The 225,742-nt window shown below is 45.1% G+C and overlaps 1 protein-coding gene across 4 annotated transcripts; it reads left to right on the forward strand.

Moving 5' to 3' along the window:
• Window positions 1–43,920: 43,920 nt before the first annotated feature.
• LOC147748342 (uncharacterized) lies at window positions 43,921–201,988 on the forward strand. 4 transcript variants are annotated; one of them, XM_086960446.1, is made up of 10 exons: window positions 43,921–44,039; window positions 49,286–49,334; window positions 73,871–73,997; window positions 88,599–88,709; window positions 95,907–96,020; window positions 138,025–138,138; window positions 144,031–144,141; window positions 146,872–146,961; window positions 154,379–154,477; window positions 199,134–201,988. In XM_086960446.1, exons 2-10 carry the CDS (start codon window positions 49,293–49,295, stop codon window positions 199,805–199,807), a joined length of 1,482 nt encoding a protein of 493 aa, XP_086816572.1. In that variant the 5' UTR covers window positions 43,921–44,039; window positions 49,286–49,292; the 3' UTR covers window positions 199,808–201,988. The 4 variants fall into 4 exon arrangements, with proteins under 4 accessions (XP_086816572.1, XP_086816594.1, XP_086816583.1 ...); XM_086960457.1 differs by having other exon boundaries at window positions 43,959–44,039; window positions 49,283–49,334; XM_086960468.1 differs by lacking the exon at window positions 138,025–138,138.
• Window positions 201,989–225,742: the final 23,754 nt, after the last annotated feature.

A 225,742-nucleotide genomic window follows, 5' to 3' on the forward strand; every position in this document is an offset into this window, starting at 1 on the left:
TCAATGAACTGTTAAGCACTCTTAAAGGTGCCACATTTTCACTGCCCTTGACATCTCCTCAGCGTATCATCAAATTGAGGTATGCAAAGAGTCCAGGCATTTAACATTTTTTGTCACCGTTACATCCGTATGCCTTTCGGACTTGCTTCTGCGTCGGCAGTGTTTCACAGACTGTTGAACAATTTATTCAAGGACATTCCTGGTGTCATTTTTTTCCAGGATGACATTTTAATTTATGGCAGGTCCGATTTGGAGCATGATGACAGAGTTAAACATGTTCTAAGTATCATCCAAGCAAGTGGTTTGACTCTAAGAGCTGACAAATGCAAGTTTTTTCAAGATGGCGTTGATTCTTAGGTAATCATATTTGCCATAATGGTATAGAGCCTAAACTTAAAATCATAGAGGCCATTCAAAATGCACCCACACCTATGAACAAAGATCAACTCCGTTCCTATTTAGGTTTGGTTGAATATTATGCAAAGTTTATTAGCAATTTCTCCACTAAAACCGCCTCTATGCGCATTCTTCTCAAGAAAAATGCCAAATTTGTGTGGGATGATTACTGTTGTAACAATTTTGATTCCATCAAACAAGAAATTGTACAAGCCTGACCTCCTAAACTTTTTAACATCAACAACTTATGTATCATTTCTGCTGATGCCAGTAATGTTGGTTTGGGGCTGTTCTTCTCCAGAAGAGGAGTGATGGTCAAGAAGAAACCATAGCCTTCGCTTCGAGAACCTTGAGGGGTGCTGAAAGTACTTACTCAACTATTGAGAAGGAAGCCCTGGGTTTGTGGTGGGGTGTACAACATTTTAAGAATTTTTTGTGGGGCAATGAATTCATTTTGAGGACTGACCACAAACCTTTGGTTGACTTATTCACAACCAAGGGTGGTTGGAGGGCCACGCCACGTATTTCAAAATGGCAATTCAGGTTGCAAGAATTCAGCTATCGACTTGAGTATGTGGCTAGGGCTAAAAACCATGTTGCCGACTGCCTGTCCAGGTTACCCCTTTCAACTGAGAATGTTGTTTCAGAATGCGACGATTTGGAAATTGTCTGTGATGTATGCTCGTTGGAAGACACTGTGGGTTGTGCCCTTTCTGAACGTGAATGGTTAGATAGTACGTCTGGGATGTTGTAGTCATGAAGGTCATTGACCTCTTAACTAGTGTGTGGCCCAGCGACAAGGATTGTCCTTCTGATTTGGTGCTCTACAAAGAGGTCAAAGATGAGTTGTCTGTGGTGGATGGTGTGTTACGTAGAGGTGGGTTGTTAGTAGTTCCCTCCACTATTCATAATAGAATTTTTAATTTGGCTCACAAAGGTCATCCTGGCATTCGTGCCATGAAACGCAGAGTGAGACAAGATTTTTGGTGGCCGGCTCTGGATATGGATGTTGAACATTTTGTACGGGACTGTTGTGTGTGTGTCACAAGTGATAAGTCTCAAGTGACCCAACCTTCTCCTGTTGAACCAGTTGTTGTGAAGAATACACCATGGACCAAACTGGCCTTTGATATTGCTGGTCCATATGGACTCATTGGTAGTTCCCCTAAATATGCTCTGGTTCTAATCGACTACATGTTGAAATGGCCTGAAGTTAGATTTGTAGATAATGTCAATTCCTCTTCTGTTATCAATTTTTTTCAAGACATTTTTCTCAGGGAGGGTTTTCCGGAGGAGTTAGTATCAGACAATGGTACCCAGTTAATTTCATTTGAAATTCAGAAATTTCTTAAGGAGGCCGGCATCAAACAAATTCTTACGTCCCTTTACCATCCCCGTAGCAATGGCTTAGTCGAGCGTTTCAACTGTGTTGTCAAGGAACACTTGCAACTTGCTTTGGTGAATGGGTTGCATTGGCGCACGGCTGTTTGTGATATGTTGTGGGCTGTGAGAACCACTCCTCATGACAGTACTGTTGTCGCTCCTTTCACCTTACTTCGAGGAAGGTTAGCTGGCTCCAAACTGAATAAGGAATGGATGTCCAGAAAAATGGTTGATACCAAAATGCTGTCTGCTGTAACTGATATCAGGGCTGCTGTTCAGCCCAGATATGATACCAGACCTGCCGTGCGTCTTCCTCTGGATGTGAAGGTGGGTGATTGGGTGAGAATCAAGAAACCGGGATTTCTTCGCAAGGGTGAGTCTCGGTTCTCGTCTCCTAAAAGAGTGTCTGCTGTAAAAGATCATGTGGTGGTATTATTGGACGGAAGTGTTTGGAACAAATCTACCATCTCCATTGTTTCCCAAACATATGGTTGATGAGGTAAACAAAAGTTTGGGTGTACATTTTCCTCCTATTGTTGTGTCCTTTAGTGTTCACAGAAGGGAAGGTGTTGTTCATTCTGATCATGCTCCCCTGAGGAGTGCATCTTCCAGGTTGAAATTTGTTCCTGTGAAATTTCGTGATTATAAGATGATGTAATTTCTCTCTTTGTTTGCTGTCTTGCTTCTATTTCATTTCACCTCGTTCTTACTTTTCTTTGTTTCTTTATGCCTCTCTGTTTATATTTTCTATTGTGAAGAGAGGGAGGTGTGTTGGGATCTAGTTCTATAGAATTCTCTTGCAATTCTTGTGCTAACGTTCCCTGCTTGGAACAGAGAATGTTCCATCAACAGCAGTTGCTGTGACTGGACTTAATAAATGCACCCCCAACCTGACGGGATTTGCTCTTCTTTTCACCCATGTACCAACCCTATTTTGCGAGTCGCTAATCAATTAGCGACTTGCAAAATAGGGTTAGCGACTCGCTATTAGGCAGGAGCGTTCCAAGGGCGCCCCTCCCTAATAGCGACTCCAAAACCTATGTACGAATGTTTTGCAACCGCAATTGCAGTCTCAAAATACTCGCAGTTTACCACCCTTCTCAGAAAGGTGGTAAGGCACTCACAAACGGGAAGGGGTACCCAGGGAACCCTTTCCCCTTTGGGAATGCATGCACAAATATTTTTTAAGGGCAGGCAGTGGTCCCAGGGACCACTGCCTGCCCTTGAAAAAAGAAAATGAAAAGTTTAATTTTTATTTATTAAATGCATCCAGTTGTCTTTCAGGAAAACTGGCTGCATTTAAAAAAATTGCTTTATTTAATAGTAGTCCCAGACATGGTAGTCTGCTGACCCCAGCGGGCCACCATCCCTGGGAGTGCTAACCATTTCCAATGCCTCATTAATATTCATGAGGCATGCAATTTGCGACCTCATTGGGAATCCCAAACAGTGTCTCAAACACTGTTGTACATAGCATTTTGCGCCTCGCAAATTGCGACTCACAATTTGTCGCAATTTGCGAGTCGCAAAATGCTATGGTCTGTCCCTTTAAGCAGTATTTGGCTGGAAGTCACGTATATAAAAGAAATTTCCCTTTTCACCATAAGCTAAATATTATGCACTATTTGTTCAGCAGCCATTTAAATAGCAAATAAACTTCATTATTCACTGGGCTGATGGCTAAATAGTAGATAGGACGCATGATTTGGCCAGTATCCATGTAAATAGCAGAGAAACTTCCCTATTGACCTGGCTGCTGTCTAAACAGCCCGGCCTTATGCATTAATATGCCTAGCACACATTTTAACAGCCACTTGCCACCAGGAAAAATGCAAACAAAGAATGAACATAATTGGAACCCATCTCACTATGCAAATTAACACTAAAAATGGCAAATACAATTTGCATCTGAGCAGCAGCTAGCTACTCTTAGGACTAAAGGACCCAGTAGCCGTCAAAGAGAATGCATGAATGTTTTCACGTTAATTTGTATTAAAATGGCTAGATTCTTTGCAAGACTTGGTGAAGCTATTTATTGTTCCATAGATATATACTTACTTTTACTCCCAAAATATTAGGATGTACCAGGGTCATAGGGTCAGCAGAAGACTCCACTTTTTCTGTCCTGCTATTTCATAGAACCAATAAGTGCATTCTGAAATGAGTATTTCTGGTTCAGCTGTAAAAGCAAAGGCCACAACTGGAAAAGCTTCATCCCAATCACAAGTTGCCATTTAATATTTAGGGTGATATTTTTTAAATAGAAACAATTGCATAGGACTTATTGTGCAAGTCACCAATGTAGTTTAGTTGAGAGGCTTCATTCTAATCTCATGCCAGAAGGAACAAACCCCCACATGCATCATTGTTTCATTTTGCACTTCCTAATTTGCGATTTTTAGGGAATCGCAAATTAGGAAATGCAAAATGGGATGCATGTACATTTTTGCAAAATATTTGAGAATCAGTAAAAATCGCAATTTTGACCGATTCTCAAATATTATGCGAATTCCAAAGTGCGAATTCGCACTTCCCATTGTTTCCTATGGGCCAAAAGGCCCATAGCGATCAATGGGAAGGCTTTAACAAATTGCGATTTTCATTTTGAAAATCGCAATTTGTAAATGCATTTCATGGGTGCAGGGGGGGTCCAAACGACCCCCCCTGCACCCCTGAAATGTATTTTTCGTATCATGTTACACACACACATGTCCTAAGGACATGTGTGTCCGTAACCTGACTGCTTAAAAAAAGCATTTTAAAGCATTTTTACACCTTTTTCCAAATTTACCGAGTGGTTCAACCACTCGGTAAATTTAACCCCCTAATTGCGAATTCGCAATTTGAAAAATATTCATGCATTGCTTTTAAGAAATCGCATATTTGCGATTTCTTAAAAGCAAATGCAATTTTAGAAATCGCAAAAATGATGCAAATTCTAAAATTGAATGATGCATTCCAAAAAGCTATTTTGGAATCGCAAACGGCCGATTTTAAGGAATCGCACCGTTTGCGATTCCAAAATACTTTGATGCATGTGGGGGAAAAACTTTATACTTTTAAAAAATACAGATATATGTACCTAGCCAAATGAAACTCAGTGCCTGGCTAACAAATTGTACTTTGTAGTGTGTTTTGTAGTACTACGTACTACAAATTGCACTTCACAAACTAAGTGCAGAGTTGTACATCTCTGCACATTGGCGTTGAAATAGTTTTCAGAATAGGGGGGGGGCTGCAATTAATGTTATATCAATTAAGTTATAGGGATTGTGAAAAATCGAAGCGCTACACAAAGAACAAATGTGGCAAATGTGTCATGCCAATTCAGCCGGAGTATCGTAAGGGTGTGGTTTGTAGCCAGTGGCGCACTTTGGATCACTAGTGAGGTAGCACACTGTCATTCACAGAAACCACATTTTCTGTTGAAAAGGGCGCTTTATTTGCCTAGCTAATCAGTTTTACTGGTAAAACTAAATAGCACACACATGGTGATGTGTGGAAATCCGGTTTCAGCAATTATTTATAATTTGTGCTAATTAAAGTGTCAAGCTTTGTTCCTATTAGAATCTCTGTTTCCATCACACATCAGAATTACAAACAAATGTGCTTCATTTGTGCTTTCCTAATTGCTAAAATATTTTGAAATATGTGTATAGTTCATTTACAGGTATTTAAATGTTGTTTTGCATTATATAGGAAAAACTGACATCCTACAGCCCTTCCTTTCAATTCCTGTACCCCAGCAAGATAGTCCGCTAGGTCGCATTTACAAATTCCTCTCACTTTACAGTCAGAGGAATAAAAGTAAACACCAGTTTTCAAATAAGCAAAGATTTGTCAAAAGACATGGCCCTACTTCCAACGCCTACGTCTCTGCATTACCTATACTTATGTGTATGGAGCTCTGTGCCCAAAATATGGAGTCTCTTTGCACGCTTAAGTGCACCTTTTAGTTCTAAATGTGGCTGGGACTGGAGGAAGGGGGTGGGAAAAGGGGCAGACTTACTCCAAATGGAGAATGGATTAGGCCGGAGTAAGGGGGGGGGGGGTTAGGGAGGGTCAGAGGGGGTTAGGGAGGTCTGAGACCGTGGATGATGAATCTGTCCGAGGTAATTCGATCTCTAAAATGTAATTCTTCAAAGGCAGCTTCCATGAATTAAATTTATAGACCTGTTGATGCAGCTGATGTTCCAGACTCGATGGCATTGATTATTTTCTTGTTAAATATTTTGCACATTTTAACAAATAGTGTAGCACCGATTTCAAAGCAGCCAGTACTCAGACCGATCATAAAACGATTCTTCCACCTCTACACCGGTGTTATTGTACTTGTGGTATTAACAAAGAATGTATTGGGGAATAATGGAAACATATGGAATGTTTTCAGATAAAGCATCATCATGAAAGGGTGAGGTTAACAGAGTAGAGGAGTGTGATTAGGTCATTTATTATTTCATTACACTCATAAAATCAGAAGCGTTTAACTAAATTAATGGGAGGAAAGTCCTATACATGGCTTGGAAATTGTATACCATCCTACCCTTGTTCCAAAAAATAAGGGGGGAGTAGGAGGATACACTGGGTTTGGTCTCCTCTAAACACAAGTAGTTCCAACACAAAGAACCCCAGTACAGTTATGTGCAAAATAACTCTCCACTGAAGAAAAACGAAAGTTTTTCTTGTAAAACCCTCACCCACCAGGGTTACCCCTTTGTGGCATGCTTCATCATTGGGTCTATCCCATTCCGCTACGGAACAGGGGGGGCTGCAACTTAGGAACTACGTGGGAGCACCTACTGTTGTTATATACAATGATAAAGATGTTGTGAATGAATAAATGAAGGAACATTTCTGAAGCACGTGGTTACCCGGGGGGATCCCAGTGCTGTAGCGCCATTTATGCTTTGAGCAGATCAGGGAAAGAGAAAGGTTTTCAGTAATTTTCTGAACTTTGGATAGTTAGGTTCGGAACGTACGTGGTGGGGAAGGTTGTTCCAGTACTTGGCTGCATTATATGTGAACAATCGACCTCCACTACGTGTGATTGTTTAATCTTGGGAACTGAGATTAAGCACTTATAATCAGAGCTAAGGGCTCTGTTGGGTCGATAGGGTTGAATCCAGGGACGAATCAAGAGCGAGCCTTTTCCAGAGAGTGGTTTATGTGTAATGCACAAAGCCTTGAATTGAACTCTTTCCTGGACAGCGGATTTCGCTGAGAAGCGTCTGGGAATATTCAGTAGCATACGGGCTGTCCAATTCTGTACCGTTTGAAGTCTTTTGGTGGTGGCCTGAGGGGCTCCCGGGTAGACAGCGTTAGCATAGTACAGTTGTGATAGAATGAGGGCCTGGACTATCAGCCGTCTGGCAGCAAAGGGTAGCAGGGGAAGTATCCTTTTGATCATTCTTAGGAGGCCATAGCAGCTGGCTGCTACTTTGCTTGCTTGTTCCTTGAAGTCAAGGTTGCAGTCAAGCCATACCCCTAGGCTTTTAACTTGTTTTTTTTGGGAAAGAGGTGGAACCTAGGCAGCCAGACCAGAGGAGGTCTATATTTAAGGGGTTGGACTTCCCCAGGAGCATGAGTTCAGTCTTTGATCCATTAAGTTTTAAGAATTAATTGTTCATTCAATTGAAAATCTTCGAGGCAGGAGGCTAAATCAGGACCATGTTGGTTGTGTTGATTCAGGGAGGCAACTAACTGGGTATCATCAGCATATGTGACGATCTGTACACCAAATGGGCATACACTTTCTGCCAGTGAGCTCATGTATATATTGAACATGGTGGGGTTTAGGGAGGATCCCTGTGGGACCCCATATGTCAGGGGTATTTGTTTCGAGGAGGATTCTTCTTCAAAGATTGTAAAGACTCTGTAGCCATTTTAATGCTAATCCAGTCACTCCAGCCTCCCTGAGTCTTTGGATCATCAGATGGTGATTGACCATGTCGGAGGCTGCGTTGAGGTCCAGTAAAATCAGGGCCGCGCAGCCTCCGTTGTCAAGAATCTTCCTAGTTTCCTCTACTACGGCAAGAAGAGCAGTCTCCGTGCCCTGTTGTGATCTGAATCCTGTCTGAGTGAGACGAAGACGATTATTATTTTCTAGAAAGGACGATAAAATCGAATTAGTGTGCTTCTCCGCTAATTTGCTTAATCCAGGCAGTAGGGAGATGGGTCGATAGTTTGCCCACTCTTCTGGATCAAGGTTAGGTTTCTTGAGGAGTGCTTTGACCCTGGCGTGTTTCCATAGGGATGGCACGATCCCTGTCTTGAGTGATTTGTTTATCACATCAAGTATAACTGGCGACACAACTTCCGTGATCTGATGAAGAATGGTAGGGGGAGTGGGGTCTAAGGGGCAACCTGATTTTAACTCTCTCAGGAACCCTTGCAGGGTGGTAAGATCAAGAGGCAGGAATTCCTCCAGCAAGGCCTGGGCTTCTGAGGTGGCAGTGTCAGTTGATAAAAGGGTTTGATGATCTATGATTTGAGGAAATGACTTGTAAATGGCTTGTATTTTTTCTGAAAAAAATCTGCTTTTTGATTGCACCGCAGTTGGGCATTGTCTGAGGTGATGGGGGTGGGTGGTGTAAGGAGAGATTTAGCAATCTTACATTTTCACGTGGGGAATTTTTTCTTGGTAATAGAGAGCTTGAGCATTTTTTATTTCGGTTTCATAGGTTTTAATAGCTTCTCTATATTTAGCTTTCCTGGATGTGGAGAAATCCTTCCTCCAGCTTCTTTCATATTTTTTACATAACTGTTTCAGTTTGCGTCGTTTCTGGGAATACCAAAGTTATTTTTTCCTCCAACCTTTTCTGGAATCTCTTTTCTTGGGAGGACTCGATTAAGTGATGACTCAAGCCAATTGTTAAAATGATCATTTGCGACATTAGGGTTTGAGTGGGATAGTGGAATAGTGTCTTTTAGATTACCAATCCAGGAGGGGAATTTTGACCTCTTGCGAGCCAGTTTAATGGTTCTAGCAGCTGGTGAAATGGAGTCTGGTAATGGCCAAGTGAAAGGAAGTAGAAAATGGTCTGACCAGGGTTATGAATGAAAAGGGAGTGGGGGTAGATGGTGTGTGGTTTAAAAGTACCTGGCTAGTAGGTGTTCCTTAATTTATTTCAGCCTCTAGTCGGTAAGATTACAATTTAGGGCGAGTTTTAGTATAAGAAATAATAATGGATCAATTCTCCTAAATGGTCAACATGTTTCAAGCTGTGCCCCTGATTGGTTATGCTTCGGGACCTGGGGAAGCTAGTTCCCTGGTGCCACCCTTTCCTCCGGCACTACCATGATGCAACATTACAGCATCATATACATTATCAAACTGTGAATGCCTAATAAGTGGAAATTCTATACTTTTCCAATTTTTTCTTGACTGCATGAGTATGCTTCCAGTGTGATTTGACAGGAGTGATACCCGGGAACTAGCTTCCCCAGGTCCTGAAGAAGAGCCCATCGGGGGCACGGCTTGAAATATGTTGACTATTTAGAATTGATCCATTATAATCTCTTATCCTAAAACTCCCCCGATTTTTAATCATACTGACTAGAGGTTAAATAAATCATGGGAATTTCATCCAATTTTACAGTCAACTCTGTCATCTGTGTAGGTATGACACAGGATACCAAATGACTCAATGAGGCAGACGGGCAGAGATGCTACATAGAGACTGAGAAGGGTATGGCTTAAGTAGAGCCTTGGGGGACCGCTGTGGCAATAGACTTATTGGAGAACCTGTAGTTGGATAGGTCAACGGTTTACGTCTAGCCATGCAGTGTAGTGTAGTCCCTTTACCAATTATAGGCTCTGCACATTGGAATACAATACATTATAGTTTTGACATTGGACTGAGGTCAGTTGTTCTAGATCAAGTACATTAAACTTAATTACTTGTGTGTGCCAGCTAGCTCAGAGGTCACTAGAAACTTCTTGAATGAACAATAAGGGATTAGTCTCTGACAACCGCATTAACATGACAACTTTCTTTCCCTTAGAATCAGAGCAGTTCTTCTCAGAATCGTGGAAACAGTAGATAACAGTTTCACTCAGTCAATCGTGCATGCTTCGTTTTTACAGAGTTACACAGAAATCGGTAGACGGGTGTTTCAATAAAAAGGGTTTATTGAACAGTCTTATTTCTCATTCAAGAGAAATTAGTTGCTACAATCGTAAGACAGAATGCGAAGTATAATACGTACAGCAGTAGCAGTAAGATAAAATAATACTGTAATAGCATGGTTTGTAGCTATGACGTATGTTCGTAAAAATACATACATAAATAACACAGACTAAAATGTGAATACTCATCTGGTGCTTCTAAATAGTTCTACCCCAGTGTACCTAACCTAAGTGTAGTACGAGGTAAGAAGTAGGTGCTGTTTTCTAAAGTATAGCTAGCTATAGTTTAGTTTTGCCAAGAGTTGCCAAGAGTCCCTCTAGATTCTAGTCTGCTCCATACCTTAGAATGAAAGAGGTTGAAATCTCTTTCCAGGTCTCGATCTCTAACACCCCGCAAGGGAAGTCAGAAACACTGGAGCTGGATTCTCTGCGAAGAGGATGACAGCGTCCGGTCAGTGCATCAGGCGGGTACTCTAATCCCTTCCGAACTTGCTGTGGCGAGCCGAGTAGCTGAGCCATGCAAGTATGCAGCCGAACCGTGGTTTGCCATGGCAAGTGAAGGTATATTTATACCTTGAAGGTGTTTAGGAATGCCAGTATTGACGTAAAAGTGGGGGAGAGGAACATCATGAATGAACCCCTAAGAAATAGATGTTCATGCATAATAAATTAGTTCTTGGAGAAATCAATAGTCCAAGCAAAGGGAAGTCCTAAAGGTTTAAGAGTTTGGTTTTCCAAGAACTCGTTGTGACGTGGGTGGACGGATGTAGGTGACCATGCCTGTATTTGGTTAGCATGGATAATGCCTAAATAAGGGTTGGATTTCTATGCCTAAATAAGAGCAATATGTTGACATTTGAATGCTAACTGAATGACCATAAACATATATACACATGATGAAATGGCTCGTAAATACAGAAGAAAAAGGTCAGTAACCATTTCATGTCAGATTACATAAATCAATTGTTGTTGACAAGGTGACATATTGTCTCTGTAAGTTTTTCAAAGAATTCTGTTCTCTATGAATAGTTCTACTATAAGCAGATTACTGTGCCAAAAAATGAAAAATTCTAATTTGGAAAAAAAAAATTATCATAGGAAAAAAGTTCCAAAGTTAGTCCTTGTTTTGAAAAATGAAAGTCAAATTCAGAGTTTCTCAGTACACTGTGTGCTAGATCAAAAGTCAGTGTTTGTTCTTGGAGAATAAGTAGCTTAAAGAAGAAGGTAGATCTGCCCCGTGTTTGATCAGGTATAGGCTCAGTAAGAGTCCAGAATCTTCAAAAGTCACCCATTTTAGCGCTCACCAATTACTCAAGACCGCATACAATTTAAGCAGAAGCACTTTTATAGAAAATATATCATTTTTATTCTTGATTGATTCATATATTTTTATACATAACATAATTGTACAAACTCATTTTTTTGAAAAATTATAAGATAAAAACATCTATAAATATACACAACCCGTCATCCTTCCAACATTCAAACTTCAACAAATTCATACATCGCAACCAATCATACTCATACAAGGCTCATTCAAACATTCTGCTCAGATGGACTTTGAGGTAAATTGCTCTGAGAACATCCTGAATATTCCTCTCAGCCATAGGCCGGGGATAGATCGTACAATGTTCAGGGGAGATGGTTTGTTCTTGGAGAAAACATGAAATCTTCTATTTCTGTAGACTAAAAGTAATCTACCATTGTAGGTGAGACTTGGAATACCTTGTTTAGAAGATTAACCGCACATAGATGTGAACTATCGCCTTCAGCATTGGAAGCATCAGCAATGTTCGTATAGGATGTTACCTGCATGCCTGTTGTTTCGTCTCATACATCAGCAGTAGCAATTTGCGTCTGTGAGATCTCAATGAATGCCGTCATCAGGATTGGTAGCCGCTGGGGACAACACAGATCATGGGCCGTTACAGGGTCCAGCAGAGTAACGACATCCGTAGGCATGACTGATGGGAGTTGTTGGAAATGGGATCTCTGGTTGGCTAAGGCTTGCGCCAAAGCCAGGCAGAGACCACCACTCTAGTCAGGGCAAGGGAGTTACACGCCAAAGATAACCCCTGCTCACCCCCTTGGTAGCTTGGCACGAGCAGTCAGGCTTATCCCGGTGGCCATGTGTAAAGCATTTGCGCACGCACACAGTAACAACATCCCAGGCACACCACAAAAGGAACTCCACACAAGGTTATATAAAAAATAGCCTTTGTATTCCCATAACACATTAGAAAGGTAAACACATAATATTCATGGTGCCACCTAGCACTAGGTCATATCAACAAGGGATTGTATACACCTGACAGGGCCCACTGGACCACTGTCAGAACCATCACAAAGCGAACTTAGTAAAAGTAAGACAGATCATAAACATGCAACCAGTGACCACTGGTGATCACTGTACTTAGCCTCAGCCTGTAACATAAACTACATAATGCACAGTATCAAATCAGGCGCAAATTACATTCTGCCCCAACCTCACCAGCATTAACACATTATGCAATCATCCCACAAGTCTAAACGCATTAGACCCTAGCCTCCTAAGCATAACTCACATTAGGGGCATAAATCACACATTGAAACATAATCTCACTAGCATAAACCATGATATGCAAAACAACCTCATAATCAGAACAACCACATTTAGAGGTATAACACAGGGTGCATATAACACACTACATGCATTACATTTCCTAGCACCACAATACTTTTACCACATAAATCACATTAGGGCCTGACGCCCTATTTACCTCCCAGTCTTCCTGGCCAACTAGCCATCTCAGAAAAGGGGCTCAAATGCACTGTGTCCCAAAAGTCAGGGTGCGCTGCCTAGCAGCGGAATCCAATTGCGCCACTGCGCAAAGCTAAACAGTGCAGCTGGCACTGAGTGCTGTGCAGCTGTGAGTGTCAGGGGCAAAGGAGTGCATCTCACTCCTGACTCAGACATGCCCCAAAGAACTGTGCACGTAAACGGTGCAGATGCCCACTACTTGCTGGGCAGCTGTAAATATCAGATGAGGCCTGGCACCATGGTGCTGCTTCCGTCCCTCTCAGTGACTCCTAAATCAAACTGCGCCATCATTGCAGCTGCCCGAGCACGCGCAGGTCAGCTGGGATCAAGGGAAAACAGGCCCTGGCACCACTATGCCTTGAAGACAATTGTGCCCAAACAAGAAAAGTGTGGGCCGCCCTAAAACAATTATGGCCATCGTTGGAGCCACCTAGGCTCTAAAAATAACTATGCCAACCGTTGGAGCCACGCAGGCACTGCCAACAACTATGCCCCACGTTGGAGTCATGGCTCTGGCACACACGTGCCCTCTGAGCTCCGCTCCGGGACTCTTAGCAAATAAAAAGTGCCCCTGTTATGCAGCTGCCCTCTAGCAAGTGGGGCAGCTGTACCAAACTAGCCACGTGGGGAGGCAAAGGCACCCCGGGGGCCTCTAGGCCCCTGTGACTCGTGTTGGAGCGGCCCGCTACAAGACGGGCCGCTCAGGATAAGGGGATTGCCCTAAGCCTTTAACGGGCACTGACACTGGAGAGGCCCCACTCACCAGATCGCTGTGGGGGCTCCTCCGGTCTCCTGCAATGCTCCCCGGTGCTCTGCCCTTTGCCCGGTCCCTCTCCTGGGACCGGCACTTCAACAGGGATCCAGCGCTGCTCTGGCGGTCCAGGCTGCACATCTTTTGAGGCGCTTTGCGGGACGGGCATCACAAGGTGCTGCGTCAGTACCTCTTCTCTTTGGCCGCCACCGCGGGGCTCTCCCTCATGCATGGGAACCCCTATACCACACTTCACGCCGGCCTCTTCTTTCTGCCCTTCACCCGGTCCCTCTCCTGGGACCGGGACTTCTCCACACACCGCGGGGCTACCTCAGTTCATAGGAGCCCCACCAACCAGCCGAGAGACCCTTGCTCCTTCTCTCTTAACCCGGGCCCCCTCCTGGGACCTGGTGCTTTACTGCCATGCTGGGGGAGGCGGGGGAGGCTCCCGTCCTCCCTTCTGCCTGCACTGCTTCCGCTCCTGCCTCCGGCCCCGCCCAGAAGCAGGCGAACTTCGCCTGGCTTCCGGGTCGGCGGCCATCATTTGCTCGGGCTGCGGAAATTCATTTGGTGGCATAAGCGGGGTGGGCACCCGCATTCTAAGCATCTAAATAAGCGGGGTAGGCTCCCACTAGGCAGCATAAAAATAAGAATAAAGCGGGGTAGGCTCCCGTGATTGCAGGGAAAATGCGGGGGAATCCCTACGCTGGGGATTCATCTTGCACAGGGTTTGGAGGAACCAGATACAACTGGTTCAGGGGAGCATTGGAGCACTTTGTTGTGCATAGCTCCTCTCTCCATTGTCAGGTGGGAGCTAGGTGCTCAGACGCACCACAGGGGGCGGAGCCAGCATTGTGGAGGAAAGGCACATCCCTATTCAGGTCCCAGGTGCAACTCCTCCCTCCCATCTACATGCAGTTCTCCCTATTCACCACTGGGCAAACCCATTGTTGCTCCTGGAGCCACCCACATCATCCAGCACCTGTCAATCACAAGCCAGACATGCAATTCACATCAGCCAGGCAGACACACAGTACACAGAAATGCCAACTTCTAAAAGTGGCATTTCTCCACCAGTCACCATAAATCTGTGCACACCATTGCGCAGCATTTATTCTCACGAGTTCATACATACTAAACTCACCCGTGCACTCCTCTCATACCAGGAACTACCAGGGACATACATATCCCCCATGCATTCCTATGGGAGGGCAGGCCAATCTCACCACACATACACAGAGAGCGAACGCACTTCACACTGGACTCCAGCGCTAAAGTGCTCATCGGCCTAAAATCACCAACAGCAGGTTACAGAAAAAGGCTAGGAGAACGCAAAAAGTTTCGGGGTGAACCTGCCAAAAGTGCCAAGTCCAACTGGAGTGTTAGATAGATGTCTAACATGCATTCTTCACCGCAAAACAGGCAGTGTAGAACAGGTAAGATGCAATCTTGCCAAATTGGTCTGAATGACAGAAACCATGTGGTATTTAATTCTCATTGGAGTAAACCCAAAATTTGGACGATGCGCTCACGACACTTCATCTCCAGTAGAGCTCTCTCTATGGTGCTTGGAGGGACGCTGGTGATTTGGCTTGCCATATCACAGCAGTAGGAATAAAAAGAGGATTGCTTCAACGAATGCTAAAAGTAGCGGCAGTCCACCAAACACAAAGTGCACAAACTTTGGAATGATTCAGAGGACTGCTTGAAAAGGTGCTAACAGTCCTGAACACGCGTTCTTAAATACATGTACAATAATGCTTGTATCAGACATGTTTAAGCTACGTCCCAGCATTTCTGAGAAATGTATAGGGCAGTTCATATTCAAAAGGGCATGGATCTCGGCTGAAGTCCTTGGGACTTGTAGATCATAGGTTTCTTTGGCCGAGGTCAGTGGCACTGTTTGTTGCAAAAGAATAGCTTTCATTCTGCTTCAATTAGTATAGAAGAGATGTTCAGTGAAGGCCGTAAAGGCGACTCCCTGACTGTCTCTACTTGTGGAAACAAGACTGCCATACAGCAAGTGACCCTGGATGTAACCGTTACTAGATATGGGATACCCGGCAACATACCACAGCAGGTGTGATCATTCAACATGAGGTAGCTTCTATTCGAAAGTTGGCCAAAAATTGGATAAATCACTGCAGCTGGTGAGCCTTGCAGGGGTCAGGATAAGTTTGTAGTAGAACCATCACAGGCCTGTGTAAGTTAATACCCTGACATAGGAGAGAACCGCTTGGTGCTTTTTAACAGTAAGTACTGCTAAGAAACACTTCACGCCCCCCCACTCCAACATCTGTGTGTGTGTAAGGTAAATCCCCGGATGTCTTGTTGTATTATTTACCCAACCTTTCATATTTGCCTGCTGCTATATGTTTTAGGAAATACTGAAAATGGAAAGTTGTAACAGGCAGAGTAATTTTACAATGTATGATCCACTCAGTAGCTGGTTTCTCTGCTACAGTGAATGGTAATTTCTCCATTTTTCAATGCTCAGCACCATATAGTCTGCTCCCCTTTGTGCCAGTTTGATCTGTTTATCAGTGAGATTGAATTCTGAAAACAGTCATGTAGTGTTGATTAAATGCAAAGGCACATAGCCTGAATGCAAGTTTAGTAGCGTCCAGCCTAATATCATGATAGAACGTAATTGAGACTGACCAAGTCTTGTTCCATGATGTCTATGGCAGAAGACATAATGCTGTCCAATGAATATATCCTGGACGACAGAGTTGTTAACCCATTGTCTACTACAGCGATAGATTTCTCTAAATTAACACAATCAATTTCTCGTATTCTATCTGCAGTCTCTGCGTGGGTAACCTTCCATATTTCATTATAAGCAGCGTAGATACCGGCATATATGAAACGTTTTGGACGCGGTTTTCTTGGACCTAGCAATAATTCCCTAAGGTCTGCGCCTTCTTTAAGTAAAGATAAGTGTTGTTTTACATCCTCTAGTGTAGCTTTCTGTAGCCAATCAAGGCATAGTTTCCCTACACTGTATGTTGTTACTACCCCTGGATGCTGTCTTAGAACATATCTTGGGTCTAGCCTACTGATAGTGAAACCCTGTGTTTTGTTCAGGAATCTATCTTGACAGTTGCTTGTGTCTGTGGGCTAGAGCAACCATTTTTTCCATTCAGGATCTGATCTGTTGTGATGCAAAATAGTATGTACGTCGAACTCCCCCTGTTTAGTGCTATTACTTGCAGGTGCAGGTATGGACGGAGTGTTCATGTCTTTGATCTTGGCTATCCCAACGCAAGACGTTTGTTGAACAGTGTCATTCAAAAACATTATTGCTCAGGGATGATACAGGCTCTAAACAAAGCTTCTACCCCCTGCACTTGGCAATCTTTTGTACTCCAGACAGATTTTGTCTCAATGTTGTCTTTCCAAAAGTCGAAACCCTGTCTAGACAGTTGGACAATAAAGGCTGCAGAATAAATCTGTTTTGTATCGGTTAACATATTTTTCGTTCCTGTCTTGTTCACATTTCTAAAGTAAAACGTTTCTGGATTTGACAAGTTCAACCCTGAAAAATATGGAAACTTCATTGCAAAAGTTTTTGAGCTACCCTTTGGACGTGTAGGACAATGTTCCCATTGGTTATACATAATTACGTTTCTAGGTGATGCAGTTTTATGCAAGAAATGATTACCATAATGGTTATAAAAATATAGATGTTCATAGTCTGATGAACCCTATAAGTATTCATGATTAGTGAATGTTGCAGACATTTCTAGATTAGACATCATGTTATTAACAGTCTTGAAGTCCCAATCATCTGAAAAGGTACTAGAGGTAATAATGTCACTTATTGAAATTTTAAATAAGTGTGGAATCTTCAAAAGTTCTGACAGGCCAAAAATGTCATATTCGGTTTTGTCCCAAACTATACCATCTGGTATAGGAACAGCTGTGATGTTCACTGCTGACAAGTCTCTTGCTTCACGATGGGATGATTTGTGTGGCTAGAGAAGTAAGTTCACTCTTTTACTTGCTGTGTCCATTTGAATATATTTTTCATTTATCAGCATACCAGAGTTATTACCAGTGCTAACCAAAGTAGAAAGAAAAATATTGCCAAAACAATCCATAGTTCAATCCATGGTGAAACCAGATAAGTGATTTTCAGGTGATGAAAAAAGTCAGTTGCTTGTTCTTTGAAAGTTGTTTATGCTGGTGTCATTTCAAGTTCGCTGGGATCCTCAGAAAACGTATCTAAGTTAATGAAATAGCCAGAGGCAGTTCTGTCAATGGTTGGAATTGCATCAGGATTTGTTTAAATCGCTGGAACCAGTTGATCACTTGTTACTTTGTTGTAGACAGGTGTATCAGGACGAACTGTTATTTGGGTCTCAAGAGGAATAAGTTCCATAGCAGTGTTGCTTAGTCCTTCATTTCTCACTGTAGAATCTTCAAAAGTGATGAGTCTTTCAGTTTGAACCTCTTGGATAGTAGCTAGAGTGTGTCTGCTGCATTGTCGGAGTCCACTTGGCCTCCTGCTTAGTATCGGCCACATAGTGTGGTTTGATCAGGTTGATGGACACAAATCTTTTCTCATTTTTACCAGCAAGGGGCGGCAAAAGTACTGTTCTTGATCCGTGGATTGCTAGGACAGGTACTGGTTGTCTGTAAGAAGGCCCAAATTCCTTCTTGTCCACGATCTTTTCTCTGACTAGATCCACAAGCTTTGGGATCCAGACAGGCCTTGCTGGGACAACCGGATTTTCCCCAGTGGTGGTTGGCTTAAGGAACATGTTGCTTTGCTTTGATCTTAGTTCATTTAAGTCATGTAAAGCAGCCAAACGATCTTTGATATCAAATGTCTTATTTGCCTTGCATATCAAGGTCCGGTACTAATAGTCTAGTCCCAAATAGGACCTCATATGGAGTGACACCCCCTAGAGAACTTCATGGCAAATTATTTAATGAGCGTTGGACCCCATAAAGATGTTTGACCCACCCATCACCTGAACCCAATACCCTAGCTGTTATAGACTGCTTTATGTCCCGGTTTATTCTTTCCAAGACAGAATTTCCCTCAGGATGGAAAGGGGAAGAATACTGCAATGCTACACCCAAACTGGCTATGGCTTCTTTGTAAGCTCGAGAGCTAAATGCAGGGCCCTGGTCAGAGTGTATTGTGCCTAGTGCGTATGTGCTGATAAAGACTCGCAAATATTTTAAAACAGTTCGAGCGTCAGCCGAGCGCTGAGGCCACATCCACTGGAACCTTGAGCACAAATCCACTGCGACCATGACTATTTATAGTTACCATCCCTGTGTAAGGGACCACAGTGGTCCAGGTAAACACACGCTAATGGTTTATCTGAAATTAACAGGGGTGTCTGAGCAGGGCGTTTCAAAGTAGAGACTTTCATCTTTTTGCATATTTCACAATCCAAAACATAGTTACTTGTCTGTTTCCTAGCGCCTGGCCACCAGTATCTCTGTTTTAATAACTATACTGTGGCAGAAACACCTGCATGAGCAGAGGCGATCCCTTCACGTGCTGCTAGGAATAGTCCTAATCTATGTTCCATGTTTGGAATCACCCTATCCCCCACTCCAGGGATTCGAGCAAACAGAACATTGTTCGCATCAATTATTTATGAGTATTTGAGTGGAAACTTTTTAGGTAACGCTGCACCGCTGCCTTTGCTTGAAGCATTGACAGCCAGTATTATTTCACTGTCTATTTTCGTTTTTAAATGAGTAATTGCAGCTATGGAAGCTGTTTGCACAGCCCCCTTCTCGGCTTCATCTGCCAATGAATTCCCTTCAATGTGAACGCCATCACATTGATGACTCAGTGTGTGTATCACGTGAGTGTTTTGTGGTCCGTCTCGCAACAGAACTACTTGTTCCCAAAGCGTTTTGTGCTTGACTGTGCCACCTTTTGCATCTTTGAAACCGTTTTGTACAATTCTGTAAATATTCAATATAAGATTGAACACAGTAAAAAGAATCGCACACTAGGAGTGTGGGGATTACGCAATCCGTATTTTCAAGTGCCATTTTGAATGCTTGTAGTTCAGCTCGCTGAGCTGTGCAATCTCCTAGAGATTGTGTTTTTGTGACCATAGGTCTGAATTTGCCATCGCGCATACAACCTTTAACGATCGCGCATGCTGCACTATAAGCTTGCTTACCCCCATAGCAGGTTATGCAGATCCGGCAGTATAAATTATAAATTCATACTGATCAAGAGGTATAATTTCAGTAGGCAGAGGACATTTGTGTTTGTATTGCAGGAATGCTTGTGTTTTCAAATAAGGATCAAAAACATATTCAACATCAGTTGCAGCAAAAGAATTAACCCATTGTATCCATCTTCTATGTAAAGCTTTTACATTCGGAATGCTCGCTTTTGTAACTGCCTCTAAGGCTGGTACAGGTGTCACAACCACAATTCGTTTTCCCTGTGCTAGGGCTCTTTCTTTTGCTACAGTGGTTTGAACTGCTGTCAGAATTTTTTCTGTTGAAGTGAATTTCATTTCTGCTTGTGTGTACAAATGTGATTTGTACGCAATTGGTACTTTTTCTCCTTCGTTAAAAGTTAAGTAGGGGAATCCGCATTGACCTGGAATGATTCGGATCACTAAGTTGCGTACGTTTACGCGTGTTTGTAAGTGATTTGTTGCTAACATATCAGCTTGAAGTGAACGCAAAATTTCTGTGTGTTCTTGTGTTCAATGTATGATTTTAAAATCAGGTTTGAATAATTCATAGAGAGGTTTAATCCTTTCTGCATAATTCAGAATGTAAGTTCTTCCAAAATTTAGGAAACCTAGAATTGACTGTAAGTTTCTCCGCGTTTTTGGAAGTTGGAGCAGCGAACACTTTTCTAAAAAGTTGGCTGCCAGGCTTTTGCCTTCACTTGAAAGTTTATATCCTAAGAAAAGGACATTGAGATGGGCAATTCATCATTTCTTGAAATTGAATTTGTAGCCCTCAGAGGCGAAGCCTAGTATAATGGTGTTCACCGTGTTCAAGTGCCTATCCAGTTCATCGTCAGTCAGATAGATATCATCGACATATGACAATGCCTCGTCATCAAAAATTTGTAGTAACTCTGTTACCCTTGCTGAGAATAACCCCGGGCGGTACTTAAACCCTTGTGGGAGTCGACAGAAGTGATGCTGGGTCCCCATTATTGAGAAAGCTGTCAAATACCTACTTTCAGGTGCAATGTTTTGGCAAAAGAAACTGTTAGAAATATCTAATGTGGTTTTATATTTTTTATGCACAATGTTATTCATTAATGCTGTACTGTGTGCATTTTTCACTGCAAATGTTTTACAACAAGAGTTTAGGTGTCTGTAATCCAAAACTAGACGATATGTATTGTCTGGTTTGGAAACAGGAAACAAAGGATTGTTCATTGATGAGGTGCAGGTTTCAATCATCCCTTGGTATTCAAGTTGACCTAAAATCTCCCTGACCTGTTTTTTAGCTTCTTGCTTAATTGGGTACTGCCTTTGTGCAGTTGGTTGATTTTTTTAAATGGATCTTGTGGTGAGGTGAGTCCTCATCCCATCCCACATGATTTTTGTATAATGCTGGGGCTTGGGGAACTGCCCATTTCCTGGCATAAGTATATTTTAAATTTACTGGAACATGGTTGGAGAAGGCTGGCATAATGATGTCTTCGCCATGTGGGCACTCCCTGACAAATTCTGGTGGCCAGTCCTGTTCTGCTAGAAGTATATCATAACGCTTTGAAAGTTGCTCCCAAAAGAGTGTTTTCACTTTTCTTGGTATGTCTCCCTCCATCCGGAGTGTTATTTCATATAACCTATGTGGAGAGCTAACCCTGGTGTCTGCAGTCGCAACTTGAATATCTTCATTCAAGTCCACTGTCTCCAGAAGTCCCTTCAGGTTCTGGTGAGCTATTGTTACTTCTGTTGCACTGTCCAGCATGGTCTGAGCCCATTCTCCATTCTTGAGTTGTGTTCTCAGAATCCTCAGCATGTCTGATCTTCAGACCTGCTACCTTCTTCTTTGTAAATTGAGGTTTTGGTTGGTTTTTCTGAACGTGTTGATTGTCTTTCGACTTCACGCGTTCTTCCTTGTGGTCTGACCGTCCTCTTCTTTCAGATGTCTGTGACGATATCTGAAAGGTACGAGAGGAACTTGTATCAGTATCTTGATACCTGTCAGGTTTTCTCAAATTATCCCTATTCCTGAGGTAGCACCTCCTTTCAAAGGGCTCCTTTTGAGGAGACCTTCCTCGGGATTGAGAAAGTTTCTCTTTCAAATGTTGTTTACTATTATCCCTCTTCTTTTTAGAAGGTGTAGGATTGTGTTTAGTAGAGTCTTTTTCAGACCTCTCAGACAGTTGAGGTTTAACTAGTTCCCACCCAAACTGTCTCTGCCTAATTCTTCATGGATTTTTCAAGTATTCTGGCTAGTGCTTGTTGTTGTTCTGTTACATCAAATTCCCTTAATTTCTGGCGGATCGCCACTGATGCTGCTTCTCTTTTAATGTTAGATAATATTATTGTTGAGACCTGGTTGAATTTTTTCAGTAACTTCATACCTAAATTCAGAGCAGGCTATGCCCCATGTTCATTTTGAATTTGTTTCAGGACATCAGGTATTACCGCCATAGATGGAACACCATGTGCTTTAGTATAGATAGCAGCAAAGACTGTACCCCAAGAGGTACAATCTTCCAGATGTGGTGTGATCCCCATTGGTAAGCAGATCATTAAGATTCTGTGTTTCTCATAAGGGATAGTATCAGGAAATACTGCTTCGATTTGCGTAATTTTTTTAGCTATCCAGAATGGAATTTGTTCACATTTTGTCGGCATTTTGCGTGTAAAATCTGTGGAGTAATTTGTTGTGTATTCCCCTGGTGAGAAGTTTGTTTTGGAATAGCAATTGGTGGTTGGACTGTGAAAGTCCACATGACATATTGGACCAATTGTCTGTAGATTTTGACTAACTCTTTGAGTTGAGCAAGTAGTTCTATATCTGTCATGTCGTCAATTTCAGGATGAGGGGTGTAACCTGCTAAAACCGACCATGTTGCTCCTGGACTATCTAGTGGACCGAGCCTGGTAATGTGATTTAAATGTTTTATGGCGCCTTTAAACCAGAGGTCATGCTCCTGGTATGTGAGTGGAATTTCAATATCCTCGAAAGGAATATATTCCTCAGGTGGATCATCTTCTTTGTAGAAGTGAAACATTTTAGTTACTGGATGTGATTCAGGGAATACTATCCATGAGTATAATACCTCTATCTGGTGAGATTCATGTGCCTCTATTACAAGATCTGCTGTACCACCTCTTGGTGTTAGGCCAAGTCTTTTAAGTTTTAGAGTGATGGCTCTCCTTATATCATTTTCATTGGTTTCATTAAAACCTGTGAAATTGAAAGCTGCTGTGACATCGTTGATTTCAGCTCCACCAGTTTCGGTGTTATTCTCATTATTAGACATTGTTTAATGAAAAATGCAGAGCAAGTTTCAAGGGAACAAAGATAAGGTACACAATATTTTGGAACACTGTATCCTTCAACATTGAACAAACCAAACAGCTAATACATAGGATTTTCGTACTACTCCGCTATGGATCTTGTGGAGTATTGATGAGTAGAGGGTCTCTGAGAATAACATGACTAAGTTACTTCAGTATCTAGCGTTAAATTAGTGCCTTACCAAGCCGTTGGGTGCCATGTAGTGTAGTTCCTATTCCCCTTATAGGCTCTGCGCATTGGAATAATATACACTATAGTTTTGACATAGGACTGAGGTCAGCATGTCTCTATCAATTACATTAAACTTAATTACTTGTGTGTGCCAGCTAGCTCAGAGGTCACTAGAAACTTCTTGAATGAACAAGAAGGGATTAGTTTCTGACGACCGCATAAACATGACAACTTTGTTTCCCTTAAAATCGGAACAGTTCTTCTCAGAATCGTGGAAACAATAGATAACAGTTTCACTCAGTCAATCGTGCATGCTTCGTTTTTACAGAGTTACACAGAAATAGGTAGATGGGCGTTTCAATAAAAAGGGTTTATTGAACAGTCTTATTTCTCGTGCAAGAGACATGATTTGCTACAATCGTAAGACAGAATGCAAAGTATAATACGTACAGCGTTAGCAGTAAGATAAAATAATACTGCAATAGCATGGTTTGTAGCTATGACATATATTCATACAAATACATAAATAAATAACACCGGCTAAAATGTAAATACTCATCTTGTGCTTCTAAATAGTTCTACCCCAGTGTACCTAACCTAAGTGTAGTACGAGGTAAGAAGTAAGTTCTGTTTTCTAAAGTATAGCTAGCTATAGTTTAATTTTGCCAAGAGTCCCTCTAAGTTTTAGTCTGCTCCATACCTTAGAATGAGAGCAGTTGGAATCTCTTTCCGGGTCTCGAAACACTGGAATTGGATTTTCTGCAAGGAGGATGACAGCGTCTGGTCAGTGCGTCAGGCGGGGACTCAAATTCCTTCCGAACTTGCAGCGGCGAGCCGCGTAGCTGAGCCATGCAAGTATGCAGCCGAACCGTGGTTTGCCATGGCAAGTGAAGGTATATTTATACCTTGAAGGTGTTTAGGAATGCCAGTATTGATGTAAAAGTTGGGCAGAGGAACGTCATGAATGAACCCCTAAGGAATAGATGTTCATGCATAATAAATGAGTTATTGGAATAATCAATAGTCCAAACAAGGGGAAGTTATAAAGGCTTAAGAGTTTGGTTTTCCAAGAACTCGTTGTGACGTGGATGGATGGGTGCAGGTGACCATGCCTGTATTTGGTTAGCATGGATAATGCCTAAATAAGGGTGGGATTTCTATGCCTATATAAGGGCAATGTGAATTGTGCCTACATAAGGGCATAAATCGTGAAACCTATGTACGGTATCTAAATCGACTCACAACAGCAGGAAGGAGACGACCCCTCATGGACTTTGCGTGATAACCCGGCTTCCGAAAGACTCCAGAGTAGAATGGTGTCAAAGGCAGCTGATAGATCTAAAAAAATCAGGGCCACCACTTCACCTACATCCATGACACCCCTGATATCATCCATGGCTTTAGTCAAAACAGTCTCAATAGAGAGACCCTCACAAAAGTCTGATATTGCCATGTGCAGAAGCAGAAAGGACTCTAAGTATTAGGTTAGTTGTGTATTAACCACCAGCTTGGCAAACGTTGAGAAGAGAGAGGGTTTTTTTTTTTTTTAGTAATTGTGAGACTATGACAGTCTTCCGTTTCTTAGATACTGTTCTGATGTAAGAGATGAATTGCACAGAGCGGTTAGACAAGGTAGGATAATCGAGCTAACTTTCTTTAGTTGTTGCATAGAACAAATATCCAGGGGTGATGAAGACGTAGCAATAAATATATTAAGAATCTGAGATCTGTAACTAGTGAGAAGGAAGAACAAGCATGTTCAATAGGTAAGATTTTGGAGGGGGAAAATGTGGGAATATGTCAGGGTGAATTTGTTGACCAATCTTGCTGTGAAAAATGCCAATTAATCACATTCATGTTATCTTCAGCTGAAAAAAATGTGAGAAGGTTATTTTTGAGCTGAGAATCCATTTCTGCTTATTTTCCACTTTTGTAAACTTAATGTGTTTATGATAGTTGTTCAACTGAGCTCTGTATAGTAATTTATCAGCTTTGTCGACTTTGATGATTCGAGACCTCGAGCTGCGAGGAGATAATTAGCATGGTAGACCTGCATGGTGGGAGCTCATCTTTACGAGGTGCATCCTTCCAGACTGGACACTGATGAGAGCTTATACCAGACATTTCAGCCCCTAGTCTGGATCTCCAGTTGGTGTTCTTCTTCAGTAGGTAAGGCATTCCAGGATGGATCAAGGCGCCTACAACAGTGGTGAAAATGGCTTGTTTTGAGAGGAAACCACACATTAGGCAGCAGTGCACCAATCTCATAGCAAATGGCATGGATACTGGACAAAACAATGTTTGAGGCCAAGAAAGGTACATTGTTTACTGAGGCCTGCATTAGTCTTGTAGCGGGCCGGCGCTTCATGGCGATCAGCCCAAACTGACTTTGCCCTGGTCCAGTACGACCTAAAGTAATGTTTTTACACTGCTTTCTTCTAAGCACTTTGCTAAATGTATTCCTTTAAAGTTCAATATTTTAAATCTACATTTTAGATTTTTGTTGTTTTCATATTGTTTCACTCAGACAAATATTCTCTATTTTTCTAAACCTGTGTAGAGTCTTTTTGTGGTGTACTCATTAACCCTGGATGAAAAACTACGCTCGCGTAGTTTGTGCTGCTTGGCACTAAGCGAATTGCACATAGCACAGTGCAAACATGCGTAGCATATCGTAGCGGTCATTTTTTGCTTGCTCGCGGTCCTCAACGTCAAGTTGGCGACCGCGAGCAGGCAAAAAATACATCCCGACGAGACTTTTTTCTCATTCGTGATCAGCAACATCAAGTTGACGATCACGAGTGTGGAAAATAAACCTACCGGTGAGATTATCAACGCGGGGAGGTCAGGTTTCTCATTGCGAGTGGTCGCGTATGCCTACGACCGCTCGCGATAAGAAACTACCAGTCCGCTTTGAGAAAGCTGCTGCTCGAGTAGAAATCGACTTGAGTGGCAGAAAACGACCGCTTGCTGCGGACAAGCATCCGGCACTGCGCAATCAGTGCGAACAGCATTTTGCGCAGTGTACTACGCAGTTCCGAGTAGCTATGCGTAGCTCGCGTAGTGCAAAGTGCACCTCGTGTAGTGCGTAGTGAACTTTGCGTAGTTACACGTAGTGCTACTTCGCGAATCAGGCACAGGGTTAGTATTAATTCTGTTACTGTGTGTGTGTTGCACAAATACTCTACACATTGCCTCTTTAGATAAGCCGGACTGCTCTGTGCCAAGCTAGCAGAGGGTGAGCACAGGTTATCTTTTAGTGTGTATCAAGCTTCCCCTGAGTAGAATTGTAGTAGGGTGCAAACCTCTGGTAACTAGAGCCCCATTTCTAACAACATGGCACATGATGGACAACTTCCGCAGAAAAAGGTAGTTTATTGACTGAATTAATGTGGCTGGAGTGTGAAGATCCAGACACTGAAGTGAGGGAGGATCTCCATAAAAAGTAAATGAGGTCCTCATAAACAATGGGCTGCAAATTAGTTCTTCATGAGCAATGACATTTGATATATGATAGGAGTGAGGGATAGATCAGCGGTTTCTGTTGTTAAAGGTGAGGACGTTTCTAAGCAGGGCCTGCCATTTTGTCTGTGACCGAGGTCTGATTTAGGACCAAATAATAAGTGTGCCCAAAGGAATACACCCTATTGTATTTGACGCTTAGTCTGTCCTCTGTATGTGCTCAAAAGAGAGTTTGGGATATTTTAGAAAATGTTAGACAAACCCTCACATACCAACCTAGGTGTCATGCATCAACATAGTATTGCCTCATACATCAGAAATGATTCTAGTGATTAATGGGCTCCCTTTGTATAAGGAGTAGTTCATCTGCTGATAGTGATAGTATGGGACCAAAAATAAAGACTACAAATCTACAGCTAGTTCCCAAAAATTGTACTATAATAAAGGAGTACCGGTGAGATGGTTAAAAATGAAGTCAGGGTGTGAGGAGTGTTAATGGTCCAGAGCATTTAGGTCAACATATTTCAGCCATAAGAAGGCCCAGAAAGGGTCGCTGGCATTCATCAGTACCAGGATCTCTGAAATGTGTGCCCCCACACATTTATAAAGCATACATTCCGTCATTTGTCATTTTCATGCCATAAGAGCCTTGGTATGCACTAGTTTTGCATATCTCAAAACCTGATCCGTCTAGTCATTATTCACTGTTATTCCTGCCCCTGGTCCTCTGGATCCTGACTCTCCTCTGGTTCACAGTATTCTGGTCCTGGCTCTTTTAATTCTTATCATCCTAATTTCGGTACTTCAGTTCTCATGGGTGCCACCATTAGCGCGTAGGAGCATTGACTCACTTAGATTTTGGACAGCGTGACGCGAGTACTAAAACTGCCCAACACCGGAGAAGCCAGTGCGGGCCTCGAGGTGTTGGGCTTATTAACTATTGTATTGAGGTTGACTGTGATACCTTCAGAGTCAGAAGGGCCAAGTGCGCATGTGGGGTTGGACGGCTGCCTCTCTCTGGCCATCCCAACGGATCACTGAAATAATATCGAGGGACAAAATATCGACTTGCAAAAATATCGAGGGACAAAATATCGACAGACAAAATATCGAGTTTGTATCTACAAACAGGTAAGTACAAAAATATCGAGTAGTAAATATTGTTTACAATAATATAGTTTTAAAAAATATCGACTTTATTAAAAACAGTGTTAAATTAAATTAATATTAAAATTTAATTACTAAAATATACTTAAAAATACTTAAATTAACTTATAATAATTAAATAATAAATGAAATTAATAAAAAAAAATGTTTACAATCATATTTGTTAAAACATATATATATAGTAACATACTATAATTAAATAAGATACTATTATATTACCGTACAATAGCAGAAGTGTAAAAAATACTATTCCCACTCCAAAGAGTGCAAGCGTAGGGAAAGCATTGGATAGCGTAGGGGTTAAAATTACTATTCCCACTCCAGTGGGTGCAACAGTAGGGAAAGCGTTGGATAGCGTAGGGGTTAAAATTACTATTCCCACTCCAGTGAGTGCAACAGTAGGGAAAGGGTTGGATAGCGTAGGGGTTTAAATTACTATTCCCACTCCAGTGGGTGCAACAGTAGGGAAAGCGTTGGATAGCGTAGGGGTTAAAATTACTATTCCCACTCCAAAGAGTGCAACAGTAGGGAAAGCGTTGGATAGCGTAGGGGTAAAAATGACTATTCCCACTCCAGTGGGTGCAACAGTAGGGAAAGCGTTGGATAGCGTAGGGGTTAAAATTACTATTCCCACTCCAAAGAGTGCAACAGTAGGGAAAGCGTTGGATAGCGTAGAGGTGAAAATTACTATTCCCACTCCAGTGGGTGCAACAGTAGGGAAAACGTTGGATAGCGTAGGGGTAAAAATTACTATTCCCACTCCAGTGGGTGCAACAGTAGGGAAAGCGTTGGATAGCGTAGGGGTTAAAATTACTATTCCCACTCCAGTGGGTGCAACAGTAGGGAAAGCGTTGGATAGCGTAGGGGTTAAAATTACTATTCCCACTCCAGTGGGTGCAATAGTAGGGAAAGTGTTGGATAGCGTAGGGGTTAAAATTACTATTCCCACTCCAGTGGGTGCAACAGTAGGGAAAAAGTTGGATAGCATAGGGGTTAAAATTACTATTCCCACTCCAGAGAATACAACATTAGGGAAAGTAAATACTTCATAAATAAATATAAAATGTATTATTGAATATCTATTAATAATTAATTAAAAATAAATAATATTTGTATACAATTTAATAACTAATATATTAAATTTACTAATTAACAATAATTATTTCTATTGATCACCTATTAATACTAATTAATAAAAATATTTACTATTAATTATTTAATAATGAAAAAGTATTTAACAATTATTTGAAATTAAATAAATATAAATAAATGTAATTAATTATTTATAATTTAATCACTTCCCACCCAATTCCCCTATAAACTCACAACCCGCTACAAAAATAATTTTGTAAAATTTACATAATTACCAATTAATCAATTAATTATAATTAATTACCAATTAAAATTTAATTAATTAACTATTATAAATTAATTAACTATTAATTTAAATTTACTATCAATAAATAAATTTATATATTTAATTAATTATAATTAAAATACTTCCCACCCTATTCCCCTATAAACCCACAACCCGCTACAGAATTAAATTACGCAATAATTATAAAAACAAAAATCATTAATAAAAATTAATTATAACATAAATACACACTTTTCACACATATTATACCATAAAAATACACTATAAAAAATTAGATATTATTAAAAAATCGATATTTTTTACTATCTATATTTTTAACAGTCGATATTATATCACTTACCTTAAAAACGATATTTTGGTCATCTATATTCTGTCCTGTCGATATTTTGTCCAGTCTATATTTAAAAGTCGATATTATGTCCAGTCGATATTTTGGTGTCGATATTATGTCTGTGCACCCATCCCAACATGCGCACTACAGGCTATTCAGAGTCTCTTTCCTCTGCGCATACTGAAGCCAGCGGTGACTCTTAGCTGCAGTCCCAGGGTTCAGTAATGAGCGTTGAGAGTGTCTGCCCCAGCAATCCTGACCCTGCTGTAAGAGCAGGAGTAGAGTCTGGATTGGCTGAGAGACGTAGTTAAATGTTGCCTATCTGGCGCAATATGTGGGAGGCAGCATGGGTGAGAGGAGGCTTTGTTTCCTTTTCGTGTGGCACTGCGTGCAGGGAAGTTGAAAATAATTCACCTCACTGCTTTCGATTTCCACTGCCATCTTTGCATCCCCCACCGCCATGTGATGGTAAGATCCATGCTAATATTATTAGACTCTTGACGGTTAGTTGTCCCTGATAACTTCTTCTATGAACGGAGTGTGCGTTGTGTCCGGGTCCAGCCTGGAGCAAGAGCGCAAAGAAAGCAAAGGCAATAACTCTGCTCCACATGCAACAATATTGGTCCTACATGCATTGCATATACCTGACTGGCCTCCCAAGCTTTCAAATTACTGTTTTGGCAGGGCAAGAAACAAGTGTTCAAGAATTTGAAGTTTGTAATAGGAAAGAGGGTATGTTGGTGCCATGTGAAAGACATCAAGGAGCGAAGTTTTAAGCTACTGCCCTCTGCAGCATGGACCTCTCTTACCTTGCTCTGGGTTCCTCCCTGGTTGTGGCTGCACGCCCAGTCACAGCTGAGCTCTTCCACAAGCCCACTGACTGACTGTCTCACTCCAGCCCCAGACTAGGAGGCGGCTCCCGCAGCAGTGCCCCCTTAAACTACTGAACTCTGAACACATGCTCCCTGGTTACCCTCATCGACTCCCAGCCACCAGGACGGGGACAGAACGACACATGTGGGCTACAAACATGTCCCGCTCAACGCAGGGCCCATTGACCGCAGCACAGGTGACAAGGTTGAAAACACCCGGTGACCATGGGCGGACAGCTGCAACCCCCTCCAATGCCACTCTGAGGAACCAGAATTCGATTTAGGCCTAGTTAAACATGTAGTTACTTTTAGTAATTAGCGTGATGTACCTAGTAGGCTAATGTAGGGATGCAAACACTAATACGCACACAATATGTAATAACTTAGGGATTAGTATACACTATGTTACACGTTTTTGCACCTAATCATAGGCAGTACCCCTTGACTCGACCAGCGCCATTTTGTGGCGTGGTCCACTCACAACATTAATGAAAACCTATCATTGCATTTAGCTCAAGCCGTTCTCCTGAGAAATAGTACCACTGTAGCTAACTGCTGCTTCTGCACGTTAGGCCTGTCAAGGTTATAGGTGGGGGTAGGCTGGATAAGCACATCCCAAGGGGTGATGTGCGGACTCTCTCGGAGTTAGCAGAAGGGAGTTACCCTCACGACCTTGCTATAATGAGCTGGGCTAAACTAAGAGCGCTTTGTCTCCCATATATGGTCTTTCCCCTGCACCAACCTGTACCAACTTGTATTTTTCCTTCTTAGGTAACTGTTTCGAAATGTAACAATATATATGTGATCTGTTGATAATGTGTCAGCAGTCTTCTTGGCGGACCTCGTGGGGTTAGGTCGCAAGGAGCTCCTCTGGCAGAGTTTGTTTGTTATATTAAACGATTGGACCTTCTACACTGCCAACTGACTGATTATTGGTAATTGGTATTGGGGCTATTTGTAAGTATGGCTCTATTTGGGTTGTAATATATTTTTCGGTACTTCAGTTGGCGACTCCGCCGGGACTCCGCGTCGGGTTCGTCCCTCTGTAATCAGAAAGAAACGGGACATTGGAAAGGGTGATCTTGATCGGGGGGGAAGGAGCGACCGAAGAATTTGGGGTTTGCTCCACTCTCACGATCGAGAGAGCCCCAGCTGCTAGTGACCCCACGCCGGAGTCCTTCGGGTGTAACCCAAGAACGGGCCACATTGGTCTAACGAGAATTGGCAGTGAAGAACGCACAATCGGACCTGAGTGCACCAGGTGAGTGTCTTGTCTTGTTTTGTGTCGGATATCCTTTGGATTTGAATTTGGTGACTTTTGGTCACGGAGAACTCGAAAAGGGGGTCTGATGGGGCAGTATTGAGACTGCAAGGGCGGACGCCCCTGTTTTGGATTTTGGAAATAACTAGAGATTAAGACCAGACGCCTTGGTGTAAATTGTGGAAGAAGTTTACACCCGGCCGGACTGCTCTCGGGAACGCCGGCGGCTGAGATGGGGTAGCACTCGGACAAATCTGGAGCGGCGCTTGAAAAAGCGGGCTTAGTCAGAATAGTTCGGGAGGTGAACCATGAATGCCGTCGGATTGTCCGTAGGTCGGTCTGTGGTTTAGAGAAACCTGCGTGGCTATCTCTAGGCAGTCTAAGGACAAGACTGTTTTGTTTGACTTTGCTTTTCGGTCCTTTTCTTTTGGATTTGGAAAGAGTTCTCCATAGGTAGGAATCGACAGGCACCGCCTCTTGTTTGAAATAAGTTTGTTTTGTTTTCTATGTACTGTAGTCACTTTATTTGTGTGAGATTGAATTTGAATGCAAACATGGCCATGTGTATGAGAGCGTTGTAAATAATAATTTTGTTCCTTTTCAGCTCAATTTTAGTAAGGGGCAATGCCATGCTTCAGTAGACTATGTTTTGGCTGTATTGACCGAGGAGGTACAAGGCTGGATGAAAGCCAACCAGCCCCTCCAGAGGGAACTCCCAACCATGATATGTATTGTAAGCATGGTATTGGGCCCCTCCTCTTTAATACATTGTGGAATAAATACACTAAGGATAATGTAGAACTTAAGTGGCCAAAGACAGGATCTTTTGACGAGAAAAAGCTCCAGTATCTGCAAGATCGTCTGTTCACTAAACGCAGCAGACAATCTATGTTTGGTACTCTTAATAAGTGGCAGAAAGAGGCAAAGCGGAAACGCATACGGTCCGAAAAACTAATGAAGATACAGCAAGGGCAGACTGTAACCCAGAAAGCCATTGCTCATGATAAAAATCAGACCAAGCAAAATATCGAGTATGCAGATAGGCAGTTTAGGTTACAAGTAGATAAAAGTTATGTGACTCGAAATTAAGCGGAAGATGAGATAGAGGATTTATTGAATAAACGGCCTCCTCCACTGTATGCGCCTCAACGTATATATCCTGCTGTGCCTCTTCAGCCGGCTACCGCTCCCCTAGCCTCCGCACCGGAGGCAGACGTGCCTCTCATTTCCCTGGGTACTACGCATACCGCACCTACCTCAACAAGAGACACGGCTACCCTTATCCCTGACACACGGCAACCCCCGGGAACTTCCCATATGGTGTTGGCAGCTCCGAGCCCCATATGGACCTCCCAATCAGCCAGTACGACCCCTGGAGATAAGGAGCGAACACTGTTAGGGGAACCTGCTGGTATGAATGCTAGACGATTATTCACAAGAGCCTCCTTGGGATATGGTGAGAAAGAGGCTGTAGCAGATCAAGCAGCTAAATGGATGCAGAACAATATATATACAGTAGCTGATGTGTGGAATACCATAAAAGATCTGGAACCGGTCATGCAGCAACATGCTCTATATCAAATGTCTTGCTATCTCATCGAGGCCTGGGAACTATGCCTCCAGGATGGGATGGCATCCCAAATACTGTATAACATCCGAGACTGGACCCATAAGTTTAACATGGACCCGGTGGAGGTATACAAAAACGTAGACACATTAGTAACATATCTAGGCAGAATGTTTGTAAAAAGTCCCAATTGGACTTCCCAGCATCCCATGAGGGAAGTACACCCTATTTTTCATCCCGAAGTCCCTGAAGCACGTGATGGTGCTGACCAAGTTATAAGAGCTCAAGTAGAGGCCCGGTTTCAGGAGCAGTGGGTATACACTCCATGGAAACAAAGTGAGGTCCTTGCTTTAAAATCACAATTGCCTGATCCCCAAAAGAACCCCACTGCTTACTACAAAGAGCTAACTGAAGCCGCAGCCTCGGCTGTAATGACGTTAGCAGATATTGAATTATTTTTCGGGTTGTTGGTACCGGTCGACATATGGCGACAGGTTCATGACACTGATCATGCTGCAGAGCTAGGGGGGTCCTGGAATGAGCTGAAAGACTGGGACCGGGACCGCAAACCCGGAGATAAGCCTAGAAACGAAATAATCACTTTGCCAGCTAAGATAATAGCTTACTTGCACACACTGATTCTCCCCGTAAAGTTGACAGGGATAAATTGACAGCTTGTAGACAGAAGAAAGACGAGAGTGTTTCCGACTTCTCCACTCGGTTCGAGGGAGTTTTTATTGATTTTAGCGGACAGGACCTAGCCATGGAAGGTGGGATACGGTTGTTTGTGAATCGATTTGCAACCAATTTGGCACCCAAAATTTCTGCGTGGTTACAGGCTGCCGAGAGTACCTGGACTACCTCTACCCCCTCAGTGATATTAAGCATGGCCCAATATTATGAGCATAGGGAGAATGAGAGCAAGGATAAAGTGGAGAAAAAGGCCAAGGATCTTAAAACCTGAGTGTTGTTACAGCAAGTCGTTCGAGGACAAGGAGGGGGAGAGGAGTCCGAGGGCCCGTGTCTAGAGGGGCGGGACCAGGCAGAGGCGCAGGCAGGGCCCAGTCGTTAGGGCTAAATCAGTGTGCCTATTGTAAGCAGGAAGGACATTGGAAAGCACAGTGTCCGTTATTGCTTGCCCAGAACGGAGCAGTTCGGGGATGAGGACGGGTCGAGGTGACCCAGATCGGAGTGATATGCATAGAGAAGAGGCGACTCAAGGCAAGTCTGAACGGAATCATTTTGATAACCCCCAAGGCAGACAATATTATAATGAGGATTACGCATTCGAAGATTAGGATGGGTATGTTCACCCATAGGACAGCCAGGGACAGAGTAGGGGCCAAGGGTCGATCCCAGTCAAATCAACAAGGACCTTATGTGAGAGGGGAATTGATGGGAACTTCTGAGAATTTTCTGATTGACACAGGAGCAATGAATAGTTCAGTTGCTCGATCATTGGTTCCAGGGGCGTCTCTGTCCGGGCAAAATAATGTATCTGTGGGATTTTCAGGAGTTCCAGTGGTAAGCCCCGTCTCTAAACCCCTCTCCTTCACGATCGGTCCCGCTACTGTTGAATCACCTTTTCTGTTGACTTCGCATTGTGGTGAGAATTTATTGGGTCTGGATATGTTAAAAAAGTTGAATGCAAAAATATACTGCTCCCCAGACGGGGTGTATTTAACGATACAACCCCACACCAACAACATGAAACAATGTTTTGCTAAAAATGAGCCTCTTCCCCCCGAGTTCGATAGCATCCCTACTGCGTTATGGGCAACAGGGGATGCGGATGTTGGAAAATTAGACATCCCACCCGTCCATATCACGCTGAAACCTGGTGTAAAGTTATCGCGCATACCACAGTACAAAATTTCGCCGGCTGGCGAGCGGGCTTTGCTCTCAATTATTCAGGACTTAATTGATAAAGTGGTAATTGAGGAGACAGCTGCCAATATTTGTAACAACCCGATTCTTCCGATTTTAAAGAAATCTCCTGATTCTGGACCACAAGGGAATATTGATGCCTATCGTTTTGTGATCGACCTGCGGGAAGTTAATAAGATTGTAGTATCGCAGTACCCTGTGGTGACCGACATCACCACTATACTCACGATGATCCCGCCTACTGCCCAATATTTTTCGGTTATTGATCTGAAGAATGCCTTCTTCAGTATCCCTATCCATCCTGATAGCAGGGAGATCTTCGGCTTCTCGTTATCTGGCTGAAGCTTCAGATTCTGTCGTGCACCTCAAGGCTATACTGAGAGTCCGAGCATCTATAGTCAGGCTCTTAAGGCTCTGTTGGATGATCTAGTCTTGCCCGAAGGCAACGTGCTCTTGCAGTATGTGGACGACTTGTTGATAGCGTTCGACACTGAGGAAGGCTGTAAGGATGCTACTGTTAAATTACTGCACCATCTGGCGGCGAAGGGTAATAAGGTGTCCCTGTCTAAGTTTCAATACTGTCGACAGGAGGTGACCTACTTAGGTCATCTACTGTCGAAGGAGGGTAGGCGTTTGACTCCTGAGCGTATTACTACCATCTCTAACATGTCTGTCCCTCGCACCCAGCGTGAAGTTCGTGCTTTTCTTGGCATCACCTCTTACTGTCGCCAATGGATACCTAATTTTTCTCTTCTTGCTAAACCTTTGCTGCATTTAACCTCTAAAGATGTGCACAAACCCCTCCCTTGGACGGATGAATGTCAGCATTCTTTTGACTCTTTAAAATCTGCTCTTTGTTCTGCACCCGTCTTGGGTACTCCTGATTACCGTAAACCCTTTGTACTATACGTGCATGAGGTCGACGGTTGCTCGCTTTCAGTGTTAACGCAAGGATTTGGTGGTAAGCAAAGACCTTGCGCTTATTTGTCGGCCACATTGGATAATGTAGCCAGAGCACTGCCTAGCTGTCTGAGGGTCACAGCAGCTGTTGCGGTCGCCATCCGGCAGTCGGAAGGACTAAATTCTAGTCTAACAGTGATGGTACCGCATGCTGGGGACGCATTGCTAAATAAAACTAAGACACAGCATCTTACGAGCGCACGCCTCACTGGATATGAATTGACACTATTTGCTCCACACATTACGATTACGCGATGTGCCACGTTAAACCCGGCCACATTGCTACCACTCCCTTTGATTGAAACTGCAACTGATGTACACAATTGCATATTTCAAACTGAAGAAGAAACAAAGGGCAGGATTGACCTCACAGACATTCCTCTATCTGACCCTCAGGGGGAGTTATATGTGGATGGGTCCTGTTTCAAGTTAGCAGATGGAACAACAACAGCTGCATATGCAATCACCACCTTGAAAACAGTAGCTAAAACATCTCGAGTTCCCCATCGATCAGCCCAGGCTGCTGAATTGGTGGCGTTATTACGAGCCTGTAAATTAAGTGAGGGACTCGAGGTTAACATCTACACAGACAGCCAATACTCCTTCGGCGTAGCCCATAGCTTTGGGCGGCTGTGGAGGGAGCGGGGTTTCCTCACCTCTCATGGTCAGAAAATACAGAATGGTCCCCTGGTGTTACGATTACTGGATGCCCTAACTTTGCCCAAAAAGCTAGCCATAATAAAATGTAGTGCCCATAAGGCAGTGGTGGACGAAGTGGACGAGGGGAATGCTTTTGCAGATCAGGTTGCCAAGCAAACGGCTCAGTCTACAATATCGACTATGTTTGTAATGTCCTCTTCAAGATGGGTGGAGGAATCTGACTTGTTTGATAATACCATAGAAAGCGTGAAAGAACTGCAGAAGGAAGCCACTCCAGCCGAATTAGAGCGATGGGAGAAGGAAGTGGGGAGATTGGATGAGAATAACTGTTGGGTAGACTTGACAGAAAAGCAAAGATGGTTGTTGCCCAATGCGTTGGTACAAGCCGTTGTAACTATGGCCCACGGTCCAGCCCACGTTGGAGCTAAAGGAATTTGTGCCTTGTTAGACCCAGTATGGAATAACCCTAACATACAAAGGACGGCTGTCTGTTTGGTCCAATACTGTATGGTCTGTTTGCAACACAATCCGGGGAAGGCAGAAAGTGTTTTGAGTGGAAGTTTTACACCCCCAACCTTACCGTTTGAAGTACTCCAGATGGATTATATCCACATGGAGCGTGTCAACAATTTAAAATACGTTTTAGTGGTGGTTTGTGCCTTCAGTAAATGGGTTGAGGCCTACCAAACTAAAGAGAACACTGCTTTGGCTACCGCGAAGGCTCTTATCAAGGAATTTATACCACGGTTTGGTTTGCCCCGTTTGATTTGGTCGGACAATAGGGGGCATTTCCATGGGGCCCTTTTTAGACATATCTGTAATGGATTGCAAATATGACAGAAATTCCATGCAGCCCGACACCCCAAGTCAGCAGGGCTCGTGGAAAAGTATAATGGGATCCTGAAGCTGAAGATGGCTAAAATTCAAGAGAGTACTGGTTTAAAATGGCCTGTCACCCTACCCTTGGCCCTCATGTCATTAAGAGTCACCCCTCATTCGCGCTCTGGCCTCTCTCCCTATGACATTACCTTTGGGAGGCCAGCTAACATATGGGGGTACCTAGGCCAAGGTCTTTTTCTGATGTTGAATATCCTATGTTGATCGATTACCTGTATACGTTGACTAAAGACCTCCGTTCTATTCATCAGCAGGTAGCATCTGTACTTCAGTCTCCGCCAGAGGGCCCCGGACATCGATTGGAACCCAGCCAGTGGGTACTGGTCAAGAAGTTCGAGCGGGACACCGCTTGGCCCTGAGGTGGTCCGAACTGCACCAAGTCCTGCTTGCAACGCGGGCGGCTGTAAAGGTGGATGGGAGGAATCACTGGATCAATGCCTCCCATCTGAAACGGCTGCCACTCCCGCTTCCTTATGATCAGCAGCAATCTGGTGGAATTCTGACCCAGGAAACTGAGAGAGCCACTGCGTTTGTGCCTTTTTCCGACGCCTGCAAAATTGGGCAAAGGCAAGAAGAAGGAGTGACGGGATCGGGCGGACCGGTCTCAACTGAATCTGCAATTGCCCTTAATCCTGTCATTGATATCCCAGTGAGCAGCAGCTCTGATGAAGGAAAGATACCTTCTTTGCTATTTTCTGATCAGGAAGATCCGGGTCATGTGCGATACAACCTACGGTCAAGAAAACATCACGGTGCCTCAGACACCACTGTCAGGAGATAAGGAAAGACTTGAATAGAAAGGGTTTGCTAGATTTCGAGTCTGAGGTACTGAGCGAGACACTGGACTGAACTCGTTGAGAGCTGGAACTTTTGTTGTTGTGCTCTGTTTAGAAAGAAAGACTGACACATGTGAACGGCCAGGTTGTACATCGGATTCCTTTGACAACGACGTTTTGTTCTCTTGAGATGAACGATAGGAGTCTGCCTGTGAGACTCTGACAGACACAGGGAGAAGAACCCTCTGGCAGGACGGACTGCTAATCCCGAGTTTAGTTTTGGACTTTTAGTTAGGAATGTACCCTTTTGGTCGTATTGTACCAGAAGAAGAGCGTCCCGTTGTACCACGATATTTGCCGTTTTATGAGCCAATGTTTTCTACTTGGACCATGCGTGTAAAAGTAGCCTTTGTATTAGTAATAGCAGTTATATTAGCTGTTTTTATGAGTATATTCATATATTTAGAGTATAAATATCCTATGCAAGCTATGATGCCCTCTACCATTGCCCCGCCCGAACACTTCATGTTCACCTTAGCACCCCATAAAGAAAGACACCGCCAGACTTATGCAAAGAATGTATTTGTAGAAAGGCTCCCCCAAACCCATAGTACTACCAACATGACCGATTGTTGGGTTTGTGGGCTCTTGCCATCAGTCATGCATAAACACGACTTGTTTCTCTCACTGCCCTTGTCCTACTTAGGTAGCTGTGAAGCATGGTTTCAAATGTTCTCTGCTATGTATAACCATTACGTAGAAAACCCTAAACAATATACAGAAAAGGACGACGGGATGATTTTAGCACACATTGAAACTCACCAGGGATTCCACCCAGCGGGAAATGGGGGGGAGGGATCATTGGACCCAGAGGCCTGTATGAATTTGTACACAGTTAATGAAAATAGTACTTGGTTAAAATATGAACTTTATGATTTTGCTAATTTTAATCATTCACAGTATTTTCAACATTTTGTCGCCAGAAATGTCACTTGTGAGCGCATTGTGCCCGTTCCCATTCTGAATACCTCCTCCGATTTCTATGTACAAGGAATGGGGCATGTGCAAGTTGGAAACAGTGTCTGCAATCATACTTATAGAATGAAGATATTCAGTAGCCCTCCACTGTTGACACCACCAAACGTGTATTTTGTGTGTGGGGAAAATGCTTACACCTGGTTACCGCGAGGATGGGCAGGGCAGTGTTATCTGTCCTTCTTGTACCCCCCTGTATACATAGCACCGTCAGACTATCATAGAACACACCAACTCCATCACGCAAAAGTAGTTTCCAATAGGCAGCGAAGACAGCTCGAGATGACGGAGGTTGATCAGACTGACACCTCCTTGCAACAGTTCACGGACTTTAGTAAAGGATTGGTCCCTTTTTGGGGGCCAATATTCAATAGTAGGGAAATAAGACGATTGTCCAGAATAGTAGAGAACGTCATTAATATCACCACTGATATCATGACCAATATTACGGTAGAGCTTCAGGCCACGAGACCCGTTTCGCTCCAGAACCGGATGGTTCTTGACGTCATCCTGGCTGATCGAGGAGGATCATGCCGGGTGATCGGCAGCTCCTGCTATGTGTATATTCCAGACTCCGCCCCCACAGTTCAATTAGCTATCCAAAAGTTGCATCGCATCGCGGCTGAAATGCACACCGAAAATGGGTCCTAGTCACTCTCTAGCTGGTTCTGGGGGCTTTTGTTGACCTGGGGTTGGAAATTATTGATGACAGCAGCTGGAGCAGCAGGTATCATCTTCACCTGTTGCCTCTGTATGCAATGTGGTCCGGCTTGTTGTTCTTTTTGTGCCACCAAAATGACAGCCATGTTTGTCCCTTCTCTGTCCCTACTAAGATTCATATGCTCCAGCAGGAGATTCGTGAGTTAATCGCCATTGATGAGGAAGTCTTCCAGGATTAGTAATTCCATTTTAGTTAGCTACATCACGCTAAAAGGAGGGTTTGAGGAACCAGAATTCGATTTAGGCCTAGTAAAACATGTAGTTACTTTTAGTAATTAACGTGATGTACCTAGTAGGCTAATGTAGGGACGCAAACACTAATACGCACACAATATGTAATAACTTAGGGATTAGTATACACTATGTTACACGTTTTTGCCTCGACCGGCGCCATTTTGTGGCCTGGTCCACTCACAGCATTAATGAAAACCTATCATTGCATTTAGCTCAAGCCGTTCTCCTGAGAAATAGTACCACTGTAGCTAACTGCTGCTTCTGCACGTTAGGCCTGTCAAGGTTGTAGGAGGGGGTAGGCTGGATAAGCACATTCCAAGGGGTGCTGTGCGGACTCTCTCGGAGTTAGCAGAAGCGAGTTACCCTCACAACCTTGCTATAACGAGCTGGGCTAAACTAAGAGCGCTTTGTCTCCCATATATGGTCTTTCCCCTGCACCAACCTGTACCAACTTGTATTTTTCCTTCTTAGATAACGGTTTTGAAATGTAACAATATATATGTGATCTGTTGATAATGTGCCAGCAGTCTTCTTGGCGGACCTCGTGGGGTTAGGTCGCAAGGAGCTCCTCTGGCAGAGTTTGTTTGTTATAATAAACGATTGAACCTTCTACACTGCCAACTGACTGATTATTGGTAATTGGTATTGGGGCTATTTGTAAGTATGGCTCTATTTGGGTTGTAATACATTTTTCGGTACTTCAACTCAGAGCCAGGCTGCCCCTGGGAAAGCAAGAGTCAAGACCCTCACCAAAGAAAGGTAAGGTAGTGACTGCAGAAATGCTCCAGGTCAACAGCATTGTGCTTCTAGGGCAGGGGTTTCTTCTTAGTGACACTTTCATTGAAGTAAGCAAAGACTACAACTCCCACAATGTAGTTTATAACCAGGACTGGCGTATGCCGTCAGCTGCATGGAGCCATAAGGTCATCGTGAAGGTTTATTCTCACCAAGCTCTTAACAAATGCTATAATTCAATTACGACTCTTTCATTAAGTTATGCATGTGTGCATCTCTTCAATACATTTCTGAGTCATCAATCATACGATTTAATTCCAGAGTCAATTGTGCACGCTCGGATTCGTATATAAACTCTCAGGTATTAATTAAGCAATACAGCCATTGCCCCCATTCGCTACTTGTTCGGAAAAATTCCTCATTTATGCTTCCAGTCATTCATTCACAAATGCAAGCACCCATCTACTGAGTGATTAATACATTCATTGTTGCACGCAACCACCATCTGTCTATCATCCACCCTCCCATGCATCCATTCATCCGAGTGGCGGGAGAGAGTGATTCCTCTCACCATAAAACCAGCCGTCTGAAAGGTGCCCATCCCACAAAATTGACCTTGGCACAGACCTGAGCAAAGGTTAAAAGACACATTTCCGGGGCACCAAGCCATAAACCTGAAGTGAGCAGCCAGCTCGCCACTTGCTACTCTACTCCACTCAAATCTACCCTTCTCCAATCTAGTACCCTCCATTCCAATTTACCCCACTCTATTCCAAACTCCACAGCAACCTTTATAACTCCTAACCACTCTAATCTACCCCATTCCATTCCACTACAATCTACCCCCACTCCAATGTACCACAATTTACCCCACTCCAATCCACCCCATTCCACTCTACCCACTCCACACTACACTACACTCCAATCTACCCCACTCTACTTACTCTAAACTATACCACTCCAATCTACCACACTCCACTCCAAGCTGACCCACTCCACCTCACTCCAAGCTACCCCACCCCACTCTACCCATCTCCAATATACTATTCCCCAATCTACCCCACCCTAAACTACCCCACTGCAATCTACCCTGATCTACTTCACTCTAATCTACCCCACTCCACCCCATCCCACTGCAATCTACCCCACCTCACGCCAATCCACCCCACTCCACTCTTCCCCAACCTATCGCACTCCACTCCAATCTTAACTCTACTCCAATCTATCCAACTCAACTCCAGCACAGTCTACCCCACTCCAATCCACACAATCTACCCCACTCGACTTTACCCAATATACCCCACTCCATTCCATTCTACCTCATGCCTCTGAAATCTACCCCACTCCAGTCCAATGTAACCCAGTCCTCCCAGCCCCAATCTACCCTACCACACTTCACCTCAAACTACTGTATTTCAATCTATCACATCCAGTCCACTCCGTTTCAATCTACTTCACTCCGTTTCCATCTATCCCACCCTAACCCAATCTGCCCCACTTCAATCTACCCCACTCAAATCTACCTCACCTGAACCCAATCTTTCCCACACCACTCTATCCAACTCCACTCCAATCTACCCAGGTCCAAACTACCAAACTCCTATTTCTCTCCAATCTTCCCTACTTTGCTGGAATCTCCTGTACCATAATCCACTCACTCTATCGAACTCCAAACTACCACACTCCACTCTAATCTACTCCCCTCCACTCCCAACTACCCCACTCTAATCTACCCCAAACCACTGCACTCCACGCTTCCCTAATCTACCCCTCTTCACACCAATGTACCCCAATATGTCCCACTCCACTCCAATCTACCCACTCTATCCCAATTCAATCTAACCTATTCCCAATCTACCTCAATCTAATCCACTCCAACCTACTCCACCCCTCCCCATTTACCCATCAACACTCCAATCCACCCCACTCCCCCACACCACTCCAATCCACCCCTCTATTCCATTCCACCCTACAATAATCTAACCAGTCTACCCCACTGCAATCTACCTGAATCCACTAGTCTACTCCACTCCAATCTATCCCATTCCACTCCAATCTATCCCAATATATAACACTCCACCCCAATCTACCCTACTCCTATCAGCTTCACACTGTCCCAATCTACCCTATCCCCACTCCACCCCAATCTACCACAGTACAATCTATCACACTGATTTACCCAACTCCTCCACCCCACTCTACCCCAACACATTATACCCTAAACTACTCCACTCCACTAACTTTTAGTCATGCTGAATAGCAGCCGAACTGGAGCACACCATAGCTATAACACATTGCCACAGCCATTAAGCATATAGCTTTCGCATAGACGCGACCTGTTGGCTTGGCCAATGCTTGTTAAGCTTTTTTGTTGTTTACAATACCTTTTGCAGTAAGCGAAACCTGAAATTGAACACGTGGAGCGTAAATGTAAAGAAAAAGAAGTAGTACGACAGGGGAAGTGGCTTATAAATGTAGACGCATCAGGGAAATTAACTACGAAATTCGGTCAATAAGAAAACCTTTTAGCCAGCAAATTCATAATCATCAGGAAAAGCAGAACAAAGCGCGTAGATAGGATGCGGGCGTGTATACAGCACAGATTCACCCGGATGACACTGACACCCGCATACGACTAGATCCTACTGACACTTTTCCTATTATCCCACATAAGAGATTAGTGATCACAAAGAAAATAAATACGCATGCCCAAGTGGGGTGTCGGGGTGCGCGTGCGTTGAAAAGTAGTATTGTGGTGAACTTCATGTAATTTAAAATAAAAAGAAGTGCATCCCCATCCTTTGTATGCTAAAACCAGCGTGCGCACATGTAAGTGTTTCTAAACGGAGCATGCGCAGATGCTAGCGTAGCAACTGAGCATTGCACATAGATCAGTGTCCCTTATCCAAGGTTGAGCAATCACTCAGCTGCCTAATCGGAGTCTGAACTGGGGAAAAACGGAGCTACCAGGTACTTTAAAGATAATTCAGTGAGGACAATGTGTGTGCCGAGTCTCTGTACCCTCTGCGCGCGTCATACGGGGAGATTTGTTGTGTAGGTGCAGGACTCAGGGATGTTCACTGAGAGGCAGCTTTCTGTTTTTGGGAATGAAGATGTATCAAACAATAATCATGACAGCTTTATACGGCGGAATATTAGCGCTCTAAAGAGCGGCTGTTAATATTACCTAATTTACTAGTAGGTTGTTTTGCCTAGTCACTGAGATTGAGATGCGTGTGGGGACAGGAGCTGTTTTTAATGATAGAAGTAGTGCTTCATATAGCCTTTTTTGTTTGTATTGTATTGTAATTGCATTTACATACGTCTTACTACCACTGACGAGGCATTGAAGCGCTTTTTCGGCGAGTAGCCTGCTACTCCGGGACCCATAGAGGATTTGTGTTGAATTAGTATAGTGAAACATGCAAGTACATTGTAAGTGGTGGATAGATTAGTCAGTTATTTGGATTTGGAATGATAGCAGAAAGATAGAGGAGGAAAAAGGTTTGTATTTATGTAGCGCTTGTGGGGTGTTGACGCATGCTTTTCAGGAGGCCCATAAAGGATTAGTGGTGAATTAATATGGTGAAATATGAAGTAATTTCAGTTGTGAATATTAGTCAGTTATTTGGAGTGAGAAGGATAGCGGAGGGATAAAAGGGGAAGAAAGGTTTGCATTCATATAGCACTTGTTACCCCTAATGGGTGTTGAAGCTTTTTTCCGGCGAGTAGCACACCACTCCGGAACCCATAAAGGATTAGTGTTGAAAATTAGTATAGTAAAATATGAAGTAATTTGAGTAGTGGATATGTTAGTCAGTTATTTGGGTAGAGTAAGTAAGTAAATCGTTTATTGTGATGATTATTTAAAATCTTACAATATTACACATCTCAGACAACGACTAAAAACTGTGTTCTCGAATAAAAACACTAAAAATGTCATTTTGTAAGTAATTAAATATCTACAATAGGCATTACATCTAATTTGCTTTTGACTATCATTTAAAACTTCACAAAGATAGCGTTTAAAATAATGTCGTTCGAATTCATGCAATTGATCAAGGCCTGTCTACATGTCCTTATGCCACGTACTTTGAAGGGAAACTTTAGTAACGATTTCCGCTCCTGTAAAAACGTAGGGCAGATACAGAGAAGATGAAGCATATCTTCCTCACCGTTGTTACACAGTCTGCATTTATTTTGGGTTGTCGGTCTCTCCCACGGGGGAAGGTGACATAGGCCTGGCATGGTTCCAAATCTGGCTTTGAGGAGGACCTGTTTTTTTTTTTCTGTCCATGGTGTTATTTGGGTAGAGAAGGGTAGGTGGCGGGATAGAAGAGGGAAAGAGGTTTGTATTTATATAGCGCTTACTACCCCTGATGGGGATTTGAAGCGCAAGTAGCACGCTACTCTGGAACCCATCAGGATTAGTGTAGAATTAGTATGGTGAAACATGAAAGTAATTTTAGTGGTGGATATGTTAGTCAGTTATTTGGATTGAGAAGGGTTGGGGAGGGATAGAAAAGATGGAAGAGTTTAGAAAGGTTTGTTTTAGGGGATCAGTATAGTAAAAGCGGTGTCAGATGATGCAAGGAGGGGTAGAGTAGGAGAGAGTTTAGAAAGGGTTATTTTGGGGATCATAGAAGTGGTATGGGGTTTGGGATAAATGAGAGAGTGGATGTGGAGGATATATTGATATATGTATAGAGTGAGAGATAGGGTAGTGCATTGGAAAGAGTAGTATAAAGAAGATTGAGATGAGTCAGAAGTTTGGGCTAGAAGATATATTGAGCGAAGTATAGGCTGAGAAATAGGGTAGTGCATTGGAAGTACTAAATTAGAAGAAAGTGATAAATATATAGATCCATAAGTACATTGAAAGTATATAGATGCATAAAGGAGGTAAGTATAATGGGCAGCATTTCTGGCCCTGGTCAGTCTCTAACAGGCTCAAACAGGCTACTTCCCTTGTCTTTTCTGCCCTTAACAGGCTCAAACAGGCAACTGCCTTTGTCCTCTCTGCCCTTAACCAGCTCAAACAGGCAACTGCCCTTGTCCTCTCTGCCCTTAACAGGCTCAAACAGGCAACTGACCTTGTCCTCTCTGCCCTTAACAGGCTCAAACAGGCAACTGCCCTTGTCCTCTCTGCCCTTAGCCTCAACGCCGGGCTGGGACGCCCTAACACCTGGCCTTTTATAGCCCTAGTAATCAGGTGACACCTTAAGCTAATGGGAACCCTAGCACTATCCAACCACAACACTAGCCCTAAAATCTAGAACCAATAGGAGACCAGGACCTTACAGCCAATCTTAGCCCTAGTCCAAGCACCCAATCAGTTCAATAATCCTGATCTCTACTTCCAATAGAGGCCCTAGCACTACCAGTAGTCCCAACCGAAGTCCAAGCAACCAATGGCACAGGAAGCCCTAGTTACTACTTCCAATAGAAAGCCTAACACCACTCTTAGTCCCACAACTAGTCCAGCAACCAATCACACCAGAAGCCCTAATTGCTACTTCCAATTAAAGGTCTAACCCTAGCCTTAGTCCCATCCTACTCCCAACAACCAATAACATAGGAAGCCCTAGTCCCTACTTCCAAAAGAAATCCTAACCTTAGCCCTACTCCCAACCCTACATTGATTGAATCACATACCCAGAAAGCAATTGGAACCCTCAAATACCCAACCAATGAGGACACCAACCCTAATCTAATCGAAATACCAGATACAACCACTAATCGGTGTTCACATGTACCGACCACTAGCAGACCATATAAGGTCCCAGCAACCTCAGACAAGGTTTGCTGGCCAGGGAGTTGAAAGCTGCTTCTCCTGTCAGAATGTCCTAGGAGCAGACAGGCTTAATCCACACTTTGGACTTCTGCAGGTAAAGGCCACACTAACTTGAAATCTAATAATACTGTTTGAATAAAACGTTACTCCCTCTCCCCGCCAAAAAACGAAGTGCACAGTCCCTAGTAAACACAGTTTATACAGCTCACAGAAGCACCCTATGATGTAGAATATCCCTGTTGCTGGGGGGAGGGGGCAGGGGGGCTGGTTTCACTGGTTTGTGAACACAAAATGGTGGCTGGGGGTGCACTGATTTAACAAACAGGTCTTAGCACAGAGCAAAGGAGACATTTGGAGGGAAAACTGAATTGTCACCAGGAATGAGAGGGATAAACTACAGAGTTTGGATTGCAAATCCCACAATTCAACACGTTAAATGGAAGCAATCATAGGTAGGAAAAAACACAAGTTTAAAACACAAAACCGGTGATAAAATATGCAATAACAGGCAGGTTAAAACTACAATTTTAAACTGTAACAACCACAGGCAAAGACAGTAATCCCAGAATGGGAAAACAGTTTTTTAAACAACTTTTGTTTTGGGGAAGAGACAGCACTAGTCTGCCTCATTACCACTTCCTGGACTTTGCTCACTGCAATCTGGGGCACAGGTAGGCTGAAACTCACACGGAGGAGAATGATTTGGGGTGCACCCAGCAAAGCCTTAAGGGGCCTGGGCAGGTGTGAGGGGAGGGTTCAGAGTTGCCTGGCTGAATAGCCAATCCCCAGTCCTGGGTCTGCTAGCCTGTGGGTGGGGGCTGGGGAGCTGCTTCTCCTGTTCAGAATCTTCTAGGAGAAAGACGGGCTAAATCCACACTTTGGACTTCTGCAGGTAAAGGCCTCACTAACTTGAAATATAACAATACTGTTTGAATAAAACTTTACTCCCTCTCCTGGCCAAAAAAGTGAAGTGCACAGTCCCTAGTAAACCGTTTAAATAGCTCACAGACGCACCCTCGGATGTAAAATATCCCTGTTGCTGGGGGGGGCGGGGGGGAGGCAGGGGGGCTGGTTTCACTGGCTTGTAAACACAAAATGGTGGCTGGGTGTGCTCTGTTTTAGCATACAGGTCAAAGCACAGAGCAGAGGAGACATTTGGAGTGAAAACTGAATTGTCACCAGGAATGAGAGGGATAAACTACAGAGTTTGGACTGCAAATCCCACAAGTCAACATGTTAAATGGAAGCAATCATGGGCAGGAAAAAAGACAAGTTTAAAACACAAAACAGGTGATAAAATATGCAATCAAAGGCAGGGTAAAACTACAATTTAAAATTGATAGTAATCACAAAAAGGGAAAATCGTTTTTTTAACAATTTTTGTTTTGGGGAAGAGACAGCACTAGTCTACCTCCTTACCACTTCCTGGACTCAGCTCACTGCAATCTGGGGCACAGATAGGCTACAGCTCACAAGATGGAGGAGAATGATTTGGGGTGCACCCAGCAAAGCCTTAAGAGGCCTAGGCAGGTGTGAGGGGAGGGCTCAGAGTTGCCTGGTAGCTGAATAGCCAATCCCCAGTCCCTGGGTCTGCTGGTCTGGGGGTGGGGGTGGGGGCAGGGGAGCTGCTTCTCCTGTTCAGAATCTCCTAGGAGACAGACAGGCTCAATTCACACTTTGGACTTTTGCAGGTAAAGGCCTCACTAACTTGAAATCTAACAATACTGTTTGAATAAAACTTTACTCCTTCTCCTGACCAGAAAATGAAGTACACAGTCCCTGGTAAACACAGTTTAAACAGCTCACAGAAGCACCCTCTGATGTAGAATATCCCTGTTGCTGGGGAGTGGGGGAAGCAGGGGGGCTGGTTTCACTGGCTTGTGAACACAAAAAGGTGGCTGGGGTGCACTGTTTTAACATACAGGGCTTAGCACAGAGCAAAGGAGACATTTTGAGGGAAAACTGAATTGTCACCAGGAATGAAAGGGATAAACTACAGAGTTTGGACTGCAAATCACACAATTCAACACGTTAAATGGAAGCAATCATGGGAAGGAAAAACCACAAGTTTAAAACACAAACAGGTGATAAAATATGCAATCACAGGAAAGTTAAAACTACAATTTTAAACAGTAAAAACTCCAGGCACTTTGCCCGCTCTAAGCACTGTAAATAACAGCTCTTGTTATGACCCATTGAATGATACGTCATTTTGTTTTGGCTATTTAATGGACTGCGTGTTAGGACAGGTGTTATTTTAAAAAATCAGCTAGCACTTCATATTAAGTGCCCCCTTTTGAATGTAGTAAATAACAGCTGCTGTTACAACCCACTTTAATAAAACATCACATTGGCATTTTCCCAAAGGAGGACTGTCACCCAGTCGTTACTTGCATCACTAACACTAACTTTTGCCCAGCAGGCTAAAAATGAAAAACAGAAAAGAGATGCCCCAGCGGAGTTCAGATCAGGTGGGTGTCATTTCCTTTCACTCACATTAGTATTTTCTATTGCATGCGTGATGTACTGATATTGCTAAACATGTTGAAAATCGTTTGTTCTTTCATCAGTGTAGGTTGTAGTATGTCACCCATTATTAAATTATATGTGTGATTTATTTTTAAGTCGGGTATGGTTGATGGACTGTGCAGTATTACCAAAAATCATGCAACCTCACAAATAGATACGTACATTCTGTTGTGTACCTGCAGTTGGAAACACACAGTCACAAACCACCATGTCCACTTGCTGCTCTGCTAGTGTGTTTTCTTTCGCCTCCCCAGCCTTTGTCCCTCCTTGACTCTGACCCTGACTCTGTCCTAGGAGTAAGCCACCAGCATCAAAGGACTCAGGCTCGCTGCCCTCAAGCTGTCCCGCTACTGGAAGTGTTTTTTCTAGAGTTTTTGTTGGACTTGGGCCATTTTGGCAGGCTCACCCCTAAACGTTTTGCCTTTAGCCTCTGGTAGTGATTTTAGGCCTCTGCGCACTTTAGCACTGTGGCCCAGTGTAAGGTGTGTGCGCACTCTGAGTGGGTGTGCTGAGAGTGGCCTGCCCGCCCATAGGAATGCATGGGGGATATGTGTGCCCGTGGTAATTCCTGATGTGTGGGGAGTGCAGGGTTGAGTTTGGTATGTGCCAACTTGTGAGATTAAATGCTGCGCGATGATGTGCACAGATTTATTGTATCTAGTGTGGAAGTGCCACTTCTAGAAGTTGGCATGTCTGGGCAGTGAATGTGAATTGACTGTCTGGCTTGTGATTGGCTGGAGCTGGCTGGTGTGCCTGGCTCCAGGAGTTAGGATGGGTCTGCCCCGGTTGTGAATGGAGAGATCTGCATGTTGATAGGAGGGAGGAGTGCACCTGGGACCTGAATAGGGCTGGGCCTTCCCTCCACAATGCTGGCTCCACTCCCTGTGGTGTGTCCGATGTCCCTGACCCACCCTGTGAATAGGCAGAGGGGCTGAGCAAAACAAAGTGCTCAAGAACCAGTTGCATCTGGTGCGCTCCTTGCCTGCACCTTTGGAAACAAAGGGACTCTGTTTATAAAAAGGGGCTGTGACCCCATGAAAAATGTTCTTGTTCCTATTTGAATCTACCAGGGGCGTGCTGCTGCTGGGGCTCAGGGGAAGGCTTGCCTCCCTGGGCTCTGCCCTGCCCCTGGATGCATTGAAGACTTGTTTTCCTTGGGATCCTCCTGCTTTGCCCCAGGATCCCTTCTTTACCTGTTAGGACCTTTTGCCTCCACAGCGCTGTGCTGCAATGCTTCCCAGAGGAATTCCCCCTGCCTGGGGATTCACCCCTGTTTTGCTCCTGGCGGGTGCCCACCCCGCTTATTTTTAGGTCTCGGGACCGTTAAGCTGCGAAGCAGCTTCCGGTCAGGAAAATTAATGTCCTCTAGTGGGGCTTCAGAATCCGCCTCCCTGCTCTGTCTCTCCACCATTGGCTGGCTTCCTGAAAGGAGGCCAGCCATTGGAGGAGAGAGCCGTCCCTCCAAATAAGCTCCGTTCGGGGGCGTGATTTTTTGTATTCTTTAGCCCTGTGACGTCGTCTGTCACTCAGGGCGCAAAAAACACGCCCCCGAATCTGAAAATGGCGGCGCTTTTCTTTAGGCCATTTCTCAACAACAGCCGCCCCAAGAAGTCGCAGCCTCCTCCACCTGGCAGTCTCTGTGTGCCCATTTTCCATTTGCGAGAAAGAATCGAATCGGCAGCCCCTGCACGTGCGCCGTTCCCCCCCTCCCCCCCCCTCCTGTCAGCCGTGCTTCATGCTTAAGTATGCACGCGAGTCGAGGTCAGAGAGCGGGCTTCGCGTTTCCCTGAGTTAAATGGTACCCCAGCTTTGCTGTTTTCTGCCTCAGAGAAACCCGAATTATACGGCGTCACGTCCTATACCCTCATTCATTGCCTTATCAGCTGCCGAGATTCACGCTAAGCAACTAACGTTTCAAGTGCCATGCCGCGAAGCTTCTGTGTTCATTCCGAATGAATGTCCTCTCCTCATATTAACTGCAGTGCGAGGCCACTCTTGATCCGCTAAGAAAGGGGGGAGGGAGCGGCGCCTCAAGGAAACCGTTGCATCTTATTCCATTTCTAAACACTGCTTTCTACGCATGACCGTATTTTCTCAGGTGGCCTCCACTTACCGGAGCTTTGTTCGACACAACCACGGGGCCGCCCTGCTACCCTAGCATTCACCACTGTGTGGCTAGAAATTCAGAGCTACTACCTGGCCGGTATTTGCAAAGTAACGATAATACTTTCGATTTGACGCACTTTTTCACTCAGCCATTCCAGAATAGCAAATGCTACCTACAAACCGTGCAGACATAATTGTTTTAGCGATTTCAAAATGAGGTACCGACAGTTTTCACTGGCAGGCTTCTTGCAAATAGCATTGAAATACATGTGACTTGAAGGGGTATGTATACATTTTCTGTTGAATTATCCCTGTGATTTGATTCAAATATCAACATAGGAGAATTAAGTATAAATTAGTTATGGTTTCTAGTTTATAGTCCCATCATATGAGGCTACAGTGAGTTACAACTTTCATTATTCGAATGGGTGTGCGATTGAACAATGGAGGAGGTTGCCCTTGAACCGCTAGAAAACTGCTAGCACCAGACCAAACATTGTCCTGTAGAATCAGAATGTATGTTACAAAGTAATGACAGTAGTGCACATCTTAGAATCTGGGTGCAATCTGATGCTGTGATTCTCAATTAACAGATCCAGAAGAGTGAAAACGTAAGCATCTCTAAGCAGTATATTAACCAATTCACGTAATTTGGAAGAGGATACTTACACACTGTAACCTTCACATTACAATCAGCCTGGTCACTTCTTTGTGGCTATCACTTGTTTTTATGTTTAAATGGGAATCGAGTTGCTTTAGTGCAAAAAGCCACGAGTGTGTGCCATCACCAGGGCACTTGTCAGGTGACTGACTGCCCGTGTGACCTGCGGCACAACACGGTATTTGATTAACTGGATACAAATCCATGTAAAATTCGTAAACTTAGCGATAAAAATGTTGCTTTACATTTTTCTCTTTCGATGGGTCACTCGCCAGCCTCGAACAGCTCAGCTCTAGTGTATTGAAATGTGCACAGTTGTTGTCGTGTTTTGTTACACACACCTTTGCACTTCTGACGCTGCTCGGCAGCGATCACGGCTTCCAGGGCCCGTCCCTGCACACGACGGGCTCACGGCTGAACCCGCCACCCGGGCCTCCCGCCCGAGGCCTACAAAACCCGCCTGTCCAGTCACGCGGACCCTGCAGATTTCCATAACAGAGCAGTGTCGGAGCTCATGCATCTCATCTGCAGAAGCATACGCGCCGCCCCAGGCGGACTCCCCTTTATAAGACTGGATAGGGCCACACAGCGCGGGAACTATAGTTCAGTCTTCAGTGGGAAAAGGTTCGCACTAGAAAAGCGTGTCTTTAACGACCCGAACATCCTTTTCTGCCAATATCGTGTTTATTATGATGCTACACTATTACAGCTAGTGAGGTAGCTCAGTGAGTTAATGCGCATTTCTAATGCAGCAGGTGCATCAGCCCACTGGCTTGTGCTGCTACCACTGGGCTTGAGAGATTTGCATTGTGACTCCGTGTATTGAACGCTCATTGCTGAACTATGCGGTAATCTGCAGGGCACTACCTCAGAAGCGAATCAAATAGAATCAGCCTTTCATCCTTCAGAGGTCAGTCAACTCCATTATCATAAAACAGGCAACAATTTCCCCTGTTGATTACAGCCTTCCAAATGGCAAGTGTGTCTTATGAAACTCAAATAAATACACATAGATACATACATATCTTCCAGTCATAGATGCAAAGCACCTGGACAGCACGGTGGGTGAATGCAGCTGCTCAGTAACTGTGAAGGTCCAAATCCCAGCACTTAAGTGCATGTGTCTGGAGGAGAGGTACCTGTTCTACGAGTTGATGGTGCAACAACCCTCCTCTTTTGCCTTTTCTTCGTGGGCGGGGGGTTGCCTGAGAGCACACCAGATGTAGGCCAACAAGCAGGGAGTCAGTCAGCACAGAGGCTCATTAGTGCAACAGGTTAATTATACAGTCCCCAGCTGAACCAACGGACTTCGGGAACCACACCTCCCACACAGTTCCGGTACTGGTGCACTACCTCCTAAGTGTCAGTTGTTGCTCGACACCACTGCTGAGCAGAGATGCATAAACATAAGCCACTGGGTGGTGCACCCACAAAAAATCTAATATTCCTTTTGTATGTTAGTTATTTACTTTATTGCAAGTATTAGATTTATTTACTTTATTGCAAGTATTAGATTTTCTTCAATCACAGCACAGGTTGCAGCCAACGCGTTTCGCTCAGTTAAACTGAACTTTCTCCTTTTCTCGCAGTTTTGTAAACTATAGGGAAAACTGGTGATTTTAAATAAATAAAGTTGCTTCGCCGTGCGGTCTTGGGAGGTGGGAGGGGTCTGACAGTGCAGTTGATGTTAAATTAATAAAGGTGCTTCGACGTACTGTGTTGGGAGACGGGAAAGATCTGAAAGTGCTGGTTATGGTACATCAATAAAGGCGCTTCACCATGCTTTCGGGAGCCAGGAAGGGTCTGAAAGCGCTGTGTCATTAAATAAATAAAGGCGCATTGCCGTATTGTGTTGGGAGGCGGGAGGGGTCTAAAAACGCTGGTGATATTCATTAACTAAAGGGGCTTTAATGTGCTGTGTTGGGAATGGTCTGAAATCACCAGTGATGTTAAATAAATAAAGGTGTTTTGACATGCTGAGTTTGGAGGTGGGAGGGGTATGAAAGCGCTGGTGATATTAATTAAATAAAGGCGCTTCGCCATGCTGAGTTGGGAGGGGTCCGAAAGCTCTATAATAGTATCTTCAAGAGATGCGTCAGGTGAGAAGGGCATGAAGGGTACAATGAGAATGGAAAAGGAGTAAGAAGAGGGTGAGAGACATTGGGCACCGAATCACTCACCACGTAGGCGGCTCCGCCCTCCCCGTTATGGGTCTTGGACTCTTGGACTCTGGGATGGAGAAGTGCATGTCCCCTGTTCTGCTGCTTTCCAGGCACGGCACGCACACCCTGTAATTGCACAGCATATGGCACGGGGAGAGTGTTGTGCATGCGGGTATTGTGGCTTAATAGCTACGCACCCTTAAATCCAGGATGGAGACAGCACTCACAGCATAACCAGGGGCACGACCTTCTGTTTAAAAGCAAAACGAGCATGGGTGCTAGTGTTAAAAGTGCGCGCCCGTTATGAAAACTGAAAGCCTGCATTTGAAAAGCAGGAGGCAGAAGTCAATTTACAAATTCCCCGTCCTTTGTTCCCCAAAAAACAGGTTTTAGAAGACATCTGTCGAGTTTTCTTATAATTTTGCCTGATTGAAATGGCAAGTTTCTTCACGTGCTAGTGCTTTCTTGAGGTTTCTCACAGGGTGATTTCCACAGGACTGTGGGGTCTTTACTCACGCTGACCTCAGTAGGGACTCTCTCCACACACTGTCAGCCAGGGGGCTCCCCACTAAAACACAGTGTGAGCGGCCAAAGTGAGGTCAGGACATGGCTTAATACCATGCACTAATGGTGGGTGTGCTTCAAAAGTGCACTCACTCACCCCTCACGTACACTCTGTTAGCAACACACAGTCAGCAAGGGGGCTTCAGAAGTGCACTCACTCGTTGCTTGTGTGCGTGAGCTCCTCAACCCCTCCCCCCTCGTTGCTTGTGTGTGCGTGAGCCCCTCCCCCCTTTTGTGCATGAGCTCCTCACCCCCCTCCTCGTTGCTTGTGTGCATGAGCTCCTCACCCCCTCCCCCCTCGTTGCTTGTGTGCGTAAGCTCCTCACCGCCCTCCCCCCTCGTGGCTTCTGCGTGCGTGATCTCCTCACCCCCCTCGTGGCTTCTGCGTGCGTGAGCTCCTACACCCCCCCTCGTTGCTTGTGTGTGCGTGAGCTCCTCACTCCCCCCTCGTTGCCTTTTCCTTTTGATAAGGTGGTGTAATGATAGTTAGTGCTTGTGCTGCGTTACCACCCCTGGCTGTGCTTGCTCCCCTGCCCCCTGGCTGTGCTTGCTCCCCTGCCCCCTGGCTGTGCTTGCTCCCCTGCCCCCTGGCTGTGCTTGCTCCCCTGCCCCCTGGCTGTGCTTGCTCCCCTGCCCCCTGGCTGTGCTTGCTCCCTTGCCCCCTGGCTGTGCATGCTCCCCTGCCCCCTGGCTGTGCTTGCTTCCCTGCCCCCTCGCTGTGCTTCCTCTCCTGTGTGTGTATGTGGCTCTGGGTGTGTGTGCGGGGCTCTGGGTGTGTGTGTGGGGCTCTGGGTGTGTGTGTGGGGTTCTGGGTGTGTGTGTGGGGCTCTGGGTGTGGGGCTCTGTGTGTGGGGCTCTGTGTGTGTGTGGCTGTGTGTGTGCGTCTGTGGCTCTGTGTGTGTGGCTCTGTGTGTGTGTGTGTGGCTCTGTGTGGATAGCTTTTTTGTAGGTGGCTCTATGTGTGGGTGACTCTGTCTGTGTGAGGGTAGCTCTGTGTAGGGGGCTCTATGTGAGTGGCTCTGTGTGGGTGGCTCTGTATGTGTGTGTGGGTCGCTTTGTGTGTGTGGCTCTGTGTGTGTGTGGCTCTGTGTGGATAGCTTTTTTTGTAGGTGGCTCTATGTGTGGGTGGCTCTGTCTGTGTGAGGGTAGCTCTGTGTAGGGGGCTCTATGTGAATGACTCTGTGTGAGTGGCTCTGTGTGGGTGGCTCTGTATGTGTGTGTGGGTCGCTTTGTGTTTGTGGCTCTGTGTGGGTGTAAATGCAATAGGTCATGCATTTGCGAGCGAGTAAGCTATTGGCATTGTAAATGACAATGCCATTTATTTAACGATTAAGCTATTGGCAATGTGAATGACAATGCCATTTATTTATGATAAAAAAAAAAATGTCATGAGCAATGCCAATAGCTCTACCTTTAATGATGCCGAGACCATTGCATTGTAAATGCTTGTTGTGTTTACTTGCAGGTGCCCACCCTGCCTTATGCCTGCTTATTTTTCGCCCCGTGCGCAGGTGCCCATCCTGCGCCTTCATTTTTATTTAATAATTAATAGCAGGAGCCTACTCCGCTTTATGGGGCTTTTATTTAAATTGTACGGGTGCCCGCCCCGCATTTTGTTACATATATCGCGGGTGCCTACCCCGCTTTATATTTTGAATTAGAGGGAACCTACCCCTCGCTTGTCCGCGATTAAGCATCACCGCCGCGGCCCCGTTCGGCTGACCCGGAAGACAGGCACTCCTGCCCGTGACAGGGACGGGGCCTGCCGTCGGGCCGGAAGAGCCGTGAGGGTTGCGTGGCTCCCATGAGCTGTGGGGAGCCTTGGAAGCAGAGTGCAGCCGCAATGTCCGATAGCCCCGGGTAAAGTGAGGAGAAGTCCGGGGCCTCGCGACACCTACCTCAAAGCCCCGGTCCCAGGAAAGGGACCGGGTGACATACTATGCCCGACGAGGCGGGGCTTCCGTGTGAGAGAGAGCCCCGGGTCATTCCGCCACACTCGAAGGAGGCTGATAGGCGAGTGGAGTCCAACGAGGCCCCGGTGAGTACAGGCGGATGCCTACATTGCTTGGGGGGGTTGGTGTCTGGGCACATGATTGGTGCCCGCCCCCTGGACCCATGACAGTGCTTTGGTCCCCTGAGCGGCCCGCTTGCTAGAGGGCCGCTCCAACGTTTTGCTAATCATGTTACGAGCCGGATGGCTCCAACGTGCCCACCATTTATTTAAAGTCCCTGTGTGGAAGGGCTTAGGGGTACCATTTGATTACTGCTGCAACTCTTGGGGCAAGTATTTTCCTCTATATTGGCCTCATTATTTTCAGAGCCTATGGCTCCACCTTGGGCCCATTTCTTGAAAGCACCAGCGTGCTCCCCAGTGTTTTGGGGGCCAGTTATTTCCCTAGTTGGCGCACAATCAGTTCAGGAGCCAGAGTGCTCCAAGACAGATGTTTTCCTTTAGAGCCAGATGGCTCCAACGCTTTCCACATTTGTCATAGGGGCCAGTGAGAGCCCATGCCGCAGTTTTGCTTTCACAGCTGCCCAGCAAGTAGTGGGCAGATTCACCGTTTAGGTTCTTCGATTCTTTTAGGGGACACGTTCATTAACCCAGGAGTGAGACACACTCCTTCGCCCCTACCTTGGCCTGCACAGCTGTGCAGCACTTAGTGCCAGCTGCAACGTTTAGGCCCTTCTTTTCAGACTCCCAGCTGCTCAGCAAGTGGTGGGCAGCTGCCACGTTTAGGTTTTGCCCAGTGGCGCACCCTTAACCTTCGCTGCTTAGGCAGCAGCCCTAACTATGTGGACAGAGGGCATTTGAGCCCCTTAGAGATGGCCAGTTGGCCCAGGGAACTATTAGGTTTGTAGGGCGCAAGGCCTTAATGTCATTTTTATATAGGTGCTAGGAAATGAAATGTTTGTAGAATGTTCTATTCACCTTGATTTATGCTCATAGATGTGCTTTTATGATTGCTAGGTTTGACCTACTGTCTTGTGTTTTATTTCTCTACTGTGGTCTAGGTTTGATGTATTCCCTACTACAGGTTATGTTCTTAAGTTTATTTCCTAATGCAAGCTATGTTTAGGAGATTATGGTTTATCCTATTTTAGCTTATGAGGTTGGCGCAGAATAGAGTTCTCGCCTTATGTGATACTGTGCCTGTTATGATTTATATTACAGGTTGACGCTGAGTATAGTATCTGCCAGTGATTACTGGCTGTGTTCTAAGTTCATATATATTCTTACTTTTTACTATTTCTTTACCAAGTGCTAATTCTGACAGTGGCCACGTGGCACTGTCCTGTGTAAATAATCCCTTGTAAATATTGCCTGTGCCAGTTGGCACAGTGTATATTGTGTGATTACTATCTGATGTGTTTTTATTATAATACAAAGGCTATTTTTATATAACCTTGTGTGGAGTTCCTTTTGTGGTGTGCCTAGTGTGTTTTTACTGTGTGTGTTGTGCAAATGCTTTACACATCACCACCGAGATAAGCCTAACTGCTCGTGCCAAGCTACCAAGGGGGTGAGCAGGGATTATCTTTGGCGTGTAACTCCCTTTCCCTGACTAGAGTGGTGGTCTCTGCCTGGCTTTGGCGCAAACCTTAGCCAACCAGTGATCCCCAATTTCTAACAGTTTTATATAGTGCAAACTAGACCAGAAGATATTGGGTATCAGAGCGCTTTACATGAGCACCAGTTTCGTTACAGACTGACACATTATTATTATTTTTTTTTATAAGGCACAGGGAGATTAAGTGATTTGTCCAGAATCACAAGATGTTGAGTGTGAGAAGTTGGCCTGGTATAGGCTTTCCACTAGTTCTAGTGGGCACCTTGCACTAGTCCAAACAACCTTTATTGATGATAGGTTTAAAGACAACCTTTATTGAAAGCTATCCTAGTGGTAGCTATGGAGAGCAGCCTTCAGGCTAAGTCTTGAAGGAGTGTAAAGCAACTTAGTTTACCAGATTATAACCCCTTGAATGACCAACTGAAAGGAGAACCACACAAGGTGTACATAAAATATATGTGTTTATTACGAAACACTCTCTACTAACCTCTATATGAGATTAGAGAACAAGATACACAATATCAACACTTTAGAACTTCAGTAAAACGCACAATATACAATGGGCCCCGGGGGGAGACCAAACCATATATTAAGAAACTGGTATAAGAACCACAACTTGACTAGAAACAGTGCCTAGAGTACGTAGAATCGCTAGGACCCCAAGGAACCACCCAAGGTAGTGACACATGGGACCCACAGGGGACACGTGCAGCGGGAGAACACAGCTGCAAGCTCCGTTAGCTTCTATGGGAAAAGTCGTGGTTGGAATTTTAAAGTTTAAGGAAACTTAGGAGAGGACTTTGAGCAAACCGCTCTAGACTTAGGGGTTTCCAGGGCCAACACCCACAGGAGCACCAGAGTACTTAAGTTACCTCACCCAGGGAAGCAGGGTGCATAGGTGTCAAATGGTGTCGCGTCGTCGTTTTCAATGGCGACCAGCTGCAAAGTGCTGCTGCCTGGAAGAAGGAAAGTGTCCGGACAGATCCAAGCCTTGATCTAGAATGTGAGGAACCTGAAAACAGAGGGGACAGAGTCTGGGTCACTTGCCAGTGACCAGGGGCACTATAGATGAATACCCACTGATGTCGGGTGCTTCAGGTGCGAAGATGTGAAGCTTGACTCTGCAGCCACAAGGACCAGGTGGCGTCAACGATGACCAGGAGCTGAATTTGAGCCGTCCCACGAAAGATGTCGAGTGCTGCGGTGTCAGTGCTCGGATTGAACACAACAAGCCTTGGCAACAGCAACCCACGCAGGAAGAGAAAAGATGCTTTGGTGCAGACCAGCAAGGTCAGGGCGACTCCCCAAGTGGTGGAGAGTCAGGGCACATCTGGAGCAACCAGGGAAGCCAGTTGAAAGTTAGAGTTGCCTTCACAGGGACCCACCAGTCGAAGGACCAGGGATCGCGAAGGGACCTCAAGAGAAATCACACAATACCAGCCCACGGGACACTCAGTGGGTGTAGGCCAGTAATCTTCTGTGGAAACGCTGCTCGGGGCTTGGACTACAAGTAGCCCACTGCACAGCCTCAAGGATCGCCAAGAAGCGTATGCACTTGCAAATGTGCAGGGTGACCAGGGGTTTTGGTTCCCATGAGGGCTAGGGGTCTCAGCCTTGCTGGGAGCTTGGGTCGGCTCTGGGAAGTCTGGGGACCTATCTCCTGTGTTTCAAATTCTTAGGAGTCCGGCAGGAGCTTCGGAGATACAAACCGGTCAGATATGTCTTAGGTGCCTGCCAAGTAAGGGAGTAACTCCTTTACTCCAAGGGAGATTCTTCAGTTATCTAGCCCTTTGTAGATCGTCGAAGTTCCAGGATTATGTGTCAGAGTTTCGCCCAGGTAAATCCAAAGTCCTGTAGTCAGGGGTTCCTACTTTATACCCAAGGAAGGGGTGGGACAAACTCTGGGGACCCACCTATGGGAGGGTCAGGATAGAGGGGTGATTTCACTCAGTTCTTTGAGCGCACTCTCTCATGCAAGGTGTATGTGGCTTAAAAGCCCTTGGCCCATTTTTCTGCAATTCAAGCAACAAGTCAACAAGTCAAGGTTCCAAAACATCTTTGGCTGCTTTAAGAAGATGGGTTTGGATTACTATTATAGAAACGTATTCCAATGCTTGGAATGATTTGACAATTCAGCGTCCGGTACCAGCACCTACCGAGGGACCCTCATCCCTGAGAGACGGCAGCAGTTATTGCACCCACCGAGAGACAGGCGGGCATCCTCACCTGTCAAGAGACGGACAGAACTCCTCCGGGGGACTTGCAGCTCCTGGTACCCTCATCCTCCGAGAGACAGGAAGGAAACCTCACTCCTTAGAGACAGGCATCCCTCAACTGAGGGAGACCTGCAGCAGGCACTAACCCCACTGAGAGACGACCAGTTCTCATCCGATTCCGAGACCCCCAGTAGCAGGGACCCGCACACACACGGAGGCAGATTGGGGGTGACCCGTGCACGAAGGATAGCGATGGAAGATCGGATCCGGAGGGAGGAGGCTGCTCGGAGTGAGGGTTCGTGAGGAAAACCACCCCTGGAACCCGGCACTCGAGGAAGACCAAGGCTCCAGGCAGCACGAACCCCTCACACCAAGGCGCGCTCCACACCGGCAACCACCCAGAGAGCAGAGACCAAGTCACAGGTGTACTGACGCCGGCAGACGAAACACTCAGACATGCAAGTTGTACTCAACTTCTCTAATGTGCTTAGATAAGCAGGTAAGAAAATCACAATGCAAAGAAAAATGCATGCCTATTAATCTGAGCAGTAACCATTGCCAGCAGCGGGTGCTTTAAGGCGCTTGAGTATAACATTAGCACATGTGTTGAAGAAGATGCCGTAGGTCTGGTTTGTTGCAAGGTTCGTGTGTTTTTTGGGGGCACATGTGTTGGGGTTTGCATAAAAGGTGTTGACTCGCACTCAATGTTTCCTGAATCTGTGGAAGGGTGTGTTCATCAACTCTGACCTCTGCATCTGACCCCGTGATAGTGCAGAGAGGTGTCACGACCCCTGTTTTGTCTCGGTTATTGGTCACCATTGATCCCGGACATTGCTGCACAGCCAGGGCCTGTCACAGCCTCCTCCGTTTGGTGAGGTTCCTTGAAGGGGGCTGAGGCGCAGAGGTGTCCGCCGCGCTAGGCATAGAGCGCACAGCCATAAAACGGTGTGTTTGTGTGGCTCTGTGTGTGTGTGTGGCTCTGTGTGTGTGTGGCTCTGTGTGTGTGTGGCTCTGTGTGTATTTGGCTCTGTGTGTGTTTGGCTCTGTGTGTGTGTGGCTCTGTGTCTGTGTGACTGTGTGTGTGTTTGTTCAAATGCAATAGGTCTCACATTTGCGAGAGATTAAGCTATTGGCATTGTAAATGACAATGCCATTTATGTATCTGTTTTCAAAACCAACACATACATAAAACATTTGTCATTTACAATGAAAATAGTTCTAACTTTTGCAAAGGTGAGACCGTTGCATTGTAAATGCTTGTTATGTCATGTGAAAAAATTATGTTCTCATTATATCAGACTTCTGATAATAGTCTCTTTGATTTTGCTATGGCACATATTATGTCGGGGTTGAATCATAGCAAGGTCTTAATTTGGCCACCTTTCCACAAATTTACATATCGGGACTCGAAGTGGGATATAAGTGGTAATTTCAGAGTTGGAATGGCCAGTGAGTCTGTCCACACGCACAAACTAAAAAGTATTGGGTTTTCATCATCTCCTCTCCATTCTCTTCCCGCACTGAACAATGTTGGAAATTTACTCCTGACAAAGGGAAGAATAAAAAAAAATCCACTGTGGGGAAAAAAATTACGTAAGAAAACCAAATTTGCAATCACTGAGCAGATTTTTCCATGAGCAAATCTATGTGTTTATATTAACTCATGTGAAAATGGAATTCACAATAGTACGCAAAGATTATTGTTTCCATGTCTACTTTTGTAAACTCCTGTTATTCCTGAAAGATGAAAATCTTAACTAATGCAAGGACATATTCATTTTGGTGCACTCTTTTGATGGTATTCAAGAATTGGGCCCCTAATTCTTTTTCATGTTGCCCACAATGAATCCCAAAATGGTTTTACATTGATTATATCGGTCAGTGAGAAATCTTTATTTTGGTAAAAATACCGTAAAAGATACACCAATCAGAACGGACATACTTTCCGATTTGGAACAACATACAAACAAACGTTAAAAGAGATGCAATTATAAAACATTACAAAAATTGACAAGACAAGACAACAACAGCATATACGGGATAACTAAACAATAGTTAGCACGTTATTTGTGGCTTTTGGTGCCGCAGGCAAGCCAGAGGATACAATATGACCTGGGACCCATAAAGTGCAAGTGCGCTCATAAAATTTTGTACAGTAGTCTTATCCTGATAGAAAATTCCAAGGCATGACGTAGAAAAAAAAAATCACAAGTTTACCTAAAAGCTTCAATGTTTACATGAGATCAAGAGTACAAGATTAAAATTTGTTGGTGTTAGGAGATAAAACATTTATTTACATCTAAAAAAGAGTAGCCATTGTGGCAATTAGTCTTAGAAGAGGGAGTCGTCACATCAATGGCTCTCAGGGATAGTTGAGGGTATTGACAGTGATCTCCTTCTGATTGCCCAGAAGTTGCCCAGAAATTTCGCAACTGCGCAAACAAATAAGGGTCTTGCATCTGATTTCAATATGCGCAGGGCCACTCTATGATCCTGGGTCCCAAATTGCTACAAACTGAGACAAATCCCTTGCCCCTGGGGTTCGCATAGGCTGTGCACATGACCTATCGATTCGTTTTGGCAAGGGCAGCCCTGGGCTTTATCAATCTGCCAAGCGTTTGCGAAAGCATTGATTGACAGACTACCATGCCTGAATTGGATATAGAGCTTCCTGTCGGCTGGCACCATAATGATATCCAAATAACTTTCAAGGGAGCGTCAGGTCTTTAGATCTCTAAATTCCTCTGTTAGTCTGCCTGTCTGCTCAAACCATGCCCAATATAATGATTTGATCTGGTGTCATCTGTAAATAATAGGGTGGCTATTTTTTGGTTTGCAGCGAGGGGGCATCTGCTGGTGTAGCAGATAAAAGCTCAGCCACTTGATTAATGTAGAGTGAAAAGAGGATGAGGACCAGGACACAACCCAGTCGAACCCCGCTGTATTTTAATGGGATCAGTGACATGTCCCTGGCCACCTCATCTCAATTGGGTGAAGTTCTCTTCATATAGCCTTATGATCAGTGCCAGAATTCCCAGGGGCATACCAATGTCCCTAAGCACCCACCATAGTTTGTCCCTGGGGACAAAATCGAATGCTGATTTTAAGTCAATAAAGGCTATATATTGGCTTCCCTTCCAATACAGCATGAAAAGGCAAAAAACGTTTGGCTCCCTGGCTGCTAAATATGTTCCGTGCGACAAGGGAAGAAGGGGTGTTTCAACCAGACCTCTGTCTGGCCACAGGGGTGGTTATACCAAAACCAGGCAAACCACCAGAGAGTTGCGGCTCCTACCTTCCCATCTTTCTACTAAATATTGAAACTAAGATTTTGACCTGTATTATGGCGAAGCAGCTCTTAACAATAGTCACCTCACTGATTCATAGAGACCAGTCAGGCTTCATGCCTAAACGGGTCACACGTTTTAATCTCTGCAGACTTGCGAACTGGCTTGACACAGTGAAAGACAGTCCTATCCCCCTGATGCTGTTGTTGTTAGATGCCGAAAGGGCCTTTGATACAGTTCATTGGCCATTTATGAGGCAGGTACTCTATTATACGCATATCCCAGGGCATGAGTCAAAGTCAATGGCGTAAAGTCAGCAGAATTTTTAATCCAGAGAGGTGCAAGGCAGGGTTGCCCACTGTCTCCCCTGCTCTTTGCACTGGTTTTAGAACTACTGGCATGCATATTTAGGGCTCACCCAGACATAAATGGTTTTCAGGATGCCAAGGGGCGGATGACAGATGAATGGATCACCCTTTATGCGGATGATTTCCTACTGTATATCTCTAGCCCCAATATAACGTTACCTTTCATATTCCACCTAGTTAAAAAGTTCGGTATATACACAGGATATAACATTAATTCGGGAAAGTCCAGCATCTACCACATTGGAACCACCGCGGCTATGTACTCCATACCGGAACATTTACATATTGCTAAAGAGGGCTTCAAATACTTGGGTTTATATATCTCCACAAATGAAGCTGACTGCTTCACGTATAACATCAAGTGGGCCCTACAGGAATTCTGAGAAGACGTTGCCAGATGGAGACGTCTCCCTCTGGTATGGAAGGCTGCCATGTACAAAATTATCACGCGCCCCAAACTGCTTTATAGCCTTCAAAACGAGTACTACAAAATCCCAGACACGCTCTTTAAGGCAATCACGGACAAGGTGCGAACACTGCTATGGGACGGTGGCCACCCGCGAGTAGCACTTCAAACCCATCAGTGCAGTCAGTTCAATGAGGGTATTGCCCTCCCAGACATATAGGCCTACTATAGGGCAGCGCACCTAATAGTTATTAATGAATGGGGGCATGCACCTGGTGACCACCCTACATACACAATTTCAGAAACACTCCCATTTACACTACATATATGGAGGATCTGGAACGCAAAGTTTATTACCAGTAACTCAGAGGGTGATTGAAGCCTTTAAAGGTGCAGAGATACAGATGACATGGGAAAAGAGATTAACTAAATCCACACCGCAATGGGAGGGTAAGCGCTCTGCCTGAGTTAGCAAGATTTCAGGGCTTCAAAAAGTGGAACACGATTGGGATCACAACGAAAGGGGACATAATACAGAAAGGAGAAATCATAACCTTTCCAGAGATCCAAAAGGAGTACAGTTGGTCCAATAAGCAACAATACAGATACATGTAACTCCAACATGGCTGGAGAGCGCAAAAACCCAAGATAACCGACATCCCCGAATAGAAGGCCGACTGTTACAGGAAGAAATACCAGAAAAGGCCGTGTCCTGGACATACAACACGATAATTAACAACATTCTTGATACACTATCCCCACTTAGAAGCAAATGGGAGGGAACTACTGGTGCACTGGAAGACATCGACTGGGAAATGGCATTAATGCATCCCAGAGAAGTAGCGATTAAGCTTAGGCTACGCCTAGTACAGTTCAAAGTCCTACATAAGATGTATTACGACAGAGCGAGAATCTACGTCATGGGCAGAGCAGAGACCCCAGAGTGTCTATGCTGTAGTACGGACACGGGTTCCTTCATCCATACTCTGTGGGAGTGCTAATTAATCCGCAGATATTGGAAACGGATAGTGAAAGAGCTTAACAATGTACTCGAAACAAAGATCTCAATGGTTCTCAAATACATCCCTCTAGGGATATACACAAATGTTTATCTTCCCTGACACAAACTATTACTGAGTAACCTAGGCCTCATAGTTGCCAAGAGAGATATTGCCAATACTGGGGCAGTGCAGTCTTACCCACCGTGACTGAATGGCCTGCAAATATGGATCTATATATGGGACCGTAAAAAACGGTATATACAACAAGAGGATGCCCCAGGAAGTTTAGGAAGATATGGCAGCTGTGGCTGGATTATTATGGCTTAGAGTTGATGGACGGGGGCCCAAATGAGACACAGTTTAGTACACAGGGGTCTAAATAAGTGGTGTAACATACTCTGGCTTCACCAAGGGGACACAATAAATAGTACATGTCTATTGTAGAGGATGGGATTGTGGGGGGTCGGCATTTCTACAAAGAATGGTTACTGATTATAATCCTAATTTTGTAACTCATGAGATGCACCTGCTGATGTTTAGGATAATTCTTCAAAAAACAAATAAAAACAGTAAAAAAAAAAAAAAAGAAAAGGCAAAATACTTGATCGATTGTGCCAGTCTTCTGTCTGAATCCTGCTTGGAGCAGAGAGAGGATGTGATTCTCATCGATCCACTCCTGGATCTTGGTTAGGAGGGAACGGCAGAAGACTTTTTAGGCACAATGGATGAAGCCGATTGGCCGGTAGTTTGAAGGTTTGGCCCTGTCACCCTTCTTGAAAATGGGAATCACTTTGGCCCCTTTGCGGGATTTTGGAATTGTCCCCCCGCCAGCGATGTCATTGGAGGGTGCCAATAGGTAAGATGCCCGATTCTCCTTATCTAAGCTGAAAAGGTCTCCTGGGATGCCGTCTGGCCCTGGGGCTTTAGCAGATATGATTGCCTCCAGGGAGGCCAACCTTTCCTCTCTAGTAAACGAGAGGCCATATATTAATTGGCATTGGTCAGGCGAAGTCAGTACCCTTTCTTCAGTGCAAATAATGGAATAGAATGCACCAAAATGGTCTTGCCATGTATATGCTGGGATGTTAATGCCCAAAGGGGGTGACCTTTCGAATATGTCCTTTGACAAAAGCGATCAAAACAGCCTGATACCTGGATGCAGAATAGACTCCCCAAGTTCTTCCCATTTCCTTTCGTCCCTTTCTCTCTTTGCCTTTGTTTGTGCCAATTTATATGCCTCCTTAGTTCGCGTGTCAAGGTGATGTCCCTATTTCTTATAGCTGTGAACAATCGCCTTCATACCTCTCTGCACTCCCTTGTGAACCACAAATTTGTTTTCGGTATTCTTTTCTAGGTTAGCCTATTCCCATGTGAATGGACAATAACGTTTCTGGCCAAATGTTAAAAAAATATTGCTTATATAGTAATATTTTTTGAAATATTGACGCGCATCAAAATCAGTCTACAAAATGATGCCTTGGAGATATGGCATTTAAAGTTGCACATTAGTTTAGCATCAAGGTTTTTTCAACCTTCAATTTTTTTCATGTACAATTTTTTTGAAATCTTGTTTTCACCTGCAGCGTGAATTTGCATATAATCTGAGAGCCTCATACATAGCCTCAAATTGTTACAGCTTGTAAATGTGTACACTATCTTATACTGGAACCACTGTCAGTAATACAAGCTGAGATCACAGCATTTCCTTAGAGCAACAAAATATTTGCTTTCATGAACCACCTAAACTAGTTTCAACAACTCATACATGTGGATATAAACCTTGCCCTAGTGTCAAGCAATGCTCTTTCACAGATTCATATGGTGGTACTGTAAACTCACAGACAAAGCGTCTGTACTGCATTGTTTTGGGCTTACCTGTCCAGTGAATTATATAAACAGGCAAACGTATTGCCTTTGACCCCAAATAATACATCCTGGGTGTCGGGCAATAGGAATTTCACATCCTTGAAGTAGTGATGCTTCTTCTTTCTTAATTCTGGGATTGTGTTGCTCATGAACTGTGTTTGGTTCTGTGTGAGATAAATCTTTAATGTGTATTGCTATATGTTTTTTCACATGTAAATAGATTGGTTATTTCCTCACTGTAATAAAGATTGAGGTAATGACATCAACAAGTAAAAAGTTTGGCAACTTCTGTAATATCTATTGCTCCAAGTGATAGTACTATTCACCATAGTTTTTGCTGTTATTTGTTTCAGCAAAAAACTGTCAGGTGCATTTTGGGAGGGAGCACATACATTCCTTGCTTCAATAAATAAAATGATAAGGATTAGCAAGATTTTTAAGTAAAGAAGGCTGCATCTAAGAAATTAAATTATTCAAATACATGTTGAAACTGTTCGCTTGTAGCATCCTAACAGGAGTATATTGTCGCTAGAGACACCTCACTGTTTAGAGTGAAACAACAAATGCAGATTTTCAAGTTTTAATGGGAAGAAAATCATGATTTTATAAAAGGCACGGAAGGCTAATATTATGCATTATCCTTTATTGCTCTCAAACACAGCACAACATCAAAACTAGAACACAATAGAACTCTAGAACATTGAACAGGCATATAACACAAGAACAGTCAGCCATCTTCCTTTCTTAACAGCTGTGAATAAAACAAAGTCCAATCCGAAGAACCAGAAAATCCAGTCCATTTGCGGCCTCTTCAGGCTCGTCTCCGATATCCACCTTTTCAGCTTTAACCTAAACAAAAACGAACAAGAATTTTAAATGGGTTGGGTAAGCGGAGGGATAATATTAGCCTCCGCACTTTAATAGAATCAGGATTTTCTTCCCATTAAAACTGTGGAAAATCTGCATTTTATGACAAGGCCTGGAGGCCAATATTATGTATGTTCAAAGTTCCTCTAAAATTCTCTTTAACACATTTTCCACAGGTTTAAAATAGATTTTTTTAAAAGTCGAAACATTTGACCAATCATCCGCCTTTAAAATCCCACTCTGACTGGAACTTCTCATAAACGCTTTACTAGCCATAGCACCCCTAACAGAATGTGCCCCAAAAACACTCATATCCATACTGGACTTACTCATCACCTCCTTCACCCATCTAGCCAAGGTCGGAGACGAAAGTGCCCTAAAAGGCTTCCTGAAAGAAATCAACAAGAGAACAACCACACTCCCTTAAACCAACTGTTCTTAATTCGTACTCCCTCAAACAACAAACCACATACAAATTACTATGCCCCTCCGTAAGAGGATACAAAATAGTCCTAGACATAGTCTTCGTCCTTTTACGCAACTTAAAAAACACACCCTCAGGTTGGTAACTCCTAGAATTCACTTCCAAAGCTCTAATATCCGAAACCCTCACAAAAGAGACTAAACACACAAGCACCGCCAATTTCCAAGACAATAACTTAAGACTCCAGGCCGCATTTGGACCCCAACTGTCCAATTCCTTTAGAACTAATGGAACATCCCAAAGAACAGCATACTTGGCCCTAGGCAGTTACTCCAACCAAACTCTTTTAACCAACCTTTTAACTAAAGCATGTTGACCCACTGGCACACCATCAACCAAAACCTGCCCAGCTGAAATTGCAGACCTGCTCAAATTCACTGAATTGTAAGCCAAGCCTCCTTTATACAGAACCGATAAATAAATTCACAATCTCCACTAAAGTTGCTGATACAGGATCCAAACCCCTCTCAACACACCAACTACACAATTTCCTTCAAGCTGACCTATAGACCCTTGTTGTTCCTGAAGCTCACAAACTTGCGATGAGATCCGAAGCCTCCTTTGATAATCTACATACTTGCCAAGCTATAAGCCTCAAATGGCCCGTCATCACTAGCTTGTGTATGTCCCCCTGCACATCCAACAGAACCTCTGGGAAAATTGGCTACAAAACAGGATCCTCTGTCAACAAACTCATCACATCTGCAAACCACACCTGTGCCTTCAAAACAGTGTTATCAAAATAAACTCTGCCCTCTCTTTCCTCACTTTCGCCAACAATCTCTGAATCATTGGGAATGCTGCAAATGCATAAAGCCTCTCCACTCCTGAAGGAAAGCATCTATCCCCTTTGCTTCCGGATCAGGCCTCCAACTGTAAAAATCCAGCAACTCTGCATTCAGTCGGTCTGCAAATAAATCCACCTGCAGAGGACCCCACCTCTGCAGTAACCTCAGGAAAACTCCCCTGTCCAATCTCCAATTGCTCATATTTTTGAGATACCTTGAATTCCAATCCGCTTTCGTGTTGCTCAACCCTGGAATATACTGAGCCTGCACTATAATCTCGTTTTCCAAACAAAACTTAAAAAAACTCCTTCGCCAATTCCCCTAAGCCCCTTGACCGAGGACCCCCAAACTAGTTCACATATCACACTGCCGAAATATTGTCCATCTCCAGTAGAACACAACATTTTACCTGATCCTTCATGAAACTCTTGACCGCAAACGACCCTGCCAGGAGCTCCAGACAATTTATGTGAAGCTCCCTCTCCTCCATGGACAACTGTCCCCCCGTTGACAGTGTTCCACACTTTGCTCCCCAACCCAACAGACTTGCATCTGACTCTATCTCCACCGCTGGAATCTCTCCAAATATTGCTCTTCCATTCCACGCTTCCAGACTTATCAACCACCAACCCAACTGCCTCAAATGAAATGCCTTCAACCTCTGCAATGCTCTGTAATGAAAAGGAGCTGGAAAAATCGCTTGAATAGACGCTGAAAGTAGACCCAGCAATCTTTCCAATTGATCCATTCCGCACACTTCACTCTATTTACTTCCTTCCGAATCTTGTTCACCTTCTCCATTAGTAATTTCAACACACATTCCAATGTCTGAATCTGAAAACCTAAAAACTGCATCACCTGCTCTGGCTCTACACATGACTTTTCTATGTTTACAACAAAACCTAGGTCCTCCAGAAATCTCATTGAAAACTCTGTTTGCTCTCTTGCCAAACTTTTCTCCTCTGCCATTATAAGAATGACATCCAGGTAAGCATTCAGTCGAATTTCCCTGGACCTCAACCATGCTACAACCGGCCTCATTACTTTTGAAAAGCACCAAGGAGCTGTCGTCAACCCAAACGGGAGACTTTTGGACCTCCAACGAACTCCTTTCCACCTGAATTGAAGACACTGGAACAGTCAGATAAGCATCTTTCAAATCCAAATGGGTCATCCAATCCCCTTTCCTTAACAAGTCCCTCAACATATGGATTCTCTCAATTTTTAAATGATTGTAACACACCCAATCATTCAACTCTCTGGGATTTTTAACTGGTCTCATGCCCTTGTCCTTTTTCTCCACCAAAAATATATTGCTCACAAAACAACCTGGCAATTCCTTCGCATCTCTATTGCCCCTTTTACTGCCAGTGCCTCTACCTCCTTTGTAACCAGTTCCTCCATATCTCTTGTGAATCTTAATACAGCAGGACATCTTTCTTGAACTGGAATTACCCAAAAATCTATACAGTAACCTGTCACTGTTTCCAAGACCCACGGATCCTGACTTATTTCCTTCCACCTTGAAACAAACTGGGCTGTTTGGCCGCCCAATTTTACATGGATAAAAATAGGGTCAATGAAACATCTTACCTGATGAACCTCTTTTTCTTCTTTCCGCTCACATTCCACGAGACCTCAACCTTTGCCTCTGTGGGTAGAAACTACCCTGCTCCGATCTTGTGAAACCATAACCGAATCCTGATCCATAAGGTCTCAATCATCTACCAAATGAACCTCTGGTAGTTCCTTGACCACGGCCGGGAAATCGAACCCCACATTCTCCCGGCTGTACCAAAAACCTTTCAAATATCTTTTTGAGCATTTTTCAAGGAATTCAAGGTCCCAACCTAGCTAGACATATCCTTCACAAACTCCTCTCCGAAGAGCATTCCTTTGCTTTGCTCTCCGAACTCCTTGTTGGCCAAATCCGCCAACTTTGGATCAATCTTTAATAGGATGCTCTTACTCCTCTCTACGCATAAGGCTGCATTTGAATTACCCAGAGGGCAAATTGCCCTTTGTACCCATTGGTGTAGTTCCTGTACAACCACTCCGGTATTATTTGAATGTGCCTCCTCACATAGATCAAAAACTTTGTTGAGGGCCCTAGTATGTCAAGCAACCTATCTTGACTTCCTTTCAGACACTTATCTAGACCCCTTCTAGGATATCTTCCTGACTCATTCAAAAAAGTCCTCATCTTAGGGTCCAATTCTGGTGTATATGCCACCTTGCTCTCCAAACTAGATCTCAGACACTCAAACCTCAACCTTGTCCTCTCTTCCATCGGTATCTCCCTCCTAATTCAGTATATTACATACCTCACTGCATGCTCTGTAGGAGTCCATTGAGGAGACGGAGGATGCTGAATAAGAAGTGGGTCAAATGTTTCCTCACCCTGAGGATCCACAAAATCTGAAATCTCCAGCTTAAATTTTCTATCTGCAATTTTTCTCCTTTTACTGGGAACCTCTTCATCAGTCATCAAAGCTTGTAGAGCAAGTTAACTCTACATCCCCACTGGCAGAAGATGTGTTGCATGCCACAACACTATGGCTTCTCTTTTGTGCCTTTGTAGCGTCACTCTTTGCCTTTATAGCAACATCAATTTCCTGAACCTTACGTTCAGCTACCTTGTTCATCTTCGTTCTTTGTACATTCCTTTTTTTTGTGACCCTTTGACACCTACTCGACCTGATCCACCGACTAAACCTCCACTTCCACTGTTGTCCAAAAACGTTCATCCTCACCAGACCTCTTTCTAGAGTCTTTAGCTTCCAAACATTTTTCTACTCTACTCTTTATCTTCCTATCAATTGAAGCCGACATTTCTCCAAACATTTTATCCATATACACCTTCATCCTTTCCTCAAACCTGATCCCCCACTTTTTTCCATCTTATAACAATTTACTCCTACCAAAAACTACCAAACTAACCAACTCTCTATAAAATTAAGATATAAACCCTGTAAATATGCCTTAAACAACTTTCTCTAAACAATTTCCAAATGTATTTACCCTGCGCTTAACTCTACCTGCGCTGTCAGCCCCTGACTTAAACTGTTGAGCATTCACTCAGTTTCCGATTGTTTTCTTTTCCCAAAATATGGCTGCCTCAATGCCTATTCTCCTCTTTTATTCTTATCCCAAAACTTCAAAATGGCCGCCGTACGTTGCGTGAGTTTGGCGGCCTCAAAGTGCCAATTTTAGTCTTTCCCTACTCATCCCTCGCGCTCCACAATACGGGAGATGCAAGCTGATGCAGCCACGCTCAAGCGCTTGCCGGTCGTCAGCAACAGAATGCTGACGACCGCTCGAGCTCTTCTATTGCACTGCGCTAAACTCCCCATGTGCACGACAAAAACTTCAAATGCCCATGTCCGCGCATGATTTAATAAAATCAACAGCAACTGTAAGAGCGATCTTAACCTCCTGAAATCCTAATGACGCGCTACCGCTCCAAACTAACTCCACCAAAAAACATCATGTTTTAAACCAACATAGTTAAAGTTGTTCAACCTCGTTTTTCAATTAAAAAAGTCAATTGATTCCTGGAACACTTCAAACCATTAATAATACTTTTCACACATATCCCAAAATCAATTATCACCAAAATAAATGTCAATACTCAATCCAAACCATACCTCATACAAACACCAAGTCCATTAGATATGAATGTAATTATCTGTGCTTTATCAGCAACAAAAGAGGAAGATGGCTGACTGTTCATGTGTTATATGCATGTTCAGTGTTCTAGAGTTCTATTGTGTTCTATTTCTAGTTTTAATGTTGCTGCTGTGTTTAAGAGCAATTAAGGATTATGCATAATATTGGCCTCCGGGCCTTGCCATACAATCCAATAATGATGTACTTATATGATGGTGTTTGTTGCTGGCATTTGTTTTCTAAATACATTACCACAAAATCCTTTAAATGAAACTGGATAAAAAATATTACAATTATTGGTGTATAAAAACATCCCCCTTTGTCATGTTTGCAACCACATGACAATAGCAAGAATACCTCTAGGAGCAAACACAAACAACGCTCTCAATTGCATGAGCATTTTGTCCACGTGAATTTCTGGTCATTAAGTTGATAAATCTATAGTGCAACACTTTCTATTACAGGCACCACTCACATTTTGTGACATTGTTTCCTGTTTTTCCGAAGAGGAGTGGAGACTTTTACACCACTGGCAGCAAGACCTTTACAAGAATGTGATGAAAGAAATTCAACAAGCCTTCAACTCTCTTGGTGAAGTTGCTTTTTATCTGCTTTTAAGAGGAAGAAATATATGAAACTGTAGAACTGCTTTAGAGCCAGAACCTTTAGATAGTACTGTGTTTTGTAATCTTTGATCTCCATGATAGAATGTGTACGTGAAAATTGTAACCGACCCTGCCATGCCTTCAGTTCTTGTAAGATATAGGATTTTAAATAAAAATGTATGTATGCATGCATGCTGTGGGAGGCATTACAGAACAAGTACAACTCCCATTTTACATGTTCTGGCCTTCATATAAATGGTCATTGCATCTGCCTTGTGAAGAATGGTGAATAAGGCTTTTGATTCTGACAGCCCATCGAAGCAACTTATAGAAAGAGTGTCATGGTGTCCGCCTTACCTCAGTCTTTATTTATTTGATCACAAGTAACTGTATTGTTCAGTAGACTAAGAGAATTGTGGTCTTTAACCCCTTCCATGCTGATGACGGCCCACAGCCGTCATGCACTACGGTGCTCGTGTGCTGATGACGGCTGGGGGCCGTCATAAACCCGCCACTCGCGATTCTGCCGCACAGGCGCAGAATCTCGGCCGCATGGAAGGGGTTAACTTGGTGCACCGGGAGATGTGCAGTTTGTATGATCGAGCAAGGGCCACTGTCCATTGACCTCCAGCATGTAGAAAGAGCAATTGTATAGAAAGAAACCGGAATGTTCCTCTTTACATTATTTTGAAAAAATATTCCACTACACACAGCAGAAACACGATTGCATTTCCATCACCTAACTAGTTACACATTTGAGGCATAAGCGTTGATTTTGCCCTGAGTAACATGCTGGTTCATCCTCATTAAAATAAAATGTGCATTACAGGTTATTACAGTGTGTCCTATGTCACATACTAGTACAGATTTATTAAATTGTCCCATGCAAGAATATTGAAAGACCACTGAATGGATTTCGTGGCAGTTTTGTGAGATAGGATGCTTGAGTTCTAAGTTGTGTAACACAACTACTATCCTGAAAAGGATGACCTGGTCCTAAGAACACAAGAATATAGTAATTATCAAAAAAGAGAAAGGAAACAAAACACCAAAGTAAATAGATGGGTTTTAACTTAGTTTTCCTAAAGGGGAGATGAAAGATTGTCATGCAGAGGTGAGATGAGAGTTGGTTCCAGACCTTGGCTGACAGATAACTAAAAGCATGACAGCCAAGTATCATTCTGCTTGGATAGGGGATACATTGAAGTTTATTGGTAGCAGGACGTATGGTGCTTGGTGGCTGCCCGCTTAATCAAATGTAATTATAATAATAATAATAATAATGTACCTCTTGAACAGATTCCGAGTGTGTCAAGGTCCGATTCATGCAATACCTTATGGCAAAAACAGAGAGCTTTGAATCCCATCTTTTTGTGAATGGTAAGCCACTGAAGACCGTGAAGGTGGGAAATCCCACAACAGAACTGTATAATCTCCAGAAGTAGAGATGCCACCACATTTTGTATGAGTTGAATGCAGTGGACTTGTGTTCTGGTAAGATCAAGGAAAACTGGATGACAATAGTCCAACCTGACCACAATAGTAGCTTGAATGATCATTTTGCTATATTCCATTCGGATGAGGAGCAGCACTTCTTCTGAAATCAGTTTTTGAACTGTGCTCTGTGAAAAAGAGGTTTCAATCAAAGATGATTCCTAGATTCTTAGCTGAGGAAACTGAGGAGGGCGCAGATGCAAGTCCTCCGGCCAACCGCTGGAGTTCCAGATGATGCTTTCACAGAGAACTAAGACAGGAAAGATGACATGGAGACTGCCTGATATCGACCTGCCGGGAAATATATAATCCATTCAGGAGTTTGGCCTACACTCCCACTTCTTTTATCTAAGAAGCAAGAGTAGAGTAGAAAACTGTGTCAAAGGCTGAAGAGAGATCAAGCAACATTAAGATGGCAGTATCTAGGTTCTTTTTGTAATTCGTCAAAGGCACCTATAAGGATGGATGTAGTGCTCAAACCAGGACGAAAGCCTGATTGATGAGCCATGGAGTCAAATAACCTATAGATTTTTTATTGAGTGGCTGGGGATAAATCCAGCTCAGTCAATCGTAATAAACTACAGGTAAATTAGTATTACAACCTGTATTTGTCATCATTTAATCACATACAAAACTCAAATAAGACCCACATTTCCCATTATGTTTTTAGAATTCCCAGTTTGTCACATCTTTGTGCTGCCTCCAGCTATACCCATTAAAAGGTGCAACTTGTTTCACCTGTTTTATATGATGGGTTGTTTCAAACACAGAAGGTGAAGGGAGGAATGCTTGCAATAACAATAACCAATGGCAAACCCTTGGAGTAGCAATCCAACCCATTAATATTTTTCCCACTATGCCACCTCTGCTTGGGCCTGACCATATGCAAGTCAGCTGTGACCCTGATCCAGTAGGAACAGTGCAGCTCGAACTTATAGGCCACATCCTCCCTAAACTGGAACACAAACAACACAAGTCCAGTTTCACTCTCATAAAGGCTATTCAGTTGGGTGTTGTTTGGTTCCAGTGGCACAGTGAGCACACAACCCACGTCTGGGCATACCCTTGACCACTTAGGGCATTACATCAAACACACAAAAGGTGATGGGAGGAATTCTTGCAATAAGTCTTATTACTTGAAGTCACTCTTGTAGCCTTCCGACTCATTGTTCTTTTGCCTACCGTCACAGCAGCTTGGACCCAGCTATATGCAAATCTGCCTTGACCCTTCTCCAATAGGAGCACTCAGAATGAACTGCCATACCAAGTCCTCCCTGAACCAGAAAAGAAGCCTCTCAAGACTAGTTTTGCCCTGATTGGGTTTTTATGTTCGGTGTAGCTTGGTTCAAGTGCACAGAGAGCAAGGGGCCCATGTCTGGGCATACCCCTGTCATGCAAAGTAACTTTAATCATGTCGGTGCCACTGCAATATATGGATGACCACAGTATGATATTGCATGTTCTAGCACCCCAATAGCAAGTGAGGGCACATGTTAATATGTTGATAAAGATAAATGCAATAAACATAGTGGCTGTCTGGATCTCACTTCCAGAAAATACTTCCCATAAGTAGTCCGGACCACTCCCCTACAAAGGTAGGCATGTGTTCTAATTTCAGTAACAAAAACAAGAGCACTTTAAAAAAAAACACTATATCAATATATCAATTTGGCATACTTTCTGTTTATATGCAGAATATAGTGCAGATAGCCCAGTACATAGTGAAAAGTGATAAAGCATTAAATGTGAGGATGAAGTTTGAACAATAAAATCTCAAAAGCCTATGTTGGGGAAATTAGTCCTCTATCGGACAAAATTCCCTTGTATCATCAGGACCCAAAGCTGATGTTGCCTATATAAGGAAACAGAAGGGACCTTCAGTTCCAGACCACATTATAAGTGAAAGATGAGCGAGCAAAAGAATGATAGTACTCACAATAAATAGTTAGAATGAAGCCTTCTCTGTAAATAATGTTTAAGCATGGCCTAGGGAGAGCTTTAACGGTCTTGCCAGCTTTGGTGTTCCCAAAGTTCAAATTAAAATGCACAGTTTGATCAGAATCATACACATATAGAATGTCATGAAGAACCACAATTGTTCAATAGTCCATGTCACTAACGAAGGGCCATGTTCCTGATATCTGAAGGCTCTTTTAGCACATTTTATGCAGTATTGAATCTGTTCATCCACCTTGAGTCAACTTTGTGTTGTACTGAATCTGTTTGTTCACTTACATTTGTGTGTGGATAATACATTATTACAATTACCTCCTCTTAAATTTTAACAACCTCAACCACTTCTATCTGATGCCTTCTGCAGTGTGCTGGTGAGTGGCAAAGTGTTCCATGATGGGGACTATAGGATCTCCACATAGTATGCAGCTTTGATGTTGACAAATGTGTTGTTTAACCTTTTACATGGTTTCACCTAGACAGAAGGGTATGCATATTTAGTATTGTAGTTAGATAAATCTGAGAGACGACTTCTGTTACTAAGTCTCCCACATGGCCAACAATGTTTAATGGACATCGCTAGCATCGCATAACACAAACGTGTTACGGCTGGCTCTTTGTTCCCAGTTATCTGGCTGGTGAGATTTTCCTCCAGATGTACATACCGCTTTAGTTCCTTATAATTTGGGTAATTGCTTTTTCAGCACAGTATTTAGACTTAAGGGCCTATTATGATGTCGGTCGGAAAGGCTCTGAATGGCATTCGGTTAGTCCAAATCCGATTTGGAACCTGTCTTTATGACCGATTTGGAAATCCTTCCGACCAACCGATTACGATAGTCGGGAACCATTCCGACTTTGTTATGTTATGTTATGTTATATGCTGTTTTGTAGTGCGCACAACTACTACCGGAGTATCCTGGCGCGGTATACCGCTGGGGAAACCGTCCTGGCTTTCCCTGTGGGATGGTCCCTACTGGGAGTCCCCAAGGTGGAGCCAGGCATCCCCGGTGTTGATGGGGCCGTTGTGGAGATTAGGCAAGCTAATGCCCAGAGTTGCCGAGTGGGACCCCTGGTTAGAGTAGGCACCGAGGTGAGAATTAACGAGTACGTTGACCCTGGTCCACGACCCTGCCGCGTCGGGAATTGAACCCTGGTCCCGGGCCGACACCTGCTTCCGGGTCTGCCGCCTCTAACCAGTGAGCCACACCACTCCACTGTGACTCGGTTCCGACCGTCATTCGGAGTAATCAAGCTGCTCGGAGCCGACCTGTACACGACTTGTACACTCCCCTCTGATGAGCCTAAGGGCCTTATTTTGACTTTGGTAGAGACTGCAAACTGAGGAGCCAGCACTGAGCACTTTCGCTCGAGTCCCTGTCTTGCCCTGAAGCACCTTGCACTCTTGGACGGTCCCTGGAGGGGCTTGATTCGACGCCGGCGGTCTTACCACGCGGGAGACCGCAAACTGAGGAGCCAGCACTGAGCACTTTTGCTCGAGTCCCTGCCTTGCCCTGAAGCACCTTGCACTTTTGGACGGTTCCTGGAGGGGCTTGGAATCGATGCCGGCAGTCCCACCATGCGGGACGTGCGCGGGCGTGCCTGGGCCAAGACCCGGCCAAGACGGGCCCTTCTTAGCCCATCCTGGCCCGGCCGGGCCACAACTCTTTCGTCCACCACATGCAAGGTACTGTGTTTTTGGTTTGATTAGAGTATCCTTGCATCGGGACTATACAGGGATAAAATTGTAGAACTGATATTGATTCTGTATCTCATTGAACACATGCTATTAACGTGCTACCCTGCCTAGTGCAGGAAGGTTGGAAGGTATTAAGCTTGAAGCAAAAGCACTGCTTATTGAGTGATCGTAACTTTAAGACTATTGGACTAAACAAAATTATACTGGGGGTGCACTGAAGTCAACATTTTTGCTCTTCCTTTACCTATTTAATTCTCTTGCTGTGTAACCTACTCACCTGAATATGGGGAAGAGAAAACTAGTGACTAACGAGAACAGAAAGTCAACTAAGCCAGGAGAGCACTCTCGGCAGTCCTTATTAAATTATTTAACGGGTGCTGTGGTGGATATCGAACGACAGATCATAACTTTGAAGAGGCTTTAAATCCAGTTATGGAGGGAGGTGCAACAGGGGATGTGTGTTCTCTTAACCCAATCGACTCTCTTGGGAGAGATCCCATATTGAATGGTTGCGTGGTAAATATTTCTGATCATATATCCGGTTGCGAACATAATAGCGAACATGATCATGAAATCTAACCGCCGACTAAGCGCGCCAGAAACCCCGACACGTGCCCTCCTACTCGATATAGCATTCTCAAAGCCAAGCAAACCTCCATCCAAATTATGTAAAAAGGCCCCTATAAAAGCTAAGTCTCAGAAACCCGAAAACTGGGAAAAATCATTACTTAGCTCTAATGTGCGCACACAGAGCGAGGTTGGTAAGATAAAAGTTAACCTGGAGGCCCTAGAAATTTACCTGAGAGATAGTTTAAGTAACCTGATGTCAAGGTTTGGTCAAATGGAAGTAAGCCTAAGTAAATGCCTGGATAAACTGGACTCTCTGGGGCAGGGGAGTGCTTCTACACAAGTGAGCTCACTGGGTAACAAAGCAAATAGATTAAGACCTAACGCTAATATCTCTGTTCCAGGCACCCATAGTGACTTAGGATCTGGCCCACCAAATATACTGCCTCAGTCCCTCAACGTAAACACATGGATCCCCCCTCTAGCTATACCACCCGTCACTATTCCACCTATTCGCACCACTAGTGTTAAAAACTCCAAAAACCTATACGAGAGGAAGAAGGAACAGCACATGACGTCCTGGACCTACCCCCAACCGCCACACCTTACATTGTGGTATTGGCGAATGTTCCTAAATTAGACCATGGGATAGATGAATCGCTGGAAATTCTGAAAAACAGGTCGCTGCATTGGCTTGGCATTAGAACGGGCCTTGCGGGGGAGCTATTTGATTAATATAAAATAGCAGGGAGAATAGGATGGGTTGGCAGAGGACGGAAAGCACTCCCAGGGGACTGCGTAGTCTTGACATTCAGGACCCCCGCCTAGTAAATTTGATCATGAGTAGAACAGGAAATCATACCATATATGTACAAGGCACTAACGTACTACCTCTAGGCTATTTCTATCAACCCCTAGACAGTAGAAGCGTAAGGCCAAACTGGGAACCCCACACGCCAACTCATAGCAACCATTTTAACATCCACACATATAACCGCTTTGTTGCATTTAATAATCTCGAAGCAGTTGATTGACTGAGACATGAGTAGCCCGCCCAGGCAATAATACCTAGAACCTCGGTCAGTGGTGCCACTTCCGATCTGTTAACACCTGTTCTAAATCCGAAGCTGGTGAAACACAAGATAAAGACAATATGGGATTCACACAGGCAAGCTTGGGCACAGTCGCAGAAAACGTGGCCATGCCAACTCGATCTTCCCCTCTACAATCTAGTTCTACTAACCTGCTGGGGGAGAATGGGGGGGGGAGGAGTATGGCTATAGACCGGCAAAATAAGTGCCAGTTCCTATTTTGGAACGTGGCTGGCCGAAAAAACAAGACTTCCATTGATATTTGGATGGATTCTGTGAGTAAATTTGAGATTATAAGCCTACAAGAAACCTGGGCAGTGGAACCAATTCATATAAATGGGATTTAAAACGCTCCACACCCCGGCAAAAAGATCTCACCGTGGTAGAGCAAAAGGGGGGATAGGCACCTACATCTCTAACCAGCTAAACCTGGGAAAATTTGAATTAACTGTATCCAATAGGTACTATCAACTTATAAATATACAAGCTGATTTGGGTCTGCGCGTGTCTCTAATAAATTTCTACAATAATATTCCAACAGATTTGATTGGGGGAACTCTGCGCAAACTAAAAGGAAAGCTGAGTAAGCTATTTCTCCTCTCACATAACTAATTCATTGTTATATGGGGTGGCGATTTCAACTCCCCGATCTGTCAAAGGGATGCCAAAGGGGCATGCGGAATAACACTTGAAAAAGATATCAACTTGGCTCACTTCCCACATACACCTTTCGGAGAGCTCCTAAATGAGATCATGTTCTCACACAACATGGGCTTTGCAAACAACTTAAGCTCACAAGTGGTCCCTTTTTCCCCCACGTTAAACAGACGAGGTTCTTTCTCTATCATTGATTTTATAATGATAACATGTAGGCGTTCCACCCATGTCAGAGCATTTATTACTTATGACATTGCTTTAAGTGACCATTACCCGCAAAGCATTGATATTTTATTGCGTAAACAAAATCTCTATATGAAAGGCCACCCTAATCAGCTGCTGAGAAACATCACATTAAATCAGCAAAATGGGTATGCATTAAAATGGTAGAATTTGGACCCAGAGGCCTTTGTTACAACTATTGTCTCAAAATGCAAAAACATTCTCTATTCTTGCCTAGATGAGAAATCCTCACATCAGGAAATTATTAAGAGTTTTTTTAATATTGCTGTTCATATTAAAGATACATTATATCTAAAAATAAGAGGGAAGAACCCACGCAAAGAAGGATGGTTGGATTCCCATTGTACAAAAGCTTACACTAACCTTAAAAATGCTTTGAATGTGCGGGTTAGGAACCGGGACCTCATCAGGGAAACTAGTAGGACCTATAGGAAGGCGTTAAACGCTAGGAAAAAGACTTTGAAAGATGAAGCCTGGAAAGCTCTGCATGAGGCTCAACCAACCAAGACCCCACAGCCTTTTTGAAAGCAGTGAATGCCCCTTTCTTGGTTGAGAGTAAAAAAGTAAGCATAGAAATTGCCATTACAGAACTGGAGTGGATCTCACATTATTGTAATCTGTACAATAACGTAACCAGAGAAGTACAGGAGATCCAGGCATGCGGGGCTGACCGAGAGTTCTCCCCTCCATTCTTGAAGTTACCTTTGGTCTTTACTTTGAGTGAGGTCAATAATGCCATAAGTGCAAGTACTGGTGGTAAGGCGCCGGGGCTGAATGGTATCCCGTGGACTTTTTTAAGTCTAACTTGGCTTTGTGAGGACCGATTTTAACGCAAGTTTTTAACGTATGCTGCTCACAGGTACTTTTAATGACTTGGTATGACTCTATAATCGTACCCATTTTTAAAAACGGGGATAGGTCGAACCCAGCTTTCTATTGCCCAATCTCATTACTGGACTCCACAGTGAAGATACTGGGACGGGTGATGTTAGAGAGATTGCAGGCTTGGGCAGACGAACACAGAATCATAAGCAATCTGCAATATGGTTTTCGTAAAGGCTTGGGGACTATCGACCAGGGACTAAACCTATACATTTTATTGGAAAAATATATAAAAGCCAAAGGAGAAAGGATGCTTTTAACTTTCGTTGACTTAACGGCCGCATTTGATTGCGTTGCCCATGAACAGGTATGGTCAATTTTAGGGGAGCAGGAGGGTAGACCCTGTTTTAATTTCCTTTTTAAGGCAGCTTTATATGGGTGCTAGGGCCAGGGTGCGTTTTAGGCAGGACGGGGAATGCACTAAAAGTTTTAGAGTCAAGAAAGGCGTTAGGCAAGGCTGCGTCCTTGCTCCCTTTCTATTCACTATGGTTATAAATAAACTAGAGGCCACCCTGGTAAAGGAGTGCAGGGATTTACCATCAGCTGCTACCTGCCCTATGCCTGCGCTCCTTTACGCAGACAATGCGGTTCTCATGTCACGCACGCCTCTTGGACTACAAAGGGTAGTTACCTCTTTCACAAATTTTATGTATAAATTGGGTCTCACCATTAATTGCTCTAAAACATTTGTTATGAATTGTGGCAATAGATCTAATAAAAAGAGTAACACCATCTTTATTAATAACAAGGTTATTGAGTGCACTAAAACATTTTGTTACCTGGGGCTCTTATTCGACCAAACAGGAACTTGGACTAGTGCAGTCAAATCCAGAAGGCTTTTGTTTAGTAAGTCACTGATGGCTTGAGCCAATTTTAGCAGGAAATTAGGAAAACGCCCCCCAGGGGAATTACTGCATATATACAAGGCAAAATGCATTGCGGTAGCTACCTATGGGGCAGGGATTTGGGGTTTTTCCAACGTTAACTTACTACAAACTGCAGAAAACAAGTTCCTTAAATGTCTTTTATCTGTACCTGAAAGCACGTCCAATTTTATCTGTCATGCCGAACTCGGTTTACCCTATCTGGAGGACGTGATTAAGACCCAGCCTGTCCTCCTTTGGCATAGGGTTTGGACTACAGACAAATCAGTTTTTAATCGTCACATATTAAAAGATGCTATGGGGCTTGATGGAGCAAAAAGTATGAGATGGCTAGAATATGTAAAATTATTCCTAGGCCAATTAGGCCATCAAGAATACTTTAATGATCCCCATACCTTATGTAACGTCTCCAGAAAGGACCTAAAGGCTGGTTGTATGAGATATTTGAGTGAAAGGAGTATCATGATTGATTAAAAAAAACAATTTTTTATTAGGTTTTTACCCCATTTTATGCAAGGAAAGCAGATAGAAAGCATAGCATATTAAATACGTCCAGCTGAGCAGCAAGAGAAAAAAATAGATAAAACATAAGACCACATTATAATATTGAACAGAAAACCAATTTCCCTTATATCCATTCCATAACTGGAGCCCAGATCTTAACACCGATGGTCCTCTTTTTTTCTACCTTTGGTCTTATATATCGCTAATTCCAAGTTGTACATTGCTAACAGTCGAGCACGCCAGCTAAAGAAAGAAGGAGGATTGGGACTAATCCACTCATTCGTGATACATGCACGAACTACCGCCTTACAGATGAATACAAAATATTTCCTAAACTAAGACAATGAATAAAGACGTGTGTCTGAGGTAACACCTATCAAGACCAATTCCCCAGTTATGGTTATTGGTACACCCATTATTAGTCCTAAAAATTGTTCAACACATGAGAATAATTCAGCTAATTTGGGACAAGAAAAAAACATATGTACAGCGTCAGCAGCAAACTGACCACATCTACTACATGTAATCCCAGCGGTAGGTCCCCATTTGGATATCCTTCCTGGTGTGTAATACAAATCATTTAAGGACATATAATGCTGCGTGCATATCCTCCCTGTCATCAGAACCTGATTTGCTAAACTTAGTGATTCCACAACATTGACTCCCTCAATACCTACCTTTGTTGCCCACTTATCTTGACAGTGCTCAAGATCATCAGGAAGTGATGAAATAACATAAGAATAAAATTGGCCTATCAATGTTTTTCTAGTCATACTCTCAATAAGGGAGATTTTCCTCAATTGTAATTCCATCTGAGGGCCTAAAGTTTAAAGATAGTTCCGAATTTGTAGAAACTTAACAAAATCATGTTTTGGCAATCCAAATTTATTTTGCAGCTCGATCAACGATACTAAGTGTCCGTCATGCAGTAAGTCGCCTAAACACTGAATTCCGTTGGAGCACCACCTGTTGGTAATTTGATCCCGAAAGATAAGAGGCAAAATATCTGGTGCTGCAAACAGAGTATAAGCAATGATCTTTGGAAGGCCAAGCTGACGCTTAACAAGTGTCCATTCTGTGTATGCTGCTTTCAGAATTTTAAATTGAGTTTTTTTGAAGTAGCTGGGTTCTATAGTTTTAACCAAACAACCTCTGCATGCCTCCCCCAACCCAAATTCGTAAATTGAAGGAGAATGACACGGCAAGATTCGGGCCCCATCACCTACTACCATGGGGCTAATAAATTGCAATATGGCCACCAAATAATAAAACATTAAGTACGGTATACCCCAACCACCACAATCTTTCGTCAAAATCATATTTTTATATACCCTTCTTTGCCCCTTGTAACTCCACAAAAATCTAGAAAAAATCCTCTCTAACTGCTTAAAACAACTAGCGGGGAATTCAAGCAGAATAGTTCGGAACATGTATAGGAGTTTGGGTAATACCGTCATTTTTAAAACATTTGATCTCCCATACAGAGATAAATGAAGATGATCTAATCTCTCAAGCATAGAATTTACTTTAGCCAAGATCGCATTTATATTTAACTCCGGGATGTTAGAAACTGAAAATGAGATTTTGATTCCTAAATAGGTAACCTCTGAAACCGTTCTGATGGTTAAGGGAGGGTCCTCACCAACAAAAAAAAATGGGTCTTAGAGATATTCAACTTGTAACCCGCAATAGATCTAAACTGGGCTGCTAGATCCTCTGTAGCTGGTACAGCGCTGCAGATGTCCGTAGTAACCACTACGATATCGTCCGCGTAAGCGAAAGCTCTATAATCCATTTGACAGACCTGAACGAGTTTAATGTTCTCAGCCTGATTCAACTTAATTAAAAAAAGATCTATGTATAAGGCAAATAAAAGCGGGGAACACGGACACCCTTGCCGTGTCCCAGGATACATTGAAAAAGAGGCAGATTCATGACTGAAATGGATAAACCCACGGTTCAATCCCATTATCTCACCTTGGCCTTTGAGCACACCCAGCCATACATCCTGATGGGCACTAGTGACTATGATAGATTTTTGTTAACATGTTTTAGGCTAAATATCATTTTCAGGTCATTAAGCTTCTTGGACCTGAATGATTGATCGAGAACGTTATGTAACTGCCCGTGCGATGGTCTTTTCGCACAATCTTCCATACATATTTTGTTTTTTTGTAAATTCTATCCTAGCCCTAGAAAAAGATGGATTGTACCAGTGTTAAAAAAATTAGGATTGAGGCAATGCCACCCTGCACACTTGGCACTACAGCTCATGGATAGTGAATTTATCATTGCCTCTATCACTGCCTTTTTAAAAGTTGTTTTTAAATTGTGTAAATCAATTGTGTTATGAATTGATTGTGTTATAAACTGTTCTGTATCATTCTTAAATTGTAGTAATTATGAACTGTGCTTTTATGGTATGCTTTATTAAGTATTATTATTATTATTATTATTATTAAAATTTTTTATAGAGCGCGTAGTCACCCGTAGGTATCCCAGCGCTGAAACAAAACCCTAACCAGTGAGAGGGGGGGGGGGGGGGGGGGGGAGGGGAGTACAGCAATTTTAGACAGAGGCAGTTTTAAATAGAGCAAAAAGAAGTGGTTAAAAGCAGTTTTAAGGAAACAGGTGGGTTTTAAGTTGTTTCCTGAATCGTAAATAGTTTGATTCTTTCCTCAGGTCTCGGGGAAGAGCGTTCCATAGGCGCGCTGTGTGAATCGAGAAACGTCTTCCGCCTGTGCGGGTTTTTTTGAACCTGGGCACGATGATGAGGGACTCCCTGTCCGATCGGAGAGATCTAGGGGCTTTATAGGGTTGTATGAATTTCCTCAGAATGGGGGGGCCCTGATTCTGCACTAGCCTGTGAGCCAAGCTTAAGGCTTTGAATGTTATTCGTTCTCTCACTGGGAGCCAGTGAAGGAGCTTCAGAGCAGGTTTAGCTGACGCTCTGGCAGGGGTATGTGTGAGGATCCGGGCGGCAGCATTTTGAATTTTCTGCAGTTTATTCAAGGTTGCCTCGGGTGCGCCCAGGTATATAGCATTGCTATAGTCAAGCCTGGACAGAATGAGGCCCTGGATGAGAAGTCTCTGCGATGTGGGTGGAAGGAGGGGCAGAATCTTTCTCATTGCTTTAAGTAGGCCGAAGCAGGTGCCTGCTGCTCTCTTGGCCTGCGTAGTGAAAGAGAGATCGGTTTCAATCCATACTCCGAGGCTTTTTACTTCCTGTTTGGGAGCAGGGGGGGGGCCCAGACAGGGTGGCCAGGTGTTCAGAGGGAAGGTGCATCCTTTCTGACCCAAAAGGAGGATGTCAGTTTTCGATCCATTCAGTTTTAAGGCTGAATTATTCATCCACCCTTGGATCTGTGTTAAGCAGTTGAATAGATCCGCTGGTTGTTGACTGGGGTGGGAGAGGGAGTAAAGTAACCGTATAAAGTAATTTTATTGATTGATTGATTGACTTTGGTGTCCCGGAGCAGGGTGTCAAAGAATGCCAAACCTATTAAAGACCGTCCGCCAGAGTGCAACTTATTTTTACTCTGGCCGGCAGTCCTTTGTCGGTCCCACTGTGGTCCGCAATGGAAGCGTCAAAAGCAGTTCCTGCAGGGCATGGGCTGCTAAGTCTATTGCCTGCAGGAATTGAGGGTGCATGCACACAGGGATGCACCCCATGGTGCAGAGCCAACAGGGGGTCCTGTAGGGCCAACTTTGTTTCCTCACCACAGGTTTCATGGCGACGCACCACCATGAAAATTGTGGTGGTGAGGAAACTCCCAATATGCCTGGTGGTGCTGCAGTGGCAACACCAGCATATTAGGGGCCTCAGACCGCAGTGGTCCAGTGGCTGTCCAACCGCCGCAATCCTAGTGCGATGGGCAGAGCGCCAAACCCGTAATAAGGGCCTCAGGCTGCTCAACCACAGTACCCCCTACCCCCACACTACCCCACATTAGGATTGCTAGAGCAAGCCCCTGTCCACTCATAAATGAATCCCTGGACTCTGTGCAAGATATATCATATTTTGATATATCTTATAAAGAGCCAGCTTCCCACACAAATACATATATATGCATTATGAAAATAATCATAATTTCTGGTCGTATTTTTGTTTTCAAAATGAAAACATACATACCTTTGGACACAGTAATGGATGTCACTACTTTTATCTGAAATTAGTTTCTGGAAGTGAGACCCAGGGAGCCACTCTGTTCTTCATATTTAATACTTCCCTGGCTCCTCCTTGGGTCTATGGGTTTGGGAATATGTTAAACTTTCCATATTAAGGTGAGGCAGCTAAACATTTATGAGTGGTATGTGATAACTAGTTTGGTCAAGTATCTTTCCCTGACGTATAACTGCTCAGATTAAGCAAGTTTCATGATTATTCCGAAGACAACATATTCATTTTTAGAACGCTTTAATTGTACATACAAGCCTCACACTGCCCATCCTTTGTCATTCTCCCTGTCTCATTTCTGACCTGTACAAAATGAGCTGTAGGAAACCGCAGAGCTCACCCCCAGAAATTATCTCCGTAATAACTCGACTGTGCATTTGGTCATTTTACAGGGCGCTATAAGTATGTTATCAATGTTTTTTTTTGCCTAAAACAGGTCCATTGATTGCCAACTCAGTGTTTTCATTAAGAGCTAATGAGAAAGAGGGTCTGTGCTCTGTGGACAATGAGGATTCGGAGACAAAAGGCAGGACAAACCCTTCCATAGGTGAGTTAGAAAGTCACGTGAACCTTCAGGCTCCTTGGCAAAACAAATAGTGTTCTTTTATGTACAGATACGTGTTCAGACAAAACACACACAGCCGTTGTCATCCATAAACAAACCATTGCATAAACACACTGGGAGGGGCCTATTCACAAACTGCATTTTGTAATATATTTTGTAGTACTGCAATATGCTATTCACAAACTGCTATCTCTTTCTATGCTGAGATCTCCACCGCAACACCAGAGTCTTTGCACATGTAAGTATACTTTTTAATAAAAAATGTGGGAAGGACCGAGGGAAGTGTCTGGAAATTGGCTCTACTGGGGAGAGGATTAGGGAGGAGTGTGAAGGGGTTTAGGGAGGGATATGCACCCTCCCAAAAATATTAAGCACATTGGTATTCACAAACTGCATTTCTAAAGTACTACAGTCAACAAGCATTAGAAATGCAATAGGTCTCGCAGCATTAGAGTTAGTGCTTTTAGAATTGTTTATAGGTTTTTTGTTGTAAATCTTTTGCATTTTATTTTTTTGTAGGCAATGCAAAAGAATTACAAATCAAAAAAGCAATAAGCAAATGTAAAAGCTTTAACTAAAATCCTGCGAGACCTATTGCACTGTGTGAGGGTGAGGTGTTGAGGGTGAGTGAGGGTGGGGGTGAGTGAGGAGTTGAGGGTGAGGGTGAGAGAGTGTTATTGTGAGTTAGGGTGAGGGGTTGAGGGTGGATGAGGGTGGATGAGGGTGAGGGTGAGGTGTTGAGGATGAGTGAGGATGAGTGAGGGTGAGTGAGGGGTTGAGGGTGAGTGAGGGTGAGTGAGGGTGACTGAGTGTGAGTGATTGTGAGTGAGGGTGAGTGAGGGTGAGTCAGAGTGAGTGAGGGTGAGGTGTTGAGGGTGAGGCGTTGAGGGTGAGGTGTTGAGGGTGAGGCGTTGAGGGTGAGGCGTTGAGGGTGAGGTGTTGAGGGTGAGGTGTTGAGGGTGAGGTGTTGAGGGTGAGGTGTTGAGGGTAGGGTGTTGAGGGTGATTGAGTGTGAGTGAGTGAGGGTGAGGTGTTGAGGGTGAGTGAGTGAGGGTGAGGTGTGGAGAGTGAGTGAGGTTCAGGTGTTGAGGGTGAGGATTTGAGGGTGAGGGTGTGAGGTGTTGAGGGTGAGTGTTTGAGGGTGAGGGCGAGTGAAGTTGAGGGGGTGAGGTGTTGAGGGTGTGAGGGTGAGGTGTTGAGGGTGTGTTGTTGAGCGTGAGGCTGAGGTGTAGAGTGTGAGTGAGAGTAAGAGTGAGGGTGATTGAGTGTTTTAGTGTTAGTGAGGGTGAGGTATTGAGTGTGAGTGAGGGGAAGTGTGATTGTGGTATTGAGAGTTAGTGAGGGTGAGGTGTTGAGTGTTAGTGATGGTGAGGTGTTGAGTGTGAGTGAGGGTGAGTGTGAGTGAGGGGGAGGGGGAGGCGTTGAGGATGAGTGATGTGTTTAGGGTGAAGTGTTGAGGGTGTGGGTGAGGAATTGAGGGTGAGGGAGGGTGAGTGTGGGTGAATGTTTGAGGGTGAGTGATTGAGGGTGAGGTGTTGTGGCTGATTTTTTGTGGGTGAGTGAGGGTGAGATGTCGATGGTGATTGAAGGTGAGGTGTTGGGTGAGGCGTTGAGAGAGTGAAGTTGAGTGTTGTTGAGTGAGGATGAGTGAGGGTGAGTGAGTAGTTGCGTGTGAGGTGTTGAGGGTGAGTGAGGGTGAGGGTGATGTGTTGAGGGTGAGTTAGGGTGAGTGAGGGTGAGGGTGAGTGATGGTGAGTAAGTGTGAGGATGAGTGAGGGTGAGGGTGAGAGTTTGAGGGTGAGTGAGGGTGAGGAGTTGAGGGTGAGTGAGGGCGAGGGTGAGTGAGTGTGAGGGGTTGAGGGTGAGTGAGGGTGAGTGAGGGTGAGGCTATGGGGGCTTATCCACTCTTTAAACATTAAAATAAAAAGTCAGCACAGAAAGTACATTTTGTTAAATACTGGCACATGCATGAATGTACACAAATAATACGAGTACTCTAGGAAAGCTGCAACTGTCACAGCTTCCAAAGCGTACTCCTGGATTTGTTTGAGAATTCCAAATAAACTTTAAATATACTACTAAATTGGTTGCAAGGCTATATGAGTAAATTTGCTATTGTTGTGCAAATTGAGCCCATTGCCTTCAACAGTGAAGATGGACTTGTTGTCATCTTTAGAACAAAGAATAGAGACCGGAAGTCCACCTCATATCAAGGGTGACTCCGTACCCTAGGTTTGAAGGAGCGGCCATCTTTGAGTGGCCCGCTAACTAGTATTTTGCCTGCATGCTGTACTACAGGCAACAGAGTACCACCCACGCCAAACTATCCCATGTCTCCTGGATACAGCTGATAATCTTTCACAGCAGCACTCATATCGAGAGCATTGGCGGCAGTGCGTATGAGTGACCTTTGTGTTCGCGGTTTAGAGTTCGGCTTCTGAGGAGCACCAGGGACTTAGCCAGGACCTCCAATTGTGACAAATGCAACATAAGTGATGCCTTTGTCAGGCAAGACGCCCATCTTTGAGGCATCACCCAGCCCACCTGCCACTAGCAAGGCGTGGCTTGTGTCCGAAGATTGGTGGAAATGTAGAATGTAACCTGACCAAATACATGATGCCCCCACCTTGGTGTTGTCATCGTTGTTACAAATATCACTGAACCTAAGCATGAGTAAGTGATGGCTTGGTAAAATGGAGCCTTCTGGTCATTTTAGGCTTAATTGTTCTACCAAATGCTTGAAATGGAAATCTAAAAGTGTAGGTGCTCACTGTCCCAGAGTACCTGTTTGCTACTGAGAAGCACTGGTACTCTCATACTAAAAGTATTGCATCCCTGCTGAGAAGTGCAGGTACTCTCCCTTTCAGTACATGCGAGCAGCTGCTCAACTAAAGTACTGGTTCTACCAGACTCCTCGGATCGCTGTGCGCGTTAGAGGTCCAGGGAAAACTGCACAGCCCGAAGAAGCCTTTGTCCTGCAATACACATCTGGCACAGATAACCACTGATTGGATGGTCTGTCCGGCATAGGTTTATCCATGTGGGGACATAGTCTTTACAACAAACACACACTCACACTTTCTCTTACAATAACACTGCATTTCTGTGTTTCATGTGTGCCCATGTTAGCTCACGTGAAGTGCTGAGCTGCATAAAGGAAGTGGGGGGGGGGGAGGGGGGCTAGAGCAAGCAGTATGCGAATCATAAGGGGCTCATCAGCAATTCTGCCAGTGCCTAAAATATATTGCAGAAACATGCCCTTTTTCTATAGTGAACCACGACATCATAATAACACATACCTTTTCTACAGTAATTCAGTCTTAAATAGTGGATAGGAAGCTGTGACAAGTCCCCTACTGCTGTGTGGTACAGAGTGAAGCTATGAGTAAGCCGACATTGACACAGGGACCAATTTGTTGTGCTTTTTTATGTGTACACAAAACTAGAAAGCCATTCTTTTGTTGAACCAGCTGAGGTTCCATGTAATGCAGACTTACCTGCATTAGTGAGGCTGCCAGGGTAAATAAACGGTGATGGTGCACGGGCATGCAGCGTGGGGGATGAATGAGGGCACGGCTAAAGATGTTGAATAAGAGCTTTACAAACCTAGTCATAATTTATTTTCTGCTGAGGATCGAATTTTCTTTATAGTAAATTTCTCTCCGCGTTTTGAGGAATAAAGCAGAAATCTGCATTTGAAAAAAGAACATGCTTTGGCTGTGAATCTTTTTCACTTGGACAAACACAGCCTGTATAACCTAATGATGCTCCATTTTGTATCTTGAGCTCTTGCAGAGGTTCTTTGCAAAGGACGTGACCTCTGAAAACACTGAGGAGATTCCCTGTCCAAATCTTAAAATATTTCACATCTGTTTTTATTTTATAAGAATGTAACTGTAGTTTAACAGGGAGAAATAGATACGTGCTTCAAAGAGGAACCCATACTCTTAACAAATATATTTGTTGAAGCCTCCCCCAATCTTTCTGTGCTGAATGTTTTTATTTTTTGTCAAGAGTTTTATACATGCTTTGTTTTTTTTTTAGGTTCAGAAATTAGGAGCGGAAAAATCATGGGAAAGGGTAAAGCTAATAAAACAAATTCTAAACTGATCATTGGAGGGTGGAACAGTAGTCAGTAGATGGATGTGTTGGCAGCAGAACTGGGTGATTTTGATGAAAACTGTTGTTAGCTAGGAGAGTAGACTTTTGAGGACTTGGGTTGGTAACTTATTGGCCGTGCTGTATTTCCGGCTCAACATTGTGGTTTCCTACTTATCTTTCTATGTCGCTGATTCAGAATGGTGTGCCAGTGTTTTATGTTCTGTAGTTAGTTCTACATGGCTCCTACTGATTGCAGACAGTACCTAAACCAATCTGATTTACAGTGCATAATAAATCAAAGAGCAGGGTGTGCTATACCAAGAAGGGCTTTGTGATTTAATGTTGCATTTTTGGCAGGAGAAGTGGCAGAGCTGGTGAAAAATGGAGAGGGAGCAGGTGAGGGGGTGTTGCAGAAGTATCTGTCACGAAACACTCGGTCAGTTAGATCACTTCTGATTTATCAAGCCTACGTAAAATTCATATGGTATTGTACATTTTTTATGTATTGAATTATAATCTTCTTAGCAAGTGAACCATGATGTTGATTGTGTGTAGGTGCTCAGAGAGACACGTGTAGATTTTCATTGAGATGAGGAGTAACATGGAGAGTGGGGGACATTTTGTATATTGGTTACTATTGGAGGATGGCAGGGCACGTTCCTGTTCTGAGGTATCACTGTTCCCACCTTCTGCTAAAGGCTTACTTCTGGAGGACTAACACAACTAATTCTCAGAACCGGACTGAAAATGGCATGTTACTGGAGAAGGGCACAGCTTTGCAACCTTCACAGCAGTTGTTGTCAGATTAGTGCGGCTTGATGCAAAGGGTTGGGTATGCCTGTCTGCGCACATATCAGGAGAGGGTGAGAATGTGTAATGTTTCAAATGTTTACTAGCCCTCTCGGTGTTCCTCCAGTTTTACAGTGTTAATGTGCGCTCGTTGTGCTCGTGTGCCCCTTGTTGGGGAGTCGGACTACAATATTAAAATACGAATTCTAAAATGTGTGGGACCAGGTGCACACTGCCCTCAGGAGGGACTCCATTACTGCCGTTAATGGGAAGAGAGAATTACTGAGTTTACGGATGCCGTGCCAGGGGGCGCCTAGGAAATCATTGCGGATCCGAGAAGCTATTTCTGCATATTTGATCTCTCGTTAAACGGTTGGTGAGAGCCCGTGCATGCCTAGGTTAGTTTTCCTTTATTCATTCTACAGTTTAGCGCTCTCTTCTCTAGCTCTGAACATTGTGTGCCGTTTGCTGTGCAGTGTGGAGCTGAATTCAGTAGTGCAGAGGGGCCCCTCCGTTTGATTCCAGTATAATCCCCTGACAGACCAGACGGCATTAATCTATGCCTTTGTCATATCTGCTTAGAGGCGAAGCTGAATGTGCAGCAGTGACGTGAGAAGGCTTTTTATGAATCAGTCAAAAAGCCATACCTATTAGTGACGTACCTCAGTATCGTTAAAAACAAGCGCTGGCAAAGTTCCTTGCCGAAAACGTGCAGGCGAGGTGCGACACGGCAGGAAGACGGAAGGAAGAGAGGGGAGGGGGAGGAGAAATGCGACACGGCGGGAGGGGGCGGGCAGGGGAGGGGGCGGAGAGGGGAGAGGTGACACGGCAGGAAGACGGAAGGTAGAGAGGGGAGGGGGAGGAGAAATGCGACACGGCGGGAGGGGGCGGAGGGGGTAAAACACGACGGACGTGCACGCGCATGTGACTTTTAAGGTCAATGCGCATGCGCATAAGCTTAATGCGCATGCGCATTGACCTTAAATTTATCGTGCACTGCAAGGAATCGCCACGATTCCTTGCAGTGTGGATAAAGAGTGGATAACTCGCTATAGTCTCGCTTGCTCGATGCGCATGCGCATCGACAGGCGAGACCTAAAAAGGGACAGCAGTAAATTCCTGACCAAACCACTCATGTTCAACCACTGGTAATACAAAACCCATCTAATGTAAATAATCAAAGTATAGACGTAAATTACAGCTTTATTGTAAATAATGTTTCATGAAATATTTCAAATATAACTTAATGTTCAAAAAATTCGAAACATAATAAATATTTTTCAAATAATAACACTAAATAATTTAAAAGTTAGAAATAGAGCTAATTTAATGTTAATCAAATTAAAAAATACATCATATATGTTTTAGTGATACGTTATTTTAATAACCTTTTTGTTTTTAAAAGTGATTTAAAATTACATTTTAGTGAAATCTAATTAAATTACTTTTAGTTTATTCTATACATCTCTTTTAATAATTACTAAGGCATAATAAATAATATATTTGATTATGTTACTTCTTTTAATATACTTAAATTAATATAAAAATATTTTTACTAAATGTTTTAGTTAAATAAACTTTTTCACTTCCCTTATACTTTACCCCCGGAAAGGGTTTACATTTTGATGAATGTTCCTTCATGTGTAAGCAGAGTGAGGGAAAACCTTTATTGGAGGGATCAATTTGTCCTGTAGTAGGAGAATGGCTGCAAAACTCTTACACATAACTCCTCTTTCGTTGAATAATTATTCACTTATTGGTAGAGAGTGCATTGGGTACTGCAAGGGATAGCTAGCTCTCTTCTTTTGTAGATGTTTCCAAGCAATAAATATGCTGCGCCTGTCTATATTTTGTCGATTTTCTAATTATCATCACTCTTCATGAATACTTTGCTGTCTACCTTTATGGGTACAGTCTGAACACACATTTTTTTGTAACTTGAGTTCTTGTCATAATGCACTCCCATGTACAATACAGTCCAAAGTTCACTATCTCAGGTGGATTAAAGTCCCGTACACTACCCCTTTCCACTCATCTTTTTTATTAGGAACTCACATTTGAACAAATTGTTATTAACCTATTGTTTTTGTGTTGAGCTCCAGATGGCTCATTAGATGGAGTGATCAGCTCCCTCTAATCCCCAAGTGTTCACTACTGGTTTGGAGGGTAGAGAATTTCACATGCACAACTTAACTTTACACTTATGAGGTGCTAAATATAAACATCATGTTTGCGTATGCATCTTTTCACATGAAAGTATTAATGATCGTTTTTGTTCTTTTTTGATAGGAGATGTGGAAGAAGATTCTGATGTGCTACTCAAGAAAACCAGAATTGACATGGAGTATTTGAAAAATTCACAAGACACCCATCATAAGGGAAGGCGTGATGGTCCATGCACAGGTGAGGACGAAGTGGTTGGAAAATCGTATTATTCAGTTTGAAAAGGTTAAAACCTTTGTTAAAAAGTGCAGTCTATTTCTAGTAGACTAACCAAAGGACGCACCTTCTGTAATTTGATGTGGAAGTCTTGGAGCAGTTCCATTAAAAGTTATCATTATTCAGTGTACCCTCCCACTGCTGGTATCCCCACTATGATGACTACATACACTTCTAGATATTGCTTTTGTTTTTTGCTAACAACATCAAGATATTCTTTTTGTTGCTGTCATTTTAAATGAATCTCTTTTGAGTTTGTTTTCTCGCTCGAATCTGCTACTGTAACTCAGTTTCAGATGAAATCGTCTCTGCATGCTGTACACCACCTTACTTCGTTATTAATTTTTTTCTTACAAACGGAGAATATACAAATGTCACTTTATGCAGGACCAATAAAAGTAAGCAGCAGAGGACCACATTTTCTGTTTGAGTTGACTAAATTATGAAACAAGACAAAGCAAATGATGTGCCATATTTTGGTGCAGGGTTAGGCTGTTATTTTATTCACATGCTAAAGATGATTCCTCCTTGCACAGAAGTCCTAGAACTCTATTATATTAACACTTCCCTTCTAATTCCAAGACTAAATAGTTTGTATAAATATGCGATATTGCCCTTAACAGGAAACAAATTAAATTTGATAAATACCTTTAGCAATAGCCTCAGTGTTTGAAACTCTTCAGATTCACACATTGAGCATTATTCTGATATCTACTGTTTGAGTCTGTAATTTGTTGTCAGAATACCTTTTTATCTATGGTTTGTCCGCCTTTAGTGGCGCTAAAATGATTCATTATGACTTTGACTGTAGACACCCAATGTCACATTACATGACCACCATTTTGGGGTTCTTTTTCCCTAATCTTAATGTTGTGATTAGGGTATCAGGTTGTACAGAAATATGTTCCTTTTTCTTTACTACATTTTTCACTACCTCCCCTTCTTCGATGAAAAGGGAGAGTCATGTGACTCCAGAAGTGTTTCAAGCAGTGGCGTAAAAACCGTGAGGGGGGCCCCCTGCAAAGAACATGGATGCTCCGGACTCAGTCTAGAGCTCTCAGGCCAGGGGTCCGCTGCCCGTACATCAGGGGCGTCTGGTGGATCCTAAGCAAAGTGCAGCGAAAAGCTGAGATCTAAGTTGAAGGAGTTCATGAATACAGCAAGCTCACCAAAATGAACGAGGAGCATTCGGGTGTGGGCCTTCCAGAGTGGGCCATTGTTCTGACCGAGTTTTCTGCCCCTTTTTGAGTGAAGGTGACTTTAGCCTGCTATCATTCTAATAGGAGGACTGGAACCCCAGACCTGGCTTCTTTATAAGGTGTTTGATGTAATTCCCTATCCTTTTCTTTATTCTAGGACCTATAAACTTATGTTAAGGGATAGATTCCTTAGTACTAGTACTAATCTGTCCTTTTGTAAGGTTGCTAGTATACTTCTAATGGAGTTATGCTTATTTCGGGCCTTGCAGGCCTCGAACGGGAGAGACTCCATCTTTCTTTCTGCCTCGGCAGCTTGGGATGCTTTTAGGTCAAATGTAATGTTTTAGTTATGAGGTGTTGTTCGCTTGGAGAGAACCAGCTCAAGCTGGCCCTTATCGAAAGACTGTATTTTTCTTCGTGTCGTAGACATAACGTAAGGCCGGCCGGCTGAGAACGTGTCCTTGGCACTGGGTGGTACAAGAATTTGGTGGGCGGCAGGTTACTGGCCGTAACTTTCCATGCATGAACAAGGTTCCATATTAGCGAAAGCACGAAGCAGTCAGTCAGTCAGTCAGTTAGTAGGCGGCAGCTAGCCGTTAGCATTATTGCAGTTAATCAACTTAAGGCAGACAGTCGCCATTTTGAAGTCCGAGAAAGTCCGAAGGCTAATACTCTCTTAGAAAGATTGAAGTTATTTTAGCTGGAGCAGCTGGCGAGCTTTGATATTAAGATCGGAGCATGCAGAGTGAAGCAGTTAGTGGAGAGAATGAATACCAGAGCGGCAGAAACTGATTTATAAGAGCGAAGCTGGAAGGTGAAGATAGTCCGTGATTGAGAGGAGAGAGGAGTAGTGCAGAACAGCGAGAGTGTAGCAGACGAGACAGAGAATAAGAGGAAGGTTCCAGTGACTTGGAGGGAAACGGAGGAGACAGCATAGCGGTGCAGATGTGTATCCGTGACTGTAGGGGTGATCCTAAGACGAGCCAAGGCACAGACGAAAAGGGAACCCAGATGACTACTGAGTCCAGACTTCATACTCATAAGGTGACGTCGACCCTTTCTTATTAGTGTGCACACACATTCTAACCTTTCCTTTTGCTTTTCAGGCTATGTGTTATATTGCAGTATTATATTGTTGTTGTTATTAATGAATAAAGATGCCCCAGTTCTTAGTGAACTAGTGTGTGATTGTTACTACCTTATGATAAAGTTAACCTTTCTTCTAGTCAGATGCTGTTATGTGAACGGATGCGTCTCCCGTCCAGGTAAATGGTAACTGAGCAAGGGAGTAGAGGAGCACTCGAAATAGGGAATAACCTTTACACAGTGTAATTTGGCCATTCTTGTGTGAGAGAGGATTGACCTGTCTATCTGTCACATAATCTATAATATTGTATTATCTGTAATCCTAGTAGATAGAGATATTTCCCAATATGGAGAGCTGAAGGTATTCATAGGAAAGTGATCGTCGTTGTGTAGCGGCGTTAATGAGAGCATTGACTGTGGTCGATGTGTATACCCACAAGATTGTGGCTTGCGAGAGCACCGGGGGGATACGGTGTTTAATGAGATTGCCTCTAGGGAAAGTGACGTTAACGAGAGCATTGACTGTGGTCAATGTGTATACCCACAGGATTGTGGCTTGTGTATGTATGAAATAGTGAGAGCACTGGGAGGATACAGTGCGTATACCAACAAGGTTGTGGCTTGCGCGAGCACTGATGGTGATCAGTGTGTAATGGTAAGTAATCGAACTGCCTCAGGGTAGTCTAGTCTGGGCCTATGTTGCCGCAAGATTATAAGGTATGAGTGTGGTGTTGTAAAAGATCCAAGCTTGTATATTGCTAATTCCCCATCCTTAGGTAGGTACACAGGTGCCTTTTGTAAGTAGGTCCTGAGGAGGAAGATGGTTACGTTTCGGCTGGGTTAGTGGTGTCTTGGTGAGCTGATTCTATCTGGTCCGAAAATCCGGTCGTTACAGCCATCCCCCAGCCAGACATAAACCATAGCAACAACAAAAAATAAAGTTTCAAATGGTGCATTGCATTTACAACATACATTTCAATAAATGCTGTTGTACAATTTTGAAAAACAGGAGTTTGAATGGTACATATTACAGCACAGGGTTCAAGAAATGTCATTAGAAACAAGTCGAAAGATACCCCTGGTATAATACTTAATAGCCTGGTTCGTAAAATCCTGACCCTTCATAGCTCAGTACAGAGTTCATTAATCACCAGCTGACCTGCTCAACACTACTGAGCAAACAGAGCCTCTTACTCATAGAACACCCTTCTAAATACAAATCTCCTCCGGTACTTATTAGAGGACTCCCTATTGTGTGCAGCGCTCTGGTTAGGCAAAAAGCTCAGATCCCCAGATATTCAGTTTAGGTCTACTCTGCTAAGATGAATTAATGAAGGGGATTTATAAAGCACAAAACAGCTGCTCCAGCATGAGCGTATCTACATTAAATATAGTGCCAAGTGCAAATGTATCTGTTCAGTACATGCTGTATGTTAAGTTCAGAGCTCTCATTTCAGCAATTAACTGGGCTCATTGCTCAGCATAGAGCCCAATGAACAGTATAGGCCCCCCTCTTCTATAAAGAACTCCCTGCCCACTAAAGGGTTCATTGGTGAATACAATGCTCCCCATCAGCTCAAAATGTTCTTCACAGCTGAACTCCAATGTCCATGCACAATCCTATTTCTACATGTGCTAGTTGTTTCATCTCTTGAATGTTCTACCTATTCATTAGGAAGGCTTCCAATATTTAGGAGAAATAGAGAAAAAACAATGAGATACTTCACACAAGTGACTTCTAACCTGACAAGAGACATGCAGGCACAATGACATACTAAACAGAGAATAGAATATCTATCTATGTAGAGAAGCAGCTTCCAAAAGGAGGTAGGAGACTTCAGAGGCCGCATTTGGAGGGATTCTGGTTCTGGCACAAGGAATATCTGTCTAGAATTGAGGGGACATGTTCAGAAACATCCTAAAGTTTTAGGTGACTGAAGTGCAAGGGCACAATGGCTCAAGTACAGGAGCATACAGAGAGTACCCGTCAAGATGCACTCTTGCAAAGAGAGGAAGGGAGAGTGAAAGTTCAAAGGGAATGATCACGTCAAATCAGAATGAGGGTGTTCTAGTGGAGAAGAGATCCTGTGACATGGGTGAAATATCCAGGAAGGAGCATGTCAACATAAAAATGCAGGACAGTCAGGCATAGAGAGAATATCCTGTGATAAAAGCTGGATCCATAGAGACCATGCATTCTGGTGCAGAGGGAAAATGTTCTGATGGAGCTCTCAGAAAAATGTCCTTAGGGATGGAATGGTTACAAGGCAAGTGAGCATATCTCTTGAATCAGAGCATGTCCAGTTAGTTCAACATTGGGAAGACACATGGATCAGATACAGTGAGGTGCAATTTCAAATATTACAAAACATGTCCAAGGAGAGGGAACGTGGCCAAATACATAAAAAGCGTGTGTCTAGACACCTGTGGCATCTCTGAAGGCAACAGCGATGGGGTTTGTGTTTAAGCGTGGTAGTCATTTGCCTAGAAAATACATGGATTTCAAAAATGAATTGGGAAGGTAGAGGACCAAACTGGATGAGGACACAGAGGGTGGCAAGATGTCATGCCCTAGACTCTAGTTTCAACAGATAGCTGTAATCACATGCTGCTTCACACAATAGACAAAGCTCTGCAAATGAACACACTTTATGCAAGTCTGTAAAAATACCTCAACTTCACACATAGCTCTGTAAATGCACTGCTGTCATGCTCTGCATCAGTACCACTGTTGCTCAAGCACTGAAACACTGGTATAGCTCATGTAAAGTTCCTCAAAAAGCCCATGTTGCACCATGTGGTACTAAGGCCCAGGCAAAACTCAAGCAATTCATCTAAGTTTTGGCCCGTAGCACCCACTGATTTCAGAAAAACTCTTCGCCTCACATATAGACCTCCCAACATCTGGGAGCTCCCTTGTTATGAAGCACCAATTTGATTACACTTTTGGGAGTGAAGGTCGCAGTTGTGCAGTGTGGGCCTTCACAGAAGTGACCGTAAGTTGCACATGTAGTGGAAGGAGAAGGATTGAGAGAGAAGCCGCTGGGGAGGTAAAGGAGTCACTGAAAATGGAAAGAGAAGTTAAGACGTTGAGGTAAATGAGTTCTTTCTTTTACATATTTAGACAGCTACCCACAGACAGCTACACATCGATGGACATACCTTAGCCGTAACCACCTCATGTGTCACTAATCTTCTATTATTGGTCACTCCTGATTTACATTGATGTTGGGACTCCTCTACGTATCTCAGTCAGCATAGCAGGTGTCACAAAGGAAATCTGTTGAGCCTGTTGTAATCCCAGAGTGGGAAAAGGGTCTAGTTATATGTCAGAACTGTAATCAGGGATGAGGGCAGTTTTGTGGGGAGACCTATCATATAGAAAGCTGTCATCCAGCAGAAAATTGTAAAAAACGAATATTAATAATAAATTCTTTATTCTGCACTTCCTTCCAAGCTTGAAGCATATTGCATTCTGGGACTCTTTGGCTCATGGTGATGAAAAAAATGAATTGCCAACCCCTGATATACAGAATGCTAAAGGCTGAGCAGCATGATATAGATATGGTATTGCAGGTGTCATGAGATCAGTTTACATTTCTGTGCTGTAACATTGGATATAGAGATGGGTAGCTGTCTCTTGCAAATCTCATTTCAAACCTTAATACGCACTCATAAAGTAAAAAGTGTGGGCTTTCGTCAACAACAAGTAACATTAGATCTCCTATTCTGTTTTTAACTGTGGACAATGAGGGTGGCCTCACATAGTGATAAAATAATTTCTCACCTGACTTCACACAGACATGCACCTGGAGTTCATGCTGGCACAGTGCCAGTTATGCACTGCTGGCAAGTTCCTAGTGAGTAAGTCACCCAGGCCTGGGGTCAGAGGGCAGGCTTCAGCAACTCCTAAAAGTGAGATACAGTTCTTATGGGGCTCTCCTACAGCTCGATCATCAGGAGTGAGGGAATGAAGGAGGTGCAACACTGTAAATCTTTGCTGCTGAACATGGAACTTGGATTAGACCAGCAAAGTAATGCACTTCATAGGAAATTCGCCCAGGATAAATAAAAGACAACAAAATGCCGGCAGGACAGGAGGAGAGTGCACACGCAAACGGCTCAGCTCTGATCAAGGGGCCCTACTGCACATGCGCATAGAAGTGGCTGCATGACTCCTCCTTCAGCCTGCCCTCTCAACAACTAAACCATAAGGTGGGTGGAGACTGCACCATCATTGTGTCTGTGGTTGCCACCCTCTAAATTGACCTCATTTGCCCTGCCTGTGTCCAGTGCTCTGCTGTATTTATCCTGGACCCGCACTGAGTCAAATCAGCCAATGCCCCAGTACGAGTCTTAGAACTTAGGGCTGAAGGTGAGTCGCCGCTGCATGTACAAAGTGCTGCAGGCCATGCTGTTAATGGTCACTGCGCGCCAATGAAAGCCTTCATAGATGATATCACACATTGGGTAATTCCTATGCGTCTGAAATGTCGAACAAACTGTAACATTAATATAGCATAAATCTGTAATGCAGTGAAGGCACCTTGAATGTGACATTCGAAAACGAGTGAAAGATTCCGGATTTAAAGCGTAACTTGAAAATGGGGCACTTGGCTCGAAGCGGTAAACTGTTAACCATTTATGGAATGTTTGGGCCTATTACATTGGTCATTTGTGCAATAAAACACACACAATACATGAACCAGTTTCTTACCTTGATTTGTGGGGAATTCAACCTAGAAGCAGAGCCCGATGAGGTATCTCCTTTCTACTTCATGGAGCAGAATGGGGGCATTAAAAGCCACGCTTAAAATGGCCACGCCTACCATCGTGAAGTCACTAAGCGAGCCTGTGCCTCAAGGGGTCACTAGATACGCCGGCCCAACACATGCATAGTTGAAACCCCCCCCCCCCCCCCCCCTCCCCACCCCTACACACACACACACACACTCACAAAAATACATTGATAATACAGCTCTGTGATGAGCACATAGCTGCCAAGGTTTCATATTGCTTTTGTGTGACATGCTAATAATTTCAGTGTAATTATGAGTGACATTCAACGACTTTGAGTGACACTTTCTCGTGAGCCAAAAATCAAGCAATAAAGAAGAGGGAAACATATACATATCAGAAATTACACCCATTTGAGCAACTAGGAACTCTGAGATCTTAAAACTGTTGCACAGCACCAGAATTTGCTGCCCAAAAAGTTCAGCCCATACAGTAAACCTGTCACACCTGCACTTCAGGGTCTGTACTGGGAGACAGTGTGCATATGGGAGTTCACTGCAGGATAGGTTTGTGGTAATAATAGCAGAGAAATCAAAAATACAACCCAGAGCAGCAAACTCAACGCACCCACAAACAACCCAAAAAAATCAGCCCAAAACTGTCACTTAAGGGGTTGCATTAGAGGCGGGCATAAAAAGAAAGCTACTGTGTCAATGTCTCTGCAAGGTATGGATGGGAGAGTGTGTGTATTTAATCTTGCTGCAAGCCAGTTTTTGTTTTACAAACTCAGGATATCAACAGTAAAAGCCAGCACAAGAGATTTAACAGGCCAAAAAATTTCACTGGCCTGTTCAAGACCCTGGCTTCCCCAAATTAATTGTTTTCCTTTTTGCAGTTTTATGTTGCGCCAGCTCAGCCGAAAGGAATGGAATGGCTTTAACCCCTTCGATGCTGATGACGAGCTCAGCTCGTCATCAGCCACGGGTGACATGTGCAGATGACGAGCTGAGCTCGTCATGTATCGCGGTAAATCGAAAACAGCCGCACAGCGCAAAAATCACCGCAGCAGCGATGCGGTTAAATAAGCACCAGTTACATGTTATGAACACGGGGAGTTATTTGCCCAAAATTACAGGATGTTGAGCCTATGGCGGGAGTCAAGCCTGTTTCTGTTCCTCAGTTCCAACGTCAGTAGCTGACTGATGGCACATCCTCTTTATAATGCTATTCCATTGCTTTTTCTCGGGTGCAAACCACGTACTTAAATCGTATATGGTGAACTCCGTTGTCTCCTGGAAACAGCTGAACTGCTGCATAAAACAGAAAGCAATAGAAGGCGCCAGGTCCATATAAGCTGGGACAGAGCTTGCTGTTGTTATTATGGTGAATGAATTCGGAGGGGCGTCACTCAAAAATAAACACGTGGGGTGACTGTACAATAATGGCCAGTGCACATGGCTGTCCTTGAATTGAATGCACAATTATGTGCATGATGTGTGCAATTTAAATGTGAAGTTCATCAGTGTCGTGGCATTGGTAGAAGTCAAGTGTCCGTGTGCGTTTTTAGGCCAGCACAGAAATGTGACCTGTGATAATTCTAACAGCCTGAGATAGCTGTCTGCATGTTGTTCATGTGTCACTGACTAAGTGCAAGTTTGTGGCTGCGAATTGCAGGTGTGTAACGTGTTTGAAAAAAGCAAGCACATTCTGAAAGATACTTCATATCTTCACTGTATTTTATTTTCGCTCCTCCTGCTCAATCTCACTCAGAGCAACACCCCTAATGACTCTTACGAATAGTCATCCAGGCTGTGTACAATGCAGGTGGGGGCCCCCTGGAGCTTGGGGGTCTCCCCGCACTGGGGGGGCTGCAGGGGCCTATGTTACGCCCCTGGTTTCAAGCTTCAAGGTAAGTAACTTGTTTATTTTATTTAAGTGTGAACAGATGCACATGATGTGCATCATATATATAATGGTATTTCCTCCCTATGGAGGTAAGTACAGATAAATGAGTAGTGTCAAAGAAATTATTAAAATCTTCTGACCTACCTGAGTAAATGTATAGCTACACAATAGATGAAAGCAATAGGTAGATCTCCCACTTTAGCTGGCTAGCAGGGTCAAGCCTGTGCTGGATCAAAGTGTGCATAAGCAACAACAACTCCTATGCATCTAACAGGCATTGTTTTTATGTGCCTACAGTCTTGCCATTAATGGTGTTGGGCCATATAATAGAGTGAGTGTAGTAAATTACTTCTCTACTGTTCTCCACTGAATAGAATGTCCATGACATAACATGACATCATAGAATGCCTGGGTGACTCTCTGGCTCACAGTGTCAGTTAGTCAACTCAGGCTGAGCTGCTTGGAGCTTATTCCTGGTGGGCTATATCTGTACTTCCTATCGTCTCCTACTAATCTATCCTAGAAGGAATCTACAATAAGGAATTATCTACTTACTGAGTTGGACTGTGCATCTTCCATTACCACAACTTGGCGACGATTGTGTACCCACGCGTTGTATAAGGAGAAAGGCCATCTAAGCAACCAAGGAACTAAAGGACAAGGAAATTAAGACATTAAAGACTTTCAAAACGTCAATTTGAATTCCAAAGGTAACGCCCCAGCCAGCCCCACCAGTGTCCTATACCATCTGGACAGCCTGCAACCTGGGCGTTTGTTACTGATGAGTCTGCTGTCACCCTGCCGCTGTCTGGAAAAAGTCTTTCCAGCAACGCTCTTCCCTGAGACCTGTGGTGTTTATCTATTTCATCTGGCCTTCATTCTGAGTGGGAAGCGTCGTGGTATTACAGTAGGTTTCATCAACTTCATAAGTGTACTATCTTGATCTAAAAACAGTATCCAACAGAGTCTGCCTGCGTATTCTTGGCGGTGTCTTCATCAAACCCTGAAGTGTTTCAACTAATATTTTGGCAGAGACGTGTACTTTATACTGTGGCAAGTTACATCTAAGGAGGATGGCAGTGCGCAACTTGGGACTTTCTCTGCAGCGAGCATTCTTGAAGTACATATCTCAGGTAGTTTATTGGCAGTATCAGTAACAATTGTTGCGAAGTTTAAGAACTTCCTTGGAGGAATTACTCTGCTGTTCTATCACGCTAACGGTGGCATCTAGCGGGGGCACTTGCGCATATTTGTGGGAGCTGTAACTGTATGTTTTCCCTCGAGTACCTGCACTGTGTTTTTGCCTTGGTTGTGCCCCAGAGTGCCTGTCTTGACAAGCAGCAACATAACTCTTGGATTTAAACTCTACACACGGGCGTCATTTCTGGTGAGCCGACGCGCGTGTTTGAGGAGGCTGGGCTGTGACGGTGTTTTGCCGGTGAGTGGTGGGCACTATTTTTGCTATTTTTGTGCATTCAAGATGCTGTCTATGCTCAATGGCAGTTGAACCGCTGCATTTCAAACGTGTCATGAGCTGGGCACACACACTCTACGCACACAGTCTTACCGGTCTCGTGCTGCGTGCATCTCTTTCTCTGTGACGTCCCGGCATATTTGGATCCAGCTGCCCACCTACGCTCTGCTGCACAAACGTGCCATGAGCCACCCGGCGCAGCATAAAAAGGCGTGCCTCCATTTTGTGTTATTTGTACAACATCTCAGATTTCCGATCATGCTCGTTGTACCTGTTTCAGTGTGGCGAACACGGCAAAGAAGTTTCACCAAAAGCGGTGCTCTTTGCCTCCCGAGCCGTAAGAAGTTTGGCCTGCATGGTCAGTGTCACATTTTTTTCAAGATGTGGTGAGTTTGGGCAACACCTGAAACACGAGATGTATTGGTTGGACAGGGAGCGGAGCACCAGAACTCTCAACTTTACTCCTGATATTGCATCTCATAGTCTGCCTGACACTTCACTTTTTGTGGCAAGATTCAGCACTGACTGCAGGGAGCTGTGTACGGAGAACCCGGGTGAGAGATCGCTCAGGGTTCAGGTTATTACTATCTTTGTGGAGTTTTCTTCAGTGTTTGCTCTATTGTGTGTATTTGGTGTTCTTATGGAAATGACATTGGGAGCTATTGTAGCTGTAATTTCCAAGGGCCACATTGTTTAACCTATGGTGTACCCTTCTTTGGGGAGGTTGTTGGGCTAGTCAATGCCCAATTCTGTTTTCTGGGGTGATGTGCCTTATGGTGTACCCTATCTAGGGGATGTTGTTGTCTTGGGTTTTTCAGGGTGAGTATCCTGTGTTGTAACCATTTTTGGAGTGGTGGTGTTTTTGTGGGTAGTCAATGCCCCATACCTGTTTCCAGGGTCAATATCCTGTGGTGTACTATACTTTGGGGAAGTGGTAGTGCTTGTGGGTAGTCAATGCCCCATATCAGTTCCCAGGCTGAGTATCCTGTGGTGTACCCTACTTTGGGGTGGTGGTTGTGTTTGTGGGTAGTCTATGCCCCATATCAATTCACATGGTGAGTATCCTGTGGTGTGTAGTCAATGACTCATACTTGTTCCCAGGGTTAGTATCCTGTGGTGTACCCTACTTTGGTGAGGTTCAGTAGTTTTTTTTCCCATGGCGAGTATCCCATGGTGTACCCTACTTAGGGGAGGTTGCGTTATTCGCAGGGTTAATACCCTGTGCTGTTCTCTTGTTTAGTTGAAGTTGTTTTGTCAGTTCTAGGAGTACCTTTTCATTTTGACACTTTGCTCCAGTCAAAGCCTAGTCAATGGCTCCTACTTGTTCCCAGGATTAGTATCCTGTGGTGTACCCTACTTTGAGGAGGTTCAGTAGTTTTTTTTTCCCATGGCGAGTATCCCGTGGCGTACCCTACTTAGGGGAGGTTGCGTAATTCGCAGGGTTAATACCCTATGCTGTTCTCTTGTTTAGTGGAAGGTGTTTTGTCAGTTCTAAGAGTACCTTTTCATTTTGACACTTTGCTCCAGTCAAAGTCTACCTGCTTGGAGTGAGAAGCTAATCAGGGGAACTTGTGATTTCTGTTGTGGGGGTTACATTCTTCTGTTTATCTAGAGTCAATCGTACCCCCGTTGTACCTTTCCTTGGGGATTTTGTATTTCTCCAAAGGGTCTTTGTCTACACCCATCTTTGTTTACCAGGGTGTCTACTCTGTGGTGTACCCATGTATGGGGAGGTTGTGTGTGTTTTATTTATCTAAGCTATGCTTTGTTTCCCTAAGGGAGGGGGATGGGTGTAGTAATGTAGTAATGTTAGCATCTTTCTGTATTTCTGCTCTTGTTAATGATATTTCTGATATCTCATTATTAGATTTGTGTATCTCATTTTTGGACTTTCATGTAAACGTTATATTTGAGGTATCTTACTTATCTTTCTCTACTGTTCTCTGCTGTCATTCCTTAAGGAAGGAGGATGTGCAGTAAATTACTTCTCTACTGTTCTCCAGTTCTCACAGTGAGCTTGCTTAATATTTTAAGGAGGGCCTGTCTTTGGCATGACCAAGCTCAACCTCCCACCTAGCTGGTTTTCTTTACCAGTGTGATACAATAATGCCGTTTCATTATTTTTAAAAACCACCTTTCTGTTTTTAGAGACTGTCTCTGATGTGGTTAGTTCTTTATTCCGTTTCTACTTGTGTTACAATATGAGGAGGCAGAGCAGGAGAGTATCAGTGGCTTGTGGTAGAACCTCTTGTTTTCTCCCCTTTTCCTTTCCACTTGCACGCAAGGGCCTACTACCAGTCAATCGGTTCATATGTATAGAGCGTGGCTACTCACCCATGAGGGTATACAGGTGCTGTAGTCTCACTTGGCTCAGTTCCTGGATCCTGATGTGGTGAAGCTTCTTGATGAGGGTGTAGTGGGATATGGTATTGAACACTGCAGAGAGTTCGGTGGGATCAGAGCCACTGTTTGCCGCCGCTTGTGGAGTGTTCTGATGCCTTAGGTGGCGGTGAGCAAGGTGATCTCTGTGCTGTGGTTGGCGCGGAAGCCAGGTGTTCGGTGAGCTGGTGGTTGATGGCCTTCACAAGGACCCTGGCAGGGAAAGGAAGCAGAGAGATGGGGCAGTAGTTCTTGAGTTTCCTGGAGTCGGCAGAGGGTTTCTTGAGGCACGACCTGACTTCTGTATGTTTCCATCCATCCATCAGGAAGGCAGCCATTGTGATGGATGCGTTGAGGCTAGAGGTGAGTGCTACGCTGGTTTCTTTGCTCCAAGGTTGAAGAGGCTGTGTGGGCAGGGTCATGTCTGCTCCCAAGTGCAGGTGGGTGGTGTCTGATGGTATAGGGCGGTTGTAGAGGTTTGTGGGTTGGTGTTCAAAGTGACTGTAGATGGTGGATATCTAGTTGTGGAAGTATTCACCAGTGTCTCACAGAGGTCCATGGAAGGGGGAGGTCACGTTCTAGGTGGTAGAATGGCAGGAGAATTCTCTACCAAAGCTGAAGAATTCCTTGTTGTGGTTGGTGCTCGCTTCGATGTGCTCTTTTATGGTGTAGGAAGCCTGCTCTTAATGTGATGTATCAGAAATCTTTTATGCCATGTATAGAGTCCAGGTGTTTCCCGTATTAGTGAACAGGGGCTTGCAATGGCAATCCCAAGGTGCTTTGTTAGAGAGTGGTATGGTGGCACAGCATTAGGTTTAACACAGAGGATTGCAAGACATTTGCAAATGCGCACCATTAACACACACGACTCAAGAAGGAGATTCCCACCAATTTTTAAATATAGCAAGTACCTTCAGATATGTTTTGGTATCGGAGAAATTTTTTTCAGGTAAGTACGTTTTTACATATAAATGCTTTTCGGTTAAAAAAGTGGACACAGTACAATTTTTGCGTCTGCAATTTTATCCTTAGGAAGGAAGAACAAGTTCTGCAAACAGGTATAGTACAGCGACTTACAACACCAATCTCCAGAAGTTAAGGTGAGTGGTTAGCAAGGTTCAAGGCAGCACCTACAGTACACCACCAGCGGCACTAGGGCAGCTGGGTTCGGGGTCCAATGGTTTTCTTTGGAGATCAGTCATTGCAAAAAGAGGCTGCAGCCTCTGGTTGGAAGGCGCTCTAGTTGAACTAACAGCGAGGGATTTAAGTCTTGCGATGCTTGGGGATGTAGGGGCACCTGGGGTCCTCTTCCCCAAGGCCCAGGGACAACGGATGCAGAGGTGAATTTGGGCATTGGGTATTCTTACCAGGAGCATTCGCGGTCGAGGGGGCCTGCGTACAAGGCTGCAGGCGGCATTGGGGAGTCCATGAGGGGTGAAACCATGATGGATTCGAGCTCTGGAGGTCTGGCGGTCCTGCTTGACACCGTTGGCCCACTTAAGCTCAGGCCGAAGGCGCCCTGGTTAGTGGGGGCTTCTGGTCGGTTTTTGGCGCTTCCGGAGGCCTCAGAGTCTTTGCTTCGGAGTTTCTGTAGGATGCAGAAGAACAGGTCCTCTATTCACGGGAGATCTTGAGTCTTTATTGAAGGCATACAGTCCTCCCAAGTTTTTGGAGTCAACTGCTGCAGACCAGTTACTGGTGCAGTTTTTTGACAAGGGATGCAGACAGGCCAGCCGAGTCGGTACCAGATCAGCGGCTTCTTTCCTGCTTTTGCAGCTTTTCGGTGTTCTCTCTCTTGTTAGGTCATCAGGATCTGCTTCTCTGTTAATAGAGGCTCCCATAAATTCTGAATTTGGGGGTGTTAGGGGAGTGTAGGGTAGTAGCCAATGGGCTGCTGACCCTTGGGACACTACATCCCCTATATGAACACTTCCTGTGGGAAGTGGGCATAACCTTGTCCTAGAATTCCTAAGTATGCCATCACAAAGAGGGCTCCTTCTGATAAATCATTGACCTCACTGTTCCCCACCTTAGGGGTGGTAGTAGCCTGGAGGTGGCACCCCAACCTGACTAGCTAATTTCCTCGCCTGTCCAGGTGCTAAAATGGTCCTGGACAGAGGGGGGTGGCTTCCTCCCCTGTGAGGGGGGGCACATTTTGCATTCCAAAGGTAGCAGATCTTTGAAGCTTGCAGACCTAGGGAGGCTAATCAGCAGGTCATCCTGTGAGAGGGGGTGTTACACCCTCTCCCAGACAGGCGTTTGTTATGGCTCTCCTGAGATCAAAAGGCTCTCACCCTACAAGGTCAGAACAGTGTCTTAGGAGGCAGGCTGGCTGAAACCAGTCCGCAAGTACACCAGAGGCTGGTAAGTTTTCATGGGGCACCTCAAAGGTGCCCTCTGGCTGCAGGTATTGGTAAATCTATCACTGTAAACATTGTGGGTTTACCAATATGAGATGTTTGATACCAAAGATCCAAATGTTCAGTGAAGTCATCATGTAGCTGGGGAACTCGTTTTCACCTGTGTTTAGCACATGTTTTAAAATGGCTTCCCCGGTCACTTGGACTGACCAGCACAGGGGCATATTTGCTCATGCAGGTATGCCCTCGCATGTAATATTCAGCACCCTGCCTTAGGACTGTCAGGCGTGCTGTAGGGCTGACTTACAAATATTACATGCAGTGTTAGGGATATGGCACACAGGGATGTGTGACATGTTGTATTTTCACTTTTGTCTTCACCAAGGCACGCAACCTACAATGGCAACTTGCATGTCCTTGGTGAAGGACCTATAGAGTGGCACAATGTGTGCTGCTGCCCTTAGGGACCCTCTTTAGTCCCTCAGGACCTGGGTGATTTACAGAGGGTGCTAAAGGTTTTGACAATTGGGGAACAATTGGTAAGTTTTGGGAAAGAGCTCTGGCACTGTGGACCTGGTTAGCACGAACCCAGTGCTCTTTCAGTCAAAATCACATCATTTACCAGGCAAAAATGTGTACTTTCCTTCTTATGGCGTGTGTTTTCATGTCCTTGATGCATTGGTGGTATTTGTTGAAGGCTGACTTTAAGGTGGTTCGGTATTTTGGGTCTCTGCTGGTGCGCCACCTTCTTTCTAGATGTTTGCAGTTGCGTTTAAGGGCCCAGAGTTCTGGTGTGTACCAGCTGGCTTGCTTGGTGGTTCTGCTGATCTTGGCTGGCTTAGTGGGAGCAACTGTGTGGACGGAGCTGGTGATCCAGGCAGAGAAGTTCTGGATGGCTAGTTTCAGGGTGGCTGGGGCATCGGGCCAGGTGGCGTTGAGTACCTTTGGGTCTCAGTCACTTTGTTCCAGCGGTGGTGGGTAGAGCGAGGGGGCTTGGTGATGGTGCCAGGGGATCCTTCAATGGTGAAGTGGACGATGGAATGGTCGATCCAGGGGAATTTGGTGACATGACTATACTTGACTCTGTCTCTGGTGGTGAAGATCGGGTCCAGCGTGTGTCCTGCTTGGTGTGTGGGGTTGGTGACTAGCTGGGTGAGGTAAATAAATCTGTATTTGTAAAGCGCGAACTACTCACCCTTACGGGTTTCAAGGCACTGGGTGCTGTCGTGGAAATTAAGTAAGATATTGCCCAGAGTCACATGGTGCTGAGCTACCGCCGGAGCCGGGGATCGAACCGTGAACCCTGTGCTCCGAAGTCAGCTGCCCTGGCCGCTGCACCACACCTCTCCCAGTCGATGTTGCTCATGCTTTCCAGTATTTATTTCCAGTAGTATGACTTTATTGTTTTTGTTTATTTAAAACCTTCACATCAAAAAGAGATAGCATGCACTCCAACATTCGATATTCTTTAGGTTACACTCAAAGCAAGTTTATAGCATGCAACCCTGGAGTGCGCTCCTTCCGTGCGTGTTTATATATCAATGGTACTGCTGGAACCTCGTCAGGTTCACCAACCCAGGAATCACATTAAAAAGTATGTGGGAACCATCCAAAAACGTTCAGACAGTGTTTATTTATTTTTCATCCATTTTTGTTCGAAATGTGATCCAAAGTTCTCCAAAACATTTTTTCACAACAGCTTTGCTCCAAGACAAGGTAGAGATGATAATCCTAATGCATTTTGGGGACTGAACTGCCCTGCCTCGGGTGAACTACAATAAACCTGCATCAACAAATAAGTACCACGGTTTGTCCGCATCAACCAAAATCAAAACAATGTATGTTATGTAGTGACCCTTTTTGCACCCCAAAATGCAAACAATGTGCTCCGTGCTCTAAAGCGTGCTCTCTCTCTCCGACAACCTCGCAAATTCAAGTGTTATGACCGAGTTTATGAGCCCAATTCAAATAATGTGCTGCTCTTTCCTATATAAAAGTGACATTAACCCTTGAAAGACAAGCAAAGACATCCCCGAATCCTCTAAACAGTGTAACCAGGAAAAAAAAAACCTTCAATGTGAACAAGTTCTAAATTCGACGTTCCTTCACCAGAGTAATGAAACAAGCATTTCTGCTCATGCATGCGTGCTCCATTCAAGCATCCACAAGTGTGTAGGATATTAATAAGATTAGTCACATGATTGCTATCACGTTACCTTGTACCCCATGAAAACAAGAAAAATAAACATTACTCCAGAATGTCGTGCACCCGAGAATAATAATTAATGAAACATCATCCAACTTAGAAATAACTGCTGAATAAATATTCCTGAATGTGTTAAAACAGTTATAAAAGTTTATTTTTGAACAAAATACTTTAGTGTTTTGTAGAGTAATACATGCCTTCTGAACATGTTGACTGCATTACAAACCTGGTGAACAAGATATTCAAAACGGTGTTATCTGGATTTAAAGAGGCCATGATGGCCTGCAGACAGGCACGAAAACCCAGTTTGTTCCATTCTCTTCGCAGGCTGGCCCTGTGTTTTTTTCTGCAGAGATGGACAAAGGCATACTACGTGTTCAAATGATTCCTTGCTGGTTCCACAGCCCCTGCAGGTTGCATTCTCACTTGGACGATGCTAACTGGCTAGTTGTTTAAGAAAAGGCCCCTAGCCTAAGGGTCATAAATCCTATCTTTCACTAAACAGCGTATGTGCAGGGAAATATGATGCTGTGGTGGCTGGCTGATACCCGGTGACGATTGACCAAGCGTGTCGGCGTTTGGCGAGTTGTGCCCTGTCCGAGTGAAATGACCTAGGCCTAATGCACTTTCTTATGCTCAATTTGAAGTGTTGTTGGGTTGGATTACTCATGCTTTCCAGTAGGTTGGTGGAATTAGCGTCTTTGGTGTCACCGAGGTGGAAGTTAAGGTCTCTGAAGTTAATTTCTAGGGGGGCTATAAATTCAGGGAATGGTGTCACAGAAGCTGGGGCGTGGTCCTTGGGGTCTGTAGATGGGGTGCCTCTGAAGGTCATTCTGCTGTCAGTTTGGGGCTGGAATTTGAGGTGCTCCGTGATAGGGGTGATATCATCTTTGGTGATGGTGCTGTAGAGTGTCTCCTTGAGGACAATGTTTGTTGGTGCGGTCCCGGTGTATCATCTTGTAGCCATTGGGCGATATCGGAGGTGAAGGAGGGGTTGAGCCAAGTGTCTGTGTTGAAGATTTCATCAGGGGTGAGGGTGGTGATGGTGTGCCAGATTTCAGTGGTCTGTTTGCAAAGAGATCGGACGTTGAGCAGAATGCTGTTTAGAAGTTCTATAGTATGGTGGTCGGCGAGGTGGTTGTGCCGAAGGTTTCTTTGAGATATTAGCTATTTTCATTTTTTTGTACTAGGAATAGTCTGTGGTTGGTCTGAATGGATGCTCCCCTATGAAGGGTGCTTCAAATAAATTAGCCTGAAATCCATGCTTAAGACTTGAAGTTTGAAGCCAAGCAGTATTTTGCCCATAACATAGTCCCCGTACCCCAGTGTCTGCTTGTTATGTCTACTGAATTGTCAAGAGACAATATCAATCATGAGTTAAAGCTCCTCAATTACTCCTCTGACAGAAGATTAACTCTCCTCTAACTGCCAATGACCTTATCTACCCAGTAGTGTGTTATAAATTGCAATGTGTCCTTGTGTAGCAGTGGTGTGCTCCATCTTTTTACATCCTGCATTTATCTTCTTACTGATTTTGTCTTCTGGTGACCCTGTAGAAGTGGATTATGCAAATGGCTTTGTAACCACGATAACTACAAGTGAGTATTTCCACATATTATTTGTATTATATATTGGGTCCTATGGCGTTGGTTTGTACTTCGACTCTGTCTTGGGTATTATTGCTCTGGTTGCTGGGTTTTTCAAACCTCATCGTGTTATTGTACCATCCTGGGCAGCTTTGGCAGAAATGTACTTTTCCTCTGCACAGGATTGAGTGTTTCTGTGGGAGCATGATTCTTCTTACTCCTCCGGTCGTTGGAACTTATGTGTCTGCAGAGCTTTTAAAAACTGCTTGATAATCATCACGCGGGGAAGACCTGTAAGGATATCTGTACGCCCTCCAGTGGCGAATCTTTTTCCCATTTATGTCCTTTATTTCCACAAATTTATTGTAAAATATACTCTTGTTTTTGAGGTGAACTCAAGTAAACTCTTCCTCAGTATGGATCCTCATTGTGCTCTTCCTAGTGGGGGTGTGACTGGCCTGCTCTTTTCCTTTTGTGATGGAATTTCTACCTCCTGTATATGTCTCTTGTCCTATTTTGTGAGCCTTCTTTTGAGAGCGTAGTGCTTCATCTAAATTCTTTTTCTTTGGAAGTGTAGTGTAGTTCCTAGTTTCCCACTAGGCCCTGCGCATTGGAATAACATAAACAGTAGTATCGACGTGGAACTGCTTATATTCCAGGCCTCCACTGACTATGCTAAACTTAATTGGGTTGTGTTACCAACTAGCTCAGAGGTCACTGGAAACTTTCTTCTCTGCATAGGAAGTGATCAGCTTCCTTGGCACAGACAAGAAGGGATTCAGCTTTCCAACAACCGTGCAACATGACAACTTTGCTCCTCAGATCAAGAGTCGATCTCTAGGGTCGTGTGAAACAATAGACATAGATTTCACTCAGTCAGTCTAGTGCAGTTTACTTTCACAGTATGTAGAGAATAGAGAGACGGGCGTTTATCAATAAAGGGTTAACATTTATTGAACAGTCTTTCTTCTCGTACAAGAGAAATGTATTGCCACAATTGCAATAACTGTTATTATAAAAAGTACGTACAGTAAGATAAGGATTGCGAAATAGAACTGTAACAGCATTGATATGGTTTCTTAGCCATACAATGGTTTAAAAGTAATAAAACATATATACAGTCATATATACATTAGGCTAACATACTCAACTGGTGCTTCTAACTAAGCCTACCCCAGTGTGCCTGACCTAAGCCTAACACGTGAAAAGGGGAGTAAGTAAGTAGCTTAAGTTAAGTTGGTTTTGCCAAGGTTTGTTTCAAGAATTCTCGTCTAAGGGTTTAGTCAACACCATACCTCTGAATAGAATGATGGAGGATTGGTATCTCCTTCAGGGGTCTCTCTCGATATCCCAGTCACCCGCGAGGGTAAACCGGAAGCGCCGGGACTGGATTTCTCTGCACGAGAAATGCAGCGGCTTCTCTCAGCGCGTCGAGGAAGGAGGGGGGACAGCGTCCGCGGGCAGCTGGGCTGGATGTCTTCGCAGAGGACGGCTGCTCGGCTCCTCAAGCGTACTGAACCACAGTTCGCGCTGTAGCGGCGATAATGGTAATCAGTAGCTTCACCACCACAGGATAGCAGGCTGCAGCGACAGAGTGCTAGTTGTTACCAACACGGGGTCATGCAGGCAGCTGGCATCAGCAACAGGTTCGCTCACAGCTAACAGCTCACAGCTTTGCATTGCTTAAGGCAACGTTGGTAATATTTATACCTGACAGGTGCCGGGTTTGACGCAAGTTTGCTGGACATAAGACGTCAATTAAAGATGTCACTAGGAAGTGACAGTTATCAGTTGCTCATTAGAGTTCCATTACTAATCAAAACATAGCAAGCGGGGATTTCCAGGTTTGCTAAGTTTTTATCTTGTTGAAGAACTCGGAGTGTTATCTAGGAATATCAGATAGTGGCTGCTGCTCTGTCATTGCACTAATTGGTCGCAAAGGAAGTAGCAGAGAGTCATGCTGGAATGTGGCTCTGTTCGTGTGAGGCCAGAGATGACTTTTCAGAAAATCGCACTTGAACGGTTATGCCAATATAGGGAATAAATGGATTTATAGCCGAATAGGGGCATAAGGTCACAGTATCGATCAGGAACCTAGATAAGCACGCAACACCCACTCCACGTATACATGTCCATCAAAATTACTAAAACTAAGCAATTAGATGTATGTGTAACATTGCCCACCCCAAAATACATAAATGCATTCGAAATAGGCGTACTTGCAATACATGGAATGTAGGTACTGTACGTTTTTTTTAAAGCATAGTAATCATTCAAAAAATTATTGCATATGAAGTCAATGAACGATTATGCAAAAGGAATTACACATGAAGTATCTCTGACAGAAGAAATGCGAGATAAATCATCACATAAAAATGCATTGTAATAACATGTGTGCTAGAGGCTGGTGTTATGTTGTTATGTCTCTAGATGTGCTTAGAAATAGAAGTGTGAAGCTTCTGTTCTCTAAGAATAGTTTTTACGTTAAGCAAAGAATTGTTCGTGCCAAAAAAGGTCAATATTAGAAAAAATTGTCCAATTCAAAGAAAATAGATTTCCAAAGCTCCTGGCAGTTTTTGTTGATCAAAACTGAAGGCCGAATTCAGAGTTCATGGGAACGCTGTGTGTCGGAAAGCTTCTCAAAAGTTATTGTTTCTCTATGGGTGAGAACATCGTATCAGACAGGCTCGCAAAGAATTGGTCTACAAAATCAGGTGATAGTTCAACCAAATTAGATAGCGCTGTAACTTGGCAGGTGTGAGAATGATTGCTGTCATCGAAGTCAGGACCAGCAATGCTCACAGAACGTTGTACCTGGATGATGTTGCTTTTGTCACTCGCTCCACTGTTACCACTTGGCTGTAGTACAGGAGTCTCCATGAATGCCGTCATCAGGATTGGTAGCCGCTGGGGACAACACAATGCATGAGCCGTTATTGGACTTAGCAAAGTATCGACGTCCATTGGTACTGCTGATGGAAGTGAAAGACAGATGTCCAACACGCATTCATCGCCGCAAAGCATACACCGTAGCACAGGTAAAATGCAATTTTGCCATATCGGTCTGAATGAAAGGAACCAGGTCATGTTTAGATCTCTCAGCCTGGCCAATCCGAGGACGTTAGTTATCCTGTCCCTGTAGCGCATTGCTAGGATTGTCTCTTCCATTCCCATGGGAGCTATGTCTGAGCCGAGGCTTGCCATAACGTAGCAGGATGGTCAAAAATAGAATCCCTGCGATGAGTCCCAAAAATAGTGGAATACCACCAAAGATGGAGTGCACAAAATTAGGAAAGATTCCCAAAATTGCCTGGAAGGGTGTTAGCAGTCCCGTAAAGACTGTCTTAAATATGCCTGGGATGCTTGTAGCACTAGACATGTTAAGGAGTTGGCTGAACATTTCTACGAAATGCACGGGGCAATTTGTTGATAAAAGGTCATGGACCTCAGTAGCCGTCCTTGCGACTAGAAGATCATACGTCTCTTTAGATGACGTTATAGGCACTGTTGTCTGTAAAAGCACAGATTTCATTTTGCTTAATGTATCAATTCGTATAGAATAGAGATTCAGACGAGGCCAGAGGGGAGTCACTATGTCTGGAGGCCCGCTCGGGAACAATGCTTGCATGCAACATTTGACCATGGACGTTACTTGTACTAGATAACTTTTCCCTGGCGCGAGGCCACAGCACCTGTGATCCGTTCTAAGAATGTAACTCCCGTTTGCGAGTTGCATAAAGAAGGGCTCTATCTGAGTTGCAGGTGTGACTAGCTGGTGGCATGAGAGGTTGTTTGAATTTCCATCACATGCTCCGTGTAAATTAATACCCTGACACAAAAGTATACCGCTTAGTGAGTGTTTACAGTTGTCACCACTAAGAAATACATTTTTGTCACTGTCACTATAGCAAGAATGAGTGTATGGTAATTTCCATTCGGATTTAACATATCCCTTACCCAATTGTTCATACTGGCCAGCAGGTATGTACTCAAGGCATTTATGAAATCGGAAAGTTGTTATCGGAATTGTGATAATTCCGTGTATTATCCATTCAATGACAGGACTCTCTGACATTGTCAATGGTAATCTCTCGAGTTTCTCGATGCTCAAGATTGTATAGTCTGCTCCTTTCTGTGCCAAACTGATCTGTGTATCAGTAAGGTTAAAAATGGAAAATAATGACGTCGTGTTGATTAAACGCCAAGGCACATAGCCTGAACGAAGATTTTGCAGCGTCCAGCCTAGTTCTATAATAGAGCGTAATTGAGACTGGCCATGTTGTAACATTAGCAAATCTCTGTCTATCACATCAAAGGCAGAGGATACAATATTGTCCAAAGAATATATTCTGGAAGACAGAGTCATTAACCCATTGTCTACCACAGAAAGTGATTTCTCCAAATTAATACGATCAATTTCTCGTATTTTTTCAGCAGTTTCAATTTGCTTTACTTTCCAAGCCTCGTTGTAAGCAGCATAGATACTGGTCGCTATGAAACGCTTTTGACGCTGTTTGCGTGGTCCAAGAATGAAATCGCGCAAATCAGCACCATCTTTTAATAAAGACAAGTGTTGCTTAATTTCAGCCAGTGTGGATGTAGTTAGCCATTCTAGGCAGAGTTTCCCTACACTGTATGTTGTTATAATCCCTGGATGTTGTCTCTGGGAGTATCTCGAGTCTAATCTGGTCATTTTTAACCCCTGTGTTTTATTCAGGAACCTATCTTGACAGTTATTTGTGTCTGTAGGCCAGATTAACCACTTTTTCCAATCAGGATGTGTTCTGTTGAAATGTAAAATGTGTGACACGTCTAACTCAATATCAGCTGTTGCATTTTCAGGTATTGGCTTCGGTATAGACGGTGTTTTCATTTCTTTGTTCTTGGCTAGGCCAAGACAAGATGTTTGGTGTACAGTGTCATTTAAAAATAACATTTGTTCAGGTATCATGCAGGTTCTAAAAAGTGCTTCAATGCCTTGCACCTGCCAATCTTTTGTACCCCAAATCGTTTTCGTTTCAATATTATTTTTCCAATAATCAAAACCAAATGTCATCATTTTGTCATAAAATGCTTCTGAATATATCAATTTAGAATTTGTCAGCATTGTTTTCATTCCTGTTTTATCTAACAGTTTGTAATAAAACGTTTCTGCATCACTGGTGTTAAACCCTGAGAAGTATTTGAATTTCTCAAAAAATGCTTTAGAACTGCTTTTAGGTGGTGTAGCACAATGTTCCCATTGATTATACATAAAAACATTTCTAGGCTGTGCAGATTTATGCAAGTAATGATCCCCATAGTGGGTGTAACAGAATAACTGCTCATAACTAGATGAACCTTGTAAATAATCATGATCTGTGAATCTAGCTGACATTACTAAATCAGACATCATGTCATTAATACTGTTAAAGTCCCAATCATCAGAGAATGTACTCGGTGTCACAAAGTCACTTAAGGAAACCTTTAGTTGATGAGGATACTTCAGGATTTCGACCGGACCATAGATCTCATAGTCTGTTTTCTCCCATACTACCCCACCAGGTATTGGTATTGCTGTGACATTTACTGTTGACAGTTCTCTTTTCTTCACGTGGGATGATCTGTGTGGTTTCAGGACTAGGTTGATGTTCTGACTTGCTGTGTCCATTGTAATATATTTTCCCTCAATGAATTTTCCCAAACACAGTACCATGATGAGCCAAAGCAGGAGGAAAAATACACCTAGACCAAACCAGAACTCTAGCCAAGGGGAAATTAGGTAGATTTCCTTCAGTTGATGAAAGAGTTCCGTTGCTTTTTCTTTAAAAGACTTTTTTGTTTCTGGCATCACTTCGGGATCATTTAAATCTTCAGAGAAGTTGTCGAAGTTGATGAAATAACCAGAGGCAGTTCTGTCAATTGATGGGATTGTTCTTTCAATCTGTCTCTCGGTAGCACTTTCTGATGCCACATTAGTGTAGACTGGTGTTGTTTCTTGACCAACTGTTTCAACCTGTGTTTCAAGAGGCACGAGTTCCATGGCATTATTGCATAGTCCTTCATTGTGCACTGCAGGCTGATCGAATGTGATTAGTCTTTCAGTTTGAACCTCTTGGATTGTTGCAAGTTTGGGTATTCTGTTGTTTCTTGGGAGTCCACTGGGCCTACTGTTGATTATAGGCCACATGCTTGTGGTTTTACCAGATCGATAGACACGACTCTGTTCTCCTTTTTACCAGCAAGGGGCGGTAGCACGACTGATCTTGTTCCGGTGACTGCTAAGACAGGTACTGCTTTTCTGTAAGAAGGCCCAAATTCCTTCTTAACCGCGATCTTTTCTCTGACTAGATCCCCAATCTTTGGAATCCAGACAGGCCTTGCTGGGGCTGTTGCGGGTGGTGCCTCGTCAGTGGTACTTGGCTGTTGCTTTAACTTTATGTTGCTTAATGATTTTCTTGTTTCATTCAGTTCCTGTAAAACAGCCAAACGGTCTTTTACTTTTAACTGTTTTGTTTCTTCTTGTACCACTGACATCTGACTATTGAGGTCCTGAACGTTCATTCTAATTCCGAACAATAGTTCGTATGGGCTGAAACCTTTTAGAGAATTTCTTGGCATGTTGTTAAGACTAGTCTGGACACTTATTAAATGTTTGACCCACCCAGCGCCTGAACCTAATACCTTCGCTGTTATAGATTGCTTTATGTCCCGGTTTTTTCTTTCTACCACACTTGTGCGACGGACAAGAATACCGCAACCCAATTCCCATGCTAGCCATGGCCTCCTCATAAGCTCGAGAGCTGAAAGCAGGACCCTGGTCAGAATGGAACGTGGTAATTGCGCATATGCCGATATGGACTTGCTAATCTTTTATAACCGTTCTAGCGTCAGCCGAGCGCTGGAGGCCTCATTATTTAAGTGCTTTTCGTCTTAAACGTTGTACACTGGGACGCGCTTCTCTTCTTTGATTGCGCAGATAGACCGCCTTATGCTGTCTAGAAGGGATCCTGAAACTACACTGGCCTGTTCATTACTGCGATCTCTATTGCAGTCTTCACAATTTTGAGCAAAACATTGAATATCTATATTCATTCCTGGCCACCAGTACTCTGATTGTAATTCTTTCAGAGAGGCTTTGATTGTTTGGTGTTTCAGACCCAACCCCATGTGTGCTTCCAGTAAGAGGAAGCCCCTCCTGCCCCTGTTTGGAATTACTCTGTCCCCCACTCCAGGGATTCGAGCAAAAGGAACGGAGTTTGCATCGATTATGTATGCATAATTGAGTGGATAGTTTACGGGTAGTGCTGCACAGTCGCCTTCTACGGTCGTTTTTACTGCCAGCATGGTTTCCCCGTCTATGTACTTATCTGTACGCTTTTTGTGGCTACGGAAGCCGGGTTAGTTGCTTCCGCGGTGGCTGTATTAGCCAATGAATTCCCTGCAACGTGAACGCCATCACGCTGAAGACTCTGTGCGTGAATCACGTGAGTCTTTTGTAGTTCTTTGTGTAAAAGAGCTACCTCGTTCCAGAGCTTTTTATGCTTTATTGTGGCACCTGTGTCATCTTTGTAGTCGTTTTCGATCCAACTCTGCAGTTTGTTATTGTAAGAATTGACGCAAAAATGAGAATCGCACACTATAAGTGTGGGGAATTCGCATTCTGCATTTTCGAGCGCCATCTTTAAAGATCTGATTTCAGTTCTTTGAACCGAACAGTACTTTACTGATTCAGTTTTTGTTACTTTCGGTCTGAATTTACCGCACAGCCAACAACCTTTAATGATCGCACATGCTGCATTGTAGGATTTACTCTCTACATTAAAATGCTGTACAAAGCTATCTGTATAGATTATACAGGCGTATTGTGGGAGAGGCAGAATTTCGATTGGCAGAGGATATTCTTCTTCATATTCTAAATCATTCAGTTCTTCAAATTGCGGGGCGAAATAGTATTTCACATCTTCCGCTCCTAGAGAATCTATGCACTGTATCCATTTCGGATCCAGTGACACTGTAGGCAGGTTTACTGGGCTGAATAGCGCCTCGAAGGCGGATTCCGCTGTAAGGATATTAATCCGTTTACCGTGTGCTAGTTCTCTTTCATTTGCTAATGCGATTTGCACTGCGTTCACAGTTCTTTCTGTGTGACTGAATGTTTTTTCTGCTTGTGAGTACAAGTGAGATTTAATTGAAATTGGTACCTTTTCTCCCTCATTAGAGGTTAGGTACGTGAATCCGCATCTTCCTGAGATGACTCGGATTACAAGATCACGTGTGTTGTCACGTGTATCTAATTTTGTTTTTGCTAACATGTCTGTTTGCAGTGATCTCAAAATTTCTGTGTGTTTTTGAGTCCAATTGATTTGTTTTAAATCAGGTTTTATTAGTTCGTAGAGAGGTTTAACCCTCTCTGCGTAATTTAGTATGTAAGTTCTTCCGAAATTCAGAAAACCTAGTATTGATTGTAAATTCTTCAGCGTTTTTGGAGCTTGGAGTACAGCGCACTTCTCTAAGAAGTTGTCCGCTAGGCTTTTCCCTTCACTTGATAATTCGTACCCTAAGAACAGTACTGTCAGATGGGCAATTCGGGACTTTTTAAAGTTGAATTTGTAACCCTCTGCTGCGAACCCAAGTATAATGGTGTTCACTCTTTTCAAGTGAGTATCCAAGTCGTCGTCTGTGAGATAAATATCATCTACGTAAGATAATGCTTCATCATCATAGATTTGTAGTAACTCTGTTACCCTAGCTGAGAATAGTCCTGGGCTGTTCTTGAACCCCTGTGGGAGTCGACAGAATTTTTTCTGCGACCCAAATGCAGAGAAAGCGGTCAAGTATCTGCTTTCTGGTGCAATGTTTTGACAAAAGAAACCATTAGAAATGTCTAATGTCGTTTTGTATTTTTTCCTAACTATGTTATTCATTAGGGCTGCACTATGCGAGTTTTGTACTGCAAAAGTTTTGCAACATGTATTAAGATGTCTGTAGTCCAAAACTAGACGATATGAATTGTCTGGCTTGGAGACAGGAAACAAAGGATTGTTCATTTGAGAGGTGCATGTTTCAATCACCCCCTGGTACTCAAGTTGATCTAAGATCTCCCTGACTTGTTTTTTAGCTTATTGCTTTATGGGATACTGCCGTTGGGCAGTTGGTTCACTTTTTAGTTGGATTTTGTGAGGCGGAGAATCCTCATCCCATCCTACATGATTTTTATACAATGCAGGTGCCTGGGCTACTGCCCATTTCCTTGCATATGTGTATTTTTTGTGAATCGGAATGTGATTCGAGAAGGCAGGCATAATCACTTCTTCGCCACGAGGGCACTCCCTGACAAACTCTGGGGGCCAATCTTTTTCAGCTAACAGAATATCATAGCCTTTTGAGAGCTTATCCCAAAATAGACCTCTTATTTTCCTAGTCTTATCACCCTCTATACGCAATGTTATTTCGTATATTTTATGGGGCTCGCTAAGTCTGGCGTCGGCAGTTTCAACCTGAATGAATTCATTCGTGTCCACTGTCTCCAGATGACTCATCAAGATCTTGCGCGCTATACTGATTTCTGCTGCACTGTCCAACATTGTCAATGCCCACTCCCCGTTTTTCAACTGTGTCCTCAGTATTCTCGGCATGGTTGATTACTCTAATACTGGCTACCTTCTTTTTCTGAAATTGAGATTTCTTATTTTGAGCAGGTTCCTTGTCTTTGGACTTGGTGTGCTCTCCTGGGTCTGACCGTCCTCTTCTTTCCGAATTCTGTGGAAAAGATCGAGAGGGACGTGTATCAATACTTTGATATCTGTCAGGTTTTTTTATATTATCCCTATTTCTAAGGTTATATCTTTTCTCAGAGGGCTCCCGTTGGGGAGACTGGCGTTCTCGAGTCGGAGTTCTTTCCCTCCGTCGAGGAGACCTTCCTCTGGACTGGAAAACTTTTTCTTTGGGAGTGGATTGTTTATTTCCATCCCAGCTCTTTTTAGGAGTGTTTAAATTATTTTTAATAAATAATTTTTCAGGATTTTCGAGCAGTTGGGGCTTTACTGGTTTCCCACCCAAGCTGTCTCTACCTAATTCTTCATAGCATTTTTCTATGATTTTTGCAAGCTCAACAGGATCTTTTTTATATCTGTTTCCCTCAACTTCTGGCGGATCGCCACAGATGCTGCTTCTCCCTTTACGTTGGCTAATAATATAGCCGTGACCTGCTTGAAGTCTTTCAGTAATTTCATACCTAGATTTAAAGCGGGCTCTGGACCGAATTCATTTTGAATCTGTTTTAGCACGTCTGGTATTACCGCCATAGACGGAACACTGTGTATTTTTGTGTAAATGGAAGCAAAGACTGTACCCCAAGTGTCACAGTCCTCCACGTGTGGTGCGATTCCCATAGGAAGGCAGATGGTCAAGATTCTGTGTTTCTTAATAGGGGTAGTATCAGGAAATACTGCCTCTATTTGAGTGATTTTCTGGGCTAACCAGAAAGGAATTTGTTCCCGTTTTACGGGTGTTTTACCAAGACATGACTGTATGTTCTGTGGTGTAATTTTATTTGTGTTCCCCTGATGAGGGGTCAGCTGTGGTGAATTAACAGCTGGCTGGACTGTTGCAGTCCGCATTACATATTGGACTAATTGCCTATGTATTTTTATTAATGTGTTTAGCTGTTCTAACAGCTCTTCCTTAGACATTTTTGCAATGTCAGGATGTGGTGTGTAGCTGGCTAGAACCGGCCACGTGGCTCCTGGTCTACCTAGTGGACCGAGCCTAGTTATGTGATCATTGTGTTTTAGGGCGCCATTAAACCAGAGCAGGTGCTCTTGAAATTTAAGTGGGATTTCAACCTCCTCGAAAGGAGCGTACTCTCCCGGAGGTTCCTCTATTTTGTAATAGTGAAACTCTTGTGTTATAGCGTTTACCGCTGGAAAGTTTATCCATGAATAGAATACCTCTGTCTGCCGATACTCGTGAGCCTCTATCACGAAAATTACTGTACCACCTTGAGGTGGCAGTCCGTTTTCTATAAGTTTTAAAGTTATAGATCTTCTTAACTGGACCGGGATGATAATAGCATCCGGGTCTGTGTATTCGGGACCTTGCTGAGTCGCATCTACTGCGGCCCCAGGGGCTCCGTTTTCTGGCATTGTAAAAATGCGAGTTATGCAGAGTAGGTCTCCAAGGAGACAAAGATTAGATGCACAATATTTTGGAACACTGTGTCCTTCAACGTTGAATAAACCAGAGCTTTACATAGGAATCTCTTCCTACTAAGGTCGGGCGGATTTTAACCTTTCACCCACTCCAGACGTCTATTGGAGTATTTACGGGAGAAAGGGGTGTGAAATATGCACGACTGAGTTACTCTACAAGTCTTGCGTTAGTTTATCGCCTTACCAAACGTTAGGGCGCCATGTAGTGTAGTTCCTAGTTTCCCACTAGGCCCTGCGCATTGGAATAACATAAACAGTAGTATCGACGTGGAACTGCTTATATTCCAGGCCTCCACTGACTATGCTAAACTTAATTGGGTTGTGTTACCAACTAGCTCAGAGGTCACTGGAAACTTTCTTCTCTGCATAGGAAGTGATCAGCTTCCTTGGCACAGACAAGAAGGGATTCAGCTTTCCAACAACCGTGCAACATGACAACTTTGCTCCTCAGATCAAGAGTCGATCTCTAGGGTCGTGTGAAACAATAGACATAGATTTCACTCAGTCAGTCTAGTGCAGTTTACTTTCACAGTATGTAGAGAATAGAGAGACGGGCGTTTATCAATAAAGGGTTAATATTTATTGAACAGTCTTTCTTCTCGTACAAGAGAAATGTATTGCCACAATTGCAATAACTGTTATTATAAAAAGTACGTACAGTAAGATAAGGATTGCGAAATAGAACTGTAACAGCATTGATATGGTTTCTTAGCCATACAATGGTTTAAAAGTAATAAAACATATATACAGTCATATATACATTAGGCTAACATACTCAACTGGTGCTTCTAACTAAGCCTACCCCAGTGTGCCTGACCTAAGCCTAACACGTGAAAAGGGGAGTAAGTAAGTAGCTTAAGTTAAGTTGGTTTTGCCAAGGTTTGTTTCAAGAATTCTCGTCTAAGGGTTTAGTCAACACCATACCTCTGAATAGAATGATGGAGGATTGGTATCTCCTTCAGGGGTCTCTCTCGATATCCCAGTCACCCGCGAGGGTAAACCGGAAGCGCCGGGACTGGATTTCTCTGCACGAGAAATGCAGCGGCTTCTCTCAGCGGGTCGAGGAAGGAGGGGGGACAGCGTCCGCGGGCAGCTGGGCTGGATGTCTTCGCAGAGGACGGCTGCTCGGCTCCTCAAGCGTACTGAACCACAGTTCGCGCTGTAGCGGCGATAATGGTAATCAGTAGCTTCACCACCACAGGATAGCAGGCTGCAGCGACAGAGTGCTAGTTGTTACCAACACGGGGTCATGCAGGCAGCTGGCATCAGCAACAGGTTCGCTCACAGCTAACAGCTCACAGCTTCGCATTGCTTAAGGCAACGTTGGTAATATTTATACCTGACAGGTGCCGGGTTTGACGCAAGTTTGCTGGACATAAGACGTCAATTAAAGATGTCACTAGGAAGTGACAGTTATCAGTTGCTCATTAGAGTTCCATTACTAATCAAAACATAGCAAGCGGGGATTTCCAGGTTTGCTAAGTTTTTATCTTGTTGAAGAACTCGGAGTGTTATCTAGGAATATCAGATAGTGGCTGCTGCTCTGTCATTGCACTAATTGGTCGCAAAGGAAGTAGCAGAGAGTCATGCTGGAATGTGGCTCTGTTCGTGTGAGGCCAGAGATGACTTTTCAGAAAATCGCACTTGAACGGTTATGCCAATATAGGGAATAAATGGATTTATAGCCGAATAGGGGCATAAGGTCACAGTATCGATCAGGAACCTAGATAAGCACGCAACAGAAGCAGAGATGCTATTTTGGCGTTGAGGGCTCGTTATGTATTTCAGTGTTGAAGCATTTAGAACACTTTTAGAACCATGCTGTAGTCATGTCTCGTTTTGGAATTTAGGGTAGTATAGCTCACATGCAAATTTTTTATCTCAATCATGATAGATGTAATTAAAAGTTTTGCCTCTCCTTAATAACTTGTTTGTGATATTGGTGTTCTTTTTGATAAGGAGTCCGTTTTTTAGGTCTCGCGAAGAGAGAGACCTAATGCCGTCCATCCTTAAAGCTGACTTTTACGATCCGGATTTTCGAAAGTGCACGCCTCGTGCACGAGCTTCTGCCTATTCTGCCTATCAGCCTTTCACTGACTGGCTCTTCAAAGGCTCTGCTCCCCGCCCCCCGCCTGCACTTCACGGCCGCTTGCCTTCTGTCCCTTAATCTCCCCGTGACTCCCCCGTGGAAAACATCATCCTTATTTCCGCGTCATCCCCCAGCGTGCGCTGTGCCAACAAGCCTTTGAAGTGAAGCTTAGCTTCACTTCAAAGGTATCCGCTACCCCCGCCCCTGCTTCACACGTTTCTCGCATTTCGCCTCCCTCGCCTGCACAGCTTATACCAGAAGGTTAATATTCGAATGCATTTATTCTCGTTGTTCTATTCTCGCTTCCAGGATGGTGGTGTTAAACCAGTTCTGAATCTGCATGATTAAACCAGTTTCTCGTAGTGGAGTCCTTTCAAATTGGGATTTTAGCAGCAATTTTTGAGGTGATGCAGTCAGACGATTGGATGAGTAATGTGGAAAACATCATCCTTATTTCCGCATACTAAGAACATCTGACTTACCCGAGATGTGCATTAAGATCTAAAAATGTTAGTAAATGTGCCTTCCGTTCAGCATCTACTCTCTTCTGAATGTGTGCAAAAGTGCTCTGCACAGTGGCTGCACAGTTTTGACCTCAAAGGATTCGTATCCATCCTTCACTGGATGGATGACTAATTCACATTCTATCTTTTGTTCGATATTATTAGCCTACAGGTGATGTGTTGCATGCAGTACATTCTGATATTTGTATTGAATCTAAACATTATTGCTTGATCCCTTGTTTTTACTTACTCTTGTCCCATATACACATATTCCTTTGGATAAGCTATGTAGTGCCCGCCTCCAACAGCCCCACACGTTCTCGGGGGGGAAGCTGACATTATCTCCGCTCTTTGTTTACACTGGTAATTCTTGTTCCCATGGTTATCAGGACTCACCACAGGCCTGTTAATCGGCATGCCGAACGTTCTTTGTAACACGCAGGCCGACCAGCTGTTGTACCTGGTTTCTCCTCCTTTCTAGTTGCTCAAGCCAGTGTGAGTGTGGTGTCTGCGTGGAATGTTGGAGTGCGTGATGTCAGTGAGTTTAGAATGTGAGAGTGCCTGTGTGTCTGTGGAATGACAGTTGAGCTGTGTGGGCTGAGCTACTAACATCTTGCTCCTGGTGGAACTGATTAATTTACTATCTACTTACTATCTATGGATATTATATTACCATCCTCTGTAACTACATGGAACTTGTACTGATCTACAAATAAACCTACATCTTGGGTAAACTACTTGGCCTCCTCCGGATTCATATCTTCTTTTACCTACAACATTTGGCGACGTTTTTGGAAAAGGAAAAGAATTTACAGCGTGCAATGATCTTGAATAAATATACAAATGAAAATGAAGAGAACCCATGTCTTCTGCTGAAACGGAAATACTGCTACTGAAACGGAAATAAAGTAAGAGCCACCCTGGTAAGTTCCACCAGTGTCTTTTTACAACGGACAGCCTGCAAACCCAGGGTGTGCTTTTAATTAATATTGGCAAATGATATAAGAACTGCGTGCCAAAGTAACTGTGTGTGTTTCTAAAGTTACGTTCGACTGAAGACCTTCCTTCCAACAAGGATTTCGACTGATTGTTTAACTGCATGCGCTTTACAGTGATTTAATGAGCCTTTGATCCGTTTTTACAATTTAGAGCTGCGTTTTACAGTAGTTCAAACCTGAGTCTGTCAACCTGAAAAACTAGCTTTTGATTTCTTTTACATTGTAAGCTGCGCGAGGATCAACTGCCATCTGGTGGAACAGCCAAAGTACTGTGCATTATAGCGTTATTGTGAAAGAGGCAACTTGAACTGTTTTTACTCTTTGGTGAACTGTTATTCTAGACGGCCTGTGAGCGTGAGCGTGGGAAGCGTCATTTAAAAGCCTCTAAATGAATTTAACTACATTCAGCAAGTACTTTAAAATGATGCCATGGAAAAAGGAAATTTGGCAAGTGCTTTGGAAACGATGCCATGGAAAATGAAAGTCAGCGAATACTTTACAAATGATGCCATTTGTTGCTCGATTCTAACCTGAGAATGCCGTTGAACTAGGCGTCTGTGTATCTGCATCCACGCTGATCCTCTCCTCTCCTTGCCACTTTCAAATGTGATGACGTGGTGGAATCTTTGTGTGGCTCAGTGGAGAAGCGTAGCCCTGTGTTCGTCATCCTGCGTCACCGCCATGCAACGTGGAAGTCCTTTCTTCGTCATTCCGCTTTGTTACGTAATGTAATGTGGCGTATTTGTATGTAATGCGGCGTATTTGTATAGCGCGAACAGTGACCCGTAGGCATCCCGGCGCTTGTACTCCTACCACAAGGGAACCCCTCCTGGCTTTTCCTTGTGGGGTGTCCACTCCTGGGCATCCCATGTGAAACCAGGCATCCCTTGTGTATCAGGGGGCCTTTGTGGAGACTAAGCAAGCTATTGCCCAGAGTTGCAGCGTGGGACCCATGCTTAGAATCGGCACTGAGGCGAGAATATCCGGTCAGAGGAATTTAAGCCCGAAACCCCCCGAGGCGGGAATCGAACCCTGGTCCCTGGCCAGCGTTCTGCATCAAGGTCTGCCGCTCTATGCATTGAGCCACACTTCTCCACGTAGCGTGCAATGTTTTTTTTTATTTCCTGCCTGGTTTCCATGGCTGCGTTTGTCTTTTGCTGCCTGATCCGAGTGCCTATCGGACCATTCTCTTCACGATTGCAGTGGGATCTTTGACTTCGTGGATACTATTTTTTCTGAGTGATGCTGCCATGGTCTGGCTAGTTTTCTTGTACTGTTTACAGCCAGCTTCAAAAAATGTTTTGTTATGAATTACACATACGTTTATTGATTTTATTACGTGAATGTTGATTTTTACTCGTAATATGCTTGAAATTATTTATTCAAGTTATGCTGAAACTGTATACATTGGCAATTAGCAGTTTTAGAGTTACACCACAGTCTTATTTGCAAGTCTTATGTTTTTGCAGTTATGTATACTGTGTTTTGCGCTGTTATTTATATTTTCTCCATCTCGTAATTGGGTGTTTAGTACAGGGTATGTTTTGATTTGGCCAATCTGAACATTTTAAGGGGTACTAAGTTTTATCATTAGGGTAGTTCAGTTGCGAGTATTGGAGCTGGTCTCCTCATATTTGTTTCTATTCAGTATAGGTGTGCACGCCTACTTACTGTTTCTACCTTTTATGTTTATTTTAACCCTGCTTCACCCTTTACGCATGTTCATTTGATGGTATTAATTAAGCGCAGGTATTAAGAGTTTGTGGTATTAGATTAATGATTACATAACAAGTATTATAGTGCAAACTTTAATATTTAGTTAATACAGGTGTTAAAACGCGTTATGCTTCAACTTCTTTAAGTGTTATACGGCACGAGTATATGGTGCAATACAGGTGTTAAAACGCGTTGTGCTTCAATTTCTTTAAGTGTTATACGGCACGAGTATATGGTGCAATACAGGTGTTAAAACGCGTTATGCTTCAATTTCTCTAAGTGTTATACGGCACAAGTTTATGGTGCAATACAGCTGTTAAAACGCGTTATGCTTCAATTTCTCTAAGTGTTATATGGCGCAAGTATATGGTGCATTACACGTATTAAAGCGCGTTATTCTTTAACTTGTTAAGTACAGGTTTAAAGTACAGGTTTCAAAACGCGTTAGCGTTGTTATTAAGTAAGTGCTGGTATGAATACGCCCTAGCGTTACTATTGATAAGCTTATGTATTGAGGTTTCTTTGTTAAATTGTGCATTCCCATTATATTTATATATATATTTTGCACTTTAAGCTTCTTCAAGCTCGCATTGTTTATTCTGTTTATTTCTTGTGAAGAAAAGGGGATATATGTGCCATGTCCTATGGTTTATTCTTTTACTTTGTTTCTTTGCTTCCTTTGTTTCTTTATCTATTTCTCCCTTTCTTTCCTTTTGATCTGTCTGCTTCTTTGCAAGTTTATCTTTCATTGTATATTTGCTTAGTTGTAAGTTATTCGTTTATTTCCTGTGAAGAAAAGGGGATATGTTGTACCTGGTTTCTCCTCCTTTCTAGTTGCTCAAGCCAGTGTGAGTGTGGTGTCTGCGTGGAATGTTGGAGTGCGTGATGTCAGTGAGTTTAGAATGTGAGAGTGCCTGTGTGTCTGTGGAATGACAGTTGAGCTGTGTGGGCTGAGCTACTAACATCTTGCTCCTGGTGGAACTGACTAATTTACTATCTACTTACTATCTATGGATATTATATTACCATCCTCTGTAACTACATGGAACTTGTTCTGATCTACAAATAAACCTACATCTTGGGTAAACTACTTGGCCTCCTCCGGATTCATATCTTCTTTTACCCACAACACCAGCCAATTTGAATCGTGTATGACGGGGCACGTCGACGGGAATCTCTCCTCGTTTTCACCATTGACATTTTACCCCATCACACGTTGCTTTCCATTACTCTTCCAATATAAAGGATCTCCCTACTGAGCCAATGGATGGCACACCTCTCCAGAGGCGACACAAGGAAGGAGCTTGATTTCTCCAACTGCTTCAGGTAAGTGAACGCTCGATTACACGCCACTACTTTAATATGCTGCCTGACTGCTGGGATTCCGTCCCTACAGGTGCCATCGCCCTCACTCTTTGGGATCTGCTAACACTTTGGGGCCCAGTGCCCACCAGCCCCCTCGCACCCCTTGTGAATGGATATGTTGGGCGACGCTGCTGGTTCCCTCCAGCATTGACATGCATTACTTTGCACTCACGCCAAAGCGCGCGTTTGTTTGTTATTTACCGGCCCTCACTCACTCTTAGGGATCTGCTAACACTGCAGGACTCGGCGCACACCAGCCCCCTCGCACCCCTTGTTAAGTCGAGCACCCAGCACGGCCATCTGCCTTTCCTTTGTCATGGGTAATTAAGCTCATCTCTCCGGGCACCCTTTCATGTCCGCCGAGCAGGCCAATGCCCCCATGCTGTTGCAATAACAGGCTCACGTTTCACCCGGCCCGTGTACCACTACAGAGACACAGCTGAACTTTTCCAGAGTCACCTTTTAAAATAAGACTTATTAAATATGCTGTTTGTGTGTGTGCATTTGTTTCATGGATTTTTTCTGCTTGTGTAACATTAATTTAGCATATGATATTCACTCCTGGCCAAAGCACAAGCTGTGCCAGTTTATATAATAATAAAATATATAATTAATAGGCAATGAGGCAAAAAGTTTTTTCTTAATGCACCATTTTAAATATTCTATTATGTATCCCGTAGTTGACCTTTGCCTGATGACATTTTACCAGCCTTTTATTTTTAATTTAAAGTGAGAACAGTCAGTATCTACAGTTTTTGCGCAGATCATGATACCTCGTTGCTTTTCTGCCTGCGCTATAAACGGCTAACGCTACCCCCCCTCTCTGTGGGCTCCTGAACTTTTCATCCCACTGAAAGCACTAGGGCTGCCAAAGAGACTCTTTTCCTCATACCCTGCGCTTTGACAGCACCGGTGGTTGTGCTATAAAATCTATGCATGCATAGGTTTCAAAGCTAGCATTTTGTGTTTTTTCATGTCAGATGATGCATTTGAAATGATTAGTTGGTGGCGTAGACTGGAGCTACTGTGTTTTCTCTTTCCAATAACACTTTATTTTAAAAGTTCGGAACAGGCTCTTGTGACTTGGGGCCCAGCATAGTTAATTAAGGAAGTGCAATGAATAAGTCATCTTAGATAAAGGCCCTCCTTAACTCTCTCTACACCCCTCTCTCCCTACACCTACCTCTCTCTCTCTCTCTACCTCTCTCTCTCTACCTCTCTCTCTCTACCTCTCTCTCTCTCTCTCTACCTCTCTCTCTCTCTACCTCTCTCTCTACCTCTCTCTCTCTACCTCTCTATCTCTACCTCTCTCTCTCTACCTCTCTCTCTCTCTACCTCTCTTTCTCTCTACCTCTCTTTCTCTCTACCTCTCTTTCTCTCTACCTCTCTCTCTACCTCTCTCTCTCTCTACCTCTCTCTCTCTCTCTACCTCTCTCTCTCTACCTCTCTCTCTACCTCTCTCCCTACCTCTCCCTCTCTACCTCTCTCTCTACCTCTCTCTCTACCTCTCTCTCTCTCTCTCTCTCTCTACCTCTCTCTCTCTACATCCCCCCTCTCTCTATCTCTCTACATCCCCCTCTCTACAACCCCCTCTCGCCCCCTCTCTACACCTCCCCCTCTCTCTACACCTCCCCCCTCTCTACACCTCCCCCCTATCTACAACCCCCCTCTCTACAACCCCCCTCTCTATCTCTCTACATTACCCTCTCTACAACCCCCCATCTCTCTGTCTACATCCCCCTCTCTACAACCCCCCATCTCTCTATCTGTCTACATCCCCCTCTCTACAACCCCCCATCTCTCTATCTGTCTATCGCCCTCACTCTATCTTTCGCATCACCACAGCATCAATGAACGCCACAGCATCACTCGTCGCCACTGCATCACTCGTCGCCACCACAGCATCAATCTGTGCAACCATTCAACAACTGGTTCAAATATGTTCTCTCAGTGTTTCAAGCTTTATTACAAATGTCACAAAAAGATTTTAATATTTCACTTCTGTTCTTCGATTTTCGTCACAATAAAATACACTGAACATAATCTTAACAAAAGTTATTTACAAAAGATTAAGCTATTACCATTATGAATTACAATAACTTTTATTTAAGTATTTTCTCCATGGTTTGCCATCCTGGGGAATTCCAGGTTTCTTTTGTTTTTGATTTTGAATTAAATTTTCTTTTGGTACTGAAAAAGGGACATCAAGTTTGAATGACTTATGATGATATGGTAACTGTAAGTTATACACCAAGCGTTCGTCAAAAGCAGCGTATTTTCACTTTGGTTGACGTCATACTGAGTCATTCTGCCAACACCTATGGCTGATACCCAATAATAAATCTTCATTTATTTCGAGGGAGCATTACAGACCTAACCACTAGGTATCAGAACGATGCATAGCACATGAATCTACAATGGGTTAATGTGCAAACATTAAAGGTGTGCTTTTCTTATTTCTTATGTTGTATCCCTGTTATGTTTTAGAACTGGTCTTCAGTTTTCATTTAAATCTATGTCTACAATGTGGACCTTTAGAAGCACTGCTTTCTTTAGGAAATAGCTCTAGAGAACTGTATTTTACATGACATCAATGGTGTAAGTGACGAGTAGGCACTTTGGAATCAAGATATCACACCTTACTAAAGAGAAGTAAAATGCAAGGAGATTTCCCTGTACTCTAAATGCCCACTTGAATAAGAAATGCTGCTTTGAGAGCAGTGTCCGTGTTGAATTTGCACAAATAATGAAGCAAAACATTTTCATGACAAAAAACAATCATTTTCCATCTACGTGAATTACATTTAAACATGTCAAAACAATTGTCATGCTTCAGACAAAAGGGTTTGCCCTTTCCATCAAATGTGGGCTATGCAGATGAAAGTTCCAAGTACTAAGCAACTGGAAAGTGATAACTTTATCTTTTGCAAAATATCTGTCAGTGCTCTGTACCATGTTAGGCTTTTTTTTTGTTTGGTAAATTTTGATCTATTTGAGATAGAAATCTTCAGGTTATACACTACAATAGGGTATTGTGGAAAGTGCAGTTACGTCCATGATTGCATGCTTATCTTCACTTTTTTAGGTCGTACCTACAAGCCAGCACAAATGGAATTACCAGTTGGGCATGTCATTCCCAGGTCTGCATTTTATTTCCCATTCCAGGATCAATAACTAGTAATACCTTCAATCTGGGGCATGTATACCGGCCGGAATGTGATAGTCTGGCCCAAAGGTATCACAAACCAAATATTGGGCTGCTTGTAAATAGGCTCTAAGTGTGACTAGGCAAGTATCAGGCCTGTCTACCGTGGTGGGAGCTGGGGTTTAAATGTAAGTATTAAAAGGCATGTTCTCACAGTTTGTTGTTTAATAGGAAGAGCGTTCAGTGGAACTTGGAAAGTTCAGGGTAGTGACATTCCAACATTGACACTTAACTCGTTCAGTGCGGGAGCACTCCCTCCCTGGTGCTGCGAACGACCTTTGGCCGTCGCAGCCCCCCCCACCCCTTAGAACGCCGGCACCGTGGCGGAATTGCCGCTGCGGTTAAGGCGTTAATGGCCCTGTGAGTAGTCTTTTCCCTCAGATGTATCCCATGCTTGGTTACTTCCCATCAAATGTTTTTCAGTTTTTATTGGAATCATATCAAGTTTATCAAGGTATTTAGAGGTGATTAACTCACCTCTATCTCTTTTGTATGTGTAGTTTTAGACCAGATTGGTTTATTTTCTAGTATCCATGACCAATCTTATTTTTTAGGGCAGTTGTCATCACTTGTTGTAGGCTATAATGGATACAGTTTTGCCTTCAGATATAAATGTTCTGGTTGAGTTTATCGTGTCCTGGGTCATAAAGGCCTAAATTGTTGATGAAAATATTCAAACTTGTCTCTTGACCTATCTCGCACAGTGTACTTCTGATGCTATTTTCCCAAACTTTTGCTGCCACCTGAAAATGTGCAAGATCAATCTGAAAACTGCTGTAATAGGGCACTACCTTATGGAACCACTCTTATTCGTCTGACTCTCAAAAGTTTGCCAACGTTCTCAGAAATTGTTGTTTTTGGTTAGTTCTATATTAGGAAAATTGAAAGCATCTTTGCTTAGTCACTACCTGCCTTAGACTTTAACGGATTCCCACTAATTCCCTTGGGGCCCAGTGTCTACATTCTGAACCTCAAAAAAATCATACAACTACAGAAACTAGTATACATCAATCAAATATACAAATTATGAAACATTTTCCTTATTTCACAAACAAAAAATATGCTTTGGAAGGTTGGAGCTTTTCCAATTTGTTTTTATTTCTAAAAGACAAGGTGGTATGCCAGACTCTAGCATATTACTTTGCCTTTATTTATTTTAATTCACATTTTCTATTCGTCAGTGCATACAAGTTCTTCCATTGAGGCCACCAATCGTCCATACTACTGTTTGCACATACTATTGTGTTGTTGCCATGAATCAAGTTAAGGATACCAACCACATTTTTAGCCTCGAGTTTTAAATACATTCATGGTTATAGAGCATTTTAAAATATTCAGTTTTACGTTTTGCATCTTTATTTGTATTTAATGTATTAATTGGTTAATATTATTTACATTTCTAAACAGTTGTGGACCACTTGATTAGGTTTGGCAAACCAGCAGATGTCCACGGACCACAGGTTAAGATTCACTGGTCTAGACTGGTCGTTTCTATAAAATTAGTGTTTAAATTCAGTTCGCCATTGACGAACCGACTACATTGTTTTTAAGATGCATCTATGTGCAGCCCCACCATTGTGGACAAAGTAGCTTGAATGTAAACCAATTTATCTTGTGGTCAATTCAGTTGTAGGTGTGACACACACAGTATGGTGTGATCAGATTCATATTTCCAGGTCTGCTTCTTGTTTGACTCCCGGTGATAGTTTACATTTTCATATGGATTCACTTCTTGATTCACGCAGACAGGTTTGTTTGATTGATTTGAGTGCTCTTTCCTAAGTCAAGAGGCATGTAGCCTGTTTGAATATTTACACTTCAAAAGTCAATTATTTTATTTATTCTTGCTTGCAGTTGTTGTTTTAGAACCTCAGACCCCAGTTAAAACACAGATTTTCAGGAAAAGCATTGGTCTTCTGAATCATGAATAGCATTTATGTGAATCTGGATATTTTTTCTGTTAAAAAGGTTATCAATTTGCCAATACTGACAGCGCCGTAAGAATGGAGGAAGAGCTGGGCTCAAGCATGGCAGATCATTACTGTGCAGTAAAACAAGAAAGCAACAGTCGCCCTAACTTAGGTAAAGTTAAAGTGCTTCCCTTCTGCAATGTTGCTGCACTGCAAAGAACACTTCCCTTTGCGGTTGTGATTAACTTAACATCTTAAAATAAGGACTAAATGATACAGGGAGATAATCAAATCTAGATGTTTGTATACCAACAGGGAGGGGGGGGGGGGGGGGGTGAGCGGTATTTTACAGAACATGATTAAACATAAAATGCAGCCACGGCCTGTGCAGGTAAGAGTGGTGGAGCTGGGTTGGTGGGTGGGGGGGGGGGGGGGGGGGGGATTCAACAGATGACCACGAGGGAAAATAAAAGAAATACATTTTGCCTTGTCGTTGTCTGGCAAATCCCCAACCTGGCACTACGACTCTTACCTGCATGATCCGCAGCTGATATAATGTAATTTTCAGCAAGGTATGCGTGCTGTTATCCTGGGTAAGGATTTTGAGATATGTGCAGTGTTTGTGATAAGGGTCTTTTTCTTTTGCCCTGTTGATGCGTGTGCTTTGTTCTTTACATATCACTTGTTCTCAGCTACTGACCTGTTCTGACATGTTCCTGTTTTGTCGTGCTATAAAAAAAACAAGTAATATGATCACACACCACGGTCATAGTCAGCAAATCAGAATTAAATTAATGAAAGATTAGTTTTATCCACAGGGATTTGGATCTATCAATCTCAGTTTACACTAGTGCATGCAGCTCTGGATTGACATATTAATATTAATTAAAAGTTGGCAGAGTAGAAGAATTCATACCAACTGTCCATTTCTTACCACTTTTGCATGCTTGATGCTGCACCCATAGAGGAACAGTCTTGGACTGAGCAGAGGTATCTCCTATATTAAATTTTTCTAAAAGCAGTGTCAACAGATCACTTTAGCTTTGGTTATTGTCAGTCAGTCAAAAGCTTTTATTATCGGTAAAATACCATAAAAAGACATATATACATAATTACAGATACGAATACACAATTGCAGCTAATAAATAAGGAAGTTTAAAAGATCGTACATTACAGTCCGAGCACACAGAAAAATTCCTAAGATAGTTAAAAAAGAGTTTTAAAATGTGTTTGGAAAAATTAAAATAAAGAGAAATGGCGCTCCCAATAAACAATACCTAACCATAATGCATTTAAGGAACCACATTCATTACCGTATTTATTCTACTGCACAAATGGTGATTTGTGGGCTTTCGGTTTTTAGTTTTGCACACCTCGAATACCAAATGGACAAGAGGAATCTAGCAGTTGCAAATACTATCAGGGGGGTGGTATCATATTTGAGGATTCTAAATAACTCCCTGTAGTCACTAAGGCCCCTGGACTTACAGAGTTAAATGATCCATTTCGCTCTTGCCTTGGCGTAAAGGGGGCAGAAGAGCAGAGCGTGCAGATCTGTCTCTCTGCTACTCACACCCAGGGCAGGATCTCGCGGTATGGGGGGCACTTGACCACTTATGTGTTACACCCTTAAGAGGCAATGAGCCATGTCTAAACTGAATGAATAGTTTTTTAGCCGGGGGAGGCTGGATATCATCCAAAAATTTCTCATAGTGAGGATGGGCCTTGATGTCCAAAAAGATGTTAGTCAGCTTACTCATGGAAGGGTTTGTTGTTATAAGTTTCATGCGGTAGCGCTTTAGAGCCACGTTCAATGATTTCTTGGAATACTGATGACAGATCTCAGGGGACGACCCCATATCCCCCCCTACCTAGGGCGTGGCAGAGATGCTTGACGTGGTTTAACCAGGGAATTTTCCCCGTGCTCCCCCTGGACAAAAGATCCCCCAGGTCCTCCCTGTAGCTCGAGAGCTATGGGGTCGACCATAGACGTCTCCAATACAGGAGGGGACGGTTGGAGACAATCTCCTGGATGGGGACCAATCCTAGGTCCAGCCGGAGGGGGGTCAAGGGGTACTCCTAGGTCGTCTCAAAAGACGCCTAATAAAACTGTTCTCAGTGAGGGAGAGGGGGGCAGCACTAACATGACCCCATAAATCTCGCCATAAAGCGCTCCCCCTCTCGCCTGGACTTTATAAATATCCATAGGCGGACTCAACAGTTTAGAAGAGGTGTCATTAAAGACCTTTAAGATACCGCCAGACGATTGCGCCAACTTCAGGTTAGCCTTAGTCATATGAGACCCCCAATCCATTCTGTCATTTAGTGTAACCCCCAAATAATTGAAGGTAGACACTCGATCCAGTACCGTTCCATCCATGTGGGGGCGAGGGCAATTGGCTAGTTTGCTATTATACACCATTAACTTTGTTTTAGAGAGATTAATCTCCAGGTTCCTCAGTCTGCAAAAGGGGCAGAATGCCTCTAATGAACGCTGTATGCCCGTGGATGATTTTGACAATAAGAGGGTATCATCAGCGAAAATTAGGGCAGGTATCTTGCTCCCTGCTAACCTTGGAGAGTCCAGGTCTCTTTCTCCCAGTAGGTGGTCTATCAACCCATTGAGGAAGAGAGAGAAGAGCTTGGGGGCCAAGACGCACCCCTGTCTCACTCCCTTTTCCACCGAGAACAGAGCCGACAGCTCCCCACTCCTCCCATATCTCACCCTAGTGTATGTGCCTTGGTGCATACGTTTAAATAGATGGCACAGGTAGGCCTGAGCTCCCATCTCCAGCAATATTGCCCAGAGCTTATCCCTTAGGACCAGGTCAAATGCGGACCGAAGGTCCACAAAAATCAAATACAGGCTATCTGCCCCAATTCAAACTGTCTTCCAGTAGACCAACTGTAATCTAAACAGTTGGTCAATGGTGGAAACCTTTGTACGAAAGCCTGCTTGGAGGGAGGCTAGGATGTGATGTTCGTCCATCCAACTCTGCAACCTTGTTAAGAGGAAGCGGACAAATAATTTCTGGAGGACCTCGATCAAACTTATGGGACGGTAGTTGGCCGGGTCAAGAGGGGAAGCTTTTTTGTGAATGGGAATGATTTCAGCTCCCAGCCAAGTTGGGGGGGATCTCCAATCCCTGTAGGATGGCATTAAAATAAACCCAGATGTAGGGGGCCCAAACCTTTTGTTCACTACGGTATAAGTCGCCAGCGATCCTATCAAGGCCTGGGGCTTTCTCCGGGGTCAAACTACTGAGGGTCGCCTGTACTTCGAGAAGGGTGCAGGGTGGGCAAACAAAGCCTAGGGCCTCCGGATTTACTGGATCCAGAGTACTTGTTTGGGTCGCTAGCTCTACTCGAGATTCGGGATTACTAAGTGAGAAGAGGGGCTCGAAGTGATCTAGCCAAACCTCTTCACTAAGATTTTGAATGATGGCAGACGTTCCTTCAGCCGACCCAACTCAAACAAGGTTCCAAAAAGACCTATAGTCTCGAGCTTCCAGGGCTGCTTTAATGCTTTCCCACCTTGAGGCCTCCCACTCGGACCTGGCCTCCTTAATCACGCTTTTATAAGTTTCCCTTGCGTTTCTAATGCTAGACTGAGACCCCGATTTTGCCTCCTTTATCAGGGAGTTTTTAGCTAGCCTACAATTTTTATTGAACCAATGATCACGCTTTTTTACCCTTGGCCTCGTAATATCGGTGATATAAAAGTAACCGGCCAGGGAACAGAGGAGCTTGTTATGGATACATTGCAAACCCTGGAGGTGGAGATGGGGAGGGTCGCAATTGGAGTTTAAGAGGTGAAGAACCTCTGTTAGAGAACGTGCGACATGGCGATATAGCTCCGCTAGCTTATCAGGCGCTACCGCGAGCTTCGCCCACCTGATACGTCTACCACCTGCCGCTGTAACCAGGTTTGAATTATTAGTGGTCTTAGCTCCCCCCAGTTTGTTACAGTGACCCAAGGTGTTTAATAATTCTAGTGACAATAAATTATGGTCACTATCGACCCTTGGGATGACGGAAAAAGCTCTCAAACGTCCCCAGAATTCTACATTTACCAGGATGTAATCTAAAGTTGTGCTTTTCCTTGGTTTATTAAAGGTGCTTGAACCCGGAACATCTGGAGGGAGTCTGCCATTACAGGCCCTGAGAGAATGTGAAACAACCAACTTGTTGATCACAAGGGCCAGGGGCAGTAAGCGCTTTTCCGGGTACATACTACAGTCCGGGATCAGACAATTTTCGTCCTCATCCGAGGTTACCTAGGGGATCCCCAGGAGTGGTTCATAATGACAATTAAATCAGTGCCAATGATTTTATGATACGATCAGGGGAAGGAGTGAAGGAGAACCTCTAGGGCTTCCAGAGTTGATAAACCCAACTGATGCGGTTGGGGACGTAAATAGATATTAATCACTGCCAGCGACAAACCATCCGGAAAGTTGAGTACAATACATAGGATGTCCGGGCAGTGAGAATCTATTATCTTAGCTGAGCAACCTAGGTGCGAAGCAACCCAAATACATAACCTCCCCGAGGGTCTTCCCCTCGGTCCCTGCACAGCCGGTGAATGAAAAGACTCATAACCTACCCTAGCTGGAGGAGACAGCAACCAAGTCTCTTGAAACAGACATATATCGTAACTATCCATCAGCTCTCCCCACTCCGGATTGTGCAGCTTAGACCCCATCTCCGCTATGTTCCCAGACCCAATTAGTGGTCTACGTGGCACCGCTTGGGCTGGGGAGTCCTCGGTGGGTTGGAACACAATTGAGGGTGGAGATGCTATTTGTAAGCGAGTGTCCAACTCCTTTACACCCCTTGTTGAGACAAAGTTTTGAGAAGTTGGGGATGTGGTTGTACTACCCACCTTGATTCTGGAAGCCTGCTCCGGGAACCCCGCCTCTATGCTGGAACCCTACACAACATGGCTCCCCAACTGATTCGGGACCATTCCGTCGGCAGACGGTGATTGCACTGTATCTGTACCCACTGGTATGTTGTAATCAAATTCATGGCCGTCATGATGGAAATAAGATGGTTCTGGCCTACCCGATACAAAAGTTTGTGAATAAAAATACCCCAGGTGGCAAGTGTTAATAGTGCCAGCATTAAAAGGCCCTCCATTCGCCATATGTGTCCAGCTGCTCTAGGATCCCTAAAGTTGATAATTACGCAATCACCACAGATGTCTTTCGGTCTCGTCCCCAACCAACTGACTCTGTGCGTGAACAAAATCTCCCCCTGGCCAGCTCCGATTAAAGGTGTTTGTCGGCTTAGCCAGAAAATGACTTTGTTCTTTAGCTCAGGGAAAGATTCCCCTCGATCGCTGGCCAGTGGAGGTACTCCCGTGAGCAGTACCACATACGGCGAGGCTTCTGGAGGTAACTGGGGGCGAGGAGGAGATTTTAAGGGTCCATTCTCGCCAGATTTCAGGGGCGGATTATGTTGGAACCTACCAGACTCTGAGCACAGAATTCCAGAAGTCTTTGGAATGGGGGGTGGGCCATGGGGTTTTGGACCAGGTGCAACTGAAGGCAGATTAGGACAAATGGTGAGACCAGGGCCAGTCGGGGCTAGGATGGAATTCAGCATGTTTAGAGGGGCCGAATCATGGGTAGGGGTGTCAGGGCAGATACTAGCGCCTTGGATTGAACCCTTAGTAGCAGGCTTAGTTACTCCTGAAGCCCCTATAGTAGCGGGATTCCCCATTGAGGAGCATGGCTGTGCATTCCCCAGACCTTTGTTGTTTACTAATGAAACTAGTCTATCAGTCCTAGTAGACAGTGATTTTAAGAGGGTATTGATAAGCTGTTCCATATGGGTCTGGAGATCGATTAATAGATGGGTAGCCCAGACGGGAGGTCCAGTAGTGGAAAATAAAGGGCCAGGGTCAGACTGTACAGGATCAGGTGTAGATGCTATTCTCTTAGCCAAATTTTTGGCAGATTTCGACTTCTTAGTTCTAAGGGTTCAAAGTATATGTAAACATGTTTTGGTAGTATCACTCATTCACTTCTAATTCTTTTGCATCTTGTTTTTTTAACAGTGAGCATGGCTGCTGGTCCAGCTGTTGCTTCCATCAGCATTAAAAGTGAGAGAGAGACCTTCATTACAGAGCAGCTCTATTCTGATAGAAGAGAAAGCATCATAGGTACAAGTAAGTCTTCTCTGCATACCTGATTACAATTTTAGAAATAGCAGAGACAGCATGAGCAACTCAATTCGCCATTGGTGCGTTTGGTAGATGGACTAGAAATACTTGGTATCCCTGCACCCCTTTTAGACTGCCTAATTTTGGACTTATTTACTTAGGAAAATATTCATAGTCAATTTTTAAAAATGTGGTGCTTGAAGGTTTGAATTCTGGGGCTTATTTCTATCAGTCAATTAATTTAATTCATTGTGTTGCAGGATAAGTTCTTTGCATACTTGCAGGTTAACTTTCCTGCTGGTGTCTCTATTTGTATGTAAGCATGACAACATGTGAACCTTACTCAAAACCTGAATACAGCACTAACTTTGACTGTTTACCGAATGAGCAAGTGGAATGATATGATAGAACAAAAAGTGCAGTCATAAATAGTGAATTTAAAACTGGCTCATGGATACCTGATGTGCCTTTATTCGTAGGTTCCAAGGTCAGGATTAAAAATTAATAAAGGATGATGGTGTTAAGGAAGGAAAATTAAGAACCTGTAACACCCCTCCTAAACTGCTGGAGTCAACATGTTTCGACCTAAGCGTGCCCCCAATCAGTAGGTCACATTGGTCTTCCTCAGTCCATCTAACAGTCCCAGTCCCAATTAAGAACTACCTTACCTTAATCAGTGATTAAGGAGACGATAATAGATCTATTTGATCTTGACAATGTGGAGAAATTACCGCCCACACGGTAAACACATAGGGGGTTCTTAATTGGGACTGGGACTGTTAGACGTCCTGAAGAAGACCAATGTGACCTACTGATTGGGGGCACGCTTAGGTCGAAACATGTTGACTCCAGCAGTTTAGGAGGGGTGTTACAGGTTCCTAATTTTCCTTCCTTAACACCATCATCCTTTATTCATTTTTAATCCTGACCTTGGAACCTACGAATAAAGGCACATCAGGTATCCATGAGCCAGTTTTAAATTCACTATTTTTGACTGCACTTTTTGTTCTATCACTGTACCCAGTCTTGGACTGACACATTCTGTTGTGAACACTGTTTGTCACCTTCATTTTGTGTTCTGTCTATGTGTTTTATGTTCCCCCTTCCTATGCTCCGTCCTGTGCGTGGCAACGCCAGGGCGTTGTAGCAGACCCGATGATGAAGCATATCACACACATTTGTGTGTGAGTGAGGGCAGTTTTTTCAAACTAGTAACTGTGTCACCGCTCTTCCTCGGTTGTTTAATGTGGTTTTGCCTCTCCACCCCTATATGTGTGTATAATGTACTGATTGCACATGATTTGCCCTTTCATTGGTGCTAATACTCAGATTTCACCCGGTTTGCCTTCAAGATATGCTCAGGGTTCTACTTTGTGAAAATCAAGCTCTGACAAATCCTCTGGGGTTGTGTAATTAGCATCCAAGTTGCAATCCTGATTCTGACTAATGGGAGCTTGTGCTGTAATTGGTGTTTGGGTGAGGGTCAAAATAAGGCCTGTTAGGGCCTGATTTAGAGTTTAGCAGACAAGTACTCCATCACAAACGTGACTAATACCCTGTCTGCCGTATTATAAGTACAGTATGTCCTAAGATACTTGTAATAAGGCAGACAGTATATCCATAAAGTTTGTGATGGGGTACCCATTTGCCAAACTCTAAATCAGGCCCTTAGTGTTTTCTTTACAGACATTTATAAGAGCAATTCAATAAGCATCTGTGCTTTGATTATATTTTAGCACTTGTCAAGATTTGTGCCTTGAGCATGTCTACTGTGTACCGAGGTAATGATTAAAATGACAGGTTTCACTCTCTTTTCACAACCATAACGTTTTCGGAATGCCTCTGAGACATTGATGGAGGAGTTTCATACATCACCAGGACTTAGACACAGAAAGCTTTTCCCCCATTATTGTTAGCTTGGTTTTGTCAATTTTCTGGAGCAGACAATCAACCAACAGAAGCTGACATCTAAATGCCCCACACTTTAGCACACTTTAAGCAATGGGTGAATCATATTCTTTCCACTTCACATGGAAATGATGCTTTCTGTAATGCCAAGCTTGTGGTTGTCTATTCTCTGTAGCGTATCTCTCCAGTCCAAAGAGACATTTGTTAGATATTATTTTCTAATCAGTATTGCCTCTCCAAGCCAGTGGTACCTCACCTGGCAGCCAAACACCTGAGGTCAGCCATCTGTCGGATCGGATCTGATATTCTGACTGTAGAACTAGGCACATTCAAACCTATTCACCAACAAGCCATGTTTGCCTATAAGGAAAACTGGAGAAATCCCTCTTCTGACAGGCATAGGAATACCCTCTAGCTGTGCAAGTTTGCCTCTGATCACCTTATGGATTCATTTTATTAATTGTAGAGTCATTTGCTTTTTCAATCAATCAATCAATCAGTAGATTTGTAGAGCTCTACTTGTAACTTTGAGGGAATCCAGGTGCTTCCTATCTTCTATATTCCCCTACCCATCACCTCCAATTGTTCTAGCCCTTTAAAGTGGCCTCTAACGGAGTGTCGTCTTGAGTGACTTAGAGATGGCAACACTCGTTTGATGAGGAGCTGAAGTTGGGCCCCCACACCAGTGGCCCAAGGAAGTGCGGATCCTGGGGCGAATGTAAGAGTTTTGTAAATGAACTTTTAAATATCCCATTCTATTTGGCTCTAAAAGTGATATCGAACAATATGGTCCATTGATGTACAGTTGGTTTCACTTTTTCACAACAGGATTTCCATTTCTTACCACTGAGGTGCATGCAAGTTTGAGCAATATTCAAGACACAGAGAGAGAAGAGAGTTCCTTCTGTATTAGCTCTGGTAAGTTGTACTCATTTCTACTATACTAAATTTTTCATTTTTAAATTGCTACTAAACATTAAGGGCATGATTATGACTTTTGGTGTTGCGGGAGTGGGCCGCATGCCACGGCCACACTCCCCCTCTGCCTAGAATCGCCACCACCCACCAGATTCCAAGTAATTTTGTGGTCTGGAGGGTCAGGCAGCATGCCAGTCCCTCAGCGGTGCTGTTTAAAGGCTCATTGTGGGCCAGAAACAGCAGAGCCGCGGGACGGCAAGTGCACATTCCTGTTCAGGAAGAAATGCACCATGTTGTGCATTTCTTCCTGTGCAGTAACCAGTGGTGCAGGAATACAGGGGGGCACAACATGTGCCCCCCTGCATGCACCACGTGCACAAGGGCAAGAGGGGACCCTGTAGGGCCCCTCTTCTTTCCTCACTACCAGCCTTTTCATGTAGGAAGAACCTCCATGAGTGCGCTACCGGTGAGGAAATTCATAACATGATGGCGGTGCCTATCGGCACCACCAAGCATATTTTGGTCCTGAAGACTGCTGCACCACCATCAGGGAACAGCGGTTCCCTGGCAGCTGTGGCAGTGAAATGCCAGTCCGACAGCTCACCTCATAATAGGGCTTTTGAACTGCTGGTGTGGCGGTGGCTGAACCGCCACTGCTGCGCCCCCACGAGCCTGGCTGTCCATGGACCGCCAAACTTGTAATAAGGCCCTTAGTAACCCAGCTGTCACTACTTCCCTTTATTGGTGTAACTGACAGTGTGAGTGTACCATTCACACTTCAACATACATACATACATACTCAGACCTGTCAAGAACAAACCAGAAACACCTTGCTCTATGCCCTTCACATTCTGCTCTGCTCTGAGCCACTCTCAACATTTCCAACTTCCGTGCCTTCTGGTGACTTTTCTGAAGACACTAAAATTTGCTGAGCAGCAGCCATGTTTTATGCACCCGCTCAGCAAACTTTATTGTTTCTCAAAACAAAGTTCAAAAGCAGAAGTTTGTTTTCGAAATACAAAGAAAACAATGGCTTTGAGACCTCAAAGTTTGAATTGCAGGGTGTGGGGTAGTTTCTATTTTTTGCTAATGAGGACCGCCAGCCTTTTCACATTGTTCACCTGTTAGGAATGCCGATTTCCGGTTGGTTAAGGCTTGCGCCAAAGCCAGGCAGAAACCACCATTCTAAGTCAGGGCAAGGAAGTCACCCGCCAAGATAACCCTTGCTCACCCTCTTGGTAGCTTGGCACGAGCAGTCAGGCTTATCTCAGAGGCGATGTGTAAAGCGTTTGCGCGCGCACCCAGCAACAACACCCAAGGTCCACCACAAAGGAAACTCCACACAAGGTTATATACAAAAATAGCCTTTGTTTTATACCAAACACATTAGATAATAAACACACACTTTACAATGTGCCATAGGCACGGGCGGAATTTACAGGGGATTATGTACATGGTACAGGGCCACATGGACCACTGTCAGTAATAAGCACTTTGTAGGAATAAAACTTAGCACATAGCACATATAATAACTGTAGCACCAAATAGCAAATGTAGCACACAACCAGTAACCACTGGTAAAAGGTAAGTACCACCTACGCATAAAGGAGTATAGGCCAGAAGCTTTACACATGATGCATGAAGACACATTCAGCGGTGTAGGTAAGAAGACATTACACATTAGGCAGGTAATCACATATTGCTCAAAGATCACATAGGGCCAAACACATGTACCCCACGCAAGTGCACAACACCAGAACTGTCCCCCAGGCCAACTGGCCTCTCAGGGGCTGAAACGCCCTTTGTCCAAAATGTTGGGCAGGTTGCGCGGGCAGCCAAAGAATAAGGTGCAAGGGCCTAAACATAGCAGCTGCCCACTAAGTGCTGGGCAGCTGTAGCAGGGAGCCTGGCACCAGCGTGCCTCCTGGCTCTCCTGTGGGGCTCTGAACAACAATGGGGCCCAAGGACACGTGGGAGCCTCGTGGGCTCGAGAACTCAACTGCCCCCTTCGTTGGAGCCACGGGACTCTAATGAATACAATTCCCTGGTGGGGCCTCGGGGCTCTAAATAGATGTACCTGGGACGTTGGAGCCTCTCGTGGGCTCTGGAAAGGAATGCCCCTGTGACGTTGGAGTCCCGCTCGGGGGACTCAAAATTAACCAAATATGCCCCTATTGTTGGTAGAGCCTCGGGGCTCTAAATGCACACTGCGCCCGGGAGCCTCTCAGGCCAATGACTCACTCCCAGAACTCCCCCCACCCCCACCCAGCCCGTCGACACTCACCGGGCTCGGGCCCTCCAGGCAGGGAGGCAGTTCCAGTGGCGGTCCTTCTGGCGCCCAGCAGCAGCAGGCCCCCTCCAAGATAGGATCAAGCAAGAGAACCACTTGTAAGGGGTCACAGCCCCTTTTTATGCATATAACTCCTTTGTCTAGGCTGCAGGGCAGAGACATCAGACACTCTACAGGAGGTGGAGCCAGCATTGTGCAAGTTAAGTACCGCCCTGGAGCACCTTGTTGTGCTCAGCCCCTCTCACAATTCACTGGCCAGGCTAGGATCATCAGTCGAACCGCAGGGGGCGGAGCAAGCATTGTGTGGGGAAAGCCCAGCCCTATTCAGGTCCCAGGTGCATTCCTCCCTCACATCAATCATGCTGATCTCTAAACTCACCACCGGGGCAGACCCATCCTGACTCCCGGAGCCAGGCTCACCATCCAGCGCCAGCTAAACACAAGCCAGACAACCAATTCACATAAATTACACAGACATGCCAACTTCTAGAAGTGCTCAAGGCATCATTTTTATCAACATTCTGAGAAGTATACGGCAATTATAGTTTACAGTTAATATCAGCACTGCAATTTATAAATAACACGTGACAGCCCAAAGTTGTACAAGGTGCACGAGTGCAAAGGTGAGTGACACTACGGCGACACAAGTGACAGTGAGAACAGCGTGGACGGCGCAAAGTGTATTGTGAGCAAATATGTACAGTGAATAAAAACAGAGTGGTTTCAAAATAGTTCAGGATGGTTATTATTCATTTTCCATTTTTTGCGAAAACCACTGTGTGAGGGGCGCCTAAAATCTTGCTGGAAAGTCGACGGCGTTTCGATCCGTAAGTGTTAGGATCATCATCTGGCCAGTGGGGCTGGAAGCAGTACTGTATGGGAGGGAAGGGGGCAAAAATGAGTGACAGGCAAGGTCGGTAGTCCATAGGGCTGGGTAAAGCGAGAGGGAGTGTAATGCTCATCGTCTGGCAACTGGTTGATAGCAAGGATGGGCAGATGTGCGGAAGAAGTTCCGCGGGTCGAGGATCTGTCTGGGTGCCTCGAGGGACGTCCCGTTGCAGAGTAACTACAGGGTCCGAAATCACATCATCAGTACCTCAAGTGCATGGGAGCTGGGGAATGAGAAGGAAAACCAAATCAGGGTGGAGAGCTTGAGGGAAACGCGCCTCGGGAGCCAGAGGTGAGGAGCAGGAAGGAAACTTACCAAGGGTTAGGAGTGTATTCAAGGATTATCCAGAGCTGTGTGGTCCATGGATAGGCAAGCACTGATCTCAGCGTGATCGGTGGGATGAGGAGAGTCGATCTGTTGAGAATGGGAGAGGGGTCAGCGATCAGAGTCGATCAGGAGGCTATCGGTTCAAAATATGGGCGGTTAGACACCGGCGACAAGCATCACCGGTCCTCGAGGTAAGGGCGAGCTAGTAAAGCGCTGTCCTTATGTTGCTATGGCAATCCCGTGCATCGGAAAAAGCTAAATAGAGATAGGGCGGGAGGGCCTACCCGATGACGTGTAGCTGCTCAGAAAGGTAGAACTGCAGGGATAGGGGGAGAAGGCGGGGTGGGGGAAGAGGGCAGGACTCCTGTCAGGGAGGCAGCTTGGGAATTGAAGCTGTCGTGTTCGTAAGGCATGTCAGAAACTGGACAATGCCAAGGCGAGGAGTCAGCAAGGTGGTCAGAGTGTGAATGCAATTGGCAGCGGATGTAAAGCATATGACTCGCGGAGGGGTGCCTATACAAAAATTGTCAAAGTGTTTAACAGAGTCCGAAAGGTACATGCATAATATTTACATTGTGGCACCATGATAGAACATACATTGGTAGTATTAAACAGAGGTACAGTGGATTAACAGAAGTACGGTAAAATACTGATTAAAGGCAATGTCTATCTGGAGGGTGGCGTGGCCCAGGTGTGGGAGGAGCGGGCAACCCTTTATTTCAGAAGGTCAGGGAGTGAGAACAGGGAATCAGGGTGTCAGATGGTAATGGTGCTATTCCACTCATCAATGGTATTTAATCCGTTGTTAACGAAGTCACAAAGGGTCATCCACCTGCATTCACTCTTGTTTAAGAGGGATCTGATGTCACCACCTCTTGTGGGTAGTGTCATTTGTTCGATCACTTGCCATTTCATGTCTGTGTCCTTGTGGCGATTTTTTCCAGGTAGTGGTTCACAATGGTGCTGTGGCCACTTTGCAATTAATACGGCTTTTGTGTTGCACACTTCTGTTTTTGATGGTTTGTGTAGTTTGGCCGATGTAGATAAGTTCACATGGGCATTCAATGGCATAGATCACATTGGTGGATCTGCAGCTAGTGTGGTTTCTCAGGGTATGAGTTCTGTCTTTGTATCTGAACACCTTGTTGTTGGTAGTAAGTTCACACACCGAACAGCTCTGGCGGCAAACCCCATTCTGCAGTGATGCTGTGGTGATCTGGTGTTTTTTCTGGCCAGGTAATTTCACGCCCCAGGTGGGATGACAGATTATCTCCTCTTTGGTAAGAGAAGAGAGGTTCATCTTTGAAGAGTTCAAAGGGACGGAGGATAGACCAGTTCTTTTTGATTATTTTGCCCACTTTGTTGCTACTAGGGCTGAATTTGGATATAAATGGAATTCTCTTTAGGGGTTGTTTAGTTTGGCTAGTGAGGAAATACCACGCTCTTTTTCGGGTCTTGAGACCAATCGTTTGGGGTATCCTCTGGCGATGAGTTTTTTGGTCAGAACATCAGCCTCCCTGAAGTAGTCTGCACGCCACTTACAGTTTCGCCTAATTTGGAGAAATTGTCCAAATGGCAAACCATCTCTGAGTCCTCTCGGGTGGTAACTAGCATATTGGAGTAATGTGTTTCTTTCCGTCGGTTTACGGAACAAGCAGGTTCCCAGTTTGCCCTCCTCGGCTTGAATGGTGACGTCTAGAAAGGGCAAGTCGTTCTGCTTACATTCACTTGTGAAGCGGAGATGTTCCTGCGACCGATTCAACCAGTCAATAAAGGACATGAGCTTCATTGGTACCGTTCCAAAGTAGCAGGATGTCATCTATATATCGATGCCACAAGTTTATATTGTCGTGGAATGGATTGGTAGGTTGAAGGAGTAGGGTCTTCTCCAGGTGATGGACATACAGTATGGCAAAGTTAGGGGCAAAGCAAGCGCCCATAGATACTCGCTTGATCTGTAAATAAAAAGTGTCTCTGTAAAGAAAATAGTTATTTTGAAGTGCAATGCGTGAAAGACCCATGATGAAGTGTGTTGGAATTTTGGCGGGTTGGGGTCTGGAGTGGAGGAGAGTTTCGATCACTTGTAGACCTTCAGGGTGGGGGATATTCGTGTATAAAGACTCGATGTCTAGTCCTGCCATGAGATTTTGTTCTGTCGTAGTCCAGGTTTTCGATGGTATTGATGAGGTCTGTGGTGTCCCTAATGAATGTATCCGTGAGGGGGACAAATTCTTTGAGAATGGCATCAATGTATTTACCTACAGGTTCTAGAATTGATCCACAACCGGACACAATGGGCCTACCAGGTGGGTTGTTAAGGTCCTTGTGGATTTTTGGTAAAACGTATATGACAGGTGTGCGTGGATGGGGGTTGTTGAGAAAAAGAAATTCCTTGTGGGTTATCACATCCATCAATTTGGCTTGTTCAGTCACGTCCATGATCTTCTTTCTGATCTCTTGTAGCGGGTCTTTAGTAAGTGGGCAGGAGTGTTCGGCATTGTTGAGTTGGCGTTTGATTTCTCCACTTTCAGCACATTCGAACTTAACAAAAAAGCCACGAAAATCCAAAAGGATAACTTTTAGAAGTGGCACTTACACATTAGACGCAATAATGCTGCACGCATCATCGCGCAGCATTTAATCACACGAGTCCACACATACCAAACTCGACCCTGCACTCCCCACAAATCAGGAACTAACATGGACACATACATTCCCCATGCATTCCTAGGGTAGGGCAGGCCAACCTTACCACACGCATGCACAAACTTTACCCTGGGACACAGTGGTAAAGTGCGCAGAAGCCAAAAATCACCAACACCAGGTCACATTTAAAAGCAAAAAGTTCAGGGGTGAACCTGCCAGAAGGGCGAAGTCCAACGTCACCTTTTATAGTGCAGACGTTCTGTGGTATTCAGACGGATGGTCCAATGCCTCTGAGGCCCTTGGTCTAATGTTTCTGCTGACCGTACCAGTGGGGTCTCCGCTGGTAAAAACATAAATGTTCGCCCGACTCAAATTAGAGTATGATTTTCCGCATAACTTTGGCTGACAGGGCACTCTGCTACAGAGTACCCTGTCCACCAAACTCTAAATAGCTCCCTTTGTTCTGGATGGCTCCAGCCTAGAAGAAGCTAACTGGCCTGCATCTGGAAATCCTTGAGTGTCTCAGAAAAGATGTTCTTTACACAGTCCTTTTCTGCACGTACTACCCTCTTCACAGGTCTTTCCAGATTAAAGAATCTGAATTGTGTGGTCATCATCTGTTCTCTCCTAGTATACAGATCTATAATTTATAAAAACACTCTGTAGTTAAAGAGGTCCACTCAGGAAAGTTGTATTTCAAGATGTTTATTCCATGAAGATAACAAGTAGTAAGGTACAGGACATCATGTAGTTATGTTGTAGATCAGAGCCCCACCGGGAGCTGCCTGTCAGTTGCTCAGCTCATGACCAACTGTTACTCTGCCTCTCACCGTCCCAACATTCCGACGCATCATTAGACTCCAACATTCCAATGAGTCAGAGCTCAGACACTGTCTGAGCAGGGAAGGTAAAACACCTTACAATAAATATGCAGGATACTACACACTCCTAATGGCACAGCTTTCCAGACAACGCCAATGATATTACCCAATTCAGGTTCCTCTTCCTACTGTCCTTACTCATTCTTCCGCCTGGAAATCTGACACCCTAACTGCCATAGGCCCCGGCACTGCTTTCCTACTGTAGGATAGCCTGTATGCCATCCATAACAAGCTCCCCCTTCAATATTCCCAGTCATTTTTATGTCACCAAACAGTATTCTCTCTTTTACTTTGGTAAGCTTTCTCCATTGTACGTTTGCAATGGCATGCACTGTGCTCTTGTTCTTAGACACACATGTACATAAGACTGTTATCTTATTACAGGACATGAAGGTGCCACTGTGGGCATCAATGAAGTTGGAGAACTGTATCCTCTCAACGTCGAGGACTGTGGGAAAAGAGAAAGCATTCACAGTACCTTGGGTAAGGAAGGCACAATGTATGGATATGATTACAACTATAAAATGTCTCAACAACCAAAACTATTTTATGCTCATGTCTTGATAGAATGCAATCAAAATACAACTCTATATATTTATTCAATGGGGTAGCAATTGTTGATTAAAATTAAAGACTTTGCTTGGTTTACTCAGAGTAGCACCCTCAAAAGCACATCATTGGCCTCACCACCTGATCCAACTTGCTCTTTTTAGGTCTCGCTGAGCCAGCGCATGCGCTGCTCGGAGAGATATTTAGTAGGTGAGTTTTCGAAGTGCTACTGGCTGGCCTAGCGCTTGCGTTCACGCGCGCAGCTGCCATCTGTCTCCTCCGTCACTGGTCATTAAGTTACTTGTTTTTATTTCCCGTGCTTTCCCCTCTGCTTCAGTTCGATCACTTTCATTTGAATCCAAATGTAAATTACCATGGTGTGCAAACTTTTTCAAGTTGCATCAAAATAGTCTGTGTACCTCCAGTCCTTTGCCTGATAAATTAGAAATTGTAAGCCCTGTATGAATTTCTAAGGAAACTACACCGGTGCCATCCATCTAAACTGAGAAAAACCAAAGGGGATGATGGACGGAGTGTTGACAATACAAACACTCACCCCCAGTCAACTGATCTGGGTTTAATCCATCACCGTTCTTTAGCTCACTCCGCCACCCCAGTTCAGACATGGCCATATGCAAATCAGTCTGACCCTGTGCCTCATGGGAACAGTCCAGCCCGAACTGCCAAGCCATGTCTTCCCTGAACCGGAATCAAGCTTCCCTGGACCGGAATCAAGCTTCCCAGGACCGGTTTCTGTCATTACAGCCGTCTTCAGCCGGGCTTGCTTGAATCTAGTGGCAAAGTGAGCAAGGGACTCACGCCTGAGCATACCCTGCCAACTTAGGGCGAACAAAGAAAAACCAAAGGGGATGATAAACGGAGCGTTGACTATACAAATACTCACCCCCAGTCAACTGATCTGGGTTTAATCCATCACCGTTCTTTAGCTCACTCCGCCACCCCAGTTCAGACATGGCCATATGCAAATCAGTCTGACCCTGTGCCTCATGGAAACAGTCCAGCCCGAACTGCCAAGCCATGTCTTCCCTGGACCGGAATCAAGCTTCCCAGGACCGGTTTCTGGCATTACAGCCGTCTTCAGCCGGGCTTGCTTGAATCCAGTGGCAACATGAGTAAGGGACTCACGTCTGAGCATACCCTGCCAACTTAGGGCGAACAAAGAAAAACCAAAGGGGATGATGGACGAAGCGTTGACAATACAAACGCTCACCCCCAGTCAACTGATCTGGGTTTAATCCATCACCGTTCTTTAGCTCACTCCGCCACCCCAGTTCAGACATGGCCATATGCAAATCAGTCTGACCCTGTGCCTCATGGGAACAGTCCAGCCCGAACTGCCAAGCCATGTCTTCCCTGGACCGGAATCAAGCTTCCCAGGACCGGTTTCTGGCATTACAGACGTCTGCAGCCGGGCTTGCTTGAATCCAGTGGCAAAGTGAGCAAGGGACTCACGTCTGAGCATACCCTGCCAACTTAGGGCGAACAAAGAAAAACCAAAGGGGATGATGGACGGAGCTTTGACAATACAAACACTTGCCCCCAGTCAACTGATCTGGGTTTAATCCATCACCGTTCTTTAGCTCACTCCGCCACTCCAGTTCAGACATGGCCATATGCAAATCAGTCTGACTCCGTGCCTCCTGTGAACAGTCCAGCCCAAATTGCCAAGCCATGTCTTCCCTAGACCGGAATCAAGCTTCCCAGGACCGTTTTCTGGCATTACAGCCGTCTTCAGCCAGGCTTGCTTGAATCCAGTGGCAAAGTGAGCAAGGGACTCACGTCTGAGCATACCCTGCCAACTTAGGGCGAACAAAGAAAAACCAAAGGGGATGATGGACGGAGCGTTGACAATACAAACACTCACCCCATGTCAACTGATCTGGGCTTAATCCATCACCGTTCTTTAGCTCACTCCGCCACCTCAGTCAGACATGGCCATATGCAAATCAGTCTCACCCTGTGCCTCATCAGGTCCCTGTACTGTAGTATATATTTACACCACTGTAACCGACCAGCCTTTATACCATACTCTGCACCACACATTTGTTGGAGTACTTTCCACTCAGTTCTTTAAATGTGCTGTTGTTAATCATTCTTCAGTCAGCTGATAACCCTACTTCATTTTACTACTCCCTGGCGACTTTTTTTGGTCAAGCACTGGCCCTTTGTAATAACTTATTGGTCTCAAACTTTGTAGTCTCTTCCGTGCACGACCACGTATTTACTCAACTCGTCAATGCCTACCAACTATACAAATAGGTATCGGGCCTAATTTAATTGCTCCCAACACGCAACTTGCATGGATTACAGTATGCACACACAACCAGACACACACAACCACACACACACACAACCACACACACAACCACACACACAACCACACAAAACCACACACAACCAAACACAAAACCGCAACCACACCCACACAACTACACCCGCAACCACACACAACCACATATACTACCACACACACAACCACACACACAACCACACACACAACCACAACCACACACACAATCACACCCAACCACCCAACCACAACCACATACAACCACACAACCACACACACACCCACATACACAACCACAACCAACCACACACAACCACACACAAACACACACAACCACACACACAATCACACACACAAACACTCAAAACCACACGCACAACCATACCCACAACCACACCCCACAACCACACAGAACCACACACACAATCACATACACACAGAACCACACACACAACCACACACACAACCACACACACAACCACACACACATCCACACACACACACCATCACACACTCACACACAACCACACACACACAACCACACACATACACACAACCACACACATACACACAACCACACAACCACACACACAACCACAAACACAACCAAACACACACAACCACACACACAAAACCACACACACAACCACACAAAGCCACACACAAACACAACCCCATACACCCACAACCACTCACACAACCACACACGCACACACAACCACTCACACAACCACACACGCACACACAACCATACACACACCACCACACACACAAGCGTGCACCCACACAATCACAACCAACCACACACACAACCACTCACAACCACACACACAATCACAACCACACACACAACCCCAACCACACATACACAACCACACACACACACACACAACCACACACACAAAACTACTCACACAACCACACAATCACAACCAACCACATAACCACACACACACACAATCACAACCATACACAACCACACACACAATCACTGAAGTACTAGAAAAATATACCATGGAGCTATACTTACCAATAGCCCTTATATCTCATTTACCATACATAAATCAGTCGGCAATGGAAAAGGTTTAAATCTTTTATTTTGCAAAGTGCCCTGTACAGGGGAGCCTCCCTCTGGTCACAGCTCGCAAAGGTGTGCAGAGGAGACTGCTGTATTACGTTCAAAACAGGGCATATATACTTTCGACATACCTCATAGAAACCTCGTACATGGAAAAGTACCAGTTCAAGAGAGACCAACAGGACCACCCATATAAGGCACAATAGATTGGTTCGAAACTCTGCTAAAGCTATTCCGGGGGTAGGTCAGTAAAGGTGCCTCCCTTTCGTTCTGGTGCATGGGAGTACAGGCATGGCGCCTGCAGGAATGTGCTCGTCCTACAAGAAAGAGCAGATGTGACCTTGGGTTTCCTAAGTTAGAATCAATGCTCTGTTCATGGCCTAGGCCGATCTTTCAGACTCTCCTCTTAGCAGCATGTCACATGTTTTCCTTACTCAAGAAAAGAGGCCTCGAGAAACAAAACCAAGATGGCGTTTGTTCAAATCTGGCCCGATTCATAAGATGTAAGTGGTTCGAGTGTATTTACAAGGGGCTTTTATCGAAGTTGCAGATATATATTGGATATGTTATGACACCATTATATAGTATCAATTTTATATTCCTTCAATCACAACCAAACACAACCACACATACACACAACCACACACACACAACCACACACACAACCACACACAACCATACACACAATCACGCACACACAACCACACACGCACACAACCACACACATATACAACCGCAAACACAACCACAACCATACACACAACCACACACACCCACAACCACACACACAACCACACCCACAAACAACCACACAAACCCACACACACAACCACGACCATACACACACACAACCACACACACAACCACAATCACCCACACACACCACCACACACACACACACAACCACACACACAACCACACACACAACAACTCACACCCAACCACACACACTCAACCACACACCCACACAATCACAACCAACCACACAACCACACACATACAATCACAACCACACAATCGCAACCACACACACAATAACAAACACACACACAACCACAGCCACACACAACCACACACAACCACACACACAACCACACACATACAACTACACATACACACAACCACACACACACAACCACACAAACACACCCACACACACACAACCACATCCAACCCCACACACAATCACACATACACACCCACACACACACAACCACACCCACACACCCACACACTCAACCACACCCACCCACACAACCACACACACATCCACACAACCACACACACAACCACACACACAACCACACACTCAAGCACACAACCACACATACAACTACACACACACACACAACCACACACACACAACCACACACACACACCCACACACACAACCACACAGGCAACTCAACAGAAATGGGATGATAAGGATTCTGAATTCCAGCTTGAATAGGGGGGACATTACATGTAAGTTTGTCTTCCAATGTTATGAGTCTGTTCTCCATAGTGGGATACAAATTGAGAAAAGACTCTCAGTTGTTGTTAGACGGGGACCCGGAGGGTCGGCCGAGGACAGGGGGAGAGGCCTCCGGTGAGGGCCGTCTCCAGCGATCGTACAGACGAGTAGCTTCCCCCCCACAGATGGACACCACACAAGGATGAGGTCAACACTCTTTATATACGATTCTTGAAGCAAGGTTATCAGCGATACAGTGAGGTCAGGACACGAGGGTCCTCTTAATTCTAGCCTCTGCAGGGAAAAGGGTAGCGGGACAGTCTTGGTACCGGTCTGGTACGGGGGTGGCAAGATGGGTAGCTTACAATCCTCGAGCTCGGAGTTCTGGAAGGTCGGGCCGCGGCAGCGCCAGCAGGCTAGGATGATAAGTCTCACTTGAGAAGGGCCGCGGCAGCGCCAGCAGGCAAAGGCGATGGTTCACACAAGGATGGGCCGCGGCAGTGCCAGCAGGTCCCGACGAGATGTAGGTTGCAGAGGGCCGCGGCAGCGCCAGCAGGCAGGAACGATGTTTCACAAGGATGGGCCGCGGCAGCGCCAGCAGGTCCCGACGAAGGTGTAGGTTGCAGAGGGCCGCGGCAGCGCCAGCAGGCAGGAACGATGGTTCACGAGGATGGGCCGCGGCAGCGCCAGCAGGTCCCGACGAAGGTGTAGGTTGCAGAAGGCCGCGGCAGCGCCAGCAGGCAGGAACGAGGATTCACAAGGCAGGGCTGCGGCAGCGCCAGCAGTCCGTCAAGGATGAGTTCTTCAAGGTGTCTCTCGACTCCAGGATACAACTGCCTTCCTGCTCTGGAGCTGCCCCAGTTATAGATCTGGCGCCCTTTGATGTCCAGACCCTCGCTCTTGGAGGTCGGGAGGTCCGGGATGAGGGAGTCCAGACACCCAGCAGGGGGGTGGAGCCAGCGCCCGGGGAGGCTGGGGGCGATCGGCACCTGGCGGGGGAGAGCCATCGACACCCCTCTCTCCCATTGACCTGCCAAGTGGTCCGTTCACCTCCTGGGTGGATGGTGGTGCCTCGATGTCGGGGCCCGGCCAGGCCCAGGGTTGGGGTCGAGCTGAGGCCACGCGGCTTCGTGGTGCAGTGTCCAAGATGGCGGCTGGGCCGGGGCAATGCTGCTGATGGCGGCCCGGGCCGGCCGATGTCGAGGTGTTCGGGAGCAGGCGTCCCGTGGGCGACGTGTTGCGGGTTGCTTCTGTGGGTAGCCGGGGTGGTTCTTCTGGGTACACCGGGAGAGCCGGTGTTCGGGCCTTATTATGCGGGGAGGGAGCGGCCCCTTCACGAGGCCTGTCCAACATGTGTCCCCCCCCAGCTGAAGGCAGGGAGAGTCACCCATCTTCTTGGGTACTCTCCTCGCCGAGGCGGAAGAAGCGTGACAGGCCGTCCGCGTTGGCGTGGTCCTGGCCAGGGTGATGCTCCACAGAGAAGTCCATCCCTTGCAAGGAGATGGACCATCGCAACAGTTTTGGGTTCTCCCCCCGCATCTGCATCAGCCATTGCAGGGGTCGGTGGTCTGTCTGTACCCTGAAATGGGTACCGAAGAGGTAGGGCCGGAGTTTCTTGAGGGCCCATACCACTGCGAAGGCCTCCCGCTCGATGGTGCTCCAGCGCTGTTCTCGAGCCAGCAGGCGTTGGCTGATGAAGGCCACTGGTTGGTCGACTCCCTCGGCGTTGAGTTGAGAGAGTACTGCCCCAACGCCATGATCTGAGGCGTCAGTCTGGATGATGAATTCCCGGCTGTAGTCTGGGGCCTGGAGCACGGGGGCGGTGCACATGGCGGCCTTCAATTTCTCGAAGGCCGCTTGACAGTCCGGAGTCCAGTTGACGGTTTTGGGGTTTTTCTTGGATGTGAGTTCTGTGAGGGGCCCCACAATGCTGCCATAGTCCTTTACAAACCGCCGGTAGTATCCGGTGAGCCCTAGGAAGGCTCGGACCTCGGTTTGGGTGATAGGAGGTTGCCAGGACTGGATGGCAGCGATCTTGAGCTGAAGAGGGGCCACCAGACCGCTCCCCACTTGGTGTCCGAGATAGGTCACGGACCCCTGGCCAATCTGACATTTGCTGGCTTTGATGGTGAGGCCGGCCTGCTGGAGGGCGTGCAGGACTTCTCGGAGGTGGTGAAGGTGGTCTGCCCAGTGACAACTGTATACAGCGATATCGTCCAGGTAGGCGGCGCTGAATTCTTCGAGGCCCGCCAATACCTGGTTCACGAGTCGTTGGAAGGTAGCTGGAGCGTTTTTCATGCCGAATGGCATCACTTTGAAGTGGTAGTGGCCATCCAAGGTAGAGAAGGCGGATCGTTCTTGGGCCCTGGGGGTGAGACCGATCTGCCAGTAGCCTGCTGTTAGATCGAAGATGCTCAGATAGCGGGCAGCCCCCATGCGGTCAACCAGCTCATCCGCCCGGGGTATGGGGTGAGCGTCGGTTCGGGTAACAGCGTTCAGGCCCCGATAGTCTACACAGAACCGGAGCTCGGGGCGACGCCCGGGGCGGCAGCCTTGGGGACCAGTACGACTGGGCTGGCCCAGGGGCTGTCGGATGGCTCGATCACTCCTAGGGCCAGCATTTTAGAGACTTCGTCCTGGATGCAGGTGCGCACCCGATCTGGCACTCGGTACGCCCTGTGTCGAATAGGTGGACTATCCCCAGTGTCCACGTCGTGAAGGCACCAGGGGGTGACCCCTGGGGTGAGGGAGAACAGGTTCGCAAATTGTAGCAGGAGAGCCCTACAGTCTTGGCGTTGTTCCGGGGACAAGGCCTCGGAGAGTCTGACCCCTTCCACTGAGCCATCTTTTTCACGGGTCCTCAGTAGGTCAGGGAGGGGCTCGGAGTCGTCTTCTGTCCCACTATCTGTTGCCATAAGTAGGCTGAGCTCCGAGCGTACGAAGTGGGGTTTGAGTCTGTTGGCGTGGAGGACTCGGAAGGGGCTCCGGGGGGACTCCATGTCTATTAGGTAGGTGACAGGGCCCTTGCGCTCTATCACCTTGAAGGGTCCTGTCCATTTGTCCTGCAGGGCACAAGGTTCGACTGGAGACATCACCCATACTTGCTGGCCTGGTTCGAACTCGATGGAGGAGGCATGTTGATCGTACCATTTCTTCATGTCCTCCTGACTGGCCTCAAGGTTGGCTTTGGCGAGTTCCCTGAATCGCCGGGTCTGGTTGCGGGGGGTCAGGAGATACTTATATACGTCCAGGGGGGTCTTCTGGGGGGCCATCTCCCATCCTTCCTTGACCAGGCTGAGGGGGCCCCGGACGGGGTGTCCGTACAGGAGCTCGAAGGGGCTGAAGCCGAGGGATTTCTGGGGAACTTCTCGATAGGCGAAGAGGAGGCACGGGAGCAGCACGTCCCATTGGCGACGTAGGGGTTCTTCCAGGCCCATGATCATTCCCTTGAGAGTGCGGTTAAACCGCTCGACCAGTCCGTTTCCTTGCGGGTGATAAGGGGTCGTGAACCGGTAGGTGACCCCGCACTGCTGCCAGAGAGACCTCATGTACTTTGAGATAAAGTTCGTGCCCCTGTTGCTGACGACCTCCCGGGGGAAGCCCACTCGAGAGAAGATCCCCATTAGGGCTCGGCCTACCACGGGTGCTGTCACGGTCCGAAGAGGAATGGCCTCGGGATAGCGGGTGGCGTGGTCCACCAGCACTAGGATGAACCGGTGCCCCTGGGCCGTTCGGGGGTCTAGGGGCCCCACAATGTCTATTCCCACCCGTTCGAACGGGGTGGTGACGACGGGAAAGGGTTGCAAGGGTGCTTTGATCTTTCGGCCGCTCTTCCCGCTGGCCTGGCAGGTGGGGCAGGCCCGGCAGTGGTTGGAGACATCATTTCGCATTTTGGGCCAGTAGAAGTGTGTTACCAGGCGGTTGTATGTTTTGTCTTGTCCTAAGTGTCCAGCAAGGGGGACATCGTGCGCTAAGTTCAAAAGGAAGTCCCTGAAGCGGAGGGGCACCACCAGCACCCGACTGGCCCCCAGCTCAGCAATTCTTTGCTCGCTGTAGAGCAGGTCATTGTCCCAATAAATCCAGTGGGCCCCTGCGGTGTCTCCTGCGCTCTGGGCGAGGGCTTGCTGCCGGAGTCCCTCGAGGGAGGGACAGGTCTTCTGTTCTTGTCGGAATTGTTCCTGGGTGGGACCACCCTCTTGACGCCACTGGGCCAGTTCGGGAAGGTCCTGGAGTTGAACGGGCCCTTCTTCGTTTTGTTCTGGGGGATTGGCACTTAGGGCGTCTCCCTCCGGGACGATCGGGGGAGGAGGTTCTGGCCATTCGGGTTCTTCGGGACTGGGGATGGCGCGGGCGGCCATGGACCGGGTCGTTACGCAGGCCCATTCAGGTAGTCCCAACATCCCCAGGTGCTCTCTTCTTTCGACGGCTGCCCAGGGGAAACTTTCGAGGTCGTTTCCCAGGAGGCAGTCCACGGGGGCATCATCGCGGACAGTCACCTTCAGCATTCCGGACACTCCTCCCCACTCGAAGGGGACGCAGGCCATCCGACACAGGCTTTCTGAGTTGTCGGCTGACCGGACGGGGCAAAGGACGTTCGGCAAGATCTGCTCTGGGGTTACCAGGTGACAGCGGACTGCCGTCACACTGGCCCCGGTGTCGCGTAGGGCTTCAGCCCGGCGCCCATTTATTGTTACCCACTGGCTGCATTTTCTCGTATTGGCGGGTAGGGGAGCCCGCGGAATCATGTCTCTTTCCCCTAGGCGGACCATGGACATGGCGGCTGGTTCCCACTCGGGCTGTTCCTGTTCGTATTCTTCATAATCTTCTGGGGTATGCTCTTTTCCCAGGGCGGCGGCAGCGACCTGGCGGGGTATAGGATTCTGGTTCTTCGGGCAATTAGGGTCGTTGGCATAGTGGCCGGTCCGCTGGCACCGGTGGCAAGTAACGTTGGCTCGGAACCCCGGACGCATCGGGGGGTTTCCCCTGCCGGCCGGGGGCGGGGTGTTGCTGGCGGGAGCCGCCGGGACCGTGTCTCTACCCCGCCCCTGGCCTCCTCCTCCTCGGGGGCGATGGGGACCTTGGTTGGTTCTATTTGGCTCGCTGGGCCCGTTTCGGGCAACTCGGGTGCTTTCCCATCGGTCAGCTTCGGCGGCGAGTTGCCGAGGTTCAGTCAGTTTACTGTCGAGGATGTGCTGCTTGAGCTCGACGAAGCAATTGTTGGAGAGGTGCTCCCACACAATGAGATTAAAGAGTTGTTCGTAGGTGGTTACCTGGCTGCCCTTGATCCACCCCTCGAATGCTCTGCTGAAAAAGTTCACGTACTCCACCCAAGTTGTACCCGAGATCCGTTTGCAGTCGCGGAACCGCTGGCGGTACATCTCGGGCGTGAGTCCGTATCGAGTGAGGAGGGCGGCCTTCATGTGGTTGTAGGACGTCATCTGATGGTCCGGGAGTTGCAGCAGGGCGTCGCGCCCTTCGTTGACGAACCTCTCCCATAACCCGGCTCCCCAGTCACTTCGAGAAATCCGGTGGGAGGTCATGGCTATCTCGTAGGCTTTGAACCATTGCCAGGAGTGTTCGGGCGCTCGTGCACCCCGAGATCTTTATTCTGTTTCCGAAGCTCTATTCCTGCTAGATTGCGCTCATGTTCGTAGGCTAGTTTTTTCTCTTCTAACTCCCTCTGTTTTTGCTTCTCTTCCCGCTCCTCTCGGAGCCACAAGTGTTCCAATGTTATTTTTTGTTCCGCCAATTTCAGTTCTCCGTCCAACCGAAGTCGCGCCAGTTCTAATTCATGGAGTCTGCTTTTTTCTCGTTCTCGGATCTCCTCCGGGGAGAGACCCGATCTCCTTCCTTCTGTCGGAGTGGTGTTCGTTTCTGGCGCCTCGAGGTTTTGGTTTTGGGGTACGGTCGTACCCGTCTCCGCCCAAGATTCTAGGGCCTTTTTGAAGTCTTCTTTCGTGCTCAATCCTGTGGTTGCAATGCCTAGTTCTATGCAAAATTGTTTTAGCTCTCTGTGGTTGTACTCTTCAAGTGTCTCCATCTGGAATTTTTCTGTGGTTCCGCTCTCTTTTGTTGTCATTGTGGTTGAGTTGTGGGGTGAGTTACTCTCTGTACGATTATGCGTTGGTTCGGATCGCGCCGCTGGCCACCAATGTTAGACGGGGACCCGGAGGGTCGGCCGAGGACAGGGGGAGAGGCCTCCGGTGAGGGCCGTCTCCAGCAATCGTACAGACGAGTAGCTTCCCCCCCACAGATGGACATCACACAAGGATGAGGTCAACACTCTTTATATACGATTCTTGAAGCAAGGTTATCAGCGATACTGTGAGGTCAGGACACAAGGGTCCTCTTAATTCTAGTCTCTGCAGGGAAAAGGGTAGCGGGACAGTCTTGGTACCGGTCTGGTACGGGGGTGGCAAGATGGGTAGCTCACAATCCTCGAGCTCGGAGTTCTGGAAGGTCGGGCCGCGGCAGCGCCAGCAGGCTAGGATGATAAGTCTCACTTGAGAAGGGCCGCGGCAGCGCCAGCAGGCAAAGGCGATGGTTCACACAAGGATGGGCCGCGGCAGTGCCAGCAGATCCCGACGAGATGTAGGTTGCAGAGGGCCGCGGCAGCAGGCAGGAACGATGTTTCACAAGGATGGGCCGCGGCAGCGCCAGCAGGTCCCGACGAAGGTGTAGGTTGCAGAGGGCCGCGGCAGCGCCAGCAGGCAGGAACGATGGTTCACGAGGATGGGCCGCGGCAGCGCCAGCAGGTCCCGACGAAGGTGTAGGTTGCAGAAGGCCGCGGCAGCGCCAGCAGGCAGGAACGAGGATTCACAAGGCAGGGCTGCGACAGCGCCAGCAGTCCGTCAAGGATGAGTTCTTCAAGGTGTCTCTCGACTCCAGGATACAACTGCCTTCCTGCTCTGGAGCTGCCCCAGTTATAGGTCTGGCGCCCTTTGATGTCCGGACCCTCGCTCTTGGAGGTCGGGAGGTCCGGGATGAGGGAGTCCAGACACCCAGCAGGGGGGTGGAGCCAGCGCCCGGGGAGGCTGGGGGCGATCGGCACCTGGCGGGGGAGAGCCATCGACACCCCTCTCTCCCATTGACCTGCCAAGTGGTCCGTTCACCTCCTGGGTGGATGGTGGTGCCTCGATGTCGGGGCCCGGCCAGGCCCAGGGTTGGGGTCGAGCTGAGGCCACGCGGCCTCGTGGTGCAGTGTCCAAGATGGCGGCTGGGCCGGGGCAATGCTGCTGATGGCGGCCAGGGCCAGCCGATGTCTAGGTGTTCGGGAGCAGGCGTCCCGTGGGGGACGTGTTGCGGGTTGCTTCTGTGGGTTGCCGGGGTGGTTCTTCTGGGGACACCGGGAGAGCCGGTGTTCGGGCCTTATTATGCGGGGAGGGAGCGGCCCCTTCACGAGGCCTGTCCAACAGTTGTATTCACCAGGACAGTTTGAAGACCTGCAATTGCGTCATGTAAAGCCTCTAAATCTGCGGCCACTGCTATGTTTGTGAAGTTTGCACAACTCATACCAAAGCTTACTGGGTTCACTCCAATCTTTTCCTGTATGTAGATTGTACTTTACTTCCTTTCATTTTCAGTGGAGGGTAGTTTGGAGCTGATGTGACTCCCTCAGCAGTTTCAATACCCTCAAACTAGGCAGAATCAGAGAGGTAGCCATTTTCCTCAGCATGGTTGGAATTAAAAAACCTCATTTACAAGCACTTTAGAGGGGATGAGCTTCAGTTCTTTTCTAAATTTGAAGCCTCTCCATTTTTTCTGGCAAATCTAGGAGTGACCTATGAGATTAAACCCTGGCAAAACCTTTGGGCCTCCTCAACAATGCCCAGTTCAGTGGTTATTGCGCCCATTGCACTATACAGGTGGCATGTGGGCCTCCTTTCGATACTATGATTTCCCTTGTTCCCATAATCAGAGTTTAATAAAGTGTGAATGCCTACATGAGAAATGGGTGACCAAAGTTTGGTAGCCTGGCAAAGAGAGGGTTGCGCAGCCCATCCTCGTGCAGCCCTCGCACTGTCACAGACGAGCCCACTCTTGGCACAGTCCTCACCTGGGAACGTGCCATGCTGCAGGGAGTCCAACACACTCAAATATAGCTAAGAGTTGACAGGCCAACCTCTGAAAAGGGCATAAGGTGAGGTGGAGTCTGGGCTCGGGAAGTTCAGCGAGCCCCCAGAAAGTGTCCAGCGGCGCAGAGAGTCTACTCGCTCAAGTAGTGCTAATTGCTGACAAGCACTTCCTCTGACAAGGGCAAGAGGTGAGGTGGAGTCTGTGCTCTGAAGTCCACCAAGCCCCCTAGAAGTGTTGTGCTTGTCATAAAGGTTTACTGGTCAAGATGTCAGAGTTCTGTTAGGACTAGTGTTAACCTGTTTGCTAGGATGCTGCCCAGCAGATTACAGTGTAAGTTAAGTAGGGATAAAGAACTATACAAAGTGAATTCTAATGGATCCCTTTTATGTTTTAGATAGTGCTACCACCACAGTTTTTTTCGTGGTAGCCTTGGGGATTGATAGCATACAAGTGTTGGTGATATTCTATTGCCATTATATTTATTTTAGTTTGAGAGTGCAGTACAGCTCCTTAGAGTTTGTTATTTCTACTGTGAGCATGTTTGATGTCACTGCTTTTATGACACATGCTAAAAGCATGTCCTGTCACCTGTGCAATGCTGTTTTGCTAGGTTTTTGTAATTAAGTAATTGTAACCTATATGTGATAATATGTGATTGTCAGGCTTTAGGATTTTAGAATCCTTTAGTCTCAATTGTATTCATCATATTTTTCTTTTTCATAATTTTCCTTTCAAGAATCTTCCTAACCCCATTTGAGCATCTCATTCATATTCCTCTTACGTATGCTTTAAATGTCTTCCATTAGCAAATTTGCCTGTAGAGCCTAATGTCTTTGTAAGGTAATGTTGTTTTAGCCAGTCATGGAATGCTCTTTATTTTAAAAGAGGCGATCTGGAGTCATCATGTTGGTATACAGTGTAGGAGAAGAAGCAGTGATCTTGGAGTGTTTTACCCAGATAGTCTAACATCATGAAATGGAGCTGCAAGTGTATGTTGTGAATGAGCATTTCTAATCTGGATTAGAGGTCATTTACTTGTGAGTAGGAGTATTCTCTGTTTAGTGGGAGAATCAATATCCACTGGTGTGTGAGTCCCATTTCATAGCCATTGTTGAAATCATGCAGATGTCATTTCAACTTGTGGCCTAGGCAGAGGAGGGAACGCTTTACCTACAGTAGTGTTGTGTACTTCCTATATTCCCAATAGGCTCTGCGCATTGGAATAACATAAACGATAGCTTAGACGTAGGACTGAGGTCGACTAGGTCTCTATTGAATATGTTAGACTTAATTGTGTGTGCCAGCTAGCTCAGAGGTCACTAGAAACTTTCTCGAGTAAACAGGAAGGCGTTTAGCTTTCCTGAATAGACAGGAAGGGATTAGCTTCTGACAACCATCACATGACAACTTTGTTCCTCCTGCAATAAGGAATATATCTCTAGAGACGCGGAAACAATAGATAGCTATTTTACTCAGTCAATCGTGCATGCTTTGTTTCACCAGAAATGCAGAGAAATAGAGAGACGGGCGTTTTCAATAAAAGGGTTATTTATTGAGTAGTCTTCTTTCTCATGCAAGAGAAATGAATTGCCACAATTGCAATACATGTCATAAAGTAAAGTGCGTACAGTAAAAGGAGTATTATGAAATAATACGGTAAAATCATTTATATGGTTTCTAAGCCATATGATACTTAAAATGGATAAAATACATACAATGATAAAATAATGACTAAACGTACTCAACAGGTGTTTCTAAGATACGCCTACCCCAGTGTACCTAACCTAAGCCTAGTACAGGGAAGGAGTAGATGAGTTACAGTTTTTGCCAAGAATCTGAATCAAGAATTCTCTATGGGTCTAATCAGCTCCGTACCTTAGGTATAGAATGAAGGAGGTCTTGTATCTCTCTCTCAGGACTCGATCTCCCAGAAACCCCCGAGGGTGACCGGAAAACACTGGAGCTGGATTTCTCGGCAGGAGAAAAGACAGCGTCTTTCTCAGTGCGTCAGCAGGAAGGGTCGGCTTCCTTCGGCACTCGCATCAGCAGGGCGTCGGGCAAGTAGATAGCCGATTCTGCCCCAAACCACCGTGTGTTGCTTAAGGCAGATGCTGGTATATTTATACCTGGAAGGTGCCGAGTTTGACGTAAGGTTGGACATAAGACGTCACTGAGAACTGGCAGTTCTTTCAGGACTCTCAGGAGTTCTAGGACAAATCAAAACAGAAGCAGGGGAAATTCCCTGGCTGCTGGAGGCTTGGTTTGTTTAAGAACGCGTTGTACTTTCTAGGTGTCTATGGGAGTAGCCTTGCCGTATTTGGACTGCATTGGCTATAACTTAATCTGGATATGATTCTTATGCCTTTATAAGGTTATGATTTATTATAACCACACAAGGGCATAAATCGGGAATATCTCATTAGGATCCTAGATAAATTCATAACAGTAGCACTAGTTAAGCTATTCAAGTCACCTTTTCCCTCACAGTGAAGTAATATACAGAGATAAAGACATTTGAGTATCCCGTTATTCCAGGAAATCTATTTATGAGGTGTTAGGAGCACATAGACATGCAGTTACTAGAGCTTCACTGTAAGGAAATGGGTTCTGCCCATCAAATCCGCCCAGATTTTTTGCTTTTTCATCACCTGCTTTTAGACCTTTTACTGTGGTGGTGCCCCATAACCTGTGACTCAGCCACAGTACACTCATGGTAAATCAACTGCACATGTTTACCAACAGTGTCTGCCTTTTAAGACAAGGCCGTTGCAAAGCACCAAGGGTAAGAGGCACCTGATAGTGAAATGTGAACACATGTGCACACGCATGCCTACATGTGAGAGGGCTGTGCGTGTAACACTGCTTTTGTGCACAGACCAGGAACTGCACAGAGGGGACTCTGCAGGGTTGGTTATTAACCTTGGGTAGGTCTTATAAGGTTGGTGTACCCATATAGGGACAGTCAGTGTGATTTACTGTCTTGTCTGCAGTGACCTTCCATTATACATTTATAGAGAAGGCTGCCTTAGAGTGCAGCTCCCCTCCCCTTGTTCAGCAGACTCCAGAGTCATACCGAAGTTCAGTGTAACCTGTGTGAAAAGAACAATCCTACAAAGTCCAAAGACATATTTGTACAGCTTATAGGTCATCCAGGAATGTCACGTTTCATTAGGTCAACTCGGGATCATAGCCCAGGCCTTTTATCCCCCTGATGGGCTGAGTTAATTACTTTTCTCTCCAGCTGCATGAACAAAGGCCTCCTCCCACAAAGGGAGCAATTACCAGTGCTTAGTCAGCTCCTGAAAACGAAAGGGGTGGCAGACTATTCTTCATCAATCAGCCAGTGTCACCCTGTGCCAAGAAGAAGGCCTGCCTAGGCCCACTAAACAAAGGAGGGAGTCCAGATATCTGGAGCCAAACCACGAGTGGGGCTCATTTAAATTTTGGGGGGGAAGGCCCTGGCAGTAATGTCTGCGAGAGGTGGGTCTGGAATTTCCAGAGAAGGTGTAGCAAGTGACTCCTGGATGATGCCATTTTGAAATATGCCAAATGATTGTGCAGGGAGGTTGGGACAGGGGCAGAGAGGTGATGTGGCACCACAGGATATACCAGAGGTGCATCTCTGGTGGACACTCCGCCCCCACTTACTAGGCCCTGGATAATCATTAGGGCTCTCTTGAATGTGCTTCTCTGCTGAACACTGGAACTGGAGGCAGCAGCCATGGACAATTATTATTATTATTAATTGAGTTTTATTAAGCGCAAACAACCCGGGGGCCTCGTAGCGCTAAGTATTGCCAGACTGGACAGGGAAACGGAAGACCAAAATTAGATGAAAAGAAAAGTTTTCAGTTTCTTCCTAAATTCCAGAAGGTTAGATTCGCTGCGAAGGGTAGTGGGCAGGGTGTTCCAGGCCTTAGCGGCATTCCAAGAAAAAGAGCGTCCGCCCCATCTGGTTCGTTTGATCTTATTGTTAGTGGCCAGAAAAGCAGTGCTAGATCGCAATGTTCGATGGGGGAGATAAGGAGTTGCTAGGGAGCGAATCATTGCTGGTGCGGTCTTCCACATGGCCTTGTGCATAATGCACATAGATTTGAACAGTACTCTGGCCTTAATAGGAAGCCAGTGAAGTTTTTTGAGAGCCGCTGTGCCTGATTCACGACGATTAAGGCCCAGCAAAAGGCGGGCTGACGCATTTTGAGTGACCTGGAGCTTCCTTGTAGTAGATACCGGGGCCCCAAGGTATAAGGAATTCCCGTAGTCCAAACGGGACAAGATGATGGCTTGCACCGTTATTCTACGGGCTTGGGGAGGAAGAAGAGGTAACACCTTCCTAAGCATGCGCATAAGGCCAAAGCAGGTGGCAGACAGAATAGTTGCTTGTTGTGTGAAATTTAAGTTAGCATCCAGCCGAATGCCCAAGCTTTTTATATGGGTTTTTGATTGAGGTGGGGTACCTAAGCATGTGGGCCAATCCAGCGGAGGGCTAGAAATAGTAGGATTGCCCAGAATCATTAGCTCAGTTTTTTCTCCGTTGAGCTTCAGATGCGAGGTGGTCATCCACTGGGTAACCGCTATCAAGCAGTTACTAAGATTGTGAGGGGAGGTATTGGGCTGATTCATAGATACAACCAGTTGCGTATCGTCGGCGTAGGTCACTATGTCTAAACCGAACGAATGCACTATGTCAGCAAGAGGTTGCATGTAAATATTAAAAAGGGTAGGGCTTAAGGCAGAGCCCTGGGGCACACCTTGGTCAAGAGGCCAGATTTTTGAGTGGGTAGTGTCCTCTATTACCTCAAAGGAACGGTTCTCCAGAAAGGACTGAAACCATTGAATAGCCTTCCCTGTGATTCCTATTTGATGTAGGCGGTGAAGGAGGATGCTGGTACTGACAGTGTCGAAGGCGGCACTAAGATCAAGCAACATAATTGCTGTAGTGCCGCCTTCGTCCATCTGTTTCCTAGCCAATTCAGTTACCTTCAAAAGGGCGGCCTCAGTTCCTAATTTAGGACGAAAGCCTGCCTGGGAATCGTGGAGCAGATGATTATTTTCCAAAAATTGTGTAATGGAGACATTGATATGTTTTTCTAGTAATTTACTAACCCAGGGAAGTAAGGAAATAGGTCGGTAATTGGCCATATTTTCAGGATCCAAGGTGGGTTTCTTCAGCAGTGCTCTAACTTGGGCACATTTCCACGCCGAAGGGACTAGGCCAGTGGTGATGGAGGTGTTTAGTATGTTAAGAATAACAGGTCTAATAGTGTCTAAGATCTTTACTAGATGACACGGGGGAGCGGGGTCAGTGGGAGACCCTGATTTAACTTTCCTCATAAGGATATCAAGAGAATCCTCATTGAGCAGAGGGAACTCTTCCAATTGGTGAGACCTAGTGCGCGATGGAGATGTTCCTACGTCAGAGACCAGATTGGGTGGGTCAAAAGTGGAGGAGATAGTCTGTATTTTCTTGTAAAAGTATTCGGCCTGTTTATCACAGCGCATCTGAGCTTTACTGGGGTCGAGGGGAATAGGGGGAGTGTCAATAAGGAATTTAGCAATTTTAAAAATTTCTCTCGGGGAGTTGGAAGCATTAGTAATTTTTCCTTTAAAGTAGGAGGCTTTCGTGCTTCGTATTTCAGCTTTGTATTTTTTTTATTGCTTTGTGATGTTTTGCTTTATCTAAATTGCTGCGGGATTCCCTCCACGTTCTTTCAAGTTTCCTACAGATTCTCTTCAGTTCCTTGAGTTGGGGGGTGTACCAAGGTGAGTCCCTTGACTTAGTCTTCTCTTTAAGGGCTTTCTGGGGTATGATAGCATCCAAGGACGTAGATAGCCAATTGGTATAGCTGTCGTAAAGAGATGTAGGGTCAGCCTCAACTTGGGAGGGGGCAGGGGACAGGGACTTGATCCACTTATCAGTGGACAGTTTTGTCCATTCTCTCCCTTGCAAAATAGTACGAGGACGTACCAGGGCCGAGGTGACTGGCAGCCACTGTATGGGAATCAAATAATGATCCGACCAGGTAAGAGGCAGGGGAGTCCCTACCTGAAGTCTTGGATCATTACTAAATACCCCATCTAGGAGGTGACCTTTTTCATGAGTTGGTTTAAAACCCTTCTGTGTTGTTTGTAGGGCCTCCAAATTGTCCAGCAGAGACTTGGTCACTGGATTATTTAGCTCATCCAAATGGATATTGATGTCTCCTAACAGGGAAAAATGAGGTCTAATGACTACAGCCTCTGCAACTTTGGATTGAAGTGAGTCAAGAAATTCTCCCATTTGATTGGGGGGTCGGTAAATAAGGATACCGGAGAAGGTGGCGGTGGGAGCAAAGTCCAACGCAAAATGCATGCTCTCACAATTAGATATTGTAGCCGGGCTAGTCCTACAATGATAGTGGTTTTTAAAAAGTATGCCCAGGCCTCCTCCCCTGCCCTCCGGTCTGTCCACCCTCTGAAATCCATATCCCAGTTGCATAAGGGATATGATGTCCGGATCAGATGTGTCTTTGAGCCACGTCTCAGTCAAAAATATGGCATCAGGACTGAATTCTTCTAAGAGGAGTGACATTTGAGCAGTGTGTTTGACGAGGGAACGACAGTTTAAAAGAAACATTATGTAGGGTTTGACCGTGTGTGAATTGCTCCTGTGACTAGAGAGGAAAAACTTGCAATGAGAGCAGGTGCCACTAGTTGTACTACAGTTAACAGAGTGCCAGCAGAGATCCTTCATGGGCGGCATAAAATTTTTTAGAATATGGGGATCATAGCGTATCGGTATTACGCCATCTAGTCTGTTTTGAGCAGGGGGGGTGGCCCCTGGTCCCGTCAGGTCGAGGACGGGCGCAGACGGGCTTGCCTTTGGCGCACCTTCGGCGCGCCGCCGACTGCGCCCGCCCGCTGGGGACAATTGGAAGGAGAAACCCTCTAAATGCCATCTAGCCTAAGGACTCTGACTCAGATTGGCTCCAGGACCAGTGGGGCAGTCCCCAGAAACAGGGAAGCTGGTCCCCATTCACCCCCGGAGAGCAAAAGACTGGGCATCTGCGCAAGGCAGGAGAGAAGCCCAGATAAAAAACAAAGTGAACGGCTAGTGCAGGGAGCTGGTGAAACCAGCACCCTGCAATGTTTGTCACCTTTGAGGCCAGGAGGCCTGCAAAAACTGCTCCAGGTGGCTAGGGCTCGCCACCAGGAGCAAACGGAGACAAAGACCTTCCACATCAGCCCCATAGGGCCCAAGATACGTCCTTTTAAAGTTTTGGCAACCTTTGACCTATTTTACCTTACTCGGCGACGAACTTGTGGGGCTCCACCGCCGTAACTAGTTTTACATCCGGGTTGGGTCAGGCCCCGGAGGCTGCCCCCAGGAAAATGAAAATGTGTGGAATCACTATCACGCTTTCCCTGCAAATGCCGGCAGGCGGCCCAGGACCCTACCCTTGGGCCCCAATAAGCTCAAGATAGCGAGGGAATTCCTTTGCGCTCCCTGCAAAGGTGGGAGGGGCCCAGAGCACCATCAATGAGTCCCTATGTGAAGAGAGAAGGGAAGTGTGCCTCCGCACTCATCCCGCATGGCCGACCCACCCTGCTCCCCTTGCCTGTGTCTCTGGGGAGCGGGAAGGCCAGAGACCAATGACGGGCCGGGAACACTTCAGGGCCTACAGTTCAAACCAGGCAGCTGTTAGAGGCCTTCGTGCTATCACCCCCCCCTCCCCCCCCCCTCCCACCCCCCCCCCCCAACAGGATAAACTCGGCCCGCTCTCACCTGCTGAACTCCAGCAGAGTTCTACGCGTCCTCCGCCAACAAACACACATGCACGAGCCGCGCCCAGCCAGTGCACGCGTACTCGTCCCCGTCAGCACGCTTTCCCTTTCTCCGGCGTTTCAGCCCACGCTCAGGTTCTCCCACCCACTGTGGCCCCCTCTCTTCCTCCCTCGCAGCTCTCTCCCCTCCTCTCCCTGCCTCCTCTTCAACCCCTCTTGTCTTCCTCCCTGCCCTTTAAGTCACCTGCCTCCTCCCTTTGACTGCCTTGTGCCTCTTCCCCGCGTAGCTCCGCACTGCTCAGTGACTCTCGGCAGAGAGCAGCCCTCGCACGGCCACGAGGATGGAAAACACACAGCCCTGCTGTTGAAGATGTTCCTGCTGGCGATACTTACCGACCAGCTGCGGCTACGCAGGAAGGAGGGTACCCCCGGTAGACACCCTCCCCACCCCTTGCTGGCATGGGAGAATGATCGACCTGACACCCCCTGCTGGCATGTACGCGTGATCAACCTGACACCCCGTGCTGGCATGTTTAAGTGAATGTGAACGAGCCTGGCAGCCCCCTGTTGACATATGTGAGTGAGTGTGAACAAGCCTGACACCCCCCCCTGCTGGAATGTGTGAGTGAGTGTGAACGAGCCTGACACCCCCGTGTGGCATGTGCGTGAGCGCGAACTAGCCTGACGCCCCCAGCCAGCATGTGCTTAAGTGTGACCAAGCCTGACACCCCCTGCTGGCATGTGCGCGTGATCGGCCTCACACTCAGTGCTTGCTTGGTTGCGTGAGTGTGAGCGAGCCTGACCCTCCCCTGATTGTTGATAAACAACAGACCACTTTACATATCCTCAGACCTGTATACAATTTCAAAAATCCCTGCATCCAAGTTATATATCTACAAATAATAAGAGTGTATAGAAATATAGCAGAATGCAGTTTTTTTTGCCAAGAGTTGCTTTACATCTTTGGTTTCATCATGTCCATTGTAGGAAGAAAGGGTTATTTTAGATTAACTTTTGCTGTGTTAGTTCTTCTTGAAAGTTATATGTGGTGCCCTAGACTCATAAGATTGATCCAGTGTGAGCACAATGGACAGTTTAATAAGGAATCATTCAACTGCTTCTTGAAGGTTATGTAACAGTTTGATGTTCTAAGGGCTGTGGGAATGCTCTTCCAGATTCTCGAGGCAGCACCTGCGGAAGACTATCTGTGCTTAGGTTTTATGCCAGTCTCATGTTTCCCCCCAAAACATCATAATAAAAATACGTATGTGTTTGTAGGCGGGGTTTTGATGCATCCCCTTCCTGCATTCATCTGTTCATGCCGTTTAGGCTCCTGCCCACCAAAGCATACATGGGCCATGGATCTGCCCACTTCATCCACTGGCTGCTTGGACTGGGAGGGTTGGCATTTTGCATGCACCTTCCAAGGAGTGCAGTGCAGTGACAGGAATGGTCTTCCTAGGCTGCTTAGCCACTAGTCAAAGTCAAAAAGGTTTATTGCATAATTAATTAAAATTATTACAATTTTCTCATGATAAATAAATAATAATACAAAATTTAAATATGTTTACTAAAATTAAGTCTCCTCCTTCGTTAAAAATGATGTGGAACAGTGTTTTAAAAGTTTCTTCCGGAGATACTACCGCTGTCTTGGAATATCAAAGTGGTTTTGCATGTTTGTGCGAACTTTTCCAGTCATTAGAATCAAGGCGGCCTTGGTGTCCCGCTTCTTAAAGTTCTCCTTGTTCTACTTGACTCAAACATTTTTTCACTTCTGCCAAGAATTTTGTTCCCCGGCAAGCCATATTGATAGAACTCCCTCCCAACCAGCAAGTTACTGCTTGTCTGCAGGTGCGGATATTTAGCTCGTTGCAAATACATTTTAATAGTCGTTGCCGTTGTGCCATAAGTGCCGGACAGTCACACAAAAAATAATGGTGATTCTGTTTTATAGCCGCATAGTCTGCATCGCTCAGTCTGGTGATTACCTTTCCAGGATGGTAATAGATCCTTCGAGATGTGCATGCCCATCCTATAGTCTGTAAAAGCTCTTTTTAAGTGCTAGTTGAAGTGGGAGGTTAAGTAAGCATGTGGTAATCCTGCTTTGAAGGAATTGATAATGGTCCAGCCGTGTCGCCGTTTTAATAGTGTCCCTTTGTCTTCTTGAAAAGATTTCTTCCTTGCTGCCGTGTTGGCCAATCTACTTATGATTGCTTTATCCATCGCGGATTACCATGCGGCTTCCAACTCTAGCTCTTTTACGCAGATTTTCAGGTAGTTTCCCCAGGAGCACGGGGGTCCGGTCTCCCCTTGATTTTTTATAACTTCCCAGTTTAGCCAGTCCATGGATTCCGGGTCTGCAGATCTGAGTTTATTACACAGTTTTACGAAGCCTCTCATGCTCCTGTATTTCTGGTGTTGCAGACCAAATTCGAGCCTAACTTGCGAGGCTGAGGCACATCTTGGAAGATTAAAAACTGCTTTGTAGATTTTGGTTTGGAGATCATTTAGTAAATCTATTTCCTTGCCACACCAGGTGACAAGACCGTAAGACAGAGAGGGTAAACTTTGTGCCGACATGACCTTCAACAGGTGTTTGTAATTTGGACAGTCCATTTTTGTTTTTAGTAGACGGTAAGCGAAAATTAGGGTTTGGGCTTTTGCACGTATTGCAGTTTTGTGCTCCGTTTGTTTTACGCCCTAAGATATTGTAATTCCGAGGTACTTGTACGACCCTTGTTCTTTCACCTTTGTCCCGTTCACCATCCATGTGTATCTTAGTTTTTTTTTTTGTGTCTACTAGGCGGACCACTTTTGTTTTTTCTTTGTTCAGGTCCAGACCCTCTTGTTTTAAGAATGCTGCTAGTGAGGGAGGAGCTTCGCGGGCAACCAAGATGGCCGCGTAAGCTCGGAGCTCCGCGGACCCTCCGATCCTCCGCAAATATCCTGTTCGAAATCCTGATCCACGTTGGTGGATTCTACTTGCTGACGGGTCACTGAAGCGGGAGCCGCTTTCCGCCTCCAAATCGGTGGTTCCTACGCTGAGCTACGTCGAGTGGAACTCCGTGCCAAGGATGCGCCATTGTCTCCCCGATCTTCGCCACTCCGCACGACTGGAATGCGTAGTGGCTGCTTGAGGTCCCTACTGGCGAAGTGCTTGTGACTGAGTTGCTCACTATCATCGGCCTGGCCTGAATATCTGGCTTCGACCCCTTCTCTTGTTTCGCTTGGCTCTGGCTTAGGCGGTGTGCCCCTTTGTTCTCATCGGACCCATCATGGCGGGCAGAGGGGACCCTGGCAAGACGTCGAACAAAGGCGTTCGCAGCAAGACCCAAACACAACTGAACAGAATTGAGCGGTATGTTCAGCCGCGGACGCCACCTGCTGCGGTGGCCTCCACTAAAGACCTTCCTTCGGCGGGCTCGCCCGATGGGTCCGAGCCTACCCTCAGTGACATTATGGGGGCCATCGCAGGCATACGGTTCGAACTGCAGAAACAGCATGAGGTCTTGACTCACAAGGTGGACACTTTGGCAGTTGATCTCACCCTTATCAGGGCCGACCTGGGTAAGACTAATGACCGTGTGAAGTCGTTGGATATCAAAACCTCTAGCCTAACCAACGATGTCTCGGACCTGCAGACTGAGGTCCGGACTTTGCGGTTGACTACTGATCATTTCTCCAGGAGGCTGGAGGATTTTGAGGGACGTGCCAGGCGGCAGAATATCCGAATCATTGGTGTTCCGGAAGGCTCAGAGGAAGCGGCAGTGGACCTTTTTGTGGAGGAACTGATACAGACACATCTAGCCCCTCCTGGCCTGAGTAATTTCTTCTCAGTGGAGCGCGCTCACCGGGTTCCGGGCGGCCCGCCGAAGTCGGGCATGACACCTAGACCCATCATTGCACGGCTCCTCAATTTTCGGGACCGGAACGCGATCCTACAGGCGTCCAGAAGGCATGGACCGCTTAAGTTCCAGAATTCGGAAGTACATTTCTATCCTGATTTCACCAGGGCTTTTCAGAGACAGCGTCAGAGCTATGCGGGAGTGAAACGACGACTGAGGGAAATGGGCTTTAAGTACTCGATGTTGTTCCCTGCCAAGCTTCAGATTGAACATGATGGTCATGCCCTGTTCTTTGACGTCCCGGAAAATGTGAGCGACTGGCTGGACACTCTGCGGCAACGCCGGGATGACCACGGCGAACACACTGGAGGCGCGACTGGTGGTTCTGATCAATGAGACTTGGCTCTACTGCAGGGACTTTGGCGGTTGGTGGCCCTGCTATATGTGACTGTCGATACTGTTATTGCGTTGACTTTGCCAATTCTCCTGTCGTTTACAAGGAGGGTGGCGGGAGGTGTTCGTGGGGATTCCTTACTCCTCTGGGAGCTTCTCGTAGACTAGTTAATGGGGCGACAGGCACACTGCTGGTTGGGGGGGCTCTTTAGTCTGATGCAGGGGTGCAGGGTGGGGGGAGGGTCTGGGCAAGTTTATTCGTTTGTTTGTTCTTTCTTTCCTTCTTTTCTTAGGCAATGGGTCGTGTACACTGCTGAGTTTCATTTGCTGTTGAGGGTTGTTGGGGGTGGGGGGGCGGGCGACACGATGATGGGGGGTAGGAAACTACGAGTACTCAGTTGGAATGTTAATGGGCTGGGTGACCGTATCAAGAGAGGGGTTGTGATTCAACTGCTTAAACGCCACATGCCTGATGTTGTCCTTCTACAGGAGACGCACTTGGTCGGGAACACGTGCAAAGCACTCAATCGTAAGGGGTACAAGATGGTGGCCCACTCGGGGTTCTCTTCGGGCTCTCGGGGGAAGGGTGTCCTTGTACGCACGTCCCTTCCGCTTGAGATAGATGTCACCATGATTGATGAGAGAGGGCGTTACGCCGCAGTGGCGGGGAGATGGGAAGGGCGTGCCTTGACGTTACTTTCGGTTTACGTTCCCCCAGGTCTACAGTCTAGTACTTTCCAAGACCTTGGTGGCGCCATTTTAACTTTGCCTGCTGGTTTGTTGGTTGTGGGGGGTGATTTCAACTCAGTCTGTTCTGGCTCCTTGGACCGATATCCGCCTAGAGACCTCTGGAGTTCCCAATTGTGGTTGCCATCCTTCCTTGAGTCCATGGGCTTAGTGGATAGCTGGCGGCTTTTACACCCTACGCTCCGCCATTTCTCCTTCCTTTCCGGCGCACATGGTAGTCTATCTCGTATAGACTATATTCTCACCTTAGCAGCACACGCGCCTGCCGTGTCTGAGGCCCGATTTCTGGCGCGGGGCATTTCCGACCATTCCCCTTTATGGGTTTCTTTTGATTTTGACATCGTCCTATCGGACCGACCGGTGGCGGTTAACCCGTGGTATTTCCGCAACCCCAAAACTCGCGCCCTCCTAGCCAAGGCCATCGACCTTTACTTTTCTGAAAATGAGGGCTCGGTTGGCTCGGCCGCGACCCTGTGGGAGGCATTTAAGACTGTTCTGAGGGGCGAGGCTTTCGCTCTTATAGCGGAGGCCCGTAGAGTCAGAGATGCCGACCTGATACGCATCGAGGAAGAGGTTATGAGCCTTGACTCCCAGCTGGGGCCCGAGCCCGACCCCGCTCTCCTACATGCCCTTTCCCTCAAACAGTCTGAATACCACGATCTTGCCATAAATGCTGCCCTGGCCTTGGCTAAGGAACAGCAGGGCCGTATCTACGACATTGGTGACAAGGCTGGGAAGTTGCTGGCCTGGTTGGACAGGAGGGAGATGGCCGGCCGCGTCGTGCCCGAGATTTTGGGCGACGACGGGGTTGCTGTCACTGACCCCAGTGCCATTGCCGAGTCTTTTGCTGATTATTTTCGGGGTGTCTACACCTCTACCTCAGACCGTTCCGAGGTTGACTCGACAACGCTTCTCTCGGCCGTTGACCTTCCCTGTCTCTCTGAAGAAGACCGTGACGATTTGGACAGAGACATATCTGCCAACGAGATCGCTCTTGCGATCCGTTCGTTGCGGTCGGGTAAGGCACCTGGTCCCAACGGCATCCCGGTCGAGCTGTATAAGATTCGGCCAGACGTGGTTTCCCCGCACTTGCGCACTATGTTTTTGGAAGCGCGAGACGCCGGCCTTCTTCCCCATGACCAGAGGTTGGCCACCATTGTGGTCATCCATAAGGAAGGGAAGCCGAGAGACATGTGTCGTTCTTATCGTCCCATCTCTCTCCTGAATGTCGAGCCTAAGATCCTTGCCAAGCTACTCGCTAATCGACTGATTGGAGTTATTGGCGACTTAGTGCATCCGGACCAGTCGGGCTTTATTCCTCACCGCAACACTGCCCTCAACTTGCGTCGACTCCACGGCGCCCTTGCTAGGGCCCATACCCTTGAGGAACCGGCAGTCCTCGCTTCTCTTGACGCCACAATGGCCTTTGACTCTCTTGAGTGGAGTTACCTCTGGGCAGTGTTGACGAAGCTCGGTTTTGGCCCGGTGTTCGTGGGTTGGGTGAAACTTCTCTACGCTAGCCCACTGGCTAATGTTACTGTCAATGGCCATCTATCGGCGCCTTTTGCCCTTCACAGGGGAACCAGACAGGGTTGCCCCTTGTCGCCTCTTTTGTTTGCCCTTGCTCTTGAGCCGCTTGCGGCCATGTTGCGCACGCACCCTGATTTGCATGGCATAACCTGGGCCCCCGGCTTCGAGGACAGGGTTTCCCTCTATGCCGACGATATCCTGCTCTACTTAACCTCCCCCTGCAAGTCACTCATCGTGGCATGCGACGTACTTAGACTTTTTGGACGGTACTCGGGCCTAGTTATTAACTGGGCCAAGTCCTCCCTGTATGTACTAAAAGGGGACACGCCGCGCCTCCCCAGAGGCTGCAACATCCAGTTGGCCGGACAGGGTTTCAAGTACTTAGGGATTTACATCTCCGGGAGTTCGAAGGCACGATATGACCGCAACTTGCTCCCTCCTCTCCAGCGTCTACGGCGCGATGTGGAGAGTTGGCGCAAGCTTCCGCTTTCCCTGCTTGGCCGTGCGGCATTATTTAAGATGATGTCTTTGCCCAGGTTCCTCTATGCTTTGCAGAACACCCAAGATCCGGTTCCGGCCCGCTACTTTAGGGAGATTGAGAGCCTCCAACGTGCCTTGCTCTGGGACGGTCGCCCCCGCGTCGCTGTCACGAAGCTCACGCTTCCGTGGTACGACGGGGGCATAGCACTGCCGGACGTGCGTAGGTATTATTGGGCCTCCCAACTGGCGGCTATTAACCATGGTCTCTACGGTCCGGTGAACAGTCCCGGTTATGCCATGGATAGATGGCTCCTGGGCGGTGGTAATTATTACCGGGCCCTATACTCGAGGTCTTTGGATAGGCGGTTGTCGGGTCCAACGAAGACAGCGGTCCACATCTGGCGGGCGATCACCAAGGCGCAGGGCTGGCAGGGCAGGCTGACCAGATTCACCCCTCTGTATGACTCTGATATTTTGGGCAGGTTGTGGCACACCAAGGGCTTCGATAAATGGGACCTCATAGGCATCTCCAGGGTGGACGACATGATCTCTACGGGCGAAATCAAGACCTTTCTTCAGTTGCAAGCTGAATACCAGTTGGGCGGCTCGGAGTCCTTCCGCTACGCCCAGCTGCGGCACGCGCTACTCTCTGCCAAACCGACGGAGGGGGCGATTCCAGAGAGCTCCCCCTTGGAAGACAGAGTGTTGGATGGCCATATGCCCGATAGTGCTATCTCATTGTCATATAAAAAACTTTCAATGTCCGCACTGACCTTCTCCTTGGAGTGCGTGAACAGTGGGTTGGAGACGGCCTAGAGATCGATGATGAGGATTGGCAGAGCGCAGTGTCCTCCCCTAAAGAGGTTGCCATCTCCTCTCGTCTTAGGCTGGTGCAATTCAAGATCCTGCACAGAGTGTATGTGACTGGCCCCCGGCTTGTGCGTATGGGATACTCGCCCGACGGATGTTGTCGTCGAGGCTGTGGTGTCCTTGCTACCTTCCTGCACATTCTATGGGAATGCCCCGTCATAGCCTCCTACTGGAGAAGGGTACACCGGATCATGAGTGAGGTGACTGGGGTGGTGGCGAATGCAGAAGCTCGGAGGTGTCTCCTCAACATCTGGGAACCATCTGATCACAACACGGCGCAGACCCAGTGGGTGACCCTGGGTAACATGGTGGCCAAACGGGACATCGCGCAAAAGTGGGGTGCGGCCACGGCTCCCCTTGTGGTACAGTGGAAAGCCAACATGGACTGGTGTATGCTCCGGGAAAAAACGGTCTATGTTGCCAGGGGTAGGCCCCAGAAATGGACTAAAGTGTGGGGAGCCTGGAATGCTTACCGGGGTGATGTATGCCTGCCGCCTGAGCCTGTTTCTCTAGATGAACATATGTCACCATAGCCTGTGACACCAACTGTGACACGTTGAACTGTTTGATCCTGTTTCTCCTCCTCCCTTCTACTATCCTGCTTCACTCTCCTGTATTAGTGACTCAATGCTTGCTCTCCCCTGCCCGCTACCAATACCTTGACAGATTTCTCTACTCCATTGCCACTCTTTTTTTTTTTTTTTTTTTTTTGGGAAAACCTTTATTGAACAGTATGTGCAGACAATTACGGGCCTACAACCCTCAGGCCGGCCTCGACAATAATGGGCACACCCGCAAGTAATGACACCTCTCAGCGACAAAGCAATAAATCCACATATATACCAGGTTACGTTAAACACAATCGTGCCGCTAGGCGTCAGGATAATGAGGTTTAATTTTTAAATAAAGTTCTAAAATGAGTCCATAGCAACAGGTCTGGAAGGAGATGAATCAGAGCAATGCAGTTAGGACTTATACTGGGCAGCGATCACAAGGAGGATCAGCAAGCATTATCCGTGAGGCAAGCGATCGCACTCAATGTAGCCAGGATAGTTAAGGAGCATATCAAATGGCGATCCCCAAACGCTACCCATAAGCACCCACTCCCCCCACAGACCCAAGAAAGAAGTAATGAAAGAGCTAGCTAGAAGAATAAGAGTAGGAAGAGAGAAGAGAGAAAGGGAAGAAGAAAGAAAGAAAAAGGAGGCCCATAGAAAGAAAAAACCGATAAGAAAATATACCCCCCACCCTACACGCATGCAGAGGCTACGGCCTACCCCCCCCCTAGCAGTGTGTCTGTCGCCCCAGAAGAGTACCCGAAATGTAGATGAAGATGAAGAGAAAGCGAAGAAAAGGAATAGAATGTCACGGTTGATCGGAGGAGGGCCAAGGATTAATGTAAGCAAACAGAATCGTTACCCGCGGTCACCCAACCCCAGGCCCCAACCTAACACCCATGCTACTTGTACCTCCACCAGTCACAAGTCCCAGTCCCAGTCTTATATGTTCCAGTGTGCAACAAGAAAGTCCCCGTCCTCAGCCTTGACCCCTTCGAATCCGCAGTCCAATCGAAACCAGTGTCAGTGCAGCCAGCTTGGACGAAATGGACCACCATGGAGACCACCGTAGAAGTTGAGGTGCAGGAGACGAGGCAAACTGGAGCGTTGCTTGACTGTAAAGAACCAGAGGATGTACCATTGCCAAGCCACGGCTAGAGCAACAGGGAGCAGAACGGTGTATAAGTTCCAAAATAGCAGCCGGCCGGTGCACAGAGAGCAAGTCCAAGAGGGCGCTTGGCAACGTGGCACCCAAGAACAAAGGGGATGGGCGAGGCGGCGACGGGGACCCGAGCCCCGGTCGTACCAAGGAAGCAATACTGTCATACTCCTCCAGAGAAGGACCGAGGAGTACCGCAGCGGGTTCTGGGACACGTCCCTCCGCCACCGTCCCGCACCCCGATTCGGGTAATCCACCGACAGTCGGCTGAGGATATGGCTTAACGCGCCGCACTGGAGAGTCATCCTGGCCAGCCAACAGGGCCCCATCAAGCCGATCCCCCAATTCGGTAGCAAAGTCGCGGAAGGCCAATCGTAGGTCCCCCAGTGCAGCCAGGATGTCGCAGAGCCTCAGCGGTGGATCGAGGATGGAGGGTGCTGCTGTGTCCGCCATCTTAGGTAAACTGCCATTGAGCGCCCAAGGAAGCAAGCCCCCGGCACCAGCCATCGATATCAGGCAAATAATGAAACCTCTGTGAGGCCCCGATGGAGCAGGAAACGTGGAGGCAGCCGGTTGTGAAGAGGCTGCAAGGATAGGAGTAACTGTAGCGCAGGGAGACCCACCGGCAGGATCAGGGCGTCCGTTGCAGAAGATGGCGACCGCTGCTACAAACTGCAACAAAGAAACAATCCCGGACCCCTTCTGCTGGGCCGGGATACTTGAAGCAGGAGCCGGAAACAATGTTGCGAGCGAGTCGCGCTGGGCTGCTGTCAGGGAGAAGGCTACTGTGAGAAATCCACCAGCGCCGAGCTCCAGGTCCGGTGCCCCGGCTCCTCCCTCTCCGCAGCGGCCGCCGCTGTCTTAGTCGCCTCCGGCCGTCCCCACCAACAATGGCCCGGCTGCTCCCTCTGCAGAAGGCCGGAATGGCGACCGAGGCTTAACTCCGCCGTGGCAGCTCCGTTTCCGACCGGGGACACTGCATCGTGGTCAGGAGTGCAGCACCGGGAAGCGTGATGCTAGGAGGCGCAGGATTTTGAACAGGATCTCGGCGAAGGGCGTCAGGGCCGGCGGAGCCGAGGAGCTAGGCGGCCATCTCGGCTGCAGGCTAGGCTCCTCCCCCCCATTGCCACTCTTTAGCGCCGATTGGCGTTTCTATTCTTTGTTTTCTGTTCTCTTCCTATATAAAATATAAAAAACAACCTCCACTGTGCTGTTGCGAATGTTTTTGCACTATTGCGCTCCTGATTTACCATGCTGCCTTGCTTCCGGGATGTTAGGCTGAATAGCTGTGTGCTCTTTCAAATAAAGGTTTTAAAAATTTTAAAAAAAAGAATGCTGCTAGTATGTTTAGAGCTCTTTGTAGACCAATTGGGGTTTTACTCAGCAATACTATATCGTCTGCATATTGCAGGCAAGGAATTCGATGATTTACCAATGATGGAAGGTGAACTTCGTCCGTCTCCAGCACTATTGTGAAGTCGGAAAGGAAAAGATTAAAAAGGGTGGGTGCTAAAATGCAACCTTGTTTTAGGCCCTGGTGTGTTGGTATATTCCTCATGGTATAAGCTCCATTTCCCAATTTCACCTTTGCCCATGTATTTTGGTATAGAACTTTTATTGCCTTTAACAGTTTGGTCGGCATCCCCCAACACTGTAGTTTGCCCCATAAACGCTCTCGGTTAACTCTGTCGAAGGCCGATTTAATATCGACGAAACAGGCGTACAACCATGCACCCTTTGCTGCCATTCTGTCCGTTAATAATGACAGGCAAGTTCAATCAATCAATCAATCAAAGACATTTATGTAGCGCACTACTCACCCGGAGGGTCTCAAGGCGCTTGGGGGAGGGGGGTCCGCTACTGCTCGAACAGCCAGGTCTTGAGCTGCTTCCTGAAGGCGAGGTGGTCTTGGGTCAGGCGGAGGTGGGTCGGGAGGGTGTTCCAGGTCTTGGCGGCCAGGTAGGAGAAGGATCTTCCTCCTGTGGTGGTTCTTCGGATGCGGGGGACTGCAGCGAGGGCGTGGCTGGTCGATCGAAGCTGGCGAGTGGGAGTGTAGAAGTTGAGGCGGCTGTTGAGGTATCTTGGGCCTTGGTTGTGTAGGGCTTTGTGTGCGTGGGTGAGGAGACGGAAGGTGATTCTCTTGTTGACCGGGAGCCAGTGCAGGTCTCTCAGGTGTTTGGAGATGTGGCTGTGTCGGGGGATGTCGAGGATGAGTCCTGCTGAGGCGTTCTGGATCCGCTGGAGTCTCTTCTGGAGCTTGGAGGTGGTTCCGGCGTAGAGGGCGTTGCCGTAGCCCAGTCGGCTTGTGACCAGGGCCTGGGTGACCGTCTTCCTGGTCTCGGTGGGGATCCACCGGAAGATCTTACGTAGCATGCGTAGGATGTTGAAGCAGGACGAGGAGACGGCGTTGACTTGCCTGGACATGGAGAGGGAGGAGTCCAGGATGAAGCCCAGGTTGCGTGCGTGGTCTGTTGGTTTGGGTGCGCTGCCCAGGGCGGGGGGCCACCAGGAGTCTTCCCAGTCGGAGGGCGAGGAGCCCAGCATGAGAACTTCCGTCTTGTCTGAGTTCAGTTTCAGGCGGCTGTTCATCATCCACTCGGCTACGTCTTTCATCCCTTCGTGTAGGTTGGTTCTGGCAGTGGCGGGTCGTTGGTGAGGGAGAGGATCAGCTGGGTGTCATCGGTGTAGGAGATGATGTTTAGGTTGCGTTGGCGTGTGATGGCCGCAAGGGGGCTCATGTAGACATTGAAGAGGGTGGGGCTGAGCGAGGAGCCTTGAGGAACGCCGCAGATGACTTCGGTGGCTTCTGATCTGAACGGGGGTAGGCGGACTCTCTGTGTCCTTCCGGCGAGGAAGGAGATAATCCATTCTAGGGCCTTCTCCTGGATTCCGACGTTGCTGAGGCGCTGCACTAGGGTGCGATGGCAGACAGTGTCGAACGCCGCGGAGAGGTCTAGGAGGATGAGGGCCGCTGTTTCCCCGTTGTCCAGCAGGGCTCGGATGTCGTCCGTGACTGCGATGAGGGCGGTCTCGGTGCTGTGGTTGGCCCGGAAGCCAGACTGCGAAAGGTCGAGGGATCCGTTCGTCTCGAGGAAGGCGGCCAGCTGCTTGTTGACGGTCTTCTCGATGACTTTGGCCGGGAACGGGAGGAGCGAGATGGGACGTAGTTTTTGAGTTCGGTGGGGTCCGCTGATGGTTTCTTCAGTAGAGCGCTGAGTTCGGCGTGCTTCCAGCTCTCCGGGAAGGTGGCGGTGTCAAAGGAGATGTTGATGATGTCCCGCAGATGGGGTGCGATGACAGCGTCGACTTTGTTGAAGAGGGCAGGGGTCGGTTGGAGATCCGGAGTGGATGGAGTTCATCGTACGGATGGTGTCTTCGGTGGTGGTCGGGGTCCAGGCGGTATGGTGGTGGTGGGGGGCGATGGTGCGGTCATGGGGTGCGTCGGTTGTGTGTTGAAGCTGTTGTGTATGTCTGCGATCTTGTTGTGGAAGTAGGAGGCGAGGGAGTTGCAGAGGTCTTGAGATGGGGTGATGTAGTTGATTCCTGCGTTGGGGTTGGAGAGCTCTTTGACGATGTTGAAGAGTTCCTTGCTGTTGTGTGCGTTGTTGTCCAGTCGTGCCTTGAATGCAGTTTTCTTGGTGGCGTGGATCAATTGGTGGTGTTTTCGGGTGGCAAGCTTGAGGGTGGTCATGTTGTCTGGTGTCGGGTCTTTGCGCTCATTGAAGGCACATTGAAATAGTTTATTGGTGATTATTTAAAATCTTACAATATTACACATCTCAAACAAAGACTAAAAAACTGTATTTATGAATAAAACGATTAAAAATGTCATTGCATCAGGTTTGGAGGTGATTAAGTATTAAGTATAATGAACATCCTGAATATGTTTTTTGCAACAGTTTTATCAGTGACGTTAGGCTTGATTGTTTTTCTTGGTGTGACTTCCGTTCCGGGTGGATATAGACATTGAGAATTATGATTTGCCACTGTTCGGGCCCAACTGTCAGAGTTTCTGTGATTCTAGTCACTTGCACCCAATTGAGACCTACGTCCAGTGCTTCCGATGTCGAATTGTATTTTTGGGTTATGTGAGTTGATAGGCCTTCCCGGGGGTGCCCATAGTTTGAGAGTCTTTCTGCTAAGATGTGGTGAGCCTTGAATCCTGGTATTACTGTGGGTGATAGTTTCCATGACTCCTGAATCAGGATTACATCTTGTTGGGAAAAGAAGGCTTGTGTGTCATGGTCCAGCTCCATTTCTTGGAAGCCATGTACGTTCCATGAACAAACTGAGCGATTTGTTGGTTTTTTAACGCTCTGCGTTTCCTCCCTCCTACATGAAGTCATTGAAAAAAATTTCTCCGTGTTAGGGACCCTTATAGCTCAAGACCGTGGGAACCCAGGACCAATCCATTTTGTCCCAGCCGTGCTGACTGGTTGGTTGCTTATTTACTTTCAAGGTTACCCCATCCATTAAACTTGATGCAGCTGGTGAGGTGGCGCGTGCACCTAGTAGACAGGAGAAGGGAGGACCTTTTTTTCTCGTTCCCCTTTGTTTCATTGCGGGTACTTTTTTGTAATGGGAATGGATATCTTGGGCGTGTGTTTCGTACAATCGATATACCCCATGTTTCAAAATGGTCTTTTGTGGAGAATATCTTATCTGCGATGGTCTTTGAGGCCCAAGTTGTGACGGTGTCTTCGGAGTCTGTGTTATGACAGTTTCTTTTAAATTTGACAGCCAAAAGGTCCTGTGATGTTATCTCACTTAGTGCTGGTGTTTCGTGAAACAGTTTTAGCAAGTTGCCTCGATTAAGGGTATCCTGTGGCCCCTTTGATGGGTATTCTGGAATAAAAGTTAGCTTGTGATGTGGAGATTCAGGGTGATGAGGGAGTTCGTTGGAGTCGTGCAGGAAGCCTGTTTTGGTCAGTTGAGGCTTCGTGGATTCATTAAAGTTGCTTCTTTTGGAGGGGGATTCTCGTTCCTGATCCATTTTCACTGACTTTGTCGAGTTTATTGTGCTTTGATTTTGTCCAAGATTGTAATGCTCGTTTCGCAAAGAATTGTGCCGCATTTGGAGTAGGGCGCAGGTGCGCTCATATTCCGAAACGGTGACGCACATGCGGGCAAGTACAGTGTTCGACTTCGGTCCTGAAGTCCCTCCTGGATTTTGGTTTAAAGATGTTACCAATTTTAAGGGGCTGAACTGTGTTCTGGTGGGAATCGGACCGTGATAGTTGACCAATTTAGACGGACTTTGTGTGCCAGGGTTTTCTCCCAAGGCTTGTCTGGGCTTTATTTGCTCAGGGCCTCCGTTATCAGTAATGTAGATGGAGTCGGTGGTTCCTTGCCTTGGGTTGTGGTCTTTCATTAAGACTGAACTTATTTCTCTTTGGTCACTATGGGCTGTAGCTGATGCGGAATTTGTTGTGCAGGATTGATTAGCGGGTATTGTTGTTGCTCTCTGCCTTGATTCTCCATCCCTCAAGAGGATTTGGGTGTCTAGTTTGTCTGGCGGCTGATTTGGTCCCTCCTTGCCGCCTTGTGGCGTGGTCAGTAAAGAGGAGTTGGATTCCTGGGGGGTATTTGCTTTAAAGATCGGAAACAAGTTGCCTAGTTCTGTGTTTTGTTGCTTTTTATACTTTAATCTGGCTTTCCTGGCCTTTTTCTTTTGTCTCTTGGTTTCTATTTTTTCCTCTTTAAAGGATTTTTGAGTGAGCTGTGTTATTTCCAGGTCTTGTGCTGGTCTTTCTGGCCCCACTTCCCTCGGGTTGTGTTCTGAATCCTTTTGCTGGTTGCTGCTTAAGTGCTCCTTTGTGCTTGACCTGTGGAGAGAGTGTGATTTTTCCGAAGTAAGATTGGTTGTTTTTTCAGCCGGATTGCGGGAGTGTCTTACCTCCGCTAAGATGTCCGTCAGGTTAGCTGGCAAGCTTGCTAATTTTTCAATTATAAGACCACAACCACAATAACACTGTTGTTTGTTGGGGCCGGTGTGGGCATCTGGTTTCCCCTGATTTATTACTAGTGATGAAAGTGCGTCCAATTTTGTGTTTATGCCTGCAATATGGCCCACCACTAAGGTGATGAGGTCAATCTGCACCTCCATTTTATTTGATTGATAGTTCAGGACTTTTATGGCTTGATCTAAAGAACTTAATATGGTCCTGATCCATGTGGACGGATGATCTCCTTGTGTCTTGTTTGAATCTTTGGTGTAGTGTCCATCGAGCTACCTGATGAAATAGTTATTGGTGCGGTTTGATTTGAGTGAAGGTCATTTATTGCCATGATGTTACTGTCATTTATAGTGAGGTTATGATGATTTCTTTTTTCCACTGGGCAGCGTGGGGTAGACATCGCCAAACCTAGACTCGGGTACTGTTTTTTCAGACTCGGCTCAGTTCGTAGTGCTCTGCCTTGAGTGTCTAGGTATGTAGATATTCTCTCCGTTAGTTCTTCCAATTCGGAGACATTCGATAGAAACAGCGGTTTTTGCCATGGATCTCCGTCACCTGGGGATACTGAAATTGAATTGCTGTGGCATGCCGGTCCCTCATTAGGCCTTGTTGGACCTTTGAGATCCATTACTTCAACCAAGTCGGTAAGTGTTGTGCTGTTATTTATATTCCGACTGCTATCCTTTGTGATGGAATCAACCATGGTGTCCTTTGGGGTTTCGGCGTTGTTATTTTCCCCTAAGTAAGGGTTTGAATGATGCACTTGGGCAGTAACAATCGCTGAATTTCCCTTGGGTGTAGGGCCCTTGGATTGTGGTTGGGGATTTGGCCCTTGTTGATCATCGGTCATGTTAGGCGGGCTTTTATCCGGTGTAGAGAGTACGTTAATTAGGGAAATAGGGTTTGGCAAGTTGCTAGCCTCAGCTGTTAGCACGTACATTGCAGCAATAGGGTCCTTTAGATAAAAGAATTTTAGGAGCCCCGATTTTCTTGTAAGGTTTGATGTCATTTCGGGGGTTGGTGCTGAGACCAACCTCTCCCTTGGACTAGATTTGGCCCCTGAAGGTTTGTCTTCTGGGTTTTTTTGGTGGCCTTTTGTTTTCCACCGGGTGTCGCGTTCTCCCTGATCTCCTTTTCCCCGGTTGGGGCTCGGGCCCGCTTCTTTCCGCTCCTTGCCCCCCTGAACCTTGATGAAGGGGTACTAGGGTCTTGGCGACTTGGCGTGGTCCAATATGGGTCAATACGGGTCAGCACGGCAGTGTGTGAGGGATTGACGGCGAGGTTATAAGATTCTTAGCCAGCTAATGGGAGAGCTTGGCACCCTCTTCCTCTTCCTCCTGCAAATGGTCTTCATCCTTGTGCCTGGTACTTAAGTGTAGTTTCCTCGCTGACTGTCTGCCAGTCTGTGCTGGTCCACTGAGCTGCGGGCTGTCTCCCGCTGTTTGTGCCCCCCTCTTCTCCCCTGGCCTCCTCGCAGTGCAGGGCAGGGCAAGGGTGGTGCCCACTTACTGGCTTGACCGACTCCTTACTCCCTCCCTCTGAGCCCCGATGGGTCCTGGGGCTAGCAGTGGGTTACAGTGGGTTGCTACTAATGCCTGGGGAGTACTAAAGGAGTCCACTGTGGACTGTGAGTCTGTGGGCAGTGTCTACGGTGCTGGCAGTCCGGGGCGAATGCAGGTGGGCACTGATGAGTACGGGTGAGACTAAACTATTGCAGGGTTGCGCTCTCACCTTGCTCCTTTCAACGCTTCCTGCCCGCTGCTTCACTTCGCTGCTTGCCTCTGCTCTCTTCTGTCCTCCTGCCGTCAGCTACGAAATGCAGGGAATCACTGTTGTTGCCAGCTGCGAGCCGATTGGCTGGGTGCCCGATTGTTCACTAAGTGCTCGGGAGTCAGGGAGTCCGTCGCCGCCGCTTCCGCTTGCCACTCGTCCTCCCCCAGCCTATGAAGGGAGGGGGGTGCACTGTGGAGTCCTGATTCAATTTGAGCGTTTTACGGGCTCTACGGGCTCGGGCTTAGCGTGGGTGTAAGCGTCACCCGAATGTTCCCGAATTTGCCCAAGTTAGCCTGGCGTTGCCTGGGTCCCTCTCGCAAGACGGCTATGGCCCGCGGCTCTCCCGCGACTCCTGTTGCTTCAACTTCGTGGGCTTCTCGGGCTTCTCAGGCTTCTCGGGCCTCTCGACTTTCCTTCTTTTCTCTGCTTTTTTTTTTCTCCCAGGTGTCGGCGCTTGCTGGCTTGCCGCTGCGCCGTGCCGTGCTCGCTGCTCACTGCTGCTGCTGCTCTCTAGCGCCACCGGAAAGTATTAAAGCACAGGATGCTTGGCCACTACTTTATTTCATATTTGTATACCTTATATCTATATATTTATTATATTTATTGTCAAAAATGTTTTCCTTATGTTTGCATAAACAAATAAGTAAAAGTAATAATGCCTTTTATTTTTGTTTTAAAAACGTAAATAATAGGCATTGTTATTTACAATGCCAATGGCTAAAACTCTTGTTTATATGCAGCAACGCATGATGCACACTGGCTTGATGATTGTGAAAACTGGGAGAAGACACTTGGCGGCCTCGCATGCACAATGCACTTCATGATGGGATAAAATGTTGCATAAAATAGGGCATCTTTTGGAATAAGTGGGGATGGGTTAGCAAAATAGAAAAGGGTGATATCTCTAAGCAAAAGTTATCCGTTCACATTAGACATTTTACTATGGGCTATTAAGCCTTTCAAAGATCTGCTCAGAGACATGTTGATTCTGATGGAGGGAGAAGGACTGCCACACGGTGCATGACTTGTTTGTAAATGGCAGGTTTCTTGCCTTTGAGCAGGCACAGAGCCCATTCACATCAGTTCACACCAAAGAAATTTGGAACACATTCCTAGAAGCGCTGCTAAAAACAAATGTTATGACATGAATCCAAATTATGCCTGCTAGTAGGCAGCAGTTTATCTCACATTAGGCAATTAATCTTGAAACTATGCAGCTTTACTGCAGGATAGTGGGAAGGCATAAATCAGGCATATGAGAAATGGACTGAAGACCGCCTGGAGCCTCTGACTGAATCTGCCCGTTTTAACCGCATCGCTGCGGCGGTTATTTTTCCCCTACGCGGCTTTTTTCTAAAAGCCGCGTAAGATGACGAGCTCAGCTCGTCATCCGCACACGCCCCCCGTGGCTGATGACGAGCTGAGCTCGTCATCAGCATCGAAGGGGTTAAAGGGTGCAAGATGGTTAAACGAATCTCCCCTAACCCATGTTTAAATCTGTTTTACATGTAGCTTACTCCGAAGAAACTTTCATTAATATATCCTTGCAGACAGCTTTTTTGCAATAGGTGCAATTCACAGGGTGCAGTTATCTGCACATGACATGGCGCTGTCCTGAGTTGCTGGGTTTTGGGGTTAGGTGGTTCGAAGATGTTTGATTCAACGAGCACACTGCTCAAGAAATCCATAAAACTGTATTTATTGAGGATATTTCCTTATAGAACAAGCATTTGCAATGCAATATGTCTCACATTTGTAAGAGTTTCAGCTATTAGCATTGTAAATGACAATGCCTTTTATCTATGTAAATAAAAGGCAATCACATTTACAATGCCAATAGCTCAATCTTGCATAAATGCGAGACCTATTGCATTGCAAATGCTTGTTCTAGTTCCACTCGCTGCTGTCAAATATGAATTGAGTATGATGTCCAAAACGATTTGTAAATGTTGCAGAGGCTGTGGCTATTATTAAGAAATGCTGTCCTCCTTCATCCATATATGGCTATAATTACTGAACTGAACCTTTGTTGAGATTTTTTGCGGTTCCTGATTTGTCATATTGGTTGCTCGTACAGTTACAAATTACATAATGCCAGCCTTACAGTGCACTGGTTGGCAGCTCGTTTCCTGTCTTATTAAATGTTTATATAAAGCATTCAAGTAATTGGATGCAAGTAAAAGAAATCAGCATTCTGCAGATTGCCTCAAATATTATACGGGATGAACCTTGTGGTGTATAAAGTGATTAAGGTTTTGGTAAAAAGTGAATAAGATCAGCGATTATGTTTCCAGGCTCTTGTTAGTGGTCAGTAGAGTTCAAGGTTGGCTCCAGTATTTGGACTCTCAGGTCCTGGGAACTTACTAAGAACACTAAGGGCCTGATTATGATGTCAGGCGGAAGCGTTTCCGCCCGACACCCTCTCAGATTCAGGATACGACTGACTCACGGTTCCACCCGACTGATTACGATGCTTCCAAACACTATTCGGAAAGACCCCCATTGACTTCTATTGGAGCCTCTTTTCCTATTGACAATACAGGCTCCTATGGTGAAAATGGGTGTCTGCTGAAAACATTGCACCCTGTCGTGGGCACTCCATTGTGCCTGCCTCCCTGTGTATGCTTTTATAGGGGGTCCCTTGGGTACCCCCCTTGACCCTAAATCGGAGGACTCTGGATGAAAGGGGGCCTACTATGGGGGCCCCAAAGTCAGTTTCTGACAGCATTTTGGTGTTGGATATACCAAGTCGGAAAGGCTGTCAAAATCCGACATCGTAATCGGTCGGTTGGAAACTCTGTCCATAGAGCTGTACGGATTACCTCTGATTAAGTTCTCTGATTGCTGTTCGGGACTGATTCGCAATGATTGAATGGTTCCCCTTTCTGACCGCTAACATCGTAATCGGTCAGGCGGATTGGATTCCCACCGACTCGGGCGGATGGGTTCCGACTCGGTCTATGGAAATCCGACTGTCGGTCGGGGGCTTTCCAACCGAAATTGTAATGAGGCCCTAAATTAGGGTTTTTATGTCTGCATAAAATGAGCAGCTCAATTACTTGTACCAAACGTCACTACAATGTATTTTTTGGTTGTAAAGTGTTTTAATATGTAAACGTACACTCTCTAGTGTATGTTCGCTTAAGATAAAATAGTCATGAGCCAATACTAAACACAAATTTCTGCAATGAGGAAAGCTAAACATGTGCTTATAGCTCTGCAACACATGATCGGCCCTAATCTCTGTAATCAATTTGAGGCTATAATGAACCCTGTGTTTTTAAGCTGGAAATATTTTTTTTTTATCATGCATTCTTAGAGTGAATCAGACTATATGAAAAACTAGAACTCAAATTCTGTAATGATTTTTAATAATCAAACACAATACAGAATATAGTTAATTATTTATTATCAATAGATTTACAGCATTAATCCTTTCACCTTAAAAGAACAGTACTGTAGCATGTGGCTGCCTACATATCATTCCAAATGTATTACTTTTTTTTGTTATAAACTTCAATAAAGAATTTTGTAAATTGACAGTCTTGTGGATCTTGGGAGTAATAAGAAACTCTTAAGGGAAGTGGAGAAGAGTGTCATTATAATACAGGGTAATCCTTTCATCCTTTAATAAATAGGGCCAAAGAAATAACAACTTCCTCTGGGGATGGGTACTAACTAAGGGGGATATCCACACCTGGTGCACTAGAAGAATATAGGGGATAAGTGAATTGTAATTGGTATGTATGAGCAAACAAAAAACAGCTTCCTAAACTAATTCCAGCATCTATATACAATCTTTTTAATGGACCTTGCACCAGGGTATCTTGTCATGGGCTGCTGTAGTGTCAAGGACGTGTACTTCCTATATGAGTCAGATCATAAAAGCAAGTCAGAGTCGAGTCTAATTAAGATCAAATGTCAGATTTGCTGCTACTTCCAGGCTGTGCCAAACAGAGGGGTTAATTAGGATGGCGGACGGGGGACGGGACCGTCAGCCAGAGGGGTGGAGGTCCCGTGCCTCGAATTAGGATGCACCCTCCACAGTGGCGGTTGCATCCCGCATTTTTAACATTGCGGCGGGCGGTGCTGAAAGCACCGCCCGCCGCAATGCTAAAAATGCATGTTGTGCGTTTCAAAGCCCAACATGACAGGTGCCTGCCATGTTGTATTTTGAAATACAGGGGGGATACCATAGGTACCCCCCCCCATGTGCACCCCCGCCCCCCCTTCACTCCGGGGGCCCGCATCAGGCCTCCGAAGCAAAGAGTGTATGCCTTTTCAGGCATTGCCCACAGCACATCCTAATATGGCTGGCGGTGTCTGATAGACACCTTCACCATATTAGACCGTTTCCACCGCGGTCGCACGGCCACCGCAGCGGAAAAGTGGCGGATGGTCTTCCCGTCCGCCATGGTCCCCCCGCCATTGTAATATGGCGGGGGGAAATGGGTGGCGGACGGGCACGGATGGCTGATGGATCGCCACCGCCTGCATGGCGATGGCGATCCATCCGCCATCCTAATCGGCCCCTATGTTCTGAAACAATCTATGAACAGTCACAATGAAAACCATTTGGGCTTCATAAGCTAGCAGATATAAGTACTTATCAGAGGAGCTACTCAGGAATAAAAACAGCAGTCAAAGACAAAAGTAGTAGTGATGTTGCAATGATGCTAACCTTTGTCACATAGCTTGTGTTTTACTACTTCATAAGACTTAACAGCCAAAGTTTGTTTCCACATAAGCAAAATACGTGTGTGTGTGTGTGTTTCCACGTGCGCACCATTTAATGAATGAGCAGCTCCTCATTCTGTGCCCACCATTTTGAGAAGGGCATCTGTTTCACAATCATCAGTGACACCTTTTTATTAAACATGTTGTCAACAGTTCTGTATTTGGCTAATTTGACATGAACTAATTACAAGTCCCCTAACATAACAAATGGTCTCAGACTGGATATTCATCACCTATGAATTTGTTCCCAACCCACTTGCTAGCTTAGGCATTAAGATTGACTCATGAGAAGGTGGATCCCCAACATAAATCCAACATAGTTCAGTTGTTTAATATCCTCTGTAGTTAGGCTTGCTGCAGATGGCACCATACGAAAGTTTCTCAGATTGTCCACTTTTTTAAACATATGCTGTTACTATGTTTCTGTCACTGCATTTACAATTAGTTGAGTGTTCTCATGCATGTCACCTGTATAATTTGATATAAAATGGTGTTATAAAGTATGCTTCTTGTGGCTGCAGCACCCTATCTCATTACTTGTGTGACTGTACCCATTTGTGGAATTTCTTTACTACCATAGAAATGTGAGAATGTAGGATGAAATAGGATATACTACAAGTACCTTTATAATGAGTGCTACATTTCTTTACTACCTCTGACTAATACCTTCTGTTGCAGAGTTCACAAAGCATAGTGTCCCAGTTACCTTTCAAAGACCTATTGTTTTCGTGTTATCAATTATAGTGAACCATATAGAAGTAAAATGATTATTTAATGAAAAATGCATATGAGTATAGCATCTGGTCCAGGCTTTTGGATAAGGCATGCAGCTCAGAAAACAGAAAAATAAATTATCTTTCATTAAAAATGTAAAAGTGGTGAAAATTCACAAAACAGAAGTAGTTTGTTTAAAGTTATACTCTATTTATATTGTGAATATATGTTCAAGGCATTTTGTTAAGACCCCTTTCACAAATAGGGAGGTTGGTCTTTATTCAGAAATGTATAGCTTTCTAGGTTTAAATTTGTATCTCACGTTTTTCACTCATTGAGTGCAATCATTTACAAAGTTTCACAAGCTGACAGACCGGCTACATGTTATGGAAGTCATAATATAAATGTAAATGCACTCATTGGGGTTGATTCAGAAAGGTTTGTATGAGTATGTAGAAGCGCACTTCTGCAGTAGTACTTTAAGCACTCAAAAAGGCCTTTCTAACGTGGCACGCTGGTTTTTATTTCCACTTGTTCTGCAAAACGCAGATTAAAGAAATGCTGTTCACATTTGTAGTGAAACTGGCTTTGATCTTTGTGTTGAGAAGGAAGTGATCCATCTTGGACCCCCCATTTTGACATTCTTATGATAAACAGGGAGATGAAATATGTTTGCATATCTTTCAGGAAAATAGTTCATGTAAGTCTGAAGGCAAAGGCCCTGAAGATTGAGAATGAATTTATTCCCTTTACAAATTGAGGTGCTTAAATGTGCTGTAGTAAACATTGATTCTGTATACACTTACCTATGTTCCAATCGAAAACTCAAATTAGGAGGTATTTATTGCACCCCTAGTAAGCACCTTACCTTTCAGGTTTGATATATACTATGTGCGTGAAATACTGTGCCCTTGTCCAGCCTATTCAGAGCTTATTTGTAAAACTAGGATGAAAATCTAATTTGCAATACTGTGACATTGTGTGACAAAACAGGGCTTCTTATCAAGTTAATTTTCTTCCTACGAATGTAACTTTAATACCTTTTCCCACATTGGTACTTAACTTATTTAATGTAAAATAATATATTTTCTTTTCATGTCTCTGTATATACAAAGCTGATGCAGGACTCTCATTTAAATCCAACAGGTGATGGAAGCCTGGGCATTCAGAAGGAAGTTGCAGATCCCTTACAAAGTAACAAAACAACAACAGCCTATTTACCATCTTTAGGAGAAAAACATGCTGAGGTGATTAATGTCTCCTACAAAGGACGACAGCCTACCAGACAACCGCGGTTACAAAGTTTCCATAGAAGGAGAGGAGGGAAAACGCCTCCATTTGAAAGTAGTTTGAGTAAAACCGATTTATGTATAGATCCAAGAAGGGCCAAAGTAAGAATGTTACCTACGTACAGTGAATCTGAGAACAGTCTCATAAGCTTACAGTTTCCAAATGATCTTCAGAATACACCACCCACACAGACACCATACTCATGTACCCAGTGTGACAAGAGCTACTGCCTAAAAACACAACTCATTAGACATATGAGAATACATTCAGGTGTTACAGGCTATGCTTGTACGGCTTGTGAGAAATCCTTCTTTACAAATACTTTACTCCTCAAGCATTATAGAACACATACAGGTGAAAGACCACATATATGTACTCTTTGCAACAAAAGCTTCAGCAGAAAAGATATTCTGGATGGGCATCTAAGAATACATTCTGGAGATAAGCCATATAAATGTACAGATTGTGAGAGAAGCTTTCCGTGGAAAAGTAATCTTAATCATCATCGAAGAAAACACCACTACCCGTAATAATATTTTGGACAATAAAGGTGGAGAGGAACTGTGGCTTCAATAGAAAACATTACAAGCAGTAGAAAGACCAATGATCAAAGCAACAAAATCCTGTATCCCGATATTTGAGTAAACAACAATAACCAGAGCTAAAAACATGTTCACTATTAACAGGACTATAAAAACAAGACTCTTGGGGGGAAGAAATTATTAAACAGGAGCTTATGATTTACCTCAAATGAATCAACACCATCCCATTGTCTTCTATCTGTTACTTGTTGAATAAATTCACTAAACTGTGTATTTTGATTGAATGTAAAAACAAGAAAAGGCACAAATGTGCATGTGACGGGCCATGCATAATGGAAGTTCATAATTTGAGAGCAGTGACATGCTGGGCCTTTTAGAAATTAACGAGAACACTGGCATGCAGGGCCTTTTAGAAATTAACAACTCTTTCAAGTCTAATATTAAAATCTTAGCATAACTTTAAATTTCAAAATACCTAAATGAGAATCATTTCTTGAAAAACACTTATGTATAGTTACAGGTGTATTTGAAGACACTGACATAAAGTGTTTGAGAACAAAATGGGTAATTGGGAACTAAAGAAAATAAATTAATCATAACAGCCTTGCACATTGAACAGTGAGCCAAATATTTTTCTATAATCTTAAAATAACACAACAAGGATTGATTGGGAACTGTTAGAACTCTCATTCATTAGAGACACTGTGATCATGAGTTAATGTGTAATAAAAGTGATAGCTAACAATTACTGATACGGGAGCCTCCAAAAATGGCAGTGTATGAAAAGCTTGTGCATATGGTCATGCTCATGGTAGAATACTTTCCTATTGTTCATTTAGCAATGGATAGATGGAACATTTTGAACTGTAATTCAATATCAAGCTGCAGATTACTTAATCAAAATTCTTTGTTTAATCACAAAAACTATTATATTTCAATAACCTGGTTGTAGTGGAAATGTCTTTTTATCCAGACTTAGTTTCATAATTCGATCATGCGGGACTGAGCTGCAGCCTGAGGGTGAAGAGCATACTCATCCTGCTGACCACAAAAGACCTTTGGTGGGCATGGACTGATCTTCCCATTGGAATTCCCAAATTCAATCTGGTTTTCTCAGTGAAACTAAATACAGCCATGTTGTTTGCCTTCTCTTATTGAACTCTTTTATTAGCAAGCACCCCATTTTCGAATTTTTGCTGCTTTTGATAAGTGTGTTGTTTAAAGAGGCTTAACTTATTCTCTAGTAGAGTTGGTTTCTTCTGATTCGGTCCTGTTGTTTACTTATTTCCCTTAATGTGACTGTTATTATATCTATAACTTATACTTTCAGGATTTGTATGAAACTGCAAAACATAATAACAGTTATTTGTAAATGCCAAATAATAAATGACATGTTAATTTTTAAGAAACCTAAATGTGGTATTTTAATAGATACTATCTATTATTTAAGTTTTACCTTAAGTCCACAATTTTGTGTTCAGTAAAATATCACAAACAATGCCTTGATTAGCTAATAAAGTAAGTGTTTTTTATTTGTCCCTACATGAGAACCGTTTTTGGCTTTGAGCTCAACTAAGCAAAGATCTATGTTCACAAAGCCGTTTCTGTGCATAGCTGTGTCTTACTTCTTTTCTAGGTGTCATTCCTCGTGAACTTGGGGCCAAATCACAAATACATATGGAAACACATGTGTCAATCAGGTCCAACAATTCTGTAAAAAAGTTTGTTTCAACAAAATTGAAGATGGCTAACAGATTTCCACAATTGTATTCTGGTTCATTTGTGACTTAAAGAGCTGTTCATGGTAAGGACTTTCTGCCTTAAATATTATGAAGGGACCGAGAAACATACACATACACAGTGTGTACTAGACATATGGTCAATGCTTATTATTAAGATTACAGAACAATTTAAATGGTCATTTCTATTTTGTAGCTGCCATTGGGATAGGCAGCCTAAGGCATTTGCTCATCTTATGCTTCCTCCAGCTCAAAGTTGAGACACTGAGACTCTAGATATCTTGACAGCAGATAGCATTAGGACACAATGTCCATTACATCCCTTTCGGATCTAAAGAACACTGACAGTTTGGAAACTTATAATTCATGTTTATGTTAACTTAGTTAAGTGCAAGCATGCTGTATTAACATTAAATTAATATTTACAAAACTGGCTCACTGACTTTTTTTACATTATTAAGGGAAACAGGCTTGGGGTATGCTGACGGTTTGACTGAATTATGTGCCATAAAATAGCAGAGCCTTTCCACTACTCCGAGCAAACTAGTATTAAATAAGAATCTAAGAGGCGACAACGTGTAAGCATTCCTAGCACCAAGTGCACACACAGTCCAACGCTCAAGTGCCCTTGGTGTTGAGAATAAAAATCATAAATTATCAGATGAAGGTGTTAAAATAAAACACATGTTGGAAAGTCTAAAAGTTTAACATGCTCTTAATGCAACATAGAATAGGGCACAGGAAATAAGGCACCTCAAGTGGCCATTGTAATGGCTAAAATAGCCAGCGCAGCATGTAATGCTAACATGCATGTAATTCTGAACGGTTCTTATACACATTTTTCTAAACTGAAGTCTAATTTGCATAAACATGAGACAGAAACTGTTAGTTCAGTGAAACTAATAAGCAGGAGGCAGGATCTTCTCACAAGATAATGTGAGAAGACAATAAAGATGCATAAGTATACTGCAGAATTCACTATTTTCCTAAAATCAGGCAGCATTGCACATTGTGACATACATGTGCAAGCAAGCATTAATATTTAATGCAACAGGGACACAAGTATGTTTTCTCTGATGGCATTGTTAGTATGATTAATCCAGGTTTAATGTTGTGGTTATAATAACTTGAAGTATTCTGGAAAATAGTAACAATAAGTTACAATTAATCATAACCGAGCATCCAACTGATAATACATATAATTTGAATTATGCAGCACAGCGCAGTACACAAACATATGTAGCTTCTTGCAATGCACCTCTTTCATTCCGTGCTTGCAAGTAATATTTTTTAATGCCTGCCTGCATAGATCATTCTGTCAGAGATGGTACATTTTTGATGAGTGAATGTTTAACAATGGGGTGCTTCAATAATCGCCTAGAATGACAGGAACATCACCCTCTAATCAAGATATCTCAAAATCCTAACTACACAGTAGAACTGTAAACGGAGATTGATTGGTAAAAAATGGATAACTCAGAAGTTGCAAAAGTAAATCAAAATTATCAGTAGTGCTTTCGTTTAACATACGTTGTATATTGAACATATAAACTAAATCTTCTTTATATCACTGGAACATGGTTCCCTGCCAATTCCCAAACATCGTTCAACATCCTGTGAAAATGGCTATGACATACTCCATAAAAGTAAGCCCAACAAGAAAGGGTCGGGTTTAGCGATCGCACACAAGAGCAGGTGGAACTGCATATAGGCAGGTCCTCCTACTGTCCCCTCCTTCATACCGAATGCAAAACCATTCAAGTCAACATAGAGCAAGATCATCAACTTCCACAATATCTACCCTCAGGACCAAGTTACTCATGTCTTGACCACTTCAATGACTTTGTCATATCCGTTCTAATTCACTGTTCTTCCAATGTCTTTATGGCTGACTTCAACATCCTTTGGGATATCAACAATATGTTACATCTCAGCTTTTGGGCGCCCAAGACCTGTGGTGTCTTGCGTGATCACAAAATGCCAAAAGCAGCCTGCAGCTGTGTGCTGTGAGTCTCACTTACCTTGGTGTGCCTTCCCTCATGCTTCTGGCTGCTACTCTTCCAGCTTCAAAACAGCAGTTACCTGCCTGAGGGTTTGCAGGGTCCGGTAAAAATACTCTGCCCTCAGCTAGTCCAGTTTAGCTTTTCTTCATCTTTTTCTTTTCTACAATGGCAGTTTTTTTTTTTAAACATCTTTTAATTGAATTTTTCAGGTTAAACTCATAGTATCAGTGGCATCATTACATACAGTCTTTGGTACATATTGGTCTCATTTGCACTCATGGTTCTAGTAGGTTCAACAGCTTAAAACATCTTATAACATATCATGGCAGTTATTACTACAGTAGTTCAAAGGTCAGGCATCCACACAATACATTTAACATTGCCTGAATTCCAATGGGCCTGCATTCGTCATCGGTGTTCCAGCTCCCCTCTCATAGCTAACGACATCCGCTATGAACAAATCGGCCCTACATGTCGTATCTGTTCTCTCTTCCCTTCTGAGGCCTATTTACCCTACGTATATCACTTCTCTGTTAGCCCTAAGGAACAGCTATGTGTGCCTGTTCTGGGTCTTGTGGGTGTGCCAGTTGGTAACACGTTAAGGGGGCCCAGATATCTTTGGGTCGAGAGGCGTTCGGTAACAGTTCAGCATATACAGTGAGGCGTTCCTGGCAAGTCACCAAGTCAGTTATCCAGTCTTTGAATTTGGGTGCTCACCCCCTCCCCATCGGTTTGCCACCTGCCTCTTGGCCATTAATAGAGCAAGGGCAGTATACTTGTGGTGCACTGCCTGCAGTGGTTTAACATAACCCAGTAGGGTCATCAATGGGGTGGGTTCAATCCTTTCATTAATCATTAATGTCAAGGCGCCAAACATCTGCTCCCAATATGCGTGCACACCCGGACATTCCCACGCAACATGCAGAAAACCCGCCCCCGGGGCATGACAACTATCCCACCTGTCCGATTCCCTTAGGTGGAACCTGTGTAGTCTAGCTGGGGTGTAGTACATCCTATGTAGGAATTTATAGTGTATAATACGGAGCCTAGTGCTAGCCGACACCCTTTCCGTCTGTAGACAGCAGTACTCCCAGTGGTCATCCGTTATCTCCATCCCTAGCTCCTCACTCCATCGAGCCCGGGAAGTCGTGACTGGTAACTCTCTCTGTGTGTGGACTATTCTATAAATGGTCGAGACAAGGCGCTTGGGCGTCATGTTCTGCAGCATCCCTTGCAGAGGTGCCAATATCTGCGGCTCTGCTGGGAAGTCTGGTGTGAGAGATCGTATCCCCTGCCGCAGACGAGTGGAAAGAAACAAGTCAAGTGGGGTGTGATGTGATCCCTGCAATATTTGCTCCGCCGTTCGAAAGCGCCCATCCTGATATAGATCTCCCCATGTGCAAATGTTAGTGCGTTCTCTAAACTTATGAAATATCGTTTCTTGAAGAAGGGGCATGCTGGGGTGGTAGATAAGTGGCAATAATGGAGAGTACAGGAAGGAGGTTTGCATCATGCTTCCAATTCGCTGCCATGCCGCAACCGTACATGTGACAGTGGTAGGCATACTCTCTCTGGGGCTAGTCACCTCATACAGTACGCCCTCAATAGGAAGAGGGTGTGCCAGCCAGTGCTCAGCCGCTACTTGAGGCATTTACCGTGGCTGTGCCACCCAGAACCACGCATAATGAGCCTGCGCACAAATATAATACAACTCAAAGTTCAGGATCCCAAATCCTCCTTGTGAATATGGGCGTATAAGGACATTCCACTTTAGTCTCTGTTGCTTACCACCCCACACTAGCCGCGTCATCTCAGACCTCAGTGAAAGAAGAAAGCTCCCGGGAAGTATGGAATATTTAAGAAGAGATAGAGCAGCTGGGGGAGTATCACCATTTTAATAAGTGATGCTCGTCCTGTCATGGAGAGGGGCAATGTAATCCAGTGAGTCACACTTTCTGTTATGCAGGTTATTGTAGTGCCATCATTTACCCTCATAAGTTCCTCCCTGTCCTTTGTTACTCGGATGCCCAGGTAGCGCAGCTCATCCTCACACCATTCCAACGGGTAGTCAAGTGGGAAAGGGGTCGTGGCAGCCGTCAATGGGAATATACTTGATTTTTCCCAGTTAATCTGAATCCCTGATAATTTTCCAAACACTATGAATTCTCTAAGCATCAGATTCAAATTCTGCTGTGGGTCTCGTATGTACAGGGTGATATTGTCGGCATATAATGATATAAGTATTTGACGCATATTGCATTGTAGTGCCTTGTCCTTGTGATGCTGTCTCAGTTTAGCCGCCAGTGGCTCTACCGCTATGGCAAACAGCAGGGGAGAAAGCGGGCACCCCTATCGGGTGCCTCTGGTGATTGGAAATGTATGAGACGTACGCCCGTTTATATGCACCCTGGCAACCGGCCTCTGGTACAGCAGCCTGATCCATGACAGAAAAGGGGGGGGGGGGGATCCCATACGCGACATCACCCCAAAGATGTAATCCCATTCGAGTGAATCAAACGCCTTAGTGGCATCTAAAAATACTGCGGCTAAGGGTAGATCAGGCGAAACATTGTTTAGGATGGCAAAAAGGGTCCTCCAGTTATGGGACATGGCTGTTCCAGGGACGAATCCCGACTGGTCTGGAAGGATTAAGTTTTCCATAAGGAGGCTCAAACGGTTTGCAACCACCTTAGCTAAGATCTTTGTATCACAATTGAGGAGAGACAATGGTCTATATGAATCAAAATGCTGGGGCGTCTTTCCTGGTTTGAGTAATGAAATTATCAGTGCCTCCCGCATAGATGCGGGAAGGACTCCAACCTCAAGCGACTCTTCATATACTTCTCGCAGGATGGGAGCCATTACATCTATGTATGTTTTGTAGAATTCCACTGGAATGCCATCCGTTCCTGTGGCCTTCCCTGACTGCATCCCCATGATGGCCTCACGAACTTCGTCTAATTCAAATGGTGCACACAGAAACGTATGTTGCACGTCACTCAACCAACCCAGTGAAACATCCCCCAAGTAGCTGTCTAGGTCCAAGGTATCCCCGCGTTGCGAGGAGTAGAGTTGAGTATAATGTTGCATGAAAGCGTTTAAAATATTTGTCGTGTCTCGACACACCACCCCACTAAGGTTTTCAATTTCTATGACATATCCCGAATATCGGGGCTGTCTGACTAATTGTGCTAAGACCTTGCCCGGTCTTTCCCTCTCTCCGTAACATCTGGCCGTCCAGTATTTACTTCTAAATCGCGTTTCCCTCTGCGCCGTTTCCATATATTCTGTGAGTGTTTCCCGGAAGTGTGCCCGAGCGGGGGCAGACGGGCCCACAGTCATCTCCAGTTCCAGGGTTCTAAGCTTGGCCTCCAATCCACGTAACGTGTTGGTTATATCCTTGAGCACCCCGCCCCTTTTGATATGCGAGATCTGCGTAATGTGACATTGAATGCTTCCCATATGGTTTCTACCGCATCCACCGACCCCTTATTTCGTACAAGAAAATCTTGGACCTCCTCCCTTAACTCTTCCTGGAAGAGCGTGTGCAGTAAACTAGGTGCGTACATTCGCCATATCCTGCACGGCGCCTCAAACTCAGCGCAAGAGAGAGTAAGTACCACCGGGGCATGATCTGAGTACGTCCTGGCCAAATGCTGCACGCTGGTTATCGAAGGGCCTACCACGGGACAGAAGCCAATAGTCTAATCTTGCCCATGAAGCCGCCTGCGCCGTGTAGTGTGTCCCCTCTCGCGTCTGTGCATGCATATGTCACCACGCATCCAACAGCTGATACGTAGTGATCGTATCTTGTATCACCGTGCGCGCTCTGGTGTAATGGTGCGGGCGGAATGTGATCTATTCATCCCTGGGTTTTGACATTAAAATCACCACCCCAAATGATAGGACTAGATCCCACTTCAAATATTTTGGCCCACAGTGAAGTGTAGAAATCCGGGGCATCTACATTAGGTCCATAACAACAGGCTAGTGTAATAGAAACAGTCCCCAGTCTTCCCCATATCAAACAATAGCGACCCTGTGGGTCCGTGTCCTCTCCAGCTAGGTGGAATGGCACCCGTTTTTTTATTAGGGTCACTGTACCCCTCCGACAAGAGGAGTAGGAGGAGAATACTCTATGCTCCACCCATTTGCTAGCAAAATTGTGTGACGTTTGCGGAGTGAAATGCGTTTTCTGCAACATTGCTATATGTGCTCTATGCCTGTCCAGATATGCCAAAATGTGTCTCCTCTTTCTGGGATCCCCCAGCCCTCGAACATTCCAAGTTATAACATTCAGGGCCTCCACCCCAGTCTCAGCCATCTTGTCCAGTGTCTGTTATTCTATCGCCCATGTACCAGTGAGTGATGTGTCGTCCATGTACCTCTTCTCCTAATGAACAGGAAATCCTCTCCCGATGCCCAATTACAGTCGTGGTAGGTAACTCAGCAGTTGCACTACCCGCGCAATCCTGACGCATAGACCATATGCAACAAATCAACCACATATCTCCCCCCCACCCTCCTCCCACTGAAGCAGCTCCAACTTGCCAGTATTACACTCCCACCCTTCCATCCCTCCCCACATCTCAAACAAAGACATAAATAACCAAATGCAACACTGCGATTCCTTCTAACCTTTTGCAGTGCACTTTACCGGGGGGACACCCAATGAGGGCCATGTCTAGGCGGCATCACAGAAACCCCTCCTCCGTTTAGCACCCTTCTGAGATGGAGCCATCGGACCCTAAAGGGGGAGGGGTGAGCGGTATATAATAAGTGTAGCTCAGTGCTCCCATCAAAGCGTCTTGCAATTCTGAACTTGGTGCATAATCCCACCTCCACTCCCAACTCCCCGTATAAAACCCGTTAATACTCAAGTGTTTATGAGAAGGATATGTTTCACTGCGAGTCTTCTTCAGCGCCCGTTGAGGCAGATTGTTGTGAAGCCGATATGTCCTCCTCAGGTCGCTGCGTGCGCTTCACGTGCTTGAGAAACTCTTCCACTTGTTGCGAATTAGTAAAAATTAGTTGTTTGCCCTGGTGTGTTACTCTGAGTCTTGCCGGGTAGAGCAACGCGCAATCTATTTGCACCTTCCTCAACTTATTCTTTACATCAAGAAACTTGCGCCGCTCCTCCTGCACGATGGGTGTAAAGTCTGGATAGATGGAAAATGTATTTCCATCTTATGACAGGGTTTGCTTGCTTCTTGCTGTGCGCAAGGCCACATCACGGTCCCCGTAATTTAACACTCTTGCTATGATGGGTTTTGGATTGGTTCCTGGGGGCGGTCGCAGTCCAAGTGATCTGTGGGCGCGTTCCACGATAAATTGGCTTGAAAAAGATTCTGCGCCTATTGCAGACAGCAGCATTTTCTCCACATAATCTTCCATTTTACCCGTATTTGTGGATTCCGGGATCCCAATTACGCGTATGTTATTGAGCCTGCTGCACGCTTCCAAATCCTCATTCTTGGAGGCTATGACTCTTAACAATTTACCCATGCGTGCAATCTGCGCGGTGTGACTAGCCGTCGTGTCTTCTGAGTCCGAAATGCGCCTTTCTATCTCCTTAATTCTATCATCATGGCCCTCTAACTTGTGCGCAATTGCGTCCATACGCGAGGACATGCGATCCACTTTATCAACAATGGTGGTGAAGCCCTGCCAGACTTCTTGCAGTATGCTCTGCACGTCATTAGGCCGAGTAGCAGTATCATCTTGAGCGCTTCCTCCTGCCACCAGGCCGTGATCTTCTTGCACACTACGTGCACTTTACTTCGCCTCGAAGTTCAGTTTCGGCTGTCTTGTATCTGTCCGTCCCATATTGATGCAATGGCCGGGGGGCACTTCCAAGCTGAGTCCCGTATTCTCCCACCACAGCACTCAGTGGTCTTGTTGATCTCCCCTTCCTGTAGCAGGTGATCTTGACAGAGGGGCTTGTACTGACCCCTGTTTATGTAGGGCCTCGCCCGCGTTGTCACACAAGCTCAGTCTTAGTCGAGAGTCACTCTACAGTCAGATATATGTTCGGCTCGCCAGTCTCCTCGTGCCTCTCCAAGCCAACCTGCGCACCATGATCCCCGGGCGATATCGCACGGCAGTGATTACGGCAGCCGTCTCCAGCCCTCTCCCCAGGCTTCTCCTCCACTCCCAAGTGGTCACCCGATGGGGGGCTATAGCTCTTGGGTGCCCTCGGCTTGCGTGGTGCTGACTGCTAGCGGAGTGGTGGTCTGGCGATCCCTCCAGGGGTGTGCGCTCTCCGGGCCAATTTGTGCCTTGTCCTGCTAGCCGTTTCTAAAATGACGACTGCGCCCTCGCCATCCTGGAATGGTGTTCAAACTGGGGGTCTATCTGGCTTAACCACTCAGTGTAGGGGCCCCCCGTCGCTGTCCCCTGGCAGTCCGGCCTGAATTTCACCCCTCAGTGGCCTCAATAATCAAGTAGCAGTCTGTGTAGGAGGGAGGGGTGCTGTAGCAATGGGCCCCAGTACCACAGTCTACACAGTCAATATTGCAGGCAGCAAAATCTCCCCACAGTGGCCTCCATGCATACGAGCAGTTCGTTTAGGCGGGGGGGGGGGTGCAGCTATGTGTGTTGTTCCGCCAATCTTCCCGGCCATGTATAAGAAACAGGAGTGAAAACCCTTCAACCTTGTTGGGATTGGGGTAGAGAGAAATATATAGCAAACAATATCCCAACTGGTATTATTTTTGGACAAGTATAAAGGATATCTATACAGCAATATCCATCAAAGAACAAGGAAACTCAATTTGATTTTCATATGTGCTCAAGGCATCATTTATCAGCATTTTTTCGCAGAATAGGGCAAAAATAGTTACAGTTGATATCAGCACTGTAATTAGTAAATAACAAGTGACAGCCCAAAGATGTACAAGGTGCACGAGTGCAAAAAGTGGGTGGCACTACGGCGACACAAGTGACAGTGGAAGCAGCGTCAACGGCGCAAGGTGTGTGGTGAAAGAATTATATACAGTGATTAAAAACAAAGTGGTTTTTCAAACAGTTCAATTTTGTTTTACAATTTTGACAATTTTTTACAAGAACCACTAAGTAAGAGGCGCCTAATGTCTTGCTAATGTCTTCATCTTCCCGGCCAAGCACGATCCTGAGCCCCCACGCCCACAGCAGTCCACTATCAGCGCCGGGCGTTCAGCGCGTCTCCCAGCGCCAGCGTCACTCGCACCTGGCAGCGCGGCTCTCGTTCACACGCCGCCGCTGCTCGATAGCTCCTCCAAGCCTCACAGGGCTCTGCTGCTTGCCCCGACCTGCCTTCAGTCATCTCAGCCCCCTCCTGATAGCGTATCTACAGGGCCGCCGTCTCCTAGCCTCCAGCAGTCACAGGCAGCGTAGTTCGACAGGGGCCTTCTCTCTGCCTATTCTTGCTGCACAGCCTCTCCGGGCCCAGTTGATCGTCACTCTGCCACGGCCTCTAGTAGTGCCCCTGTCCGCGCCAGCAAGTCCTCCAGGTCCATGCCGCTCCTCGGGCAAATCTTCCACTTTACTGCACAAGTATTTGATAGTTCCAAATGACTCCAAATTTTCAACGGGGTCGTCGGAAGTGTTGCTCTACCATCTAGCCAGGTTTCGAACTTCAGATGGGGCAAAAAGCAGGATAAAAGAAAAGATAAAAGCTCCGGGGTGCAGGAGCCTCACGCTAGTGCTGCCATCTTGCTAGTGCGCCACCTAGCGCCCCCCCCAATGGCTGTTTTTTCCTTGGTTTCTTTATGAGTTTCTAGATCCATTATGTTACCTGTCATGCGATGTTAGATCTCATTTCCTATTCCTGTTCTTTCACTGTATAAGGGATTCAGTCTTATCGGCGGCTGCATTGCAGCACACCTGTGTTCTTTTGCATGTTCCCTCACTACCTCCACTTGCAGATTCTGACTTCATTCCTGGAAATCTGCATCCAGCAAGGATGTTTTCGATTCCTTTTGCTTTTTCCTCCTGACATGGTGACAGCTTCTCGAGGGCACTTACCTACCACATTTTCCAGTGTGTGGGCACATTGCGCCTTCCGGGAACAGTCACCCAAGCCACGGACAGTGGAAGACCCAGACCTGGATTGCGGGTAAGCATCCAGACTTGAAAACAAAATTCCACTCACTTTAAAATTAATGGAAATCATGACTTATTCTAGTTTATTTCTAACAATATTACAACAAAGGTGATAGCTAACAATGTCTCTCATTAACCCTGAAAAACACACCAAGCTTGACTGGTCACACCACAACGCCCTACCATTCTTCTCTACACCATGAATCAACACCAAAGATGACAAACAAATTACATTTGGAGTAGAGCCTTAAAAGCTATCATGCATGCAGAAATCTCTGAGAACTCTCATGTCTGGAAATGATATAGCTCATTCCAGTGAAGATCTCATAAGTTGCTATATCTCAGCCATCCTAAAGTTCATAAAGAAATCAGTAACACTAAAACAAAAGTGGACTGCAGGAACCATTGTGCAATCCACTACAGTGATCGTGTAAACAATACTACAGGCCTACTGTTGTGTATCGATTTAGATTCCGTATGAATTTCCCGATTCATGCACTTATATAAGTATATTTCACATTGCCCTAATATAGGCATAGAAATCCAGTCCTTATTTAGGCATAATCCATGCTACCCAAATACAGGCATGGCTACTTCCATCCGTTCATCTACGGCACAACAAGTTCTTGGAAAACCCGACTTTTAAGCTTTAGGGACTTTCCCTTGCCTGGATATTGATTTCTCCAAAAACTCTTTTATTATGCATGAACATCTATTCCTTAGGGGTTCATTCATGACGTTCATATGCCCAACTTCGACACTGGCATTCCTAAACACCTTCAAGGTATAAATATACCTTCACTTGCTATGGCGAAGCACAGTGTGGTTCGGTGCAGTTCGACTACCTACTTGCCCAACGCAGCTCGCCTCAGCATGTACCAAAGTAAGCCAACTCCTCAGCTGACGCACTGACTAGACGCGGTCATCCTCCTGCCGAGAAGCCAGCTCCAGTGTTTCTGACTCCCCTTGCGGGGTGTTGGGAAGTCGAGTCCCAGGAGATACCAACCTCTCTCATTCTAAGGTATGGAGCTGATTAGAACCTAGAGAAACCTTTGGCAATTCTTGGCAAAACTAAACTATAGCTAAAACAGCACCTACTTCTTCTCTAGTACTAACCTTAGGTTAGGTACACCGGGGTAGGATTACTTTAGAAGCACTAGTTGAGTATTTTAGCCTGTGTTATTTATGTATGTATTTTTAGGTCTCGCCTTTTCCATTCCGAAGGAATGGGAAATGGCGAGAATTCAAGTGCTCAAAATACTCGTGAAACCACAGGTTTTTTCGGGCGGTTTTCTTTGAGTTCATGTGAATCACGTGACCAAACAAGCACGCGCATCAGCCTCCCTCCCTCCCTCCTAATTGCATTTTTTCACAGCCGCCACCACATCAAAGGGCTTCTCGCAGCGTGTGCTCTGCGGCTTCTCCTCCCCTAATTATTCATGGTTGCCCGGCCGTACTTTCAGTTTCCCGGCCGCTCTTGTTTTCGGGCCTTCCGACTTTTTCCTTCTCTGGCCCCTCATTATTATAACCTTTGTGTCTATCGCAGAATTAACCACCATTCTCGTTTTGTTTAGAACGACTATATAATGTTCCTCAACCCCACTCTCTTGAGGCCTGCCCAATGCCGCCTGCCGTCTGCGATGGCTCGAACGAGTCTGAGTCACACGACTATTAATTCATGCCATGATTAGGCTAGCTGCACGCGGGTTGCCGGGGCTTCCACAGCGCCATCTCATTGTTAATTGTTGTACTAAACGTGGTCAAACAAGACTATATTTGAGTTGCAGTTTGTCTGAAGGGGCTACACTACTGGGTTGCACAAGCTCAGTAAGTCTCCACTGAAAAAACATCACATTTAAATATTTGCCTTGGTAAATGCCCGTCAGCCACATTAGCTAAACCACGTTCATTTATAAGAGTAAGACAGGGCCTGTACTTCTGTTTCCACTGTGCTGATACCGCCCCCAGTGACACCTGGTGATACAGGCTTGGCGCTTCCCTGAAAGCGCTGTGTAATTTCAGCTCTGAGTGCCTGAACCATAACAACTGGACAGGTACTTCGTTACGGGCGCCAGAAGGCTGGGAAGCACGGCGATGATAAATGGCACACGCATGCTTAATTCTGCTACTATTTCCTGCTAGATGGTGCATCACTTGATCGCACATGATTTGAATATTGGGAGATGCCCCCCCTGTCTGCGAAGCGTTTTGTATCGTTTATTTATTGTCCGGTACTTTTATAAAGCGCAAGCTCGACCCGAAGGTATTAGAGGGCCTTCTATGAAAACATGCTACATTACACAAGGACACATTCATTCTAGGGCACGGGAATATAATGTGATTATTCCAGAATCACAGGCTATTTTGAGCAGACACTAGGACTTGAACCTGGAATCCCGGCTTCAAAGTCGGCTGCCCTCAGCATTAAGCCACACCTCTGTGCTGTTAACTCTTGCCATCATTTGTCGAGATACGCACCCTGGTCCCAGAGGGCGAAAATTCACCGTACTTAAGAGCTACTTTAAATTATGGTATCCCTGGTTTGTAATCTCCTGTACATGAATTAGAGCTTGCGAATGATGGTGTTACCAAGGATTATTCCGTGAACACTCGCTCTTTTGCTGCATATCACACTGGCGTGCCATAGGGGATATAGAGTGCGACCAAATGAGCGCTGGGGATTATTGCTATCTATTCCCCCTTTGCGCTCGGGCCACTAGTTGGAACTGTTGTTACCCCGCCAAGTGGATTTCAGCACGAAGCATTATTGCAACCTGGTACATATGCGGTGAGCACCGCCAAAATCGTGTGTTAAGAGAAAGGGGAGGGGGGTGATTCTTAAAGTTGCTTGCCTTCCTAAGTGTCTGTCAATGCTCAGATACTAGATACTAGATCATTATTTTTCAACACCTGTACCACACAATCATCGCTTTGGATGGTTCAAGTCGGCTTTATCTCCAACCCCATTCCCTAACATATTGAGCAATTTCTATTTTAATGCTCGCCAATTTACCGACCTCTGACAGCTGGCAAGTCGGTCTTACCGCCCATCTATAATAACTATTCTAGTAAGAACCTCCTCGATTACTGCGCCACTCCCGAGAATGTAAATTACAAAAGGCGAAAGCTCAGACTTCGTAGTTATATAATTTCCTGTATAGAGCACAAGTTCCGCATTCTTTTAAAAAACGCCCAAAACAAGCCGCTTCCCACATAACAACAAGGACTGATTAAACATGCTTCGCGTAGTGTCCTGCCTGAAAAATGTGCTGCTTCTGTCATTGTATCCAGATAAATAATACAACGAGTAACAATCCACATACAACAAGCCTGGACTATTAGCTTTGGCATTTTTTCTTAGCTGCTTAAGCTAAATAAGCCACAACTGTGGCTTCGTTGTACATAACATTGAAAATGGTTCAGTTCTGGTTTTAATCTTTTAGGCACTTAACGTGGTGGCAGAACTTGTAAGTGCCAGAGGATCTGAAGGCGCTCATAAAACAGAAATAAATACATGTAACTAAAAACATGTTTTCAAGCGCTTCCCAACATATATTATGATTCAGAACTCCTCTGAAGTCTGTGATGAGGTTATTACAGACTACGAGGATAGGTATAGAAAATAGATACCTCCCCTTCGGGGACAAGAATAAACAAAAGATTAATAAATACATTGTTCTATATTGCCCATTTAGTTATTGGATCTGACATGTCCAAGTAGATTTCAAATGAATAAGTGGCAATAGTGACATATTTGTTTAGTATGAACAATGTTTCAGATTGCCAAGTTATTGAGCATATTTATGGCCACAAGATACGGCCATTGGCTACACATTTTTTTGCGGCTTGCATTCTTTTTTTTCTGCTATTCAGGGGCACTGTAATTGTATTAACTAGGGCTGTGAATCTGAATTCTGTCTACAGCTGAGCGATGATCATAACTTTGCAAACCTGGCAGAATTTTAAACACAGTTTGTGGAAACATTTCTAGCAAAATCTAGTTCTCCCTCAACAAATCTCTTCAGTGCTAATCTTTTCTCAAGCAAAGCTTGTGCTTTGCAAGTTTTTCACCTACTTTTGACTTTTATTAAGCCAAAAATACAATCCTGAAGAATGTGTAGGAAATGTTCCCTGACTTCCTCAGCCCCTCGTAAATGTTGCAAAACAAATGGGCCGGCCCACACTTCTGCTTCATTAAATATCTGAAGGCTGGCTGGTCTATTCGACGAAAGAGCTCCAGAGAACGCAATGCTCCCCGAGGGGTGGAGTAAAATAAACGGATTGGTTAGTGATGAAGAAGGTAATGGGTGCGCAGACGATGCTTTTTGTGCAGCAACAAAAGCTACTCTCCAGACCAACGCGCTGTCAACATGCATAACAAAAGGAGCAGCTACTTCTAGGACCACTGTGTAGGTACGTTTAGGCCTTCGTGGAGGAAAGCACAATTTAAATGCTACAACACCCATTTTTTTTTTTGCGGCTCCCTCGCTCCGTCCCCCTTTCCTCTTTTTGCCGGGATTTGAAGCTAGGGTAAAGCCTCCCTGGGACACATGGAGTGGAAACGTGCCAGTGGGTCTGTTATTTGGTTTAAATACATATCCCCTGGATCGCCTTCATTTGCATCAAAAAGTAACAAGTGTGCAACGGGGGAGGGGTTAAAGTAAACCCCCACTGCTATCTAGAGGGAGGGGAGTGAGGTTAGAAGAAGGGGAATGCCACTGCAGAAAGGTCTAACTGAAAATAAAGCATCAGACAGCTAGCGGCATTACCTCTGGACAGCCATTCCCACTTGTTTCTTTTTGGCTACTTTCTGAACAGGGAAATATATATATATTTGACCCAGGTACTAAAAAAAATATATAGAGTTCTCTCTCTCCGTCCCCACACGTTTTCCATTGACGGTTGCCTGCTTCTCTTAAAGACGTGGGGAAGGGCAGACTGAAGTTGTTAAGCAAAGAAAACAAGCACTGGCGTTGCCAATAGGTTTCGCATTTGGAAAGTTGCAGCTATTGGTTTTGTAAATGACATTTTATATTTATATATTGTTATTGACAATCCCAATAACGATATTTAAATATAAAATGTCATTTACAAAACCAATAGCTCCAACTTTCCTACTGCGAGACCTATTGGCAACGCCAGTGCTTGTTATATATGTCATAGCAACAGTATAATTTTATATTACTGTTTACGCTGTACGCATTATACTTCGCATTCTATCTTACGATTGTAACAGTTCATATCTCTTGCATGAGAAATTAGACTGTTCAATAAACCCCTTTTTATTGAAATGCCCCGTCTATCTATTTCTCTGCAACTCTCTAGAAACAAAGCATGCACGATTGACTGGGTGAAATAGTTATCTATTGTTTCCACGACTCTGAAGATATTGTTCCAACTCTAAAGGGAAACAAAGTGGTCATGTTTATGCCATTGTCAGAGACTAATCCCTTCTTGTTCATTCGAGAAAGTTTCTAGTGACCTCTGAGCTATCTGGCACACACACACACAATTAATTTTAATATACTCGATCGAGACATACTGACTTCAGTCCTATGTCAAATCTATAGTGCATGTTATTCCAATGTGCAGAGCCTATCATGGATATAGGAACTACACTACATGGCGCCCAACAGTTTGGTAAGGCACTAATTTAATGCTAGGTTCTGAAGTAACTCAGTTATGCTTTTCTCGAAGACCCCTTTTCCCCGTAATACTCCCATAGACGTCTGGAGTGGGTAAGTGTTAGACCTGGCACCATTGGCGTGGGTCTCCCTTCCATTTCCGCATGTCTCCTCTGTTTTTGCTGGTATTAGATGCTCTGGGCGCTGTGCCACTGCCATTCAGTGCCACAGCGTGAATGCTCCATGTGTAAATATGACTGTGAATTGGTATATCCCTAATTGGCTTATTTGGTTTACCTGTTAGTCCCTAGTAGTGTGGCCTGTGTGTGCCCAGGGCTGGTAACCCAAATACTGCTGGTGGGCCTGCAGCACTGGTTTGCGCCACCCACAGAAGCAGCTTGTAAAGTGTACCTCAGACCTGCCACTGCAGTGTCTGTGATATTTAATCAAATCAAGGGGACCAAAATCAATGAGTTAAGGACCTTGGGTGAGTAGATTTTTACTTAGGACAGTGGTCCCTAGACAGGAAAAAAGTTTTAAAGAGCACTAGATAAACATACGCTCAATAAGACAATATGTTCTTTGTCCAGCCGGTAAGATACAGATACAAGTGGGATGCGACCTACATCCAACTAAACAACATACATGGGGAACATAAAATAAAGCGATGGGCAGTGTTTCAGGCAAGAACAAAAAGTCTGTGTACAATAGTATTTTTAGACTTAATTTACAGAAGAGTACCACTGCATTTTAAAATCCAGAGCTATTTAAAACATATGGTACATATGGTGTTGACGACGTTTCGATCCCTTAAAGGAGAATCATGGGATCATCTTCAGGATAGTGAAATTAAACCTGCCTTTGTACAAACATTGTAATTCATGTTTGTCAAATTACTGAATGACAGCAAATACAATATTTTAAACAAAGGGAAAAAATGAAGGGGAGAGAAAGGGAGAAGAGATAATACATTAAAGCATGTTTATGGGCATGTCATATATTTACAATTCCTGTGACCATAGTGAAAGAAAATGAAGAAGTAGCGGCGCAGTGTTGAGAAAAAGTGACTCAATCATTCATAATGGCCGTTTTTGAGGGCTAACCATTGTTGCAAAATTATGGAAAGTGCTGTGCAGTGTCGCAGCCATTCGTTACAGTGTCAGTTATCGACTGTCAACTAGCCATTTCAAGTGTGATGACTAATAAATCATAAAAAGGGTCGCGCAAACTTTGAGGCATTCCAAAAATATCAACAGCCGAAAATTATCTACATTAAGAAACCGGTATCTGCAGAGGGTGCTTTCAATGGTTTCAAGAGCGGAATTGATGACTGATAATTCATTAAAAAGGTGGTGCGAACATTGAGGCATACCAAAATATCAGCATAGAGTTATCAGCATCTAAGAAAACGGCATCTGCAGTGGGTGCTGTCAATAGTCTCAGAAGAGGGCAACCAGTGAAGAATTAAGGAACCATACTACAGTTTGTGCAGTCTTAAGTCTTGTGGTGTACGTTAAGCCCACTAGCAGCATTTGGATTTACACGCCCTGGGCACACTAAGTGCACTGTACTAGGGTCTGACAAGTAAACCAAATAGTCAATCATGGAATCACTAATTAATACATGCATTTTCAATAGGGAGAGCATATGCACTTTAGCACTGATCAGCAGTGGTAAAGTGCCCAGAGTCATAAAGTAGCCAACAACAGGTCAGAAAAAAATATAGGAGGAAGGCAAAAAGTTCAGGAATGACCCTGCAAAAAGGGCCAAGTCCAACACTATATATTAGTTGTTTGGTTTGTTCAACGGTGAAGGATACAGTGTTCCAAAATATTGTGCACCTTATCTTTTTTCCCTTGAAACTTGCTCTGCAACTTTCATTAAAATGGCTGACGAGGATAATATCACTGAAGCCAGTGCAGCTACAGGCGAAAGAGCTTTTATCATTACAGGTTTTTCTGAAACCGATGCCAATGCTGTCATAATTCCTCAAAATGTAAGGAAAGCCATCACTATAAAACTCATAAAACATGGCCTATCATCAGGAGGTGGTAGAGCAGTTTTTTTGATAGAGGCACATGAATATCACCAGATAGAGGTATTCTATTCATGGATAGTATTCCCAGAATCAAATCCAGTAACACATTTGTTTCACTTCTACAAAGAAGATGATCCACTGTGTGTATATATACATGAGCTCTGGTTTAAAGGCGCCCTAAAACATTTAAAATCACATTACCAGGCTCGGTCCACTAGGTAGACCAGGAGCAACATGGTCGGCCTTAGCCGGCTACACACCTGACCCTGACATTTAAGCAATGTCGGATAATGAATTACTTAGTAATATACAAATATTAATAGAATTATACAGTAAAACCCCAACTGTGTGAAAGTCCTGAAAAGGTCTTTACTAAAAGCACTCGTACTCCTTCTAAAAAGAAGTGGTAAAATAACAAACAAACTTCCAAGGAAAAGCATTCTCATTCCAGTGGTAGGTCTCCTCAATAGGAGCCCTCAGAAATGAGGTATAACCTCAGGAATAGTGATAATTTGAGAAAACCTGCTAGATATCAAGATACTGATGCACGTTCCTCTCGTACCTTTCAGAATTTGTCCCAGAAATCCAAAAGAAGAGGACGGTCAGAAAACAAGGAAGAATGTGTGAAGTCCAAAGACGATCAACACGTTCAGAAAAACAAAAAAAAACTCAATTTAACAAAAAGAAGGTAGCAGGTCTAAAGATCAGACATGCCGAGGATCTTGAGGACACAACTCAAGAATGGAGAATAGGCTCAGACAATGTTGGACAGCGCAGCAGAAGTAACAATAGCTCACCAGAACCTGAAGGGACTTCTGGAGACAGTGGACTTGAATGAGGACATTGAAGTTGAAACTGCAGATACCAGGGTTAGTTCTCCACATAGGATATATGAAATAACACTCTGGATGGAGGGAGACATACCAAGAAAACTGAAAGCACTCTTTTGGGAGCGACTTTCTAAGGGTTATGATATACGTCTGTCTGAACAAGATTGGCCACCAGATTTTGTCAGGGAGTGCCCAAATGGCGAAGACATCATTATGCCAGCCTTCTCTGATCATATTCCAATACATTTAAAATTTACTTATGCCAGGAAATGGGCAGCTGCCCCAGCATTATACAAAAATCATGTAGGATGGGATGAGGACTCACCTCACCACAAAATCCAGTTAAAAAATCAACCAACTGCACAAAGGCAGTATCCAGTTAGACAAGAAGCTAAAAAAACAGGTTAGGGAGATCTTAGATCAACTTGAATATCAAGGGGTGATTGAAACATGCACCTCAGTGAACAATCCTTTTTATCCTGTCTCCAAACCAGACAATACATATCGTCTAGTTTTGGATTACAGACATCTAAACTCTTGTTGCAAAACATTTGCAGTGCAAAATGCACACAGTACAGCATTAATGAATATCATTGTGCGTAAAAAATATAAAACCACATTAGACATATCAAATGGTTTCCTTTGTCCAAACATTGCACCAGAAAGTAGATATTCGACCGCTTTCTCAATAATGGGGACACAGCGTCACTTCTGTTGTCTCCCTCAAAGATTCAAGAATAGTCCTGGGTTATTCTCAGCAGGGTAACAGAGTTACTACAAATCTATGATGACAAGGCATTGTCATATGTCATATCTATCTGACAGTCGATAACCTGGATAGGCACTTGAACAGGGTGAACACCATTATATTGGGCTTTGCCTCTGAAGTGTACAAATTCAATTTTAAGAAATCAAGAATTGCCCATCTCAATGTCCTTTTTGGGTCGAGCCTAGAGCAGCGCATGCACTGCTTGCTCGACTTTTAGTATGTGGGTTTTCAAAGTGCTACCCACTGGCTTTTGCTGGCCTAATGCTTGCGTTCATGCGAGCATGAACGTGCACAGCTGCCAGCTTTCAGCGCCTGAGGCGCCATCTGGAGCGTGATTACTTTCACTTTTGGCGCTGCTGCGCGTGCACCACTCGCATGTTTGCTGGTGCGCCTGCACTCCCCCAACCCTCCCACTTGTTCCTGAAAGCCATAGGCCCTCGCTGAAAAGTCTTTATTCACTTTAGCTATGTGAAGGACTATCATGTATTTTGTTGATTGTATTCGTGCTGTCAGAAAAACTAAGCAGTTGCTAGTCTTCTCCCTCGAATCTGTTTGTTTCTTAAAGAGACGTTTTCATGATGTATTTAGATAACAAATGATTTAGATCATAAATGCACGTGTTTGCTGCAGCTCGAGTACATGGATGCGTGTCAAAGGGCTTTAGAGGGCAGTGGGCCAGACAACGTGGCAGATGCAGGTACAACATCCACTGTTGCTATCAGGTTGTCGATCCAACACCCACCAACATACACACCACGTGCTGTTCTTCCCTAACAGAAAATATGAACTAGGAATGCGCTTCCTGATTGCGTGGTGCGCTCTTGCTGTAAGGTCAAGTTTATACTTTTGCACACGTTCTTCCTATCGTAACTGCAACGACGGAAGTGTCTCCCGAAAAGTTACGAGAGAGGGATGGGCACCATAAACATGAAACCAGAGACACCACGATAAGTTATTGAACTCTTTCGGTGATGCCTGCTGACTTAAAACACAGCCTGCGTGGGCAGAGGGAAAAGAAATAATTTAATTTTTACCACAACAAGTTTGTTTTCTACGCAGGGCTCTAACACGCCTGCCCCTCCCATCGCTGGACGCTGGTAGAAGCAGAAAAAAGGCTTGTCCCTGGTGACCAAAGAGAATGAGGGTCCTGTTCTCAGTGCGCTGGCTGAGTCGAAAGAAGAGCTCTGAGCCTCTCTACTCCTCATCCTCGGCTCCCAACCCAAGCCTATCAGATGGCAACGTTTGCTGCAGGCAGCCTGAAGGGCATTCTTTTTGTATCTTTTTCCACCCACATAAAAATCCTCTGTGAACAAAAAAAGGGAAATAAAAAAAAAGTTATTGTGTTGCATGTGTGGAACGTTACAGATTTTCTAGAGCTATTGTGTAAACAAACAAAAAAAATTATATATATTTTTATTTTCTCTTACATTTCTAAGAAAACGCATTTGTTTTCTAAAACAAAGTAGGCAATTGTTATTCTGAAAACGTGTTTTTTTTCCATCACACTTGCAAAGTTTCAAGGAAGTTCCAGATATTTTTTTTTTCGTACAACATACGTTCTTGCCAAACCTATTTGATGTAGGTAGCAGTTTACAGATTTTTCATCCCGGCTACAGTTTATTCTTTTGCATCACCTTTGTGCTTTAAAGGGCTACTGTGCCACCCGCACATTTGTTAACAATTACAGGTACACACTCGGTGACCGGGTGTAGTCATCACGGTGGTACAGTTTTGGTGCGGAAAGGCCCCAGCCTCCCACGTCACCTAATATGAGAGTGGTGTCTTATTTCACTGTGCCGGTCTGCCACGGTACATTGAGTGCGGAGGTAACGTGACATGAAGTCTCGCACAGCAGCACCCTGCAAAAATTGCTGGGGACACCTTGCTTAAGAGCTGACAGTTCACAGTATATGCACACTACAACAGGCATTCTTTGTTCTACGGTTCCCACCTTTCAGAGAGAAAAATACCGGCCATATCACCTTTTAATATTTCTGCAAAGGCCTGGGTGTGATTCTTAAGTCGAACTACATATAAACACGTCTGTATAATGTTTAGCATAGCATTTCTGTCATTGTTTACTTTAGTTATCAGTCAGGGTTCATTAAGGCTGCTGTATAACACGTTCTAAAGTGATTTCTTCTTACATGTAATGTTTAAAGTATGTACTGAATAAGGGATAAAAAATACCAGCTTTAACTGATTTTCCTTTTTAGGTCGAGCCTAGAGAAGCGCATGCGCTGCTTGCTCGACTTTTGGTAAGTGGGTTTTCAAAGTGCTACCCTCCAGCTTTTGCTGGCCTAATGCTTGCATTCACGCGAGCGTGAACGTGCACAGCTGCCAGCTTTCAGCGCCCCAGGCACCATCTGGAGGTCTTGCATTTGATACCTTATACGTTTTAGCCTTGCAACAGTTGATGTTGTTGCACCAAGGATATTGTACTGCATAACTAAATACTTATAAGGTTAAAAAGGCGAGACCTATTGGTTATGCCAATGCTTGTTCTAAGATATGAACTATCAAGTGAAGGCAAAAGCCTGGCAGCCAACTTTTTAGAAAAGTGTGCGCTGCTCCAATCTCCCAAGACGCTGAAGAATTTACAGTCAATTCTAGGTTTCCTGAATTTTGGAAGAACATACATTCTAAATTACGCAGAAAGGGTTAAACCTCTTTACCAATTAATCAAACCTGATTTTAAAAAAGTACATTGGACAAAAAATACACAGAAATTTTGCATTCACTCCAAACAGACATGTTAGCAACAAAACATTTGCAAACACGCGTAAACGTACGCAACTTATTGATCCGACTCATTCCGGATAGATGCGGATTCACCTATTTAACTTTTAATGAAGGTGAAAAAGTACCAATTGCATACAAATCGCATTTGTACACACAAGCAGAAATGAAAATCACTTCTACAGAAAAAATTCTGACAGCTGTTCAAACCCCTGTAGCAAAAGAAAGAGCCCTAGCGCAGGGAAAACGCATTATGGTTGTGAAACCTTTACCTGCCTTAGAAGCAGTGACAAAATCAAGCATTCCAAATGCTAAAGATTTACATCCGAGATGGATAAAAAGGGTTAATACTCTTGCTGCAATTAATGTTGAATACGTTTTTGATCCTTATTTAAAAACACAAGCATTTCTACAATACGAACAAGAATGCCCTCTGCCTACTGAAATTCTACCTCTAGACCAGTATGAATGTATAGTTTATACTGACAGATCTGTACAACCCGCTACAGGGGGTAAACAAGCTTATAGTGCTACATGCGTGATCGTTAAAGGTCGCATGCGCGATGGCAAATTCAGACCTATGGTCTCAAAAACGCAATCGCTAGGAGATTGTACAGCTTAGCGAGTTGAACTACAAGCATTCAAAATGGCACTTGAAAATACAGATCGCGAATTCCTCACACTCATAGTGTGCGATTCTTTCTATTGTGTCCAATCTGACAATGAATATTTACAGAATGGGCTACAAAATGGGTTCAAGGATGCAAAAAGTGGCACAATCCAGCATAAAATGCTTTGGGAACAAGTAGTTCAGTTACGAGAAGGACTACAAAACACTAGCTGAGTCATCGACGTGATGAGGTTCACGTTGAAGGGAATTCATTGGCTGATGAAGCCGCAAAGGCAGCTGTGCAAACGGCTTCCATAGCTGCAATCACTCGTTCAAAAACAAAAATAGACAGTGAAAAATGCTGGCTGTCAATGCAACAAGCAAAGGCAGCGGTGCAGCGTTACTAAAAAGTTTCCACTCAAATATTCATATATAATTGATGCAAATTGCGTTCCATTTGCTCGAATTCCTGGAGTGGGGGATATAGTAATTCCAAACAGTGAATGAAGAGCAGCTTTGATTTACGCAGCACATTTGGAAGAGGGTCTGATACATCAAGGCATCTCTAAAACAATATTAACTGTAAAAGAGATGTGCTGGTGGCCAGGAATGAATGGTCACATTCACATGTTTGTCATTGACTGCAGTAGAGATCGAGCACAGAATGCCACCAGGTACCTGACTATAGCATAGCCAGCCCAGTATAGACACCATTGTTAGACAGCATTAGACTTTCTACACGCAGACGCCCCTGTGGACAAATGCGGTCCCACAAATACTAAGACAAGGTTCCTATGGATGTGGCCTCATCGCTCGGCTGACGCTCGAACTGTTATAAAAGATTTGCGAGACTATATTGGCACATACGCAATTGGCACGCTACATTCTAGTCCATTTCATCCTGAGGAAAATTCGGTTGTGGAGAGAAAAAAACGGGACATAAATCAGTCTATAACAGCTAGGGTATTAAGTTCGGGTGAAGGGTGGGTCCAACGTAGTCTTAACAACTTGCAATAAGTTCTCTAGGGGGTATCACTCCATATGAGGTCCTGTTTGGGACAAGAATGTTGGTCTCAGACCTTGATTGTCACACATCAGTGGTGGAACATAATACATTTGACATTAAAGATTGTTTGGCTGTTTTACAGGACTTAAATGAACTAAGAATGAAACAAAGCAACGTGTTCCTGAAGCCAACCACCACTGGGGAAAAACCAACCATCCCAGCAAGGCCTGTCTGGATCCCAAAGCTTGGTGATCCAGTCAGAGAAAAGATCATGGACAAGAAGGAATTTGGGCCTTCTTACAGACAACCAGTACCTGTCCTAGCAATCCACGGAAGAAGAGCAGTGATACTGCCGCCCCTTCCTGGTAAAAAGAAGAACAGATTTGTGTCCATCGACCTGATCAAACCACACTATGTGTCAGATACTAAGCAGTAGGCCAAGTGGACTCCACCAATGTAGCAGACGCACTCCTGTAGCTTCAA

This window comes from Lissotriton vulgaris, chromosome 1_1, assembly GCF_964263255.1.
Source record: "Lissotriton vulgaris chromosome 1_1, aLisVul1.2, whole genome shotgun sequence".
Classification (NCBI taxonomy): domain Eukaryota; kingdom Metazoa; phylum Chordata; class Amphibia; order Caudata; family Salamandridae; genus Lissotriton; species Lissotriton vulgaris.

Excerpts from the sequence above, each read along its gene's own strand:
- LOC147748342 (XM_086960446.1), top strand. The coding sequence starts at position 49,293 with ATGAAAAACAGAAAAGAGATGCCCCAGCGGAGTTCAGATCAG. Across the intron at positions 49,335-73,870 it reads CCCAGCGGAGTTCAGATCAG|GCACCACTCACATTTTGTGA; the intron begins GTGGGTGTCATT and ends TTTCTATTACAG. Across the intron at positions 138,139-144,030 it reads CAACAGTCGCCCTAACTTAG|TGAGCATGGCTGCTGGTCCA; the intron begins GTAAAGTTAAAG and ends TTTTTTTAACAG.